Source organism: Periophthalmus magnuspinnatus, chromosome 15 (assembly GCF_009829125.3).
Source record: "Periophthalmus magnuspinnatus isolate fPerMag1 chromosome 15, fPerMag1.2.pri, whole genome shotgun sequence".
In the NCBI taxonomy this organism is placed as follows: Eukaryota; Metazoa; Chordata; class Actinopteri; order Gobiiformes; family Gobiidae; genus Periophthalmus; species Periophthalmus magnuspinnatus.
This window is the reverse complement of record NC_047140.1, coordinates 17,381,300-17,625,092: the sequence shown is the minus strand read 5'-3', so window position 1 is coordinate 17,625,092 and position 243,793 is coordinate 17,381,300. Positions and strand designations below refer to the sequence as shown.

The window sequence follows — 243,793 nt, the reverse complement described above, 5'->3', positions numbered from 1 at the left end:
ATTGCCTCAAAATGATAGAAAAAGAAACGGTGCCAACATATTACAATCCTGAATACTTCACCTGGAAAGCCAAAAGGAGCACATTTTGACAAAACTTTACAAAGATGTGTGAGTCTGGGACTGTATTCTGCCTCCACAGTTTTAGTTGGGTGTGACTGACAGGCGGATTAACCAACATCGGATTAACCATCATCGTGTAAAAGAAAAAAAACATGGCGGCTTACAGGTAAAAAGTGGTGAAGGATCAAAGGTTGGCAGTTCCTCTGTCGACATAAAAACATCACTAATAGACCAGTGACAACCACTGACCCAGAGGTTGGCGGTGTGATTCCAGCTGCCACAGATGAATGCTGTCATTGTGTCCTTGGGCAAGACACTTGACCCTCCTTGTCCCAGTGTCTGTGTACACTGGTGTATGAGTGTGTGTGTGAATGGGTGAGCGGTTCTTTGATGTAAAGCACTTTGAATGCCTTGAAGGTGGAAAAGGGCTATATAAAACTGTTTATAACACTTATTTATATTATAATAGAAGTTATATGTTTAGTTCTGAATGTTACAAGAATTTTCAAGATGAGATGTCTTCTGGATTTGAGGGACAAATTAGCAGCTGTGATTAGACCGGCCCAAGTTTGTCAAACAGAATGTAGAAGGGGCCAATACACACATAAAATCATGATTTCTTTGCAAGTAAAACAAACATTAGCATCTATGTAAATCTTACTTTTATAATTCAAGTGGCATCAATGAAAAAGTGGGACATTTTCTAAATGAGTGGGATGAGAGACATGGACCTAAATAGCTGTGTGCCTCTCTACAATCAATGGTGTTAATGGAAAAAGTGGATTCTGTGTTTGTCTTTATTTTTGCATTCTCTGTTTGTCAGGGACCGTGCACAAATTCATTACTCTTTCAAAAGAAAAGATGATTTGTTCCAGATTTAGCTTCTCCTACTTGCAAACTGAACCTACTGTAGTTACAATAGCATAGCCTCAATAGCATATATGGTTCTTGCATTAGACGATGTTGAAAATGTGAAAAACAATGTATTATAATTATATGTAGCATAAAATATTAAACCAAAACAAACAGATATTTAAACCTTAAAGCTCTAAATGCCTTGGATTGATTGATTGTTTATCCCTCGCGAGCCCCCGCTATTATCTTAAATATGTAATCACTTCTTTAATAATTAATCATTACTAAATCAATACTTCTCCATCCATCTCCTCCTTCCTCTGTGCCCCCTGTCCCGTCCTGTCCGATAATGGGCGCAGCGTGTATCCTCTGGGGGGCGTATCTGCCGTGCGTCCCCGTGCGCTATGACTTTAAGAAAGCGCCGCGTTTCCATTGGCGCGGTGACGTCAGCCAGCCTATCCTCTGCAAACAGTCAAGGCAATGCTCCTGGCTGGCGAGTCCTGTTTTAGGAGGGAGACTTTTAACACTGCACGGAATTTGGGGAACAACACGCGTGGCTGAGATGACCAAGAGCTCCGTGGGGTCGTCCGTGGATTAAACACCAACTTTTCCATCCCAGAAACGATGGCTTTTTACGCGCTAAAGTAGCTCCCCAGAAAAGCTTGCAGTGTGTCGCCTCGTCTCCTTCTCCTTCTCCTCTCACCACTGCTAAGCAACTCCTGGTAGATGCACGGCTACTGCTGACAAAATATGCCCCAGCCAAGCCGCCTCAACCCCGGCTTGAGTTGTCAGTTCACCGCGTTTTAATCCGCCAATTCCTCCCCAGACGTTCATCGCTTGTATTCATATCTCTCTACTCCTTTTTCCAACCAACAACCTGCGAGAGAATCATGGCAGGAAAGCTGACAACGGCGCAAGGTACAGGGATACTGCTTGTGACAGCCAACGTTGGATCCTTATTTGAAGATGTAAGTGCAACCCCATTGATAAATTTGGTCTGTTTCGTGTTTACGCACAGCGACCACGTTTTTCGTCTCGTATTCAAACCTCTAAGCTGTGTTGGAGAGCCTGCCTGGTCACGACTCCTGTGCCAAAATGAATGTTTTAGACCCAATATCATCTCCTGTAGTGACATAGACTCATGTAAAGGAGTTGCCATAGAAAAAGTACAGTGCGTAAAAAGAGGTCTGGTGTGCGGCTTGTCTATTGGAAACGCATGCGTCCTCGGGTGATTACATTCGTCCATTGATTGTACACCCATCAATGAAAGAACAAACTAGTTGAATACTAATGAAACTATGAAACTTTAACTCAAGGATAGCAACAAGCGTGTGATTGTGATGGTTTGGGTATGAGAAGTATAATGACATTGAATTGAAATCTTAAGAGACAAAGAGGAGCCACAGTTGCTTATCTTTGACCATACCTTACTTTGAAAGTGGAATCTTTGCTCTATCAATATATATTAGTATAATGAGCTTGTGGTGCTAGACTTGAGCATAGCCTGATAGCCATATATGTTTACAAAAATGAACATAATTTGTGTTATTTAAGGCAACTGATCTTTCTGTCACTTGCTACAACAGGTGTCCAGCACACGCCCCCTTTATAACTGCAGTCTGTGCACATGGACCAATGTAGCCTGTAATGTAACTGTAAAGATAACATGATTCACAGGTTTATGGTATTTCGTAATGGTTTTACTGGTACACTCGGTCGGCATTTGAGTGGCATTAATTTCTTTCTGTTTTGGTTTTGTTATTACATATGCTATTTCTTTCTGTTATTATTAGGCCTGTCACAATAACAACATTTGAAGCAAGATATGTTTTGCCAAAGAGATATTGTGATAAACGATAATAATGAAACTACTTCATCCAACTGACTCAATAACAATAATGTAAGATAATCACAGTAAACCATTTTTACATAGACTGTATCATTAAAAGCCATAAGCCGCGATTAAACAAGACCAGAATTAATCAATAATTAGCCATAGAAGTCACTTATTCAACCTGCAGCTCAAATTACAAGAATTTTGGCACCTTTAATTTCCTTTCCATGGAAATGTTGTTCCTACGGCTATAATCTTTCACAGTATGGCATAAAATGTATCTGTCTACTTGGAAAATGTTCCAGATGATTGTTTTAAGTTTCTATGCAGATGAAGTGCCACCTCCAGAAAGTAACATACTGTATCTTTAAACTGGTACTTGATTATGACAAATTACCCGCTTGCTTAAAATAAATGCCTATTGATCTTATTCCGCCCCGCCCACTTTGTAGTCCGTATAGAACTTATTTGCTGACAAGATCGGCAGCCTCATGCAAAATAATACAACCCGATTGATAATGCGTCCATAGCAACGAAGAAATCCCTTTTTAGGTTGAATGAATAATTATGACAGATAACGTAACATTACAATTCTGCTTTATAATGAAATTGTGAAAAAATATATGTAAACTCCCCATCCCGAAAGCTGTTTTTCTAATTTTACACCTAGGAGTCGTAATTCGTGACTTGACCTTACTCCGAGCTATCACGTTGAAATTATAATCCAGACATGATTTAGTTTCACTTTGTCCTTGTACTGCGTGATTAGCAGTGACTTTTGACCTGGCTGCAGCTGGATAATATCTTTGATTGAAAGGGATTACCGTTCAAATCTGCACCATTGAACTTGCATTAACCTAGAGTCAAGTCTTCAAAGATGCGTCGGGTCAAATGTGTACATAATGTAGATAACTGTTTTCATTTTGGATATAAGTTGGTGTAATTTATATGAAAGAGTTACTATCTAGTGTCATTATATTAGTTGGTCAACCCTTTTCTGTACGTTAGCTTTCTCGAACACTTCAAAGATTATATTTACTGTTATGGGAAAGTGTGTGGTTTTGTTAAAATATGGAAACTGTGAACTGGGTAAAATTCAAAGAAGCAATGCGTTTTTTAGGCATGCGCGTCATAATTATGTCATTTAATTTTTTTGTGGTTAAATGTTCTATATTACACAAAATTGACTCTTGTGAGCTTTAAGTCGTGTTGCTAGCTCCTCAAAAACATACCTAGAGTTGTGTTTTGTTTCATTCACGTATGTTTTATTATTATTCTGTCTTCAACTCCAAAGCTCAAAATGCTGTGTTACACCTTGTGATGTCATGCTGTGGTCATTTTCAAGTAAACTGCTCCTTTTCCCTGTTGTTCTGTAGAGACTTAAATTTCCAGGGCTGAAATTTTCAAATGATTCTAGTGAAGGTGTATGGACTTTAAAAACACAGTGGAGCACTTCCTGTATCACCACAGACATCACAAGGTGGAACAAACTGTTTTCCATTTGAGAGAAAAACTAAATTTGCGTATGAATGAAACAAAACTCAACTCTAGGTATGTTTGTGATGAGGAAACAACATTATAGCAAAGGTCAGAAAAGTCAAATAGCATAATATGGGTCCTTTAAGTTGACAAATGGGTGCTAAACACATTTGGTATACTGTTATTTTCCAGGAAAGTAGTTATACAATACATTTTAAGTTTTGCATAGTATAACCTAGTGTTACAATTGACACACTTGTTGCCCATGGAGACATCTGTTATTAATGCAAGTGGTGAAGTTAATTTTACTTCATATTTATAGCTCGCTTAAATTGGAGTGGATTCCCTGGAGTTGTACCACAAGAATAGTAAAGTATATAGGTAATAGGATATAGTAGAGGTAAAGCTATTGAACTATGAAGCAAAAACGAAACAATTTAAACCCAGTTTCTCTGAATATGTTCTCAATTTCATAATTTTTAAATAGAACAAAAATGCAGAACAGATATTGCCCAAGTCTGATTTGGTGGTGAAGTTGTGGTTTCCTTTACTGCCTAATTTTGCTCAAAGACCAATGCTTAATTTCCTTTGTAAGAGGCTTGCTGTTTTCTCACAACTTCAGGTATGTTTGTGATGAGGAAACAACATTATAACTTAGATCAGAAAATAGTGCTATATGTTCCCTTTAAGCTTTGAGTTTTTGGCGTGCCTTTTGGAACACTGTTGTAGTGCTATATATATATATATGTATCTTCAAAATCTGCAAAACATTTAAACAGTTGATTTTAGCTTGCTCTTTGGCATATCACTTGTAAGTCACATGCATTTTTCACATGCATCTGCTCCCATCCTAAAGCATCATAGTGTAACATATATGGGTCTTGATTTTGGGTTTGCAATACTTCTATTTTAAATGCAGACGGTGTTCAATGCTCTGATTTTGATTCAAAGCACTGTTGCCTTTTACTGTGTACTGCATGGGAGAAAATACAAAATTCACTCATTTACAAAAGTTTAATTAAATGTGCAGTGTGGAACTTTCTGGAGGTGGTACATCACCTGCATGATTACAGGGAAACAGAAACTTCAAGCCATACTTCAGAACATTCTCCATGATATATATATATATATATATATATATATATATGTTTTATGCAATACTGTGGAATATTATAGCCAAAGGAACAACATTTCCATGGAAACGAGCAGGAGGAGGCCCTTAAGAGTCAGGTTTTTGGAAATGCAAACTCATCTGCAGTAAGGATGAGTATTTTTGTAAGTTTTTTCAGTGCAGTAAACACAAACAAAAAAACAAAACACACACACATCACTTACTTTTGTATTGGTATTTTTTTTTTTTTACTAAAAGTTACATACTGCAGCTTTAAGTAGCTGCAGCTTTTCTCTTCTTCACGGGAAAGTGACTATAATTATGTTCCCATAGAAAGAGATCCACCTGGTGCAAACAAATGCACTGACGCCGTAAAGTTAAAGAGCAGAAGCATGATGTATGACAGGTGATAGTGAAGTTTCATGTGTTTGAGATAAAAAGGAGGACTATAAAGATCGTTTACAGGTGGGGCAGACTCATATGGTCTGGACATGTGGAGGAGGGATCGCGAGTACATGGGAAGGATGCTCAGATTAGAACTATCGGGAATCTGGAGACCAAAGATGAGATTTATGGATGTACTAGAGGACATGGGGTTTGACAGTGAGAGAAGCAGAGAAGCTTGAGGACAGCCTGAAACTGAGGCACGTGTAATAAATTCAATGGGATGGTAAACTGCTTGACCTTTGACTAAAATGTGAACTTTGAACATAATCCCATTAGAAAAACATAAATCGCAAATCTAAGCGCTTTCTTAATCCTTGTTAAAAGTCATAATTAGATATATTTCCTAAATCATTCAGCCCGACTGCCAATTTTTGCCAGTGTCCTCGCTACCACCACCGGTCTGTCACACCTAGGACATCGAAGATAGAAGAGAAATTTATAGACGAATCGATACTAACAGTAGTCTTAACACTCATTTTAACAGGTCCTGAAGAAAGATCACAATAGTGGGACTGATTTGGACATTTCCTGGAATGTTTTGCGTCTTGATTTACCACAGCTGTTCAAATGAGGAGTGGTTGTTTTGATATAGAAGTACTACTTGGGAAAATACTGCACCTAGATTGAGCTACAGTCTTCATGTTGGCTGCTTAAGAAATCTACCGAATGAGTCATATTTAACACCAGCTCTTCGTAGTCATACTGGGCCAGTCTTGTAGATAAGGCACCTGTTTGCTCGTAAGTACAGAGCCCTGTGTGAAGAGGGTGTGTCCAGCTCCGACAAGTGTCTGCAGATTCCTCGCACGTTATAACTACACATACTTTTACAACCGTAGGCTTGGAGTTGTGCCGTGTGGCAATAGATTGTTTGTGATAGGTGTAATTAAATATGTCGGTAGAGCAGGTCAAATTACAGTTCACACAACAAAATAATTAACGTTGGTGTCATTAAAATAGAATAAATAGAAATTATGATTGACGTGATTTACACCTTTACGAAAAATCATTTACTTTGAACTGTCTAAATGATCGTAGCTTTAACTAGGATGATACAAAACTGTTGTAATTACTTTAAATGATAAAGAAAGATTACAAAAAAACAATTGAATGAATTTTCACCATATGCTGTTTGTGTTTAAAGAGAATCAATTATATTTTCACTCTCTGCACTAGTATTGCTTAATGTCAGGTGTTAGATACTTAAAGCCGAAGTATTGACATCGGTATCGGAACAGAAAAAATGAATCGATGCATCACTATCTTTAACCAACTTTGTTATAACTGTCACAATAATTACTCTATTGACTTATCATCAGTATGTTATAAATAAAATGATAATTTTTGGGGGTCAATATTTATAGTGGGTACTTTTTTTTTTGTAGTACTGGGAAGTTTTTGGTTATTTTTTTCTGCAGTATGATAAGATCTGAGCTGTAGAATGTTGAATTATGAACTAAAATTACACAAACTAATTAAGTGTTGCATTCTGGTGTTCATTTGTACAGATCAACAACAGTGTAGCATTTAGAACTCTTTTTTTTTTTTTTTTTTTTTTTTTTTTTTTTGGTGAATCATTCTGCTTTATGGTTTGGTTTCAGTTTTATCGTTTATCGTCTACATTTACTTCAGCAATACATTGTACATCAAAATTTGTTATCGTGACAGCCCTAACTAGGATTACACATTACATTATTTTTTTCTCAAGTATATTTGGGTTTGTGGGACAATAAAGGCACTGACCACTTTCTACATCGAATTAAAAAATGATTATTGATCTGAAACCTAGAAGAAAGCATCTGAAACAGTGCTGTTTTGAAATAGAAGCATGTTAGCTTAGCTGTGCAGGGTGGTTCTGCTTTACTTCTCCTTCTGCTGTGCCCAAAAAAATAATTTATGTAAATAAATACTAGAGATCTGCCAAAGGAATTCTGAGAGGCAAGGACAAGTGGCTCATGCAGTTGTGAATATGATATAAACCTTGGGGCTTCCGATTTTCCGTGTTCTCTGCAGTATAAAGTTCATACGAGATGTTGGTGTGGTGGTGTCTGTAAGCATTCACCCTCCAACCAGAAGATCACAAGTTCAAATCTTGTCTGTAGTTGTTGTGTCCCTGGGCAAGACACATCTATATTAAAGTGAAACAACAACTTGAACTTTTATTGGTCCATCAGGGAAATTACTCATCACAAAGCACTCAGAAATAAGTGTAATAGTTATAAGATGGCAATGAAATAATTAAGAGTAGGGCAAAACAATTTGGGAAAAAATGTCTAATTGCAATTTATCTGATGAGCACTGCGATTAGATTTGTGATTTACGTTTTAATAATGGGATTCTGTTCAAAGATCACATTTTAAACGCATCCAAAAGAATTGACAAATAGATAAAAATATGAACTGACGAACTTTGATTTGCTAATTGTGCCCATTAAAATTGACACAAAACTGCTCCCTCCTCTCGACATAAACATCACTGGTTGAGCGGTGCGATTCCAGCTCCCACAGATGACTCCTGCCATTGTGTCGTTGGGCATGACACTTAACCTAACTTGCCCCCAATGTCTGTGCACACTGGTGTATGAATGTGTGTGTGAATGGGTGAGTGGTTCCTTGACGTAAACTGCTTTGAGTGCCTTGAAGGTGGAAAAGCGCTATATAAAATTGTGACCATTTGCCATTAGTTGCTCAAATGAACAAATAAATGAATAAGATGAAAAATATATCGCAAGTAAAAGTGAACAGCCGTTTCCTCCTTCATCTAAACCAAACAGTTTGCATTTGTTTCAGTGCTATATACAATGCTCTCCTTGTCTCTCCCCTCCCAGCGTCACTAAAAACATGAAGTGTCCCTCGTCTCGTGGAGTAAAGTTATAAATAGCAGCTCTCAGACGTCTAACAAACTGAGCCAAAAGAAGTCTTCTCCGAGTGAAAGTGGGTGTTCTGCTCCTTATGAGGCTATCTATAGAGCGCTCTGTTGTATGAATGAATGTGGGCTTTGTAAATGTCTAATTTTAGCGTGAGAGGATTTACCATTATTGTTCCTTAATCAGATGTGATGCCAGTGTCAATATGGACCAGTTTATTTTGTTATTATACTGGACATCTGCCAACTAATTATGTTTCATACAACAGTTCAGGTCACGTATGCGTTAGCTGATCTGTTTATTTAAGTATGTGATTGAATGTTTTGTTGGGAGGTGGTTTTATGATGTTTTTCTAATGCCATGGATTTTGTTTGTATAGCTTGTTTCTAGGCATCCTAAGCGCTTCAGTGAGAAAGACATTTTCTAGTGCACTTTTTGGACACTCATTGCATTGCAGTACTCATTCAGTTACTTTTTGGTGAGGGGAAGCCATTATTACTACTTTACTATCATAGCTGTCCTGGGATAGACTGAAAAAAAGCAACGCAAGACTGGCAATCTGCGTTTTTTTTGCCTCTCCGATCGCCACTAACACTCACGCACACTACATTCATACTAGACAATGTGGGTGAAGTGTCTTGCCTAAGGACACGTCAACAGTTTGCGCTAGACCCAATGCTGCTCCATCGTTGCACCTGATATTCCCATCGGCGTCCCATCCTTGTACTAACCAGACCCCAACCCTGCTTAGCTTTTGCAATCTCTGTTTACATATTCACACATCGGCAAAGTGTGTGAAGCGTCGAGCTCAAAGACACAACAGCAGCAAGCTTTGGCTGGAGCTGGGATCGAACCGCAACGTCCGCTTTGTGTGCACATGCTGTACCGGTGAGCCAAAGTACTAACCAAAACTGTCAAATGCGTACATTACCTACCAGTTTGCTCAGTGTAAGAGTGTATGTGTTGGAAAGTGGTATTTCTTCTTTGCGACTTCACAGCGGGAGACTGTGGGAGGAAAATACAGCAGATATTAAAGCCTGCAGTTTTCCCAAGGCTTTGCAAATTTGATCATCCGTTCCCATCCGAAGACACTGGAAATACCCTTTACTCCCACCGGATCCAGATTAATGGTTAACAGTAGACGCAGTCAGAATATGGAATAGATTGTGAAAAGGCTGTATTTTACTATATATTTTGCATGTTAATCTGGTCATTTCTATTCCCTTTGTTTTCTGATGCTTGGAGGATGCTATTGGGGCATTTGTTTGTGGTTGCGCTCCTCCCTGGACTAAATTTGCCTATTGAGGAAAAGCCAGATTACTAAGGCACATGTCGGCATTGTTCCATGGATCCAATTTTACTATCCTAATTTAACTTGATTGTGGGTTTTTAAATGTTTTGTTTCCCCAAAAAGTAAATGTTTATGGAATTACGTTCTGTAATAGTCAACCTGAGACAGATTTTGTGGCTCAGATTTGATTTGCAAATGATGCTTTCAAATCAAGATTGTTTTCACGTTGCAAATTGTAAACGCATCCAGCAGCTCTAATATTTGAAGAAGAATGAAATGAAAAGTGCTAAACTAATACAAAAATCACAAGTCAGTTTTTGGACTTCTTAACAAGAGTGTGAGCAGAGTCTATACATAAAACTTTGAAAGTATTTTGTTGTTTGCATAATAAACTATATCACGAGTATAGACTGTATATATAAATGGACATAGCTAATCTGCTAGCCCCCGCGTTCCATACAGAAAGTGATCGTGGGCTGCCCTTTCGGCTCCAGCGACTCTGGCTCCAATTCACTTTATATTAGAAATCTGTCGCCCTTCTCTCTGTAACTGCTGCTTTCAGGCTCATCATTTTGGTCTTAAAATATTTGTATTAACCCGCTCTTCATGATCCTGGTGTTTTTTATTTTGCTATTGTGAAAAAGAGAAAGGTCACATGCTTTTTCAGTTTTTTAGTGCAATAAACACAACCAAAAAAACTAAATTGCAATTTCGTTTTGATTGTGTTGGACTGGGATGTATCCTGCAGTCCTGGTGTTGAGTTAGTTCAAGTGCACGGAATAGTGTGTTTATAGATGATATTTTGGTCTTGTTTTTTCCTATTTTCCCCCCACCATCCAAACACTCTCTCTCTCTGTCTAGCTTGGATTCATAAACTCCCCACAATCTGCTGTTTACGGGCTGGATTTCGTGCAGTTGTTCAAAGCTCAAAGCCAAACAAACAGTAAACTGTTCCACTGAGGCCTGGTCCAGTGGAAACAGAGCCTGGTGTGATGTGAGATCTGTCCACTCCATTTGGGAGGACTCTCTCGATGAAAACCAACATGAAATGGTGTTTTGTGTCACTGTTTATTTAATTTCCAGCTATGAATTAGAGTCCAACCGATTTTTTGGACTAATATGATAAGAGCACTTCAGAGGTGCTGATAGCCGATATAAACAGACAAGCTATATATTTAGTGTTGGAATAATAAATTGTAAATCTTCAACTGATTGGAAAATTTAGGTTTGGCTCTATTAGCTTGGCATAAGTAGTTAGCCTAAATTCCTTTTAATCCCGACTCAGTTTAATCTCAATTATTAAATTTTATTCATGAAATTTAATACTATCATCTTACTTTAAAAAATATGGCACACTATAGCAAAACATAAACTTTAGTTAGACTCAACTAAAAAACTCAAGACTCAAAAAGAATGAAAAAGAAAATATTGGTGCAAACTTGAGTAACTGGGGTGTGTTTACACTTGGAGTAAACATGGGTTAGTCCTAGTCCAGGTTTAGTTCCAAGTTTTGATGTGATTGTGCGAGGTGTGAATGTAACCTAAGAAACAAAAGAAAAAACAGTCATTTATATTTCTCCAGCTGTTGGACTTGGGCACCTCTCTGTCTCACTGGAGGATCCCCTTTTCCCACTGTCCCATGCTCTCATTCTCTCTGGCGCTCCTCTCTCGTTTGACTTTAACTCTGCTCCAGACCTTCCTACAAGCAGCAGCAGCAGTCACTGGCAACAGACCCATCTGATCACAACCACTTACACTCTGATTAGAAACACTCACCAAGAGACAACCATACGCTATCGAGCAACAATCCAATGAAGAGGTGGGTCTTTTTACAGTCTAGGGAAATAGTTTTGGCAATCAGATATATTGTCCTGTAAGAAAACAATCAAAAAGCTGAGCAGATTTAAAAACAACCAACATTAGCTGTGTAATATTCAAAATATCAAGTTACTTCTCTGCACTTTGGGTTTAATTTTAAAGTCCATTCAAATTTTGTGCAATACTTGAACCTGAATCCACAACTCTACAGGCCTATTTTGTCAAATTTCTGTAGGATTGCAAAAATATCTGGAGACATAAAATTTACATACCTAAGATAATATGATAAGATGTAACTTTTTTGTCAATTTCACGCGCCCATTATTGGCAGATCTGATTACAACTACTCTAATTTTCATTATAGACCCTTTAACATCACTATATACTGCAATGCAACCAAAATAATTGATATTCTAAATTTGCATATCGTCAAAACAACTGTCTATATTAAGAAAACTGACATAAAAACAACCGAAGTAGTAGCTCAACCAAGACATCTACAACACAAGTTAAGCATATTTTTAGCCATTTTTGCCCACCCATTATTGGCAGCTACCTCATTTTATAACAACCACTAACACTGGCCAAGAACCCCATATGCTGTGATGTAACCCACAAAATTGTTGTTTTGACAATATGCAAAATATCTAGAATATCGTTCAAGTCTATTAACTATATTAAGAAAGTACAGTTGATAAAACATGAAAACAACCAAGACTAGCTGGCCGTGTAATATTCCAAACATTCGTGCCATTCTTGAACCTCAACCAAGGCACAATTTTAGCACATTTTTGTTGGATTGTAAAAATATCTGATTGTTATCGAGGGACTCCAAAAATATACTTTTCAATTTCGCCCACCCGTTATTGGCAGCTGTCTCATCGAATTACAACTGCTGTAATTTTCAGTATAGACACTCGCCAAGATCACTTACAACCCACTGCTATGAAGATGCGGGGGATACTATATTGTTGTTTTGACCATATGCTAAATTGGTATATCGAGTCTATTGCCTATATTAAAAATGCAGAGTGGATAAAGTAGAAACACAACAGAAACTACCCTGTGTAATATTCCAAAAAGGGCAATTCTGATTATCATTATCAAGAGATTCCAAAAATATACTCTTCCAGTTCGCCCAGCATCCCATTGGCAGCGCTCTCGTCTAATTACAGCCAGTCTAATTTTCATTCTAGACTCTTGCCAGGATCACCATATGCTGCGATGCAACCCACTCTTATACATAGACCCTTATGGCATTGCTCTGCATGTATTCCACGGGCCCCTGTGTGGAGTCCCATTCTGTGACAGCTCATTAGCTCAGACAGGACTCCACTGAGGTGATATATTTCCTCAAACTAAAGATAGAGCAGAGGGAAAAAATGCCTGCTCCAACTGTGCACAGCCAACAAGAGCCCATAGGATTTGTACTACAGGTTGAACTAGTTGCTCATTAACTAACCTAATTGTTTTTTTGTTTTTTTTAAGTTTTTCAGTTAGATTTTTAGGGATTTTTGTGTTGTGTGCGTTCGTCCGCTTGGTTGAGTTTAGGTGAAAAGAGTGATCCAATTGTTGTGTTGTTTTCTTCTAGCAGCAACAAAATGTTAGGTATAAACATAGACTGTATAAAGAAGTGGACTAAGCTCATTGAGGCTAGTAGTTATAGGGGTGAATTTTGACCGCAAGTATCATAGCAACCTAAGAGCCAATCCAGAGCGAGGCTGCTGAAGGTAACGCCTTAGCAACGCTGTCAATCAAATCTGTTGCTAACGCTAGCGGGAGTCACGTTATATCTTGAATCACGAACAAAATGGCAAAATAAAAACACCAGGATCATGTAGAGCGGGTTAATACGAACATTTTAAGACTAAACTGAGGCTCACTGCAGCAGTTACAGAGAGAGGGGTGACAATCTTTCAATGTAAAGTGAATTGGAGCCAGAGTCGATGGAACTGGAAGCGCGCCCATGACCACTTCCCATTTGGAACATGCCGGCTAGCGCGTTAGCTATGTCCATTTATATATACCGTTTATGTTTATAAATTAGTTTTTTTTATATCATAGGCCTTGAATTAAATGGGTTGTCTCACATTATCCCAATCACATCAAATGGAGCTGATTTTAATCAAACTGAGATCTAATCTTTTAATTATCGACTTGGTGTTTTTTATTTGAGCTGAGAGGTATACAGTCAATTTTGTGGCATGGAAAGCATGTGGTTTGCAGCATAATTGAGAATAAATTCGATTAACATGAAATTGTATTGTCTATTCATGTTTTGTGCTACTTTAACCTCTGTAAACCTTTAGCGTTTACCATGTTATAACGTTGTTCCCTCATCAAAAACATGCCTGATGAGGTTTTAGACGTGATCTGCATATTTAAGTATTTTAGAGGTCTCTCTCGGTCCATATTTGAACCTTCCTTACGCTTAGCTGTAAGATTCTACGCAGTGTTCAGCCCGCAAGCCTACGCCAGCCATGCTCTCACGACAACTTGACAAACCTGATGCGATGTGCAGTAGTTTCACGAGCAGGATGCATGCTGGGAGTGACTTAGTGCGAAGAGCGAAGGGAGGGGAGACTCAAGAGTGTTAAAAAGTATACTTATAAGACATTAGTACATTGTTTTCGGCGAATATAACATTTTCAAAAAGGTAACATTATGAGCTAAGTATTTTATCTGTTGTCAGTTAATACTCCATAGCCTCGTCTTTAAAATATTGTCTGAATATTGTTATTGAGATACTGCAATAATTACAGATATTGCTTTTTGCCAATATATCCCACCCTTAACCCTTTTCATTGATGGAGAGAAAAAAATCCCATCATACTGTAGGATCTGAAGACTACATACTACTACTACTACTACTACTACTACATACTACTACAGACCACTACATACTATTACATGCTACTACAGACCACTACATACTACTACTACATACTATTAGATACTACTGCTACTACTACTGCCTAATACTACTGCTGCCTACTTCTACTATTGCCTCTACTACTACTACTACTGCCTACTACTACTACTACTACTACTACTGCCTGCTACTACTACCACTGCCTACTACTACTACTACTAGTACTACTACTGTTTACTACTACTTCTGCATACTACTGCATACTACTACATACTACTACATGGTACAACTACTTACTACATACTACTACCTACTACTCCCTGCTACTCCCTATTACTCCCTACTACTACCTACTAGGGATGGGACGATATACGCTAATATCGTTAATTGCAATAAAAAAGGTCCGCAATTAAGCGTTCGTGGCATTTTTTAATAATCGCGATCATCGCACACGATTATAATCGCCCGTACGGCACCACACTGCCTCATGTTTCCATTTCCAATACAACGTTTAGATGTTAGTTCTGGTGTTTGCTCACTCTGACATAGCAATGACACTTGTAGCTTCTGTGTTTATCTCTGTCTGAACTATATTCTGTCAGATATCAACAATAAACAAAGTCTGATCTGTAACTCTCCACAGGCACGTACCAGTGCGCCTCACCCGTGCGCACAGATGAGACGCTAATGTGTGTATATCTTAGATTTTTACCTACAATAATGCAAACTGCAGAATAAAACAACACCTTTTAAACAATAGACAAATTAAGTCTAATTCATACAGCTGAACACAAATGTGTCAGAGCGCATGGTCCGAATGCGCACTATGTGCACAGAAGCAATGATAACGATTATTAACGGTATATTTTACCTACAATAAAGTCAATAGCAGAATAAACCACGCTTACCGATCGAGAACAGCATCCAATCCATCAAAAAATAAGGTCCTTTACTCCTGAGTCCACTTTACTCTTTGCCATGAACCGCTCCGGGTCAGAGATGTCTCTAGTTTAACAAACATCCACAGTGTCCTCGATCACGTACTCCCTTTGGTTTGTCCGTTTCGTCATGTTTAAAACGCAAAACAACAGTGCGTAAAATGCGCCATTATGCACACATTTCTGCTCAGTTCCCAATTCACCAAAGTGCCTTAATTAAAAAAATTAAGTGTTCGTCAACGGGCACTTGCGTCACTTCCGGCGCAACAAGCACTTCACAGATTTCACTTTCCTGCAGCAGATTGGACATGGAGGGTCTTATTTTGTGGACATAATTTCTTGACTGGATTATATTCTCTGGACCTTTACGGAACAAAAGAGACCAACTTTGTGTGAATATGTTGACGTTTGACAGAACCAGAGCGCTCAATGGTAAGTGAAGTCCAGATTCACACTTTGTGACTTTTCTGTAAAAACGCCTTTCCTGTCAGCACTGTGGTGGTTGCAGGTGAAAATGGTTTGCATATCCAGAAAGACGAGCGCCGCAGCTTTCATTTGATGTGTAGATTGTTTGTGCGGGTGACGCAGAAGTGTATGTACATTGCTGTAAAGTTGTAAAGTAGGCCCGGGCCGTCGGAACGTTAACAGGTTAATAATTATCGCGATAACATCGTTAATCACGATTATTTTGGCCACGATAATCGTGAGTCTAAAATTTAATATCGTCCCATCCCTACTACCTACTACTACCTACTACTCCCTACTACTACATACTTGATTTCCATCACCAAAACATGAAAACTATTTACAGCCCGTGAGTGTTTTGACGCTCTTCAGGGTATATCTTGTTTTGGTTTTGTAGCGCTGTTAAAACTGTATTTTCGTGTAAACATGTGAAGATGTTACAGTAATGGACCTTGAGGACCTGGGTCGCTCTATATTTAGCCTGATCACATGGGGGCGGTTGTGGATTCCCAAACTGAATGATGTAGTGTGGCGTTTATAACTTTGGCATCAGCTCCTGTCTGTGTTTACTGCTGTCTCGCAATTCAGGTTTCAATCATATGATACCAGACACGTGACAAAGATCGACTCAAACTCGAACCGGATGATGTAGGAATAATATAGAATAGGACATTTTGTGGTGAGTATTGTGATTAGATTTGCAGTAGATGTTTTGAAGTCAGGCTTATGTTAAGGTGCACATTTTAAGCATATTCAGGAGCATTAACATTTGAGAGACGGTTGAAATATGAACTGCTTAAGCAATACAAGAATCACAGGCATTTCAAAACATGTTTGTAGAGAGGTCAAAACTACAGGGCTAGCATTTCTTTCCCTTTTAAACATACAAGATATTTAATTTTGTATATATGCAAATCAGTCAGCTGTCCTTGGTCAATTCAGGTTTTAAGTTTTAGTTTAGTTCCATTTAAATATACTTTTTACACAGAGCTAGACGCATTTCAGTCCAAATTGTGGTCGTAAAAAGGTTTATGTAGCAATGGATGTTTGGACTGAGCGATTTGGTAAAAATATCCAAAATTGACTTTTGGTAATTGAGTTAATTCAAAATGCGATTAATCTTGCAGGCCTGATGGATTGGATAAGTCTTTCTTTTTGACTCTGCTTTTACAGGATCTCTTTTTCTTGTGCAGAGGCAGTGGAAAAGTTTTATCAAACGGAGATCAGATGATGCTATTTTGGTTCCTCTCCAGCGCTGCCCTCCTCCGTCCTGCCATAACTCTGGATTTATGAGGGAAAGAGGTCGGAAAAATCAGCAAGTCACCTGGCACTGCTCCCAGCAAAATATGAACCTTATTATCCCATTTTAGGCATTTTATCAGTAAATAAATACTGTCCCATTAATTTTATATAAGCGTTTATTTTCAGAGCTATGAATGGCTACTTGGATCATTTAAAACTGGAGTACTCAAATCAACACAACTCATACTAAGTTTGCTTAAGGTTTATTTGAGGAGTGAAAAGCTACAATAGGTGTTAAAGGGCCTGTACCACATTTTTTCCCAGGTATTTTGAGCAAACTTTGTACTAAAGGATTTTATCGTCTGGGTATCAGGAAGTGCACTGTTAGCATGGTAATTGTTACCTAGCAAAATTACCTAGTTCTGTTTTTAAGACCAGATGCAGCACCTTCATTGCATGGTTTTCCTGTTAGAACTAGTCAAATTGCGGAGCAGTCTAAGCAAGGACTCCTAAACTTCCCTCACCCGAGACACTTCGTTCAGCTCCTCCAGTGGGATCCTAAGCCATTCCCAAGCCAGCTGAGAGACATAGTTCCTCCAGCGTGTCCTGGATCTTCCCCGGGGCCTCCTCTCAGTGGGACATGCCCAGAACACCTCCCCAGGGAGACCTCCACGAGGCATCTGGAACAGATGCCCAAGTCACCTCAGCAGCAGCTCTACTCCACGCTCCTCCCGTGTGACTGAACTCTTCACCCTATCTCTGAGAGAGCTCTTGTCCTTTTAGTCATTAGCCAACGCTCATGACCATAGTTGAGGGTAAGAACGTAGATTGATCAGTAGATTGAGTGGCAAGGTAGCTTGCCGACCTGCAGAGGGCAAGCCACTTTTTTCCGGTCAAGAACCATGAGCTTGGATTTGAAGGAGCTGATTCTCATCCCAGCTGCTTCAAATTTGGCTGCAAAGCAGAGATGATGGTCCCCTAAATAGACCTCCTCTGACCCCTGACTACGCCCCAAAATTCTCTACAACATTCCAAAGTCTAATCCATGTTCATTGGTGCTTTATAATGCCTCATAATTTGGATTTTCTCCACTCTGCATGTTTTGCGCTGGGCTGAAATCCCTGTATTTGGGGTGGCCTTGGACTTGTGGTTTGTGGCTGCCTTGAGTAATCTCTGCTTTGGTGTTAGCAAACCACCACTGGGATTTTACATTTGAAAGTAACCTTAGAAATGCCAATGGTTATGATGTGAGTGAGGCTAGATGCATTTCAGCCAATGTAGTAGGTTATTTAGTAATTATAGTAATAAAAGAAAAACACGTGAACTGGAATTCAAATACAAGTTGGGCTGGGCTAAATATTATTATTTCCTTGCTTTGAATGTTTCTATTAACACCTTTCATTATAAAACTAAATGAAATTGCTTTTCATTATTCATCTAACTAACAAGAGAGGCTAACACAAAAATAGTCAACTTTAGTTCTCCAAATTTTGGACTCTACTCCAAACGCCATGCTTTTACTGTCTGAAGATTGTGGATTAAAAAGACCTAGACTGATTATTAACGATTTGATTGGAACAGAATTTGCACAGATGTTGCAATGGGATTTCCTAGTCAAATCTTTTCTCTTTTTCTTTTCTTCACACTTTTTTATGCAATTTTTATAAAGCAATTAGCAGCGTCTGACCTGCCTGTGCCATTTAAATGTGCACTAAAGATTACAGCTGAGATTAAACCCAGTGTGTTTTGTAGGGCTGCAAGATTAATTGTGATCAGAATTTGTATGGACACAACTAGCAAATGGCAAAGGCTGCAGTCTTTGAAGTAGCAGAATATGACTTTTTCTCCATAAGAACTGCTAACCCTGTAATTTATATCTGTACAACCGTGCTCTGAAATGTGATTCCTGTATGAGAGTGTCAGTTCATATTTCAGTCTTTTTGTCAATTCTTCTGGAAGAGTTTAAAATGTGGACTTTAGATACATTAGATTATTAATGTTTTAATAATAGGATTGTTCAGTCTGTCTCTAAGGTCCAATTAATACTTGTGATTCACTCACACTTTACCTCTTATTACTGAGCCCCTCTTCTATCCCCTCATAATCTCACATGAATTATTCACCTTGCAGCATCCGACTTCCTCCTGATTGCATCTCGTTTCCATGGGGATTGTGTTTTTTGCCAAGTCAGGTCATCAAGTCCCAGGAACGGATTGTGCTGGGAAGCTAAAGTTAAGCTAGCAGAAGTGTTGAAGTTATTATGGGGACTAGACCATAGAGAATTTGCCAGATATGTTGACATTACCTATGAAAATAAGCCATCACTGAACAATCAGGCTGGTATTTATTGTTGTAGCGTAGGCTTTCTATGGAAGATGACGTAACATGGTTGAATAGAGGAAAGCTAAATATAGGGTTTCCCAATTAAAATGCTTGGATGTCATGACGGGAATGTTCTTAAAGAGATAGACTGACAAGTATTTTTCATCAAGTCTGGTACTTTGATATTGGTATAGTTCGTTTAGATGGTGTCTCTCTCGTAAATGTTTTTTTCTCAATGAAGTTTTGTACATCGTGCCAGTATTCTGTTAGTTGGAAAAAGCATAGTACCAATGGTTTTGTGTTATGAATGTGAATTTGGACTTTATAGCTGCTACCATTGTTCCTCTGAGCAAGACACCTCACCCATATATAGCCCACTCAATCTGTGGTAGTGTTTAACTAGCAATAATAATACAATATCTACTTAGGGAAACATGGTCTTTTGTGTACTGAATTAGTACTAATAATATGTGCATACCAGATGTATTCTGTGTGACATATGCGGTGTCTCTCTCTGTCTCTCTCTCTCTGTTTCTTTCTCTCTCTGTCTCTCTTTCTCTTCTCTCTCTGTGTGTTTCTTTGTCTGTGTGTGTCTCTCTCTGTCTCTTTGTCTCTCTATGTCTCTGTTTGTGTCTTTCTTTCTTTCTGTTTCTCTCCTCTCTCTCTTTCTCTTCTGTCTTACTCTCTCACTGTGTGTTTCTCTCTTTCTGTCTCTCTCGCTCTCTCTCTGTTTGTCTCTGTCTCTCCTTGTGTCTTTCTTTCTGTTTCTGTCCTCTTGATCTATCGCTCCTCTCCTTTCTCTGTCACTCTCCTGTTTCTTTCTCTTCTTTCTCTGTCTCTTTCTCTTCTCTTTCTCTCTGGCTCTCTGTGTGTCTCTCTCTCTGAATCTTTTTTTTCTCTTAATACCTCTCTCCCTCTCTCTCTCTTCTCCTTCTCCTCTCCTCTCCGTCTCTCTCTCTTCTCTATTCTCTATGTCTCTGTCCTCCCTCTTGTCTCTATATCTCTCCCCCCTCTGTTTCTCTCACTCTAGCTCTATCTCTACCCTCTCTCTCTATCTCCTCTCTTCTCTACCTCTCTTTCTTTCTCAGTCTCTCCATCTCCCTGTCTCCCCCTCTCTCGTCTCGCTTCACTCTCCTCTGAGCCTCTGTAAAATCTTACTGTAGAACTGTGTTAAACTCTTCCTTAAAGTTTTGTTCACAGTGAAATTCCCAGAGCAGAGAGACTCCCCCTGCCCCGACATGTATGACCTGTTTTAGCAAATGCATGAGCCCAGATCAAAGATGAGATGATGACAAAATGCTGCACCAAATGTTTTTCTGGCGTTGAACTGGTGTCAACTCCATCATGATCACTGTCACTCACATGGGGAGCTTGTTCCACAGAGATGTGCTGTCACGTTTTGGCAAGAGTCAGATAGGGCTGGGCCATATTAGAAAAAACGTTTTTCCTTGGATTGGTCGGTTTTATCTTTTAAAAAATGAATTTCAAGGTTAAGGTCTGACACACAAATCCTGCTCATTTACACCAACTCTGCTCTACCTTGTGATGTCATGTGGTAATACAGGAAATGCTCCAATGTGTTTTTAAACTCCATAGATATTCACTAGAGTCATTTGGATCATTTCAGCCCTGGAATTGCCGATCTCTACTGAACTAAAGGTAAAAAGTAGCTGTGAACTTGAAAACTACCACTACATGACATCACAAGGTAGAACAGAGCATTTTGAGCTTTGAACATGTAGACAGACACAGACACAACCCTGAGTATGTTTTTGAGGAGGTAACATGGCTTAAAGCTCTTGTGAGGTTTTTTTTTTTACATGATATAGGGCCTTTTAATAGTTTGACCAGTGGTCTCAAGCTTAAAATATCTATAGTTTATTTATGGCCCAACCCGCCTTGACCCTTTTAACCAACTGTATCTCATTTGAACCTCAGAGGTTTCCGTAGACAGGTGCAGTTTAGAGGAATGTCCCAAATGAACGGTTGTTGGAAGTCATTTGCACAAGACTGGAACAAGCAACAGAGGGGGAGGTATTTCTGAAATTTGGGTTGTCCTCCAAAAATAAAGTAATGGAGAATGTTCCCATGTGGTGCATGGCAGGAGTGACCCAATGCACCAAATTAACCCAGAAAGTAGGTCTAGGAATAAACTCTCTGTGCTGGAGATATTTCCACCAGGCAACCAAAACAATTTATATTTTCCATAGCGTGCAACAAAGCAGGGTATTGCCATTTTATATGGCATTTTAACTCCAAACCTCGTAGGGCTGCCAGACCGATCTCATCAAAAATCGTGAGAAGAGGTGAAGACCCAGAGCCTAAAGCAAACGGCACACGGCCCTAGCACTGCAAAATGACTCAATGAGCTCAAAGTACAGCACGGCAGGAAAAACACATGTTAACTTTTATCTTTGGTGAAGTGATAAGTCATAAAACTTTATTTTCTATGAAATAAATTAATAGAAACTGTAACTGTAGTTGACATTTAATGTGGCCTGTGTACATTCTGTACAGTAAATTGGTTATAAATATTCTAGGGACATTTTGATCTGATCTGTCTATAATAGAAATGAAATATTTTTGTTTTTTGTGCAATTAAGAATAAATGTGTTATTTCAGAAAAAAAACCTACCGGTACTTATTTGTTTCAACTATAAACCATAACACAAAAAAGAACAACAACTAATAATATGCTTTTAAGGATATTTTACAGCAGGTTAAAAATGAATAGATTACACAATTAATCAAAGTAAATAATCGATAGCTGCAGCCTTAGATTACACAGATGAGGAGAAATGTCATATGTTTCCTCAAACAATTACCGTAGATAATTTTAATTTCATTGTGAACATATCTTGACAAAAGAACACCACACCTTTTACAAACTTCAAGCAAACCTAATTTGACTATTCTTTATTTACTTCTCTATAGATTTGGGTTATGTCTGTTAGTCAAGTAAACATTAGGACAGTACAACAGTACTCAAACAGTTAACATCAGAATTACAATTAAAGTTAATCTGGTAAAAGACGGTTTGTTTTTTCTTCAAATTGGGCAACCTTATCTTTGCAACTACAGACTTTAAAGCTGTACTATGTAAAGATTAAACTCCATCCACCAAGATAAATGTATAAATGTGTTAATAATTCCTTGGTGTTGTTCTGACCTCCCATCTCTCTGTGCTTCCTCCTCTTCCTCACATTCCTAGTAGGACCCTGTTTATTTAACTCGCTCTTTGATGAAAAAGATTAGGTCTTTTTGTCTGTACAGGAGCTACTGCTGTTGGAGATTTCCTCGTAAAGCCCATTGTTGTTTTATCTCAATGGCCCGAAACAAGCGGGCCCGGCTAAGTCCTTACCACAGGCTGGTACTGATCACACCTTTCCTTGTAATTCTGTATGAGGTAATGTGACTTCTCAACATTATTTTTGCTTCACTGGAATTGTTTTGATGAATGTTTGTGTAATAAGAGCATCCAGCCTTTTATTGTGAACTAATTATTGATTCATTCGACTGCATCTGTCTATTTCACTTTCAGTAGCTGCTGTTTTTCATTTCCGTGTTTATATTTTAAAGATTATATATAGATTAGATATTTGATCAGTGATATGAGTTTCAATAATGTAGTTTGTAGTTTGAATATTTTCTGAACTAATATATGCACTCCAAAATTGCGTTTATGACAAGGCTTTACAATTATTTTAGACCTAAGAGTTGGAAATGATAGAGTTATGCTGTATAGTCGCATGTATTTGATGAATGAAGTCTTCTATAATATAAGGGACATGTTTTTAATAGGCGATGATATTGTAAGTCTAAACCAAACAAGTTTATATTTGTAATTAGCACATTTATAACCTTATCATTTTTCAGCAAAATCAACCAATGATCTTCAGGATTTTCAAAAAGTAACACAGGTGGTTATGCTGGATGCCCTGCTCCCCCTTTCTCCACTACTTTCCACTGTGGGCAGTAGCTAAAGTTTCATTTGAACACATAGTTTGCATTAAGACTGTTCATATAATTTTGAATTTTGAATTAAAAGTTGTATAGCCAATCCTCTGTTAGTAAAATCATGTGGTTTGAAGCAGAGTCCAGACTTTCTTTCTTTAACATGGCAATAAGTGTTTTGTTTATGAAAATTGTACAGATTTTATTTTTTATTTTTTTAACAAAATCAAATTGAATCCAACATTGTGATCAGTATAGGAGGAAAAAAAAGTATTTATTTATTTATTTATTTTTGGTCAGATCCCCCAGCCCTAGTTTCCATGTGCACTTTGGTATAAGCAGCATAACATTTAAAAGTGTCTTGACAACTAAACTGTAGAAGACACTATGATTTGAGCATGTATCAAATAATTATAATCTCAAAGTCTAAACTTGACAGGTGCATCTGGAGCAGGTCTTGTTTGTGTCTAAGATGCAAATGCAGTCTCTGTGTTACTCCTGTGGTGACTGAGGCTCAGTGTTAATTACCCTTCATTAGTCCTCCCACTCCTCGCACTACAGCAGGATATAGACCTGTGCACCGCATGACACGGCGGCATCAAAACACACAAGTCTGCTGATAATCCACGCTCATAATATTTAAAGATTTGCCTGTAATGTTGCAGAGTATGCCATTAAAGCTATCTGTCTTGTATTTATTTATTTTTTATTGCTTTAAAATGCATAGAAAACCATGCATTTTACTGTAAGCATGCTTGACTCCCCACAGATCTGACCTGTAACTTGGCCTCACCTGCTTCTCGTCATAGAATATTTAATGCCATATAGGCCTGTCACAATAACAAACTTTGAAGTTCGATATATTGCTTAAGTAAATACAGATGATTAATGATAATATTGAAACTAATTTATGCCACTGACGCAATAACCCGAGAGCAGATTTAAACCACAAAATCTGAAATGTATGATATTGATAAATGCCAAGAATTGCAATAAATAAACAGCAGTACTTGGTTTGCATCTGTAATGAGTCTTATCGTACTGACAAAAAATAACCAATAATTCCCAATAAAAAACAAACAAAAAAACCCAAACAAACATAAAACCCGTTTTTAACAATAAATATCCATACAACTGCCTTAAAGATCACAAGACTCACTTTTGTGTAATATAGGACCTTTAAACCTGCACTGTTTAACTTTAGTGATGGGAGGGGCACCACTTGCGGTCTCCAAGTAGCACAATGGTTAGAGCATTTAACCACCAATCCCAAGGTTAGAGGATTAATTCCTGCAGGGACCAAGTTTTGTCACTGTGTCCTTAGACAAGACACTTCACCCACCTTGACTAATGTGAATGTGTGTGTGTGTGTGTGTGTGTGTGTGTGTGGGGGTGTGTGTGTGTGTGTGTGGGGGTGTGTGTGTGTGTGTGTGAGTCCAATAGAGGCTTACCATCACTGAGTGGATGAATAAAGACTAATAAAGACTAGTGTTACATATTCTAGTGTCAAACTGCAAAAAAATGTAGTTTTTCTTAGCAATATTTCATAATCTCGTAACATGGAAGTCAAAACCACAAAACTACACAGATTATGACGCTTGTTTAGCTTGACCTCTTCAAAACCAGACCGATCATCTCAGTTTAACAGTGTACCGAATGGAAACAATTACAAGGAATGAATGTGTTGCTAAATATTTACTCACACGATAAGCCCTCAGGAGCAAAAGTTCATTACAATATTGTTCTTGGAAAAAACAAACACATGTCCGAAACAAACCGCTGGTACAGTATTGTTACAAATATTATGGACCACTCCCGTTTTTTCCAGTGCGTTTGAGAGGATTTTGTCATGATTCCAGTTTTCCTGCACACACTGTTGCATGTGTGGAGTTGTTATCTGGACTGTGGGTTATCTCTTGGATGTCCAGCAGTAAAGTTTCCATGTGGACAACAATGCAGACCCTCCCTGCGGTCCTCACCCATAATGCATCTTTGTCTGACACTTCCGCTGGTTTCCTTACAATGTCTTTAGGAAATGGAGCCTCAGTCTATGTTTGGTGAGGCTGGACAATGTGGATTTAAACTTGGCAAATTTTTGACCTTTGTGATTCATCAAAAAATAGTTTTTCCAAGTGGCGTCAAAAGTAAACGGTGTACTGTTAGACCTGTGACGATAACAAACAATAAAGATATGCAGCGATAAACGATAATATTGCAACTACTTCATGCCACTGACACAAAGCAGGATAAACCCAGTAAACCCATTTTAAAATATACTGTATCATTAAAAGGCATGAGCTCTAACACATAAACGGCAGAAATGAAGCAATAAAAGTTACTCATTCAACCTTCTGCAGCTCAAATCCTATTGTATTACAACAAAAATAAGAACGATCTCCCCATTATTGTTAAGAAAAGGTCCACATGATAAATACTGAGGCCAAAATATGTTTCCAGCTTTCATGTATTGAACAATAAGTGGATATAGTAATGATGACAGACCTACATACTGTATCAGCTAATCATGCCAGTATGCTAACATTTCTACATGTTCCAACACTTATGGAAAGGTCTTGATTCCCTAATCTTATCCCCCTGGCAAAATATTTTGTATTGGAGTTGAATGAGCTGTCATCACATGGCTTCTTGTGGTCTGCAAGTCTATTAAATAAGACAGCAATTAAATGAGTTTTGGAAAGAAAATCTCTGGTATGGTGTTCTTTTATTTCTACAGGGTCAAAGCATGCCGATACATTAACCAAGTCCAAGTCAAAGGAAAGTTACTGGTGCCTGTTGATAACATGAATTCTTATTAACACTACCAATACATTTTTATTAAAAAAAATTTGGAATTGGGAGAAGTCAAACAGAAGGGAATATAGAATTATCAATGCAAAAAAATAAATAAAATCAGTTGCTACTTCCCGTACTTACTTAACTGTGCAGCCCAGTTGGCAGAGCATTTGTCCACTGATCAAAAGGTTGGCAGTTCGAATTGGTTGAGCGATCAGATCCACTGACCCACAGGTTGGCAATGTGATTCCAGCTTCCCCAGATGAATGCAGTCGTGTCCTTGGGCAAGACACTTAACCCCCATCGTGCCTTATGTCTGCATACGCTGGTGAATGAATGTATGTGTGAATGGGTGAGTGGTTCCTTGGTGTACAGCTCTTTGAGTGCCTTGAAGGTGGAAAAGCGTCATAAAAACGTGACCATTTACCATTTGCTATACTTTTTTATTTAAAATTTTACTCGTCAACCACAAAAAATATATATTAACTTGCAACTCTAGACTAGTGTGTTGTTTTACATTGATTAATGCTAAGGCTAGGCAGCATAGTAGTGATTTGACGTACACTTAAATGAGATACCTTTCCTAATGCTGCTCTCTACACTTACCTGCTCTGTTTAAAATGTCTTATCAGGATTATAAGAATCGCAAAGGCTGCAATTTTTTAAGTACCATAATTTTCTCTACAAACAACAAAATATCATCTTATGCTGCATAAAAAACCGCTAACCCTGTTGTTTAGATATGTATGAACATGTACTAAAATGTGATTCTTGTATTAGTTTGTCAGTTTCTCTTTTGTCAATTCTTCTAGCTGCATTAAAATATGAAGTTTGAACAGAATCCAACGATAAACTGTGAATCAAGTTGCGATGCTTGTCAGAGAAATCACTATTATTCAATCAATCATTCCCAAATGGTTGAGCCCTATGGTGTTCCTCTGAGTGCCCAAATACTCATTATACCTGCTCAAACCAAGTCCCTGATTCTCATTCAACACAAGCAGATGGTGGCTGTGTCCTCTTCGCGCTCCACTCACTTTTATAACCACGTTTGGCTGTCATGAGGCTGGTTAGGAGCACAGATAAATGTCCAATGAAACAAGTGCCTTCATCACCTGCCAGTGCTCCATGTTTCATCTTCATTTGGGTTTTATTGGCATTTACTTTGTCTGTTTGCCAGATGGAAGAAACCGTGTTAAATTATGTAAGTGCATTTTGTAGGTCTAGCTAAAACGCAACAGTAAGTTTCCATATGAACTGCAGTATAATTGGTATAGTTAGTAGCTTGTAAAACTCAGGACGTGTTTATAAGTTCGATTTGGCATTGACTACCATCATGTGAGGTAAGAATAATATTACTGGTCTTTTGCTTTCTGGCACTTGTAGTTCTTGGTTGAAGCGCTAAAAGATTTACAGTCTAATCAGTTCCAGACATCAGGATTTATTACATGTTAAAGGGCCCATTATACGCTATTTTCTGATCCATGTTATAATGTTGTTTCCTCATCAAAAACAGACCTGGAGTTGTTTTGTTTCACACATGTTTAACACACAACTCCTCCATATTTAGGCTGAGTTCTTCTCTCAAACAGAAAACACTCTGTTCCACCTTGTGATGTCATGTGGTAATACAGGAAGTGCTTCACTCTGTTTTTTAAACTCCATACACCTTCACTAGAATCATTTGGATGATTTCAGACCTGGAATTACCAACCTCTTCTGAACCCATCTCTTTAAAGGTAAAAGTTTGGCATTAACTTCAAAACTACCACTACATGACATCACAAGGTGGAACAGAGCATTTTGAGCTTAGACAGATTAAACTCTGTGTATGTTTTTGAGGAGGTGACATCTTTAAACCCGCACTGTGTAACTTTTGATATGGTACGGGCACTTATCCATCAATCTGAACGTAAGAAGATTAATTCCCTTCAGGATCAAAATCTGTCATTGTGTCCTTAGGCAAGACCTTCTCAGTTATTTTGTCTAATATGTCTGTGCGTGTGACTACAATAACGGCTTACCATCGCCGGGTGAATGCATAAAGAGGACATTCTTCGCTACTCGTTACAGTGCTGTTTGCTCGTGCGGTTATGCGTATCATTGCTGCATCTATATATTTTATGAATCAGATGATAACTGGCCTGTCAGAGCTGCAGGGGCCATGAGTGCTATTTTTACATTTGTGAAAACTCAAACGAAAGAGCGAATGTCGGCGTACTGGACAGTTTTGCTCTTTCCTGACCCCAAGGAATCTGTGTTAGCTTTTGGAGACTTGTTGTTGAATGTTTGGGTCAAAGGTCAAGTGGGCTCCTCAGCTGTTTTATTGATTTTGTCTTTTGGATTGTTTTTGTGAAGAGATAAGGTGTCAAAATGTTGTACTTTCTTCATTTTTGATGCCAAATATTTTTTAGTCCACGGAGCATGTTTTAGGTCAGTGTAGAAAATCACTTTCTTTCAATTATGAGCATTGAAAGCTAGTAACTTTATTCATTCCATTCGATCCATTTTATTCTGCTTATCCGGGGCCGAGTCGCGGGGGCAGCAGTCTAAGCAGTGACTCCCAGACTTCCATCACCCCAGACACGTCCTCCAGCTCCTCTGGTGGGACCCCAAGATGTTCCCAGGCCAACCAAAACTTTATTCAGTTACTCCAAATCCACTCTAAAATGTAAGTCTTGTACCATTTTAATATCCGGGCCTTTACAAAGTTTATCCAATTTACCAACTAAATGAGAAGAAAATTACTCATACACTTAAAGGTGCACTATCTAACCTTTCTGGTGGGGGTTCTGCCACTGGCTTGTCTCCATGGAGATTTTATTGTTTTGTTGGGAAGCCCCCTTCCCAAGCCCCCTTGAAAAAACATGCATTCTGACTGTGTGTGGAGTCGCCGCGCCACAGATCTGACCTGCAACTTGGCTTGGTAACCTGACCTTATCTCTGTGGATTTAGAAAAGTGTAATGCCATATTATGAAACATTTCTGCCAGGACAAATACAGACCTCCAGTGATTATAATGGGAAAATAAATTATGCTTTGAGGTCATAGCCCAGTTTCTATTTTGAGGCAGTTATATGTATTGAGCCCTGTTCCATTTTCCATGTGCCCTATTTATTTTGACGTCAGTTTATTCAAAGGCCGTCCAACCTGCCTCTCCTCAGCCCAATTCTGTTCTGGTCTTAACCTGGATTCAAGCAGCTCCCAAGTGCCAAACCATGACACACTTATGGCACATTTTCCATTGAAATCTAGGCCATAATCTTATAATAAACATGATATAAACTCAGAGTTGAGAATTGAGAAAAAAGGTGATTCTTAGAAATGCGCCAATTATGTTAATGAGTAATAACATATTTGTATGTGAATGGCTGCGATGGTGAGAATTTGCAAACCTGTTCTAAAATGCATGTGATTTTTATTTGTTTTTAGCCGTTTAAATATTGGTCCTCTTTCTTCTGTTCCTGGGTACTTGAAGAACTTAAAGGAGTACTTTGTAGCTTTTCTGGTAGAAACTAGTCACTATAAGCCCTCATTCATGCATGATTTGCTTAAAATATTCCACAGTATGACATTTATAAAAAGGAAAATTCCCCAAAGTCCATATGTCACATGTTTTGGAAAAAGGGTGAAAACCAATTAGGATTTTAAAATGAGAGTTAATGTGATCAGACATGGCCTCTGGACATGAGGTCGTTCTCATCGGGTTAATCCAAGGGCACATGTGGTATTGTCCTCTCAAAATAACTTTGCTCTACTGCTCTACCAGTCATGTGTAGTGTGTTGAGAACTGCATCAAGTACTCTTTACATTGTCATTGACTTACAGTCATTGTCTGCCTATTTGCATTATTTTGTAAAGCCCAAGGGATCCCAAGAAAACTTTCAAATTTCAATTGTAATCTGACCAAGTTACAGGTCATCAGATCTGTGAGGACTGACCTCACTCACAGTAAGAGTTTTTTGAACAATAAAATGACCAGTAACTGATGGATACATTTAATGCCATACTGTGGAACTTTCAAGAAATAGAAAGTATACATTTTTGATCAGAGAGAATATCAGTCTTGGGATTGGTCCTGTTTTTCCTGGTCAGGACTCCCTGTATTCCTCCTGTTGGCCCTGCTCCAGGCCTGGGCTCTGTGCTGTTGTGAAAACTCCTCTGTTTGTTTTGGAAGTCAATTTTTTGGCCTGGTTTAAAGGTCGCACGGAGCCGTCGCACGGAGCCGTCGCACGGAGCCGTCGCACGGAGCCGTCGCACGGAGCCGTCGCACGGAGCCGTCGCACGGAGCCGTCGCACGGAGCCGTCGCACGGAGCCACTCTCCACTGGGACCTGTGTGGATCGAACTTTGCCCTGATTTGGTGTTGACTTTAGTACTGTCCTGTTTCTGATGGCTGTGACAGAAATGGTCTTTTCTCAACCATGTAAAATGGGTCTCTCCTCAAATGGAAACACAGCTCTCAATGAGGTCCTGGAAAACTCCGACTCTACGGACCCTGTTAAGCATTTGTGGGTAAATGGGTCAATGCCGTACATCAAATTGAATCTCTAATATGTCAAGATTATTCAGGTCACAATATAGTAGTACAAACTAGAAAATAATAATAATTTTACAAGTAAAAATCCAATGCAATGGATATAATACTGCCATTTTGGTCTTGTGCAAGACACTTCAAACACTTTCTATGAACGTTCTAGTATGATTTACTAAGTGTTTTTAAGATCTATTAATTCACTTAGGGTTGTTTATTTTTGTAGGCTATATTTGGTTTCTTATGCTTTTCAAATGGTCTATGTATCCTGTTTTTTGCACTCCTGTTTTCTCAATAGTCTCCGTGTTTATCCATCTAAATTTAGACAGACATACAAACCAGTGTTGCCATAGCATCTAAATCATCAGGTGCCTTAATTATGCTGAAATAACTGAATGACTAAATACCAGGATACAACCTTTAGTCTAATTCCATTGCTACATTATATTATTTTATTTAGCCGATTTAGCTGACCCTTTTGTCCAAATACTGTTTATATATTTTCTCAGTGTCTTCACAGTGAGTATCTTGTTCTCCATAATGTTTTTAAAAGCAGATATCCAGTAAAAGGATCCCTATAATAATGTTGATATCTCCACTCCCTCCTTTTGATCCGGTCTCACACGGCAGCAAGGAGCCAGTTAACCCCTCTCTAGTAACGCCATATGAACTTGTCAGGATAAGGGATAACATATTTTTGAATCAACAATATGTAGGCTAATTGAACTGTCATATATACTCCCAATGTTATACTTCAATGTCACACAAGAAGGATAAAAAGGTTGAAGTAGTTTTTTTTATTATGCAAAATTGACTCTTGTGAGCTTTAAACCATGTCATTGTTGCACTATTGTTTAAAATTAACTAGTTCTGTTTTGCACATTTTTAAGACAGTAAAAGTCAAGTACAGCGTCACAGTATGACAGTAAAAATGTAAACAGTAGCATATAGTGGCCTGTGAATAGGGCGGCTCTTTCCTATTGTTTGCTGGCTGAGAGCAAACAGGATGCAGAGTGCAAGACAGCGCTGGTGATAAGGACACAACAGAATATAACACCAGGATAGAAATAGCTCTGCGTAGAATACAGCCGATGCACCCATGATTAGCATAACAGCAGTGGAGCTATTTTTGAACAGGAAGAACAAGGGAAATCCACTCATACAAAGTACTCATCTCCTCTGTCCCGTCTGTGCTATTGATAACATATGACTAAGGCTGCGCTCACACTCACGTCTGGTCCAAGTTTAGTCCCGGTCCAGTCTCAGTTAAGTCCCGGCTCTGGTCCAGTCCTGGTCTAGTCCTGGTCTAGTCCTGGTCTAGTCCTGGTCTAGTCCTGGTCTAGTTCCGAGTTCATTCTTGTTTTGTTGAGATGCTTACAAACAAATTAGCCATGGTATTTGTAGTTTTTACATAAGTTATCGCATTACATAAGGCAGGGTTAACAGTGATGTCAGTCCTGGTTTAGTTTTGGGTCAAGTCCTGATTTAGTTCTGAGTTTCATCCCAGTTTTGGTGGGTGTGATCACTTTCTAGAAAGTTAGGAATAAATTAGCAAAGTATTTTAGTTCTTTTAGAAGTTATCATATTACATATCGGGTTAGCAGTGTTGTTTTGCAGCTGCTATACTTTTGATTTTGGTTTGCAGTTTTATACTTGTAATGCACATTAATGAAAGTTTAACATCTATACCAGATATTATCACAACAGCATATAACCCTCTAAAATCCAAGTTCCAGGTACCGATGGATACAAAAATACACAAAATCAGACATTTTAGTGATTTTTATGAAATTAACATGGAATTGGATTGTGATTTTTCATAATCTAAAGATTGCACTGCATTCTAACGCAATATTCATAGTTTGTGTTTCAAAGATTAAATATAACAATGTCCCTAAAGCCTCGGGTCGTCAGAGGGTTGCTGGTTCAAATCTCGTTTTTCCCAATTCATACCAACATCGTGTCCTTTGATGTAGCACTTCAGTCACTTCACCAAAGTACTATAATTGTGGTTATTTGGAATCAGTTTTTTTTTTTTTTTTTTTTTTTTATCTGTGACATTTTGAGGACATTTGACCTTCTAAAACATAATATCTGGAATTATTATATTGCAGGTGTCCTAATTTTTCATCACTCTGAACCCTTTGGATAGTTCTAACTTGTGTGACTGCATAAAGTGTAAACATATTGCATTACTGTCTGTCTGAATCCTCCTTTCTCAAATGGATTCAGTTCACTATCTAAACATCTTTGTGACTTATCTACTCACAAGCACCAAAATCTTTACTGTTTGTCTTTAGGTACAATTCCATTATGAACTATTAATGTGTGAATGATTCATAGTGACACTTGTCTTTGCAGCAGCCGTATTTACTTTATGAACACTAAACATACAGATTAAGAACGGTCCTGTTTGATCCTAAATATTGAATGATATACTGAACTGCCAATGAACTGTGAATGACATATTGACACTGGGCGTCCCCTTTTTATATTACAACATAAGCTATCTCTGTGACATTATATTTTTTATTGCATAACATTTGGGTGACAGACTCTCATCTACTCTCATGATAGCAAAAAATGGAATGACTGTGACAATTTTAGTAAAATAAAATCATACTGTTATTTTTCTTAGGTGTGTTAAAATGTAGATATTTTCAGGTCAGGGTTCAATCCACAGTTCACATTTTAAACACATCAAAGAGCAGGAAGACCAAAATATGAACCCTAAACTAGATGAACAGAGGAAGCACAGGCATTTCACAACATGTTTGAAGAGGTTAGTTGCAGGTTCATCCAAATTGTATTACTAGAATAATTGAAGTGTTTTTGATTTGATACTCCTTTTGAGCAAGTATTGAGAAAAAAAAAAAAAAAAAAAAATCAGCCACATAAACAGGACAACATTTTTGACCTTTTCTGAACCAACTAGTGCAAAACCATATGGTAATAATAAAGAAAGCACAGTTCCTTAGTACTGAAATCAACAACACAACTCCTTTACAATTGTACTGATCTTTTTTTCTGTTTACATTCCTAATAACCCAGAGTTATTTTTAGAAAGACATTGATTCACTACAACCTCATAAACTGTCCCAGGTCCTACCTTTGTTTTGAATCGGATCATGTGACTTTTTTCTGCACTAGGGGTGAGAATCTATGGGTGTCTCACAAATCAATTTGATTACGATTCCATACGAATGCGATACGAACGCGCCAATGCAAGAACGTTTTACTCTGCCTTTTACCATTCATATCAAATTAGTGACTACTTTTTCAAATATGTATAGCTATAGGATGAAGCTATGACTTGTATTTAACCCAACTACTTTATTTAAATGGCTAATTGCATGTTTTTTCTGTGACAGGGACTAGGTTAGTAGGAAATAATGTTGGTGTTATAACAGTATGTCTATGTAGCTGTTAACAGTGCTTCATGCTTTCTATTTAGCTTTTCTGCAGACTTTTATAAAGGGACACAGCTTAGAGTTAGTTTACAACAGTTTATTTGTGAGTGTGTAACATGAAGCTATCTCCATTTCTGGTTCAGAAAAAATGTTTTCGCTACAAGCTAACGGAGCGGTGTTGCCATAGACCTATTAAAATAACTGGATAGGGTATTGCTATCTTAGAGCTGTCTCGAGTTGGATTAGTGGCCACTCATTGGTAGTACAGCGAAAAAATCCCTTCTGAGCAGAAGGAGGATTTTTCTCATAGAGCACAATGTAATCACAAACTGCTTGTGTTCAGCTGACAGGGTAACTACAGCTTTCACAAAGGTTGAATTTTGTGGCGATTTTTCCCTTTTTTCAGATCATAAACTTTTTCTCAGCTCCAAATCCATCTGTCTTAAAGACACTTGTTAATCGTTACTTTTGGCTTTTATGCCAAATGTCCGTTCTATCTAAACTCAAGCGCTGATTGGTTAGAGCGGTCACGTGGTCCAACATAAATGAGAGTGTGAGCGATGTGAATAAACCAAACTGTCATGAACGAGCCTCCTTCGCTCTGCTCGCTGCTGTTGTTGCATGGGGGCGTAGCTCAACTGCACATGGTCGATGGGCAAGACTGGATGTGCCTAGCCGCTAAACGCTAAACTTGTGTGTGTGCGACAAATGGGAACAAAAAATTAAAAACTCAGACAAATTCTAAAGAGAAAGATATTCCGATTGGACACTGTGTGACAGAGGACAGCTGTGGCGACAGGGCAGCATTGGTCTGCTGGAGTGCTGCTGAGAGACAGGAGGGAGGGGCAGGACTCACTGTGTGAGAGACATGAGGAAAATAAACAGGCAGAGCTGGAAGCTTCATTTAAACTTAAAATTCTGATTATTCGAGTGTCCGTATCTATTCAGAATCCTTTTAGTAGAATTGAACAATACATCTCAAAAAAGATTATTTTTTCCGTCCCTAGTGCTGCTTCTGCTCATTTCTACAGTAAACACCGGATTAACCTTTGTCACGTTTAAATTTCACCTAAAGTTTCGGCTTGGTTGTTTCACAAATATTTGGTTTAAATGACTCTTAAATGTTGCCTTTTTTCTCTAGTTGGGTCTTCCTCCTCAGTGACAGTGGCCAGACCTGCAGACAGGTTTATTACATGTTTCAGTGATGCCACGTGGAACAATGTGGGATTTCTCAGGAAGCTCTTTAATCTTAGAGCTAGAATCTATTTTAGGCCTTTCTAAACAACTTAATGTAAATTCAGCTCTGCAAACCTCAAGCACTCATACTGTGCTTTTCTGATCGCACAATATGATTTGTACATGTATGACCTGGGGTTTCTCTAGTAAATCCATGGCAGTGGCAAGACAATACAGGAACACTCAAACATGCATGAATCAACCAAAATACAGCCCTAGTGAGCTAATGATATGGAGGAAACTGTAACATAGTTTGTAACATAGGTAAAAAGTTCATAAAAGTAGATTTTGTGCAATAGTTTAACCTTGAATGTTGCAGAAGGACTTCACTCCCTATAATAAGGCTCAAAAGATGTTCCATGCTTTGTTCTGACTTGGTACATTTAAAATAGTAAGAAAAGTGAGTCTACATTTTTCTTGCTGACAATTTCATGGAGGAAAATGATGAGGGTTAGGTCCTGCAGATCATCTCACATAAACACACTGAAGCCCTGCCTTATGTCATGACAGTGCAGGGAGCAGTAAAAATCTTGTGACACTATTTGGTTGCTCTCTGAAGTTGTGGCCATACAGTATTTCCTTTAAAAATATTGACTTTTGTACATTTGGCTAAAAGCTTGTATCCGCTCTGCAATTAACCAATAGTGCATTAGCGCTCACTTCCTTTTGAGACCATTATTGTCCATTATTGAAAATGAGCTGTATCCTGTCAAGAGCTTCACATTCACTTCTGCTGGTGTCACGTCTCAGTAAATGTAGCCATAACGTTTAAGTAGAGCTATCATTTACAGAACAATTTAAATAACTCATTCTTTTATTTTTTTTCTTTATTGCAATTAAAGTATTTAAACAAATTTTCTTGTTGATTGGATAAAAAAAAGAATAAATAATACATAATATGCTCTGGATTCAGCAAAGTTAGGGTTGGGCAATATGGCCAAAAATGTTATAACCTTTTTTTTTGTATTGGTCTCAATATAAATTTTTATATTTTTATTTAATCAGCATAAACAAGAGGCACAGCTCTGTGCCATTTAACAATAAACTAGTTCAATGTATTCTCCAGAGTTGAACTCTGCTCTCAACAATCATAACAACTTTAAATGTCCTGCATTTGACCCATCCTTAAATGCCACTGGGGCAATTGGTCAGGAGTAGTGGGCGCCACAGCACTCAGTGAACTTAAGATAGGCTTGGTCAGGATTATGTTAGCTGCAGGATATTTTGTCTTTTTTGGGGGGTGCTGATGTGGAAAACGAGAGTCCCCTGAAGAAACCCACCCAGACATGGCGAGAACATGCAAACTCCCACCAAAAGGCCCGGGTGGCCTGGGACTTGAACCCGGAACCTTCATGCTGTGAAGCATGAGAGTTTAGCCATGTTCAGCTCCATCTACTGTGTGTTTCTTTTATGGATTTTGTGTATGACTTCTCTAAAGAGATGTAATATTAAACTTGTATTTTTACAAAGCTATTCTGTAGTTAGAAAACACATTTGGACACTTTTTAGATTATACTCTTTGTGTTTAAAGGAACTGAATTGTATTTTTAGTCTCTGCCATCAGCAGTGTCAGCAGATGCTTAAAGCCAATGTATCAGAACAGAAAAATCTGGATTGGTGCATCTCTACTTTTAAACCATAATCCTTAACAGAGCCTTACAATTAAGTGGAACTGGTTCCAGCGGTTTCCCACGTGCTCCTAATGCTCTGGGCCGACCAAAGCTAATTACTGAGGATCCAAAATGACTGTGCTATTTGCTCTTTTCTCTTTGTCATTGTCTTTGATTTTATGGTGAATTTCAGAGTTTTTGACACAAATATGTGAGTTTGCTGCTCAGACCCTACCACTGGCTTTTCATGTTGTTGTTGCATCCTCGGGCAAAATATTTCTACAGTCAGTAGTGTGAACATATGTGAATAGTGACTGTTGTTCAGACAGTCAAATGTTTTCATGTATCTACTCATCACAGTGTACAGTCCTCTTGTGTTTTACAGTTTAAACTCCCCCATCCGGACATGCAGCTCTGATAGTGGCAGTAATGATAGTGCAGCAACAGAGACAGCATCCTGCAGCTGAAGGCACTGCTCTCAAAATACACTCAGCAGATACTTAAAGCCCGTGTCAATATCAGTATGAGAGCTGAAAAAGCTGGATTGATGTAGCAAAAAATAGACCAAAAATGCATGTTATTTTTGTTGTTTTGGTTGTGTTTATTGCACAGAAAAACAGAAAACATGCGTCCTTATTCTGAGCAGGATTGCATCTCCTTAAACCTGACTCTTATTTGGCCTAGTATTGTTTTTTATTGTACTTTCTATTTCCATAGGATCATGCAGGCAACGTGCCACCCCCTGAAAGTTGCATACTGTACCTTTTAATTTCAACGCTTAACTTTAAACTCTGTTGCTGATAAAAGAATTGTGTCATGTGACCTATTTTTGTCCCCCTAAAGGAGGCAGGTCTCAGGAATGAAATGAATACAGATCCCCACCCGCTGCTTTAAACTTTAACTGAACAAGGACCAAACCAGGTCTACTTCAGGACTAAACCGGACTCAAACCAACACTAAATAGGGACTTGGGTGTGAACACGCCTTCAGTTTTGAACAGCACTAACACTTGTTCAGGCACCTTTGCTGTAAGACACCCTGAGATCCGTGTGATTGTTTGAATTTCATGTATGGACCTGTCTTAATCCTCTCTGTCTGTAGAGGCTGCAGATATTGACACGCTCCAGCGGTTTCTGTTTAGCATCACAAAAGAAGCTGGAGTTGGTTTGGGATGCAAATTATAGAGGATCAATATTGCTGCCTTGACTGTCAAAAAAATCTATATATCCGTACTTTGCAAATTTGTTGACTCAAATTCTCACTTTTTTCAAGCAGAAGTCAAACGATTGCGCAATTGGTTTCTCAATAATAAATCATCTGCAAAAATGTATGGGTGTATATAGGGAAATGCTATTTGTTCTGTTAATTTGGTCCTGGAATTTTCTATGTTGCTTTTTTTACACTTTAAAATTCTTCAGTAAATGTGTCCATAACCTAAAGACCTGTGTTGCTGTACTCCTCTGTATATTATCTGTACAGTAGAGTTGTATTGTCCAGAGATGGTGAGTAACTCATGGCAGAGGTGTGAGTGGGAGATCACATTGTTCACAGAAATCCTTCACTTCTTTCAGGCCTCGTCATCTATACTGAGCAATATATTGTAAATAGATTCTATTGCAGAGGTTGAATGCACTGGGATTATCTAAAGACTTATTCTCTGTAATGTTTACAGCATTTTATTGTGCTTTGTACCAAGGGACACAGCTGTACAGTAAGATTCTATCATCTCAAGGGTAATGTATTGTTACCTTGTATATCTGTCCTCTGCCCTGCACTACTTGAACAAAAAATGGTTAATATTCTTAAAGCATATGAATCTGGACTATGCCATGTAATCTATGGTAAATGGTCATTCAACATTCATCTGTGGGAGCTGGAATTGCACTGCCAACCTGTGGGTCAGTGGGTAAATACTACCGACTGAGCTACTGTCGCACTCTATGCAAAAAGTCTGCTGTTTACCTGGCTGTAGCTGTATAAATGCATTCAATCAGGGTCATAATGCCACCAGTTCAAAATATTTTCTGGTGGTTTTCAGTTTGTAAACTTGAATAGTATGATTGAAAGGTGTGTTTTCTGGGCTTTGGTTTGTTGGAGATCTCATAAGGTGCAATCACGCTAGTCCAGGTTCGATTCTGGTTCGATCCCTGGTTTAGTCCTGATGTAGACTTTGGTTTAGTGCAGTCACTTATCTCACAGTGTGTTTTAGATGGAAGGTGAACCTTTTGTGGTTTGTAAGTGCTGTAATTTCCTGTTTTGGGGCGATACTTAAATTGACATGAATGATTACTCGATGATCTCAGTGTTGGCTCTCGCTCATGTTATGTCAATATACAGCCACTGAACAACTTATCATTATTATACAACTCTTTGAGCAAAGATGCTACTCTATTTGAAGTAGCTGTAATGCACGTCCTCCCTATTATAATCTAGCTATCTCAACATATTAATTTAAAGTTGCAGCATATAACCTTTCAATTGGGAGTCCCCCATCACAGAGATGTTGATGCTCTGGCTGGAATGTTCCACAGTAGGGCATTAAGTTAATTGCATTTATTCAATTACTGGTGTTTGTATTATATTGACAAACATGAAGCTCACCTCTCTACAGATTTAACCTGTAATTTGGCCTGGTGACTTGTCTCTGTGAAGATAGATACATTTAATGCTATACTGTGGAACATTCCAGGCAAAGCAATAACATCTCCCTCCACCAGAAAAGTTACATAGTGAATCTTTAAGCGTTAATGCTTATTTAGGGTATTTCTGTATTTCTTCTAATTATTATCCCGTGATGAATTTATAAGTGCTTTCACAACTCTCCAGAGTGGAGTATTTCTGTCACGGTAAAGCTAACAACTGCTAGCATGCTACTGGTGCACTTCCTGATTTTCAAGTTATCAGATAAAATGCTTTCTAACTGGATCAAGGCAGCATGTAGTGCACATATTTTTACCTGAAGATTTGCTTATACACTACATCTATACTGGGACAAGACAAATGTTGCTCAAATACATGGAAAAAACAGGTACAGGGCCTTTTAAATTTCCAATAATGAAATGTGGGTGGCAAAACAAACAGTAAATCCACTAACTTGCTCCATCCATTTTAGTATTTGAGCGCTGCCTGACTGCTTCTAATTGGCTGGGATTTTGAAGGTATCTGTCAATTCCTGCTTTATCTTCCCTGAGGTCACGCACAGGCCAGAACTTTCCATGGTGATAAAGAAGATGTAAAAGCAACACAGCAGAGGAGTGCGGCTAAAACGGGATAATTATGAAATACTGCTGTTAAAATACATGGAAAACTGTAGGACCTGCTTCAAAGCTTGTGAGTATAGTCTATTCTTGCCTCTTATATTTGATGTCCCTGAGAGCACTTGTCTCAGTGGAGCACATTATTCACAGTGTAAGTGGGTGCTCTAATTAATTGCTAATGAGTCTTATAATGGTGAATTACATGAAACAGCAGGGACTTGCCTTGTATTTAATGCCACCACCTGGGACGTCTTTATCCAGCTCTCCTTCCCTCATCACTCCATTGAGGACTGGTAAATATAGTCTCAGCTCCCATGAAAGATGCTAACCTCGATGCTACAAAATGAGTGACACACTTCTGTACACACTTGCCGTTCTCAAGATCACCCAGTTAGTTCATTATAGATTATAGCATTAAGTATTTTAATGTTTTATAAAATTGTCTCACCTGACAAACTATTTATGTCCCCAAGTTTCCTAGAATGTTCCACAATATTGCATTAAACTTATTTGGCATTTTCTCAATTGCTGTTTTTTTTTTTTTTTTTTTTATTGCACACAGAATTCAAACTGTGACTTACTCTGGATGGGCTTGCCTCTCCACAAATCAGGCCTGTGTCTAGATGAGGTTAATGCTATATATATGTTCCAGTAAAAATGAATAGCATCTCCATAGAAAAGAGCAGTTGGTGTATCTTCCACCACAAAAAGTTACATAATCGAGCTTTAATGGGTCAAAGTACAAAGGTTTTTTCTCCCTTGTTCCAGCAAAGCCTATAGAAATATCCCATTCATTAAAGGACATTGGACACTCACTTTAAACCCCCGTCAGAGCTGCAATGGTCCATAAAATCTCTGAGACAATTGTCCTGCTTTGAATGGAAAATGAGGTGGTCTGAAAATGTTCCGGTGTTTTCCCTGAGCTCAGTGCTTGCCTGGTGAAATTAGACATGACTTTGTAAATGAAAGCTGGTTTACATTATTCACTCCTTAGAAGACTAAACAAAGCACTTGAGATTACCTTAAGAAACCTGCGACAGTGATGCTCTATTATTGGGTATTGAACTTTGCCTAAGGTCTATGTGAAGTAAGGCCGTGCAATTACATTTTAAACAAGATTGAAATTTTGTCCGAGAAACTGATGGTAACATTTACAAATAGAACAAACGTTAAAATCTATTCTGTACTTCACTGGCAGCCAATGGAGTTGAGCTAAAACTGGGGTGATGTGGTCTCTTTTTTTAGTACCTGATGCATTTTGAACAAGTTGTAATCTGCTGATGCTGGTGTTTGGGAGGGTGTTTGGGAGACCCACACATAAGAAGTTGCAGTAGTCCAGCCTGGTGGTTATAAATGCATGGATAATTGTTGCCAAGTCTTTGTGAGACAGGATTGCTTTTAATTTAGCTATGATATGGAGTTGGAAGAAACCGCTTCTAATAACATTACTTTACTAGAAGTCAAGATAAAAAACAAGATTTCTTACTGAACTATGAAGGTTGACAGACAATGGGCCAAGAGCAAATTAAAAATTGTGTAACAGCCAGCATTTCACTTGACTATGAACATTTGTTATAGGGGAACCATCTTGTGCAGAAATTGGTGCCTATAGCTGTTATCAGCCTATAGATGATATTGAACATTGTCTCTGGAGCATAGATCTGAGGGGGCGCATATACAGAGAGGATAAAAGCGGCCCTAAAATGGAGCCCTGGGGAAGACCACATGTGATGGCAGCAAATAATTGTATGTTAAATGGCAATGGTTAAAGTGCATGCTTTGAAAACTAATATTGAAAACCAAACTATATGTTGTTATAATTCCAACCCCTAATTTGAAGTATAATATATAAATATAAAATGTGTAATTTGCCTGGTACTTACCATTATACATTCACCACATTCTAGGGTAAAGTTATTTTGAAATCGTGAAGGAAGAGATTGTAGACCAGGTAGAGAGTTGAAAGAAGTTTATCTGATCAGATGAATGAAGTTACAGACAGCAGGCACATGCGTTATGTTTCAGAGGAGTTTTCCAGTACTTAAAGCCTTTTCAAGGTACTATCTATAGAAGGCAGGTCTTATAAGGACTTAACTAATTTTACATACTGTCCGTACAAGGTCACAAAGAGATGTATGGTTAGCTGTTTACAGAGAGGTAGAATGCGTCACTAAGAGACGCCTGCAGTCACTAAAAAGATGTATTGCTAGACCTCTTGTCAACCTGAAGAGGAATACCAGTATCCAGTGACTGAAGCGACTGGTTCTAGTGGAGACATCCTAAAATAAGTTTTGTGTCACATTCCTACAGAGAAACAAGTTCACCTTTATGCTAAGACACAAAATAATCAACACAAGGTTTAAAAGTAAAATCATGCTTTCATATTTATTTGCCAAATCTGACAGATCTAAATCAATTGGTCGTTTGCTTTCTTCATAGCATAGTTTTGCCAAAGAGACCATTTCATGTGGATACTGTCAATCATAACAAACACCTGTAACACAAAACTTTTGCTGCTTGGAATTTTTAGATTTTTTTGGTAATGTTTTAGTAGACACTTTTTTAATTTATCACACTGTTGTCCAGGAACTGTACAATCAAATTTAAGTAGTTCTTATCGAAATTGATGGAAAGTGGTGCAGTTTACATATTTCAATACTTTTGTCTAATTCTGATATTACGTCATGCATATACTGGAAAACACCCATTTGTTCCTCATATTATTCAGTCTCTGTCATGTTCTGAGTGGGTGATCGGTGAATTTAACCAGTCACAGTGAAGTTTTAACTCTCAGAGGCAGATGGCTTTAGAACCCTCTTTAAAAGACACACTTTTCATACATTTTGAGAAAAACTAAATTGTGGTCTCTGCTCAAAAAAACATTTTTCCGGCTTATCTCCCATCTTTTATTGTGGCTTTCAACTGCTGTAAAATGTTACTTGGCCATAACCACATGCTTTGACAAAAACCTTATTCTGTCTCCCTGGTTCTAGAGGGAAATGGATTAACCAATCAGAGAATCATACGCTGACTGGGTAAAAAAAAAACATTTAAGAGTGAAAAAGGAACAAAAACAACACAGAGGACTGAGAAACAGTGAGGATTTCTGCAGACTCAACAATCAAAGGACCAAACTCATATTGATCTCAGGTAAAGGAAGTTAAATTTTGTTTTGAATGATACCAGAATTTTGAGAGGAGATGTCTTCTGCATTAGAGAGGCACGTGCTGCAAATCAGCTGCTGTGGTTGGACTGTCCCAAGTTAGGACAGTGGTTTGTCACACTCTGGTCCAATTTCAGACCTTTCTGGACTCGAACAGAAGTTAGAAGACTGGTCAGGCAAATAAAAATGTACTATATCATCTTATTCCATCGAGTTGATCCAAAGCGTAAACAAAGTGAGCACAGAATAACTTAAAACAATAGTACATTAAATTTTTTAATGTAATAAATAAAGATTGATTGATATGGGCAGTTTCATGGCTGATGCTGATACTGATTGTTTAGAATCCAGGAAAAATGATGGCTGATGAGGTCTACTGATATTTTTGGGCTGATGTGTAGGGCAAATTTCCCTCAAATTATCCAAAAAATTCTCTACAAAGTCACCCCAAGCCTTTTTTATTTTTTTTAACCACAAAATTTTAAGAGAGATGACTGTACCACATTTAGTGCAGCTGTCTCTTTGTATTAAAGTGTTAATATAAAGCTTTGTGTGTATGTTCTCGACAACAAATTGATCAAAACAAAATATGTACTGGCCTGTACTGGAGGCTGATACCTGATGCGCTAAAAAGTCCAAATATCAGTTTTTCTCTAATAATAAATCCATACATCAAAATACACAGATACAACTTACTAAACGGCAGGTGTTCCCTGTAAAATGTATTGTTATGAATGTAACCTGTGCTAGTTGCAGTTACAGTGGAGATGTGTGTCTCAGTGAAGGGCAGCCTTAGACCTGTTCTCATCACTGCAGGTGTAACTAAGCAACTGTTTCCTCTTTAAACCACCATCAATGATTCTGTTCATTTATAAAGACTAGACTACGGAGACTGGCCAAGAAGCATGTTTTTTTTATTTATTTATTTTTTTTATTTTGAGGCCTAGATAAAAAAAACACATACACTTGTCTCATTATATTTTGGGAAAATCAAAAGCAGATGAGTAAAATGGTTGACCTTAAGCTAGTCTTTTCAAGTTTGGATGATGTCATGCAGCATTGTGGTTCGGCAAATTACCAAAAATTTTTCAGCTGTTCATCATTATCCATTGGTCTAGAATGATGAAAAAGTAGGACTGTTGCTATAGCGATTAAAACAGACTATTATATCTTAAGCTTAAACCCGTGAATAGCCAGCTGCAGAGTATAGTGTAGGTTCCTGGGTAGATATTATTTGACATTCAAAAGCGGTGGTGAGACTAGCAGTGTCTATAGGTGTTGGCCTTGATGGAAACATAAGACACAGAGCTAGAGATTTTTCTGTTCTTTATTCATAACAAAAGAGAATAAGTAAATGGAGAATGAGAGCTGAGATTAGACCAATGTGAGACTGGTTAGTTTTATCAGTGTGATGTTGCAGTAGTAATAGTTTTAAGGCCCACTGAGTTTCAGAATGATTTTGACATTGGAGTCCTGGCCCCAGAGACTCCAGACCACATGCTTTTACTGACAGACGATCGGCTGCAGACCTCTCCATTAAAAAGCCCAGGCTGAAAATCAAAGTTTTGAAACTGTTTGATCTCGATTTGGTTAAGTTAGATTAATTGCACAGCCTTATAGCTTGCAAAGTTAACACAGAAAGCTTTCACTTGTTTATGGGATCAAACCCAGAATGCTGTGTTTGTGAGCTGGCTAACCACTCTCCCACCAAACTGGGAGTAAACATGTTGTACAGAGGAGTAGTTCTGGTTAAGTATTGTGAGATTAAACATGAAATTGCTTGATGTAAGAGAAGGGAATGCAGATAATGGGGTTACATGGGTCAATGGATAAGAAGCAGTTTGTTGATTACAATGGAAATACTGTGACTTTTCTGGCTAAATAACAGTAGCTGACTTGCTTGAGCCCTAGCAAACAGTGAAATACTTAATGAAAACACGATGTAGGAGTGAAAGAGCTGTATAACGCAGTCTCATGTGGAGGTCATTTAGCTCTCCCCAGGGGTCTGTAACAGAAGGGGCTTCACGTCAGTTCCCATTGGTCCAAACTGTGGCTCTGAGGCAGGACTTGGGAATGCTATTACCTCAACAACATTAGAAACAGCAGTCGACTCAGCATGGCGGAGATGGAGGAGGAATGTTTGAGTAAAGCAGAGACATCGGCAGCACGCAGGCAGCTCAGGTCACGACCTCCGACCCGGGTCAAGATGAACAGTATTGGTTTCATATGTTATCTCCACCCACGAGCAAGAGTTTTGTAGTCACTTATTCATCAACTGAACTATGAATTCATCACATCTTTACTCGGCCTGTCATGATAATTACTATATCGAGTTATAGTTCAATATTTGATAGGCGGATACATTTTGACGGTCAATATTTACTGTGGGTACTTATTTTTTGTAGTGGAGAACATTTACCAGTAGTTTTCTGTGCTACGATAAGATTTAAGCTGTAGATGGTTGAATAACTAATTATAGCTACAAACTTCCTACTAAGAGTTTCTTTTTACTATTTATTTGTTGGAGTTGATGTTTTTAACCATATTTATAATAGTTCCCCCCCCCCCCCCCCCCCCAGAATCCTATTTTAGGGTTATTCAGTGGCATAAATTTGTTTCAATATTATCATTTACCATCTATATTTTCCTCAGAATGTTTAACCGTGACACACCTAATCTGGACAGTGCTATTAGATTTGATTATTATATTTAGTTTTTGTAATGTTGTAGAGTGAGTGTATCTCCCACTTAAATACTTTGTAACACACAGCACCTTATTTAGCCTTAATAAAGCATGAACAAAGACTTCATAATGAACAAATAGTTTATCAACACTAATTCAAACGCTACTTCAGCTATTAACTACTTAATTAATACCTTAATTAGCATTTCTACACCAGAATATACAATAACATATATATAACGCTTTGTTTATTATAATTTCAGTCTTTGTTTATGCTTTTTATTAAGGATAATTAAGGTGTAGTTGTTATAAAGTGGTGCCAAATGTTTTCTTTCATGATGTTAAAACTAAAATAAAACTATTTTGCATGAACTGATACAGAGATTGAATTTTATCCAAATCGAATGATGAATGACTCAAACTTCTGCTGACAACATTGTTGTCTAAGTAATCTAGACTCTAAACGGTGTGCTTCCTGTGGGCTCTGAGGTTTCCGACACTTACAACATCAGCTCAAAGTGCCTCGTAATCCTCCTCTATTGTAACAGCTCTCTTATGCTGTATTCTCTGACGTATTTGATAAAACCAGAGATCGTGTCACCTTGTCTCATCCAGCCAGTACTTTGCATAGCATTTGTTTAATTCAAAGATTGGACATTTGCAAGTGGCAAATATCAGGGGATTGGCTCTGACTGAACTGTTCTGAAGAGTCTGGTGGGACTCGAAAGCAGTGCAGCTCAAATAATGTGTCCTAGATTTTAGTTTGTCACATTTTGTACAATTCCACTAAAGGTACAATGCACAATTGTGTCTGAAAATGGCTGAAAATTGTCTTCTTTTTATTTATTTATTTTTTTAGCAAATTTGAACATGCAGACACACAGCATTTGACCTGTATATTTGTACTTTTTGAGATAATAATTGTATTGAGATATTAAATTAAATTATAATTTCATTTTAACATTTTTAGACCGAAATTGTGTTTAAATCTGTTTTCAGATATTGCAGTTGTTATACAACATCTATAATCAAATGTGTACGTACAGTATTGACTGCTACTGGGCAGGGCTCTTATAAAGGGATTCTGCATCTTGATCTTGAAGAGACTGGCAGGTTAAATATGCAGAGAAATGTAAGACAGCTGACAAGGTAATAATCACCGGATGCAAATTGTCTCTTATCCATGCTCCACAAAATGGGGAAGGATTGGGCTAATTTAAATGGTAAATGGTCACATTTTTGTATAGCACTTTTCCACCTTCAGGGCATTCAAAGTGCTTTACATCAAGGAACCACTCACCCATTCACACACAGTGTATGCAAACACTGGGGGCAAGGTGGGTTAAGTGTCTTGCCCAAGGACACAGAGACAGCAGGCATCTGTGGGAGCTGGAAACTCAATGCCAACCTGTGGGTCAGGGGTTCTGACCACTCAACTAATGACGTTTATGTCGAGAGCGGGATTCAAGCCACCAACATTCGGATCAGTGGATCTGACACTCTACCAACTGAGCTGTGATTTTAAATAGATCAAAACCAGAGCAGAGGCTGCAGCTCCCCACGCTGTCTCCAGAAGTAGGCCACGATCTGAGCAGAAAAAACAAGAGGAGGTGGAAGACAATCAAAAACACCAGAAACAGGAAGTAAACAATAGGGGAGGAGTATTTTAGGCTCGGTCATGGTGCAGCCTGGGATCCAGAATACACACTTCTTCAAGATGTGAGTCTGACCACTGTTGAATCTTCCCAAGTTCAGATGTGGTTGATAGGTGGATTAGCAAACAGGTAAATCACTCCGTATAACAAACACACATATGTGGCTGTTTATGAGGAAAAAAGGAAAGGGAAAAAATCACAGGAGCCTGAAAAATCTGATTACACAAACATGTTTGGTTCTGGCTTGAGAGACGACTGAGGGAGTATAAAAAATAGAGATGTATCATTTTGGATTTGTCAGGCAAGTGCAGCCAACTTAATAATTGACTGTAAAATAACTTCAGAAGAATCAAGGACTTCATAAATAGTTTAGATAGGTAGAGCTGTCCTGGCTGTTGCATGTAGTTCATTCAGTTCTGTCTCCAGGGCTTCAGCCTCTGAGGACAGTTAGCTGCTCAAACATCTGTCAGACGAGAGACAGACTCAGAGCTGGGTCAGGCTAAACTAGAACTCTTGTCTCTGAAGTGGGTTTTCACAAGTTTCACCTTAATGCCCTACATTTATACTTCTAAAATTGGTTAAAGAGATGGTATGTAAGATTTTGATTTTTATAAACATGCCCTATCTGTGTCCCAAGAGTTAGACATGTTCAAATCAAATATTGATTTTACTGATAAACAATTGTAATGTTGATTTATTCTTCATTACTAAAACACTGGGCATGATGTTATTTATTTATGTTAGAATTTGGTGTTCACATGAGTCTTTCATTTGGGTTGCCAGTTTCAAAGCTGAAATCCAGTTGGGTTAAACCTAAAGGACTCACACTGTTCATATACTGAGAATGAGACAACTTGTATGTGTCCTCTATGTATGGCATTTACAACTAAAGTTAATATTACATTTATTTCAACCTGGAAAGACTCAGACAGACACAAAAGAAAAGTATTAGAGTTTACTGGATGAGTTATCTTTGGCGCTCAGACCCCAGCAGAAGACATTGCGATGAAAGGTCTGGCCAGTTTGATGACGTTTAGGGAGTTCTCTTCGCCCTGGGACCTGAACACCGGAGGTAATAGAGGTCAGGCTGAAGGAGTGAAGGGATGATGAGATGATGGAAAGCCAAGGAGGTGACGGGGAAGACGTAGGGCGCGGCACAAACTGAAGTGGCCATTTAGCTACGATGGGGGTTTAAGTTGAGCAGACTGGGAGCTGATTGGACGAAAAGAAGGAGCAGAGAGCAGCGCGGAGGAGTAATAAGACGAGGTGATGAAGGCTGAGGACCAGGCAAAATCTGGAGAAGTTGCAGTTAAATCTTCCTGGCTGAATTTACCCCAGCTCCCAGCTTAATACTTTGTGGGGAAAAAATTGTTTTAAGATTATTATGCAGGTAAAGTGCACTGTCCAAACGTCCAAAAATGTATTCACTAACACCTTAGGAAACTGCACATTTTTAAAAGAAAGGAAAGTTAATGTGGGACTCATTGTTACTGTATAATGTTTGTTTAAAGTTGGTCTAGTTTTATCAGCTCTTTGGCATCTCCCATCACGCCCTCCTCTCCTGCTCATGTTGAAGTGTCACTTTGCCCAGTCACGCTCCACTTAATGTTTGATCGATGCCTGAAAACAATGCAAAACAATGGGTTTGACCTGCTCTAGTGAAGTCAGGGCTTGTAACTAGTGCCACAAATCCACATCATGACGTTTCTGTGCCTCTGTTTCACATCCGCGTCTGCTTTTGTTGCTGTGTGTATGTGACTGATGACAGGCTGTAGAGCTCATGTCCTTATATAGGCCTCTGCTGTGTCGGACGGGCCCAGACTGGAGCTGTGGTGGTACAGAGCTCTCCCTCTCACCCCTCACTGAGGCTAGAAGGCCTGGGATAGTACTGCGGAGGTGGCTCAGGACATGCCAATAGGGTAGTGTACGAGGCTGTTAATGTTTTGTCATTATTTGGATACAGGAGTGCCATCTTGGAATTGGGCCAGACGGAGATGCCATTTAATTTTGATTTGGATTTGAGTGGTGTCAAAATCATTTCTAAGTTGCCACCTGCTGTCAAGAAAAGTATATCTGTAAGGTAGCAACTTGGCACCGCACCAATACCCTTATTCTTCATATTACTTTTCAGGTACCACTACTACAATATAGGGTCATGTTTTGCATATTTCTCAACTCGGAGGTAAATAATAAATGTCTTGTTTCCATGGTAACATTTCTCCTTTCTCTCCCTGATGCAGCACCTTCCTTTTTAGCTGTATTGAAACATAGTAGCTGATGTCATCAACACTTCCTCGGGTATGATGCTAACTAGAGGCATGCACCGTCTGAGGCTTTGTTAGACTTTAATCTGATCTTTTTTATCACAATCTGACCAGAAAGAACTGACTTAGTTGGAATTACAAGAAGTAAGATGATTTTTACTGTTAAACATGCCCTTTAAATAACATTACAGTCACAAACTAGCATTAGCCAACAGTTTTCTCCTGGAAAAGTGTTTGTATTGATTTTTTAAGACTATTTTAAAGCTTTGTTGGCTGTGTTTGCTAATGTTTATATTGTGTCGCCATGGTAACTACTGATCATTGCTCCATACACATGCATGCATGTCTGTGGAGCGATGTTCGCGTGAGATCACTGCAAAGTATCAATATCCCCTTGCTTATCCTCATCATAGCATTGTTTTTGTTTTTTTAATTTTTTTTAGCACACTCCAAACTTAGCTCTAGCATTCATACTCACTCAAAGTTAGCCCTAGCATCCTCACTCACACAATCGACATAGAAAGATCTGTCCATAAATGGTAGACTGCCTCAGGTTGTGGTTTCCACTGCTCTGATGAAACACTAGTCCATATCTGTGAGTGGCCTTTTAAAGTGGGACTGAGGGGTAACTGATAGAGGGGACCTGAGGTAAAGAAGTAAAAAGACCATAAAGTACACAGACTGATGGACCTTGAGTAAATATACTACTGTGGAGGGGTGATGCACTCAAGTTAAATTTCACAATTTGTATGTTACTAGGTCAAATTTACTATAATCCTATGTTCGACCTATTGTTTTGTGTTGCTATGGCATGAGCAGTGGGTGAGTAGAGTGTGGGATCCTTCTCCTGACTGAGAGATAACTATTATCATTTAATAATTTGTGTCAGTAGCAATTTCATTACTGTTCATTTCAGTACTGTAATCCCCCTTTTCTGAATAGTCAACACAGTATTATCATTATAACAAGTGACATATTTGGTTAGAATTGTCAAACCTTTATAAACGCAAAATAATACGATAATTTGATTTCAAAACACTGGCTGCATTTACATTGTCAGTAAAATCAGATAAGTGAAGAACTGATTATTGTGTTGTAATCCACATCAGAAATCTGATAATTACATATTGTATGTGTCTTACATTAGATTGATCATTATCTAATTTTCTGAGTTGTCAGATGATTAAATTGACATTTCAATCTTTTGGTGTGCATATAAATGTAGCCACTGTCAGGAAATCTTTATCTTGTCACTGATTATCTCTTTTTGTCTTTTGCAGCCTGAAAACCTACAGAAGAACTGGCTACGGGAGTTTTACCAGGTAAGACAAAATATAAGTTATTTGTTTTTTCATGAACTATAGCTGCTCATGTCATCAAAATCTTTACTGCAAATGGAAAATCGTTTGGGAAAAAAAAAAAAAAAAAGCATCTCAGGTGACTCAGTGGAGAGCAGCTCAGTGTTTCTGCCTGAGGATTCAGACCTTCTGTCAATGCACCAGTTAATATAATAAGCAGCTTCATGACAAATAACCAGAGTCACATTTTAGCATTAAGCTGATGTCCTGTTTTTGCTTGAAATGTGTTGAATCTCTGTGGCTAAAGTTTGTGCTGAATTTACAGATTGTAGTAACATACATAGATGACACTGATAATCTGAACTGAGTTGGTTTTGATGGTGGCATAACTTGTTTTTGTGTATTTCTTTCTGTTTGTTGAATCTTACTGTGTATTAGTACTTCCAATATTTAGCTAAAAAACTATTAATCATATGGTTTAAAAGTTCTTTCAACAGACAATAAACATGCCTGTGTGACTGAACAATGCCACCGTATTTTTATATAGACCTACAAATACTATTACCCTAGTTTATTTGTGCAGAGAAGACAGACTTAAACACTGTGTCAGCTTTTATTTAGTTTTGACAGTTCCAGTAACTGCAGATGTAGCCTATCAACCATAAACTGACCTCAACCACAATGCAAAACAAATATTCAACCAAGGACAATCAAGGCCTGAATAACTACTCTGCTATAACAGATTATAACTTTGTGTTGTCAACTTTAAGTGCAGCTCTAATCCTTCTAATTCTCCTTTTTATTTGAATATTCACTTAGAACTCGATGAACTTTGCTTTAATCACATACAGTATTGACCAATAAGGAAATTACAGCATCACCAACCCATAATAAACCCCTCCATAAGGCCGTATAATCAGCGCTGACACGTAGCATCCCTCTCTCCTCTTTATGTGGACATCTGCTGCGGCTGGCTCACTTCACAGCTGTAATAGGGTTAGCATTAGCGTGGTTAGCATTAGTTGATTTACAGTAGCAGATTTATTGTTAGCTTTAGCAATGGAGGCAGAGCTCTGCAGTGCTAGTGTCATGGGACTGTAATTGCATGGCTCAGGGCTCCTGCATGTGATCCAATCTGCACCTCAACGTGTCAGTCCACTCCAATAGAAATGAGAGATCTACTAATATGTTTGTTTGTTTTTTTCATGGCCGATGTGATTCTCATTGTTTAGAATACAGAGCAACTCATGGCCCGTAGTTATAATTTCACTACAAACCTGTATAAGAGCTATGTGGTCATGTTTTGTGCAGCTATCTCTTCATATTAAAGTGTTAAAATAAAGCTTTGTGAGTATTTTTTTAGGCAGCAGATTGACCAAAACAAAATAAAGCCGATAGCCCATACACTAAACAGTCCAAATATCGACCAACCGATATATATCGATCTGTCACTCTTAGAAATGTGTCATCTGTGAAGGTAATTAAAAGTTTTAGGGCTACAACTACATTTTTTTTTTTTTTTTTTCATTTATTCATTGTTTATCAGCAAAACAATGTTCCAGTACAATGTTCAAGTACATCTGACCAGCAAGACACACCCTTACATCATAAATTTAATACAACATCATTTTCAGGAGATTTACAGTCATATCATTATTATGTATTATAGAAATAATGGTATTGCAAATAAACAAGACAAGGATGAAATGTACACTACTGAAAATAAATGCATAAATAAATTCAATAAACAATAATCATATCAATAAAAATACTAATACAAAAAATAAATACATACAAATAATAATAATAATAAAAACTAAAAATAAAATAAATAATTTATAAAAAATAAATAAATACATAAATAAATAAACCTGAGAAAAAATAAAATAAAAACAATCGTACAGGTAAAATCAGTCAGTGTTCCCTTCATTGAGAGGTGTTTGTAGTCCCTCAAAATAATTAAAAAAAGGATCCAGATCTCTAAAAATTGCTGTGTGCTTCTCTTTAAAGTGTATCTAATTTTTTTTCCAATTTCAAAAAATACATAACATCTCTTATCCCTCTAGCAAAAGAAGGTGGGAATTGTTGTTTCCAATTAAGTAGAATGACTCTTCTTGCAGTGAGTGAAGTAAGGGCTACAAGATTAATTACAATCAAATAAAATGCCAATTAGAATATGCCAATTCTGCAAACAACAATATATCCTGTCTCTGTGGGATCCTGTATATAAACCCGCTAACCCTGTAGTTTAGACTTTTAGGGTTGTCCAAAAATACCCAGAGACATAGTGATAGTAAAACTAGTATTGAAACAAGATACTAATACTAAAAAAAGTGTAAAATATGACATGATGATCTTAAAAAAATTACTTATGTTGTTTTGAATTGTGTTGAAATTGAATTATGTTGTAAAAAATAACATGGTATTGAAATCTGTATTTGTCTTTTCCTTAGTAATGAAATCTAGTTTGACATTTAAGTATCCCGACAACACTGACCTCTACAAACATCTTCTGAAATGCTTGAGATTCTTGCGTTAGTTAGTTTACTTTACACTTTGTAGCTAAAGTGAAAGCAGCGGTTCATGTTTTGAATCTGTTTGATCTGCATGAACCTTGAAAAACCACAACTGTTTCCACTGAGCCAGGGAAGTGTGTCAGAAGCACTACTACTGCAGCCGCAATGTAACGCCATATGTTTAAGTAGGAGAGTGAAATTTATAGTATTTTAATCAAGATTCAGTCATTTTTAATCGTCAGTGATCAGCTTGGGTCATTTTAATGTATATGTCTGCAGCCTGTCATCTGTCAGTATAAGCATGCGGTTTATTTAGAAATGGAGTAGAAATTCCTCTACAAAAAGTTAAATATCCTGTTGTTTAAATCTTGTTGTACCTGTAGTTTTGACCTCTACAAACGTGTTTTAAATGTTTGTGATTCCTGTGTTATTCCATCAGTTCATACATGAGTCTTTTCTCATACGTTTGTGCTCTTGACCTTGTTTACAATGTGCTATCTGAACATAATCACACTTTTTAAACATATGTTGCAAATCTAATCGCAATACTTGACTGAAAAAGCAGAGGGCGCACTGCGGATTGCAATTTTGCTGTCAAAAGTGGACTGCTTTTACCGAATAATGCATGTTTAATTAGGTTTAGTTATAGTTTTAAGGACTTTTTATAGTCAATCACAAAGTCCTTGGTGTCAGACAAACATATGCACAACTATAAATATGCCAAGTTCATTTTGAATTAAAAACTTTTTCAGAGCTGTCAAAAATGTATTCCTCTGTCTAGACTCGCTCCCCCTGGTCTTGTCAGAATACTAAAGTTTCAAACTCTATTTCCGCACTAAGAAATTCATTCAGTACTCATTACCGATTACAGTACCACAATGAAGATGCCATTTTCATATACAAAATACTAGTACTTTATAAAATTTTGCATGAGATCTTATATACGTTGTGAGAAAATCATGCTAAAACGGTTCAGGAAAGCTCAAATTTTGTCCTGTGTTTTTGCAATATCAATAAATGTTCAAATGAATATCTAGTTTTGATATTAATTTGCGGGGCTTAGACATCAGTTATCTCCTATTTATAACTCCATCCTCAGGCCTAAATCAAAACAAGGACAACAATAGGGATAGCCAGTGTGCTAATAGGTGTGAGAGCACCAATTAAGAGCCTGGACGGTTATGCATAATATGACTCAGGCACAGTTTAAACAAATAGAAGCTGTATACAAATACGTGGGTTGGTTTTAGTGTGGTTTTAGCTCCTCCCTTCCGACATATATAAAGCAGTGTCCACCAGCAATCTGAACAGAAATGAAGAAGTTTTAGTATCGATTAGTATCTGATTTTCAATAGTTTTGACAGCTCCTACTCCTCCTCCACACTATGGTCTCTAAAAAGGCATCATTTCCACTGCCTTTGGATCAATATTGTGACAGAGCTTTGGAAGAATGCCTCAGGGACTGTTCAATGGCCTCACTAATGAATTCAGAGCATCATTTCACGCTGTCGCCCAAATCTCTCCCTCCCTGGAAGAGTTTCATTGAATCTCTTTGTGTTTGTCCAAATGGTCTGCACTGCTCTGGCCTTGACTTGGCTACTGTTTGTTTACAAAGGAGTCTGCAGTTAGTTTTCTGCACATTTTCTTGGTTTGTTTTCATAAAGATACATTTATGTGACTATTCTGGTATAAAGTAAGTGTGTATGTGCCCATATTATGCAAAATTTACCTTCAAAATGCTCTTTTCCACCTTATGATGTCACGACGCTGTAGTTTTCAAGTTAACAGCGACCTTCTAGCTTTTGTTTAATCAAGATTGGCAATTCCAGAGCTGAAATCATCCAGATGATTATAGTGAAGGTGCATGGAGTTTAAAAAAACGTGCAGCACTTCCTGTATTACCCCATGACATCGCAAGGTGTAGCAGAGTGTTTTCTGTTTGAGAGAAGAACTCAGCGTAAATGTGCAAAATTTGTGTGTTAAACATGTGTGAATGAAACAAAACACAACTCCAAGGTACGTCTGATGAGTAAACAACATTATAACATAGATCAGATAATAGTGTAACACGGGCCCTTTAAGCTCAAAACATGAACTGGTCACAAAAAATTTCGTACGACCTGTGTTTTTTTTTTTTTTTTTTTGATGAGGACGCAATAGGTTAAATGTCAGCTCAGCAAATCCTTAAAGACACACTGTAAGTTTTCTGGTGGAGAGTCTGCAACCTTTTTGTTTCCATGGAGATGTTATTACTTTGTCTGAAATGTTCCGCAGTATGGGGTTAACCTTGTCATAAGTCCATGGAGATAAAAAAGTGATGCCACCAGGGAAAGTTACAAGAGGCGACCCTATTCTCATTGTGTGTTTATGGTATTTTTCAACTATATAAACACCTCAAATCGAAGAAAAGTGAAAGTAGGGTGAATAGCTCGAGCGCAGCCAATCAGAGCGCTGCTGCTTTCGACTTGTACTTCTGGGTTGACGAGAAATACACAGGAAACTTCATTATTCACTGCAGACAGTACACAGCAGCCTCATTTTTCTCAAAGTGCTTTTACCATATACTCATTTATACGAAAAGCTTTAACGCCATACTGTGGAAAATTCCAATCAAACTCTTGAATACTTTTGATCACTCATTAGTTTGCTTTGTTTGAAATTTGCTGTTGCATTTTCAGAAACATCAGCTCAAAACACAGCTGTATACGTTCTGTTTTCTCCTCATCACGGCCGTGTCCTCTGTTATTGCACAAACATGAGTCAGAGCCAGAGGTTTGATTGAAATTTCCTCGGACGGCGTGGAGTGCTACCGTCTCACAATGCTACGCTTCATTCATAATATAGCAATGTTTCAAGGTTTAGCCTCAGAGCTTCAATAGAATGTGGAGTTTTTACTTGATGATGTTACCTTTAGATACACTCTTTCACTCAGCCCTTCGTTTTATAGCAGCTGATGAATTTTAAACCCATCACTGTACATGCTATGAAAATGTAGGTTGGCCATCACCTTCTGTCAGACGAGAACGACACTGTATAAAGTTTATTCATAAGGGACTACTTCATAAACTGCACCAAAATCTCACTTGCTTCTTGAAAATTCATATGGAAACTTTTAATACAAGATCTCATGATTGTATTAGACTAAAACCAGGCTGCACCAGCACTGAAATGATGGGGAAAAAGCTTTTGGTTATTTAGCTTCCCAAAAATGGAAGATATTTCAAGGACATGCAAAACTGGAACTGGATTTGGTGCCACACATGCACTTGAACTGACTTACGTACTTATTTGTTTTATTTGTTTTTTATTTATATTTTTTTGTATCTCATGAAAAGGAGTCTGAGTGCTCTCATTGGGCTCTCCCTGGACAAATAACGATGAAAATGTATTACCTTACGAAGTCGAAAAACAAGAAATTGTACGGACTATCTGTAACATTATTGTTTCCACCAGACCTGATTTTAAAAGTTGATTAATACAGTTGATGGATCCAATTAGGGGCGCAAGGTTAATCATAATCAAACTGAATTATATTTATTTAAGTGTCAGTATAAGACTTCTGCCAACCCTGTAGTTTACACCTGTTCAAACATGTTCTGAATTGCGATTAGTAGTTCATATTACAGACTTGAATGTAAATGCTTATGAATGATCTGAAAGAAGAAATAACAAATCACTTTGGAAGCTCATATTACACAATTTTCTGATATATACGTTGTTATAATGTTTCCTCATCACAGACCTACCTGGAGTTTTTTTGTTTGTACCAAAACTACTGAAACTGAAAACTACCACTTCATGACGTCACGAGGTGGAACAGAGCAGCCTAATAATGCAGGATTACTGAAACACATGTGAATGAAACATAACACAACTCCAGGTATGTTTTTGATGAGGTAACAACTTTATAACACCGCTAAAAGTTCACAAGAGTCAATTTTGCGTAATATAATACATCAATTAAAAAGTTATTCAGTCATTCAGTCATAACCGTGCAAATGTCAAGCGTAATGTTTTGAAATGCTCGTCAAGCTCGTAACCACAATATAAATATAAAAGACGTCACTGTTATTGCTGCATTTCCATATGTCACGATGCCAGTCCAATCTGAATAAGGGTGTGGACTGGAAAGTGAGGTAAGATTAAATAAACTAATGACTGAAATGATGCTTCAAACTCTTGATAGAAAACACACAAGCTGCTGTTTACATTTCCAGTGTAAGCTCCGGATGGTTCAGGCTCTCCCTAAAAGCACACACACAGCGACGTCAGCACAAGGAAAATACCTCCGGGACACTCTCAGAACTGTTTTACGATAAATATGCATACCAGAGGACAATGTGATGAAATGCTGGGGATTTGAACTACACTCAGATCATGGGTTTGCAGCTTGACAGTTTGGACTCTATATGAATACATTAAAGACATTATAGATTGTTAGGGCAATACGGCCTGAAAAGTGTGATTTTTTTATTTGATTTTATCTGGTAAAATTGTTTTGCAAACTACAGATAGATATTCGGTGATGATATTTAACCCATTGCCCGTTGGGGAAATCTTTGATCTTTATGAATGGGATGAAACAAAGTATTTCTTTAAACAAACAGCTCTCACATTCAAATTGACGTCACTGATTTCAAAGCAGTCAGCGTTTTAATCGATTTTTTTTGCCCAGCCCTTGCAGCACTATTCTGGAAATTGTTCCTGTGTGCAAAAACTTCTATTACAGTTGTTCTCAAATGTAGTTGCTTATTTAATTTAATTTATTTAACACAACAATGCACGGGAGAGCTGAATGATATGATAAAACGATCTAACAGATTTTTTTTTATAAGCGTTCTGATTCAGTTTGGTTTAAAGTTCACATTTTAAATCCAAACTAATCACATTTCAGAACGTGTTTGTACAGATCTAAAGCAGAGTTGGCAGTTTTTATACAGAATAAAACTGGATATTTTGTTGTTTGTTGAGGAAATTATGATACTTCAAAAATTGCAGCCTTTCTGATTTGCTAATTACATCCATTTAAATTACAATTTCAATTTGATTGCGATTAATCTTGCAGCCCTTTGTACGTTCACATATTGCAGAGGGGAAGAAGTAAAGGGGGACACAGTAGTGCAACATACTCCTACATTGCTTCAGTCATTCACACATCGCATTATAGCAGATAAGCAGCCGTGACTTCATGTTACATTTACAATATTATTAATCAAATATAAAATAGCTTGTTTTTATAATCAACTGAACTAACACTTTCCTTGTTGACTTCATTTTTCTGTAGACAACATCCTGCACAAGTTAAGTTAATTTTGGTAATGAAAACCATTTCTCAAAATAATGTGATGTTTGGGTTCGACATGCCTCCTCTTCAGACACTGCTCATCTGTCTACAATTTTGCCAGATAGGGCCAAAAAATACAAATACTTAAATACCAAAAGTTGAAATATCCAAGCGTAACTATTTTTGTATTACCTCGTGAAATCTATGTTCAATGCCGGAGTTGTAGTACACTTACTTATCTTGTTTTGGCTTGTCTTGTAAGAAACTCCCCCCAACCTATAGCTGGGAATCAAATTTTAATCGTGATTCAGCCATGTCTAATTGTCAAAGATCATTTTGAGTCTCCACAGTTAGTCCTTTGTCAGTAAAAGCATGTGGTTTGGAGCAAAGATGAGATTTTGGAGGAAGAATTTTGGCTTTTTTTTTTATGTCAAATAGCACAGATGAGACAAAATAAATTAGAAAAAAAAAAATAACGGTATTGACTATTGTAGGTTTGATTCAGCCCTACCTTAGCCTGATAAAGTCTAAGTCAGTGTCTGGTTGTACTCTGAAAGCCAAATGATCTCGATTTAGCCCATTTTATTTATTGATTATAATTGAACCTAATCATTACCACCTCTACTACAAATTATTGCCGTAAAATATTTCTGGCATGTGTATTTAAAACCGCTTTGAGCAGTTGAACCCGGTAACAGATCAGCTTTTTCTGCAATCATGCCAACTCGTCTCCGTAATTGCCATAGCGGCGTGCTCAGACGTGTCGATAGTAGACTCCAGCACGGTTACATAAGTGTGAGTGTGAATGCTTGTGTGTGAGTATGTCCCGGTACAGTGAGGAGTTACAGTAGTGAAAAGTGCCCCATGTGAACCGTCTCCTCATGCCACCTCTCCGCTGCTGCTACCGCTGACGTCATGGAAACACCAGGCCCGAACTGTTAGCACTCAGAGCTACACCCGCTAACACACACACACAGGAAAACGTGTTAGCGATTATCTGTTAGTCTCCTCTGTACTGCCGCAGCCTTTGAGCCTCAGGACCAGAATGTGTGTGTAAGCGGAACAACCACAGTGTTTGAGAATGAAAAGCACTTTGTAATAGGGGCTGCTTCAGTGGGGTTAATAATATGATTTAAGAGGCAAACTTGGTGGTAAATAATCATGTTTTCGAGGAAGACTTTGCCCCTCACAGTCAGTAATTAAATAAAAGCAACCAATTAACTCTTTGCATGCCAGCTGTTTGGTAGATAAAGCCTTTTCTACAAATCTTTACATGTATGATTGAAGTTTTTTGTTTTTTTTTTATCTCAAATGCATTTTTTGTTTAGTAAAACGAGGAAAAACAAGGAAAAAAAGGAACATGAGTAGGGAAATGTGAAACTTATGGAGATCCTGCCCTTTTTCAACCATTATATCCGTCACTGAACAAGACAATAGAATTATATTTAAAAAAACAACAAAAAACAACAAAAAACAAAAACGTTACATAATAATAGAGTAACCCTTAGACTACTACTGCAAGGTTCTACTAATTTTAATTTTATCCGGATGGGAGACCATTGGGAATACCAAGTCCCACAATGGGGCTGTAGTGCATATTGCTGTTGTGTCCTTAATGGTAATACACTTAATGGAATAACGTTTTTTTCAGGCTTTTAAACAATTTGGACTTCTCTGATCTACAAAAATAGCATCTTTTTCATCTCCATATGGTAAAAAAAAGTTACATCCCAATCGGATATTCCACTATATGTCTTTAGTTGACAGTTCAAGGCGCTCACAGCCAGAGCTAAGATAAAACGCTAAGAGGTACATTTGCATTTTCACCAGAGCAAAGTGTGTTATTGTAGGCTGAGATCTAAAAGTCTGGTTTAGCCCCCTGCTGGTTTAGTGTAACTTCAGCGAAAAATGCTTATCTCTTTAAGGAGGCAATGAACTTTTATTTGAATAATGATTAATCGTGCATTATTTTGTTAGTTGCAGTGTTAATATGAAGAAACACAATGGGCTTTTAAGACGAGTAATGCAACAAAAAATTATCCTTTATTACCCGACATGTTCAAATAGAAAATATTATTGTATTATTTGGTTATAGTCAATTAATCTTATTAGTTGTGATAACGAGAGGTGGGGAGATTATCAGTTGATTGATAAAACTGTGAATGCTGTTTTGAAGATATGCAAAACTTGAAAATCTAGGAAATAGTCTGTGATTTTAAAATGCTCCAAAAAGAGTAGTTTAAAATTAAATAAAGGATGCAAAGTGCTGTTGTAAACTTCCAAATCTGGGTTAAACATCTGCACTTTTTTTTTTACTAATTTAACATTTGTCTGATACTTACTCATATTTATCGACATGCTTGACACGCTGACACATTTCTGTTTGACTGACATGTTACTGTTATCAGCAAAAACTGCAAAAAACTAAAATAATTATATTAGTCTCGAATAAACTTTATTGTTCTCAAGAGACAATTTGTCTTGAGCAAAATGCTAAAGGTGCTGCAGACAAAACAGTAAAAGACATAGACGGTCATTTAAAACTCTACAACATTAAAAATAATAATAGTAGTTAGTAGCAGTAGTAATTATAGTAGTAGTAGCAGCAGTAGTAGTAGTAGTGGTAATAGTAGTAATAGTAGCACTAGTAGTAATAATATGCATAATAATAAGCATAATGATCCTGTAATAATCGTAATAATAACCCCGTCTGTTGACTTTCCTAGTTGACTTTCCTTTCCCGGACAACAACATCCTTTACAGTCAAGGTGGTTAAACTGGCTCTGTTTAAGGCTCCTCACACTGCGGACACTTACAGCAGGGAATCCCAGACCACACCCACCAGGAAATGAAATGATTCGCATGACGTGTCCAGGCCGTAGTCCATTTCTGTGGGTTGGGGTTTATTGCATTATTGGCAGCACATAGTTCACATTTTCTTTTACTTTTTTAGAGAATGTGAGGCCAGACTGCTTTAGCACAATGAAATGTTTCTTTGTCAAACGTGGAGTTTTAGAAATACAACAGGTTTAAGAATGCTCTTTAGAAAATGTCAATGTTACTTTAGAACAGAGCATAGTTGTGAAGTTCACTGATATTCCAACGCAAACCATCAGGAGGAAGCAAGTTCATGTCAAAATGTTGTTTTTGAAAATGCAAAATAAATAGTAAATGGTCACATTTTTATATCGTGCTTTTTCACCTTCAATACACTCAAAGCGCTTTACATCAACTAACTCACCCATTCACACACACACATACATCATACACCACTGTACACAGGCACCGGGGGCGAGGTGGGTTAAGGACACAATGGCAGCATTCAACTGTGGGAGCTGGAATCACAAATAAATATAGTAAATTTCCCAGTGTTGTCATTAAATGTTTTTTTCAAAATGTGCCTGTACCAACTTAAATACTTTTACTATGTCTGTAACACTGTAACATATTGTATATTAGGGTTGTCCCAAAAAATCAATACTGTACTAATCAAGGCTAAAATTGTATCAAAATGAGATACTCAAATATTGATGTTGAAATAAATAAATAAAAAAAGACTTTGACAGAATAGTATGGCTTATTGGAATTTGTATTAAACCACGTGATTCTACGAAGGTTAAAAAATATGTTCCATTGTCTAAAGTAAGAATGTTTTATTATCTTCTGGTATTCCAATTGGTACTGGAATGTCATGGTCACATTTTTATATAGCGCTTTTCCACCTTCAAGGCACTCAAAGCACTTTACATCAAGGAACCACTCACCCAGTCACACTTTTACACACATATTCACGCACACATGCAAACACTAGGGGGGATGTGGGTTAACCAAGGACAGCAGTCATCTGTGGGAGTTGGAATCGCACTGCCAAACTGTGGGTCAGTGAAGTTGACCTCTCTACAATCAAACTCACATGGTTTTCATGGCTGTATTAGGTTTGTTCAATGCACTAAAGTGGACACAGGTGGAGCAGGCGTCATACCAAGGGAGGTGTGCCATATCCAATTCACATACAACATTCATCAGAATAAATAAATTACACAGCATCGTAATCCCAGGGTAATGACGAAAGATGGAGTGCTTTTTCTGCAGTAGAAAGTTTCATGGGATTTGATATGGGTATTTCAAACAGGCTACAGGACGATCAGACAAGAGAAACAAATGAGAACCAGCCAAGATTCCCAAAGAGACAACATTATAAAATGACGAACCAATAATGGTGCTTTCTCTAAATGTTTAATTTTCTGAAATCCAATTTAACTCGATTCAAATTTGATGAGATTCTGTAACCTTATGCAAACATGTTTTCGCTTTTATACAGTCCAGTCCATTAAGAAATTCTTAGCTTGTAGTTTATACCTAATAAGTTGGGAGTAGAGTAGTGATGGAGCATTTGTCCACTGACTCGCTGGTGGTTCGTATCCCGCTCTCGACATAAACACCATTGGTTGAGCGTTCAGATCCGCTGACCTACAGGTTGGTGGTGCAATTCCAGCTCCCCCAGATGAATGCTGCCTTTGTGTCCTTGGGCAAGACACTTAACCCACCGTGCCCCCGGTGCCTGCGTACACTGGTGTATGAACGTGTGTGTGAATGGATGAGTGGTTCCTTGATGTAAAGCGCTTTGAGTTCTTTGAAAGTAGAAAAGCGCTTTATAAAACTGCAACTATTTACTGTTTAACTTCTTTTTGTTTGTTTTTTTCTTTCTGTTCAGTACAAATTATTATAAAACTGAAGTCAGATTATCGCTAATTCGCCATTCATCTTATAAATACTATCACTACATTACATACCGGCTGCTCCCAGGATTTCCCTCATTGTCCCTAAACAGACCACATGCTCTGGTTTGTCCTCAACACTCCATTAAATATTTGTTTGAAGGTTCTATATATGTAGTTTATCTCCAGCTTTGGACATTTAAACTGTTTTGACACATACGTAAATCAATGTATGCTATGTGTACAAAGCCACATTGACACGGTTTTTAAATATTGTCTGCAAATGGACCAAGGACTGCATCTTCACTGTGATCCAAAGAAAACCAAGCTGAAATAAATGTGTGGTAGAAATGAAAGTGATTCGCTTCATAGAGTCGTGAGTAGCTCAAATGATCAGTCTCATAATGTTGTACCCTGTTTGTTGTATGAAAGGAGAGGAACTTTATTTGATTCGACCAAAATTGTGCGTGTGTAGTACGTTTGCAGACAACTGAAAATTGCTGAAGGATACAATGGCAGTATAGAGAATGATGGTTGTTTGCATTAAACCGCTAACTTTTGGATTTACGGATTATCGTCTCAGCTTGAACTGCCTTTCATTCTTTCAATAAGAATCACTACTTAAACACAGACTTTTTAGAATAAAAAAAATCTACAGTATTCAAAAATCTGCATAGAAACTTCACCAAAACCTCCACTCTTTCTCTGAATTACTTGATAACTGGGACAAGCACTTGACACAGATACAGTAAAGGGAGCACAAGCCCACCTCACTCCAGAGATCTGCTCCTGATGATTTTCTGGTCTTGAAAATGGCGCCCGTGTAAAAGGGTTTGGCCCATTTGGATTAGCCACATTACAGTGTTTGTATCTGGGACTAAGCGTTCACCAGGAAGAGCCTCTCATAGTCTGTAGTGGGTCAGACGAGTTTCAGCTGTTTTTATCCACAGGCCAAAATAACACTTTGTGGAGCTTTGGCACGAAATCAGGTCAAACTGAGAAGCTTAAAGAGAAGAACGTGGAGAGAACACTGCTTTTGCTGAAGGGGTCTGCTAAAATTAGACAGATTGGTTGTATTTTTCCAGCCAAGTTTGGAATAAATCAATGTTTTTTTTTATCTAATGTCATTATTGGTTAACTAGGCTACTATAACAGGTATATTTAATACATTCTTTTTCTAGACAAAGGTTTAGTTTGTTTTCATACCTGACAGTTTCGACTATTTCCTATCGGTCTTCCTCAGAGCGGTCACGTGATGTTGCTGTGACATGTCTAGTCAGCTGATTTAAACAGGTTTTGGTACTGTTTTCCTACTGGTCGAGGCAGGACGACAGCGCCATCTGCAGTTTGACTTCTTCAGAACAGTATCCCAGGTGTGTGAGAGTAAAAAGGCCCCCTCGTCCCGGTTTAAAGTCCAATGAGCGTGCTTCTGAATTTCAATTACCCTTGGCTTCCCTTTTCTGCATGCCACTTGTATGACTTTGAACTTTGAAAACTTTGTAAATTTGACTTAAATCTGAAACTGAGAAACTTGATCTTTTGCGTTTAAACTTGTACCTTAATTTTGTACTCGCAGAGCCTCCTTTAGTTTGTTTTGTTTGTAGTGTAGCTTTAATTTTTATGGTTATTGTACCCTCAATTGTCACATTAAAAAAGAGCTATTTATTATTTCGTTTTATTTCCTTTCTCCCTCGTAAACGTTTTGTAACACCTCCTTCCTTTTACACATTTTTCTACATTTGGGTTGGAATTCTTTAGGTCCAGGCTGGATGGTATAATTCCTAATAAATGAATCTAAATACAGTAGTCATTATTAGTAAACTAGGCTATCATATTTGTAATTTTTATGGTTTAGTCAAAGGCGCATGCAGTCAGTCACTATTGAGGCTTTCATATTGTTGTCTCGCAATGTCACATGTATCTTTTTGTCCCTACTACCAATACATAAACTTCCTATCCACCATGCACCCTCGTGGCTTGTGTGTTGTTGTGACGGCCCCATATGGCTGTGTGTGGGTGTCTCTCTCCACAGCAGCTGTTATCATCAGAGAGGGCAAAAGTGTATTTTCATAAAAGCTCTGTTTGGCCTGTCAATATTTCAGCAGCACAAATGTCAACAGTGTTCCCTCTCACTCTGGGCTGTGGCATTAGGCTTATTTGTCTGTGTGTTTGTGTGTGTGTGTGTGTGTGTGTGTGTGTGTGTGTGTGTTAGAGTTTAAGGGGGTAAGGGCAGCAGAGATAGAGTTAATGAAATTACCTTCACATCACTGTTTTCTGCAGCCTGGAAAGATAAATAGTACAAGTATGCCACTGTTGTTCTGTGTTAATGCTGCAGCAACAGAGGAGATTATGTTATAACAAGTAGATAACATCATAGACAGTCATATCTTTAATTTATTCTACATCTTTTTACCTGCTTTTTTCCACACATTAGCAGTTTCCTATCGGTAAGGTTTAGGTTTCTATCTGTATTGAGAGGTGGAAGAGACTTTTAGACACTTTCCAAACAGCATGAATCAACGATTTGTTTTCATTTTCACAAATCTTATGCATGTTCAAAACTTTGATGTTTGCTGTTGAAGGTAATGCTGTTTCCCGCCTGCCCCGCTCATTTAGCAGGGAGTGGGACTTGGCAATGCTGTCAATCAAACATATTGCTAACGCTGGCGGGAAAAGAAGGTGCCTGATTTGTCTATTATTAATGATCATATCTTGGCCGTGTCCCAATTCGCCAAATGCACCTTTTGAAGGGTCCCTTCGAAGTACTCTTCAAAGTGTAGTTTGAAGGTTCCGGTCGAGAATCTGCCCTCCTCAGTGTAGCCGCCATCTTGCTGAAGTGGGACAGGTCTACACCACGGACCGCACTTCCACCGCTGTCTTTGAGCGTACGATACGCACATTACGTACGTTATTTTTAATGATTTATTATTTAATAGAAGAAAAGTCAAGATGTCGTCGTCACAGCCGTTTCTTTCTGTTTAGATTGAATATCAATAGGCAAATATAACGTTTGAGGTGATTTTTTTACTCAATTGTAGCTACTTCATAACTTTAACAGAATATACCTTGTGAAAACATAATAACAGAGACAGAGGTAATAATATAATTTTTACATTCATAGTCTATAAACCAGAGAACACTGATTAGTTGTACATATAATGGGATATTGCAGTTTAACAATTCGGTATTTTGGCCAGTGTCTACACCACTTTAATAACAGTAGAGGGCGCTGTTTCCCTTCTATGCCAGTTCTTTTCATCTGATTATTATAAGGTATTTTCTAGCAGTGCAGCGCTACATCAAGCTAGTATCTTGATTTACTAACACGAAAGTAAATGACACGTGCCCACGAGGGGCACAGACCTATGGAATGTACCGGAACTCATGAAGATTTTGTGCACGTCTCAGGACTCTCTTCTGTCCTTTCCTCAGAGTCCGTTGCTTCATTGTTCACATTACCTGTGTGGATCATTAAACTCTTCTGACTTTACGTTTCAGTCTCTTGGACTTTGACTCTTACAATAGAAACGAGCATTCTTACATTATTCTTATTGCAATAATAATTTCTAATGATAATAATGTCTCTTATTGTCTAGCAATAACTGCACATTCCTTTATTCCATGTAACTCTCCTCCTTTTTAATCATCAAACACACTGTACAGATCTTTATTCAGATTTAAAAGTTTCATGTCACACTGTTGTAGATGAGGTAAACCAGTACGCACATTTGAACGTGTATTGCGCAGTGGACTCCATTTTCTTCTCTTTTTTGCGCAGCCGCGGTGCATGATGGGATATAGAAGTGCGTGAAGTGTGCACGGATGCACGCTTCGGTTACATCCGATCTCCATGGAAACGGTGCAAAGGGAAGGGCAGGTTTTCGGCCGCATTCAGTAGGGTGGGTTGAAATGGGACAGCCCTTGTCGCACCGGAAATTACGTAACTGCCCTTCGAATCGCCCTTCCAATGGTGATTCTAAGGCCAGGTGGGCGAATTGGGATGATGATTTACTGACATAATAGCAAAATAAACATACTATGATCATGTAGAGAGGGTTAATCCGAACATTTTATTACCAAAATGACAAACTCACTGCAACAGTTACACAGAGAGGGGTGACAAATTTTCAATGTAGAGTGATTTGGAGCCAGAGTCGTTGGAGCCGGAAGCGTGCCCATGAGCACTTCCTATTTGAAACACGGTGGCTAACAGGTTAGCTATGTCCATTTATATATACAGTATATAGTCCAGACATTACACTGTGTCCCATAGACCAGAGTGACCTGGCTTTCACTCTTGATTTGTGCAATGGCTTTCACAGTCTCTCCTTTTTTTTTTTTTACCTGACAATGACGATAAATCTAAACCAAATAGCAAGAGAAAAACTCACATCTGTCAACTGGACAAAAGTTTTGGAGTGAAAACCTTTCGCTGCTCAGAACGCCAGAACATCTTCACTCTAAAACTTTTGCCCTGTTGACAGATTTAAATTTTTCTTTTGCTGTGGATCACACCTGGCCGACTGAGGGATTACACAGACGTCTAATACAAATCTAACTTTATCCCAGCCCAAATGTGTCTAATGTGGGCAGGCCTTTCTAAAATAAGGGACATTCAAACGACTAATTATTGTTAATATGATCTTAAAAGCAGTACTTATTTGAGCACAGTGCAGATTTTGTTTTGTTATATTTTGTTGTTTAATTTAGTTATTTTAAGTGCCATTTTTAAAGTGCAGAAACTGTTATATCATCCTTTTTCCAATGTGCAGTTTCCAGAGGTCATATCTGTACTTAGACTTGTCTCAAATCTGCTAACATAAATCACTACTATTGTTTTCTCACACACATAACCAGGCTTCCTTTGTCCATTACACTTTTATACACGACTATTCTCCCCAAACTCCTCCAGTAGTGACCTCCGTGTGGTGAACTGATGGGTCCACTAATCTAAGTTTCTGTGCTGTAGGTCTGCGCTCAGGTCGCCCGGCTAAATGACAAGGCAGAGGTCGATGGAAAATCCATACTGTTATTGCCATACATTACTTTTATTTGATTCAGGCTCGGACCATAATGCATCGGTGGGATAAAGGACGTAGTGGGGGTCCATTTGTGACCCCCTCCCCTCTCCCTCCTCTCCTCCTCCTTCACCTCTGCCGTCCTGTGGCTGAGTGACACTGATGTATAAGGCGTTGGTACATGGGTTGGCTGAGACTGGGAGCGTGCTAAATCACTGCCATGTATTGATTTTACATTAAGGGTCAGTCAATGCAGACACCTCTGACAGACGTCTACAAACACTACAGGAAGTCAGACTGGGCCAGTTTAATGTAATGGAGGGAGGCTTAGTGGAGGCAAGATATTAAAGCGACTATATTTTATGGAAACTGACCTGAAATCCTGAAAAAATATCCCGTGTTTATTAAGCGTATTCATGGGCAATATGGCAAAAATGTGATCTTGCTTTTCAATACAATTTAATTTTTTTTAAAACAAAAAAACCCCCCCAAAACTCTAAATATTAAATTCATGAATAAGGCTTTAAAGTAGAGATGCAGCAAACCAATACTGGATACCTGTTTGGATATCGACTTCCCAGTATCGGTTCAGCCAATATCCTGAATGGACACGTTGTAGTTGGCCTCAAAAGTCTTGATTGAGGATTTTTATTTATACAAAGCTGTGTTGTGGTTACTTGAAGGATAAAAACAGCACATTTAGATCAGTTTTGTCTTATTTTATTTTGGTTTAAAAGAAATAAATGCTGTTTTCAGTCTCTGCACTGGTATTTTTTTATATGGGATATGAGCAGATATTTGAAGCATTAGTAGCGCAATCGGTTTCAGTACTAAAAAAAGCTGGATTGGTTCATCCCTACTTTAAAGCCCTTTATTTATTTATTTTTTCATATATTTGAGCAAAATTCTTTGCCCCTGTACAGATATATTGTATAAGCAGCTCCTTAGGTCAAAATAAGTCCACCGTGTACCTTCTGCATCCAGTTATAAAGTGATTTATTGTCCAGTTATCAGGAAGTGTACATTAGCATGCTTGTTGTTTTTAGCTTTACCGTCACTGCAAATCTTTGCTCTGGTCTCTGAGAGTTGTTAACAGTGCTTCTCAACTAATTGTGGTGAATATTTACGATGCTTAGAATTCATGCGGTAAGTGGAATAACTTTGGACCACTGCAAACCTTTTAAAATGAACTAGTTCTGTTTTCAAAATCAAACTCACACACAGCACTTTTAAGTTAAGTTTGTGAATTTTAAAGAACACACACATTTATTCCTCTGAAGTCTGAACTTTGCTCCAAATTCAATAATGAAACAAAAACTTAGCCTTTTGAACCAGTCGATTCTCGCTTTGAATAATATTATAAAAATTGCACAGCCGTAATTAAACATGTTTATGTAAGATGTGGTAAACCTGTATTACCAAGTTGCCTCACCCTCTTTATTTTTTATTTAATGCAAAGTGGGTTGTAAAATAAATTCTACAACTGCAGAGATAATCAAAATCAAACTAATATAAAAGGGATTTTCTTTAATTGCATAATTTTGAATGGAAACTACAGATTTATATGAGTTTACCGCTTTTATTTTGACCATGGGAGTCAATGCTGTTGCCAATGCTTATAACTAGTTTAAAGTCATATTCCCATCCATCTACTTTGCGTTATAAAGAAATGTTGGTGTATAAAATCAAATGTTTAATGAAGCAGCTTATGTAAACGTGCCCATGTTGTGTGGCCCATTAACAGTTCAAACAGTGCTTCAGTTATGGTTTACCTGTCTAAGATCTAATTTACTGTAGACCTGAAGTCAAGAACAAATATACTTGAATATTATCTCCTGGCTTATGCAGTATGAAGTGAATACCAAAATAAGGAGTTGGAAAATGTGTGAAAATAAGTCTGAGGACATAGAAAAGGTGTCTTAATGTAGAAATACCTAATCCAGAGTGCCCCATAGTCCCAAAAAGGAAAAAGTGTTAATGCTGATGCTTACCTGATCCTGCACGATACAAAAAATCGCGGAATAAACTCGATACTCAATACTAATGCCGATGCCACGATGATCATAAAAACACTCTTTATTTAGACCATAGAATGTCATCATGAACATTAAATCGCAGTACTTTGTGGTCTTTTACCCTCAGTCGTCCAGTTAGGTTTCATAGTGGTTCATGGTCGTATACTATTCTGTGTGGTATTCTGTGGTACAGCTCAGCTCAATCATTCTAAAGCTATTCAGGAAAGGTACATTTCTGCCCTGTGAATGTGACTTTTTTTGTGTGTGTGTATCGGTACTAGTTCACATGAGTATATAGTTTTGATAGTAGTTTTAGTATTGTCCCACTGGGAGGAGGCCCCGGGGAAGACCCAGGACACGCTGGAGGGACCATGTCTTTTGGCTGGCCTGGGAACGCCTTGGGGTCCCACCGGAGGAGCTGGAGGACGTGTCTCGGGTGAGGGAAGTCTGGGACTCCCTGCTTGGACTGCTGCCCCCAAGACCCGGCCCCGGATAAGCGGAAGAAAATGGATGGATAGGATTTGATTTTACAATACAACCCTAATTCAGTGTAATAACAAGCACGAGTTGGGTAGTACGAGTATTATCATATTGGCATGGATTATTCTATTGCAATTCATCTTAAATAAAATGTATTTATTGAACAAATTTTAACAGTGAAAGTTTACCAAAGTGCTGAACAACAGGACAATATGGTACAACAATTCATCCCCTTTATGGGGCAGTAGAACATGCAATTCCAGGTTAACTAGTGATAAAAGTTTGAAAATAGAAAAAGATTTTGAGATGTATTTTCTGCTGATGAGACTAAATCCATAGACTTGTTGTTAGTGCTGTTGTAGAGCTGTCACATGGTGCGTTACACAGAGCACACTCTAAAGAAGAATGGTCCTTTTTAAGTGCCCCCTGTAGCATTACTGTAGCATTAGCCGTAGCATTAGCCTCAATCTCTGTCCCCTGTGTAAATACAGCAGCAGCAGGTCTCACTGTTGGATCCACAGGCGCTTTACACTTGGATGAACTTTGATTAACTGTTTATTATGGATTACTGCAACTTCAGCTGTTATGTGTAGAACCATATGGAATAACATGAAACTACTGGCCAGTATTGTAATTTTATAAAACTAGCAAACTTGATTTCGATAATAAGGATAAGGCACATGAGGCAATTTTCAAAACAAATTAAAATTATTATTATTATTTTTTTATTTTATCATGTTGACATATACTAGTTCTGATCATTTTCACTACTCACGTGTATCACTGTCACCGGGACTGAAGCGGGACTGAAGCGGGACTGAAGCGGGACTGAAGCGGGACTGAAGCGGGACTGAAGCGGGACTGAAGCGGGACTGAAGCGGGACTGAAGCGGGACTGAAGCGGGACTGATTGATTTTTTTACTGCCCCTTTGATTTAGATACTGGCCACTGCTAACTAAGAACAGTTTACAAGAGCTGCACTAAACCAGGTCTAAACCAGGTCTACGCCAAGACTACTACTGGACTACATCCTGACTACACCATGACTACATCCTGACTACACCATGACTACACCATGACTACACCATGACTACACCATGACTACACCATGACTACACCATGACTACACCATGACTACACCATGACTACACCATGACTACACCATGACTAAACCAGGACCATACCAGGAGTAAAGCACCTAGCTTTAAGATACTAACTCGCGCAGTAGCCACAGTTTTGGAGATTCTTAGAACCAATGTGAAATTTCTAGTTTTCACATGATCAGATTTCCTGCACTTTGTGAAACCCATACATACTCCACACATGTTTGAATGTTTAAATAAGTTGTTTGTTTTTTCTCTTGCAGACAGTCCAGACACATAAGCCTCACTTTGTGGCGCTGCACTGTCAAGAGGTGGGAGGGAAAAACTACGAGGCGTCCATGGCTCATGTGGACTGCTTTGTTAAGTGAGTATCCAACCACAGTGTAAAGTACTTCATAATTGTGTAGAGTGACAGTAACAACAGCCTCTGATAAGACAACACCCACTGGTGCAAACTGAGAGAACAACTCCCTCTTCTGGTCATATGGCTAACTGCAGGATGCTGTGATAGAATATTGCGATACAAAAGTTTGAATTACATATTTTACATTTTGTTATTTATTTTATATCACATGTTCAGGTACTGTCTTATTATTCCACTGTCCTCTTCAAATGCATTGGTCATTAGAGGCAGAAGACACGTTATAATGTTGTTACCTCATTAAAAACATACCCAAAGTTGTTTTGTTTCATTCACACATGTTTGAGTAATCCTGATTGATAAGATTTATAAATCTCCAGAGCTCAAAATCCTCTGTTCCACTCTTGTGACATCTTGTAGTGGTAGTTTTCAAGTTAACAGCTCCTTTTACCTTTAGTTCAGTAGAGATTGGCAATTCCAGAGCTGAAGTTATCCAAATGATTCTAGTGAAGGTGAATGGAGTTTAAAAACACAGTGGAGCAGTTCCTCTATTACCACATGACATCATAAGGTGGAAAAGGGTGTTTTCCGTTTTATGATGTCCCTGTGTTTTCAGTTTGAGGGAAACTTAGTCTAAATATGCAGGGTTTGTGTGTTAAATGCGTGTGAATGAAACAAAACACAACTCCAGGTCTGTTTTTATAACATAGATCAAAATTTGCATAATATAGGTGCTTTCATTTTCTGGCCAAATTAACTTACTCTTTACTAAAATAAAATAAAAAGACCTAGTTTAGTAGCCATGTGACATTTCACTCATGAAAAATATAGTTTTGACTTCACACAATAATGCTTTAAGCTAGAAATAACTATTGCTGAAAGTAAGTAGAAAATACTTGTAGTTTAAACTTAGTAAAGTCATCTATATACTGCTTAGTTGGTCAAAATTATGTGACAATTTTCCATTCGTCATTATCCCAATCAGTTGGATAACGATTACAAAATGAGAGCTTCCAGCCACCAATGAGCATGTTCAACAATGCTGACTGACTACTCACACAAATAAACTTGTGTATGAGTGTTTTGAAGTCTTGTAGTTTTTATTTATTATTATTATTTTTTAAAGTTTTCTAACAATATTTTACTCGAAACACTACGTACTTCCCTGCATTATAATGGTTTCCTGTTTGGTTTCCTTTGTCCCATCAGAGAGCTGCTGTCCAGTGAGGCCCTGAAGGAGTACAGCCGGGCGCGTGTCTACCTCGACGAGAACTACAAGTCCCAGGAGCACTTCACTGTGAGTACTTTTCTCTTTTACAGTCATATACTCTGCTGTTCACTGAATCGAGACGGGAAGTAACACTGTGGTTTCAGAGCTGATGGTTTCTGCTTGTAAAAGGAAAGAGTTTGTGTCTGATTTTCCAGATTCTGTAGTTTTAGAGCTGTGTATTAGAGGTACACTATGTATTATTTCTGGTTGAAAGTTAGTGACTTGTTTGTCTCCATGTTGATTTTGTTGTGATTCCTGGAATGTTCCACAGTATGACATTCAACTTATCTACTGTATCTTGCATCTATCTCATTACAGTGTGTCATTAATTGAATGTAATACGATATTGTTGGAGATTCCAGGGAAAGCAATAGTGCATGGAGATAATTTTACCAAAAAAGTTACATAGTCCTTCTTTAACTAAATACGAATACATGCAGAAAATGAGATATGGACTTTTCCTTGTGAATTATTTATAATGGTGTTGTTTTCATGATATTGATGCAGCACAGAACAGAATCTGAAGACCTGTAATCTTTGTGCATTTGCAGCAGTTGTCCACATGGGGGCAGAATGGGCTTAGGAATGAGATGAATCGCTGCACAGATACAGTTTTTATAGTTATTTGAAACATATCTTTAAAACTAACATTGTTGCGTTTAGAATTTGGTTTGGTTATTTTTAATTCAGTCACAATTTACCAACTATAATTTTGAAGTTTAAGTTGTTGCTGTTCTGTATGTCCTAAAAATTACACAGATAATTTTCTTATTTGTCAACATCTTTGTGTAATCTATTTGACCTGGACTTTAAACTAACTCCAAATGTGAGCTCTGTGTCATTTTGTGTCTTGTAAATGTAAAGCAGTTCTCTGTTTAGCCTCTAGGTGGAGACAAATGACCACACTATAAACATGGGAACTGTTCTGTCTTGCAGTTCCTGATCATTTTTTGCTGTGTTTGAATTGCAAACCATACTTATTTCTTTGTTAGGCACCTAAACTTCATAATCGCAATGAAATAAACCACATTAATTTGAATTTAAAGCCGCCATTTTAAATTCACAACAATTCTTCTTCCACCTATGTTCACCATTTTACCAGCAGCACACTCCACTGCTTCCTACATGCACTCATAAATCTTCCAGTCACATTTGCTCTTTTCAAAAAAATATTACAAACATTGGCCTTTTGCGAAATATAATTATGTGCCATTTCGCATAAGCTTGTCCCATATCCAGACATTACCAACTGTTTATTTAATGGAGTTTGTCTATAGATTAACCTTTTTGTTGTGTTTTCATTTCCAATCGCGGTGCCCGATGCCTTTCAAATAATGTTGATACTCGAGCCACAGTAAATTTGAATAGCCTCTCTGGTGTTTTTCACTCCGGGTTTGCCATTTAGCTAACGTGACATCAGCCGTGTTTGTTTTTCCAAATGTTCGATCGTTCGGCTGGTGGGCCCTTGATGCGTGGTTAATTGTTTGTTGTCGATTGTCAGATAATGTGAGTGCGTTTTGGCGGCGGCGAGAGTGTTTTGGTGAGGAGGGGGTGAGGGCGACATGAGGGGGGCAGACGGTAAAAGGCCAGACATGATGTTTACATGACTCTGGTCCGAGAGACAGGGATTCACTGTCAGCGACTCAAAGCTACGAGAAGAATGGAGCGGAAAAACTTGTCAATCATTGTATCGTATTATGAACTTTATCGCTGGGAATCGCTAAAAATGAAAGACTTGGTATTTTGATCTGAATTAAACCTCTTTACATACATTTTTTAAATGAAAAATGCTTCTTGTATTACAATATGAATGGAAATTTGGAAGTTTATTGATTGATTGTTTCATTCAGCTGCTCAAAATTTCAAGTTAACAGAATAGAATTGTGAGTCTGTATATCCCATATTGTTGGTAATTATGTAATATATCATAAATAGCCCTGTCACAATAATTATCATTAAATAAATCAACTGGAACAATATATTTTTGGGGTCAGTTTTTGGTGTTATAGTTATGGTATTTTGGCAATATGATAAAATTTAAGTCGTAAAAGGTTGAATTAATAACTTCTATGACTCATTACAGATTACAGTGTAGTTTTTATGGTTTAAATCTGCTCTTGGGTTGTCGTGTCAGTGGCATAAATTAGTGTCAAAATTATCGTTTATCGTCTATATATACTTCAGTTATATATCGAACCTCAAAATGTGTTATTGTGACAGTTCTTAATGTAAACAATAAAATTAACACTGCTGAGGATTTTTCATATTTACAAGTTTACATGTTGTTTAAACTATTAACTAGATTTAATATAAAACATATGTATCCTTGAACAGTTCATATTCAGGTTACCAGGAACTAAGCTCTTCTCTACCTGGGAGTAAAAGTACTTCTTTAAATAATGAAAAAAATGCTGATTGTAGGTACATTTACTTGGCCAGTAAAAATCTGATTACTACAATAATCACATATCCCATTAGATCTGATTTTTGGTGTGTGCCCAAGCCAAGGTGAGTTTATTTGTGTAACACAATTCATACACAAAGTAATTCAAAGTTATTTACAGAGTAAGAAAGACATTCAAATCAAAATACAAACAAATAAAAACATAAATAATGAACATAAAATTAACTGTTAACAATTAAACAGAACCGTTTTGAGCCTGGATTTAAACATTGTTAAAGTAGAGGCCTGTCTCACATCTTCAGAAAGACTGTTCCAGGTTTTAGCTGCATAAAACTGAAACGCTGATTCCTCATGTTTAGTCCTGACTCTGGGCACCAGCAGGAGGCCGGTCCCTGAAGTCCTCAGAGTGTGAGATGGTTCATATGGCACCAAATCACCAAAACAAAACAAAAAAACACCTTTCTATCTTTCACTTTTGTCTTGGCCACATTAGTTTGCCCTTTTTTGCATACTTGTCCTTGTCAAAATCTGGACAGGTGTGAACAGAAATCAAAAACAAATCAAATTACTGTCCACCTGTCATTGCAGTAATCTCCAGAATTCAGATAATAATCAGATTTCTGTTGTACATGTAAACATATCCATTGTCATATCTGTGATGTTAAATACTGTCAAATGTAATTCCTCCGTTAGCTCTGGTACAATCCCTGCTGTCAGAAGCTACATGTGTCCCATTGTTGAATGCCTGCCCCTCGGGGGATAGAGCTTTGACTGACACCGGCCCCCTCTATCTGTGATAAGGTATACAGCAGGTAAAATGTCAATTAGGAAGGCCCGTCCTGATAACTCAACTCCCAATCCACTCGTTCTGGTCATTAATATTTATACTATACTCCTGCTTTACCTCTGCTCTGCTCACACCTCTCTGTGTCTCAGTCTAATCGAGTCGTGAGCCGGGCTTGTCCAGAGCATTTTAATGGGAAATTAAAGGCATCCCTGTCTCTGTCTGTGGCTGCGGGACGGAGCTGGAGCAGAGCGGAGGATAAATCAGAGCGTGTGGATTTGACAAGACGATGCTGTTTCCTGTGTCACCAGATCAGAGGCTACGTGTGTTCAATGGGCGGTCTCGGCCGGGGGGGTATAGGATCTGATCAATGCTGTTTGAAGGAATAAAAATCTCCCAGTTTTAATTCATCTGGTGTCATTAGGAACAATGTCCAAAACACGACTTATGTAAGGGAGGGATGCCAATTTATAGAAACAATTTTTCTCTCAAATGCTTAGATGTTTAGAAGTATAAAACATGTTCTTTAATGCAAGCAGCTGTCCATGAACAGGAAGTTAACAACGAATTCTTTCTGCTTCTAAAAACATAATTACTTTTTTCTTCTGCTGATTACCAGTCGAAGCAGCTACGTCTTAAGCATGTTCCACTTTTTACACTTTGATCTAACAGTTCAAGGCACATATGGCCAGTGCAAGTACAGATTCCCCTTCATTCACAAGTTGCAAGATATATTAAACATTTTTGGGCTAACCACTCTATATAAGCTTGATACAGCACAATAAAAACGTTTCTTGCTGTGTTCTGATTAATTCCTGTCCCATTAGACCTGTCACGATAACAAATTTTGCAGTACGATATGTTGCTGAGGAAAATATATATGATAAACGTCAACAGTGAAACAAAATTATGCCACTAAAGCAGCATTATCCCCCCAAATGAAACTATCCAAAACTAATCTAAATGTACAACATAGCTGCAATAAATAACTAGAATGCATTCAAATGAAACAGTTTAGTCGTTAGTTTGTAGAAGTTACTTATCCAGCCAACTCAAATGTTATCGTCGTACTGAAAAATAACAAAAAGTTCCCCACTCGTAAAAGAAAAAGCATCCACGATCGTTCCATCTATCATTTTAATTGAGCGAAAAGTCGATATAGTAATTATTGTGACAGGCCAACGTCCCATCACGCCATTTCTGTCCAGTAAAGCCTAAAATATCTAAACAAAGAATGAGTTCGGTTCAGGCCTGCTCCTTTTTACTTTACCCTTTCACTCTCTCTTCACCTCTCCAGTTTATTCCAGTCCGCAGTGGTTCAAATATAGTCAGGTTTTTATGAACACTTATCGCCTGCCTGTCTACAGCCGCTTGTTTACGCCATAACCCTTAAACGCAGTTTCGTTTACAACCTTTTTTTTTAAACAAAACACTTTTATCAGCTCCTGGTTTGCGCTTTTACGAGATGGCCAAGCTGAGAGGGGTCAGAGGCGTGCCTTGGTTCTACACGCCGAGGTTAACTAGCACCGCTGCCCCCATCTCTCCATCTCTCCATTTTTAAAGACCAGTGCAGACACCATATAAGCACCTTAAAATATTGCAAACTAAATCTAAGCTAGCTCTTATTTCAATATGGACTAGGGCCACTTGAATGGAGTAGATGTCACGCGGGTAATATCGCCCGGCCATAACTCACCAGCGCCATCCGTCATACTCGAGATGTAAGTGCAGCGGCCGCATGCGTTTTTAAGGCGGCGAAACCCAACAGACACTAGCATGCGTGCGGCTAACGCTAACACACACCCGGCCGAGACATGCGTTGAGCGACAATCAATGAAACTGCCATCAGAGGTTGAGTTATGAGCGACCGAGAGTGGGCTAGACCCCCAACCAGAGAATATTTGAACGCAAAATGTAGATATAATTAATGGTTTGTGTAAAGAGGTGGAGAAATTGATGCATTTATTACACCGAAGTCAAATCTAGAGAAGTGTGCCTCTTGCCCTCGTATAGTTGCAAAGTCCAATACCTGGAGCTCATAAACTGATAAACTGTTTGGATCTATCGGAGGGAGTAAATCAGAGGGGTTATGGCGGTCCCGGCTTGGCATGTGCGTCGCGGAGGATAGCCAATGGATAATGATGCGATCCAATACGGGATGTTATGATGCCCCCCCACTCCCTCCCTCCAAAACAGCCCCCCCCCTCGCACACACCCCATCCCATACACGCGCGCATCTGGTCCACCCAAGAGGCCACAGCGAAGGTGAACCTGTCATATCGATCTTTTTAGTGCTAAAATATGAGCCACTTTACTCTGCTCCCCGGCGCAGTGATGTGAAAAATAATAACTCGGATCCAAATTAAAAATATTGATCGCGGAGGAGGTGTTGAGAGCAAATAAACAGCCCTCTGAAGGATTTTCTTGCCCCCCTCCTCTTCTTGCCTCCTGCCTGGGTGTCTGTACCAGGGCAGAGAGGTGAGAGATGCAGCTTGAACTGTAAAAGAAAAAAAAAAGAAAGAAAAAAAACATTGCGTTATCATTTTTACTCAGTTCATAACGACTGCTGCTTCCTCCCCCCAGAGTCAAACATGGACGTCGTTTATTATCAGAGAAGTGGAGCATAGATTTAAAAGAGCTAGCTGCATGTGGCCTTGACCAAAGTAGTAGTTGGGTGTCTTAATGGTGAGACAATTTATCAGCACAAGCTAGCGGTTTCATGCATAATGTTGCTAGGTTTCAGATGATATCCAACCTTTCTAAAGCCATATAATGTTTAAAGACGGTTAAAACACCAAAGTCTCTATATCAATAATATGCAAAATGATAGGATTCAATGTTTGTAGATTTTATTTCTGGATATTCTCAAGAAAATACCATGTAGCTCTAAAGAAAATATCTGAACTCTACAGTACAGCATCATTTGTCAAGTCAAACTTTGTACTTAACTGACTTGTCACAATAACAGATTTATCTATATCCATAACAAGTAGGTGACGGCATCATGCGAAATTACTGGTCATATCTGCGGAGATGTGAGAGTAAGATTGCATGTTTAAAGTAAATCCAAGGTAGATGTAGTTAATCTCATATTGTGGAACATTCAAGACATACAAATAGCATCTCCTTGTGAGCTTTAAGCCATGTTATAATGTTGTTACCTCATCATAAACATACCCTGAGTTGTCTTTTGTTCCATTCACACATGTTTGAGTTATCCTGCATAATTAGTCTGTCTCTATCTCCAAAGATCAAAATGCTCGGTTCCACCCTGTGATGTCATGAAGTGGTAGTTTTTGAGTTCACAGCTAACTTACTTTTTGTGCATGAGAAATAGACAACTCCAGGGCTGAAATCACTCAATTGACTCTAGTGAAGGTGTATGGAGTTTAAACATGCAAAGGAGCACTTCCTGTATTACCACATGACATCACAAGGTGGGACAGAGTGTTTTCCGTTTGAGACGAGAACTTCGTCTGAATATACAGGGTTTGTGTGTTTAAACATGTGTGAATGAAACAAAACACAACTCCAGGTATGTTTTTGACTAGGAAACAACATAATAATATAGATGAGAATATAATATAATATAAACCCTTTAAAAAACTATAGGATTTCTTATTCGCTAATTGCAACTATACAAATTGCGATTTTAATTCAAGTATGATTAATCTTAACTATTGTGTCACTAAAAGCAGTCAATTGTTGTCATTGTACATCTTGGCTCCTCTCATAAAAACCATGCACTGACGGATCTAGCAGAACTTCATTATGGGACATTATCTCACTGGTGCTTAGCTAACAGCCCCCCGCTGCCTCACCGGTCATCATTTTATACACAACCGAGCGTGACTTTTATATTCACCCGTGCCGTACCAGATGAGCTGATACAAGGCCATCAAACGGGTGGGAAAACAATTGCCACAAGGTTAATTTTATTGCCTTGGCGGTGCGTTGGAGAGCAGGCAGGGCGGGTGTGTGTGGGGGGTGTATCAGCCTCAGACCTTGATGAATGGATGTCCCGAGATCCCGAGAATGAAAATGAGAGGTCTGAGCGCGGCGCCTTAAATTGAAATTTTCTCTGACGGGTCAAAATGTGTATTCTGAAATATGCCGTGGATATGTGCCATTTAGTGTGATGAGGAGAGCTGTCAGATGTACCCGTCTTCTGGTTTATTCATTCAAAGAGGGTTAGCGGGTTAGCATGAAGTCAGTGGTAGCAGTACTTTGTCCATTTCAGGTTTGTCCTTGTGGAATTCAAAACAATTATGTATTTTTAATAATAATTTTATGTCCTATTTGCTTGTATTTACTTACAAATTTAATCATAAACGTGTGTTAGGTAACTACGCACCACCACCTGCTAATCTCTATGGAGGTGTTATAGCTTTGCCTGTAATGTTCCAGAGTAGAGCATTGAAATTTATGCATTGCCATTAAGACAAGAAGGTAGAAGTTGCCGGTCAGATCTGTGGAGCGGCAACCCTGTTCACAGTAAGAATGCATGCTTTAACAGCATTATTTAACATAAAAATGGCTGTAATTGAATAAATGCAAAATAAATAAGTTGAATTCTATACTGTGGAATATGCCATGATATCTCCATGGAGACAAGCAGGTGGCAGACCCTCCACCAGAAAAGTTACAGAGTGCACCGCTGCATAAAATACATGTAAACACCTCAAGTGCATAGACTGAAATGAAGCGCTTTAAACAAGGCTTAAAACAATAGAGATTGAAAGCACCACCTCATGACATCAGCTGGTAGAATAGAATATTTGAGCCATAGGTGCATGACAAATGAGCAATGACCATCAAATCCCTGAATATGCATCATGGACTGTATAAAGTCTGCGAGTAGAGAGGGGTGTCAATTTTTCAATGTAAAGTGAATTGTAGCCAGTGTCGATGGAGCTGGAAGCGTGTTCACGATCACTTCCTATTCGGAGCACCGTGGCTAGCGTGTTAGCTTTGTCCATTTATATTTAAGTCTAATGATGCATGAACAAACTCTTCCTACTCACTGTTCGCTCTGAAAATCAAATCATGAAAGACCAAATGGATCTTACTCTTACAGTAATCCACCAGGAAAGTTGGAACATAGCTTAAGTTTCTGGAACATGCTCCATCGTACATTGATCTTCCGCTCTACTGTATAAGGACAGCTTGTTGATATTACCCGTCATGTGCCCTGCTCTACTGCGACACCACTTTGCTTTGTACATCCTGAGAAGGTTAATACCAGCCTTACATCCCCTCAAATGTCTGTCAGGTTGTGTCTCTGGGAAAATAAACTACTTAGTGTGTATCTAAATGCTGGCGTAATACTTGGCCGCCCTGCTCCCCGCTCTATTGATTGTCTACAAGGACGTTGGCTTTGTTTTGGGCTCCACAGAGGATGAATAGATATTTGATGGAGCATTAGTGCTGTGTCAGTGTCGGGATGTCCCATGCAGCCTGTTGACATCATGGGGAAAGGAGGAGGAGGGAGGGGGGCTGGTGATGTCTCTGGTTTCCTGGCTTGTGTTTTTGCTGAAAGCTGCGAGTTCCTATGACCAGAGGTGGGTAGTACTCAGTTACATTTACTTCAGTAACTTTTTAGAATTATACTTTTCAGAGCAGTTTTCTGACTGCACAATATATTGCGGTCAGAACAAAATTGTAATATGAGTTGTTGCAGTTATAAAATGGTAAACTGCAATTATCTAGGTAATAATCTGTGCTGTTGTACCTGTAGTTTTAGGCTTCACATGTTCTGAACTTCATGGTTCTCATATTAGTTTGTCAGTTCATATTTCAGTCCTCTTTCAAATGTTGATGATCCTGGAATTGTTTACAATATGCTCTCTCAACAGAATCCTACTTTTTTATATTGCAAATCAAATCACAATATTTTCCAAAATACCCCTATTTCTGACACCATACTTTTACTTCTACTTATAATAATTAGTTTGAAGTAACAGTACAGTACTTGAGTAAAAGTTTTGGTTGCTCTTCACTGTGAGGATTTTTACCAGTGACAAAAGCCTCATGTGAACAATGACTAAAACATTTGTGCTAATGACACCTTACCTTCAGATGTGATTTGTTTTTGTGTATCTCCTCTTTCACAAAACGGTACAATTTTGCATCATTTAATGTTTTGTTTGTCTGATTACACCGGATGCAAAATGGGTTGAAAATCTGATTTATGAATCAAACTGTACACAGGTACTACTTTCTCTAAATAATTTCTCTTGACAATTTTTTATGGGGACTCTTTTTTACTTCTACTTGAGTAATATTATAGTTTAAAGTAGCGTCAGTCCTACATTTAGTACTCTACCCACCTTATATCACATACTACCCTGTGCTGTGTGGCTTTACAGATTGATTTCACTCTCGTCGTCTTCTTCCAGGTCGGAGCATGTCATTTGCATGGCCCAGATGACTCGCGCCTCTCTGCCCATTATAGTCTCATTAGCTAATCTCTGGCCTTTGGTTTCCATAATCCTCTGTCTATTCAGAGTCCTCACAGCTCTCACAGACCCACTCAGCAAAGAGGGGACCAGAGCCCCTCCAACCCACCTCACTCCAATCAGAAAACCGACTCAAAGCATGGAGCAGGCAATTAATTAATGATCACTCCAGACAGGTGTGTTAATAAGTGTTTAAGTGTTCATTAAAGAGCCCTCATTGAATCATATTGTACTGCACAGGGGTGGAGCAATTGTGGTTTGACGACTGTCTTTTTAAACAAATTTTAGTTTAACATATCCTTATAATAATATCACATAAAAAATCGAAGTACTTGAGTGAAATTTGCTACATCACCCCTCTGCATTTGACTCATCCTTCAATTCCTCTGGGGCAACCTGTCTGGAGCTGTGCACATAACCCAGATTTTTACACCTTTTACCACCTTTTATTCGATTAAAGCAACATTTTCAAATAGTTTTATCCTCTTTCAGAATATTAACAGAATTTAAATATTTCAAACAAAGTCATTATGCCGCTGTTAGAATCATGAAGTTTAATTTGCGATTGCTTTAATTTAATGCAAGGAAAGAATATCATCATTTTAAAATTCACCTTTATCTGTTGCCATGGATCCAGCGGGGTCACCAGGGAATCTTCCTTAGTTCAGATGGGGATGATTGACAGGTGGATTAGCCAATCAGGGACATGCATGGTCTGTCTGTATCAAAACAAATATGTCTGCATTTGAGTAAAAATTATCGCAGGGGACTAAAAAAAACATTGTGGACTTGTGCATAATGAGCAAAGCACTAAACCCTGTTCATCTGAGGTGAGAGAAAGTTGATCTTGTTTGTAAATGAGGTGAACGATGAACTGATATGTTTGGTTTGTAGATATCGTCCTGGATTTGCTAGTAAACTTTGTACGTACCTTTCAAATTGCATTACATTAAGGAACAACTGTGGAGCTGGAATCACACCGACATATATATAACTACAGGTGAGTGGATCTGATCGCTCCACTGACGATGATACGATATCCAAGTTTTATTTAACCTGCTTTGATCCTTAAAGTACAAGCCTGTCCTTCTTCCTCATTAATATTGTAAACACTTGTTGTCGATTAGCGATTGTGTCAGTCTTTAATCTCTCCTCCTTCACCGCTCTGTCAGCTCCTTCATTCCTGCATCCTCCTCCAAAAGACAAGTGCCAAATTGACCCTAATCGCCCTCCGTAGACCCATCCAGCATTGATCAAAACGTACCTTCACCCCCCTCTCCCTCCCGCTGACACCGCTCCCTCCCCTCGCTCCCTCCCCCCTGGTCCCAAACGAGCTGATAATTAATACAAGCTGCCCCTGCAAAGCCCAGTCAACGTTCAGCATGATGGATCGGAAACATCTTGGACGCCAACCAATGCGATGCCAAGCGATACAGGCCCGAGTGCATTTTAACATGCACGCTAGCACCCTGCACGCTCATTAAATACACACAGGTTAAAGGCTTGTTTTTCTGCCCGGGAGTGCTCTGTCTTTTCAGTATTGGCATGTAGTTAATAATGCATAGGGCTACATTGATGAGGGCTGGTTAAAAGTGTATGCATGTTTGGATATTGACACTATTCTTACTTAGACTTACCGTATTTTACTCATATGTTGTGGATCAATTACAGTTGCACAATGTAACTTTTCTGGTGGGCGTATCCACAACAATAAAGATGTTATTGTTTTACCTGAAATGTTCCTTGTGTGTCTTGCATTTATTTATATATAGCTGTTTTTATCGCTGGAAATGTTGTATTTTTTACGTGAATAGGTCACCTCCCCACAGATCTGACTTATAATTTGGCGTGTTTGCATCAACTGCTTGTTCTAAATGGTAATTGGTCGCATTTTTACACAGCGCTTTTCCATCTTCAAGACATACATAGCTTTTTACATCATCACCCATTTTATACACCAGTGTACACAGACACTGGGTTAAGTGTCTTGCCCAAGGACACAACAGTAACATTCATTTGTAGTAGCTGGAATTGCTGCACCAACCTGTGGGTCAGTGGATGTGACCGCTAAACCACTGATGTTTATGTCTAGAGTGGGATTCGAACCGCCAGCCTTCAGATCAGTGGATAAACGCTCTACCAACTGAGCCGCTGTCACCTATACTATTGAGAAGAAAAGTTTAATACTGTGAAACATTACAGGTAAAACAATAATATCTCCATGGAGACGAGCAGGTGGGATCAGACAAAGTTGCATAGTCCACTTTAACTTTGTCTAACTCTGTTTAAATGATGAAAAGCTGAATACTGAATGTAACACGTTGTACAATGGTATAGATATGAAACGGCATCATGGGATATCTCGAGATAACATGTTAAATACTTGGCAACACCGTAACGATTTCCTCAAACCGTCAGCACAGGATCAGGCAGAGGAGTGCAGGAGCAGTACAGTCTCTGCCCGTTGGCCGTCTGGTAAATGTTGACAGATATGTGATGCATGTGAAGCATTGGGGTAATAGAATCGTGCTAATTACTGCACTTGCTATGGTTTTGTCAATACATAAAGTGCCAGCAGCTAGCTTAAGTGTTTGTTACGGACATATTGGGGCACATTTTTCAAGATTATAGCCTGCAGTGCATTAACATAGTGATGAAGTAATGATTCTGAGTTTTCAAACCCAGAGGAAAATTTTTTATTGCATTGAAATGTTGAAGTTTGTAATTGTTCCAGGTCTATTTTAACATATTTTAAATGCGTGACTCCAATAAAGAAGCAATAAATTATATACAAAATGCAACACTAGCATGCGACATTTTGAGGACCTTTCCCATTCAAATATTCAGTTTTTAATTGTCAAACGCTATGGGAACGGTCCTAATTTTACATCATTCTGAAACCCAACGATGAATTCTGTATATTGTTCATAACTAAAAGCGTCATTCTCCCTTATTTGGTCTTTTTTTGTCCATAATGATGAGTGATTGAGATGAGGTAATTATCTGTATTATTAATGGGTCTATAGTGGCTATATTAAAATAAATGGGCTATGGAGATACAGTACTTCAGATTATTACAGATGTTGTGTCAGTTAAGGCACTCAAAGCGGAGATTGCCTACCTTTTAATTTGCGATCCGTTTCATTGTCAAACATTGATCTCCTGCTACAAAAGGGTTTTAGAGGAAAAGGATGACCCAGAAGTTGGACGAGGATTTGAATAATGAAAGTGCAGCTCTGCTTAATAACATTAGGGTCAGTTTGTGGTGGGACGTGTGGTTCGGGTCCCTTATGTGCCCCCCTAAACGCACTCGTAGCTCTAATTGGCGGACCTGGTTTAAAAGGGTCGTCTCTATGGACTGTAAGCCTGTCATAATAACCTGCAACAATGTGATCATTTCATTTCCTTTTCACCTCGGCTCGAACACACAAACGCCACAAGGGTACAGCCCCCATTTAGGCTGCTCTTACCACTACAATGGGTCTAAATAGGCGTTCAAAAGCCTCCACCGAAATAATCAAATCACACAATTACTGCGGGCCTTCGTCCTATAGTTAAGTGCATTTTTATTGTGTAACCCACCCTGCCACCCCTCTCTCCACAAGCCTTCTCTTGCTGCCACTTCTCATCTAATATGTCCCTAATGTGGTTTGCTTCTACAAATCCAGTTAGAGCAATTGGGTTACCCTCCTCTGAAATTGGAGAGGCCCGTGGGACGGCATTGGCCCGGAGAGTTAATCTGCTTTTGTTAAGCCTCCTTTGGGTGGACGCAGCCGCAGCCTGTCACTGCTGCACAGCTCGGATCCACCAGACTCAAGACGGATGAAAACTTTGTCTGCGTTTTTGATCTGAACAATAGCTGCGAGATTAAAATATACAAAAAAGGAAAAGAATGAAATGAAAGCAAGTATTTCTATTCCGTAATGTACAATCTATAATTTTTCAAATGCTAATATGTTGGGGATTATTATCTTGACGTGCCCTTATTAAGGTATTTTCTGATCTTTGTTATAAAGTTGTTTCCTCATCACAAACATACGTGGAGTTGTGTTTTGTTTCATTCACACATTTTTAACACACAAACCCTGCATATTTATACTGAGATCTTCTTTCAAACTGCAAACAGTCTGTTCCATTTTGTGATGTCAGGCGGTGATACAGAAAGTGCTCCACTGTGTTTTTAAACTCCAGACACCTTCACTAAAATCATTTGGATAATTGCAACTCTGGAATTGCCAATCCCCACTGAACAAAAGGTCAAATGTAGCTGTTAACTTGAAAACTACAACTACTGCAATGACATCACAAGGTGGAACAGAACATTTTGAGTCTTGAGTATGCAGACCAACTAATAAATAAAGGATTATTCAAACATGTGTGAATGAAATGGAGCACAACTCCAGGTATGTTTTTAAGACGGTAACAACATTCTAACATGTCGCATACTTCACAAGAGTACATTTTGTTTAATAATAGCCTTTAACCTTTTCTTACTGTATACTGTGTTACAATAAAACAGTTAAAGCTGGTGTACCTGACTTACCAGATTGTTTTTCATGCATTAAAGTTAATTTTGTTTTGCTCCAGTACAAACAAAAGCAGGTGTTAGGGCCAAAACGCTATGTGCTGTCTGTATCTTATTATACAGCATTTTTCCACAAACTAATGATGGTGCACTGTTAGCATGCTAATTGTTGTTTCCGTGATGGCAAAACTCCACTCTGGCCACTTAAACTTGTGATACGAGCTTATAAACTCATCATGGTGAATAGTTAGGATGCTAGGAACACATAAGGTAAGTGAGGGATAAGTTTGGAACTGTTTAAAACTAGTTTTGTTTCTCACACAAAGAGAGCAAAAATTAGGTATTGCAGCTTTAAAGGCAATGGCGTAGGAAGAAGTCTGCTGCAGAGTTGCTTTTTTTACTTTTGAGATGTCACCCAAACCTACTTCTCTGTAACAACATCTTCTGAGACTGTTTGAATGTGCTTATCATTTTAATGTAATCCAAATAAAACTTATTTGATGTGGATTTGTTAATGGAGAGAATGGAGCAGCATATGAGAGTAATTTGCTTGAAAGATGGCATTGAAGTTAGATTCAAAAGCTGTGTTCAGTCAGGAGCATGAGGGACCATATGACGAGCGCATTCCCAGACAAGAGCCGATTCATTTGTGTTTCTCCATTTAAAATCGGACTCGCCACGCTGACTCCCAAAATGCTCTCCACAAATCTGATTAGGAAGTTATGAGGCCTGTAATTAACCAGCTGCTTTAGTCTACTTCCTAATGAGAGAAAAATGAAGGAATAATGCAACAAATGTGCTTGATGGGGTATTAATAAGGAGGGATGCGACAGATATTGTAGATTGATTCTGTTTGTGTGTTAGATCATAATGTTATTTGTATTACAGGAAGCCAAGGGAATTTCAATGTTTTTTTTGTTTTTTTTTCAATGGCCCTCAAATAAAAATACTGTTTCAAGTAGGGCTGGGTGATATGACCAAAAAGCTAAGCAAGATTTTCCAATTTTCCATAAAATTGTCTTTTGCTGTGATAGAATTTAATAAAAATGTATATTCAAAACAAAAATACAAACAATACCCAGTTTTCATCACTGCCACAAAAAAATGTCAGTTTTTTCCTGAACTTTGATCTCCAAACCAATGCTTTTATGAACAGAGTTTTAGTTCAGGACCTCTCCATTAAAAAGACACAAGCACACAAGGTCTAGTCCCGGTCTAGTTCCGGTTTAGTCCCGGTCTAGTCCCGGTCTAGCTCTGGTCTAGTCCCGGTCTAGCTCTGGTCTAGTCCCGGTCTAGTCCCGGCCTAGCTCTGGTCTAGTCCCGGTCTAGCTCTGGTCTAGTCCCGGTCTAGCTCTGGTCTAGTCCCGGTCTAGCTCTGGTCTAGTCCCGGTCTAGCTCTGGTCTAGTCCCGGTCTAGCTCTGGTCTAGTCCCGGTCTAGTCCCGGTCTAGTCCCAGTCTAGTCTCGGTTCTAGCTCTGGTCTAGTCCCGGTTCTAGCTCTGGTCTAGTCCCGGTCTAGCTCTGGTCTAGCTCTGGTCTAGTCCCGGTCTAGTCCCGGTCTAGTCCCGGTCTAGCTCTGGTCTAGCTCTGGTCTAGTCCCGGTCTAGCTCTGGTCTAGTCCCGGTCTAGCTCTGGTCTAGCTCTGGTCTAGCTCTGGTCTAGCTCTGGTCTAGCTCTGGTCTAACTCTGGTCTAGCTCTGGTCTAGTCCCGGTCTAGCTCTGGTCTAGTCCCGGTCTACCTCTGGTCTAGTCCCGGTCTAGCTCTGGTCTAGCTCTGGTCTAGCTCTGGTCTAGCTCTGGTCTAGCTCTGGTCTAGCTCTGGTCTAGTCCCGGTCTAGCTCTGGTCTAGTCTCGGTCTAGTCCCGGTCTAGCTCTGGTCTAGCTCCGGTCTAGCTCCTGTCTGTCTTGTCTGTCAAATTAAAAGTTGTAATACTATTGCATATTGATTATATTGTAATACTGTGCTGTTTTAATCTGAAGCAGTACAAATCAAAACAAGTGCATTTGCAGAAGTGAATTAGAAAGTAGCAAAGTTATTATCATTGGAGGTGTAGAGGCCAACACTGCCATTACTTAAACAGACCAGAGGGGACCCACTCAATCTGTGCGTGTTTTTAAAATGAACCTAAGTGTTTAAAATGTGCGACACAATACCTACTAATTCTATTAAGTGCTCGTGCAGTGTGGCCGCATATATGGGTTGATGTAAATGGTCGTCTGGTTGACTAAACAAAGCAATAGCATTAGAATAAGGTGATTGGATGACAGGGCTAAGATCTTGGTCCAAAACCCTAGGGTCCTGCCAAGTCCATTATGAGTATTGGAGACTCCTCTGTATCTGTCACTGCGAGTGCCAGCCTGAAACAGCACAGGAAAAGGTTGTTGTCGCCTTACCTTCATTGTCAATATGGCTCAGGTGAAACCGATGCAATCAAATCAGGAACACGCCAAACAAACATGTCCTTTTAACAGCACCTTTTAAGGGCATTAGGGAAATAGTAGTGACACGAGGGTGGCTACTCTGGTTTATTAGCCGATCTCCAATGCAATCGAGTGGAGCTATGAGGTTTTTAATTAGGTATGCACTTGTTAATAGTCTATAGGCAAATGAACTGTCGTGTTGTGATGTCAAAGGCGGGAATAGAGAATGGACTGGCTTTATACGAAAACTTAACTTGCAATAATTCTCATCTTTCATAAGCATTATCTGTTAACATTAATGGTATTGACTGGAATGGAACAATAAGGCATTCAACTGTCAAACTTTCCATCTATTCAGCTATACTATGTCCTATAATACACAAAATTCTTCTTGTGAGCTTTTAGTCGTGTTAGAATGTTGTTACCACATCAAAAACCTACCTGGAGTTGTGTTTTGTTTCATTCACACATGTTTGAGTACCCCTTTATTATTAGTCTGTCTACATCTCCAAAGAACAAAATGCTCTAGTCCACCTTGTGATGTCATGAAGCTGTAGTTTTCAACAGCTACCATTTACCTTTAGTTCAGTAGAGTTTGGCAATTTCCAGGGCTAAAATGATCCAAGTGATGCTAGTGAAGGTGTGTGGAGTTTAAAAACACAGTGGAGCACTTCCTGTATTGCCACATGACATCACAAGGTGGAACAGAGTGTTTTTAGTTTGTAAGCATAAATATGCAGGATTAGTGTGTTAAACATGTGTAATTGAAACAAAATACAACTCCCGGTATGTTTTTTATGAGGAACAACATTATAAAATAGATCAGAAATAAATAGCGTAATATAAGCCGTTTAAAGCAAAAACATCTCCATGGAGACGAGCAGCACCTTTTAAATACAATAATGCTCCTTAAACTTACACTTCCTTCCACTGTGTGCTTGTGTCAATGGAGATGTTGTTTTGCCTGGAATGTTCTGGACACTATGACATTAAACTTGTTAATCTCCTTGGAAATAAGGGAGTGACATAACCAGACCAAGTTACAGGTCAGATCTGTGGAGAGGCAACCCCATTCACAGTAAGAATGCACGTTTTCAATGTGTTTTTGAGCAATACCGTTTAATGCCATACTATGGACCCTCAAGCAGAAAAGTTACACAAGCACCTTTAAATCAAAGATGAGTTTCTTGTGAAGATGGTATTACTTCGAAGCGTTTCAAATCCTCCACTGTCCCAAATGTCCATAGCTCCTCTTGAATTGTATGATACCTGGGTGCTCCCATAGGACCCCCCCTTTCTCATATTATATATACACTTAGGCCCGTAAAGGTCAGGTAGTGGATGGGCTGGGCAAACAGGCATTGGGGGTCCCTGGTTTGAGGGGCAGATCTGGGGGGGATTGGTGCATGGCAGTGAATGAATAACCCTCCAAACCCCATCATAGGGCTCCGTGTCTGCTGGGACTGCTGAACCATGTGTGTGCATCCTGGAACTTCATTACAGGGACGCAGCCATTGGTCTAAAGGCAGAGAAAGGAGACAAACCTCAGGAGAACAAGGCTTTTTAATTCAACCTCCAGCGTGAAAAACCTCTGCTCCTCTGATCGATACTATATCAGTGTAATTTTAAATGCTGGATTGAAGTGACATGATTTGAGGAATAAAAGGTGAGAGATAGGGTTTCAGTGATCAAGTTGTGGACCTAAAAAAGCCTCAAGAGCTTTTTACAGATGCTTATATGGTGGTTGGAACTATATACTTTGTTTTGTATTGTCTTCTTAATCACAATTAAAGGTCCCATATTACAGTATTTTCTGATCTGTTATAATGTTGTTTCCTCAACAAAAACATACCTGGAGTTGTGTTTTTTTCATTCACTCATGTTTAACACACAAACCCTGCATATTTACATAGTTCTTCTCTCAAACGGAAAGCACTCTGTTCCACCTTGTGATGTCATGTGGTAATACAGAAAGTGCTCCACTGTGTTTTTAAATCTGTACTAAACAAAAGGTATCATAGGGGCTGAAAAACATTGTGGATTTCTGCAGAATCAGTGACTGAAGCACAAAACTCTTGTAAATCATATGTGACCAATGAGCTTCTTTGTTTTACATGTATCACTTAAAAAAAAACTAATCTGATTGCACGATTACGCTTGATTGGGCTTGAGAGGCACTGGAGGGCGTGAGGACCAGACTGATATCAATCTGTATGAAACATACAGAGATATCATTCTGGATTTGCCATAATATTTGTCCATGTTAGTATGGAATAGTAGGCCTCTGTCAAAACAAGACTTGATCTCCCTTATTTCTAATGTTATTAAATGCAGCATTTTGAGTTTATACCCTGCGACTCATCAATAGGGTCAGGACAATCGGGCAGTAGTACTTTTGTCCCGTCTCCTCCACCCCCTGTTAAACTCTTCCCTATAAAACCCAGCCATACACTCACTGTAGAAGGGAGTGTCCCCATAACCATTCCTTCCTTCGTGGGACGATTGATTTTTGTGGTGAAAATGAATGCAGCGTTTGGGAGGTCAGAGGTAGACCGGCTCCAGCGAACGAGGGGGTGGATCCTGTCCCAAGTCTCCAATGATGAAACCAAGGGAGGGCGGACCCAGATATAGCTTATGATGTATTGTGCGTGCTTTTCATACAGCAAATATAGCCACTATGATTGAACTGGCTTATATAGACTTTTATGTACTATGCACGATTGTGTTTGTTACCCTTGTTTTATATGGGCTCAGGTCTGGTTGAGATTGAAAGCAGAGTTGAAGAAGGTCAGTTGTAGGAAATGTTTAGTATTACACCGGTTCTGTGAAAAGATGTAATATATTTTTATGAGATGAACCCAACAGTTTAAGTTCTTGCTGGAAAAGTGTATTACGAGTCTATAAATTATGGTACAGTGAGATTGTGGACCAGCGTGGCCTCCTTCAAAGGTAATAGGGTTAGTTGTATTCAGGCATATTTGAGAAAACAATGTTGCAATTAGAGATAGGCCGATATATCAGGACGATATTTGGCCTTTTAGTGTATTGATGATCAGCCTTAAATCTCCATCATACGCCGATATTTTCTTTTGGTCAATCTGCTGCTTAAAAAATACACACAAAGCTTTCTGTGAATACGTTAATAGGGAGAATAGAAGAGATAGCTGCACAAAAAATGGATTGGGGGAGTTTGTAATAAATTTAAATGATATAATTTGTGGAAAAATAATCCACATTGGTCTTGCATATCGGCCCAAAACATCGGCCATTGGTTGCTCTGTATTATAAACAATCATTATAGTCATCGGCCATAAAAAAAACAAAAAAAAACAAAACAAAACTAAACATATTGGTCAATCTATAATTGTAATAGATTTAGTTATGACATTTAACATTTGAGCATTACCAAAGCAAGGCCTTCCACTGTTGGTCTCACAATACTCGACACTCAATACCAATTTGGATACAATAAGTAAAGTTTGAGCTATGTAACTTTTCTCATGGAAGGTCTGCCACACTCTTGTCTACTCGGAGATGTTATTGCTTTCCCTCAAATGTTGCACAGTATGATTTTAAACCTTTATATATTTATGGAGAGAAGCAGGTATTGCCACCAGGCCAAGGTACAGGTTAGATCTGTGTAGAGGTGACACCACTCACAGTAAGTAAGAATGCATCTTTGTCAAGGGAATAAAAACACTGGAATTCAATAAATGGAAGTTAGGTCAGTTTAATGCCATTATTTGGAACATTCTTGGCAAAGCAATGTCATTTCCAAGGAGACAAGGAGGTTGCATTCTCCCTTCAAAATAGTTACCGTATTTTCCAGAGTATAAGTCGCACTGGAGTATAAGTCACACCAGCCAAAAATTGCAAAATAGTGAAGAAAAACACATACCTACATTGGCACCCTTGGCCAAACTATGAAAAAAAGTGTGACTTATAGTCCAGAAAATACAGTACATACTGCATCATAAAAATGGCTTTTTTGGACAATTGTAAAAGAAAATTTATTTTGCTGCTCATCCAAACCACTTCTTCAGTTCTGGTCAGTTTGCTGGTGGACACTGCCTTATATTTGTCTGAAGGCAGGAGATAACACTGAAACTAACATATCTGTCATATGAGTCATATTTAGCATAATCATTCAGGCCCCTAATGGATGCTCTCATAGCTATTATCACACTGGCTAACCCTACTGTTTTCCTTGTTTAAGTTTAGCTCTGAAAACACAATATAATTTTCAACCAAATATCTTTAATATTACAAAATAGTTGGTTCTTTACAGTGTGATCTAGTTCTATACGAGCAGATTTTTTTCAGTATTGATACTTTGTCCAATGAATGTGTAGTTTTGATTCTAGTTTTAGTACAATTGTTGTTCTGCTTGAATGTATGCACAGGGTAATTAGTATATTCTACAGCATGCAATATTGAGCCTATTTATTTATCAGGCACATGGAAGCTAGTATCAACCCAAGGCCAGAACAGACAGCATCATAGTTGTAGAAAGCTGCACTTGTAATGTTTACTATTCACCAAATCTAATTGTGCTCTTCCTCATTTTGATACTCAGGTCTCAGGTCTTAGTCTGTGCCAAAAATACTGACGACTGATGACCTACTTTGATAAGCTCTGACACAGTTAAGTTACTGGTCACTGGTCCTCATTAAACCATCTGGTCTTCACTTCTATCCTCCTTAGTTACGGCTCTAATAACTGGCATCCCGACACTGATTGTACAAAATTAATGCCACACTGATTAATCTGATCATTTAAACTAGTAATTAGGTCCACTTTACTATCAACATTAAACCTGTAGAGTGATGTGATGTTATCTGATACCTACAAATGCCTGTCTGTGCATGTTTTAAATACACAATTAAAAAAAACCATCTTAACGTAAATTGATCTGAATGAAATTGTGATTCATTGTAATTGCATTGAGGTAGAACAAAAATGCATATAAGCTCTATAACTCATACGAAATAATTTAAGTCCATGAAATGTCACACCCTTTACTTACCCATTTAGGGATGGACACAATACTGGTGCGAATATTTGTATTGGTGATGTCTTCATAATCCTAAAAACCAAAGCAAATTATATTTTATTGCAGATTATTAACTATACTTTAATGTATGGGCTATGCTATGCAGAAAAAAAAAAAGACAAAAAAAGACAAATGTTGGATATTACTGGGACATGACAACATTCTATGGACCAATAATATTTAATACAGATGAGGTAAACAAAAAATATTAATGCTAAATGCTGAGTTTTGTTTTAATATAGCGAGTTCTTTGGTCTGGTCATGGTGAGAAATTATTAGGTTTAGCAGTTGTGAATTTATCTCATGAAAATACAATGTAATCAACAGGGAAATCTGGCTCTTGCCCCCATCTGGGATTATAACGTCATCACATTCTATAATCTGAAAACCAAAGCCAATATTGACTGAAAAAAATCCATATCAGACGATCTCTTGGCAAATTTTATAACCTTACAACTTTCAAATTGTTTACTCAGAACCATGCAGCTTATCCGCTCATTTGCTTCTGTGTCTCCTCAAAAAAATATCTTTGACAGACCTCCATCTGACCTCCTGCTTTGACCCGGGTGGTGTCTTATAACGGCATAAAGCGAAAGATAACCGTATTTTGGTGAGTAATTCTTCCCAAGTGGACACTAATCTAACACAAAGGGTGCCCCAGTCAGCAGGGTCCTGAGAGGAGTTCAGCCCACAAAGCGCTCTATGTCCACCAGCCCGCAGCTAATCACCCTCTCATTAAAGCTGCCTCTAATTCGATTGGATGTTATGCTCCTTTAGTTAAATCCAAGTGCTTAATTTTTACTGCCTAATTACATTTTGGTGCGTTGCAAAAATAAGCAGCCAAGTGGAATGGAAGTTTCTGAGAAGAGACTGACTTATCTGTCCAGTTCAGCAGGTCTGATGCTTTAAGTGTTTGATGGTGGGCTGATAGAGAGCTATAGATAGAAGATACAGGGCTATTTAAACACACAGATAGACACTTACATTTACGATTTAAATTTGATATGCTGCTAACTTAGAAGAGATGAGTATTTTGTTATGTACACATTACATTAAGGTTAGTTAGATTTTGGTCTGACATTTTTATATCATGAACCAATTTGTCTTAGGTTCCTAGACAGTGTGTTCACTATTACATTTAAGGTCACCTACATAACTGTTCTAGTGGAGGGACAGGCATCTGCTTGTCTCCATGAGGGTGCTATTGCTTTGCTTAGAATATTACTCAGTATGGCATTAAACCTTTCTTAACTTTATAGAGACAAGCCAGACCAGATCTACTGTAAGAGGACCCTGCTCACACTAAAAATGCATGACTTTTAGTGTGATTTTTCGATTGATGAGTTTGGGAGGAAGGGTGCATTGTTGTCGTAGTGTCGTGTGTGTAGAGATTCAAAATTGTCCTCCTGGTGGTCTTCAATAAAAGCACCGGTCTCAAATAGAAAGTTGAAAACACCTTGTATTTTAACAAATCTACCAACTTTTTGTAGTATTTTAGTAGTGAGACTTTTATCTGGTTTTCCATAGAAATATGTAGGATTTCTGCTTAACCAGAAATGTCAACATGAACAAGGTTAGTAGTTGTCAAAGTGGGTAAAAAAGTATTTGAAAATATAACATTTAATGGCACAGAATCAAATCAGTTTAGACATCACATTTCAACCATTTACACATTTCTTGCTAATTCTAACCCAACAGTCTGCTACATAAAACATTTAACTCGCCTCATATTCACAAACTGACAGATGCACTGTACCCTGCATATTCCCATCGCTTCTGTCCTTCTGTTAATACAATACAGTACCACCTGGTCATCTGCCTCCTCAAAAGACTGACCCAAGAGACTAAGTCCAGACCTGGGCCTCTAAAATCCTGCTCCCCTCCCACATTATCTTAAACAGTCTAAAGTACAGGACAACTCTGCCACTCTGCGCTGGCACTGCACCTTCGCACCTCCCAAATCTGCAGAGAGGCCAAAATCTCACTCCGGATACTGCGTTTGTCCAACTCAAAAAGAAACATCTGCTTACAAACGTTCTTTCTTTTTGATTTATTATTATAATCATACAATAAGAACGAAAAAAAGGCATGACATAATTTCTGGTTATCTAAAAAGCGGAGGGGACCATTTACATTTGCTTTTCATGCGGCGTCCGTGTGCTCTCAGGGTAGATGCAGTGGAGTATAACTAAGCTAGCATAGAGGATATCCAACCATTTAAATCAGGCCTCTGGGAGTTTTCCATAAGACATCATTGGTTTTTACATAAAGACAAAGCGCGCCACAAAGCAGCTCCGGACCGGCGTCTTAGCTTCACGCTCCTGTGGTCACCGTTGTGCAGGGAGAACGCCTCTGCCTCGACCAGACCCTCAGAAAAAGCTGCTTATTTTTCATTTTTCAGTCCTCCAAACTCAACCACCTCCAGTTGGGCCACTTCCCAGACCAGACCAGAACAGTCAATGAGAGGCAGCACATGAATGGTTCAGTTAGGCTTTGTTTGGTTGTTTATGGGAGTAATTGGACCACTGTTTTGTCCAAGTTCTTCCATTGCAAGGTGAGCTCAACCCTATTCAATGGTGTAAGACTTTGGAGCACTTATATTTGTGCCAATACCATTCGGTTCATGTCCCTGCATAGATTTTTTTTAACTGGCAAAACATCTTCATTGGGAAGTGAAAAGTCCAGATGAATACTTGTTAACCTTGTTATACTTCCCTGCTTGAGATTGATCTAAGCTATTTAAAACGGTCACGATATCTAGATGCAGTCAGAAGTGTTTGGCATCTATCTGGTCCATTCGAGGACTTGGACATTTACTTAGAGGGCTACTGTAGGACTCTCTGGTTGTAGTCAATTGAATACAAAAAAAATAAAACTAAATTGTTATTCTCTCCTAATTGGGTTTGATATACATTTTTTCATCATGTTAGGCAGTGTTGTGGCAATATTGAATGAATAATCCTCCATTTGTTGGAAGATTTAATGTTGCATATGGTAAATGGTCATATTGTTGTATAGGGCTTTTCCACTTTAAAGACATTCAAGGCTCTTTACATCAAGGAACAACTCACCCATTCACACACACATTCAGACACCAGTACGCAGACACTGCCAGTGATATTTATAACGAGAGCAGGATTCAAACCACCGACCGCTCTACTCCATATATCTAGCAACTGCCCTTAAATGATCCTAGAACTGTAGTCCTTCAGTCGTTTAGTTGATTCATTATTCTTGGTCAATTAAAACCTTTTATTAGTTGATTCAGTTATTTTATTAGCATTATCAGGATACATCTCCAGTCTTTTGATGGAGTTGATGTCTCTCATTGAAGACGTAAACTTGAACAAACGTTATTGGTCCATAAGGGAAGTGATTTTGACACAGGAGCTCAATATAAGGACAATATCTATTTACGTAGTGGCAGAATGACGTTATGCAGAATAAAACGTCAGTAAGGGCCTAATAAATACAAATTAACACAGAATGAGTATGCAAATTAAAGCTAGTCGGATGTTAATATAAGGCTACCTTACTCATTTAGAGCATATCAAATAAGTAAATAAACATATCTTTTTTAAAAAGTAGGAGCAGGAGAGGTACTTCCAACCCCCCTCAAATGCTCAGCGCTCTCTCCCCTGTGACTCTTTCTCATTGGACAGTGAAGGCACCACTCTGTTATTACAAGGCCACAGTGAACGCCTCACGCTGACGGATTAGATTCCAGCTCCTGACAGCTTCTTTACACCACACTTCGCTTATTATGTGACATTGAAAGTTTCTTATGACACAAAAAATGACCAGATCAAACCAATGTTGACAGGAGCAGCCAGAAATCAACAGTTACAACTTTTTGGCACTTTATAGGCGTTTTTATTGGTTTAACTTTTAACACATTTAAGGTCTTAAAATGAAAGCTATATTTCTGGCAATGGTAAATCAGTTGGTATAGGGCTTATCCTCTGATCTTAAGGTTAGTGGTTCGAATCCCGCTTTTTAACATTAACATTGTTGGTAGAGTGACTGATTAATCCACTGTTTCAAAGGTTGGTAGTTCAGCCGCAATTCCCACAGGTGAATACTGTCCTTGTGTCCTTGGGCAACTCACTTTGCTTTGTGTATGTGTGTGTGTGTGTGTGTGTGTAAACTGTATGCTGTATGTTCTTGGTCCTCCTTGAAAATGAGATACTGCTTCTCAAGGGTCTCTCCATGAATAAATTCAAATGAATGTGTGTGTGAATGCATGAGTGGTTCTTTGATTTAAAGACCTTTGAGTGCCTTGAAGGTAGAAAAGTGCTATATAAATTTCCTTTAGCCGTTTGCCTATTTATCACATGGTTTCTTTAAGATCCATTTTAGACCTCCTAACACTGAGACGTAATACAATTTTACAATAATTTGATCACAGCCAGATAAACTACATTAATCCATTAAAACCACAACTTCAAATGACTTATTAATAGCCAATTGCTGATCCCAGTTGTGTCATAACTGATATGAACTAATGAAAGTCGGAATGGAATTGTCAACCACTGCGTCAATGGGCGAAAGCTGCTGTCTCTCCCTAAACAAGCTTCAAAATGTAGTACAGAGATGGCAATGTCAGGATAAAATTGACTTAACAGATACCATGCCTAATGCTAATAACATTTAATTAGCCTTGAGCGAATGTTAAAATGGTAAATAGTCAGATTTTTATATAGCGCTTTTCCAACTTACACTCAAAGCGCTTTACATCAAGGAACTCACCCATTCAGACACAGATTCATACACCAGTGTACGCAGACACTGGGGGCGAGGGGAGTTAAGTGTCTTGCTCAAGAACACAATGGCAGCATTCATCTGTGGGAGCTGGAATCCGTGGATCTGACCGCTGTCCCAATGATGTTTATGTCGATAGCGGGATTCAAACTGCCAAACTTCAGATCAGTGAACTCTACCAACTAAGCTACTGCCACCACAAAAGAGAATAAGAGTCGGAATTGAACTTCCAACCATTTGGTCAGTGGACAAAGGCTCTAACTACTGCACAAGCTACTACCTCTCCCTAAACGAGCATCAAAATATAATACAGTGATGACAATGACAGAATAAAATGGTGTAATAACATAATCTTCAATTAAAGAATATTGTAATGTGGTGGCTAACTACATTTGGGTAGGGACAGCTTAAATTGCTTCCTTTGATTGATGACCAGTTATGTAGCTAATGAGACCTTAAATAAGTCTCTAAAAATTGATCGTTGAGTGGCTATACTTTTTCCGCCCAAATTTCCTTTAAAAAACTTGAAAAAGCGTTAAAAGCTGCTCTCACTTCTTGCTTCACTTTGAGAACCCACTGGCAGCCAAACTATTGTCCACCCTATCCCAGGCCTTATAATTAGTTAAAACGATATTGCTCCCATTCTCCATACAACATCTCCTCCTTTAATCCAATCAGGCTTCACAAATGAACCCACGTGAATAGGCCCATATTAAATCAGATAATAATACAGATTGATGAAGCGCCCATGACAACATTAGCGGCCTTTCCAAAATGCATTGAGAAGGCAAAAATCAATGAGGACCAAAGACCTGTCATTTGCATGGCCCTCTCTGCCTAATGGGAATACTTTTACCGCGGGCGAATTACAAGTTGAAAAATTCTGTCTGATTATTGGATATCCATAGCCAAATATGATTTACATTAATGTGCATAAGTATATTAAGGGCATTTTATCTCGCAGCATCCGAAACAATTGAATAATGTCCCTGGCAAGTGCACGGCGGTCTGGGGAATATAGCGGAGGTAATGTCAGTTTAATTACTAATGGATACCGCAATTGTTCAGACTTTGATTTTTCATCTTTGGCTACAATCTAATAAGGCAAATATTCATCATCGTCATATCCCCTTTTAAAACGATGATTTTGTCAATGTCCCCACAGTGCAGTTATTCAAAGAAAGTGGCCATTTATGCCAAGCCTCTTAAGATCAACGGTTTATTTGAAGATTGCTTTCAAAAGATTATGTTTCTTGCAGGGGAGCAGAGAAGAAGAGTGGTCTTTTCATGCTCAATTGGAGATGTCTGATGGAGTTAGCCCCTAGCGTATGACCTTGTTAGCCGGGACAGACATTGTAAAATTCCTCTTTAGAAGTCTAATTGTGGTTCTGTGTTTGTCATTGAATGAACGTTACATCCTGTCCAGTCAATGGTCTTGATTAAATTGTATGGAGTGCGTTGACCCCGGCTTTATTATAAGCAGCCGTATTATTCCAACATGGCGGAGTGTAAATCATTGGCCCGCCTGACCTCACAGTGCTCCCCGAAGCTTTGTGGAGTCAACACCGATTCACCGGAGCAGCAGACGTACAGCACATCTGACATTGGACTTTAATTAGGTTAAAACACTCGGGTTAAATGCCCAGATCACATTTATAAAATGCATACAAGGTCTCGCTGACCTCTTATTCCACCCGTAATGTTGAATATGTGCTTAAATTAAGGCCGAAATGACAGCTCCCACACTGATGGTATTTAGTTAAGTTGACAAAGCATTTTTAATTGGGGCAAATGAGATTGAACTTTTGGAGGGTCTTCTGCTTATCCATTGAGATGTTATTTATTTTACCTGAAATGTTCCATATTATGACATTAAACTGATTAATTTTACATTTGACAAATTGCCAGTTGCTCAAAACCACAGTGAAAAATATTATTTCTCTGAACGGGTTTGCCTCTCCACAAATTTCGCTGTAACTTAGCTTGGTGGTACCCCTTTTTGTCTCCATGGTGATAGGTGTTTATTCCTATACTGTGGAACATTCCTGTCAACACAATAACCTGCAACATGCAAAAGGCAGACCCTCCACCAGAAATGTAATTGTACTGTAAATGTAATTCACACACACATTCATACACCAATGTAGGCAGACACTGAGGATGCGGGGGGTTAAGTGTCTTGCCCAAGGACACCACAACATTCATCTGTGGGAGCTGCTGCCAACCTGTGGATCATTGGATCTGACCGCTTTACCAATGATGTATATGTTGAGTGGGATTCGAACCGTTAATCTTTGGTTCAGTGGACAAACACTCCATAGTTACATAACACACTTTTAAGAACCTCCAGCATGTTTCACCTTATTTGCAAATTAAAAATGTTTTGTCAGCCATAGCAATGACGGTAGCATTCGCTTGATCTGAATACAAGACTGTAGCTCAAAGATTTGGTTCCATTTTTGCTATTTTTTGACATTTCATTCTGCCATTGTGTCCTCTAGCAACACACTTCAGCCACCTTGCCCGTGTCACTGCATGATTAGTAGTCCAGAGCAGACATTGATGTAGAATTGCAACCACGTGTGCAATATAACTCCAATCCATTATTATTATTATTACATGTAGAGAAATCCAATCACTGGGGTTCAGGAGGCAGCCTATACTTGAACCTTATGCTAATTACACCCAAGGAAGGAGTTTAAAGGGAAAAAAATAACCAACTGAGATATAAAGCAATCAATCAGTTTCTTTTGAAGTATTGTTTTGTCCTTTCCAATCATTTTTATATGCACACAAACTGCTCAAATCCCTTTATAAACCAATATCTTGTTCTTGAGAAATGTACTGATATAAGATTTACCTCACTCTATTTCTGGCACCGCACGACCATCAATCATCTTTCCATCGCTGTCCCTCTACATATTTGACCCGTGCGGAAATGACCCATTAAATTTAATTGAGATGGATATTCTTCTTAATTAAGACTATATTTCAAATAAAGTTATCAAACTCCTCCATCTGCTTGCTATTGCTGTTCCTGTGCTCCGAAGCAGCTTTTAAAGTCTGACTCATGTATAGAGACTTTTTTTTATTTTTTTCCAAGCGGTGAATGTCATTGCTATGATGGTTTTATTGCTTTAGACCCCCTTGCCGGGCAGGTTAGGGGAGCGGCGTATTACTGATGAGCGTGGCAGGAAATTGGCAGATAGAAGCATCCATTTCACCGCTAATTACCGAGTCCCGAAGCCCAACGAATGACAGGGTTCAAGCGGGCAATGTAGTGGCTGCCAGCTCCCATCCCACACGCTTTATAAAACGCTCTTTAATTCCCCAGCACAATATCATTAACTTTGTAAGTGGATGAACACAATGGACAAGCAATTTAATTAACTTCTACCATTGAATGTTGGAGGGGAGACTAAATGAAATTAATGCACAATATTTTTCCCAGGGAGGCAGCCAACCTTGGTCTGGGATTGTTGGCAGGTCAGGAGTAGCCCCGTAGCTTTGGACAATTATGCCTTGTTTAGTCCCATCCATAATGTTTTCCTCAAAAGAAAATAAAATCAGTGGTTTTGAGATCAATCGTGAGCGCATGTCGTAGCGTATCGGGGCAGATTTTAGGATAATGAGGTCCGGAAACAGGCCGCCAAAAGCCCTTAGACTCAGACTTTAGCAGACATATTGCTACAGTAAAGCGTGGAGTCTTTCTGAACACAGCGAGTTTGGGGGAATTGAGCTTGTTAAAAATGCAAACAGTGTTACGGAAATGGAATGAAAAAGGCCTTGTCGTGTCTGCCTCGTCCAGGTGGGGAGCCGAATGGACACAGTCTGCTCTGTCGGTCTCGAGGATCATTTGGGATGGGTCGATACCCACCCCGCTCTGTCATAGAAACCAATTTCCCTGCAAGGTTTGCTCATGAAAGAGAACATTAAGGAGTTGGGCTTTAATCTTAATTACCTCAGAATAAATATTATATCCAGGTTTATCAGCAGCAGGATCACTCTCTTCTAAAGAAACAATAAAAACCTTCCAGTATGAATAAAGTAAACTTTTTTGTGCTTTGCTTACGTAGCTATAACTTTTCTGTCTTTCCCGCCTCATAGCAAGGAACTCTTGGGTTCAGTTCCCGGACTGGAGCTGTGTGGAAAAAATGGTAAATGGTCATCCTCAAAGAACTACGCAGACACACAAAGGTGGGTTAAGTGTCTTGCCAAAGGACACAACAGCAGTATTCACCTTTGACTCTTCCAATGATGTTTACGAGATTTGAAGCACCGATCTTCGAATCACAGGACGAACATTGAGCCACTTTTGCCCCAAAGCCGCTGCAGTTCTCCCTGTGGTTGAATCAGTTTTTCAGCTAAAACATCATCAAATCCTTCATCTAGACCTGGAGATGGGTCCCCAGGCATTGCTTCTCCGGACAGGTTACATAGACGCACTGGCTGAAGGATGCGTCCCATGGTAGAGACAAAGTTCCCTATTAAAATATAAAAATACTGCAAAATACTCCAACAAAATACTCAAAATACTCCAATGACATTTTGGAAGTTGCAAAATATGTATCAAATAACATTATAGCTTATTTTGTACCACTGTACCTCCTTTACTGTGTCTATAGACCGGATCTCCCTTCACAACATGACAGATGACTTGACCTCTTTCACATCACATCGAGTGAGCGAATAAGTTTTAATGAGAGTTTTGTCTGTGTATCCAGTCAGGGCTTTCCAGGCTCACCATGAATAATAGACACGGGGGCTCAATACTCCGAATACTCAATCAACGGGAAGAAGAGGGCCTTGGCAAATATATTACATCACAGTACAAAAGTCTATGGGGTTTCCTTTGGGTGCTCCACTTTTCACCAAGCTTCTAAAATGTGCGCCAATCCTCCTGGCACTCCTCCCTCACCCTGCATCGAGCTCAAGGTCACTGCAAGAGTCACACTTCTCCTAACACGTTGTCCCGAGGCTTGTCACGATAAATACTATATTGACTTATCGTTCAATATGTGTTAGATGGAACAATAATTTTTGGGGGTCAGTATTTATCGTGGGTACTTTTTCTTAGGACTAGCTGGGAACTTTTGTTATTTTTCCTGTTCTATGATTAGATTTGAGCTGTGAAGTGTTGAATAATTAACTTCTATGACTCATTATAGATAGAAAATAACTACCAAAGTGTTTCATTATAGTATTTATTTATTGTCGTGTGTGTTTTTTGACCATGTTATACTTTTAGAACACTTTTTTGGTGTTTTAGTGTCAGTTTTGTCCAGTTGACAGATTTAAACTTCGTCTTTAAACCTGGACGACTGAGGGATTACACAGACATCTTAGTGTCACTGGCATCATTTTGTTTCAGTATTATCATTTCTCATCTGTTTTCTTCAGCAATATGTTGTACTTCAAAATTTATTATAGTGACAGTCCAATATGTCCCGATGACTTTAAAGAATTGGTAAAATGCAGAGGACAAATTTCGTTGTTTTTTTTGGTCACTAGCAGCGTTCCTGGTCTGGTCAGCTGATTTAACCAGGTTTTGTCACTGTCTTTTGGCGCTGTCTTCCTATTGGCGGAGGCAGAACGACATCGCCATCTGCAGTCCGACATCTTTAGGACACTATCCCAGGCGTGTGAGAGTAAAAAAGCCCCTTCATCCCGGTTTAAAGTCCCGTAATGGATGCTGTGCTACTTTGAAAAGCTCTATTTACAGATTAGTTCAAAATAATTTAATTTATCCATTAGGAACTTGAATTGCAGATAGAACGCTAGTACAAACAGTGATAACGTTCGTACAATCATCACATCTCAATAAATAGACCCATACCAATATTTTACCTCATATTGATTTAGCAGGCTTTGCTTTAATATTTTTGTTCTATTAAATGTTATATTCCTGATACTAAACATTACATTTTTATAAATGACTTTTATTGAATGCCATTTAAGTCTAAACCTAAGACTTCTGAACTCCAGACTCCAGCTCCAAACCACATTCTTTTAACCTATTTACAACAATACAAACCCTACACATTTAAGTATCTCCATATCTCCCCATTTGATTTGATTTGTTTAAGATACAATACAACCCAGTCCACATCTTTAAAGCATCTCTATTGGCACATGTAGTGTTTCCCTTGCAGCAGATGGCTAACGGGCTGTTTTTTGCTCCTGTTTTCGAGCGGCTCTTGTGCCTTTTCAGCCTGCGTCTCAATGGGCCCCCGACTGAGCTGAGAGAGGGACAGTGTTTAAACAGAAAGTGAATCCTTACTGTGTGTGTCTGCTGTCTGTGAGAATCTCAGGAATGTGGCTTTGTATAAGGCTGATGTGTGGTGACTGATGAGGAGCTTTATGTATTTGAGTAAACACGAGAACAGATGGGTGTGATTATAGAACCGAAATTACCTAAATATAATGATAAACTACAATATTAACTACTGTACTGTGATAGTTTTTTCTATGATTTTTATACTGCTGCTTGGATTGTAAAATTAAATAATAAATGACCCAGATACTGAACAGAACACAACTCCAGGTATGTTTTTGTTGAGGTAACAACATTCTAACATGGCTTAAAGTTCACAAGAGTCAATTTTGCTTAATATAGGGCCTTTAAACAAATCAGAGATGAAGATGTGATAAACCAAATAAGAGTTACTCATTTCAAAGTGAGAGGGTAGTTCAAAGCTCTTCAGAGATATAGATGTACCACATGGTCTTCTATTGACAGTTAAAGTGACTTAATCCCTCTTAGACTGGACCTTCTGTTTACTGTTTGTTTACTGCTCATTTGCAAAAACAGCTGCATTGTTGTAAAGGTGCTACTTCTCTTAAAAACATGAAATGATGAAATTGCAGATGATAAAAACGCTTTATATTTAGATGCGGACAGCACACGGCGGTCTCATTTTGACAATATATCTGTGCTGAAGCAAGACAAATTTAACTTTATTACATGTACCACTTGGAGTACTAGCAGTAGCACCAGTGGTAGTAGTAGTACTAGTAGCAGCAGTAATATAAATACTTGCAGTAGCAGTACTAGCAATCTCCCCATTTACTCCTCCAACTGTCCAACCTTCCCACCAACATAAAAGCCACAGTTAACCATAAAGAGTGTTTGACATTGGGGTCTTATTACTGTGCATCCGCTGGAGTCGCCATTAAACCCTCTGGCTCGTCCTGATTCCTCCTCTGAGTCCTGCTCTGTCCCGGGACACGCTTTGACCCTCTGCAGTCGTCCCGCGCACTCACCTGCTCTCTCATGGGACTCTCCACTCTTTCCCTCCTCGCAGATTGGAGGTGAGACCTTGAAGAAAAATTATTACTTTTATGTTTGCTTTATGGCTCATTTTTCACATTAAACGCAGGGAATCTATTCAGAGGTCACGCGATTCCTGCTTCTCCCGGCCAGGCAGAACTCATTTTAGCAGCCCCTGGTATCGATAAAGCATTGAGGCGAGCACAGTATGCAGGATATGTACTGCTCTGCTCCACTCTCTATTCTCAGCTCCTCTGGGACTTGTCTCTTATCTGCAGGGCACGCTCAAATATGAATGCTGTACACTCAAAGATGCCATAGTGCTGTTGTGTATAAGAGGAATTTTAAGCCTGATGCCCTTCCTAACTAAACTTACATTCATTTTGGACTTGTACTATGTAACTTTTCAAGGGCTTGCCTTTTTCTATGATGCAAACCCATTAACCTATTGTTGTAAAGCAAAAGTCTTAAGAGTTATTTGACTAATCATGGGGCTTACTTGCATTGTCTGATTTTTTGCGGGTCAAGAATAGTAGGATAGTGTTGAATTAATTCTTATAATTTTTTTAAACTAAGATTTCCTTCCTGGTACAACCCACAATTGTTTCCTGAATATTGGTTCAGCTATGGGTTTGTTTGGCCTTTTTATGTACCCATCATTTCTTGGATTAATAACAGTATGTCAGTATATGTTTAGTTAGATTTAAATGTTGTTTTAATTGGAAAAAATAATTGTGTTTTAAGATGAAAATGACTCTCTTCAGTTTCTGCACTGGTATTGGTTGATAACAGATATCAGTAAAAGTGCACCAGTATTTGTACTAGTTTTGTCGAACTGAAAAAGCTGGATCGGCGTATCATTACTAGGGCAGTGCTTAATTTTATGATCATATTCCAAGTTACTTGTAACTAAAGTGACTGTTCCCTTATCTCAATGGCTGTTTGAGTTCAGCTCCTGATAAGTGATCTCTTTGCCAGAACAAGCCATAAACCCACCACTTTATCGCCCAGTTATTGTCTTTCTGTCTCCAATCCCAGCGATTACTCATCTCCCTGCCCTCCCTCTGCAGGCCTCCTCCCTCTCTCTCCTCCCTCCATCTCTCTCTCTGTTTTCCTCTTCTCTCTCCTTCTTCTCCCCCTCTCTCTCACCCTATCTCTTTCTCTCCCCCCCTCTTTCCTTCTCTCTCCCACTCCCTCTTCCTCTTTCCCTCTCCCTCTCTCGTCATCCCCCCTCACTTTCTCTCTCTCCTCTTCCCTCTCCCTCTCTTGTCATCCTCCCCCCTCTCTCTCTCTTTCCCTCTCTCCTCCTCCTCCCCTCTCTCTCTCTCTCTCTCTCTCTCTCTCTCTCACACACTTAATAGACTGCATCTTGCTAATGGAAAATTAAGTAGCAACCGTGGCAGTGGGGTTTATAAATATGTAGAATATTCTTTTAATTATTTCAAGTGAATCTGGCAGCTAATCAATAAGGAGTTACGTGACAAACATACACTCGACACGGGCCATTGGAGAGGAGCGGGCTGGAGATAGCACAGGCTGTCAGCGCAGTGTGGTTATAGCGATTTGGAGGCTCTTGTTGTAATGGGACAAATGGATTAATTGCTCAGTGCTAATATAATGGCTTCTTAAAGAGGCCAGAGGAGACAGAGCCAAAAAGTGATGCGTTTACTGCCACTGCGAAGATTTGGAGATTATAAATATCTGTTAGGGCGCAGGTTAAGTAGGGTTTTGCCATTACAAGGAGATTCACTTAGGAAAAGATGTTTAGCATTAATTCTAGCAATAGATTAATGGTATTTTGTGATAGAGTTAATTTAATTTGGAGCAGTGGTCTCTCAATTTGGGTAGAACAGTGGCAGTTAAATTAAAATTTAGTTTAAGGATTAACCTGCTGTGCATGTTTTGGGGATAACCATGACTACTTGGGGATTGAACCTGGCAGCTTCTTGCTGTCAGGAGACAAAGCTGAGCACTTTGGCACTGTGGCACCAAATGTGTTCATAATCTCTAATAATCTATGTGCAATTAAGTTAATTAGTGATGAGTTTATTAGCACGTTTTACAACTGAGAGACCGGTGCGGAGTTTTGCTGTGACAGTAAACCGAACAGCCAGACATACAACTAGTATGCTAACACACTCTTCCTGAAATGATTGATCAACTACTATAATCTTTAAAGGGTCCTTATTATGCTATTTTGTTGGTTCCTCATCAAAAACATACCTGGAGTTTTGTTTTGTTTCATCCACTCAAGTTCAACCCTGCATATTTAGGCTGAGTTCTTCTCTCAAACAGAAAACAATCTTTTCCACCTTGTGATGTCATGTGAAATACAGGAAGTGCTCCACTGTGTTTTTAAACTCCATACACCTTCACTAGAATCATTTGGATATTTTCAGACCTGGAATTACCAATCTCTACTGAACTTAAAGGTAAAAGCAGGTGTTAACTTGAAAACTACCGCTTCGTGACATCACAAGGTGGAACAGAGCATTTTGACCTCTGGAGATGTAGACAGACTAATAATAAAGGATTACTCCAACATGTGTGAATTAAACAAAACACAACTCCAGGCATGTTTTTGTGAAGTTAACACCATTATAACATGTCTTAAAGCTCATGAGAATCCATTTTGTGTAATATAGGACCTTTAAAGAAGCACTAAAGCTATGAATCAGTTAAAATACAGCAAAACAAAAACTCACTAAAGTCGATATTGTAGTAACTTGTCAAATATCTGTCTATAATAGGAGTGATTACAGGCCCTCTTAACGTGCTATGCAAATAAATGGGTCTGATTGAACGTGCTACAAGTGTTTGAAATGTGTCTACTGTAGTTTAGATTTACCCTCCATATACCACAGAATCCTGCCTCTGCATCGGCTTCGGCCTCTGCATTATTTATGAGCGCGCGCACATCTTGAGATTAAACATTTGCTGATTTGTCAAAAGCACAAACATGAGGTTCTGCCCATCTCCTTGACATATCAGATCAGCCCGCGGCAAAAACACTGTCGCACATTTAATTGATGACAGCCACTGACCCAAACCTCCCGCTATCCCTCGCTCTCCCCGTCGCTCCCTATTTCTCACTCTTCTTCCTCCGCGGGACAAGACATAGAAGGTCAAAACTTCCCATTCCCGAGACTAGCTTCCAGGAAATACCCTGCACCGCGACTTATTTCACTTGTTTTTATGTTCGCTTTCACCTCAACGTGCCAGCGGACTTGCAGACAAAGATGGATTGAGACTTGACGCCAGGGAGGAGTTAGCTAAAATGGCACTATTTGTCAAAACCACCATGCTAGCAGTTTGTTTAGAAATTTCGCTTGTACTCAAATACGGCATCTACGATTGGTGAATAAGATGAAATTGCCGTGCAGTACCTTATTTTTCTAAATTGAAGGAATATTTAAGCTATTAATTACAGGTTTGACAGAAAATGAATCAACTCTAGTTTTGATCGATGTTTATGGCTGATAGGTTTGGTCATTTGTTATAAGCCAACATTAGCTGACTTTGCGGTACAAAAGTGGGCTTTCAATGCTTTTATTTCACTCCGAACCGAATATAGCCATTTTCCTACAACTATACATCACGGTTTGACAATTCATAATTTGTCTAGTTGGTTGTCAAAACTAGGACTATGCGTTTCGTTGGGTATAATACTCCATCTAAAAGGTCAATATGGGACTCTAAATAAATTGTGCTAGCTGTATCAAACGCTGCCATGTCACTCAAAGTCAAAACATGAGCAGTAAATTTCATGAGCTTATTGTGCCAGAGAGCTACTCTAAAGTGTGGCCCAAGTAATGAATCAGGTTTAAACACGTCCAAAGTTTTAAGTGGTATGATAAATCACGCGTTGGGTAAATAAACCATTTTGCTGTTTTATAGTAAAATAGAAGATAATGCAGGAAAAAAGAGCTTTAAAATAATCTTACTTTGTGCTTATGCGTGAGGAGCTGTGGGTTGGCTCATACTGCTGTAATATAATGAGATGGAGGAGATTTTGATGGATTTTGAGAAATTTACACCAAACTAAACTCACGTGGATCAGTATTTCAACAGTATTTGCAATTACTGCATTAAGCACCGGATCAGTTACAGATCATCTTGTAACTTAACAGAAGTTTAATGTCATAAATGCCACAGGTACAGGTAACAGGTACACCATCTGCTCATAAAATGATGGTGTACCTGCTACGGCCCAGCTCAGCTAGTGTCAGGGAGATAACAAAAGGCAAGATGTTAAAATGTAACAATATAGAAGTAAAATGTAAAATAAAAGGGATCTAAAATATTTATACAAAAGTTAACCTGAAACAACATATAAAAAATGACATACTGACAACAAAGCCCAAAAGCACAGAATTGTAGATGAGCACTGCTAGGACAACTAATAGGAAAGGCAAGTTCATTTGTATAGCACATTTCATACACAAAGTAATTCAGTACTTTACAGAATAAGAAAGACATTAGGGATGCACCGATCTGATGCTGAGCGCCAGTTCAGAAAAAAACAAAAAACAAAATTGGTTCAGTAGTATTCTTATTGGGCCTAAAAATGTATGTAATGCTATTTACTAGATGTAGTTGGACCAAAAAGTCATAATCTCTGAACTTTTATTTACACAAAGGTGTTCAGTAGTTACTTGTGGGTATATAACATATTCTACATCTACATAACACATGTGGATCAGTTTTGTCTTATTTTATTTTTGTTTAAAGGAAATAAAATGCTGTTTTCCTATCTCGACAGATACTTAAAGCTATACTATCAAAATTGGTATCAGACTGGCTTATGGATGTATCCCTAAAAAAAACATAATAGCAATTTTGATTTGATTGTGATGAATCTCGCAGCCCTATAGCCCCGTCTCTCCCCTGATGTATGTTACTGTGCCCATCCTGTCTCCCACACACACACAGGGCTGAGTCTGAGCTGCTGGTGTTGTGCCCTAAATGTAAAGCGCCACAGAAAGGCAGTGTAGCGGACTGTGAACCGCGTCAAATCCCCATCGCGCCGCTTCCCACACACTTTGATTGGCCTCCGCTGCGACTGGGAAAGTTTCCTGATTGTTCACAGGGAAAATTAAGATTTTAAGCCTATTGAAGTGGATCTGTGCTCATTGAAAAGTCCATTTGAATGTGTCCCTTTTGAAAAAGTCAGATTGTTGTGGGCGCTCTTAGCAGACTTCCCTAAAGCAAGAGGGTCGTTGGGAGTGTACTGTACCGATGGATCCTGCACCTGCTGCCTGCTGTTTGTGAAGCCAACTGTGTAATCGCACTCCACTTTATCAGTCAGGCGTGGTACAAATACTGCCCTATACTCCTCCCAAGGATTTTCAAAGGGTCTATACAGGTGAAGGTTCATTTTCAAAACTCCCCCAAATTAGATTCATTTAGATATATAACATTTGCAGAGAATTTGAGTTGCATTAGTTTTATGGTGAAGGTTCCGTCACCTTGTTTTCATAGAGATATGTTCCTCGGTGTGGCATTAAATCTATATTGAGACAAACACCTGATGCCACCAGACCAAACTTGACCCCCCAGGCGGTCTACATTGGCCCACGAGGGTGCTGATGCATATTCATTTTGGTGCGTCAGTGAGCTAAGGTACAGGGAGTTAAAATGCCTGTTTTTTTTTTAATTAGTGCTGTCACAATACTAAAATTTCAAAGTCTATTTAGATACTATGGAGTAGACTTGAGACTCAGTACTGATTCTGATACCATGATGATAATAAAACGATTTTTCTTGAGACTATAGAATGTAATTTTCAGCATTAAGTAATAGTACTTTCTTTTATATCACCGTGTGGACTTATATCTGTGTAATCCCATGGCCGTGTACTAGTCTATGTGTCTTATACTTGTTCGGATACAGCTCAAGATCATTCTAAAGTTATTCAGGAAAGATTCATTTCTGTTCTGTGAATGTGACGTTTTAGTATCAATACCTGCTCAAAGAAGTATCTAGATTAGTATCTGATTTTTGATACTGTTAATGACTGTTTCACTGTTTGATTGTCTGACGTACCGCTGCTTAAATCAATAATTTATGAAGTGATGTTGTTATTTTGGGCTTTACAAGAATAAATGGGATTTTTAGAGGTTTTATGGGAAAGTGAACGCTAGATTTTAGACCTGACAAATCTTGACGAAGACCTGCGATATGTGACATGAGTTGCTTGATTTCACTTTTTTTTTTAAAGCATTTCCTCAACTTTAATTTGACCAAAATTATATAAACATTTTAAACTGTGTAACAGGTATAGCAGTATTTGACCCACTCTCTTCTTCCCCTCCACAGGCCCTTGGCAGTTTCTACTTTATCCACGATTCGTTGAAAAACATCCAGCAGTTTGATTTCAAAGGTGAGCCCTCTTTATATTTCGCATTATCAAAACGCATAAATACATCACAGATACAGTGTCAAAGCATATGGCCCTTATCCCACCCCTGCATATCCCATGGCCCCATTTACAGACCCTTATTTGCAGCCTATTCCCGATTCCATCAAAACCGCGCTCTCAGATTGGCTACAGGGATAATGTAAAGGCCCAGGAATGGTAATGCTTATTAATATTAGGATTTAATTCATAAGATTTGGGGCCCGGTGTAATAGTGTGTGGAAGGGTTATTGGACAGTTAAGGCTGTCCCATCAGGAGGAGGTGTCAGGGGGGCGCCGGGTCCCGTGGTGCTGCTAATTAAACAGAGGATATAGATGTGCAGAGGCTGGACTCATATTAGACGTAGTATTAGACATGCTGTAAGAGACAGGTGCCCCAGTGAAGGACAGGGCGCAGGGAGAGGGAGGGGGCATCGCAGTGGGAACAGGGCCAAGGAGGTATTAAAAGATCAGATTCATTTGTTTATTCACACACTGTAGAAATATTGTACTGTTATTTGGCATTGGCTGCCCCATTTGTGAAACAGGGACGGAAACATAAAAAAATATAACACAGACATATAAAACATTTGTGTTTTTTCCCTCAAAGGTGCACTATGTAACTTCTGGTTGACCATCATCTGCTTGTCTCTATGGAGATGCTGTAGCTTTGCCTGAAATGTTCCACAGTATGTCATTATACTTGGAAATCCTCATGGAGAAAAACAAGTGATGCCACAAGGGCAAGTTACAGATCAGATGAGTACAGACGTGACCTCACTCACAGTAAGAATGCATTTGAAAATATTTTTAAACAATAAAAACACCTGTAATTAAATCAATTCCATATTTAATGCCATACTGTGCAACATTCCAGACAATAAAGTTACATAGTGCACCTTAATGTTCATATTGTGTGTTCATATTGCTTACATTATAGTCGAAATTTGGTTTGGAAATTGAAAACATGCCTTAGATTAATTTAAAAAGTTGAAAGATTTACATGTAATCAGTAAAGTTTCTACTCCAAAGTCCTTCAAAAATGCTCTTTTTGTCTATATAAATGAATGATGGAGCATTTCCCACTTCTGTGACTATGCAAATGTAATGTTAGTAAGCCATTTTGACAAGATTTGATGCTGATTATTAGGCAAAAATGAAGGAGCCTTAAACCACATCCCCCGTCATGTCTGTTCCCAGCTCTGACCAGCAGGTGGAGCACTTGTCTGAAGATGTCCCTTGAGCCTAATGATTTTTACACAAGCCTCCCAAAATATTAACCTTCAGAGTTCATAACAATAAACCATCTCTGTCTCCTCTTTTCCCCCCGCCCCTCCCCTCTCCATTTTCCCATGATCCTCTCTGTCTTGTGCAGCCAAGAAGTTCAGGAAGGTGGTGGGCCGCGAGACGTGCACCGAGACACTAGAGACCACTCCCTCTCTGGAGAAAGAGAAGTTCCCCCAGGACTATTTCCCAGAGGTGAGGACCAAACAGGCAATATGGCAGTCATTAACTGCACTCCATTAAGTTAAATAGTAAACTCATTATTTGGAAAGCACAGCCATGACAATAAATAAATGCATTATGAAATACAGTTCAAACATACTTCAGCTTTGTTCTGTGCATTATATGATGGCAAACAGTAATAGGACAACATAATTATTATTCAAATCATATTACATTTAGGTTCTAACTAAAATGCAGTAATATTTGTTAAAAGTCAGCATTTTTTGTTATTTATAGTATTTTAGTTTTGTTGAACATTACAAATAAACCAAATGTGCACCATTTAACTGTGGTAAAATTTGATATAGTGCTTTTCCATCTTCAAGGTACTCAGCGCTTTACATCAAGGAACCACTCACCCATTCACACACACGTTCATACACCAGTGTACACAGACACTGGGGGCGAGGTGGGTTAAGTGTCTTGCCAAGGACACAACAACAGCATATATCTGTGGGAGTTGGAAGCACACTGCCAACCTGTCAAGGGACGAACACTCTGCCAACTGAGCTACTGTCACCCCCGGTGAATGGTACACCACCAGGGAGGTTACAGGCCAGATCTGTGGACAGGCGTGCTTACTCACTGGAAGTGTGTGCGTATGCGTGTGTGCTTTTAAAGGTCTTTTTAGCAAACAAAATACCTGTATTAATACAAGATGAGTAACCTGCATACAACAAACAACAAATTCTAGTCATTGCTTTTGAATCTTCATGGAGACAAGCCCGTTCCAGACCTGAAAAGTTAAGAGATAAATCATTGTAAAAATTTCCATTTCTATCAAAAGTTGGTGTCTTATGACCCATTTCAATACATTATTAAATAGTAGTTTGTAATATTTAAAATAGTCAACAGTTATAAAATACCCTTTCCCTTTGTAAATCTACTTACAGTTACAAGTACTTTTCTTTGAACCTGATCATAACAAAAAATCGTGACTAACACACTGCTAATTCAAACCCATGGCAGTCTTTGCCTCCTCTCCTCCACTCTGCTCTCCTCCTCTCTCCTTCTGTCTGCTCCTGTCTTCTCCTATACTCTTGTCTGTTCTTCTCCCCTCCTCTGTTTGTCTCTCCTCCTTTCTCCTCCTCTCTGCTCTTCTGTGCTCCTGTCTGCTCCTCTCTGCTCCTGTCTGCTCCTCTGTCCCTGCTCACAGCTCAGTGCTCTGGACTGATAAAGTAATAAAGAGACGAGTGTAGCTGTGTCATCTCCACTCTCCCCTCTCATCTGTCACCCACGCTCCAACGGCCCTCGCTCAAATATATGCAAACCACTCCACCGCGGGCCCCAAGCGCACCCCACTGTCCCCCTCTGTCACAGACACAATGATAACACTTTGTACAAATGATCGGAAAACAATTAGACGGATTGAGATGTAGCGGTATTCCAAGTGTTTGTGGCACTGGTGTTTACTCTGGACATGTGATTAAGTTATATGTACTCAATTACCACTATACAAACACCCCATAGAAATAAAAACAATACAGAAGTACAAATGAACCACATCAGTACAACAACGTAAAACAGCGGTCCAGCGATAAACAACTGATTAGAATCTGAATAAGTTTTATTGCCAACTAGGAACGTGCTTCAATGTTGTGATGCAACATAAAACAAGAATAATGTTATAAACTATGATAAAAAATAAGGGCATGTATTAAATAGACTTTCATTTTTAAAGGTCATGATGTTTTGTCAGTTATAATTAGCATGCATCTTTATAGATTTCTTAAGGCATTGGTCCAAAAATACAAAGTTTCTCTACAGTAAGTGTTCCCCCATTAACCAGAAGCTAATTTCTTTGGTACCTTGCACCTTGAGCAAGACACTGCTCCCACTTTGCCAGTTACAATCCACAGTTGGAGCACAGTTTGTGTAATTCACTATAGCAACCACTGCTGCTAAGTATACGAACTGAAAACTTAATATTATGTCCTGAGCCTGTTGTGGCATTAAAGGTGTAGTTCAAAAGTCGAAGGATCAATCCCAGCAATGCATAGTGACATTATGTCCTTGGGCAAGACACTTCACCAACCTGAAAAGTGTATAAATCATATTCAAACTATTGAAAGTGTAGATGTGTTATTAGACTTTGACAAACTGTATTGAGCCACAAGGGAAAACAAAATATATCTAATTATACAGAGGCTATGTGCAAGAGATGGGATATGAAGATACGTTACAAAAGTGAAATCGTGGCTTTGACATAACATTAGGTTAGGGTCAGTTCTTATACATCAGTTTTAATTATTATCAAATATATAATAGAGTGTTTTTATGATTTTGCTCTCCACATTCTATCTTTTATATCAGATGTATCAAACTAAACACCAGCGCTCACTGCATGTCTCCTCCTGTAGATTTGTGTTTTTAAAAAAGCAGATGAGAAAACTTTTACACTGATTTATCCCCTGCTCCTGCATTGAGATATGAATCTGCACTGATGCCTGGGAGCACTCCTCATAATGTTAGCCCATTTAAGACAAGCACATTTGTGTAGTCTATCCCGATCCTCGCTGGTATTTTTCCCCCTCCGGCTGTCCGTAGTGAGAAATTGGTTGTTATCATAGATCACGGATACGGCTCAAACCTCTTATGAAAGATGAATTAATTTCACTAATGCTTTAATGCAAAGCTCTGGCGCGAGGAGGCAGACTGCTGATAACCCCGGTCTCGTCTCCGCTCCCTCCTCTCTGATTTATGCCCTCTTTTAGTAGATGAAACCGCCTAGAATTTCCATCTATCCTGCTCGCTTTGAGGGACCCTATTACAGACAGACCCATGTTGAACTGGACAAGATGCACAGAACTCATCTCTGGGTCTCTTAGTATGTCCGATGTTTGCGACCTATCTGGATTCATTAACAGCTTTGCAAGGAAAATAATTTGTTGGTTTTGGAAAGTGCTTAGTTTTGAAAGAGGAGAGAGGGAGAGTGACAGCAGACAGGATGAGTTGTTCGCAGTGACTTTACCTTTACTGTTCGTCATTAATAAACAGTGAGTGTGGTGAGATCATTGGAGCCGTGTTTGGGACGTCCTGTGTGAATAAAGAGGGAAATAGATGCACTTAAGATACATTTGCTCTTCATTTAAATGGAGGATTATTCAGCGACTCAGTGCTTTTTCGATTTGTAAAATGCGATGACATTCGACATGCAACTTTGTGTAAATCAATTATGAAAGTGGTTGAGCTGCAGTGGGGTTATTGATGTTAATATGTATGTGCATTTGGGACAAAAGACACACTAACAAACACTTATGTATGTCCAGGGCGGACTTCCCAAACACATGAGAGTGTATTTTACCCATTTTTTCATTGTTATTTTTTATAGTCAGTTTCTTAATTGAAGCTCAGTTGGTGGAGCGTTTGTCCACTGATCTGAAGATTGGTGGTTCGAATCCTGCTCTCAACACAAACATCATTGGTAGAGCGGTAAGATCCACTGACCCACAGATTGTTGTATCCTTGGGCAAGACACTTAATCCACCTTGCCACCTTGTATCCACCTTGTATGCATACAAATAGTGATTTTTTTTCTTTTTGGTGATAGTAGTAGCCAACTTCTGTAGCCACACCTGCCTTGGGGCTGATGGTTGAAATCATTGTTGCCCCTCTCACCACCTTTGAACACATAATCACACTTCAAGACATGGGCTAAGTGATGTGAGTGAATTGTTTTGCTCAGCGATTCAAAATACGCATCGCCAGTAGTGGGAATTGCACCAACTTGTCTTGAGCACCATGTAAATCTGCTGCCTTCCAACTTCAAGCCTTAGTATGTCACTTTTTTCCACATAAACTGACTCTTATCTGGCCTGGTGGAGGGCCTGCTCTGGCTTGTTTCCATGGAATCATCTAGGTGACATGCCAGATATCCATACCGATTAAAGCTACCATGCGTCCATACATTTATTAGCTTTTTTCACAAGTACAAGACAGATGTGAAACGCGTTCCCTCTTCCCCTCACTCACCTGGGCCTTGTTCAAGCTCACCTGTGCTCCGTGGTCTCTGTGGTCAGCAACGTAGATAGCATCAAGTGGCGGTAGGTGAGAATACAAAGGAGCAGGTTAGCCAATCTCATTACACATAGCTTTAAAGAACTGCACTAGATGTAATAGTTTTAATATATTCCGCATTTTAACTTTATATCCACTAAACTCTTAAAACCCCAAATTTAAACTCCATCTTCAAAGTCACTGTGAATCATGATTCCAATCTTCTTCTAAATCACAGCTACAAACTATTAGATTATTAAGCAACTACACTCCATCATAAATTACACCAGTCTCTTATTTGTCCGATTTTCTCCTTTCTCGCCCAGTTTGTGCTTGATTTAAGTGACAGCCCTCTACATATGCAGCCGCTCCGTTCTTTCCGTAATCCTTTTGTGAGTTATGACTTTGAACAAATGACTGAGACATTAATTGAAATGCTGAATAAGAGTGGAAGTGGACAAAATAGTGCGCGCATTTATTTTGAAAGGTCGCCATGATGGATTTGTTGAGCCCCGTCAATCTCCTTCCATGGCACCTTCCTTATATTTATTTCTTTGGCGCGGTAATACATGCCTCCAAAACCCATTGCATCATAAGGATTTGTCATTGGCTTATATAAATAAAGTGTACCGCCCAGACCTTAATGTGCCCTTGCTATTGATTGTTTTACATTGGGAGAAAGAAAATGGCATCCAGGTCGTAGATCAAAATGGGAGTTTGTGTGATGTTTGGCACCTTGACCATGTCCATAACTGCTCTGACTTGTCGTACCCTTTTAGTGCCCTCTGTAGTCCACTTTCGGTATGGGGCGTGATTACATTCAAGTTCGCCCCTCCATCAAACTTAACTTCCTGGTTGATTTAGCGCTACGCCACCAGGAGATTCATAGTTGTGATGTTAAGGAGATGAAGTCATTTGGAAACCTGTACGGCTCCGAACAGGGACTTGCATTTATCACAGGAGAAGACATGGGGTTGTTGGGTTGACAGTTGAGATGCATGACGGCGCGCGCACAGATCATAAATGACTTTATTATGTCTGAATCACAATCAAATGAGAGGAGCAATACGGAACCGGTCTGCTCTGAAGGATCTTGAATGTATTCAAATTAAAGATGCATTGTGGGATATGTTGTGGTAGTTAATGAAAATGGAGATCGTATCAGTCAAGTGTTGTCAACAGAGAAATAGAAAAAAACACTTTATAATAACTACACTATTTGCAGCCATTAAAATTGTATTCATAATGATCAAATAGTTTATTAAGCATGATTTAGGCTTAGTAACTACTTAAGGGACTAGGGTTAAGAGTTATGGTTAAGGCGTTACTTTAAAGGTCCTATATTATGCAAAATCGACACTAGTGAAATTTTAGCGTTGTTGGAAGGTTGTTACCTCATCAAAAACATACCTGGAATTGTGTTTTGTTTTATTCACACATGTTTGAGTAATCCTTTGTTATTAGTTTGTCTACATCTCCAAAGCTCAAAATGCTCCGCTCCACCTTGTGATGTCATGTAATGGTAGTTTTCAAGTTAACAGCTACTTTTACATTTAGTTCAGTAGAGATGGTCAATTCGAGAGCTGAAATGCTCCAAATGATTCTAGTGAAGGTGTATGGAGTTTAAAAACACAGTGGAGCACTTCCTGTATTACCACATGACATCACAAGGTGTAACAGACTGTTTTCAGTTTGAGAAACATGTGTGAATGAAAAAACATAACTCCAGGTCTGTTTGTAATGAGGAAAAAACATTATAATAGGTCAGAAAATGATGTAATTTGGGCTCTTTAAATAGTTATTAAACCTGGATAATTCTGGAGTTACTGATAAAACAGGGTGATATGGTAAAAAAAAATTGATCACATTAAGTTTATTGTATTGATTGAATAACACAACTTTTTTTCTATTTTATTTCTTCTTATTAAAAACAAATTTAAATGTCTTTCAGTTGTCTCATGTGCATTAACAGTACAGACCTCAGAGTCATTTAACAAAAAATACTCAAATTTATACCTCCCAAGCTCTGAACTCTTTTGAACTTTTGATAAAAAAGTTAGTTTGAAATATTTGAATCTGTATTTGATAAAAAAAAATCTATTAATTGTGCAACCCTATGATCAAATAATACATCTTGTTGTCCTAAAATTGTAAAAGCTATACCTTAAATTAAACGAAATGCTGCAAGTTGCCAGTCCTCATACCACAGTGCCGCCATGGTATATAAATCCAGTCAGTTCAATGCTCTATACAACCCCATGTCTGCTGCTGTTTAAACGTCTAAACCTCACACGTCCTTTTGGCAGTCCATCCCATTCGCTGACCTCTTATTTGTCAGCTATTGGTGCGACCCCTATAAATAATAGTACATGGGGTTAGACTGAGAGAGATGGGGAGGAGAGAGGGGGGTACACACACACACAGAGAGCAGTGACAGAAATGCCTTGTGGGTAATAAGTAATGCACACAAATGAATGATAGGCCCATTGGTCGGAGTAGAGAAGGGTTTAGGAGAAGAACGTCTAACGTGATCTAAAGATTCAGTCATGAGAAAATTTTGTTGTGATTTATTTGGTAAAGTCCGGTTCACACACGCAGCCTGACCTGGGAATTTACCTGCATTTTGCCTTGGTTTCCTTATGAGAATACTGAGCAGACCCGGCAGTATTCTGGATCTGAGTGCATGTGTGAATGGGAGTGATTGCTGAGAGTTGTGGAATTTTGAGGCTCTAGAACACATGTGTCAAACTCAAGGCCCGTGGGCAAAGTATGGCCCGCCACGTCATTTTATGTGGCTCGCGACAAAGTAAATTAAAAGGTATGACTGTCTTAAAATGTCAGATACACAGTTATACAGCCATTTTTTCATATCTATGCAAAATCCATATGCAATATTTGCAACTTGAAAAACTAATAAATATAGAAACAGTTAATTAACAAGATTAAAAAGTAGTTGCATTTATTTTACATTACATTTAGTTGCATTTTGTGACATTTATCTTAGTTACATCTGGCCCTTTGTGAGCAACCATTTTGTTGCTGTGGCTCTCTGTGAAAGTTAGTTTGACGCTCCTGGTCTAGAAGAAACTGTTGTTGTGCCCTTAAGCAAGATATGTCACCCACCTTGCCTCACAATGAACGAGTGAGTGAGCGGTGATGGTTAAATGACATTTAAAGTAATACATTCCATTAAAATATGCATGTCTAGCAACTTTGCAGCATACAGTGCAAACATTATGAGGTATTTAGGTTCAGTGGCATGACAGTAGCAATGCTTGACTGGCCTAACCCTTAAACGATATTCAATACCAATACCGATACTTGATTTGAATTGCATCGCCCCTGACTCCCTCTTAGGTATCTGTCTGTCATCTTGCTCTGCCTCATACAAATGTCCTTTAAACCCTTTCACACTAGATACCGACATGATATTTAACTTTCTATAGACCTCTTCCTCTCCCTCCTCTTCCTCCCTTATATAACACACAGATATACATGCCTCCGTCCAACTCGCCCTCTGTCCCTCATCGTCCATCACTGTCCCAGGACGACACGCTGGCTCTGCCCCAAAGAAGGTCACCCAATGTCACCCCCGGGCCCGACGACCTTTTAACTCCGCCCTCTGACCTCCAAGTCCCGCCCCCCTCGCTCCTGTCGCCACGGGAGCCTGATATACGAGCAGATATGATTACATGTCACATATTCATTTGAGCCTAACCTCCTCCCATTGAAAACACAGACTGCAGCTGATGACTTGTTCAGAGGGGAGTGGTTGTGATGCTTCCTCGGATTAAAAAAGGGCGAGCGCTGGACCGCTTCTCCGGGATGTTGTGATTGATGGTCTGAGATGCCCATCTAAACTGGCCTCATGTTAGTAAATACAACATCGTATCGCAGTGGATTACAGCAGAATATGCTTTTTATGAGATGTATTTACAGTGCAGAAGATATGTACAATTTATAGAACTATTCGCAAATGCAATATTTTTACTGCAGCTTAAAATATATTGGTTATGTCTGACAGTTAGAATTGGAGCTGAACTGGCCCCCGTCATAATAATCCTTCTCAAGATGCTTTACATTAGTCAGTTATTCATTCACTCTGAAGCGATTTCCTCTGAAGTGCCATGCCCAAAAACGTGATAATGACTATATCTACTTAAATATATGAAAAGTGGAACAATATTTTTTGGGCTCAGTTTTTGTGTGTACATTTTCTTGACACTATTTCGACATTTTTGGTAATTTTTTGACTAAATGATAAGATTGAAGCCGTAAAAGGTTGAATTAGACATTTCTATGACTCATTACAGATACAAACTCAGTTCTAAAGTGTTTCATTCTGCTGTTTATTGATCCCAGCTCATGTTTTTTTTTAACAATATTGTAGATTTAGAATAGTTTTTGTGGTTTAAATCTGCTCTTGGGTTATTGCGTCAGTGGGATAAATTAGTTTAGCATTTTTTATCGTCTATTTACTTCAGCAGTATATTGAACTTCAAAATATGTTATTGTGCCAGTCCTTGTAGTAAGCAGCCCTCCATCTCTTTAAATAATCATTTCATTTAATTCAACATTGTATTATGATGATTTTTTTTTTTGTATTTCTTATTTGGTTGCCATGGTGTCAAGAGTGAACCAGTCGTGTGGAGATTAGTGACTGGAGAAGGCAACTGAAGATTTACCAGAGACTTGACGCCAGTATGAGTTTTGAGCAAGATTTCGACCGGCAACTTGGGCCTTTTTGCCATACAAATGAATATAATCTTTCATGTCATTAATATAAAGAACATAGACTTTTACTCAGTGCAGTTATAACACAAAAAGGTCAAATTTCCAAGCTGATCCATTGACGATTTGAAATGATTGAATCTTGATTTGATTTTAAATTTTGATCTCAAAGTCATTGTATTCAACATTCCTTCTAAGGCTACTATTTCTAGCTTTCCATTTTATTCCTCTTAGGACCATTGATGATTATAAATGATTGGATTTTGATTCCTGACACATCTTTTCGTCATTGGGCAAATGTTTAAATAACGTATCCAAATATCACCATAAATCACTATACTCACCGTCCCTTCCAACGCTACTATTTTTGGCCTTCCGTCTTGTTACTCTTGTATAATTCTGCATTTAAGTCCATTGAACTCCTCACAGCCGTACTTATTCTGTCCTTGCGGCTTGTTTGTGGATGCCCGGGAGTGTTGTTTGGCGGTGAGCGGTGGAGCAGAGGGGCGATCCGTCATAGGGGCAGAAAACGGGGCAATCTCGGGCCGGTGTCAGGCTGTGATGGATCTGAATGCTGTGATTGTACTTAATGGCTCTTTAAATTAAATGTGGATTAAACGTGTGGCTGCTGCAGTCACGGCTCTGAGCCCATCCTTCCTCCACCCATCCTCTGCTCAAACACCCTCCTCTGCACCCTCCATCACCTTCACAGATACACATTATTATAGTGGGGTTTCAAAAGGCTTCATGGACAATCGTGTATGGAGCTCACACTGCTAGTTGTTGTTAAGGGCGTGGTAAGTGCAGCTTGAAACGTTTACGGTGTTAAGATCCAGAATGAAAAGCATACCAGCTCAAATATGTACTGTTCTATGCTTAGTTTTATTCAGAAAATCCTACCATGAAATATACATTCATAAAACACTTGCCAAGTCTCACTAGGAATCACTGATTAATATTTCTCAAACACTTGAACAACTGAGGAACTGTGAGTAGCTGATACATACAGTTTAAAGGCAATGGCACCAAATACTAATGAAATGTACGTGAACTTCTGAATTTAAATAAAGTAATGAAAAATGATCTTTAAAAAATCCTTCTCTCATTATTCGGGCATTTAGCAAATAGAAATAATTTTGGTTATCCTAATAAACCTAAAACAGGAAAAGTTTAGTGATTTTTCATGTCAGACAGTAAGAAATAAAGCGTGTCTTTTTATTTAGTGTATGTAAACTTATGGTTTCAACTGTAACATCATCTTATATAACATTATAGTGTAGTTTCCATACACATAGCACACCTCAAAGAATCTGATAGTTTGATTTAGTCTGTAGTACTGCATAACTTAGGAAATAGGCAGTAGGAGTCAATACGGAAATTTGGTGTCACGATTATCATGGCCAAAGTAATTGCGATTAATTATTATATTATATCACCATAATTTTTAAAGTTACTGACAGTTTAAAAATGTTCTGGTTATGAATAATTATAATATTAATATCATGAATAGGTTCCATATTTAAACAAATGTGTAAGAGAAAACAACAATGAACTAGAAGAGATCAACAGGGAAGTAGTTTTTTCTGCACATTCTGGTGATATAAAGAGATTATCTTTGTTGGCAATTATCACGATTATATAATGATTATTGTGTAAGCTTTTTATTACAATAAATTATATCAATGTTTATTGTCCCATCCCTATTAGGAAATGTGCATTTGACCCATCCTTCAATGTCCAGACCTTGATCTAGGCTTGAGCACATGTATGTAGCAGGTTATGTGGTAAATCCAGACTGAAATCCTCAGTATAGGGTTAACAGTCACCACTCACTCCTCAGTGTCTCATGCCAAACTCAGAGCAGTGTTTCAGGGTTGTTTATCTTGAAAATAAAACAAGCTCATTGGTCCATTCATTTAGGACAAACTCAAAATTCTCTCATCTCAGATTAAGAGGCACAGCAAGTTTATATTTCAAAGTAATGCAAAGTGCTTTACAGAATAAGAAACTTAACAAATCTAAATCTAAATAATCACAAATAAGCATAAAATTAAAGTTAAAAGAGAAGAGTGCAGAATGAAAACCTTTCCATCATATGCACAGTGAAACAGAACCGTTTTGAGCCTGGATTTAAACATTTTCAAAGTAGAGGCCTGTCTCACATCTTCAGATAAACTGTTCCAGGTTTTAGCTGCATAAAACTGAAACACTGATTCCCCATGTTTAGTCCTGACTCTGGGCACCAGCAGGAGGCCGGTCCCTGAAGTCCTCAGAGTGTGAGATGGTTCATATGACACTAACATTTCAGAGATGTGTTTTGGTGCTAGGCCATGGAGAGACTTGTGCACAAGCAGAGCTACTTTAAAGTCTATTCTCTGAGCCACAGGAGCCAGTGCAGAGACCTGAGCACAGGACACATGTGCTCGTAATTCCTGGTTCTAGTTAGGACCTGAGCAGCAGCATTCTGGATGTACTGCAGCTGTCTTAACGCCCAACACTTACCAGAGTTTAGTGCTTCTGTCATTGATTCTGCAAAGATCTGCATAATTGTGATGATATGGATAGACCAGGCTTTTCTCTGATTGGCTGATCTACCTGTCAATCACATCCATCTGAACTCTTGGAGATAAAACAGTGGCTCAGATACACTTCTTTGTAGAGGCAGATTGTGTCTAGGCTGGACAGGCAAGATAGCAGGAGGATTAGGCTGTGCATGTTTTAACTACTGGACGTACAGTTCCATTCTCCTTAGTTTAGTCCAACTACCATAATTTTGCATGGAAACATTACAAATAATAGAATCATGTGACCAGTGTGCCAATCCAGCGTGCAGCAGTTTTTGTGTATAAACTCTCCATTTTCCAGCTATCTTTATTAGTGATTATAAAGTTTAACAAGGATCACAAACGTAAATGAAATGGTCTTATTCTGATCACATCTCTTGCAGTTGAGCCTTATAATTTTCAGATGGATGTCCAGGAGCTGCTTTGCGGAGTTCCATTATTATTTCATTGCTTCTTAATCAAAGTTTGAATTCTCCATCTGAAACTGCAGCGGCGCTCTCACTTCCAATCCCATTTGCTTCTCTCAAAGTCACAATATCAGGACAGCCAGTTATAATTGGGCCCATACATCCTGCCCAGGCGGTATGGATTAATCCGCATATGCTAATGTAATTCAATTTGATATAGTTAATCTTGTACTAATGCAGATTGAAGGATGTGAGACGCAATCAAATACCTCTTAGCCTTTTAATTTCCATCAGAGTTTTTCAAAATAAAATTAGTCAAATTGTAATTATGTGACCCGGTCTATAATTAGTTTATTCGTCAGCGCGGTTAAGACTCCATTTGCAAAGCGTGGAGAGGGAGAGAGAGTAAGAAAGAGCAAGAGACACAGAGAGTACGAGAGAAAGACAGGGAGAGAGAGTAAGAAAGAAAGAGAGAGACAGAGGGTAAGGGAGAGAGAGTAAGAAAGAGCAAGAGACACAGACAGAGAGTAAGAGAGAAAGACAGGGAGAGAGAGTAAGAAAGAAAGAGACACAGACAGAGGGTAAGGGAGAGAGACAGGGAGACAGAGTAAGAAAGAGAGAGAGACAGAGGGTAAGGGAGAGAGACAGGGAGAGAGTAAAAAAGAGCAAGAGACATAGACAGAGAGTAAGAGAGAGAGACAGGGAGCGAGAGTAAGAAAGAACGAGACAGAGGGTAAAGGAGAGAGACAGGGAGGGAGAGAGGGAGTGTAAGAAAGAAAGACGGAGAGTAAGGGAGAGACAGGCAGAGAGTAAGAAAGCGCAAGAGACACAGATGGACAGTAAGGGAGAAAGACAGGGAGAGAGAGTAAGAAAGAGAGAGAGACAGAGGGTAAGGGAGGGAGACAGGGAAAGAGTAAGAAAGAGAGAGACAGAGGGTAAGGGAGAGAGAGCAAGAAAGAGAGAGAGACAGACAGAGAGTCAGGGAGAGAGACAGGGTGAGGGAGAGAAAGTGACAAAGAGACAGAGACAGGGGCTAGGGAGAGAGGCAGGGAGAGGGTAAGAAAGAGAGAGACAGAGAGATAGGGGGACAGACAGAGAGAGCGAGAGGGGTAGAGGAGGAGAGAGAGAGAGACAGAGTAAGAGAGAGAGAGACAGAGTGAGAAAGAGAGACAGAGAGGGAAATTGAGCCAGAGAGGGAGAGAATGTGTGAGGACAAGAGAGGGGGAGAGAGAAATAGATAGGGAGCTAGAGAGATAGAAAGAGAGGGAAGGAGTGGCAGAGAGAGTGCGAGAGGGAAATAGAGACAGAGAGAGAGGGAGACACACAGAGAGAGAGAGAGAAAAATAGAGAGAGAGGGAGAGACATAGAGGTAAGAGAGAGGCAAAAAATAGAGACAGGGAGAGAAGTGGGGCGAGAGGGAGCGAAAAGGAGAAGGAAACAGATGCATCTATCTGTTTAAAATGAGTAAACTCACAACATCAATTTGTTGTTCATTTAATAACCGTGCTGTTGGTGGGATCATGTGCTGTGTAAGGCCCAGCTCAGACTTGTGATTGGATAATTAACTTAATGCAGCTGAGTTCAGATCAAAAAGCACCAGGATCATGCGATAGACTGAAGGAAGCGATGCCTTGTCTTATCAACATTCGAGTGACCCAGATCTTTAAAGTAAATAAATGAAAAAAGAGTATTAGATTTGGCCATTGATTGAAATGGGAAGTGTGCAGCTGAATCAAATTTTAATATTGAAAGCGTGTTTAAACTTGAAGTTGTTAACGTTTTAGACTGGACTTGTGTTTGTGATAAGAAAGAAGGGCCAAAGGAAATGTCTAATAAAAAACATTATTATTCACCATTTAAATGCGCACAATATATGTATGCAAGTGTAGATGTTATAAGTTATATGTATTTAGCTGCATAAAACTGAACCACTGATTCTCCATGTTTAGTCCTGACTCTGGGCACCAGCAGGAGGCCGGTCCCTGAAGTCCTCAGAGTGTGACATGGTTCATATGGCACTAAAATGTCAGAGATGTACTTTGATGCTAGGCCATGGAGAGACTTGTACACAAACAGAGATTCTTTAAAGTCATTTTGTCTCTCCTGAAGCCTTGATTATAATATTTAGTTTGCTGTGCTAAATTAAGTATCTCCTGTTCTTTTTCAGTCCAAGTGGTCAAGAAAAGGATTCATCCGGACTCGATGGGCCTTGCCTGATTGGTGAGTCTTGTTATATTACATCATCTCAACTAATTCAAAGACATTAAAGTGGAGATGACAGGTTACACTATTCATTTCACTAAAACATGGCTAACATCAATATTTGTAGCATTTATTTATTTATTTTTATTTTGGTGAAGGAAAATTGTGAAGCTGAGTTTTTCTTGGCACATGTAAATTATAAACAAAATGCATTATTATTATTATTATTATTATTATTATTATTATTATTATTATTGTTGTTGTTATTCATTGGACAAAACATGAAAACTTGTCATATATGCTTTAAAAGTAGCAAAACTTATATCACAAATAGCAACTTGGAAATCTGAATGTCTTTGGACGAGCCTGTGTCTATTTGATATAATTGTGTTAGCCACGTAGCTGCATATGACAGATGACAAAAAACATTAATATTAGTAGAAGATTTATAGACATGCTTAAATGTAGTGTAGGAGAGCAATGCTAGAAGCCAGAGAGGGGCGGGCTAATCTAATATAAGCCTGACATGAGGACTAAAGAGCTGAAATGGTAAGCATTTGACACAGGCCAGTGAAGAATGGGAGATGTGATTCCAGATGAGATAGACGGGGAATAGACTGTGTAAGTAAGTATTCATTTAGACAAGATATGGCCCGCATAGAGATAAGAGCAATCCTTCTGGGACGTCCCATTGAGGAGAAATAAACAAAAACAACAGGATGGATAGGATCAGGGAGGAGATGGGCTTTGTGGTCCATTTAGTGATACAGCTGCTGCCTTGATAAAGAGAGAAGCGCATTTGTCAAACATAGAGGAAGTAGTGTTGGGATTGAGACGTAGAGACAAAAAACGGGAAATATAAGAAAGAATCAAAATGCCATATTAAAACAATCATGAATAGATTACATAATAGCGACACATTCATTATTTTGTAATTCTAATTATTTCTCAAAGGTCAAGGACAAATGTTGAGTTGACACTTTTTTCAGACTATATGTAAAACCTTGTTGCAGAAATTAAACATTTTTTATAAGGATTGTTCATTTTAAACATCTTTAAACTTCTATTTAGTCACATTTAGCACACCTTTTAAAACTTTTTATATAATACAAGACGATTTAGTTTAGTTTAGTTTTTTTAATTAACAGGGGCCTGCTGCATAAACTGTCATTTAATACAGGTTAGGCTCGTCACCATAATTACTATATACACTTATCATTCAGTCCATAACAGATGGAACAATAATTTTCAGGGGGTCAATATTTATCGTGGTACTTTTTCTTTGTACTGGTGTAAAATATTTGGTTAATTTTCTGTAGTATGATGAGATTTGAGCTGTAGAAAGTCAAATCATGAACTTCTATGACTCATTATAAACACAAACTAACTACTTAAGTGTTGCATTCTGCTATTTATTTATTTATTGCAATTCATATTTTTTCATCAATTCGGTATATTTATAATAGTTTTTAGGGGTGCATTTTGCTTTATGGTTTGGTTTCAATATTATTGTTTATCGTCTAGATTTACTTCAGCAATATATTGCACTTGAAAATTTGTTATTGTGACAGCCTTAATGCAGATGGAACCAGACAGACTAAACCTGATTATAGTTTGAGCATTAATTATAGCAATATATTCAATTTAGCTGACAAAGATTAATGCAAATGATATCATGGGCGTGTAATCTGGCCTTGGAGGTAGACATTGGTGTAGATCATACTGTAGGAGTATGGTCTAGGCCAAATATACCCAGGTAGTTGGTGTAGTTTGATTCATAAACCAGGGATTCAAGTTCTTGTAATAATAAATATCATTTATAATACTGTGTGTGTGTAGTGCCTTTGACCTGGTGAACATCCACCTGTTCCATGATGCTTCAAACCTGGTGGCCTGTGAGAAGAGCCCCTCTGTGTACTCCGGGACCAGGCAGAAGGCGCTGGGATACGTCCTCGACAGGTACAACACAACCAGAGACACAACACAAGTATCAGGGCTGGAAAGGAGTCAGTGTAAGGCCTCATTCATCCAGGAGGGGTCCCAGGTGTAAAAGGTTTCAAAGGTGGTCATCTAGCAAGTGAAGAGGTCCAATGCCAAAGGTTTCAGCACCGGACACATCTCAGTTTCAAATACAGATCTAGATGACTGACTTTGAAATATTTACTACTGTGTTCAATTTTATTTATATATGTATTATAAGAAAGAAAAGCGTAATATGAAAAATATGCGACAGCATAATGAAGAATAAGTAATGGGTTAAAGCTTTTAATTCTAAAAAGACATTAAATTATGTCTCTTTTTGCTTTTGCTAGAATTTACAAATCTGGTTTGTCTAAGAAAATGTGCTACAATCAGGATTCAAGTAATCAGCAGTGTGAGACGTAGCAAAGTAAAAGTAGTACAGTACTATACTAAAGTAAAATACAGATACCTAAAATCTGTACTTAAGTAAATTTTAAGATAGATACTTTTTACTTTTACTTCACTACATTTCAGAGCAGGTATCCGTACTCTCTACTCCACTACATTTTTGAACTTCTGAAAATTAATTTCAGCTGAAAAGGCTGTGTTTTTAACACAAAATCACTACATTTCAAGTCTTATAAGACCTCAAAATACTTGTACGTTTATAAGTATTTTACTTTTAGTACATTTTTAAACCGGCACGTTAATACTTTTACTTAAGTAGATTTTTTCAGGCGATACTTTTAGTTGAGTATTTTTTTGCTCCACTATCTGTACTTTTACTTAAATAACAAAATGAAGTACTTCTTCTGCCACTGGTTATCAGCAATATCACAAACAACTATTATTATTTTTTAAACTTGCTGAATGTATTTTATTGACTTGAAACTGCTAATCATACAGTTACACAAAAATAACTGTATGCACATGCAAGTTAATGTTTATGGCAGAGTGGTTAGCCCCCAAAACTCTTGTATACCAAATAAGGCAACAAAGATTGATGCCTGTTTGTCCATAAATGGTAAACATTCAAATTACTCTGTGGTAATTCAGTTTAGTATGCCTTCACTTCTCTGTAAACATTGCCTATAGAAACACACACACAAGGCTATAGCACAGAGCTCTGCACAAGCCTAATGTGATTTATGTGATATCCATTTGCAGTCGGGCACAATGAACAGAATGATAGAGTGCATGGCTCACCCCCTGCTCCTTACCTGGCCATGCTAACACAATAGGTTGTGCTCACGTCATGCAAGCAGTTGATGTTATAATTTCAGATGGACGGCAGGGGCTTGTACAAATCTGTAAGCATGATCTGCAAGGGCTAAAACTAATTCTTTAATGTTAGGGATTGGAGGGGAATGCCATAATATTCTTGTGGCTTAAACTCATTTCAGATGGCAACAGTTACGCCTGTGTGTTTGAACAACGGTGCCATTTTGAAATACTTTAGTTCTATCCATAGATAAAGAAGACATTTGACTTTGTGCCAGGTTTTGTTTCATGTGAATAGTAATTAAATAAGCAAGTAATTACAGAGATATTAACCATAAACCAGGTCAAAACATCTGCTATCTGACAATTAAAAGGCAAATTGAATCTTACAGTTCTGGCATGCGCTCCAACTCAATAGAGCTCGGGATCATTACTGGTAAATACATTTATCACAATTTTCAATTCAATTCATTCAAGTTTATTTATATAACAACTTCAGCTGCCCAAAGTGCTTCACATAAGAGTCAACAATAACTAAAAAACAAAAAAGAAATATACAGATAACACGGTGCATAAAAAAGAAACAATAAAATGCCAAAATATCCTGTTTATTAAATGCCAGGGAGAAGAGGTGGGTTTTCAGTCTAGTCTGGCTCTGATGTGGAGTATTGGGCTCCAGTAACTCCCTCATATTATCTATGAACCAATAGTGCACAGTGCAGACGATTGAACACAATAACGTTTTGAATTGCACCTGATAAGAAATAGGGAGCCAGTGCAGGTTGTGTGGAAAAACTTTTGAATGATTTCGTATTTAGCATCTTAAAATCTCAATTGGTTTAACATTAGGCTAACTGAACCAGACTGTCCCAACGTGTATTACAGTAGTGTATCATATTACAGATGATATTTTGTCAGTCCAACAGAAATGTGCTTAAACATGTCTTTAAATGGTTTAGTATAAGGCAGATGTGAAAAGGCTGTAAACTGACCCACAAACGTGCCACAATGTCGCTGTATAACCTTATTTGGAAGTTTTACAATACAAGTTTTGTCCATTTTATTTTTTTAATAAGCTCCTCCTGTAGCTTTTTATTATAAATGACATTCTCAGCGGTAAAATTCTCCATATCTTCAAAATACATTCACAATACAGTAGTGCATTTGGGGCAATAGTAGCTAGAGTGTCCACTGATCTGAAAATTGTCGGTTCGAATCCCGCTCTTGACTCAAAAAAACACACCATCGTAAGACAATTAACTCTCGTCGCCCCCAGTGTCTGCATGTGTGTGCTCCTTGCGCTATATAAAAATGTGACTATTTACCATTTATAGTATTGTCTACATTTATATATACTGTCCACCTCCGTCATGTGAACCCAGCCTATAAGCTAAGCCTCTAAACAGGTGACCTCCCTCTGTTCTAACACATCTGAATGCGGGACATGGCTGTTCCCTCAATGACTACATGCATAAAGGGTGGCATATATTACCCACTACAACCACTCAACACCCATGAGTTATTGTCCGCGTTGCCAGGTCCTGCGATCATATTTTACCTGTTCATTGTCGTGATTTGATGAAAGAATTGTCCCGGTTTAATGGACAGTGAAGTGGGAGTGTTTAGAACAAAATAGCAGCTTTTGCAGTTTTTTATGACGTTGTAACTTACCTGGATTTATTGCCGTAATGAAGTTTGAAAAGCGTGTTCTTGTTGCCATGTATGCCAAAGTGTTTTCATCTCATTTCCTCCAGCTTTTGTCCCGCTTTAGTCCTTGATTTATTTTTGAGGGTCACCTTAAAAGTGGATTGAAAACAATGACGCGCTGTGTAATTTTTCTGAAGTCTATGGTGTCGGAGAATTAATCAGCAGATGAAGTTGGATGGCTTGTGTCAGGGCTGGTGCTGCTTTGAAAAGTAATTGACCGTTACAGCCCACAGTGAGACAGCTCCTCGATGCTTTCTATGTATTCTAGTTAATTTGAAAATGTACATAATGATTTTTTAAAAGATCAAATATCTGCACTGTTTATTGGTAAGAAGCCAGATTTAGAAAGTTAGACATTTTTATATTTTAAACAAGTTTTTCTTTCTTTCTCTTATCCATTAAATCAAAAAGATATTTTACGTAGGTGATCAAAGTCAATTAAACATTTTATTAGTAGGATTGGAAAAGTAGACAAGCTTTTACAGCCAAGTTACAGGTCAGATCTGTGCATAGGCAAACCCGCTCACAATAACAATGCAGGTATTCAGATCAGAGAGAAGCATTTTAGGTTTAAACAAACTCCATTTCAGCATTGAAAAGTTGCAACCCAAATCAGAGACTTGTGCAAAGCTTTTTGTGCTTTTTGATTTGATAATTATCTTGAGAAACAAAACACCAAATTGTAACATAAACAACTTGGCCATCATGTCCAAAGATGTCTGTGTAATCCCTCATTTGTCAGTTGAAGCGGCTTGGATGAGCAACAAAACGTCTTCACTCCTACAATGATTTGTCCAGTTGACAGATTTAAACTTTGTCTTGTGCCATTATGTCCAAAGTTTTTGTAATTAAGAATAAATCTGCATTAGAATTGTTATCAGTAAAACCTATATTTCAACTAAACATTATTACCTTGTACATGTGGACACGAATAGGTCAACTGTTTGAAATTTAAAATCAAAATCTTAAAATACTTGCTGTTTGAAATAATGATAAAACTATCGCGATTCCAGCTCCCACAGATGATTACTGTTGTTGTGTCCTTAGGCAAGACGCTTAACCCTCCTTGTCCCCAGTAAGGGACATGGACAAATCTTACATATAGTTAAAAAAACAGCTAAGTCAATACAATACTTGAAAAAACAAAACAAAAAAATAACAACTATCGATTCAGTTGTTGTGGTACTTTAATACTTGTACTTAGGTAGATTTTTTCAGGTTCTACCGTCATATTTTTCCTGTTCATTGTTGTGATTTGATGAAAGAATTGTCCCGGTTTAATTCGCAGTGAACTGGGAGCATTTAGAACAAAGTAGCAGCTTTTACAGTTTTTTTATGACGTTGTAACTTACCTGGATTTACAGTCGTACATACGCAAGGTAACAAGATACTGGGGATTATTTTGTTGTTTGAAATAATGCGAAAACTATATCTCTGCATGTATTATTACCTTGAAAGCCACAGGTCACTTCTAACCTCAGTACAAATTTGAGGTCATATCGCGTAGCCCAAGAGCCATGATGCGTTCACTGCCTCCCGCTCATATATTTAGTTTGTACCATCGTGTCCATGTACAGAGTGAGAACCAGAGCAGAGGGGAGGGGCCGTGCACAGGGACCCCGGCTTTGTAAAGGGCGGTGAATAATGGCTAGCTCTTTTCAACGCGCTTGCTAACCTTTTGGCAGCCACCAGCACAGTGCATTCTCCTGCCTCCATCCTCCAGGACAATGTGCCCAATGGGAGAGGCTTTCAATGCAGCACTGCCACCAACATAGTCCCATTCAGGCGCGTTTGGGAACCAGCTTTGGGGCCATTGTGTGTCCCGCTGACTCCTATAGCCCCTGAAAGGAGAGCAGGAAAAGCCAAACCCAACTTTCTCTCTTTCTGTCTCCCTTTCTCCCCCTCTCTATCCGTTTTCTCTTGCACTTTTGCTCTCTCTCCCTCACTATCCCTCTGTTTTCTCTCTTTCTCTCTCCTCCGTCTTTTTCTGTTAGTCTTTCTTTTTCTCTCTCGTTCCATCCTTCTGTTTTCTCTCTGCCTTTCTCCCTTTATCTCTCCCCCTCTCTTTCTCCTCTGTATTCTTTTGCACTCTCTATCCCCCTTTCTCTCTCAATCAATCAAAAATCTCTCTCCCTCTCTGCCCGTCTCTACCCCTCTGTTTTCTCTTGTACTCTGTTCCTATCCCTCTGTTTACTCTCTCTCCGTCTCTCCCCACTTTTCGACTTTTGTCTCTGGCCGTCTTTCTCTCTCTCTCATTCTATCCATCTGTTTTCTCTCTGCCTTTCTCCCTTTATCTCTCCCCCCTCTCTACTTTCTCCTCTGTATTCTCTTGCACTCTCTATCCCCCTTTCTCTCTCTCTCAATCAATCAAAAATCTCTCTCTCCATCTCTGCTCGTCTCCAGCCCTCTGTTTTCTCTCGCTCCCTCATTCCCCCAATTCTCCTCTTTTGTCTCTGCCACTCTTGTTTTCTCTCTTTCTTCTTTCTCTCTCTTGTTCTATCCATCTGTCTCTCAGCTTTCTCCCTTTCTCTCTTCCCCCTCTCTACCTCTCTGTATTCTGTTGCACTCCCCCTTTCTCTCTCAATCAATCCAAAATCTCTTTCTCTGTCTCTCTCCTTTTCTCCCATCACTATCTCTCTCTCTCTTTTCTCTCACTATCTTTTTTAATCATCTCTTTTATCTCTCTCTCTCTCTCTCTCTCTCTTGCTCCTGCTTCTCACTCTCCCTCCCTCTGTCTTTCTCTCTCTCTCCCTCACTCTCCTTCTGTCTTTCTCTGTCTCACTCTCTTGCTATGTCTCTCGCTCTTTCTCTCTCTCTCTCTTCCTCTCTTGCTCACTCCCTCTCTCTCTGTCTCTCACTCTCTTCTGCAGATCTGACCTGTAAATTAGCCTGGTTTCGTCACCTTCTTCATGGAGATAGAAAAGTTTAATGCCATATTGTGGAACATTCTAGGCAAAACAATATCATCTCCATGGAGACGAGCAGATGATGGCACAACCTCAGACGGAGACGTTGCACAGTGCACTTTTAATCATAATAAACTGTGCTAATACAAGGCTAAAACTATGCATAGGTTTCAGCTTCCTGTTATAGGCGACATTTTGAGGACTTTTCACCATTCGAAACATACATATTGAAAAAGCCCAGATCAATAACATTAATTAAACCTACACTATTTACCATTTTTAAAAAGTCTGTTTTCATTCTTTCTCAGTTCTTTCTCTCTACTTGCGGCGCTCTAATCTCCCAGTTCTTAGAAGAGGCCCTGAACACACCACCAGCTTATGTCCCCACACACACACACACAGAGAAGAGGATCCTGCAGCCGCCTGTTGTCCTTATCAGGGCCTATAATGCAGCTTAGGGCCCATTGAGAGACATGAGATAAGCTTTTCCTCTGTGGCCTTTTAAACGGCGCACACTGTTTATCTGTGAGTGCTCCAAAAACCTCCTGGGACAAAGGCGAGAGGGGGAACGTTTAGCAGACGGACCTCTCTATTGAGTGGGATCAGAAAGGCTACACCCGCGGTCTGTAGTGATGCGGTACACGTGGAATAATAGGATAGAGCTCAGAGTAAAGGAATGCATTTTAAATCTGTTTTTCTGTGTAGGAAATTAATTTGATCAACTTCCAAAAAATACTTACTTGTCTTAATAGATGAAAGTTGTCTGTTTTTATATATCATTAAAGTGTTTGTATATATATAGAAGGTGAAAAGGTTTATAGAGTTGTAATGTGATATAAATAAATACAGTCTGAATACACTATTATTGCCCAGAAACTAAACTTAAAATATTATATAAAATATCAATGGTTAAATGCATAATAAATAATAATAAGTAAGACCTTCAACTAGTGGTTACATTGGTTATTGCAATTAGGACAATGGCAAAATATAAACTCAAAATTTGAAAAGAAATAATAATAAATAAATAAAAATTAATACAAATATAAAAATTGCCATATTTGTCATATTTTTTGCATTCACACAAAAAATTAAATAATAATAATTGTCCATATATATATATCAATATGAGTTTCCTGTTATATGCATCATTTTGACTTTTTTTTCCAGATTTTTTTCAGAAATCATAATATTTTGTTATATATTTTTTTATCAGTCTGAACCCATGAATATCTAGTATGCAGAACTACATAAAACATTGCCCATGATATAATAACTTCAAATCTAATTGTGTAAAGGCCTGGCTGTTGTATCTGGAACATCTTGTGAATTCATAGCATTAGATAAAACCCACATTATCTCTCCTTTTCCTTTTACCTTTTGTGGATACGAGTTTGTTTTCTCCCAACCTCCTTTCAAACCGGCGGGTCCAGTTCAGCTCCGAATAGTTTTACATTACAACTGTGAAATCCCACATAAAGACGCCTTTTGTGTGCCCCCTTTATTTTCACACAAATATAGTCCATTGTCACCGTGTTGAAGTTAATTTGATCAACATTGGGAACATTTAACTGTTTTGTCCCCTGAATAGGCCTGTTTCATGGTCATTTTCGGCCCATTCAAACGCAATGATTGGCAGAAAAATAATGTTACGCTTAACAATTCAGAGCAATTAGTTTCCCATGGGCAGGCAGTGGGGCGCGCCGGGCTCCACACAGCGTTGCATTGTGGGTTTATAGATGGTCATCAGTCAACTGTCACCGCGACTGAAAGAGGCTCCAAGCTAAATGTTTCCCTTTTGGCTTTTCCCAGAACAACGAGCTAAAGAGTGCACTCCAGCCAACCACAGGGAGGGCCCGGGACATCCTACGACCACCAGAATGAATTTATTATGCAAATCGGACACATTAACCAAAGCGGGTGTCGCAAGTACAAGGGATGTTCATGTTTTACGCCTGGCATTTGGGAATCTATACAGTGGGAAGAGGGTTTTAGGGAGGTAAAGATAACATAAAGTTTATTTCTCCCATTATGAGGGAATTTCAGTGTTGCGATAAACAGATTTTGAAGCTCGATATATTGCTACAGAGCTACACTGCAATAAACGATAATATTTGAAGCTACTTTATGCAACTGATGTAATAACAATAAAGCAGGATATTGACATTGTTTAAATGTACAGGGCAAGAGCTGCATCGAATACATAGTAAAATGAAGCAATAATTGGCCATAGAAACAACTTTTGTAAACATTCAGCAACTCATTTTTTTCTTGTTACAATAAAAATAATAAAAATCTGCCCATTGCAAAGGAAAGCGAAGTTTATTTGTATGTAGCGCAAATCATGCACAAAATAACTCAAAGTTCTTTACAGAATAAGAAAGACATTAATATTGCAATACAAACAAATCAAAACATGAATAATTATCATAAAATTAACATTAAAAGATTTTCAGTTATATGCACAGTTAAACAGAACCGTTTGGAGCCTGGATTTTCAGAAACTGTTCCAGGTTTTAGCTGCATAAAACTGAAACGCTGATTCCCCATGTTCAGTCCTGACTCTGGGCACCAGCAGGAGGCCGGTCCCTGAAGTCCTCAGAGTGTGACATGGTTCAAATGGCACTAACCTGTCGGAGATGTATTTTGGTGCTAGGCTGGAGACAAATGCATGTTAAAAAACAGTACCCATGATAAGTATTGAGGCCCAGCATATACTGAGCCAGCTATCATTTATTGAACAGTAAGTCTGTGTATTTATCATAACAGGCCTATTGTAACGGGAATGTTTAAGTGTAATAATTGTATATGTGCAAAAAATATGCAAGGTAAATAGTTATACAAAAAAGGAGTAGTGTAAAGTACAATACAGCATTTATATAACAGGCAGTACCAGTGATAATTGTGATAATTCTGACATTACACAGTTTAACATTACAGTTTGAAGATGATTTGTGGCATTGTACAAACCAGTACTGTATTTCCAAAGAGGATAAACTCTATGGGATTGTTGGGTGATGTCAGAGCTGTTACGTCTTCTTTCAGGTTCAGTGGAATTGCAGTATGTGTTTTCTACCGCCCCCTGCTCACTGCAACAGCCAAAACTATGCATTTTGGGCCTATACTCATTTTTATATAGAGCTTAGGTTTAGTATAACTGTGAATCTGTGGAAATGTTACACTCAAATGTGATAAATATATTTATTAGACGTGAAGTAACTGGTTGAACGTAACAAAGTAAAAGAAGTAAAGTACCATGTTTAATATTTACTTAAGTATAGATACCTAAAATTCATACTTAAAGTGGATACTTTTTCCTTTTACTTCACTACATTTGAGAGCAGGTATCTGTACTTTCTACTTCACTACATTTTTGAACAGGGTTGAAAAGTAAAAGTATTTTTTTTATTATTGTTTGAGACCTGCTGAAAAGACTGAGGGGTTTATTTTTAACAAGTTCATAATTTGAGCAAACAAAAATACACTTAAATAAAAAACAGGTAGAATAAATTTGATGAATTCAGTTGTTTCTGTTGAACAAAATTCAGCACAAATCTTTATCAAAATTCCTACATTTGAAGCTTTATTAGATCTCAAAATCTGTGCAAAATACTTTTACTTTGTACACTTTATGTACATTTTTAAATGGGTACTTAAATACGTTTACTTAACTAGTCTTTTTTCTTGTGATACATTTACTTTGCTTCGGTATGTGTACATTTACTTAAGTAACAAAATTGAGTACATCTTCCATCACTGGTTGGAGTTGTTCCACGATTACTTACTTTAATATTTTGGCTGAAAAGAAGCACTATGGACATAGTTGCCTTCTTGCCAACAAACACTGCAAATTTTCCACTAACATTTTGTGGGCTTACTCCTGATCTTTAGTAACTATGTCACTATGATATTACACTTTTAATACAGGCACTATCCTGCTTTTGTCAATATTTTTTTAACATCTCCAGTTGATTTATTGGCGACTTGTTATTGGCTCGTCGACCTGAAGGCCACCAAAGCAGAGGTTAATCTGCCTCTTTCTCTCCTCTTTCTCCTCTCTCCCTCTCCTATCTCTTACCCCTCTCTCTGCTGACCTGTGTGTTCTTTGACTTAAGGCTGAATGAAAAGGAAAAGTCCATTTTGTACCAGGGTCATCTTCCCACATCTCTGACAAAAGACGGATAATTGGCTGTCACATTTTGGAGCGTTGAGTTAATTCTAGTTTTGTATTTTTTAAAAATGACAACGAACAGCTGAACAGCTAAAAACGTCAACACATACACGGAACAATTAAATATTCAAGGTGCATTATGTAACTTTTTTTTGGGTTGGGGTACTTGTCTCCATGGAGATATCATTACCTTGCCTGGAATGCTCCACAGTATGACTTATCTATCTTGAGGTGATGTTTTTATTACTAAAAATCCAGTTTAAAAAATGCATTCTTACTGTAAGCAGGGTAGCCTCTCCACAGATCTTAACTGCAACATCACCCGATTGTCCCTCGTGGAGATGGACACCCTACGTTGAAAAAGTCCAGGCAATTCCAAAGCATCTCCATGGAAACAAGCCTTCGCTAACTTTCCACCTGAAAAGTTACATAACGCACCTTCAAAATTCCAGTTATCATTTTAATCAACTCATTTAATTTCCATCTAAACCCTTTGTGATTTATATTATGGACTCTTGAAACTGTAAATGTCTGATTATTTCTCTACTTCATAAAGTTCGTACATCGTTTTTGACTCAGAATCGACTACTTTTTGAAATGTTTGCTCCTGAAGTTGGTAACGTCTGAGTGACTCCTCGTCTTGAGCATATCCCTCTCTTAAATACCACATTGTAGTATTTGTAACCTCTGCCTGTGTAACCTCTGAGTGACCGCGCTACATCCTGGTCCTGTCCTTGTCTCTGTGGGCGTTGGGTGGGACCGTCCCGTGAACAGGGGGACGACGGAGAGGCAGACCCCGGTGTCAGAGGTGCATTCTGGGGCCACCCTCAGTCCATTCACCCCCTCCTCCCCAGAACATTCTTCACAATGTTAACATTCTTCTAAATTCAACCACATTTGCGTAGAATGGCTCTGCGTGTCCAGCCCCGCCATTGTGTTGTGAGTCTAACCTGACCGGCCAAATTATGGTAAGTCATGGAGTCAATATACTGCTGACATGGCCCCCTCTTGCACCCTCATAATCTCACACAGACTGTCTATTACGACGCAGTTTAGCTGTCAATCACTCACCGTAATCTGGACTGCAGGCGTTGGAGGATGTCGGCCACTGGGAAAAAGTCAAAGCAAGAAGGTTGAGAAGAATTGTTTTAGTATATGGATTTAAGTGGTCCAGGAACTTACTAAAGATAGATCAATATATCGGTTGGCAAATATATCGGGCAGATATTTGGACTTTTTAGCGCATCAGCTATCAGCCTTAAATCTCCAGCATAGGCCGATATTTTGTTTTGGTTGATTGGCTGCTCAAAAAATACACACAAAGCTTTAAATTAACACTTAGCTGCACAAAACATGACACACAGCCCACTTATAGGTTTGCAGTAAATTTAAATCACATAATTTACGGAAAATCGTCTTAACATATCGGTCCAAAAGTATTGGCAGAGCTTATTGGCCATCAGTTGCTCCATATTCTAAACGATAGGTATCGGAATTGGCTCTGGGTCAGATCAGTGTGTAGTATCAATAGTATCAGTATCAGTAGTATCAATAATAATGTGTATTTTTGCTGGCGATAAAATCATCTGTGGTTGAAAAAAATCAAGAACTATTAACTGATTTAACATTCCAGGCCAAGATCATCTGTGTAAAGACAAAGCAGGTGATTTACTCTCTGCTAGAAAAGTTACATAATGCAGCTTTAAAGGGCCCATATTATGTTGTTTTCTGTTATATGTATATATCTCTGTTGTTTCCTCATCAAAAACATGTCTGGAGTTGTGTTTTGTTTCATTCACTCATGTTTAACGGACAGATCCTGCATATTTAGGCTGAGTTCTTCTCTCAAACTGAAAACACTTTGTTCCACTTTATGATGTCATCTGGTGATACAGGAAGTGCTCCATTGTGTTTTTAAACTCCAGACACCTTCACTAGAATCATTTGAATCATTTATTCAAATGAATAATTATTTGAATAAAGTAGAGATTTCCAATCTCTTCTTTACAAAAGGTAAAAGGTAGCAGTTAAGTTGAAAATTACCACTGCATGACATCACAAGGTGAAATAGAGCATTTTGAGCTTTGGAAATTAATATTAAAGGATTACTCAAAACACAACTCCAGGTATGTTTTTGATGAGGTGACAACATTATAACATGGCTTAAAGTTCACAGGAGTCAATTTTGCATAATATAGGACCTTTAAGTACAATATAACTCCAGCAGAGGGCGCAAGGACTCTAGCTGTTGGTGCATTGAAGACTGAAGCTGGTTAAATCAAGCTAAAAAGAAGAGATTGCAGGAATGATAAGGACAAGGATGATGATTTTAAACTTTAAAAATAGAGAGAAACTTTTTTGGTGTAACCCCAGACAGGCTAAAGATATAGTATTTTTCAAACATGTGCAAATATAATGACTATTTTGCTCATTTACTTTGCAGTTTTGATGAAAAAGAAGCATCATAACACAAGTACATTTAGTAGAATATAGGACTTTTTAATTGCTGCTAATCTAAAGACAAAGTTAAGTTGTATTAAAAATATATCTGTCAAGTTTTTACGCAAATCTTTAGACCTAAACTACTGAAGCATGGGTAAAAAATGAGCTTCCAAGGACCACCTGAGAGCAGCCGTACCCTGATTGGATTATTCTGCCTGGGCTTTTGTGTGACTGGTTTAAGGACCCTGGGAGCAGAGTCAGGGGCCGTGTTATAAATTAACGTCTGACCTCTGGTTTTGTGTGGGGCCGGAGTAAGAGCGGCCCATAGCCAGGGCGGGACGGCCCCCAAACGGAGCCTCTTTTTTGGGGTGTGACTGGCCCATGAATCCCGTGGAGCTAGCATGTTTATAGACTGTGTAAAGGAGTGAGTCTTTGTGGGGTGGTGTTATGGACAGTGGTACAGTTTGGCTGAGCGAGTCAGGGTGACGCTGGTGACGAAAAGAAGCAGACCCCCCACTGTCAAGACACTTTCTCAACCGCAACAAGGAGAGAGTAGTTTTCTATTAGTGGAATTTACAGATTTATTTTTCTTCATAATAATATAAGACTTAATAATGAACAAGAATTAAGGTGCTAGGGTATGGGTAGGTCTTTGTTCATGTTCTGTTGTTCTATTAAACGTGTAGTTATTTAGTAGTAAGTTGGACCTAGTTTTCCAATTTCATGAGATGCTTTTGTTGATTTTTTTTATTTTTATTTAATGATTATAGAACATGCAAACCTTGTTTTAAAATAGTATTAAGTGAAACTATGCAGAAGACACAGTAAAAAAAAAAAGCATGTTCAAATACATCAAAAATATTATGTTAAAGTATTTATTAAACTTGTGTCTGGTCAAGTATAGAGAACCACATAAAACCTGTAATGCATTCTTTCTATATAATTGCATTAGTTGTTTGTCTTTTTTTAATTGGTGGTTTTCAGATTTCAGAATGATGTTATATTTTCAGATTGGGGCAAGGGCCAGATTACCGTATTAACTACATTGTACTTTTCGATGAAATATCCAAAAATGTTGGACTAGATCATTTCTATTGTTTACTAGACTCACAAACTCACTATATCACAAAAAAAGGAGATTATATTAATTTAAGTGCCCCCATCTGTATTAAATATTATTGGCCTTTAGCGTGTTATAGAGTGTGATGTCATCTGAAACCCAGCAATATTCAACTAGGAACAACAAACAAAATGGCTGACAGTTGCAGACATATAAAAACTGTCCCATTGTCCCCCAGTCACTATTTTTTATATTGAGCCGTCACATTTCTGAACAGCTGGCTCCGCTGAGTGTACTGTAATGTTTATTGTAATGTGTCTATGCTTTTGTGTTGCTGTTGTCTGTCTTTGTATATGTCAAACGAGTCTTGCATTTGTGAAAAAGTCTAATGCATTCTGAAGCTCAAAAATAATAATAATTTTTAACATCAATTACCGGTATATCTGTACAAAAATCTAATTGTCTAACTTTTCTAACTTTTCTTTCACATTACACATTTTGAACCCACCACACACATAAAAAGTATTTTATCTTGCACCCAAACTAGATTCATACATATACTACATATACATTTTCTGCATACATTTTCAAGCACAATTTATCTTCCTTTTCAGCTCATTAAACTGAAAATTAAAATGATTTGTATCGTATTCCCCTATAACAGCCTGGAGAATAGGTCAACTTTCTCTGTCCCGGGTCACTGCGAGCACTTTAGCACGAGCTTGTGTAAACAGAGGCTACCTTCTGACCTGCTCTGGCACCTTGGTCCAGTCAAACAAAAGTGCGGCGTGTGAGCATTAGCTATGCCTGTTAACCGGTATTAGACATGGCTGTTAGCGGATAAAGCTAACACATGAAGTGAAGCAGAAAGAGCCTCAGACACAGTGAGGAGTCTATAGCCTCGCTCGCCCTGTCATGTCCAATTACACTGACTACAAGGCCCATTCACGTCCGCACCTGTCAACGCCGATCAATAGTTTTCAGTGTGATAACTTTACTTCAAAGTGTGGATAACATAATAGAAGGTAAATAGATTAACAGATTTTAAATAAAGATGATGGTGTAGATGCAAAGTTTAGCTCTGAAATAGATGGATTTGTTGTCTATTAAAAAATAAATAAATAAATAAATAAATAATAATAATCACCATAATAATAACAATAATAATAATAATAATAATAATAATAATAATAATAATAATAATAATAATAATTTACTGCAAAATATAGGCCTAGTTCAACTTTTCAAAAATATGAATAATCTAGTAATCTTGATTTTATTTATTTATTTATTTTTTGCTCTGATGGCCAGAACTCAGAGAATAGTTTACAACTACTTAATTCAGCTATAAATTGTTAAACTGTTTAGTTCATCACATTTTGATCTGATCTAAAATTCTGTTCATAATTGAATAGGCAAAATTGTCAGCCAAATGACCATATTTTTACATTTTTACAGTTTTAAAAATGTGGAAAACACAGCTAGTTTGTTTTAAACTGTGTGTAGTGGTCCAGAGCTATCCCTCACTTTCCGAGCACATTACTAAGAATTTAATTATTCACCAAGATGAGTTTATAAGCTTTTCACCACTACTAAGATGAACTAGCATGCAAATAGTGTTACTTCCTGCTTCGTGTGTGAGAAAAATGCACATAACAATCTCATTTTGACCCTCCGAACTGCTTTTATAATATATCTATCAGTATTTGGATGGAGGGCAAAGCAGATTTTACTTTATTAAATGAAAACTTGTGTACAGCCAGTTTAACGGGCCAGTTCCTTATCCCTCCTCAGTCTCGTCTTGTTTGTCCTCTGGTTTGTTTGGTTCCCACGCCTCTGTGCTGCTCTGACGTGGCTCTCTCAGTTTTACAGCTCAGTGTTCTCTCTCTGACAGCACAAACTGACCACTGCTGTTTGAATAGAGCCGTGTCTCTGAGCGCCGCAGCACAGGTCATACACAGGCTCCAGCTTCATTTGGACCCAGTAACAAATACACACTCTCACATAAAGATGTACAAACTAAACACACACGGCTAATGTTGTGTCATCTGGTTCACACGTGGAGTTTAAAATGCACTGAGGCTGGTTGGTTCATCAGTTTATTGTCCATTTCAGGTCATATAAGCTGCATGGATACAACTGTCCTGTTCACAACAACAGAAACCACAGATAAATGTTACAAAAGGAAGGTTTTAAATGGTATTCAATAAGTAACTCTGTGTAGGCTGGGTTGTTTTCCAAATGATTAGCCAGAGACTGCTATTTTGACAAACAAAACTAAGTGTGTCGTTAGTTAATATTTCTTTAGTTAAATTTGAAAACGATTATGTAATGTATTGTCTCTGTATATGATTGATAACATTTGTACAGTATTACCAAAAAATATTAGTTCCAATGTCATATAAATGTATTTTTATGTCATTTCATTAGGTTTCATCACTGTCTCTCCTCTCTTCCTCTCTCTTTTATTCCCTCTTTTCATCTTTTTGTCTGTCTGTCTGTCTCCCTTCCTCTCTCTGTCTCTCTCTCTCCCTCCCTCTCTCGCTACCTCCCTCTTTCTGTCTCTTCCTCTCTTACTCTCTCGTCCTCTCTCTGTCTCTCACTCTCTCCCTCCCTCCCTCCCTCTCTCTCTCTCTCTCTCTCTCCCTCTGTCTCCCTCCCTCTCTCACTCACTCTCTCTCTCTCCCTCCCTCCCTCTTTCTCTCTCTCCCTCTCAGTCTCCCTCCCTCTCTCTCTCCCTCCCTCTCTCACTCTCTCTCTCTACCTCTCAGTCTCCCTCCCTCTCTGTCTCTCCCTCCCTTCCTCTCTCTCTCTCTCCCTCTCTCTCGCTCTCCCTCCCTCTCTCATTCTCCCTCTCACTCACTCTCTCTCTCCCTCCTTCTCTCACTCTCTCTCTCTCTCCCTCCCTCCCTCCCTCTTTCTCTCACCCTGGGACCTACCACACAGATGCCGATGCTCCTGCTACTGTGTTCTTTTTTTTCTTTCTTTTTTACAGCCTCATAAATATATTGTTATCTGGGCCTTGGGAAGTCGGCCGTGAGATTTATCCACACGATTAGTGAAGGCGGTAGTGAGCCAAGCATCCCCCAAAAGCATTAATTACACAGGAGCCAGAGCAGGTCCACCTTAAGTCCCTCTTGTGCTCAGTACAAGTGTGAGCTAATGGAGACTTAATTATTTGACACTTAGTTGTGTTTTTAAAGCAATCCTGGCTCCACAATGAGAGTTTAATGCAAGAAACAGCATCGCCGTTCAGATGTTAGTATCTGAGTAGTTTTTAAAAATATATAAGTACACTATTTATGGTATATTGTCATGGTAAAAACGTATAATAATATCTGACATTTGAGCAAGGATTGTGTACTTATCTTGTATAACTTCAGGTAATAGAACTTGGACAATACCTGGTTTCAGCTCAAATTTTCCAATATTTTCAATACGAGTTATTGCAGTACCCATAGTACTTTTAATAGTAGTACTTTTTTGGTACTATACTGGTACCATTAAACAGTACCCAGCCCTACTTGAAATCTGAAAAATACATTGTTGTAATTAGACGTGGGCTATATTTATCAAAATGAAAATGAAAAGTTTTGAAGTAATTTATCAGTTTATTTTACTATTTCAATGATCATATTCCAAATATCTGTGTGTAAATGTTGCAACTGAGGTTCAAGTATTGCATAAAGAATGAATACACCATTAAACTAACCTAGAGTGTAGAATTTTTGCAGACTTTTAAATACTTATATATAGAATACTACATTACGATATACTACATTTTTATAGCACAATTTTGTATATCTCCTAAACTATAATTGCTGTATACTTTCCTTCCAGTAGTGTGTACCATTGGGAATCTATACTCTTTTCAAATTGCACCAAAAACCATTGAGGACATTAACACGACAGAATGCATTGCAAATAGTTTGGTTAAAAATACCCCGAGGAGGTTTTAAAGCGGCGTTATAACATAAATACTGTGTTTTGGGGTTTGGTTGCCAGATTTGCTGCTTCTCAGGCCAATTCTTAAATGGACACAAATGTTCACAAATGTGGCTTGATCAGATACGCAGAGGAAGTGGTGATATTAGATTAATGAATGGGTTTGATGCCGTTTGACTCTTTTGAAGATTTCGTAAAGTGCATTTTGCATCAAAGCAGATTATCAAAGCAAATTATTGACGAAGTTATTGGGTAATCAGATTACAGTGTAGGAGAATTGGCCTCAAAGTACTTCAAAACATTTCTGCTCATACAGGAGAAGAGATGTAACAAAATCTGGATTATTTATAGATTAAAAATGACGATGTTTTGGTAATTTTTGTTGATGGTTTGATTGAAAATTGTTGTCATTTCTCTTGATGCCTTAGTTAATCTGACAAAGGCAACAAGTGTAAAACATAAGTACAGAACTTGTTAACAAACCATTTTTAACTTTTGTGATGGCTAAACTAATTATAAAATAAATCAAATTGTAAGAGATAAATTTGTGAATAGCGAGTGCATGAGAATTTCAAATTATAACTTTTTTGGGAATCTGTTTAAAAAATCAGGATTGTTTATAGATTTATTAAAAATAAATTAATTTGGTCGGAAATGTCATTACTTCAAAGTAGATTTGGACAAACAAACAAACAAACAAACAAAAAACAGCCAAGTAAAACAAGCTGTCTGAGATAATATTACTTGAAATATTCCACAGTACCCCATTAAACTATGTATCTTTGCATCTATTATTAATTTGTATTTATATTGCTCAAAATTACCCTGAAAAACATGCATTCTTCTCCACAGATCTGACCTGTAACCTAGCTTGATTGTCTTCTTGGGGATACATACGTTTAATGCAATACTGTGTACATTCCAGGCAAAGTAATAACATCTCCATGGAGACACACAGGTGGCACACAGGGTTTTTCATGGTCTTGTCCTGTGTCTCTATGTTAAGACTAAATTGAAGAGTATAAAGTATAAAAGTGCATAAAAGTGTAAGTAATGAGTCGCTTTGTAATACTGATGCTGCTAAAAGTTTATATTGACCATAAAAAAAGCCCCTATTATTATTCACATCATGACAAACTATCAACTAGTGCAGCTACTTGGAGTTTTTTGTAATGAGTATTGCGATTATGATTTAGATTTGGGTGTAAAAAGTAGGATTTTGTTCATTTTACATTTTAAATAAGTTCGACAGAGAGGATATGAACTGATAAACTACTACAAAAACGTGTGTATCCGTAGACTGTGGACTATTAACCCAAATTCCCATAGTCTTCCCTGTAACTAGCACTTCAAATGTAGGTGTTTTAAGTGTTGTGTCCAGTAGGTGGTGCTGTCCTCTTCAGCATGTAATTACCAGAGATCAGAGGCACTAATTGCAACTGATGAAGCTGAAGTTTTCATTTTAATTTGTTTGCAAAATATCCTCACCGTGACGACTAAGTAATGATGGAAATATGATGTTTTCTTGTGTTCAGGATCACAGACCAGCGGTACGACAGACTGCCATTTTTCCTTTTTGGCGACTTCAACTTTCGGCTGGACTCGAAGCAGGTCATTGAGGTAAGTTTGCACACTGGACAAAGAATAACCCTGTGGTGAACCTTAATACTGTAGTGCTATTTGAAGTATATCTTGTTATTGTTGTAATATAGGCACTAAAATGTTAAATAAATGAATGTGTCGCCCTTTACCATTGAAATGTCGTGTTAAATAAATGTATGCAATCTTATGTATTTGGTTTGGATCAACATGAAGCAATTACATGGAAAGAGTTTATATGATATATTTATTTGGGTCAATATTTCATTTTCATATATTCTAAAGCTGAGATATAATTTTAAAAAGTTATGCATTTTAACATGAATTTTCCAGTGACTGAATTTTTCGTTTATAAGATTTTTTAGATTTTTTTTAAGTGGGTTTTGGGTTTTTTATTGTCACAAAATTGAAAATGATAGTTATTTTTGTGCAGTGTTTGTTTAGTATGAGTTTTATTAACTACTGATGCACGCTGGTCACATAAGCTCATTGGTACATTACAGTATTTACAATATTTCAATTCACTAGATTAAAAACCAGATTAAAAAACTAATACAATAAAAAATAAAAATAAAAAATGGCAGAATCTGCACCAAAACACAATACTTTTATAACCTCTATCTTGTCTATGATAGTTAACGTCTTATTTTCTTGTCCAGTGAGGTTCTTCTGGTTTTCTGTTTGTTTATTTTAATAGATTCTTTTTCCAGACAAAGGTTTAGTTTGTTTTCATACCTGACAGTTTCGACCGCTCGCTCGCGATCATCCTCAGAGTGGTCACGTGACGTTTAAATCAGCTGACCAGACACGTCACGGCGACATCACATGACCACTCTGAGGAAGGACCGCAGAATACACAATATTTGTACACTTTTACATAATAAGATGAACACATGTGTAGTATTCGAATGGTGAGTTTAGATTCAGTTGAGATGAAATTCAAGCTTATTTATGTAAGAATTTCTACTTATTTTCAACAGTAATATATTGTATTAACTATTAACCTGTGAATACATTTAACACTCAAGGTTGACCTGATGTTTCCCCTTTTCTCTACCATCTCTGCACACTGATGAGATGAGCTGTGGAGGCTTTTTAGCAGGAGCAGCATTTATCCGTCAGCATTTTAGTCACTGCTGTTTCGTTTTAGCTCCCGTCTCGGTCGTTAAACGCTTGACTGTGGCCTGCCCAGCTGTGTTTGCCCAAAGTCTCTCCAAGTGCATTGTTATGTTACGGTTACTATTCACTTTTGCCCTCCTCTCCTCCCCTTCTCCCCCCGCTCCTCACCCGCGCCTCACCCGCTCCTGCCCCCTCCTCTCCGGGTGCAAATCAAGCCAAAGGTGCAGTTGCCAAGTCTGCTTCTTTATAGCGACTTTGGGCTTCTTTTTTTGTAGTCGTTTGCAGATTTTGAGAATGTTGTTTGTGGCACTTTTGGGAAACATATTTAATTGTGATTTTGTTGTATTGGCAATTTATGTTTTAATAAAAGATTTCTGTTCAAAGTTCACCTTTTAAAGCATTCAGAAGAATTAACAAAAAGACTGGAATATGAACTGACAATCTAACAGCAGTGGAAGAAGTACTTAGTTCTGTTAAGTAAAAGTACAGATACCAGAGCAAAAACTTAAAGAGTACAAGTAAAAGTATTTTGCTCTGATTTTGAGGCCATATAAGGCTTCAAATATACTGAACAGAACAAACCAGTTTTTATTCCTACATTTTAGTTTGCTCAAGTTATGAACGTGTTAAAAAATAAACCCCTCAGGTTTTTTTTCAGCAGGTCTCAAACTATCAAAAAGTAATCCATTTTTAAATTTACAGACCTAAACTTCAGGATTTGCAGTTTTTATGCAGAAGAAGTCAGGACATTTTGTTGTTTGTGGAGGAAATGATGGTACTTCTGTAATTGTATCCTAATTTTCTCGTTGCATTCATTCAAACTGTGAGTTTGATTGCGATTAATCTTGAAGCTCTGTGTTTACATCATTAAAGGGGTGATTTTTATCCTTTTGTTTCAGCTCTATTCACCTTTCACATTCATAGACTTGGACCATATACAGTCTATGGTAACAACTGTAATATTAAAAATTAATTAAACTGCATGTGACAGGTTAGACTAAATATTTCACTACAATATATCATTATACTTAAGGTTTTTCTAAAAATCTTGCCTAGTTTTTCTACTCTTTAAATTTTGGTGACATTTATCATTTTACTTCCTGGTTGGACTCAGGCAGCAGATATGGCGTACGTAGAGGTAATTCTGTAACTGTACCTGGCAACCATAATGTTAACAAGGGCAAAAATGTCTGAAATTTACACAGTAGTTATGATTAAATTGATCAAAATAACTGGCAACACCTTGATTTTTTTTTAAATCAAAGTTTAAACTATGAGAAAAATACCTTTCTTGTGCAATAATTGTCTTTGCATTTTGGATGGAGCTGTTTGACAGTTGATGACATAGGAAGAGATATTGTGTTTTAGAATTCACTGCTACTTCCTGTATTTTCCAACTTTTTGTTTTGTACTTTTCACAAATTGTCTGTTGGCTGATGTAAAACTATGATAAATATTTACCACAGGTACTGTCCCAGTAAACCAAGTCATAATTACAAAAATAAATGAATCTGTCAAATGCACTTTAGCTAGAGCTTGGGTCACTTGTTTGGCTTTTTTCAGGGCTCGGTTGCTTATTACGCTCTAGAGATCTGGCAACCCTGTGTGCAGTCATCATTGAGGCCTAGTAGAAGCAGTAAAGAGACCACCATAGAGCGTGTTGCAGGCTTGAGATAGCAGCCACTTGTTTGGGCCAATGCAGAAGTAGACAATAGCTCTCAAGTCACTGGGCCTGTTCAAGGTGTGGCTATTGTTCACCATTGAGAGGCGAAGGGAAGAGGAGGGAACCAGCAGAATGAATGAACGGCTTTTTTAAATGACCTAGGAAGAACTGCACTCTGTGTGGTACAAAAGAGACCGCAGTGGAGGCGCCCGGCCACCAGGGGAGCAGTAAATGTATGTGTGACAGGGGGGTGTATGGACTCTAGAAGATGGTTAGCCAGTGGGATAATGGACTTACGATGAAGCTTGAGATTGGTTTTTAAGAAATACTGCAGTTGTTAGAAGGGACTTTATGTTGTTGTAGAATATTATTGACCATTTCTGTTCTGGATTTGATCAGTATGAGATCTTGGTGCATCTTTAAAATCATTAAAGAAACTGCAGTTTAGTTGGCTGATATATTAAGAATCCTTGATGTTGTGTTACTAAATGTTTCGTCTATGCTTTACCTTTAAAAAATAAAGCAGACCTATCCAGTAAAATCAACTTTTTAGAGCTTTTATCCATGTTATAGTTGTTTCTCCTCAACATTTACTGTCTTGAAGTTGCATTTGGAGTGATTTGTGCATGTTTGAGGAATTTTTTATCACTTTTTTTCAAGACGTCATATTGCCGCTCAATCCCCGTTCCCATCGCAACCGGCATACACGCACTGCTCTGTACTTACTTCGTTCTCCAATTTTATTTTCTTAATCGATAATTCATACAGGATTCAGTAATTTTGGTACAAATCGCTGGTTTGATCTGCATGTATCCGTCGGAGGTGTTGACTCTTTGTTGTGATGACATTCATGGAGGTGCCAGTTCCCATTGGGCACTGCAGTTTTCTAACGCGGAACTCTTTTATTAAGTCGTTTTAGATTAATATTATGATTTAATATGTGCTAATTGTTACATAATGATCCACAGGTGTCATAGATTATAGCTATACAGCAGATACAAGTGCAATATTTCTTCTTTAAGCCAACATCAGAGTCACTATTTGAGATGTAAACATTTAGTCTTTTACCCATGAAGGTTCCAGTTCAATTCTTGGGTCGTCAGCTTTTCTGCGTGGAGTTTGCACGTTTCTTCTTGCGTTTGGATGGATTTTCCTGGCTGTTTTTACCCATAAACCCAAAACATGCACCACAGGTAAACTCTAAGCTAAGGTAGTCCTGACCAAGATCTGGAGATGAGTTCAAAAGGGTATGTATAAATGTAGCAAACCCATATTTAAGCTTGAATTGAAAAACTACTCACAACATCACAATCATACCTGTTATTATTGCATTGTATAAGCAGGTCAGAGCACGTCACGTCTCCACTTAGCGATCTATCAACCTGCCTGATTGATTTTCACAAAGTTTGCTCAGTACATTTGATTTGGCGCTCTAATCCAATCACATTTAGCCACGATCATGTGAACATCTGTAGCTTTGGAGCTAATTCCTGGAGGTACAGTGTCCACAACAGCAGATGTGAAGACAGTGGCACCATTCACGACTCTGCCATCAAAACTACACATCACCTGCTTCAAATTTAGGTCTCACTCAGATTTGATGTCAGTAATAAGTTTGTGTAGATCTTATTAAAAGCAAACTCCGTCATGGATAATTAAAAAAACAAAAAAAAAAGTATGTTTGTGAGCATCTGGGTTTTGCCAGAAGGAAAACATTTCATTTCATCATTAGAGTCAGATGGGATGGTTTGGACTGTTGCTTAGCCGTGTTTACATACTCTGTCTAATAGGGCTATAAGCAACCACTTTAATATGTCTGTTTAATGTGGATATATTTTGTAGAGTTCCTGTTTTTGTATGCTAACTTTACTTTTCTTGTAGTATAGTATAGTATAGCATTTTAGTATAATATATATTTTTAGTATTTTGTATTTTGTTTCATTCATATTAAAATTTTTTATACTAGACCTGCAACTAAAATTTTGTTTCCTGCGTTTATCATTGGCTGCAATTCATTAAATTCATTTATTTTTATTGAAGGCATTAAAAACTAATTGCTTTTAAAAATGTATAATTAATTAATTTAGTTGTTGATTTTGGTTTTTTTTTATTTTTTTTTATTTTTGTTGAGAACATTTGGCTGGAACTAACTTTTAGTATAATAATGTAATTCTGCACGGCGACTAAATAAATATAACATGTAATAAAAATATAAAGTGGCCTCCAAACTTAAAATGTGCAATTGGGTTTTTATAGTTTTTTTCTGCAATCAAAAGCAGTCAAAAAAAAATAAAAGAACACCAGCCAAGTTGTTCAGATGACTGGGCCTGTAGCCTAGCAGCGTTTATGTTCTGTGGCTAATCTGGCTAGCTGCTGTGCTAACTGTGCTAACATGCTAGCTCTGTGGTAGGTAGGTTTGGTGCAGTAAAGGTCGCGACCCCTCTTCCCGGGCCGTGTCAGAAATGTGTGGCCGTACTGCTCCTTTCGTATGCACCTCCATTCACCGCCGCGCCCAATACACACACACAAACACACCAATTTGTATGGCTAAATGAATGTGAGAGAGGCGCTCCGTGTGGGGGGGAGGGGGAGCACACAGGGGGGCCACGACTCCCCCTCAGGATGTTAGGGCTGTGCATGGGGCAGAGCTGTGCATGGGGCAGAACTGTGCATGGGATAGAGCTGTGGGACAAAGGCCTGTCGTAACAAATTTTGAAGTACAATATATTGCTGAAGAAAATCTAGACGATGAACGACAATATTGAAACAAATTTATGCCACTAACATGACAATTCTAAAGTAGAATGTACCCTCCAAAAACTATTGTATTTGCACAATATTGTTAAATGATCCATATTACGCTGTTTTCTGGTCTGTGCCATAATGTTATTTCCTCATCAAAAACATACCTGGAGTTGTGTTTTGCTTCATTCACACTTTGTCCCACCTTGTGATGTCATGCAGTAATTCAAAAAGTGCTCCCCTGTGCTTTGAAACTTCATACACCTTCACTATAATCGTTTAGAAAATTTCTCGAGGACAAAGAAGTCATTAAACTTTTCAGTAGGTTTATTAAGAAAACTGACATTTTGAAGCGTAAGGCCTGTTTCTATAACTACCTAACTATAAAGATTCCGTATTTGGGTGCATAGCGATATTTGAATGTGAATGTGGCTATGTGTAGTAGGCCACAAGATCCATCAGTGCAACTAAGATGAGAACTGTATTCAGTGCAGATCAATTGCCTTTGTAGTTTTAAATACACGATTTTGCAGATAACAAGATGCAATCAAAATATAGACACGAAGATATCGGGAATTTACAAAGAACACTAGCCTAATTCTGAAAAACAAAAAAAAGAATACAATAGCTACCACTTAAAACAACATCGCTTAACTTTCTGAAGGCGGCACATCAGACACATCTAGGCCTGTCACGATAAATACTACATCGACTTATCATTTAATACAACTGGAACAATAACTGTGGGGGGTTAATATTTATCATGGGTACTTTTTCTTTGTACTAGTGGGGAACGTTTTGTAATTTTTTGTACTTTTATGAAGATTTTGTCTATAGAAGTTTAAATAAATAACTAGTATGACTCATTAAGTGTTTCATTTATTTATTGCAGCTCAGTTCATTAAAAATACTGGACATATAGAGTCGTGGGGAAATTCTTCAGGGTTTTTGTGCCAGTTTTTAATATTATTGTTTATCGTCTATATTTTCTTCAGCAATATATTGTATTTCAAAAGTTGTTATCATGACAGGCCTGACACACATTTTCCATGGAAATAGAAGGCCTTCTTCAGCCCAAGTAAGAGTCAGGTTTGTGAAGATACAAAAAATGTGTCTTTTTCTACATCTTTCAGTTCAATAAAAAAAGAAAAAGGAAAAACACACGTATATACTTGTATTGTTTATTTTTTGGCTAAAAGTTGGCAGGTTTTGAGTTTGTGGTTAAACTGTAAATACTTTGCTTTAGGTTAGAAATGGAAGGTTTATACTTCTGATGTGCATAATTTATATTTCTATAATCTAATTTGTAGAAAATGAGTCCACATCATATCAGAGCATGTAATTGCAGTTCTACTAATCTCCACTGGGGCATGTGGCGGTCCATCTCTTACATTGATTACACACAGTAAACTCCTCACACTGTCCCAGCTGCATAACCAGTTCTCCAGAAATTCACTAACCATATAACGGTTCGGCGCTGACTGATGATGTCATGGGCTCCTATCACCTCGTTAAACGCCCCACTTCCCTGCAGATAAACCCGTCCCGCTCCAGGATTTAGCCGCGTCCCGCACGGAGCTATGATGTCATTACAAACAAATGGGTTGCAACCTTGGCGCGCGACGTAACTCACAACCCCCGGAGCCGTTCTGGACCCTTTAATGACTATTAATGTCAACAGGACAATTAGTGCTTCGTCCAGCCAAGTGCTCAGCTGTAGATGGGACTCGTATCGATCGGTAGGACTTATCTTAGATTGATTCAGGCTCTCTAGTTTCTCTGCTTCAGTAATAATGGGGTAGTGTGGGTAAAAGCTGTGCTCGGGCTATTTGTTTCACTGTGGCACAATATTATTCTACAACAAGGTTTAAATGAAACGGGAATGAGAGCAGGGAGCAATCAAACAGGTTTATGTGCAGCCGAACAGACTTTGTTTGGGAGAGTGCATCTGAATACATTTCCATTGTAAAACATATGTTCTATAATGAGGACTATTCATGTTGGTTTCTCTATTTTAGCTCAATTATAATAACCCATTGGCATAATGTGTTAAAGGTCCTATATTACACAAAACTGGCTCCTGTGAGGTTTAAGCCTTGTTATAATGTTGTTATCTCATTAAAAACATATTTGTTTCATTCACACATGTTTGAGTAACCCTGTATTATTAGTGTGTCTACATCTCCAAAGCTCAAAATGCTCTGCACCATGTTGTGATGTCATGCAGTGGTAGTTTTCAAGTTAACAGCTGCCTTTTACTTTTTGTTCAGTAGAGATTGTACATTTTTGAGCTGAAATTATCCAAATGATTCTAGTGAAGGTGTGTGGAGTTTAAAAACACACTGGAGCACTTCCTGTATTACCACATGACATCACAAGGTGGAACAGAGTGTTTTCAGAACTCTAAATATACAGGATTTGTGCATTAAACATGTGTGAATGAAGCAAACAAAAACTCCAGGTATGTTTTTGATGAGGAAACTATTTGTAACATGGATCAGAAAATGGTGTAATATGGGACCTTTAAGCAATTGGAACCTTGTCCAATTCACATAATACTGATGTGCCCCTGAGTAAGACACTCCAGTGGTTGATTTTGATAGGACGTGAACCCTGATGTATATAAAACGTGGAATAGACTAGAAATTCTTTTGTATTGCCAGTATCAGGTGCAACATAATATAGTTAAGTACCTTTGCAATCCAGGAGCAACAGTTCATATAATAATAGACAGTAGTTAGTTGATAGGTTAAACATATTTACAGCAGTGAGTGATCTGTGACTGAAGTGCTATGCCAATTCAAAAATGATACAACTTATAATTTAATCATAAGAGAACAAAACAAGATCTAAAGATTTTTTTAATGCACAAAATGCCTCAGACCACTACATGAATGATTCAAAAGTGTAGTGATTTTTGTTTCAGGTTTTCAAACAGCTAAATGCACATGCGTCTTTTGAGTCTGGCCTCACTTTAAGAGCCATCGGAGCAGAAGTTGATTCTGTTGAACCTCCTGTAGATGTTACTGCCCACAGATGTCTCCTCTGTCCCATTGACACTACCAGATTGGGTTGCCAGATTTCCAGAGAACAACAAGCGATCAAGCCTTTGAAAGAAAATCCAAAAACACCCAAACCCAACCAAAAATAAGCCAGCAAGTTATAACACAGCTAAGTGCTAATGCTAACATCAATAACAGCTTCAAATATTAACAGGTTGCATTTGAGTCATTAGTGAATCTATAAATGTAAAAGAGCACTGAAAAAAACTTTAAAAGCAACTCCCAAGGCCTAAAAACTCAACCTACAACTGCCAAAATCAGAAAAAAGCCCAATGCCGCTATAAAAACGCAGTCTTGGCAACTCTGGTACCAGACCCTGTACATCACTCTGGACACTCCCCTGTCTCCCCTCTTGCTCCTGCATCTATGGGTCTTTGGTGGGTGGATGACTGGGCTGCTCCCTGCTTGTCCCCCAAAGAAGGTGGGCTTGGAGACGGATGGGACGGGTCATTGTCTTGGGGTAGATTCCAGGTGGTACATTCCTGACATGTTTTGGCTGCAGGATCAGTAACAATGGCGAAACAGGCCAGGCAACCCCTTTAATTGTGTCCAGCAGAGGGGATAGGTTGAATTGACCCCCATTCAAGAGTTTTTTTTTTGAGTGTCGGACAAAAGGCACAGCCACGGGGAGAGGAGCAGGAGAGGAGCAGGCTTAGAGGTGGTCCAGTCCCACACTTTTGCTCAAGCGTTTCATCGACGACATGAAACAGGAAGTCAAAGGAGAAGGTCTGACCGCAGAATGGCACATTTCACACTCTGCTTCCTGTCGGGCCTTTTATCTATTATCAGGCCTCTTGTTAACACCAAACTCCCAGCAGCTCAGATTCAATGAGGATAGATACAACAGGGTTTATGTCAATGGGCAATGAGATCGCAGCCACGTTTATTCACTTTGAACTGCTCAAAGCACTATTTAAACACTATTTAAAGGTGCACTGCGTAACTTTTTCAGAGGATGGTACACCAACTGCTTGTCTCCATGGAGATGATATATTATAATATTATTGATGGTATGGTATTGTACTTCTTATCTTATCTTACATTTACTGGTTTTATTGCTTTTTTCTGTAAACGTGGTTGCAGCTAGTGGATCTCTCAAGTTGCATAATGTATTTCCATATAAGTACATGTTCTGAAATACTCACTGTGTCATCTTGAATATTGGCTCATTGGTTGGTTTATACAACTAATAAGCATTAAACTAAAGGTTCACCATGTTATTTTTCTGGTGGAGGGTCCGTCACCTTCTTGTCACCATGGAGATATTATTGTGTTGTCTGGAATGTTCCTTAGGATACCAGTAATGTTACTTAGTGCACCTTTAATGGCTGATCATAATACAAAGAAAGTCGAACAAGAAGAGCAAAACATAAATACATTTTTAGACTGCAAATTTAAAGTAATAAATTATTTTGTATTCAAAATGTTATTTACAAAACAAGAATCCAAATCAACTGCTTATAGTAAAGGTAAACTGTATTATCCCGGGACTAAACTGGGACTAGACGAGGGTTGGATCAGGACTAGACGAGGGCTGGATCAGGACTGGACCAGGACTGGACCAGGACTGGACCAGGACTGAGTCAAGACTGGACCAGGACTGAGTCAAGACTGGACCAAGACTGGGCCAAGACTGGGCCAAGACTGGGCCAAGACTGGGCCAAGACTGGGCCAAGACTGGGCCAAGACTGGGCCAAGACTGGGCCAAGACTGGGCCAAGACTGGGCCAAGACTGGGCCAAGACTGGGCCAAGACTGGGCCAAGACTGGGCCAAGACTGGGCCAAGACTTATTTTATCAGGAAGTCCCATTGAGAATACATTTAATTTTCAAGTACATTGTTAAAACAAACATTTACAATTAATAATTAAATTAATGCTAGACCAGGACTAGACCAGGACTAGACCAGGACTAGACCAGGACTAGACCAGGACTAGACCAGGACTAGACCAGGACTAGACCAGGACTAGACCAGGACTAGAAGAAGCCCTAACAAGATCTATAACCACCAAGCAAGGACCGAACTAAGGCGAGTGTGGGCGCATCATGCCTGTGCTCTGAAATGATGTGCTGTGTGTCTAACCATGTATCTGGAGGTGACTCGTGAATCAGCCTCTTCAATGACAGCCTCAGGGCCCTGTGCCTGGACTCCAGTATATTTAAAATCCTTCCTAATTAAAGCTAATAGAATGTAAATTTAATATGTGGCGGGATGGGTGCGCTTCACTGTGAGGATTGATAGGGGGCAGCGCGGGGGTTAATTACCGACTTGATCTACTGTCCCGGGACACAGAGCCGGGACGTTTTAATTGGGACGGATCGCTGCCACTCTGAGATTTCATTAAACACAGCGTTCTTCAGCGCTCTGCAGGTACATGTGGAGAAACCCAGAGAAATATCAAATATCAAAATCAACTTTTCAGAGTATTTAGTCATGTTATAGTTGTTTCCCCTTCTCATTTACCCTTTTCAATTTGTATTTGGAGTGATTCGTGCATGTTTTAGCAGTCTTTCATCGCTTATTTTCAAGATGCCATACTGCCGATCAACTTACATACGCCCATTGCTCTGTACTTACTTCGTTCTTCAATTTTATTTTCTTAATCGGTGATATGCATAGGTTTTGGCAATGTCGCGTAACCATTTTGATACAAATGAAGAAAAAATCTGTTACTCGCTCCTACATCCAAACTTGCATACGGTTGTTGTCTCCTTGGGCAAGACACTTGACATTATGACTTCAACTTCGTCACTTCAATTTGAGTACATTTTATACTGCAACTTTTACTGCAATTATTTTTACTGCTAAATTTACAATCTTTGGGGTACTTCTACAATTAAAAACAAGACCAAGTTATCACTGTCCTGACAGCCAGATGGGAAAATAAAATAAAAACACTATTTGACAATTTACAGCCAAAGTAAAGTTCAAGCATTTCCCCCAATACTTACCGAAGCAAAAAGAATCTTTGGAAGAATATATTTAGTAAAAGTACTGGCATTAAAGTACTCTCCATCTCAGTGAGAGACGCCCCCTCTTGGTGACTGCATGCGTCACACCCAGACCTCATCAATCTCGTCCCTTTGTCTGTGTCCTTTCTGTGGCTGGAGCACCATGAAATTAAAGGTGGAGCCCGTTTGGTCGCGGTCCTAATGAACGTTGTAAAATGCAGGATAATGACGAGACACCATGATAGAAGAGACATTTTTCACTCTGCCTCTCTTCCCTCCTTCTCCCCTTTCTCTTCCCTAACTCTCTTGCTCCCTCCTCTCTCCCCCTCTTCACCTTCACTTCCCTTTCTCTCCCTCTCCCTTCTTTTCCCCACCTCTCTCCCCTCCCTTCTCCTCTCTTACTCTCTTTCTCCTGTTTTGCTCCTCCATCTCCTCTGTCTTACGTCTGTCTCCCTCTCCTCTCTCTCGTCCCCTATCTCTCTTTACTCTCCTCTCTCTCTCTTTCTCTCTCTCCTGTTTTCCCCTCCATCTCCTGTCTCTCTTCCTTCTCTCTCCCCTTCTCTCTCACCCCTATCTCTCTCCCCTCTCCTCTCTCCCTTCTCTTTTCTCCCTCTTTCTCTCTCCTATTTTTCCCATCCATCTCCTCTCTCTTCCCTCTCACCCCCTATCTCTCTTCACTCTCTCCCACCTCTTCTTACGCTCTCTTGTTTTACCCATCCATCTCCTCTCTCTTCCCTCTCTCACCCTCTCCTCTCTCCCACCTCTTCTCTCTCTCTCTCTCTCTCATCTCTCCTTCTCTCTCTTTCTCTCCCCTCCCTGCTCTATCACAGTGAGAATAGAAGTGTTTTTACAAAGACATTTTGGAGACAGATGCCTTTATGACGGCCATTGCTCTGGTGTTTAGTGCTGCATATGAGGAGCTCCTTATAGACACACTGGGTAAATATGGTCCCAGAGATGCACAAAGGGGTTTAAGGGTGAAGGAGTGAACGAAATGTTTGTACAAGAAGGACAAGAAGTGTTTAAGTGAGAGAGAAGACAAAATTATGACTAGAATGGAATTTTACATGGAGATCTAGATAAATAAGTTATTTAATTAAAAAAAATCCTTTGACTTCTCCAAGCCCAAAAAGTATAGTAACACTAACCAACACTATAACATTTTAATACATAAAAAAGATTAAACTGTAAAAATTAGTTGCCTTTTGGATCTACAGTTTAGGCCAAACAGCTATTTTTATTTTTGAAAAGTTTTAAAGCAGACCTACTATCCAAAATTGACTTTTTAGAACTTTTAACCACATTATAGTCCCTTCAATATTCACTCACCTGAAGTTGTATTTGGAGTGATTCGTGCATGCAATCTTTAATCACTTTTTTCAAGTCCCCCATATTGCTGATCAATCCCGGTTTTCACTGCCACCGGCACTCGCCCACTGCAATGTATTTACTTCGGTCTCCAATTTTATTTTCTTAAATCGGTGATACCTGCAAGATTCGCCAGCGTTGCTCACAAATGAACAAAAATCTGCTGCTCTCTAGCATAATGTGCAACTGTCCATCAGATGACGTTTACTGTGACGTCGGCTCCCATTGGGCACCGCAGTTTTCTAAAGCAGATTTCAGCAGACTTGTTTATTTTATTAAGTCGTTTTAGATGAATATTGTAATTTAAAATGTGCATATTAGAACTTGATGGTTCATGGGTGTCATAGATTACAGTTATACAGCAGACACAAGGACAATAGGGCTTCTTTAACACCAAAAGAACACATGAAGTAGCTTGTGCAATGGCTGAAATCTTAAAAATTTGGCAAAAATCCTATTGTGCAGCAAATATAGTATAATTTATCACTTACATGTTGGTTAACACATTGAGCATATAGTGCCCCTTGTGTAAATCGAATGCCCTGCTTTTAGGTGTCTGGCATTTCATATTATCAAATACATTTTTATTCTACTTATATGGGGCATCCATATAATAATATTTCATAAAGTTGATATTCGTATCTCATAGAGCACCCAACATCATCCCATTCATATTAAAGCAACAAAATCTAGACTTAGACTTGTTCAGTCCCATTTCTCATGCGAACGTGGGCAGCTATAAATCAAAAGTCGTCCGGTGTAATTAAGTGTACACTACATTAGTCAGGCTAATTAATTTGGGGTCCTTCCATCCGTCCCCCGGTGGTCCCGCTCTGAGGGGGGGGGGGGACCCCTGGCTCTGGAGAGTTTGACCCTTTTCGGTTGGTCCTGATAGACTCATGCATCTACAGCCAGTCACACATGTCCACACACCAACATGTATTTAATCAAAACTGCTACTGAAAAAGACGTTTATTGCAATTAATTTCTATGAATGAATGCTGCAGTTATTCTAAGACAGAAAGGTTGAGTGGGACTATGTAAACAAGGCAGACCATATTAGTGAAACATGTACTGACAAATATTTGCTCAGTCTTTAAATAAATAAAATATAAATAAAAAAATAAAATAATAAATAACTTAAACTAACACAACATAAATACGTGCACTCATTAATTCATGAATTCAAATGTTTTATTATACAGCGTTATAAAATGTGCACCAACTTTTCTGATGAGAAGCTGTCATCAGCTCGTCTCCATGGAGATGTTAAACCTGTCTTGCATTTATTCAATTATAGATGCCTTTTATATACAAAACATACATTCTTGTGTGAGTGGACTTGCCTCTCCACAGATCTGACCTGTAACTTAGCCTGGTAGTGTCACCTGCACAAAATAAATAATTGTTTGACTAGTCGACTACTAAAATAATCGATATTTGCAGGCACATTACAAGTCTACATTACAATTTTGGTTTTATCATGATTCATTAGCTTTATAATAACTTTACAGATGCACTACGCAACTTTTCCAAGGTATTTCACTTGCTTGTTTCCATGGAGATGTGCATTCTTGGCCTGGAATGTTCCACAGTATGGGTTTCAGCATCCTGTTATATGTTATATGCACATTTTGTTTTACATTGTCAATCACTATGACAATGAGCTCAAGGTCTCATCATTCTTAAACCCATGCGTACTCCAGCTAGGTACTCTTCTACTAGGTACTGCAGACTGACTCAAGATGTGTAAAATGGGTGCCCCAATGGCCTTGAAGAATGGGTCCTGTCCTTGGCCTTGTCATCAGTCTGGGTGGCTCTAAGTGGCTCTGAAATTCTCTATTGCACAGTGTAAAAAGACCATAAACTATACATTGTTATTGTTTTGACTGGAAACCGCCCGGCAATAGAAACTTGTCCTGAGTGAGTGAACACATTAGCAGCTGTATTTCACATTTTATGACATGTTTGAGCTCTGGACTAGTATTTACCAATCCTTAAGGTGACGCACTGGAGCCTATTAAGAAGCTGTGTGGCTGATAACCTCTCTAACTCCACCTATAGCCACTGCACCTTGGCTGGTGTTAGTGTATAGGGTTATCTAAGACAGCCTCTTTATGGCATCAGAGGTGAAAATGAGGAGTGCAACTGTGGAAATTCCGTTGGCTAATACTTTTATTGTAGTAATTACTGTAATCATTTTGAAAACTAGATTAAATAAAAGAATCAAAAGTTATCAGTGATGTGCAAACCTAGGACTAAAAGTACAGATATACTGATTGACTAATAAAACCTAAACAAAAATATAAAGAAGGAACAAGGGGAGACTAAATCCAGACTGTTTCTATGCATATTTGAGTTTGAGGTTTTTTTAGTTTTTTTTTTATGTGGGACACAACCATAGACTTTATATATAAATAGACATAGCTAACCTGCTAGCCGCCATGTTCCAATAAGAAAGTTGCACCAGTTCACTTTGCATTGAGAAATTGCCTTTTCATTTTGGTCTTAAAATAAAAATACTAGGATCATGTACAGTGGGTTAATGTGGACATTTTGTTATTTTGTCCGTGAATCAAGATGTGAACATTAATAACAGACAAATCAGCCAACTTTTTCCCTGAGGTCACTCCCGATAGTGTTAGCAACAGGCTTGATTGACAGCGTTGCTAAGCACCTGCTCCTTGCTAAACTAGAGGTGCAAGTGGAAAGGGCATTATCTTCAACAGCCTCGCTCTGGATTGGCTTTTTGGTTGCTATACTTGCGGTTGGAGTTCCAAATGTGAAACTTGACTCCAAATTTGCCCCTATAACTGCTAACCTCAATGAGCTTCATTTGACTGGACCGGAGAAGGCTGTGGGTGACGTCACACTCCCTTAATCCACTTCTTTATACAGTCTATGGCCTTAACTCATGCCAAAACAAGAGTAAAACAACAAGCATCTCAACTCACTAGAACCAGTCTCCAAAACAGACCAGTACCTGACGAAAAGAACCTTCAAATCAACTTTTCGGCATAGCAACCAAGTGTCGCATACAAACGCAGTTACAAATTAACAACAACACATGAACAGTTACAAGAACAACAGAAGGTGTCAACTCTGAACTAAACACAAAATATCAGGTCATGACAGTACGTTACAAATAATCTCTGACTAGTCGACTACTAAAATAGTTGGAGCCTTATAGTGTGATGATTCCCCCAGTCACAATAAAGGCCTATTAAGTTCAATCTATCACAATGAGGGCCCATTATATCAGGACCGGCCCATGTGGACACAGAGGGAGACTATTCCTCTATAGACAAGAGCCCATTCTGTGTCTCAGTGTTTGCTCTCCATGCTAATGAATACAGCTAAAGACAGGAGCAGATTCAGCTTTGATGGCATCTCGCTCCATATCATTAAAGGCATTAACAACAGGCGGATTGAGAGAGAGGCTAGCATGCTAAAGGCTATTGTGTGGCAGCAGATGCAGCAGTGGGCAGAGGATGAGCGCAGAGCCAGGCACCAGAGGGACAGAGCAGAGGGAGAGGGGCTGGGGTAGCACCCGGTCAGAGGGTTAACCTGAGATACCCCACAAAGGAAGTGTGTTATAGAGGGACACTCGCTATGTTGTACAATTATAGTCTGATTTTTCTAGAGCACTTTTGTCTCAGTCTACCTGCAGATCACAAACAGTGGAATTCAATTTGGGTACCTGATTTTCACACCACAGAAGGGTGAAGTAAGCATTTAAATCTGTCTAACTCATACCTAGCTTTCATAAACCTTTTGACCATAGATTATATAAAGAAGTGGACTAAGGGAGTGTGACGGCTCCAGTTAAATGAAGCTCATCAAGGGTGAATTTAGACTGAAGTTCCATATGACAAATTCCGACCATGAGTATCATAGCAACCAAAGAGCCAATCCAGAGCGAGGCTGTTGAAGACCCAACGTTGGTTTAGCAGGAAGTCAATCAAACCTGTTGCTAACACAAGCAGGAGCGACCTCAGGGAAAGAAGGCGCCTGATTTGTCTCTTATTAATGTTCATATTTCGAGTTAAAAACACAATAGCAGAATAAAAATACCAGTATATTTTAAGACTAAAATGATGAGTATGACAGCAGCAGTTACAGCAAGAGGGGCGACCGTTTTCTAATGTAAAGGAAATTGGATCTATGGCTATGTCAATTTATATATACAGTCTATGTGTGTTTTGACACATCATTAAACCTTTAAGGACTGAGCACATTATAGACTACTATAGCTCGCCTAGACTTTTTTTTTTTTTTTTTTTTTTTTAAGCCATAAAAATCATGTTAAAGGAAGTATCAGCATGCACTTTTGCCTTTTTTCACACAGCTACCTCTGTTTTACATATCCATCCTTATTTTTCCTTTGTCGCATCAAATAATTGACTGGGAGGATCCCGGCAGCACCTGCGCTCTGATTCGTCATCTTTGAGGGACAACGTAAGCACATTACCGTAATGACAGTAACATATTTAAAGAGCCCCATGCCTCTGCTTTGAGATGCTGTTTGAATTTACATGAGAGCACAATTGGTTGTGGAGTTACAGTAATGGAAAGTCCGCAACCACAAATCTATCGCCGGCGTTAGCATCCGACGCTATAGGGTCAATATACACATGTATTAAGTTTCAAGAGCATGCATAGTGGAATATTTCAGATAGCAACGTAAAACTGGGGTGAACCGCCCAAGCACAGCAATGCCATTTTCTTTTGGGTTGACAAGAAATATAAATTTGTTATTATTAGCTACAAACAGCACACACCATTCTCATTCTGTCACTAAGTGCTACTTTTATAATATGCTCTTAGGTGGAAAACACCTCCAGCTTTAAGGGCAACACATGCTGTTTGCCATTGTGCTAAAAAAGCTTAAACAATATTAGGCTACCTACTGAAAGCAAAATCTAATTATTATTATTATTTTGTTTTATATTGTTACCAAACCAAATTTGATCAAAACCTAAAAATTGTTCAATACATAATTATATTTACTTATAAACAACTCATGTGCTTTTTTGTTCTCTCTTGTATTATGGTCCTCACCCCCATCTTCAGCCCTGGTCTCTCTGAGCCTTTTATTGAGTCCAGATGAAACCCATTATAAAGTGTGACTGATGTCTATGTCTCGCTCTCTGATGTCATTCCAGTTTTGACTCACTCACTTCAGGCTTTTCTGTGTCAAATGGAGCCGCTATAATGAAAGTGTGAATAGTGATTGTGAATGTGTGTCCAGGGCCATGCTTACCGTCTCCTGGGCTCTGCAGAAACATTCTCAGTATCTACATCTCCATTACAGGAATCACTCTGTCACTCACTGCACAAAGGCTACAGCTGACACAACACTCACACAATATTAAGTGGGTTTTGAGTTGAGTGTTACTATAATCACTCTGAAACCCCAATTTGAATACAAAAATACAATAGCCATATAAATCAAGGTTGGTAAGATGTCTTTATTACTGATCACTAACGGCAACGCTGTAATGTAAGACTTTAAGAAATGCATCAAATGGGCAAAACAAACACTAAGAAGAAACAAACGGAATCTTTTATGTATGTAAAATGCTGGAAAATGTTGCAAATGTAAATCAAAATCTAAACATAATTTATGCATTCCAAAAAATCCTAAATTCCTGTCTCTGTGGATATTCCTTTCCCTGGAATGTTTCACAGTGTTGCATTGAATTTGGGTTAGGTGTCTTGCTCAAGGACACAACAACAGTATTCATCTGTAGGAGCTGGGGATGGATCTGATCTCGCTATCGATGATGTTTATGTCAGATCAGTGGACAAACATGCTACCAGCTAAGCATTTATTGAAATCCCAGTATATGCTTAATGCCATACTGTGAAACATTCTCAGCAGTGCTATAACATCTTCATAGAGACAAGTGAGGGCCGTACCCTGCAGCAGAAATGGTACATAACGCATCTTTAATACAATTTTTTTTATATTTATTTGACTAATATGATTGGTTTGTAATTGATCGTGTTATCAACCATAGTATATTTGTAAAGGTTTGTATGTCCAACAGGTCTATAATCTAATCTAATCCTTTTAACTGTACACTAGGACTAGCACTCACCTGTCACTCTCATAAACTCCTCCTCCTCCTCACACACAGAGACAGCCATAATATTTAAGAGCATCATTAAAAGTGCATTCAGGATTCATGGGGCAGAGATTTATCTTTGAGGACCATCTTGCCAAGGCTTTTCAGGAGGAGTGGTCCTAGTTTTGTCTTAGTGTTGCCCCAAAACAAAACATTTCAGCCCATGTCTCCAGTGACCCTCTTCTTAAGGGGCCTGAGTTCGAGCCACGTAGGACTGTCCTAATCTCTGCCTGCACACTGCAAAAATACCTTTACCTTATCTGTTGAAATCACTTTAAATCAGATATCTGAAGAATCTTGATTTGAGTAATTTGTACAAGCTGTGTCCTAGACCTATATTAGCGAATTAGTCAAATATTTTGCAAAGGGGATTAAAAAATGTTCTTGCAAGTAATATTATCTAGTTGAGCAAATGAATGCACTTGAAATTACAAGTTTACTTTTTTGAATAAACTAAATGTTCTGAAAATGAATACCTTAAAATGCATTTAGCTTAGCCTTTTGTTGTTGTGTTGCCTGGAATGTTCCATATTGCATTAAACGTGTGTAACTTCCATGTATTCATTTTTTATTTTTATTTTTTTAACCCTGAAAAACATGCATTAAAAATACAATTTTTAAAACCTGCATTCAAAAAAACATAGAAAAACATGCATTCAAAAAAAAAAAAATTTAAAACATGCATTGTTACTCTGAATAAGGGTTGCATCTCCACAGATCCGACCTGTAACGTGGCCTAGCAGTGTCATCTACATTTTACACATACTCTACTCCAAATAGTAAAAAAAGAAGAAAAAAAGAAGAACACAAATAAAAATATTACCAAATAGTCAAATGAGTCAAATCAAGATTAATATTTTGAATTGAAGTCATTTAAACTCTTGTAGCACTCTCTTTTTGCAGTGCGTCTTTCTTGCTGTGGTGTGCCTGGTGGTCCCCCTCTCTCTCTCTCCTCTCTGCGGGGGTCTTTGTTCCCGATTTCATGCTATCAGAGCGGCAGCATGTTTTTCCTGGGCCGAGCTGTCAGACGCATAAAGAGCCTGGAGAGGGGTCACTACAAGAGGGATGGCCATGAAAAATTGGTAAAATGTGGCACAAAGCCCACCCACCGCATGGTTGCTATGACGCCATGCCTGCCCCCTCCCCTCTCTTCCCCCTGTGGTACCGTCCCGTAGCCTGAGTTACACCTCTGCTTGGGTCTGGCGGGACAGGAGCCTCTTTGGGGTGAAATGGGGCAGACAAATGAAAGGGAGATGCTCTTTGTGAATCAGGGCAGTTCTGTGGAGGAGCTGTGCTGTCCAAGGCCCTCTGCTCCAGGGGCCTGGGACGTGGAGGAGGGAGGGGAGCACCTGTCTCAGCTGAGGGCCAATCACAGCAAGAAACATGGTATAAATACTCCTATGAATTTAATTAAGCAAAAACTTGATAATAATAATAATAACAATAATAACAATAATAATAATGCATTTTATTTATAAGCACCTTTCAAAACACCCAAGGACACTGAACAAGATAAAAATGATATTTGATATTTGTGTAAACTAATAAGAATATCAAATGCAATATTATTGAGTATTGATGGGTTTCAACTTCCTGTTCATAGACACCATTTTGAGGACCCATTCAAAAGTTACAATATTTTGCTTTGAATTGTTAATTTCTATGGCATTGGTGCTACTTTCTTATCACTCTGAAACTTATGGATAGCAGCACTGACAAAAACATTGAAGAATATGTTATACTTAAATAGTACTCCCTAATAATTTGCCATTTTTCCAGCGTGTAAATATGGTTGGTGAGTGATTAACATAAGTCTGCTAATTTACCAATCTCATCAGCCACCAGAAGTTAGCACAGAGCAGCTTTGACGACTAGCTTACCCACTCAGAATTTTGGAGAATTAATAACGACTATACTGTATTGCTGTGAGAATCTTGTCAGGCGTATTTTGCTCAATATATGAAGTAGTTTTCGATTTTCGCAAAACACGTAGATCTAAATAGACATCCTTGATTAGTTCTTAAAGTGCATCTTGCGTCCATACCCACTTTATACCACATGTGAGTCTTCATGACAATCATCTAAAAACATCATCAACATCATCATGCGGGTAATACATGGACATGTTAATCGTGAGGACTATTGAACTACACATAATGAACTCAGCAGGTCTGGATCTCATTAGACCCAATCACCAACAGTCTCCAATACTCCGCCATCGACTTTGTAACGACCAATTACTCTCTTCATGTGCACTTCATTGATTCGTGACTGAAGTCCATTCTGCACACAAACCGTGGGGCTATAACCTCTGCAGAATGCTGTGTATTGTTTCATTAGTGTCCAATTTATCCCTGAAATGAACAAGTTGCAGTTTGTAGTTCATTATTTCTCAATTGATAAGTCAGAACCTGTTAGTGGGTCATAGAGAATATATTTTGAACGTGCGTTTTATGGAAGCCCGGGCTGTTTTATAGTAAGTACAGGTGTTTTCGTTCTATATTAATATTGTGGAGCCAACCCCAACACAATGGCCCATAGGTGGCTGCATCCTGGACTGTGACCCAAAGGTTTGCAGTTTGAGCCCCATCAGTTAGTTTGATAAAGCAAATGGTTCCTTGATGTAAAGCTCATGTTGTTTGTATATGAACACTTCCCTCCCTTACAGGGAATTGACTTGGACATTTATAATTTTATATCAAAATTGCACTGCCATGACTGGGTTAAAAAGAAAGATTAAAAGTTTTTTTCTCCAATAAATGTGTCAGTGGGAAAATGCATCGGAAAAGATACAGACCCTACGTCAGACCAGTTGACACACCCACTGACCCACTGCCATAGTCAACGCATTTGTCTTTATATCCATTTAAATGAGTGCATCGGGGGCCTACTATTTATTTATCTCGCATGTATTCCCCATTAATTGCTCTGTTGTCGAATACATTTGAAAGCAAGTCAGTCCCCGCTTCACACTTCGAACTGCATTAGTATTGTCATTAACAGGATCAGAAAGTAATGAGTTAAACCTTCAATGCAGCCTCCCTTTTGCTCTGTTCTTTTGGAAAAAACTAAACAACACTCAAATGAATACCACATTAAAGGTTAGCCATTGACCCCTCATTTGAGCATTGATACTTTTAGCATTGGCGTTAAACAGTCTCTCAGACATCTGCCGTGGTTCGGTTAAAAGAAGAGAAAGAAAATAGTCCCGGCTGTAAGTGGCAGGGGAGGACTGTTGGATTAAATCTCTCATTTTAGTTTCTTTGTAAGTTGCGTCAAGGGAGCAGCTGAGACAATGTCCTCCTTAAACTATAGAGACTAATACGCCCCTAGAGTACCACCTACCGCCATTGCCTTTTACTAGCAATACTTTACACAGAGCGCAATTGAATGCAGCATCTGTTGGCCTATTTCTAAGCTGGCTATTGTCTACCTCTTATGTCACCAATTCAAAGCTTTCACTTCAAATTTTCTTGTAGTTAAAAGTTGTTTATTTTCTTGAGCCTTAAATGTTTAGTTATCATTTGCGGTATGTTTGTGAAGAGTTTTGGGGGTAAATATAGCACTGGGTGGGTGGGCAAGTGCGTGATGGTGCATTTTGGCAGCCCCCCAGCGGAGAAAGGGAGGTCGCGGGGGTCAAAGTGATGAATTTTTATAGGGCTGTTTCTTGTGTTTCAGTGCTGTCCCTTTCTCTATGCGCCGCAATGCTTCTCAATAGACAACCATGCAGGGCAATTTGTCCACACACAAGTTAAATACCAAGGGGGGGACTTAGACATCCAGTTTCCCTTCTCTCACACTCCTATGTCCCGTTGTCCTGAATGATTTGTAGCCTGTCTATTATGTCTTTCCATTGGGGACAAATGCTTTAGCACTGATTCTAGAGGTAAAGCCAAAATGCCAGCTTTCAATGCCCGCTATTGTTTTTAGAGAAGTTTCCCAGATGTTATAATGCGCAAGATAGATTGGCAGTATTATAGTCGCCAAGCACGCCCCCCTTACCTCTCAACTCGTCTTTTTCGCGAGGGCGTGGCCATCATTCGAGGACCCCCTACGAAGCAACTTTGCAGTCCATTTGAACATTGCTGGATTCATGGGAAGGGTCTGTATTGGTGCCAATGGGTTTGAATTGGGCCAGGTTTATGAGGGTCACGCACTGGTCAGTCTAAGGGTAAGTGTATTGTGAATAATCAGGCGTTTCCCATACTAGCTGACAAGTGTCGGTCAATAGGAAAAGTCTCTATATCGGATGGCGTGATTGGTGAGTTCATCGCCGTAGAAACAAAGACACAAGAGGGGACACTTGATTCGATCCTGAGTGGATTTCCTCTGACACTAAGAGGAGATGTTGTATTGTCCTGCTCTTAAATGAAGTGTCAGTATGTGAAAGTTTAAAGGGGCATTATGTAACTTTTCTATTGCTTTGCCTGAAATGTTCCGCAGTATGGTATTAAACTATTCTATGTTGCGGTTATTCAGTTATAGGTGCTTTTATTGGTCAAAAATGTACTGAAAAATATGCATTAATATCTACAGATCTGACCTATAACATGACCTGGTTGTGTCACATTAGATACATTAATGCTATATTGTGGAACATTTCAGGCAAATTAATAAAATAGCCACAGAGACAAGCAGGTAGCATGCCCTCACAACACAAAAAAATAAGGAATATACCCATGGACAGTACTTACATCCCATACTTGATGTACTATCTACTATCTACTTCTACTGTAATGTTTATGCAAGATACTTAAAACACTTTGCCTATTTGACTAATCTTTTTTTGAGTGCGCGTCGTTGTGTTTTGGCTGGTCCTCACTAAAAAGCTTTCACCTTCACCTCCTTCATAGTAAATCCTATTACCGTGTTTGTCGATGATGAATCTCCATGTTTGGACTAAATTAGCCACTGCGTGAAGTGGCTAAACCTGGCGAGGCTCCAGTCACATGAGGCCTTAGGGGGCATATCTGATTTACAGTCTGTGGGACGATGGAGCTGGCATGAGGACGCACTGGATTTGTTGTTGCCTGGTTTGGATGCCCCCTCTGGAGCTCTCTGGGGCAGAAGTGTACATAAATCAAGCATGATGCACTGTAAAAACTGATGCCCCAAATCAGGAAATGAATCAGATTTGAATAGTTTTGACTTTTTTAGATTCATAGTGATAAGAATGTCAGGATTATTTATTTTATTATAGGTCACAGTATACTAAGGACTAAAAATATTTGTCTTAAGAGTTGTATATGAAAAGGTAACTAATAGAAATCGACCGCTATGTTTGGTCAATGTCGATACTGATTGTTAAGAATCTAGATCAAGTGATGCCTGATAAGCTCTGTCGATATATTTGGGCCAATACATAGGGCCGTGTTTGATTATTTTCCCCAGATAATATCATTTAAATGCACCAAAACTTCCCATAGTCCTTTTGTTTTTACCATAAACTCTTAAGAAAATTGTGTTGTCCCATTTCATGCAGTTATGTCTTCCCAAAGTGTTCAAATGAATCTTGTGTGTATGGCTTTTTGTGTGTATTTTTTAGGCAGCAGATCGACCAAAACTAAATATCTGCCTGTGCTGTGATTTATTGCTACATACACTAAAAAGTCCAAATATCAGCCTATTTATAACCAATATATGGGTTAACCAGTCTGTCTACCTATAATAACTAATTGCTATCCAGTCTACCCACTCAAAAATATACCTCCTATAAAGATATTTTTTTCTAACTGCTCCTGACAGGTTGCCCCAGTGGTATTGGTGGCAGATGGGTCAAAGACAGCGAACCAATTTTCAAATGGATACGGAAAAAAAATCTTCTTGATTAAAGTATATTTAAAAAGACTGTACTCATTATTTATTTTCATAATAAAGTAAATAAAGTAAATGTGTCATTGCCCCAGTACAGATATATTATAAAAGCAGCTCTAAAGGTCAAAATTAGACCGTTGTGAGCTGTCTGCATCTAATGTGTAAAGTGTTTTTATTGGCTGCAAACCAGGAAGTAAGGCTGGTGCGCTGTTAGCATGCTAGATGTTGTTAGCAGTGTCATGTTGCTCTGGCCTCTGAAAGTTGTGGAACATGCATAAACTCATTGCAGTAAATAATTAGTGTTTTAGGAAAGTGAGGAATAACTTAGGAAAAAGAACTAGTTCATTATAAACTTCCAATTTTTTTTAAAAGACATTAAAGTCATGTTGAAATTAATTTTTACAGTGTAGGAGAAATGAATGATTGAACAAGGGGAGAAGTGTTGGTGGGGTTGGAGTAATTCACACAAATGCTGGCGCACCTCGACACTTGGCAGCATGGAGAAAGAGAGAGAGAACAGAGAAGGAGAGAGACAGAAGGAGAGGTGGAGAGAGAGAGAGAGAGAGAAAATAATGGCCTGTTTTGACAAAGACGCAAACACAGACACAGAAGGGAGCTCCTGTCCCCCACTGCTGCTAATGAAGAATGAATAGTTTGAGTATTGTCCGCTATGCCCCTCTGTCACCCTGATAATAAAAGGGGTCTAATTATAGGGAGAAATTGTCAACATTCCTTTTTTACATTTATTTTACAGTCCAAACAGTACGCTGAGTAAAGGTTTTGCGTCACTCTTCCCACTGTGAGTAAGGGCGTCAAATGTTTTATATTAAAATATCTTAAAATGTGAAAAACAGAGCTAGTTCATTTTGCAGTGGTCCAAAGTTGAATCCAAACATCCCAATAATTTACTGCTATGAGTTTACAAGCACTTTTCACATCTTTGATACCAGTGCAGAGTTTAGCAACAACAACTAGCATGCTAACGTGCACTTCCTCATTATCGGACAGTAAAACGCTGTCTGTCGATGCGCTACAGACAGTACACAGCTGACTTATTTTGCCCCAGTACAGATGTATAGTATAAGCAGCTTGCAAGGTTAAATTTGCTCAGACGCGTTTCTCCTCTTACGATTACTCCTTCTTGGGTAGTAATTTTTTATACCACTACTTTGTACTTCTACTTGAGTAATATAATTTTGAATACACATTTTGACTACTTCACCCTCCTCCACTGGTTGCACATTCCCATTGAGGCTTAGTTAATTCTATGAGTAAAGTATCTGTTTAAAAGCTCTTGGACTCATTACGGGCAGTTAACTCAAGTGTTTCATTGTGTGTTGTCCTACAGCCATATGTTTAGATTTGCATGGGCAGAGGGTGGGATGTGTCCATCTGTCACTACAGCACCGTGCATTGGTTTGTCCCTATGTCCTCGTGTCTGTGTGTGTGTGTGTCTGTGTGTGTTTGTGGGCTTTGAAGTGGCACATATTGCTTTAACCTTTCTTCACAAACAGCAGCTGGGATGGAGATCTCCTTTAAACAGCCGCTTCCTCATCGACAGTCATGGGATTATCCTCTATTCAGGCCCAAAGTGCTTCTTTCCATAAAGTTCTCATTCTCCGACGACCTCTGACCCCACATGCACGGCGTTAATGCCAAGTCACTGAACAATATAATAAGTGAAAGTGAAATGTCCTACTGTCTATGGGCAAGTCAGGCTTGATCTGATAAGGATTTTTTTCAGCTGATAACAGATATTTGCCAATGCCTATATAAATATTTTTAAATCCATGGCAAGGCTCACAAATTTAACTACATTTATTTAGTTGACAAATGAACTCTTCCCTTTTGAAAAACTTATTATATTATTATTGAAAAATGTACTTTCTTTTATGACTTAGTATAATTGATTGTACTTTTCTATAAAGATAAACTGACCTCTTTATCTCCATAGTTGTTTTTTCTTTAATTTTGATTGTTGATTTGTTGATTTTGGTGTATAGATAATCACCGTTGAAACCATCTCTACCTTTAATTTCCATTGAAAAAATCTGTATACAATCTACATATGGCGTAAATGACCAAAATAGGGCCAAAATATTGGGTCATTTTACAGTGTGATTTAAACGTGGGTTAAGTCGAGGCTAAAACCAGGCTAATCATGGACTAAATTCAGCCTAAACCAGGTCTAAATCTGGACTAAACCTGGTTTTAAGAAGGACTAAACTAGGACTAGAACAGACCAGCTCGTAACCCAGATTAACCTAAATCAGGAAATGATATATCGTGAAACCATTTGTACCAATCTAGTGTGACAATGAATATACAGAAAAATCCAATGCCATCATCAAAATTTGAAACCTATTAATCCAATGCATTTGCATCTTTGACTCTTCGCATACTTGCTCGCTTACATTGAAATAAGGAGTGAAATGAATTGTGGGTAATGCACTGGTTGAGGTCAGTGTGGTCGTGGCTGCGTGTAACATGTTTAGGCACAGTGGCTTTGAAGCTCTACTCAATTTAAGCATAGGAAGTGCCCATTACCAACTTATACAGGCCTAAGTGACAGCAGGAGGTTCTGATTTGGTCCTGGTTTAAGGTCACATCTCATTTAAAAAAGTCCATGAATTATCTGTAAAAAATGTTTTCGGATATTTGACTACCCATCAAAGGACCAGATGAAAAGTCCAGTCTGGAGGAGGTCTCAGGGTGAGCTATGATCAATGGGTTCAATTAGCGACAGCAGGTCTGAGTGATTAGCCGATCAGATTATGAATGGGCCGATCAATATCCTTGTTTATCCTTGTGTGGGACATACTGGGGCTTAGTTGAACCAATATGCTGAAGCAGTTTGCATTGAGTCCCATTTATGCTCAACAAATCCACAGCGTTCGTCTAATAATAAAACTGATTTGTCTATGCCATTAACAGCAATCACCTTAAATTTTCTGTGGCTACTTACAGCAAGTATTCATGGGGTTCAGTTTCATGTTACAGGCACCATTTTTAGGGCTTTTGACCATTTAAAAGATGCCAAGGCAAATAAAAATATTCCATCACTCTTAAACCCATGGGTAGGTCCAAATCAGCCTTTTACATTGCGTGGTGATGTTGTAATTTGGTCCTAAATTGAGTCCATTTTAGTTTTTATGTGGACTTGGTTTGGTCCTGTTTTAACCCTGGTTTTGTCCTGATCTAGTCCAGGATTAGTTTCAGGTTTAGTTCTGGTTTAGGGCCAGATTTGATGAGGTGAATGCATCCAAGTAACACCTGTCCAGCCACCACTGAAAGCAACACTTTCATAAATAGTATTTGAAGTACCTTTCCCCAAGACACAACAGCACTAATGTATACCAGTAGTAGAAGTACAATCTGTTGTTGTTGTTGTTCGGAAAGCAATTTAGCATTTTATCTAGCAATAACTCTTTTTTAATTAATTCAATGCAATGCCCTGTTTGAGTTTCAAGAATCTGATGCCCTTTAACCAGACAATTAAATTAGTTTTTCAGATTGTCAGCTATAGAGAGCTATTCCCTCTCCTCTCTCTGGTTGTGGATATGACTTTTTGACAGGGAGAGTGTCTTCTTGCCCTTCTGTGTGGCTCCTTCTTTGGGCCTTTTCATTGCACAAAGCAGCTTAAGCACACTTAAGCGCATTAGCATTTGGCTGCCAGGGGGGCGTATTGACCCCGCTCTGGGATGGCCTAAATGAGCCAACGATACAGCGGTTTGAGTGAGAGGGGGCAGAGACATAGGCTGAGGAGATGTTCTACTTTAAGTTTTGACATTTGTGTGATAGTTGTGTGCATGTACCATATATTTAAAATAACCTTTTCTGTCTATTTCACAGTTTGATTTTTTTCTGTATTTATTTTTCAGTGCAGCTGTCATGAATGTTTTTTGCTGAAAAATACCCAATTAGATTATCTTTACATTGTAATTTTAATCATAGCATGTAGTTTCTGCCTACAACAATATATCCATGTATAAGTCTTGTTTACCATGTGTAGCCCTCTTTAAACCTGCTCTGAAATGCTTGTAATTCATGTATTAGTTTAGAGGTTTATGTTTCAGTGTTTCCTTAAATGGTAATGCTCCTGGATGTGTTTTATAGCACCTCTGTGTAACTTTTTGGCAAAAAAAATCGATTAAAACCTTTTTTAAGTCCTTACCGTGAGCCAGTTTGCATCTCCACTAGCCTGTTTCGTACTTGGCCTAGATGAGAGCCTCTTCTTGCTTGTTTCCATGGAAATGTTCCTTTGGCTATAATATTCCACAGTATTGCGTAAAATGTATTTCTTTGGAGAATGTTCAAGGTATGTTTTAATCTTAGATCTCCATGGAATCATGTACCTCCACAAATGTATGTGGTATTGCTTTAAATGCATTGTGAGTCTGAATATTTAAAGATTATAAAATGTTGCAAATGTTAGTATCAGCACACTATTTGTCAGAAGAAACCGTTAAACACTTGTTAGTAATTCCAGTATCTTCATCTCATAGATTATATCTGTATGTGACTCTGCTCGCTCTAATCTGCTGTACCTTCATTTCTTTAGCTCTGGTTTTGTGACATTTCGTCTAAAGGACTTTTTCTGTTCGTTTTATTGGCTTGACCCGATTATCTGGTCTGTGCTTTGAATTTCAATTAGGCTCCTCTCTATGTGCTGTGTGCTATGGGAACCGCGGCACAGGATTACCTTATTCAACTGTCTTCAAACACAGATGGCCCAATGTTTAACTAATTGTTAAAAGAGTCCACAAAAGGGAATTGAACCCGCGCACACAGTCCATGGGGTCAGCTCATACAGGGGCATAGGGGCAGGGACAGTGAGGTGCTAAATAGAGCATCAGATATTTAAAATGCATTTACATGTAACACAATGACTGTGTTTGATATAGAGAGGGCAGGAGGCGGACATGACAAGTATTGAGTGTTAAATAAAGCATTGGTATGGCAATTCTGGCTAATGGTAGATTTTAGTCATAATCTTAAAGGTCCACTATGTAACTTTGAGTGTCTGCCACCTGATTCGCCATAGAAATGCTATTGCTAGGGCTGGAATTTCCCACAGTGAGGCTTCAAAAGTATCAACACCCAGATATTTGTCACTAAAACTGTTTTTTTAAGCTAGATACTCATTTGAAGTATCGATTCTGGAACAAAAATCACAACTTTTATTATTATTATTATATCAAAATTGGTATCGAGAATCAAGCATCTTCCTTGGTATCCGTAAATTTGGTCAATTTTAGTGTTGTGACAGCATTTATCATAACTTGCATTTTAATTACAGGTCTTTTCATTGCAAAAAAAATTGAAAAATGTACCGTTAGCTGTTTCACTTCTCCACAGATCTGACCTGTAACTTGGCTTGGTTGTCTCATGGCACTCCAGCCAAAGCAATAACAGCCCTGGTTATACTGTATTGAAATAAGTTTTGACTCGTGTTTTTCCTCTTGTCTTGCAGAGTTTGTGCTCCAGTGCCACCATGCAGACAGTCCGCGCCGCCGACACCAACGAAGTCGACAAGTTAATATTCAGAGAAACTGAAAATGACCGAAAGGTGGGTCCAAGCAACTTAGTAACTTAGTATCATTCTTATGAGATAAGTAGCTAAGTGTTCTACTACAAGAAATATCCAAATCTATACCCTTTATCCCATAATTAAAATAAAACAATGCTTTCATGTCTCCATGTAACCATAACTATTCCATAAACACATTTAATCTATTGGCCTTGTTCACATGCACAGCAAAATCAGATTATTACCTGATTTCTGGACCTTTAGGATTACACTAATGACATTTAAACTGCAAAATCTGATGTGAGTGATCAGAGGCACCATGCTCAGAGACAAATCAGATGGCTTGCTTTTTTTTTACATGCCATTTAAATAGTCTTTTGATATTAATCAGATTTTGAGTGTGCATGTAATACTAATATGAATACTGTTATTACACTGAATTCAAGTATCCTCAAAAATTAAAAACACAGCCTTTATCCTTAAATGAAAACAAATGCACAACATACCATTTCATTTTTTCATACAGAACCTCATATTCTCTCACTAAACTACTTGATGTACAGCTATACTAAAATAAGAAGTGTATATAAAGAAATGGGTTGCAGCTTCCCTTTTATAGGTGACATTTTGAGAACTTTTGGCCATTTGTTTTGAATTGCTAAATGCTATGGTAACAGACTCATTCCCATGTATAAGCTGTATCTCCACTTTACAATAACCATACTAACTGTAACTGATCATTTGGAGCTGATTTTAATCCCAGATATGAACATAACTTACATAATATTTAACCCCTACCATGTATCCTTTTATAATGAGTCTGTATTGTCCTTTAATTGCCCCTCTCTCATCTCTATAAGATTGTAATAGTTTTGGTTGTGATCACATGTACAGACTACAGGTCCCTGGAGGAGTGACCCTGTGTTCACTGATAGCCCCATAGACGCAGGACAATTAACACGTCCTCCGTTAGCTGTTCGTTAGCGCCGTAATTACACGCTGTCTACCATTAAACACTAGATTAATCTGTCTCTCTACCTCCCTCTCCCTTTCGCCATCTCCCTCCATTCTCTCTCTATCTGCCCTCTTCTCTGCTTTTCTTTCCACCTCTCTCTCTCTCTCTCTCTCTCTCTCTCCTGTCTCATTGCTGCTCTCTGCCCACTTTCTTTCCTCTCTTTTTCTACATCTCCTCTCTTTCTCTGTCTCTTCTTTCCCTCTGTCTGCCCACCTTCTCCCCATTTTTACCCCCTCTCTCCTATCTCGATACTCCTTCTTCTCCCGCCATCTCACGCTTCCGTTTTTCGCAACCCTTCTTCCCTCCCCTCCTCTCTCTCTGTCTCTCCCTCTCTTCTGTTCTCTCTGCCCCATCTCCCTATCATCTTGTCCTCCCCCTTTCTCTTTTTCTCTCTTCCTTTTATTTCTTACCTCTGTCTGACCCTCTCTCTCTTCTCGCTTTCATCTCATCTCTCTCTCTTTCTCATTTCTCTCTCCTTTCATCACATCCGTCTTTCTCTTCTTCTTATCCAATCTCTCTCTCTCCCTTCATCTAATCTCATCTTTCTCACTTTCTTGTCTCACCTTTCATCTCACCTCTTTCTCTCTCCTCTTCTTTTCTTCTCTCTCTCTCCCTCTCTCATTTCATCTCTTTCTTTCTCATCGCTCTCTCCTTTCATCTTAACCCTCTTTGTCTTCTTATCCAGCCTCTCTCTCTCTCCCTCCCTCTCTCCCTCCCCTCATCTCATCTTTCTCTGCCTTATCTCATCTCTCTCTCTTTCTCTCTTCCCCTTCATCTCATCTCTCTCTCTCTCTACTCCTCGCTCTGTCCTTTCTCATAATCTCTTATAATCTCTCGTTTCAGGTTGTGCTTCAACTTGAGAAGAAGCTTTTTAGTTATGTGAACCAAGACGTTTTCCGGGAAAACAATGGGACCTCAGTAAGTCCTTCATGTATTCATCACATCACCATCACCTCCATATAAAGTTTTTTACGATAAGAAAACCTGTACAGTCTGCTGATATTTGTTATCTACCCCAAATGCAGTATCCCGGCAGTAAACCAGCACTATCGATGCTAACAGTGCTTGTGCTACTTTTTTGAGTTATGGGGCCTTTATTTTAACCAGAAGGGTGCAAGCGCGTATGGTGTGTCCTTCCTATAAACGGGGAATTGGCGTAGTATCAAAATCATCTTTGGTAACACTGTACAATAACTACATTTGAATTAGTTAAGACTTAATTACTCACTTAATTGATAATGAACAAATCTGTTATTGAGGATGATTCAGGTTTAGTAGCTACTTAAAACCCTAATTCCTTACTCCCTAACTTGGTGTTTTATTCTGCTTCGTATGTATTGTGTTATGTGTTTTTGTTTTTTTGTGTGTTTGTTCTATTTGGTCGGCTGAAGTTGTTTTAAATATGCTATATAAATAAACTTGAATTGAATTGAATAGAATAACCGTAACCCTTCAGTTAAGTAGTTACTATGCCTGAGTGATTCTTAAAGGGCCCATATTGCACTATTTTCTGCTCTATGTGATATTGTTGTTGTCTCCTCACAAAAATACCTGGAGTTGTATTTTGTTTCATTCATGTTTAACGCACCATCTCTGCATATTTAAGATGAGCTCTTCTCTCAAACAGAAAACACTCTGTTCCACCTTGTGACATCATGTGGTGATACAGGAAGTGCTTCACTGTGTTTTTAAACTCCATACACCTTCACTAGAATCATTTAAAAATTTCAGCCCTGGAACTGCTAATCTTTACTGAACTAAAGGTAAAAGTGGCTGTTAACTTGAAAACTGACACTGCATGACATCACAAGGTGGAACAGAGCATTTTGAGCTTTGGAGATGTAGATGGACTAATAATAAAGAGTTACTAAAACATGTGTGAATGAAACAAAACACATCTCCAGATATGTTTTTGAGGAGGTAACAGCATTAGAACATGGCTTAAAACTCACAAAATTTCTTATAAAATGTAAAATGATAGTAAAAATGCTGATGATTTTGCACAAATAATAGACCAAGGGATTACAGTTTTGCACATGTTTCCAGACGCGTGAAGGCGATGAAGTATATGAAATTATTGCAGTCTACTTTGTGATAGTGCAGAGTCTATATGATTGCACATAACATTTAAAATCATTTATTTAATCCACTTGATGCACTCAGCTTTTAAACATGGTAGTGCCAGTGGCAGACTTTAAGTGCACTTTGAGCTGAATGTTTTTAAATGGGACATAATGAGGTGAAATGAAATCTGGACTGTTCCATATTTGTGCTGAGGACAAACCAAAGCCAAGATTAAATAGAATACAATAAAATCTTGTGACCCGAGGATGGTTTTATAAAGGTGAATATTAAATCATATCATTTTAAACTCATCCGGTTTTGATTCAGTTTAGGACAAATCTGTGTCTCATGTACCGTCTACTGCAGTCAAATCAGAACTGATCATATTAACACCAATAATAAGTGGATAATAACGACATAATCACATTCTGCTATTTTGGTCCAGTTGCCATATTGTGATTCCTTGCTTTTTAGGTTAATGCAGAAACAGAAACTTTTCAACATCCACTTCTCGTATTGGTCAGCCTCCATCATGCTCTGAGTGAGTGACAGGTGGATTAAACCAATCACAGTGAGGAGTAAACTTTCAGAAACAGCACATAGTTTTAGGGGACTTTTACACACACTACACCATTTGGTCTGCTTCAAGAGGATGCGAGTTCGGAACACCTGCAAGCTTGGTTCGTTTGGGCCTTGTGTAAAAGCGAATCAGTTTGATTTTGTGCAGACTAAAGAACTGTACCGAGACCACCACCATCTGAAGGTTGTCTCGATACAGTTCCAAGTGGATTCCTGTGCCGGTTTGCTTGTAATCTTAACTCTAACTGGTCTCTAGCAGATCCAATTTGCACTTTTTGATCTAAAAAAGCCTCCGTAGTGCACTGAGCATGAACAAAATAAACCCCCGAGTGACAACATGTATAGATGTATGAAAATATATCACAATTTCTGGGGCTGATCACAAAAACCAGTATAGTTGACAGGCTAATCATTTACTCGGGTTCGTAAAGTGAAGAGCTCTGGGTAATCCTCACAACATTCATATCTATTTATTCTCGTATAATGCTCTAGCGGCCTGTACAGTCATGTATTACCTTAATCCACGTCTTTATGATCTGGACAGTGGTAATAAAGTTGTCATAACTCCATGTTTAGTCTGCCCTCTTGTATCATGCAGCGATGTATTTGTAAAACCCAAATGCAAAATCAAAACATTGCTCAAATAAGATGCAGTTTAACTTTTGTTGACAAGTAACAGATTGGCTAGGGACTTTCCTCTGGCAGTGGGCAAACTTGGTTTCTACTTCTACTTGTTTTCTGGACTATTTACAATGCCGAGGGGTTTGGTTCATTTGCATTGAAATGTGGGGAGAATGTGATCCAAACCAAATGAAAAGTGCTACAATGTTTCAGCTTTAGCCCCTATTCGAACCAGTTAACTGGACCAACAGATTTGAAAACACCCTTAGTTATCTCTTAAAGACTGTACAAGAGATGAAGAAAACATTCATTGAGATAAAATTGAATAGTGATTTGGTTCAACCATGACAACCATGATATGAATTTTTTGGCATATCGCTCACCCCTAAATATACACCAGTAAACATGGTATTTTTAATATGGAAAATGATGAAGGCCTCATGATATTTATTATATTATAATGATTTAAAACCTTAATTAATAATCACGTTGTATATCAAAATAATTATTCTTTTACAGTAGATGTCCTTTGATTTGAAAAATATGGGTCCTACTGTTGCACATATGCATTGTATGAGGGACAGTTGGAGGTCAGAGGTCACGGCCCCAGGGCAACTGTGTCTGTGTTAGTATTAGTACAGTCTAGTGAGTTATAAAAGTAACGCAATGCTAGTTTGAGTGTCCAAAAGTGCGATGTCAGACTGGTGCAATATTAAAAGGCCTCTACACAGTTTGTTCATGTTGAGTAAAATTAGTTTTGCCCTGATGCACCTAGAGTCAAAATGAGACCATTGTGTCCTTCCATCCATCCATCCATTTTCTTCCGCTTATCCGGGGCCGGGTCGCGGGGGCAGCAGTCTATGCAGGGACTCCCAGACTTCCCTCACCCCGGACACGTCCTCCAGCTCCTCCGGTGGGACCCCAAGGCGTTCCCAGGCCAGCCGAGAGACATAGTCCCTCCAGCGTGTCCTGGGTCTTCCCCGGGGCCTCCTCCCGGTGGGACATGCCCAGAACACCTCCCTAGGGAGGCGTCCAGGAGGCATCCTGAGCAGATGCCCGAGCCACCTCAGCTGGTTCCTCTCAACGTGTAGGAGCAGCGGCTCTACTCCGAGCTCCTCCCGTGTGACCGAGCTCCTCACCCTATCCCTAAGGGTGCGCCCGGCCACTCTGCGGAGGAAGCCCATTTCAGCCGCTTGTATCCGCGATCTTGTCCTTTCGGTCATTACCCAAAGCTCATGACCATAGGTGAGGGTAGGAACGTAGATTGACCGGTAAATCGAGAGCTTCGCCTTCCGGCTCAGCTCCTTCTTTACCACAACGGACCGATACAGCGACCGCATCACTGCAGACGCTGCACCGATCCGCCTGTCAATCTCACGCTCCATCCTTCCCTCACTCGTGAACAAGACCCCGAGATACTTGAACTCCTCCACTTGGGGCAGAGACTCACCACCCACCCGGAGAGAGCAAACCACCTTTTTCCGGTCGAGAACCATGGCCTCGGATTTGGAGGAGCTGATTCTCATCCCAGCCGCTTCACACTCGGCTGCAAACCGCCCCAGTGCCTGCTGCAGGTCCTGGCTCGAAGAAGCCATCAGGACAACATCATCTGCAAACAGCAGAGATGAAATCCTGTGGTTCCCAAACCAGGCCCCCTCCGGCCCCTGACTGCGCCTAGAAATTCTGTCCATAAATATAATGAACAGAACCGGTGACAAAGGGCAGCCCTGGCGGAGTCCAACATGCACTGGGAACAGGTCTGACTTACTGCCGGCAATGCGAACACAGCTCCTGCTCCGGTCATACAGGGACCGGACAGCCCTTAGCAAAGAGCCCCGGACCCCATACTCCCAGAGCACCCCCCAAAGGACACCACGAGGGACACGGTCGAATGCCTTCTCCAGATCCACAAAACACATGTGGACTGGTTGGGCATACTCCCATGAGCCCTCGAGGACCCGATGGAGAGTATAGAGCTGGTCCAGTGTTCCACGACCAGGACGAAAACCACACTGCTCTTCCTGAATCCGAGGTTCGACTATCGGTCGGATTCTCCTCTCCAGCACCCTGGAATAGACCTTACCGGGAAGGCTGAGGAGTGTGATTCCCCTGTAATTGGAACACACCCTCCGGTCCCCCTTTTTATACAGAGGGACCACCACCCCGGTCTGCCATTCCACAGGTACTGTCCCCGACCGCCACGCGATGTTGCAGAGACGTGTCAGCCAAGACAGTCCCACAACATCCAGAGACTTGAGGTACTCAGGACGGATCTCATCCACCCCCGGAGCCTTGCCACCGAGGAGCTTGCCAACCACCTCAGTGACTTCAGCCAGGGTGATGGACGAGTCCGCCTCTGGGTCCCCAGTTTCTGCTTCCTCCTCGGAAGACGTGACAGTGGGATTGAGGAGATCCTCAAAGTATTCCTTCCACCGCCCGACAACATCCCCAGTCGAGGTCAGCAGCCCTCCACCCGCACTGTAAACAGTGTTGGTGAAGCACTGCTTTCCCCTCCTGAGGCGTCGGACGGTTTGCCAGAATCTCTTTGAGGCCGTCCGATAGTCCTCCTCCATGGCCTCCCCGAACTCCTCCCAACCCCGAGTTTTTGCCTCTGTGACTGCCCGAGCCGCGGCACGCTTGGCCTGCCGGTACTCATCAGCTGCCTCAGGAGTCCCACGAGCCAACAAGGCTCGATAGGACTCCTTCTTCAGCTTGACGGCATCCCTTACTTCCGGTGTCCACCACCGGGTTCGGGGATTGCCGCCGCGACAAGCACCGCAGACCTTACGACCACAGCTACGAGCAGCCGCATCAACAATAGAGGTGGAGAACATGGCCCACTCGGAGTCCATGTCTCCAACCTCCCCCGGGATCAGGGAGAAGCTCTCCCGGAGGCGGGAGTTGAAGACCCCCCTGACAGAGGGCTCCGCCAGACGTTCCCAGCAGACCCTCACAATACGCTTGGGCCTGCCAGGTCTGTCCGGCTTCCTCCTCCGCCAGCGGATCCAACTCACCACCAGGTGGTGATCAGTTGACAGCTCAGCCCCTCTCTTCACCCGAGTGTCCAAGACACGCGGTCGGAGGTCAGATGACACGACAACAAAGTCGATCATCGACCTCCGACCTAGAGTGTCCTGGTGCCATGTGCACCGATGGACACCCTTGTGCTCGAACATGGTGTTTGTTATGGACAAGCTGTGACTAGCACAGAAGTCCAATAACAAAACACCGCTCGGGTTCAGATCGGGGAGGCCGTTCCTCCCAATCACGCCCCTCCAAGTGTCACTGTCGTTACCCACATGGGCGTTGAAGTCCCCCAGGAGAACAACGGAGTCCCCGGTTGGTGCACTGTCTAGTACCCCTCCCAGGGACTCCAAGAAGGCCGGGTACTCTGCACTGCTGTTTGGCCCGTAGGCCGACACAACAGTGAGAGACCTGTCCCCGACCCGAAGGCGCAGGGACGCGACCCTCTCGTTCACCGGAGTGAACCCCAACACGCAGTGGCTGAGCTGTGGGGCAATGAGCAAGCCCACACCAGCTCGCCGCCGCTCCCCGCGGGCAACGCCAGAGAAATGGAGAGTCCAACCCCTCTCAAGAAGATGGGTTCCAGAGCCCAAGCTGTGCGTGGAGGTGAGGCCGACTATATCTAGCCGGTAACGCTCAACCTCCCGCACAAGCTCAGGCTCCTTCCCCCCCAGCGAGGTGACATTCCATGTCCCCAGAGCTAGTCTCCATGTCCGGAGATCCGGTCGTCGAGGTCCCCGCCTTCGACTGCTACCCGGATCTCTCCGCACCCGCCCCTCATGGCTCCTCCCGCAGGTGGTGGGTCCACGGGAGGACCATTGTGTCCTGTCTGCATTATTAAATATATACTTTCCTTAAACCAGAAAGTATCACTGATGCACTTTTAGCATACTAGTTGTTTTTAGCATTGCTGTGAAATGCACAATAATCTCATTGCACTGGATAATTATACTGGGAATATGTTAGGAAAGCTTTAAAAGGAAAAGTTAACTTCATACAATTATGATTCTAAAATTATCACTTTAAGTATTATGAAATGGTTTACAAAGAACTAGTTTGATTCAAGTTGGCATAATCCAGATGGTCAAATATCCTTATCCAGTACCTCAAAGAGTCTGCTCCTCTCTAATTTCTTTAAGCCTCCACCCTTAAGCACCACAATCCCTCTCTTTGTCCTCTCTGATGGGCTAAATGACTGGAGTAAAACTTTAAACCAGTCTGAGTGCAGAAGAGGTGAGAGTTAAGTGTCTGTAAACACACAGCCGTCCCTGTATTACATTAGGCCCTTTAAAAGTCACTGCTCCTTGTTAAACAGGAGCGAAGGATATGAACACGTTTACAGCTTTTAAAAGTCAAAATGATTCAGACTTTACTACAATTTAAAAATATTATTGTGTGAAACAAGCAGTAAAAGATTTGAATGAATGCAATAGTGCTACGTGCTAATATACAAAAGTTCAAAAACGGCTACCAAGAATTGAAGTGGATTTAAATGCAAAAATATATAACAATTTCAAATTTTGTGACATTTACCGGTAGTAAAAAGAAAAGTAAAAATTACTACAATTACTACATTACAATCACTACTGCCAAAATTGTGCACTATGTAACTTTTCTGGTGCAGAGTCCTTGATCTGCTTATATCTATAGAGATATTATTGCTTGAAAAACATGCATTCTTATTGTGAGCGGAGTCACCTCTCCACAGATCTTACCTTTAACATTGTGTAGTGACATAGTCTTATATAAGATAAGTCATAAGTCCCATGTAGTACAAACAAGCCAAGCCAGAACACAATTTAGTATAATTTTGCCTCTTATAGCGCCAAAAATATTTCTCAAAATTATCCCAAAAAACTAAATCATAAATCATTTGTACTCACGTGGTATTTTTGGTGACACTTTCCTTGAGTAGTCGATTCATTGACTGAGTGATCCATCTTCTGTCTGTACAAAATTACACCAAATGTCATTGTGGTTACTGGGAACAACACCAGCGTGTTTACACATGTTAAACAATATTATTCATCTATCAATCATTTTGTAATATATGATCTTAATTAGTATGTTTCCTAGACCATTAATCAAGCTATAAAAATAATTACATAAGACTAGTGCTTTAAGAATATGAGAGCCAACCTACTCGAAGTGGATATATTCTTTATTTTATAAAAAATCATGATCATTTTTGGACAATTGTAGTAGCTAATATTCAGTTCTAGATTGATCAGCACTTGTTGGGAAATTTTTTTTTGTTTGAAATTTTTTTGTATTTAGGAGACAAAATATTCAATAGTTTCTTTAAAATATTATAATATACTTTAATTATGAAAAATTAGCTACTTTAAAGGGCCCATGTTACGCTATTTTGTGATCTATGTTATATTGCTGGTTCCTCATCAAAAACATACCCGGAGTTGTGTTTTGTTTCTTCTCTCAAACTGAAAACACTCTGTTCCACCTTCTGATGTCATGTACTAATACAGGAAGTGCTCCACTGTATTTTTAAACTCCATAGACCTTCATCAGAACAGATTTAGATTATTTCAGCCCTGGAATTGCGAATTTCTACTGAACTAAAGATAAAAGATAGTCGTTAACTTGAAAACTACCACTTTTATGACGTCACAAGGTGGAACAGAGCATTTTGAGCCTTGGAGATTCACTCATACTAATAATAAAAACGTACTTAAACATGTGTGAATGAAACAAAACACAACTCCAGGTATGTTTTTGCATGGCTTAAAGCTCACAAGAATCCATTTTGTGTAATGTAGGACCTTCAAAGTCTTGACTCGACTTTAGAAAGCGCTAAACAAATGCGTCTTGTCTCTGCATTGCAACGAAGTGAAATCGCTTCCGTATCCCTATAGCGAAAAACATCTTAAAACGCCTGTCTCAAGTTGTTTAGCACAAGCCAATATGACGATAACATTAAGATTGACTTGAAAAACCTTGTATCTCGCGTCTTTAGCGCCGCACACTCAGCCAAAATCATTACATCTTTGCACAAACAGAGTACCAGCCTCTCCCCCTTCTCCCCTTAGCGCAGCCCAGATAGATGACACCAAATTGGGGCATCAGAGATAATCGCATGGCTATGGTGTGGTTATGATCCTTATAAAACAAACTACCTTTCCGACAGGATGAATGCCTCTCCTTACACTCCTCCACGGGGGAAACCACTCTGCCAGGAAAAATCCATCGCATCCTCCATCAACCACGAGACTTGTACCGGCTTGACAGAAATTTAATTCGAGGCAGCGCTTGAAAATAATTATTGTATTTTGAAAGGAGTAATCATTGGGCAGGACATGATTGAATGTGTCCATGCTTATTGACTTTTGCGATGAGTAATGGCTTTGTTTAGTCGATATTCTCATCGAAATTGTATAATTAATTATCCGCGGGGCTGTCACGGCGGGACGATGGAGAGCCCTGATGAGGATTTGGGAAGATTACATTTTCAGACTGCCTCTCTCTCTCTCTCTCTCTCTCTCTCTCTCTCTCTCTCTCTCTCTCTCTCTCTCTCTCTCTCGCTGTCCCTCTTGCTTTCTTTCTCCCCCTCTCTCTTTTCTCTCTCCCTGTCTGTATCTCTCTTCTCGCTTTCTCATTTTCTCTTTCCCCTTCATTCTCTCTGCATACTCTCTCCCTCTTTGTATCTTTCTTCCACGCTCTCATTGATTCTCTCTCTCACTTTCTCTCTTTACTTTCTTCCTGTCTGTATCGCTCTTCTCTATCTCTCTCCTTCCTTCTCTTTCTTTACTCTCTTTAGTCTTACTATCTCTTCTCTTCCTCTATCCCCTTGATTATAGTTTTTTGTCTATCTCTGTCTCTTCCTCTATCCCCTATTTTTTCCTCTCTCCTCTCTCTTTGCTCTCTCCTTGTCTGTATCTCTCCACCTTTCTCCATCTCTGTATCTCTCTTCCTCTATCCCCTGCTTCTTTTTCTGTCTCTTTACCCTGTCCTTCTTCTGTATCTCTCCCCCATCTTTCTCATCCCCCCATTCTCCACCTCTCTTCTCTCTATATCCTTTTGTCTATCTTCTCTTTCCCCCTACCTCTTTTCCCCCTGTCTTCTCTCTCTTTTTCACTCATCTCTTTTCTCTCTCTTCCTTTCTCAACTTGTTTCTCTCTCTGCCCCCTCACATCCCTCTCCTATCTCACCCTCTTGCTCTCTCCCCTTTTCTCTCCCTTCTTGTCTCTGTCCTTTCTCTTACTTTGTGCCTATCTCCTCTCTTTCCCTCTATTCTCTCTCTTGGTTTCTCCATCTCTTACTGCCCCTCTACTTTCTCTCTTCTTGGTCCTTTTTTGCTTTCTACCCCACTCTTCTCTCATATTTTCTCCTCTTCCCCTCTCTTTCATCTCTCACTCTCTCTCTCCCTTCTAATTTTTTGGTCTCTTCCCCTCCCTGCCTCTCTTTCGCTTCATCCCCCTCTCCCCATCCCCTCTCTCTCTCTCTTTCTATTCCGGCAGCGTCCTCTTCCACATTGATTTTGCCTCAGTATCTTTTGATTGTAACTTTATCAGGCTGCAGTGGGCAGATGGGAGGTTGTGTTTGTGTACTCGCTCGGACCAATTGATGAACCCCTGTGTCGAGGCTTGTTGTCATGACGAAGGTGTAGCATCGCGCGAAGGGGCTAAAGCTAACGGATGGATCTATAAAAACAAATGTCGGATACAGATCTGCTGCTGCTGTCAAGGATCCAAATAAAGAACAGGAAGCGCCATCAAACCTGGCCCTAAAACGTTTATATTGACTTAAAGATGTACTATGTAACTTTTCTGGTGCGCCACCTACTTGTGTGCATGGTGATGTTATTGCTTTGCCTGGAATATTTCACAGTATGGCATTAAACGTATATATTTTGCAATTATTTAGTTATAGGTGTTTTATTGCTTAAAAATACCTTGCAAAATGAGGCATTCTGTTGTTCATTGTTCAAGTCCATACTGTGGAACATCGCAAGCAAAGCAAAAACATCTCCATAGAAACAAGTAGGTGCCGGACCCTTCAACGAAAGTTACACAATGCACCTTTAAACAGTTTGCTTCTGGAATAAGGTGAAAATTAACTCGTCTTTAAGGGAAAACTGGTTATTTGAAAAGTAATACAACTGCCAATAATAAGAATGACTTTTTTGTAGTTTATTCCGATTTTTCAAAACTTTTCTTGCTTATTTCCAAAGATAAGAGTCTGAGTTGGTGGCGCACTCATCTCATAGCAAGAAAGTCCCAAGAAAGTTTGAGTCTCATTCAGGATGTCGCCTTTCTGTGTGGAGTTTGTATTGTTTATGTGCGTTCAATATTCCCAATCAATCCAATACACGCCCAATAGTGTCATCATGATTACGTGATCCAATTCCAACTCTTGAATTTACAGCAAATTATGACTTGAGTAGGCCATTAAAAGTGTCTTGCTGCACGACACGACAGCAGTACCTCAGACAATGGTGCTGTTCTGTGACTGCAAATATAAACGTGCTTTTTCTGCATTATTAATAATACCATTTCTATCCTGAAAAGCATAGTGGAGCTTCTAATCTGTTATTTTTAAATGTTTTGAAGAAGACAAACTATTTTATATATACCTAATTTATAAAACTAACTTTCAGACATAACTTATTTACATATGTGGATTACAATATACTTATAAACTAATGATAAAGTAACCTTTCTTCAGTCTTATTCAGCAATTGTATAAGTATCATATTACATCATGTCATATCGTCTGTTCACTTTGAGTTTAAGTTGACCCCTCCCAAAACCAAACCAATCACCCAGCCCCTCCCTGAGTCAATGATAGTTTATCTCTTTCCCCACAAAATAATGAAGATCCAATAAAAAGCGCTTGGGAAAAATATGACCTGCTCAATGAAAGTCAAGTGTGAGACGCAAAAATCAAATCAAACGACCTTTCACCCCTGCATTTATCGACGCTTCTTAATGACCGTTGGTGTTGTCGAACCGTTCATTTGACAAGACGTAAATCAAAGCACAATTACAGCTACGGGACAAATGACTTCGTATTATAGACATCTTTATATTTGGGCGTTTTTTGCACCACAACTTCCAACTATCAAAGTATTGTGATTTAAGGCAAACCCGATCAGCGAACCAGGCAGGCCTCATATAGTGGTCGACAGCAGTTTTCCCCCTAGACACCTCTTCATCTTTCTCAGTACCGGACATAACCATCAGTGGCCCATCTTCCTCACCCCTCCAAGGTCGCTCCGAGTGACAAACTGCACCCCCCTTGTATAATGTCATTGGGCCTTGAACCAATATAAGCAGTTTTTTAAGGAGCACTGACCCGCCAAAGCAGCTGTGATGATGTTTAATTGACCTACAGAGAAATGTGGCGTGAAATGTGCGCTCCCCGTCCATACTGTTTGGGAAATAGACATTGTTCACTCATTCATCTTCTTACGCTTATTACACATTGGGTGGTTTTAAGTGGATACCATGGAAACTGTCGGCCTTGTATATACCGTGGTTTTGTTAATAATTAATTTTCTATGGAAGTACAAATGAGTAATGTTGTCTCAGTGACAGTACTAAAATGTTTAACTCGATTTTAATACTAAGGGATAGGCGAGATGCCACAACCATAATAAAAAAGCGCTTTTTTATGGCCTGGCAAATCCAGAGTGATCTCTTGCTGTATTTTTTTTTTTATACAGATTGATATCAGTCTGGTCGCCACGTGCTCTGTTGCGTCTCAAGCCCGGTCAAACGTGATTGTGCAGTCAGATTTGTTTTGGGTTTTTTTTCAGTGACGTGTTTTGGTCATCTATGATTTACAAATAAAATCAACTTAATCTCACCTCACATTAAAAGAGTTTAGTGCTTCACTCATTGATTCTGTAGAAATCCACCATGTTTTTCAGCCCCATGTGATTTTTTTCCCTTTATTTTTTCTGATATGGACGGACCGTGCATGTCCCTGATTTGCTAATCCACCAGTCAATCACATCCATTTTTAAACAGTGAGATTAACCAGTAACCAGATTTACATCTTCATAAAGTATTGAATAAGTGAGTATTCTGGATCCTAGGCAAGCTTTTTTAGACAATAGACAATTTTCAACACAAAATAATTGTACTTCACTTCAATTTTTATTCTAAAACTTTTCCAAGGAGTTAAATTTTGTCCTGAGGGAACAAAGGAATGTATGATATCAATACTGATTCTTTCTGTCCTCACTTAAATTTAAGATAAATTATCGGCCACAGCGACTCCATATTGGCCTGTTCCACTGTGTATGTGATTTCTTGTTTCAGTATTTATTTTAGTATCAATTAGTATCAGTTCCAGATGTTGAACTGATTTTGATCAGGAGTACCAAGCTGGAAGGTTACTCTATTAGTTGTCTAATCTGTTACTGTTCACTTTTTAGGTTGAGAATATGAGTGCCCATATGCAGCGCTAAGACATTGCGATCTAAAACTCAAGTTAAAGTGGTCGAAATGTAATCCTCACTTTGTTAATGGATTCGTATCATCTTAATTATTCAAGAGCAGTAGCAAATGTTTAGCCGTGTAAGATCTTTAAAATGTGACAACATTCCCATTGGACAGTTTCAATGTAATAGTAGTTTAAAATGTACTTCTGATTCTCTAATTTCAGTGAGCCTTAAAGGTCCTATATTATTTAAGCCATGCTGTAATGTTGCTACCTTTTCAAAAACATACCTGGAGTTGCACCTGTTTCACCTTGTGATGTCATGTAGTGATAATTTTCAAGTTAACAGCTAATTTTGACTTTTAGTTCATAGAGATTAGCAGGATTGAAATAGTGTATGGAGTTTAAAAACACAGTGGACCACTTCCTTTATCACCACTACAGACTGTATATATAAATGGACATAGCTAACCTGCTAGCCGCCGTGTTCCAAATAGGAAGTGAGAATAGGTGCACTTCCGGCCCCATTGACTCTGGCTCCAATTCACTTTACATAGGAAAACCCCTCTCTCTTCTCTGTAACTGCTGCAGACAGCCTCATCATTTTGGTCCTAAAATTTTCATATTAACCCATTCTGCATGATTCTGGTATTTTTATTTCACTATTGTGTTTGTAACTCAAGATATGAACATTATTAAGAGATAAATCAGGTGCCTACTGTCCCTAAGGTCACTCCCGCTTGCGTTAGAAACAGGTTTGATTGACAGCATTGCCAAGTGCCCACTCCCTACTAAAAGAACGGGCAGGAAGAAGCATTGCTTTCAACAGCCTTGCTCTGGATTGGCTCTTTGGTTGCTATGATACTCGCGATCGGAAATCCAAATATGGAACTTGACTCCAAATTCGCCCTTATAACTTCTAATCTCTGTGAGCTTCATTTGAGCCATGGGGGACGTCACACTCACTTAATCCACTTCTTTATTCAGTCTATGATCACCACATGAAGTCACAATGTGGAAATACGCAGGGTTTGTGTGTTAAACATGCGTGAATGAAACAACTCGAGGTATATTTTTGATGAGGTAACACCATTATAACATAGATCAGAAGATAGCGTAATATGGGCCCTTTAAACTAATACAAGCTGTTTTTGGAGGAGCAGTGACCCGCCAATGCATTATGTTTAATTGACCTACAGAGAAATGTGGCGTGAAATGCGTGTTCGCTGTTTTTTTTCCACTCACCTGAATGAATTACTCAACATTCACTTAACAGAGACAATAGGTAGACACACACAGGGCCATATGCTGCTTATCTGCTGCTGTTTAGACTGCTCTATGCACCAATAATCGGACGAGCAAACACAGTGTCCAAATAAGATGGAGCAGGGGGTGAATTACAATTGGTGCTAATGGGAAAGGATTAATTAGGTGATATTGTCCAGACCGTAACATTTTAATTGAATCAACCAAAAGAGCTAATTATCCAAAACAAATGAACATAATGAATGGCAACCAGGGAATGCCATGGCAAAAGTAGTATATGTAAAGTAGATATCCAAATGTATATTAAAAAAACAAACAAAAACTATACGTCACATAATAGTACTGCACTGATTAACTTGTAGTTGTTGTTTTTTCCCCATGATTTCACTTATGGCCTTCCTTTAACATAAAAGTAGTCCAATAATATAATGAATGCTAAAGTTATACATTTATTTCAAACCACATTTCGCTACTAGGATAACACTTCTGTATTTTCTCATTCTTTGGAGATTAAAGTGTTTGTGATAGGTTTTCATGTTTTTTTAATTATTACTTTGCTTGATGGAATAGTACCAAGTCGCAATAAATAGTGTACCTGAGAGATGGAACAATATTTTTTGGGGTTTAAAATTTATCGTGGGTACTTTTTCTTTGCACTAGGGGGGAAAAAATGATGTACTACAATGAGACGAGGTTAAAATATGAACTTCTATGACTCATTATAGAAACAAACTAACTACTAGTTAGTAAGTGTTGCAGCTCATATTTTTAACAATATTGTACATTTACAATACTGTTTGGGGGATAATTCTGCTTTCTGATTTGATTTCAGTATTATAATTTATCATCGGTATTTACTTCAACGATATATCACACTTCAAAATTTGTTATCGTGACAGGCCTAGTGACAGATTTTTACTTTTTAAATTTTTTTTATTATTATTATTTTTTAAAGCTGAAAATTACAAAAAGCCTGTCTATGTAGGTCATCAACACACAAAAATCCATCCACACAAACCAAAGCCAAATAACACAGAAGGAACACATTTTTCTGACAGTATACAAATTAATTAAAGAAAAATCATAAAATATCGTATAATTTTTTTTATCAAAACTATAGTATAAATTTGATCTTTGGCCCTTATTTACAGTATGTTTGCTAAGGGTTACAGTTATGGAATTACCTCTACTTCACATTTACTGGAAGGAAGTCAAATTATAAACTTAGCCCAAAATATTACATGGTTGATATTTGAGATCTGACCTATTTTGGTTTTGGTGAGATTTGTAGTATAACCTTCCGTGAGCATTAACGATATAATAAAACAATTCTTATGTAGACAGCTATTCTTTCAAATGCAGTCACTCGATCTCACACCAGAACTAATATACCTCTACAAAACAGTTGATTATTGATTGAGTTTGAGTTCAAAATGACCTTCGCCTCCTCCCCGTGTCCCAGGCCACTGTGTGTGCTTGTTGGCGGTTGTGGCGAGGGTGAGGAGGAGGAGGAGGAGGGGGTGGTACAGTGATGCGTGCCGTCCCATCTCTCATCCACACTGTCTGGGTGTGTCTGGTGTGACCCCTCCCTCCTGCTCCGTGAGTTTGATGAATGGGGTCCATCTGCCCTCCTGAACCAGCGGGACCGGGCTCCGAGGGGCCTCTGCGTCCCCGTAATGGCCCCTGTTCTACACCAGTGGCACATGATCACGGCACGCTCCGGTGCAGAGGGAGGGAGAGAGAGAGGGACTGACAGAAGGAAGGAGGGCAGGATTTAAAGAGAGAGAGGGAAAGGTTATTAAGACATTACTCTGATTTATAATATACACATTTAGTATCTGCATTGTCAAAGGGCGGTTGTGCTGCAACTAGAATCCTGTTTCATTTACACCCACCATTATCATCGCTACATTATACAAACTTCACTCATTCAGAGACGCTGTACATTGCAATATTCATTCACTCCTTCGGTAGCCACAACTGCCCTGGGGTAGTCAGACAGAAGCAAGGCTAACAATCTGTGCCACCAGCCCCTCTAGCCACAACCATTTACTTACACACTGCATTCAACATAGTCAAGATGAGTAAAGTGTCTTTCCCAAGGACAAAACAACAACAACAACACACCTTCTGGGTTGGAACCGCAAAACTTTGGGTTGGTTGGACAAATGCCTTAACCTTTGAGTCACTACTGCCTCAACTACTACTAATGCTATTCCTATTACTAATGTTTATTGATTAGCCTTTGTAGAAAATTAAAATGAGTTATACTGTTTTATCCTTCGACTCACTGTAAATATTGTAATGATCTGATATTTTGAGTTTAGTCAGAGTTGACACCTTTTGTTGTTCTTGTAACTGTTTACGTGTTATTGTTAATGCACCTGGTTTTGGATGTGACACTTGGTTACTATGCCGACAGGCTGACATGAAAGTTACTGGTCAGTTACTGGTCTGTTTTGGAGACTGGTTCTAGTGAGTTGAGACTAGGCCTGTCACATTAATTACTATATCGACTTATGATTCCATATATGAAGCTGGAACAACATATTTTTGTGGTCAATATTTATCGTGTGAACTTTTTCTTTGCGCTGCTGGGAAATTTTGGTAAAGTTTTGGTAAATCTTTGGCTCTGTGATATGATTTAAGCTATAAAAGGTTGAATAAATAACTTCTATGACTCATTACAGCTGCAAATAAAATACTAGAGTTTTATTCTGCTGTTTTTTTAATTGCATCTCAGGGTTTTTTTTAACAATATTATATAGATTTAGAATAGTTTTTTGAGGTTGCTCTTGGGTTATTGTGTCCATGGCACAAATTAGCTTCAATATTATCATTTATCATCTAGCTGTAGCAATATATCCAACTTCAAAATTTGTTATCGGTCTAGTTGACACTGCTGCTGCTGCTCTTATTTTGGCGTGGGTTATGTCTTACGAAAATACTCCTCTTGTCTTGTCCATCAAAAGTCACCTACACAAAGTTATCTTATTAGTGTTCCAAGTTGTGAGTATCCATATGGAACTTATTTTTGACACTATTTATACTTGTACCTATAATATATGCATCATTTAAAGTAATTACATGGAGAGCTAGTCATCATTCACGGATACAACAACAATTTGTCGTGCATTAATCCAGATCATATTGAGGTACAACATGCCATTGATGTTTCATTGTGCTCCTATTGGCTCCTTGTTCTACACCAGTGTAATGCCATTAACATCGTGCAGCCGCTGTCAGCTTCAGTTTTCTACAATGTCTCAATTACCGACACATCCTGCTGTACACGAGCCATCTTCCTGTCTGAAAAGGAAGGGGCGGGACTTATGGAGCTGTCAGTCACTCAGGAAGGCAGTCATGCAGGTGGCTCCACTACCTGTTCATCTCAAACATAATTAATGTGTACAAGGCGCCGCTAATTGCACTTTTCATTAATGATTTATGGGTTTGGGAGCAGGGAGGGGGGAGAGGGGAGAGAGGACACATGATGGATGAGAGCTCATAGGATTCACTGTCACTGTGGAGAGACTGGCTGTGGATGGGAGAGATGACTGGAGAGTAGACTGAAATGGAAAAAAATTCGACTTTTTTTAATATTGTAGATCATGGTTGGACATATGGATTGACCAGTTGTTTAAAATATATTCAAATTACGAAGGGATGTTCTGCAGAATAGCCCTCACAATAAGCTCAAATACTGACTGAACCCATGGCATTTGTGTCTGAACAAGAACCTTGGATATTTTGTGTTTTTGAACCTCCATATTTCATTGTTAAGATTGTGGAAATATACATAATATTTTGCCTTTGTACATTAAAGGTCCTATATTACACATTATAGTTTGTGCCATGTTAGAATGTTGTTACCTCCTCAAAAACATACCTGGGCTTGTTTTGTTTCATTCACACGTTTGAGTAAACCTTTTATTATTAGTCTGTTTACGTCTCCAAAACTCAAAATGCTCTGTTCCACCTTGTGATGTAATGAAGCGGTAGTTTTCAAGTTAAAAAACATGAAAATTTCTATGTTAAGTACGTCTATGTTACCTGTTTTTGATGAGGAAACATTATAACGTATCATAACATGGGCCCTTTAACATAACTGGATTTTTAAGATTGAGATTATATTAAGAATAATCCAACCAACGAAACTGTAGACTTTTACATTACTCTATTATTTAAATCCTAATTATGTGGTGGCTAACCGTTGAAAACATGGTGCATATAAAAACTTGCACCATTACTACACATAAAATTATAAACAAAATTGTGATTTCAATTTTAATCCAGTTGTATCTCTTTTTACTGGCCTATGATACAGACCGATCATTTAAAACTGCACTAGTCATAATTTTACACTTCACTAAAACTTTTTTATTTGTGTTTTGCAGCTTTTAGAATATGATAAAGAGCTGTCAGTGTTCAAGGATCGACTGACGGAACTGGAGATCTCATTCCCTCCCAGGTAAGGCCTTACAGTGTCTATACATGTTACAGATATACTCAAGGTGATGGATATTCTGATTACCTTATGGATCATATATCTTTATTTGACGAGAAGTTTTATCTTGCATAGCACTATGTTATCAGTACTGACATCCACATGATCAAAACATTGCAGGATTATCTCATTTTACATTAGATGTGATATAGGCCCAGTGTGCTGTGGATGTATTCACAATGAGGGTCCTTTTAACACAACAAAGTACTCATATTTTTAATCTAGAGCAGTGGTTGTAAAGCTGTTATTAGTGTTCAGGTTCATTTAGAGTCAGTTTTATCCCCTTTTTTGTCCTACTTTTGATAATGTCTTTGTTAGAACTACAGTGGAAATAATGTAGTCCACTTTTAGACCTGGTTTGGCTCCTACTTGATTTAGATGTGGTTGTACTCTGAAAGCCATATCTTTTCTTTGGTGGTTCTTGCTGTGATAAGTTTGAGAGCCACTGATCTAGAGCTTTTGGTAAATAATTTCACATTTGCAGGCGTGATGAATACAACTTAGTGAACACTTGATCAACTTAGCTAAAGTGTATTCATTTTCAAGCTTTTCGTACGTAAAATAAAATTGGATAACAAACAAAATGTGACAGAAAAGAGGAAATGCAAACGGTCCCTAAAATCCATTACATTGCGTTTACCATAAGAGGTATTATCCTTGATTTTTATTCATTTACTTTATGCATACTTTCAGAGCGCAGTGCAGAGTAAATCTAACAACCACAACTAGCATGTTAACAGTGCACTTCCTGATTAGCGGATAATAAAATACTTTTTATTTAGATGTGGATAGAAAGCAGCTGACCTATTTTGACCTTATACAATATATCTGTACTTGGGCAAGGCAAATTTTGCTCAAATACATGGGGAAAAAATCTATAGACTATAGGACATTTAAAGGGCCCATATTGTGCCATTTTCTGATCTATGTTATAATGTTGTTTCCTCATCACAAACAGACCTGGAGTTGTTTTGTTTTATTGGCATGTGTAACTCAAACCCTGCATATTTAGGCTAAGTTTTTCTCTCAAAAAGAAAACACTCTGTTCCACCTTGTGATGTCATGTGGTAATACAGGAAGTGCTCCACTGTGTTTTTAAACTCCATACACCTTCACTAGAATCATTTGGAGAATTTCAGCCCTGGAATTGCCAATTACAAGGTGGAACGAAGCATTTGGAGATTTGGAGATGTAGCCAGACTAATAATAAACGGTTACTTAACATGTATGAGTGAAACAGAACACAACTCCGGGTATGTTTTTGAGAAGGTAACAACCTTCTAACATGGCTTGAAGCTCAAAAGAGTCAATTTTGCGTAATATAGGACCTAAGTTGCTATTTACCAGTAAGTAACAAGCTTCTCAATTTCCCAGTCAATTATTCACTATTAAAATCTTGGTTCTTACCTAATGCATGGCTGTGATTACATTTTAATTGATCCTTGTATTGATATGTACACCCCCTCACATTCTAATTGTCCAAAACGGTTTTACAAGCCTTTATCCGTCCTATCATTTGTTGAGATCAGATTGGTTTGAACTGCTCCCCTGTGCCTCTCTGATCTCGCATTACATTGATATTCCTCGCTGGGATGTCTTTTGGGAACTGGCCTCAAACAAATGCATTCCCGATTAGCCCTTTCGGAGCGGGGCAGCGGGCAAACAGGGGTGCTCGGTTGGAAATATGATTCACAGCGTAGCGTTAATAGCACTTGACCTTTGGCGGTGCCTGTGACTCAATCAGTGCAGATAATGAAAGGCTGTAATCAAACAATAATTACTTGATAAACTGCAGCAGTGGCAGACAGAGCTCAGACTAGAGAGAGGAAAACGCTGCAAAGAATGGAAGCGATGAGAGTTAAAATGACTTGAATTCAGAATGTATGTTAAAGACTTGTTTTTACTATTTTCTTTTACTACTAATTTAAGCCTCTTTTCCACTGGCACGGTTCACTTGGGGCTGCTCCCATGCTCTGGGCAAGGGTCCAGCGGCAGGGCTCTGCTCCGTGAGACACTGACGTCACCCAAGCATAACTGTTTTCTTAATACATTTCTGCCTTTATTTCGCTTCTCTTCACCTCAACACTGGGTTTTAGCATCTATTTATGTAATGCATTGGATTTGGTACATGTTAGATTAGCATTATGGATTAGAAACGTCACATTTTTTATCTTTACAAGAGCGGGAGCTAGTACCCTCCAAGGTCCCTCAAATGGGGCAGCACGGTGACAGTGGAGACCATACCGACCATACCGATCCACTCCAAAGAGAACGAGTAGAAATGAGTAGTAGTTTCATTTAGTAGTCTAGAGTAGTGCTGCATACACTACCAGTCAAACTTTTGTAGTTTTTAAGGCATCAAAAACATGAATAAACACATATGGAATGTCGTAAGCAAAAAGTGCACAATGGTTCAAAACAGTTTCAATTTTATTTTAAATTTTCAAGATGTCTACCTACTGCTTTGCATGCCACAATGTATATAATTAATTCTAAAACTATAAATCAATACGGATACTGTTGAAACCAGAGGCTTATATACACTATATAAAAAGACACATATGCTTTTTTCTCACTGTCTGACATGAAAGACTAAACTTTGTCCTACAAACTTGGCTCAGTTACACCAGTTCTGTCCGGAGGAATCGGCCAAAATTCCTGCCAATGATTGTAAAAAGCTTGTGGAAGGATATCCTACACGTTTGACCCAAGTCATTCAGTTAAAAGGCAATGGTACTAAATACTAATGAAATGCATGTAAACTTCTGACTTGGAAGAAAGCAATGAAAAATTGTCTTTAAAAATCTATCTCTCATTATTCTGGCATTAAGCAAAGAGAAATATTTTTGGTAATCCTAACTGATCTAAAACAGGAAAGGTTTAGTCTGATTTCATGTCAGACAGTGAAATAAAAGCATGTGTGTCTTTTATATAGTGTATGTAAAATGTAATGTAAAAGTCCTTCTCATGAACGTAGATATCCCTTTAGCAGTCATGTGCAGACTGAGCAGTACTGTGTCGCGTCGCTCTCCTGTGTTTTAAAAGCCCGTGTGTCTTCATCATGAGGCACATTTACATGACTTTGCATAAGTGACACACACAGTGGATTTACGGCCTGTAGAGACGCTGCTGCGCGTGCAACAGTGAACCATTTCTCCATCGGGACGCATGATCTGCAGACTGTGGAAGTAAATGGGCTCTATAGGCTTCAGGCTGAGATGAATGTATTATATGAAACACAAGGGCTTAAACAGTGCAAAGTAATGGACAACATGATCATGGGAAGTAGTTGGGGTACTTGGAATGACTCCCCCATTCACAAAACATTAAATCACTACTTCCTCACTAGTTGCAAGGATTTCCACATTTGCTTTATGTAAAACCCAGGAAGGTACAGTGCTGTTTAAATATATTAGGCATGTTTTGAAGATTTTAATGGCGGTACGTTACTTCTGCCCTGACGTTGGCTGGGACATGACAAACATTACCAATCGTTCACCAGAATTCCACAGTAGGTGGGTGAAGTGTCTTACATAAAGACACAGCCACAATATTCATGGTTTGGAGCTGGAAATTAAATGCAGGTTGCAGACTCCCCACTACTTTTAAATAGCAAAATTGAAAATGTAAAGGGACATGGACATATGGATGGACTTTCCAATATAAACTGTGGTTTGTTATCTAGTTATTAGGTCGGATGACTTTTTCTTTTGAGGTTTTATTGTTATTCATTTGCTCTTTTCGTATTTTAAGTTAATTTCCCCATTTTCTGACAAATAAAGGTTCTCTTATCTTATGCTATGTTAAATTCAAACTATTGGTGAGTTGCTCCTTGACACATTGGCACAAATTAAATAAAATTAGAATCCCCTCCTATATTTTCTCCATCTTTCAACTACAATATACTCCCTGTGATCATAACAAATAATAGCTAACACATATCCCTCACACATCCCATCTGCTGGTGAGCGTAAAACTACATCCACTCCTCTCCATATGTCTGTGGTAGTAGCCTATCAAATCCAACATGGCGCCCACTCCACATTGTCCTGTTTTTAATGTTCGACAGTGGGCTAGTTAAACTTAAACAACCCCCTCTCCCTCTCCTCCTGCTCTCCGCCCAAACAGACTCATGCATATATAGTGTAGCTCCGCCTCCTGTCAGCCTTGTCTTGTGCCAGTGAGCAATCAACCCTGTGCGATTGTTCCCCAGACCCTGACCATCTGTGAGGTTATTACTAGCTTTAGCACAGCCCAGCAGAGCGCATGCACACTTTAGCCCCGATCTATAAATCAATACAAGTCACAAACATTTAATCTGCAAGTTAATTCTGTCCTCGCAGTGTGATGGATAAGGAGGTGTAGCCGAGAGGGACAGGAGTCAAGGATGAAGTCGGATCGGATGTAACAGGGAATAAGTGAAAGACGATTGCGAATTGGCTGTGTAAAACATGATGACTGGGTTACACTGTGTAATAACACTTTAATTAGCCTTAATAAAGCATGAAGAAAGACCTAATTCACGATGAAATAGTTTATCAAGAACGATTTAGGGCACTTAAATTATTTTAGTAATTACTTAAAGAGGAGGTGTTACACTTTTATAGTGGATTCATTGTTAACACATTACATTCAGATGTTACAGTTTACTTTTTATTGTTTTGAAAATACTATATTTGCTGAAAACAGTGTATTCAAATGTTTAATACGTTTCATTTTCGTTTTTGATGCTTCAGAGCACTATCACAGCACAATCAGCTTGAATTTTGCTAATGAACCTACTGCACATTGCATTAGATTTGTGAAGTTGTCATGTATTGTTCTGTATTTATGAAAAATTGCTGTGTGGGAGTCAGATTGTATATATAAATGGACATGGCTAATCTGCTAGCTGCTGCATTTCAAATGGGGAGTGAGCATGGGCGCGCTTCCGGCCCCATCAACTCTAGGCTCCAATTCACTTTACATTAGAAAGCTATTGCCCCTCTCTCTGTATCTGCTGCTGTCAGGCTCATCATTTTCATCCTAAAATGTTTGTATTAACCCGCTCTACATGATCCTGGTATTTGTATTTTGCTGTTGTGTCCATTAATCAAGATACCAACATGAATAACTTCAAATTCGCCCCTATAACTGCTAGCCTCAACGAGCTTCATTCGACCGAGCGCTAGGGGTCATGTCACACTCCCTTAGTCCACTTCTTTATACAGTCTATGGTGGGAGCATGTTTTACATAGCAGTACAAGCCTCTAGAAGGCTCGGCCCACAAGCCTAAGTGTAAGGAGGGCTCAGATAATGCCCGGAGAGATTGTAAGATTACTTAAACATGCACTGATGACATCTAAAACCACTTAAGGCATATTTTTGATGAGGGAACAACATTATAACCTGGTAGAAAGCTATAAAACGTTAATGTTGCGTCATACTCCCTCTTTAATTAAGGGGTTAGGATATTGATTAAGTAGTTACTAAGCCTGAATCATTCTTTAGAGCGAAATGGGCAAGTGCAAAGGCAAACCAAATGTAGTTCGTGCCATGGGACTTTTGAGAATGGGATATTTGCTAGTTGACACCGCTGAGCTCTGAAAAACATTCCCACTATAACTGCCTCAGAGTTTTCTTACACAGTTTATTCTCTAAAATGTTTGTGTCACTGTGAAACTCATATTTCTTCACTTTGAGCCCAGTGTCTGTCACGGTGCTCCCTGACACGTCTGAGCACTGAGCACCCACATGAGGAATTTACCCCTGTTCTGCCACAGTCCACCTGGTGCCAGACGGCTGCTGCGCTCTGATTGGACGATACAGATCCTAGAATGTGGCTCTGATGTATTATTGACAGAAATCGTGGATCAGTTGGATTGGATTATCATAAGAAATACCAAAAAGGAAAATCCACAAATGCTGAATCCTGCCTGTCCATATCTCACCTAAACACTGTGGGCTAGTAATTCCTTCTTAATTCAAAGGTTTTATGATAAATATATGGCATCAAAGGACCATTACCATAGCTTGAAACCCATGAATAGAGAGCTGTAATGTAAACTGAACCCCAGCATTGGTAATTTTACTGTTATATGGTATTTTCACGCAAAAATCTCCAAAAGGAAAATGAATTTGTCAAACCAGATTATAAATTATAGTAATTGTATCTGCTATCACACAGTTTATTCAATCACATATGCAGTGGTGGATGAAATACTCAATTTTGTTACTGTAGTCAAAGTACAGATACAGAGGTAACAAGTAAAAGTATCACATGAAAGTAAAAGTAAAAGTATCACATGAAAAATCTACTCAAGTAAAAGTATTTAAGTACCTGTTTAAAAATGTACTTTAAGAGTGAAAAGTTTAAAAGTGTTAAATGTAGTGATATTGATTAAAAAATATACATATTTTGGTCAACAATACACATACATTTCTTAATTTTTTCATGAATTTTGTGTGTTTATTTGTGTTTGCTCAAAGCCAAAGCTTGAACTCAAAAACTAGTCACGGTGTTACTACAAACATGGTAAAAAAAAAAAAAAAATAACCCCTCAAATCATATGAAAAGTACTTATACATACTTATATGTACTATACCTAAAATTCTTTGCAAATACAGTACTTTACTACTTGTACTTCATTACCTTCCACCACTGCACATAAAAAATAAATAACAAAATAACTTCCTACCTTAATTTTTTTACATTTATACACTGCAGATATTGAAGAAAATCTGACCCAACAATTCCTGGTTAGATTACATTGCATTTTCATAGTACATATACAATGAAATTCCTAACAATTTATATTAGTGACAAGGTCCATTATCCTTCTGTACTTGTCCAACCATGTTCAGTAAATGATATTCTGCTTCCCCTCATCTTGCTTAAGACCCCTATAAGATGTTGTGATGCCATCTGAAGTCCAACAGTAGGCCCATAGTACAATGCCATGGACAGCTCCAGTAAACAAAAGATGAACATTTTCAACAAGAATCTATCATTTATTAGTTTGGACACAGTTTTTCCATCATATTTAAAGCCATTGCCCATTAGGTCTTTATCCCTGCTCCGACTATCTGCCTGAAAATAATAGGTTTTAGCTTACATTCCTCTTGTTTAGATTTCATATTTGAGATGGCATAACTACAGTAATGCCCCCTAAAACATACTAAAACATCTAGTATGTTATTCATGTATTTTGATTGATTCAGGCTAAAGCTTTTAGTACTCCTCTGATCTGATTTCTTGGGCCTTTTTTGCGCGAGATCGATGCAAAAATTGAATCGTGGCGCGGGCGGTTGGAGGGGAGGCAGTGGAAGAATGCGTTCTAGTTTAACCTGGTTAGAGGCAATGGGCTCTAAGCTGCAGTTTGAGTGACAGAGCAGCAGTGAGACAAGTGCATCAATTGTGATTTACTGGATTTTTAAAGCAGGAGGAGCTACGGGACCTGAGGAGGGCCAAAAGACTGCAGTTTAGTGCTAGGTTTTTAGAAAGTTTAAATGCAAAGTAAAAGCTTATGTAACAATAGTGATATTTCTTCAAGTTGTACAATTGATACACTGACTTTGGAAACTCTCTTGCACTTTTCTAGCGAAGGTTGTTACAATTTATATCACTGTGTTTCAGACGACAGCTCAACATTCTGTAGGTCAATAATATTTAACACAGATAAAATGAATAATGTTAAAATGCAGATTTGTTTTGTAATACAGTGAGTTCTTGGGTCTAGTCATTAATCGAAATGATTTGTGCTTTTACCTTTTGGCTATTTCATGGCAAAGTACAATGTAATCCAACAGAATAAAGTTCCCTCACCTGGGAGTATGACATCATCGCATTGTACAGTCTGAAAACCACCAATAACCAAAGTTTTACGACGTCATCCTTTTTTGGCTACTTTCATTTGCTATGTTTGACTTTGAAAAAGAGAATTAAAGTGCTCTCATTGGGTCTCACCTGTATAAATAAAGATAAATAAATATCACAAAATAACCAAGAGATGCTTTTGAAAGATTTTAAACCAGTGTCATATCTGGGTCCAGTGCTGATGTCAGGGGCACACAGTTTTGGTTGGAGGCGTTAACGGTGCTCTAAGGTGCTCTAAGATGTTCAATGTGGGGGCTCACATACCATGTGTTGGAGCCTTTTAACAATGGAGCGTACCCCCACTCACTACCATGTTTGCTTTTCTGTTTTAAATGTAGTTTATATGTAGTTAGCCCTAAGCTAATATGGCATTCTTTTTTATTGTAGTCTAATTTTGCGGTTGCCATTTAAACATTTTTTGTCAAAATTGGATGTGCTATGAAAGTGGGGCAGAAATCTTTGGGGGAGTTATTATATTCTAGTAGATCCTAGTGCCCCCTCAAGCCCCCCCTGGCTCCGCCCCTGGCTGACATATGAAGGTGACCAGCTTTCTCTCCCATAACTGAACAATGGCAAACAAAGTAATGTTGTTAAGACAGAACTTTCCTATCGAGGGCCATTGTTAAGGATCCTCTTAAGAATAGAGTGAATGTTGAGTGGTGTGGAGGATCACTGAGTGTGTCTTGAGCTCATAGGAAGTGTCCACGCAAGCAGCTGTGTGCTGTTTTAGCGAATACGGCTTATACACAGAGAGTGAGGTCAGCAGTGGAGATGCTACGGCCCTGTTCATATGAAGGAGGCCTGTTGTTCTCTGCGCCAAGTACCAACCATTTAACTGCAGCATGTGATTGTATGAGACACAATGATGACACTTAAAGCAGACCTGTTAATGCAGAATCGACTTTTCAGAGCTTTTAGTCATTTCATAATTGTCTTTCCTTCTCATTTACACTGTCAAAGTTGTTTTTTTGAGTAATCGCCTATTTTCAAGACGCCATACGATCATTGTTTTTACCGTCACCAGCATACTCCCACTGCTTTGAATTGTTCTTGAATTTTATTTTCTTTATTTTCTTAATCGGTGATACAGGTAGAATTAAATAGTCATTTTGGTACCAATGAAAAAAATCTGCTATTGCTCGCTACTGTAACCTGCAGCTATCCATTGGAGGTGCCGACAACTGCACGGGTCTTTGTTATGTTGACTTTTATGGCAATGTCAGTTCCCTTTGGGCAGTAAAGCAGTGGACTTGTTTCTTTTATTAAGTAAATTTAGATGAATATTGTGATTTAAAATATCCACGTTATAACACAGTGATCTATGGGTTTGATCAATTATAATTATATAGTAGACACAACCAGAGATAGACCATTTATTATGTTGCCACCATGCCAGAATCAGACATACATTGGTCAAATTGTCTTTCATTTTTTAATCACAAACTTGCTTTTATATAGCTCATTGACTCAACATGTGTAATGTCCATTCCTCAGTCCATTCTTGCACTATGTCTGCTTAAACTACTACAGCCTTTTCTTCACAGAGTTCATGTTTAAGTGTGAGCCTTGTATTGTCATTATATCTATATCCACTGTATTGGCATGAACAGCTCCTTTGTCTCTCTCAGCATTACTGCATCATCAGCTACTGTGAAGTGATGAGGGCCCATTGTCCACATATTAGCTGGAGATACTGCTGTTATAAGTCCTTCTTACCCATGGTTTAAATGGGAATCTGTGTTCTGATTGTCTTCATTTGTATGTGAAAAGATAAGTTTGAATTGTCTTGATGGCGTTTTACACTACACAATGCACTCTATAAACTTGAGATAGAAAGGAAACAAGATCTGCAAGAAAAAAGGTATGTAATTGGTGCACTGTGTAACTTTTTTCTGGTGGAGGGTGATAGAGCGCGGTAAAAACACTGTATTTATTCTGTCTAAACCAGGCTTGGAGAGATTTATCCATGTGTTTGTCTCCAGTAGGTTAGACTACTGTAACGGCCTCTCCAAATGAGCGTTAAGACAGCCGCAGTACATCCAGAACTCTGGTGCTCGGGTGGGGTACGAGCACATAAGTCCTGTGCTCAGGTCTCTGCACTGGCTTCCTGTGGCTCAGAAAATAGACTTAGCAGAGAATAGTAGCTCTGCTTGTGCACCAGTCTCTCCATGGCCAAGCGTCTCTGACAACGTATATCTCCGACAATGCAAATGCAGGCTCAGAACGGTTCTGTTCAGCTGTGCATGTCACTGAAAGGTTTCTGCGCTGTTCTCTTTTAATGTAAATTTTATTCTTTGTGTTGTGATGTTAATGTCTTTCTTAATCTGTAAAACACTTTGAAGTACTTGGTGTACAAATTGTGTTTATACAAATAAACTTGCCTTGCTTTGACTTGCCTATGTTTAATGCCATGCTGTGGAACATTCAAGGCAAAGCATTAACACCCTAAACCAGACAAGTTATGCAATTCTTCAAAGGCTATTTAAAAAAATCACAAATATACAAAAACTTAACATTGGCAATAAGTACAACATTACATATGGAGGCAAGAGACAGTTCCTGGATGAATGCTTGTTTGAGACGTGTGCTGCTGTGCCCCTCGGTATGAATAAGCTTCTCCTCCTCACTTCAGTTATGGTTACAACAGGTAGGGCATCTGGCATTAAAAGTTACTCAATACTGGTTACTGGTTTACTATAGTGGCCCATGATAAAATTGAACACTGCTACAAGATTACATATACTGATAACATGTGGATTCTTGGACAAGTTTAGAGGGGTTAAAGAGCGAAACATGCTGTACTCATGGCATTTCTGTGTTTGAACTGCCTGTAGCCTGAGCGGTGCCTGTGAGCCTCATTTACACAGCACAGTACTGGAGCAAACACATGTTATTGATGGAGTTTGGCTCATCTGTGTGGACTAGTGCTGGTCTGTTGTGTTTTACAAGGCTCCCCAGAAAGCTCCAGACTAACATGGGGACAAAAACTATGGAACAAATGGGTGTAAAAATGGCTATACTTCAAATGCTTTATTTTGTATGATCGACTGTCCCATCTGTAGCAAAGAACTTCATTACCACTGTGTAATTAAACAGAAAAGTTATTTGTAGTAAATTTGATCTGCTTAAGAATCATATCATCAAAACAATAGATTATAATCGAAATAATTTACTATAGATTTACTATAAATTTATTTATTTTCCCGGTACCGGAGTTAGGGTTACTTAGACTATTTAAACCGATGTGCGCATTTTTGTCATGGACCAGGAAGTGTGGCTGTTAGCATGCTAATTATTGTTAGCATTATGAGTAAATGCTAAATGGTCACATATTTATATTTCGCTTTTCCACCCCAAAGCGGTTTACATCAAGGAACTACTCCCCCATTCACACACACGTTCATACACCAGTGTACACAAACACAGTGTACCAATGATGTTTATGTCAAAAGCGGGATTCGAACCTGCAACCTTCAGATGAGTGAAAAAACACTCTACCAACTGAGCTACTGTGATGGTAAAACTCACTCTGGTCTCTGAATGTTGTGAAATACACTTATAAACTAATTGTAGTGAATAATTAGCAACTGTACCACTGCAAACTGTTAAGCTAGTTTGCATTTATAAGACATCAGAAAGAAAACAGGTACAGAGATAGGGCGTGGCTAATCATCATTGACGTGTGTTGGGGTTTTTGAATCAAGAGGTCTACAGCCAATCCTCTGTTATTTAAAGCATGTGATTTGGAGCAGAGGTTAGACTTTGGAGGAAAAAAAGTGTATTTTTTAGGTTTGAATTGCACTGATTTAAAAGTTTGCTTGTTTATGTTCATGAAATCAGTACTAAGAGCCATTTTAATTTAGTTTTTTTGTTTTTTGTGAATTGAAAATCAAAATTGGTCAATATGACTACAAAAATTGTGATATTTTTTTTTTCATATCAGCCCTAGGTACAGCGCCTTCAAACTATCATATTGTTTCCTATATAATATGGAGTTTTAATTGAGTAATAGTAAATTCCAGCCGGTCCCAGTCTACCGAGCCTCCTCCTCTCGTTGCTCCGCCCCCTTGACCTGTGGCCCTGATTTTACTTCTTATCAGTGCTTCCTGCCCTGCCTGTATTCAGCCCGTATTATGACCCTCATTACAAAGTGAACAGCTGAAAGGCCCACTGTTTAACCTGTCACTAATGCCGCTGTGTCAAAACCCTATGGTGTAAAAGTCTATGGTGTAAAAGTAGGTGAGACTGTCGAAGAATGTGTTAGGAGGAAGTGTGGAGCAGCCGTCCACGTCATATGCTTTTGTTGTGAAATAATATTTACTACAATGTGAGACACCATCTGATTATCCTTATATAATATTGGTGCAAAGTCTAAACACAACTGTGGACATATATGAGGTGTGTTGAAATTGTTTAAGTTAGGCTTGTAGTTGCTATATCAACTTATTCTTCAATGAATGAAAGCTGGAACAATATATTTTTGGTCAGTATTTATCGTGTGTACCTTTTCTAGTTCTAATATGATCATTTATCATCTATATTTGCTTCAGTAATAAATCAAACTTCAAAATTTGTTATCGTGACAGGCCTAGTTTAAGTCAAACAAGTTAATGAAGGGGCGATGCCATATTCCAGTGACACAAAATGACACGCTTACCGTAGCTATTTTGAACTATGAGTTTATAGTGAAATATTAATCTGTAAACTATTATTACATTGCCCCTGATCCTACATGGCATTACTGGAGCTCAATAATCCTTTAGATCAGGGATTCATAACTGTAAGACTACACACATCTCCTCACAAATGATATTTAAAGACACATGTGATACGTGAATGGGCTCCAGGTAACTTTGTACTGAAATCTCTACCTGCTCTAAATGTCCTATATTATGCAAACATGCATTCTTGTGAGCTTTAAGACATGTTAGAATTGTTTTACCTCATTAAAAACATACCTGAAGTTATATTTTGTTTCACTCACGCATGTTTGAGTAACTTTTTATTATGTCTGTCCACATCTCCAAAGCTCAAAATGCTTTGTTCCACCTTGTGATGTCATGAAGTGGTAGGTTTCAAGTTAACAGCTACTTTTACCTTTAGTTCAGTAGAGACGGGCAATCCCAGGGCTGAAATGATCCAGATGATTCTAGTGAAGGTTTATGGAATCTAAAAACAGAGTGGAGCACTTCCTGTATTACCACATGACATCACAAGGTGCAACAGAGTGTTTTCTGTTTGAGAGAAGAACTCAGCAGGGTTTGTGTGTTAAACGTGTGTGAAATAAACAATATTATAACAATTCATAAACAAAAAAATATTGTAATATGGGCCTTTTAACGTTGCCTGTTTTTTGTTTTTTTTACTCATTTAGATTTGGTTCAGTCTTGACTTTTCTCGCAGAATCATTCATTTAGATCTGATTTAAACCTACAGTAACAGTCCTATGATGAATCCTGTTTTAGTCCTAGTTTAGTCCTGGTTGTTCACTAAGGCTTTTTGAGATCCAGTCATCATTTAGACCAGGCATGCACAAACTGTGGCCCGGGGGCCAAATGCGGCCCTCAGACCAATTTTTCTTGGCCCTCAAGCTTCCAGCTGAATTGGCCCATATTACCTTGAACAGTACTTTTTACTGTATATTTCTGAAAATCTACTTTAACAAGCCCGTATCAAATATTTAATGTGTCCCACTGAGGATGTAAGTATGAATAAAGATCTAGTGGTTCAACTTGTAATAATAATACACATTTGAAGTATTCACTGTATTGGTGAACAGTCTATGGCTCAACTGGCCCTTAGCTTTTTTGTGTTTTTATGTCTGACCCTGAATGAGAAAAGTTTGGACACCCCTGATTTATACTTAAGTGCATTTAAGGTAGTAATTTGTTATATTTTTATGTGGTATTTGATACAAGCAGTTTAAGCTTCGCAGGTCTAGAATGTGAATGAATTGGTTTAGTTTTTAGTTAAAGTATTGACATAAGGATATAAGGAACAAGGTTATCATGATCTAAATATATGACAAATGATTTAAAGTATATGTTCAGTTCTTATTATAATAAAGCAATAAATGCAACTGCCTTCTCCTACATCTGTCTGTGTACCTTAAGGGCCAGTCCTCGCGCACAGGCCTTATCAGCTGTAGACATTAATTAGTGTGATTACTCTTATTACTGTCAGTGAGTGGCTGCTATGCTCCGAGCTGCTCACGGCCCACACACCCTCCGCCATGTTTGTCTCTGTGATAAGTTTGTCTAAAGCTAATCGCACACATTAATCATTTAACCCCAACGCGACACCGCACTGTTTACTGTTGCATTATGGGTCCATGTTATCTGAGTGGCAGCCAATGGAGGGTGCGGCAACACAGAAAGACTACAGCGAAGGCTATATGACCTTTTAATGACCAATCCAGCCTATTTTAACCACATCGGAAGTGTCTGGAGTGGATTCTGAGGAAGTTTGTTATCAGTGCTTTGTTAGGAACACAACTCTGGTTTTTTAACTCCAGAATTGGTGCTTTTGTCAGTAAGTAAAGCAGTAAGTCATGGTTGGAGTAATTGAGATTTTAGGTTAGCAATATAGTAAATGTTCAATGACCACAGTTATGATACCAGGCTTATGTGCCCAGCCTTATTCATAGCCATAGCTGCCCTGGGGTTAGACTAACAGAAGTAAGGCTGCCAATCTGTGCCATCTGCCCCTCTGACCACCATCAGTCAGTCACTCGCACACCACATTCATGTTGGTTCCAGTGTCTTGCCTAAGGACAAAATGACAGTATGTTGGGTTTTTACTTTTGCTTATTCTTTCTTTCAACTGGTCCTTCTTGAAAAACGAGACTTTAAAGGACCCATATTACACTATTTTCTTATCTATGTTATAATGTTGTCAATCAAAAATATATCCAGAGTTGTGTTTTGTTCTGTTCGCACATGTTTAACACACAAATCTTGCGTATTTAGGCTTCTAAATATGTTCTTATCTCAAACAGGAAACACTTGTGATGTCATGTGGTAATACAAGAAGTGCTCCACTGTGTTTTTAAACTCCATACACTTTCACAATTTTTTTTGATAATTTCAGCCTTGGACTCGCCAACTAAAAGTAATTTCACAAGGTGAAATGACATTTTGAGCTTTAGAGATGTCTTTCAAAATGCCCTTTGATCAAGGATTACTCAAACATATGTGAATGAAACAAAACTCCAGGTATGTTTTGAGGAGGTAACAACATTATAACATGACTTAAAGCTCACTACAGTAAATTTTGTGTAACATAGGATCTTTAAGTGTTGAAGGATGTAAACATCATGAGATTAGATTAAAGGAGGTTTAGGATTTGCACGCAACACTACACAAACACACTCCATTCTTGCCCTATCGCATAGCAAAGAACGTACTATGAAAATAGATTGTGTAGCATGTTCTCTCAGATTAAGCTGTTAGAGATAAAGCTGAGGTGAATCAACAGCAACAAGAGTCTGTATAAATAAATATCTTGAATACAAGTTACTAAAATATTAATAAAAGGAAATACTTCATTGGATGATTGCTTGAGAGTAATTTAAACCGCAGTTAGGTCATCTGGCCTCAATGCACAATACGAAAGTTGTTTCAACAAATGCACCTTTTAATTCTAGTGAAGAGAGGGATAAAATACAGTTTGTGAAGCAAGATTTGATGAAGCTTGTCAGTCCATTGCCAGTGTAACCAAATCTCTCTCCATCTCTTTAGCACCAAAATGGCCTCTGGTGCTTGTGTGAGTCAATAAAGCCATAGTAAGTGCAGCTGACTGGAGCATTGTTGGGTGTTTAGTGGCGCGGTCCATCCCTCAGGAAGCAGCCGTGTTTGGGCCACCCTGAAGTCACAATCCCCTTTGAAGGTTTGCTCTGTTTCAGCCTCTTTCAGCCTGATCAGGGATCATCTCCAGAGCTGCTGCTGCCTGTATCCCATCCCATTCTCTAGCCCCTCTTTTATAACGATTAGCATACCAAAACAGTCATGCATTTCCCCCATGGTTTAAAGGCTATTAATGCTAATTGGAGGCAGGGCTCTTCTCTAAGTAGGCCACAGCAGGTCAGTTTGTTCACCTGGTAGGGGGTGCTGAGTGGGGGTGCATTATAGTGCCTAATGTTCTAACCCCATAGACAGCTGAGATGATGTGGGAATGTTTGCAGTTTAGCAGTGTTCACACTCTCAGTTAAAATGATAAATGAGTGCAATCTTTTACTCACTTATGAAACTGTATGTAAGATAGATTTTGATTTTAAATTACCGGTACATAAATATGACCTAACTGTGTCCCAAGATATAAGATAAACATGTTAAAATCAAATATAGTTTTTACTGATAATAATGCTGATTTATGTGTTAGTTAGAAAAGCACTAGACATGATGGTCATGTTGTTTATTATAATTTTAATGTTTTGGTTCTCAAGACGATTATCCAAACAGAAAGCAGAATGAGCCTCATTTGGGTTGTCAGTTGCAATCATGAAATCCAGTTAGTTTAAACCTAAAATGACTCTCTCTGCCACTTGCAGACAATCATTTATTCATTTACTTATTTAATTTTATCAGGAAGTCCTATTGAGATTGTATTAATCATTAAGCATTAATCAGTGCTAGTGCAGCCTCTGCAGCTCAGTGAGTGAACTCTGGAGGTTCTGAGCTTTACATGAGGCATGGCCTGTCCAGAATGAAGAAAAACTTGTATGTGTCTTCTATCTGTAGGTTAAGGTAGGTTCATTTGAGATTGTAATACCTCTTTTCACTGTGTATAGTTTCAGCTATAAAAACACATGTACATGAATAAGTACAAAATAGATATAGATCAATGTCACACTATGGAACATTGGCAAAGCAATAACATATCCATGGAGACAAGCAGATTGCATGTATTCACAAGGAAAAGTTACACAGTGCACCTTTAAATAAATAGTATGGTTTTATTCTTTCTATTTATGGGAAAAGATACAGACCTCTCTATTGTATCGACTGAATTATCATCTATATTAGCAAGCTGGCATCTTTCTGTATCTAAAACTCTTAATAAAACACGACAAACAAAATGGCCATTAACTGATTCCACAGTCTCCAGTCTTCTCCTGTGATGAATTATAATCCCAGCCTGGTCTTTATTTCTCCATTATCTCCTCTGGGCTGTATCAGAGCTCCTGGCTGTTCCACTACACTTAGCAGTGGTCTCACTCAAGGAGCAAATTGGATTGGTTTTACACTGTGTAAGCCTGATGTTACGGCCCAGACAAACAAATGGGATAGCTGCGATACCGTTTGGCCAAATTGAATTCTCAACAATGTAAATCTCTATCTGAAGCACGCCTCAGTGCCTAATATCGCTCCATTGTTCCCAGACAGTGGCTTTGCAGTGGATAATGTGTTTTTAATAGCAAGCCTGGATTTTATCATTGTAATGCTCATTAGCTTGTGGTTGCTCGTGTTTCTGGAATCCAAATAAAAAAATTGACAATAAATATGATGTAATAATGCAAATTAGAGGTGGATAGATTATTAAAATATTGCTAACTGTGTGAATGTGTTTTTGAAAATGTGCAGAATTGGAATACTGATTTTTTTTTTTTTTTTTTTAATAAGTAGTCAATATTGTTTATAATATCGGCCTACTCATGTGTTGTAAACTTCAAAACAAGGGTGTAGAGTGATAATTCTGTACTTTTCTGGGTAATTTTACATTTTTTGAACCTCAACTAATACATGCTTTAGCACATTCTGTTGGATAGATCTCCGATATCTGATACTATAATAATGTTAAGATATTCTTGTTTGTCAATATCCCCCGCCCATAAAACAGCCATCCATTTTGTTCTGCATGAATAGCACAAAATGCAAATTGTTTTCCTGTTTTAAATGTGTACTTTAAATAAATCCTTCAATTCGTGTTGGTAATTAATTCCATGGTTGAAACGATCAAACGATTGGAGTTGAAGTCATTTTAACCCATGCAGGTGATCCATTTTTCCTGTGTTCTTGTTTTCCGATCCTTCGCAACTTGTGTACAGTTGGCAGAGGAGCGCCACCCTGATTGAGCCATCCGAGTGTTGAACGAAAGATTAGTGCGATGCCGGTCTTTGTAATGGACCTGCTGTTTCTATGGAGAACGCTGTGATCTCCGTCTCATAGATCTTACTCATAAAGATGTCAATAGTGATTCTCCTTCATTTTGTTCATTAACTGTTAATAGCTTTTCCGAACCGCCTTTTACTCTGCCATCATTTTAGTTTAATTAGAAAATCTTTGTAATCTTGCCTTGTAAATCTAATTTAGGAAGATTTACAAGACTGTTATAGTGTCATCAGGCTATGTGTAGTCTTTTATAACATTCAAGATATGAGGTGTTCACTTGTGATTGTACAGCATGCAATATGACAAAAAGATGAGTTTTTAGACGAATTAACAGGTGATATACTTGGATCACTCATTGGCTCTGTTGCTAAGTTCCAACCTTCCAACCACAGGGTAACGTGTTCAAATCTTGCTCATGTCTTTTGGATACATTTCTATTAGGTTAAAGTATATTTTATTGTCCTGCATTTTGTCCTCTGCATTAGACCCGTTTTTCTTATGCCACTGAGACAGGAACAGTGGGTTTTGGTATTGTATTCGGGGGGGATTCCACTCCAGATCTTGGGCTATAAGTTCTTATTAGATAGTTGTAGCTTTAGCCTATTATTAGGGTTGTCAAAAGTATCGAAAACCAAATACTAATCAATTCTAAAACTAATGCCGAAACTAGATACTCATTTTAGCAATATAGATGATGATGATGATGATGATTGATCAAATTTTAGTACATGGATTTTTTTGTTGTGCTTCTTACTGCTGCCAAATGCTGTATGTACCAAACCATGGATTTGTCTGGATTTCTGTCAGGCACTTGAGATTATATTGGTCATGAGTAAATATATTTGAAGTGAACTCATATTTGCTCTTTTTGATCCTCGCAGCTATCCGTACAGTGAAGACAGCAGCCAGGGCAAGCAGTACATGAACACCAGATGTCCCGCCTGGTGTGACCGAATCGTCATGTCTCCTTCGGCACGAGACCTGGTTTTAAAGGTAATTTCTGTTAAAACAATTTGTGTTTACTAACTTCAGAGCTCAAATCTTGGAATGTTTTGTGACCACTGAAAGTAAAGTAAATGGGACCTGAGAACTTGTGAAGTGGGGCGATTATTGATAAAGGTAGAGGAGATATTGCAAAATAAATTAAAAAAAACTGTGAGAAGTTGGCATCTCGGTCAGACCTTCTTTAAAATCACAGCTCTTCTTGGATGTTCCTGGGCTGAATGGTCAATATATATCAAAGGTGTTGACTCAGTTCAGACCTGATTCAAACCTGGTTTACACCTGGTTTACACCTGGTTTACACCTGGTTTACACCTGGTTTACACCTGGTTTACACCTGGTTTACACCTGGTTTACACCTGGTTTACACCTAGTATAGACCTAGTGTAGACCTAGTGTAGACCTGTGGTAATCCTGGTTTAGACCTAGATTGTTGCACCTCTTTTAGGGGATGTTCCTGTCCAAAAATGGTCCAATGAAAGAACAGTATTAGGGAAGTAAAGTATAACCCTCTGAAGTTTAAGTAGATTTTGACTTAGATTTTTCTCCATGCAGTCTATGGGACTACTGCTTCAGCAGGTGATATGATACACAGATATTGGGAGAACAAGCAAACTCCACATAAAAGGTTTCTGGTACAAGTACCAAACTCAGGAATTTCTTGCTGTGATGCGAGGGTCTTAACCACTACACCACTGATCATTGCCTACCATAACTTTGCGTCCCTTCCCCATTACTGCCTGGTGCCGTCTGTCAGCACACAGATGGAGGATGAGGTGAATTTGAATTATTTGTTTGCAGAGTTAAGCCTTTTGGTCCATTTGAACAGTTTATACACGCAGGCCCTTATAGAGCAGGGCCCCTTTTCTTCATTAAGCCTCCTCTTTAGTTCAAATCCATTCAAACACTGTCCCTCTCAGCCAATCTGCTGCTTCTCTTGTGTCTGTGCTCTACCAAAGTCTGTTCTCTCTGATTGTGTCAAAAGAAGACAGAGTTGAACATTTGCTGTATTTTTTCAAAACACGGGATGGTTAATAAAATAGTACTCCCAAACACAATACAATGGAGAGGATTCTCATGCTTGCTACAGAATTGATGACTTATTGAAAACAAATGAAACCTATTTCTAAATGCATGACATTTTTCTGTAAGAATATTGCCTTTAGGGAGCACTAGAATGTACTATTTGCATATTTACTTAACCATTAGCCAACACATATGTATTTAATAAAAAATCTAATAATAGTCTGTGAAGGAACCAGATTTTTATACAATTCTGCTTGCCGGACTTCCACCAGTGCCATTTGGGCAGTTGCAAGGTCTTCACTCCTTTAATCCTGGAACATCTCTAGGTGGTGGAGCAGTGGTAGGGGCATCTCCCTACCACTCAGGGCACCGTTAGCTCTGCCATGATTATGGCCTTTGTGATGTTGGGTGGAGGGATGTAGTTGTGATCTGCTCTAGGAACTTAAGATCAGTCCTCATCTCTCACTCTCCTCCTGGTGGCCGCAGAGATTTGTCTTAGCTGATGCTGCCAAGTGCCTCTCTTCCTTGGCTAAGAAACTGGACTGAAGATGTTGAGCTAGTCTTATTTGCTTCAACCCTGCACGCCTCAATGACCTCAACTAGCTTCCACAGGACTTGGTCATGGTGTCATCCATAGCAGCCCTGAGTGAAAGGAGTTTTGCGGTTAGAGAGCACATGTTTTGAGCTTGGATTTTGCTGAATTCTTCTGTGCCATACCATTGGTGCAGGGTTTGTGGGCTTTGAAGGGTATCGTAGGTGGATCAGCCCATAAGATGGTTCCCTCGATCACACCCTCCCATGTCATCCATCTCCCTTGCTTGGATTGGCTCACCGCTTTGGCTCTTTAGCCTTCCTTTTCCTCCTTCGAAACCTTAAGGACTCTCAGCCTTTTTCTCTCTGCTTCTGTGACCTTAGATCACATTTTAGCTGTTTTCCCCAACTGAGACCTACTCTACCATTTTGTACTATTCCTACGTCCTCCTGGTGGTTCAAACGGGTTGTAGCCTGCTGCATTGCCTGATCTGCATCACATTTTCTCAGTACAAACTTTAGCCTTGGTGTTTTGTGAGTCTTTCACCTCAAGCACCAGTCAAACCTTTTCCACTTTGTAGCCCAAGCTGATGCTTTTCAAGGTGTGTCTTCAGTGCTGAATTGGAAATTGTAAAATTATAATTAGATTGGCCTATTCACCCATGTTGTATTCTCACATAATACCACTAGATGCTGTCTTGGTGACACGCAGGTGATACCGCCAGGCCAAGTTACAGAGCAGGTATTAATGTATTAATGTCATACATAATTTTGTAATCAATAAGAATGGGTTAAAGTTTTTCGTCTTCCCATAATTGTATTTTTAGCGCAAATTCAAAATGCATTAATCCTTCAATTGACTATAACCATCACAACTGCAAAAAAACAGGGAATAAAACCAAAGCTACTCTCAATACACAGATATTTTTTTAACAGTTCATTTTCAAAACAGACTCTTATAACTATATACATTTCCTATTGTATGATCATTAGCATAGCCATCCCTACTAAATCAGTATTAGTTCTGCCTTAATTGAGACACCAGCTGAATCTTGTGAATTCTGAGAATAATGGGCCATTTACATACAGTCAGCCCATAAATCCTGCAGCAGATTGACAACTCAAAGCCAAGGCTAATTTGACAGCCTCATCACCATTATAGTCACTGGTGTTTGAGGTCATTAATTTTATAACACATGAAGTTAATTTGCTGAATAAGGCTCGGTTACATGGCGTCATTGTGGTGCAGATGTGAGGAGGGGGTTTAGCTGGGGTGTATTGTGGACTAACGGCCCCCAACAGGAGACCACTCAGGAAGTTTGTCTTTCTTTTGTTCGGGACAAATGAACAATTCCTTCCTTAGCTTTCTTCCCAGGATCCAATACATTTCATTACAGTTTAAAGACACAGTAGAGCTACTAGCTTTTACAAGAGGGCTGAGTTAGGTGTTTGGTAACTTTTAACACTTGGGATTGTGATTTGTTCTTAATGACAGGGCACGGAATTGGTGGTTTACACTAACGTAATGTCAGATGTGGGGCAAGAGCTATTTTTTCCTGTTGATTACACTGTACTGTCTGAGATTTTCAAAAGATAAATTCACTAAGGCTGAATCTGATCATTTCTTTCTGGACCTTATCCCTACTACTGTATATTACAACTACAATCCATATTTTAACAATATTCATTTTAGCTGCCCCTCTGTATTAAATATTATTTACCTATAGAAAATTCTCATGTCATCTGAACCCAATAGCAGAATATTTCATGCCTATAAAGGTTCAACTCTAAAATAAAACTTCAATAGAGTAGTTGAACCTTGCTCTAGCACTGGGTATGTGTAATCTCTCATTCATCCAGAAGTGCTCCAAAAAAAAATTCTAGCTCCGTTTGCGTGTGTATAATATTATTTGTTGTGGTAACTCCAAAATAATATATTATAAAATAAACTCCTATATATAAAGATGTTGCATTGGCTATTTAACAAAAGAAGAGTTCACAATTGCCAATGGATTCAATATGACGTAAGGGTGATTTTGAATTTTTATTTTTTATTTTGCATATGTTTTTATGAATTTGCAATAATCTCTGAGAACATAATTTAAACACATTTGCGGCTTTGGTGCTGGTTATTTTTCAGACATTTTAGTTTTGTTTACTATCATTGAGGGAGCTATTATTTTATACATTTTTCTTATATTGCATTGTCCAGTCCAGTTCTTCCAGTTTCACCTCTCCCACAGTTTGAATAAGCCTTATAAGTAGCCTATAATCACACATATCTTAATTTGTTTCAACTCATATTGACTGTCCTTTCTCAATTACTGCCTCACTCTATACCACAAACACTATATCCCTTGAAATAGTGCTCTTGTTAACCCTCTTTCATTGGTAATATCTCCCATCTCCCTTTTCAATAGTGTTAGAAGCCTGATCCACTCACAGCTGGCCTCCTATTTGCTCTCATCCCCCTCAAGCGCTCGCTAATTGCTTGTAATACGGGACTCTAACTGCCGTGTGTGCGTCCAGATTGCCTTTCCCCGGACACACAACCAAACCCCAGGCCGTAAACACCGCGGCGTGTGGCGTCATCGATCATGCTGCGCTCGGTTAGCTCGCCATCATGTTATTTTCTGCTTGCCGAGCCCTAACACGCCAAAGGTTGCACTAGCTTGGTACCGCTGATAATGAATGTTTAGCCAAGCGCGCGCTACGGCTTCCTTTCCCTCTCGCTGTTAACTCCTATGGGTAATTTGTTTATCTGTCGAGAGATTATGCAAGCCGAAAATCCACCATTTTTCTACCCTTTGTGAATTACCGACACTGCGTTTGATGAATGTATCTCGGTTGGGAGCTCGCGTTTTTGTAGTCTGTAAAGGTAGATTGAGGTAGCGAAAAAAACTGACCCAGTGGTGGTGTGAAGTTAATTTGGATTTCACAATATGCTTCATTCTTGTGTCTATTCAGAAATGGGACACAGCTGAGCGCATAGGAGCGTTGGACCACCGAGGGGCGCTGTGGGGGGAGGGGCGGCGGCTGTTCAAAAAGTACTTAGTTCGACCAAGACAAGCCAGATTGCTTCAGGAGACATGAGCTTTTTACTGGATTGGGGATAGATTCTTTGTGCTTCTAAAAGTGATAGAGAAATGTGATTATGTGAAATGACAGAACATGGTACATAGGGACTTTTGAGTTTCGTTCATTTTCACTGCGCCGGTTTTGAATAAAGCATGGGAATTCAACCAGCAACTTAAAGAGAAGTTACTGATGTTCTTTAAGATGACTAAAGTTTTATCAAAAGTTTTTGTCATGTGCTTTATCTCAACCCCAAAATATCCACGGGTTTCAGATTGATACAAAAGATATATTTATAGCACAGTTGCAATTAACAATTCAAAATTAAAAAGAAAAAAAGAGAAAAGTACTCAAAATGGCGTCTATATACAGGAAGCTGAAACACGTGAGTATAGTATTGTGTATTTTACTTAAGATAAGGGTAAGGGTAATCATATTGAGGTTAATTGGGTATGACATAACAGATGCATTGGATATTCAACAAAACAAGTATAATCTTTTAACATGTGGTCTGTGTTTGTCTCCTCAGCCTGAAAATGAAGAGAAGTCAATAGTGTATGATAACATTGGGCCCAATGTCTGCATGGGGGACCACAAGGTAACCACTTCAACTACATATGAAAGATTGTTTTAATATGTTATAACTTGTATGCTTGCTACAATTATTTATGTTTATGTTTTTTCCTGTTGTTTTTTTTTTGGGTCATTACAAAATAACCACTTTGTTTTTTTCTGTCCAACAAGCACAGCCCTGATCAAATTCTCAAAATCCTCCAATTAAACATATTTAAGAAACTATTAATGCTTCAGTGTTTCCTGCATCAATTTTTCATTCATTCATGAAATTAAATGTCTGTGTAGCATCTGATTGTCAACAGTGATTACCAATCCAGTGTACTTTTTTAACTACAAAGAAATATTCTTTGTAATTATGGATGGATACTATGGCAAAATATATATTTTTTCCTTTTATATTGATTTTATTTTATTTATTTTTTCATTGAGCCAAAAATACTTCAGTGTATTCACCCAAAGTCTGACCTCTGCTCTAAATAACATGCTGTAACTGATTGTCTGAAGACCTCTTGATTAAAAAGCCAAGTGGACCATGACTTTAACAGTTAGAAACAATTTGATTTTGTATATAGTAGTTTACCATGTTAGATGTAGGCTACATCTCCATGCATGGCTTTAAATAATGCTTTTTAGTGGTATAATCTTATTCATACAGTCAAAATGGCCGCCCTTCTCTTTACATTTTAAATACACGTCTAGTGCTTGTTCCCTGTCAGACAGTGGACCCAGGCGCCTCGGGTTTGTCCCTTTCATCGTTACTCACAGTGGAGTGTACATGAGAGCTGACCCTTAGCACACTGACCACTAACGTCGCTAACACCGCCAACACACACCAGCGCTAAAACCACCGCTGCTTATGTTTAAAAAAATGTCCGCCGTAGTTAGCACCGAGCTACAAAAATGCGGTGCGCTGGTCTGTGAGTTTAACCTCTGAGTCGGGGCAGTCCTAACAGGACAAGGGCTCACTTAATACAGTCTATGTGTGCTTGTGCTCTCTCTCTCACTCTCTATCTCACTCTCACTCACTCTCTGTCTCACTCTCGCTCTCTCACTCTCTGTTTCTCTCTCTCAGTGATACGTATCTCAGTATGCATCGGAATGGCATTCTATAGCTCTCCTTCTAAAAGACATTAAAAAATAAATGTTATCAATTGTTATGACCAGTGTGGCATATCTGTTAGATGGGATTTACACTAGTGTCAAAAATATACTAAGTTCAAACTCAATTTTGATTCTAAGCAGTCATTTTGCCATTTACAACAGAAAATATTAGTGGTTTCTTCAATGATACTTATAGGCCCCGTATCGATACTTGTTTAGATGAGTATCGTTTCAGTTGTAGCTTAAGCATTGATTATTTGAGTTTTATTATGATATTATGATATTGTATTCAGTTCAGTTCAATATCACCATCGTCATTTTAGCCCATCAATTTGTTTTTCTGTTTGGCGTGCCTATAAGTACACCGTTGTCATTTATTTTTTCGGATCAATAACATTTGTCAGAGTCTAATGTCTAACGCTCTCTCCCTGCAGCCTGTCTTCCTGTCCTTCCGAATAACAGCGGGGGCAGGTAAACCTAATGCAAATAAGCACAAGTGTTGTGTGGTGCAGTGATATTGTGGTAATTATCCATTTTTTTTACTATAACACTTCCATTCTTGCTCTTTGTTTCCCTTGATTTGCTCAGTTCTACTTTATTTTCACTCCATTAGACTCAGTGCTTATGTGACACCATTTAAAAGGACTGTTCAGTTTTTAAAGCGATTTGTAAATGTTACAGGTTGCAAGAGCCGTAAGCAAAAACACAATAGCAAGCAAGTGACAATAAACTCTCATCTTAATTTAACCGAGCCATAACCAAGCACTCTGTTCAAATGTCTAGCTTTGAATTGACATGCAAACTATAATAAAGTGCATTAAATAAACTAGTTTTGTCTCCCATTTTAAGAGGAATTCAAAAGATTTTTTCACCAATATTGCTTTTTTAACTTCTGCATACACCCTTAGATGTTTGAGTAATTTAGCAATGAAAATAACTTGTTGGGTATTTTTAAAAGTGGAATTTTAACATTTGAAAATTTGAAAATGACTACATATTCACTTAACCCTACATTTTGCACTCCTATCCCTTATAGCATCCATAAGAAAGTGAACAGGGACGCAGCCCATACAAGCATATTGTATTTTGGTGCCACTTTATAAAAAAACCCAAAACACTTTAATTAGCCTCAATAAAGCATGAGCAAAGATTCATAATGAACAAATAGCTACTTTTAATTAATACCCTTTAACGGCCTAACCCTAACCCCCTAATGAAGTACTAAGCCTGAATCCTTCTTATTAAACTGTTCATTTTGTTCAAGCTTTATTGAGGCTAATTAAAGTCCAGTTATTACAAAGTGTTATCAATATTTTAATTACTTTTTCTGCTGGTGTTACTTACCATAGTATAACTTCAGATCATGTATTTTGAGTAGAAGAGCAATAGACTTTAACAAAACTGAACTGTCTCTTTAAAAATTTGAAATGGTGGTCACATGATTAACTAACAGGAAATAAAAGCTCTGTTTATTTCCTTATGACACACTTGTACTTTCTTTTCCAAAAAAAAAAAAAACCTCCATAACTTGCAACTGGAATATTATTTTTTTAAGGACCGTTCTGACATTTTCTCTCCAGGAAAGTGTTGCCAAAGGGGGGAGCAGATTTTCCGTGAAGCGCCTATGTGAAAATCAACCATGAAACAACACAACTTCATCAACCCCCGAAAGACTCCACCTCTGCTCCTCTTCTCAATGGCCGAATCCTTTTTTTTCCCCCCATAAAACACTCCCTCAACTTGGACACAACAACATGGCTGACCTCACCGCTACATGCCAACCCCATTCCCTGGAAACAAATTCACAAAATAGAAAAAAAAAATCTTAGGACTGGCCCATGAATGACTGTGTTCTATGCCGTATAGCCTCTTCTTTGCCAAAACTCTAATCAAAATCAGTGCGACTACTTTTAGACACCAAGACGCCATTTTTAGTTTTGTGTATAGAGCTACTTTCCATACAGTATGTAAGAAAAAATACCGTGTGCAATGCAAAAAAGAGTTGTATATCTATATTGTTAGGTTTATGTACATTTGACAGTATAGCATAAACTTGTTGCTGGTTTTAGTGCCGTTTTAAGACCTCTATCCTCTATCAAGTTATAAATATATATAATTTTTGCTGTTCTGTGTCTTCAATTTGAGTTGTCGTGTGCCCAACTCACTGCCATGCCTGACACATCTTTTCAATTTATATACTGTACTTTTTAAAGAAATAATTTATAAATCTTTACCAAAATGTTTAAAAATGCTAGCAGACAGAAAGAAACACAATATTTTCTTTGTTTTTTTGCCTAACTGAATGTTTTAAGCAGTGCCATAGACCATGCAAGTATATAATAAGATATGTTTATGATAGCACTCACATTATTCTTACTCTTAACTTATTTACCTATATTACGGATCTTTGAATGTGATATTTTAGATAGGCTTGGGTTAAACTGTTTTATTTTTGTCTTATTTGTTACTCCATTTTGGTGCCAAGTATCCACACAGAATGACGTGTGTTTTATGCTGGTAAATGGTATTGACTTGTTAGACTCTAAAACACATTGGGAATAAGGCTTTTATTTGTATAATTGTAGCCTACAGATAAGAGCATTACAGGGTTAAGCTATACCTTACACTACATACTGATTTCTATGGTTGATTTTGCTGTCTCGACATCACCGTGCCTGCATTTTTACATTGTCTTGTGTGATTTTGGTTCACGGTTTTGTTGCTGCTGGTCATTTTGAGTGTACATTGTAGGATCTTGAAGCCGCAGTTCTTTCATTCACTCCATGTTTAAATAAAATCAGCTGATAGAGATTTCCTTCTGCTATAGCCCCATCTCTGGACTGGCCTCTTCATAGGTGATGCAGTTCTTGAGCAATAAAAACATTAGAGCTAAAAATCTGGTTGTCTTTTTTTACACACCATTCGCACTGTGTCAGTGTTATCCACAATATTCAAACTTTCAATATTCAGACAGAGATAACGTGTGAATTTGATTATAATGATTACTAGCATATTATTTACATGCATAATTGTTTTATTTGATCATAGTTCATATTCTGCTATTATTAATCTTTGTTTTATGTTGCACCATATTGCTAAAGCTTATTGCTAGTTTGTGAATTTCGTTAACTGGCCCGACAATTAAACTGCAGCAAAATTTGTATATTCTGTAGTGTAGCCTATGTCTCAAAATCGAAAAACGATTGGAAAGGTGAAATGCAGATTTTGTATTTCTGCTGCCTTTTTTATTTTATTTTTTTAATTTTTAAAACATATTCTGCCCTTTTCAATGATGACCCTTGTTTTTGATTTATTTAATAATTTTTTTTGTAATTTGGTTATGTTTCTATTTTTTCAGTCAAACAACAACTCCTCTGTAATTAAATGAATAGTCAGTCATATGTGGAATCTCATTCATGTGATCTCTTGAGCAGCTGTTGATTCAACCTGTTACACGGGTGCAGTTTAGCAATTAGACGTAGGGGGCGCTGTGCTTATTGACAGACCAAATCTATAAACCTCTTAAAAACATCAAAACTCATTTCATCCATTGAACCAACAGGCCACAGCCAGATGAACACTACGGCCAGTAGCAGGCCAATACCAAATAACTGCTTTACAATGGTTCTCAGTGTCCATTTTAAGTAAACAGGCCTGTTATAAGACACTTCTGAAAATTACAAGTTTATAATAATATTACTTGCTAAGTTCTGGAATTACCCTATATTTTAATCTAGATTTATAAAATACATTTTCATTTGCCTTTTTCAACTGCAACTGCAAATGAGCCAGTTCTTCTTTTCTCATTATTATTATAAATTGCTCTATACAAGTTTGGAAAATTAATACCAATATATCAGGAATATGCAAGCAATTTGATATCCTGCATTATTTTGTGATTTAGTCAAGCTCACTAAATGTGTAAGAACTCAGTACAATTTAAATGACTGTAAATTAAAGAATGAAATATTAAGTGTCAAAGTAATCTTAATAATCTGCAAAAAAAAAAGTCTTCAATTCTGAAAAGCATTTGGATATTTTTGAATATTTATCAGAAAATTAGGAACTGTTGCAACTGGCATCAATAATTTCAATATTTTTTTCAAAAGGCATTTCAAAATGTGTCTTCATAATACTCTGCTTTGGCATTAAAAAAATGTACATTATATCCATATATTTGAAATCACAACATATTCAAACATAAATGCTTGTTAAATAATTTATTCATAATACAAAGTGTTTTCTTTTTCTTCCTGTAACTTTCTGGAAGCAATAATACTCTCTTTAGTCCAACAGAAGCAGTGGTGCCGCTCGGAGAAGATGGTCTCAAACTAATTAAACCACATAACGTTTGTCTGCTGCTGGTGAAAACAAGCCTTGGATTTACTCTGAATATTTACAGTATGTTTGCCTGTACATGAGTCTGCTGAACAAAGAAGAGCGGGGGGTGAGACAACAGGGGATAAGCGCATGTCCACTGCTTCACAACATATAACTTACAGTAAAAAATATATACAATCTCACATACAAGTTCATCTTTAGGCTACAGCACGAAGCATTCAGTCGTGTCCACTCAACTCCTCTTTAGCCTGCCCCCCTCTGCTCGCAGCGCTGTAGGACAGTGGTACCCTGGTTAATCTGAGCTTTAAAAGCATCACAGGCTCTTTACACCTGCCACATGAACATGCATCTGTACCAGGACCAGTGTTGGAAAAAATTAAAACAATCTGTAGAAAATGTGAGTTCAAATAAATGTCCTCAAACTGCCATTTTAAACCTGACCTAAAAAGTCTTTAAAAAAAAGACAAAATACAATACAAATACAAAAATGTTAAATGAGTTATTTTTTGCCATTTAAAAATGTATAATGGCATGTTAATTTAATAAACAGAATGTTTATAATTGTAAACTATAAATGTGTTTTTAAATTTATATAGTGCTATTAAAATTGCCCCATAAAAAGTATAACTTTTTTAACAGAAAAAAACCCTCTCAAAAACATTAGTCTGTAAGCTGATGTGTACGATGCACAGTGCTGTTGTAAAGTGGTTTAGCAAATGACTGTTCACGGCCCTAATTTGAAATTTAAAAAACCCTCTAAGACTGTGTTTTAGTCATCCCAACACTGGTCCGTTGTGTGTAGACATTTTAAAGTTTAGTTTACATTTATAGGTTGTGTTAAAACGTATTTAAAGGCGTAAAAACTAAAGTTTGTGACAGTTCGTCGCCATAGTAAAGGTATTTGTCCTTTTTATGACACTCGGCTCCCGTAGAACAGAGCGCGCGTGTCTCCGCATTCTTCACAACTTTCCTTCTGTAAAATTATAATTTTTTACGCGTTTATCGCTCCAAATAAGCGACTTGTCTTCATGTCCGGGGCATGTTCAGTGCAGGTGCAAAGGGCCGTGGGAGAGTGCGATAAAAGTCTCTTTAAGCTGTGTCCATCACAACGTGTCCGAGCTGTTACTGCACGGGCTCAGCAGCGCCAGGTTCGTGGCCTTGTGCTTTTTCAAAAGTCTCGTGATTTTCTCGTCGTCTGAGTTCGGGTCCAGTGGTTTGTTGTACTCGTCGTCCTCCTCGTTATCTGAGCTCTCCTTCATCTTCTCCGTCTCTGAGTCGTGCTTCTTTTTGGCCGTGGCCATTTCCGCGGCGTGCCTCTTTCTCCATTTGGTCCGTCTGTTCTGGAACCAGACCTGTGGATGGAGCGGGTAACGGTCAACAGTTAGTCAACAGTTAGCATTAGCAACAGGCTCACGCGGACTTTATCTATCACAGCAATACTTTAAACCCTATTTAAATATTCACACAAACCATATTCTGTCCAAATAATTCCAGCGTTTCTAGTATAGCCAAATGTGTGTGATAAAATGCAGTCCACTAAAGCGTGTCTAACTTTATCCTTACATTTAACTTAAGACGTAAAAGGCTAACAATAGGCTAATAATTGTGCACTGAGGTCATAAATGCATTGTAAACACCTTGACTTGGCTCTCGGTCATGCCCAGGCTGTAGGCCAGGCGGGCTCGCTCCGGTCCCGCCAGGTACTTGGTCTGTTCGAAGGTTTTCTCCAGAGCGAAGATCTGCTGTCCAGAAAACGTGGGTCTGGAGTGCTTCTTCTTCCCGTCCTTGTCCAACATGAGGTTCGCTTGAGCTGTGGAGCAGACACGGTGTTACACCCTGTACAAACCTCCTTCATCTGTGTTCATTTTGGATTAACAAGTGTTTAGTGCGGGCTCAGTTCAACAAGTTAAGTGCTTAACATGCGCAGACAGATTATGTTTTGTTGATTATGTTGACTCGGTTTGCGTATTTTATTCACACATTTCTTAATTTTCTGGTTTAATCTAGGTCCTAGATCATTTTAAAATATTTAATTCTGCAAAAGCAGCAAATTAATTGACAATTTTTCGTTCGTGGGCTAAATAATTGGAGAATAGAGTAAATGTACCTGTTTCCTTATGTGTCAAAAAGACTCATTGATATCACAAACCCTAACCATATAATTTGATATTTAAATCGTTGTTAATATTTGTTCGGTCAGTCTGACTTTCCCTGGTTAAAGTAAAATAACTTAATAAAGCCCTTGTAAATCCTCTGTCCCTCAGATAATGGTCAGTGAAATAGTGCTGTACTTACTGGGACAAGGGACTCTTGGATCTCTCCAGGGCGACCCCTGCATCACGCCGGGCCAGAAGATGGGTGCTCTGCCCGGGAGCTCCGCCAGCGGCTTGGGGTACCGCGACACAGCGGGGCTGAAGTACATCCCGGCGGCTGCGGCAGCAGCGGTGGTGGCCAGGCCGTTTATCCGGGGAAACCCCGAGAGCAGCTGGCCCGCGGTGGTAATGGGTCGGCCCAGGATGTCGCTGATGCCGTGCGGGGTGCCCCCAGCAATCTGGGAGCTGATGTTGGAGAGCGGGGGCGCCTTGAAGCCCGCCGGGCTCTGCTGCAGTGTGTACGGGAACAGAGACGTCTTCATCTCGGTCATGTTGTGCAACGCCGCCAGCGGGGTGCTGCCCAAGACGAACGCACTCTGCCGGTTAGCGTCCATCTGCCCCACCGCTAACATTTGTGATCATGAACCGGACGAGCTCCGTGGGATAAGAAACGTCAAGGTAAATAAAGCAAAGTGTAATAAATGCGGAGAGGCCGATGGTGTCGCCCGCTCCAAAGTATCCTGAAACACGGAGAAAGTTTCAGATGACTTGTCTCTGGGGAAGCGCAGCGCTGTACCGTCCTCAAAGTCCCGCTGCGGTTTGTTTTGGTCGAGTGTCAGCTGGGAGAGCGCCCGGAGTATGCCACAGGAATCCTCCGCTCTCTGATGATGTTTTTAGTGGTTTTGATGGGAACCATTAAAGGGCCGCTCGCCTTTCGATAAATTGACTCGCTCTATGGCTGGAGTGAAGCGGGACCCGCTGATAACAGCACAGCCACCTGCACGCGCGCTATTCCCATTGGATAAGACTGAGCGAGGGCGGCCGCTGATTGGAGGAGACAGAGCCTTCACTTCTTCACACTTCAGACTGTGGAGATGGATGGTGAGTTGACTGGCTGTCGGAAATACTAGCTTCAACTTTAGCCCTATATGAGAAATGTTCTTATTGTGGAGACATTTTACACCAGCTAACTCAGGAAGACATTTAGGCTACATAGTCTACACGTCTTTATAGGGTCGTTTTGTATGTTTTACGCAAAGCTGGGTTTGATTGGAGATTATAACCATATCAATGTGGGAGTGGAGGGCTTCATTATACAAAACAAAAAATAAAAACAGACTAATCTTCGTTCCAACTCGTATTAAAATGAGAAAATGTATCTGCCAATTCTAGCTGTACACAAAACAAACAAATGATTGATTGTATTTTTTGAATGTATGCCTAATCATCTTGCCGAGTTTCAACATGAGTGTCCGAGGGGCCCTGAACGCCTCAGCAGCTTCTCACTCTATTAAGATCCGCGGAGCTGCTGTTAATGATGCGTCTCACACCGTGGAAATCATTGTTTCGGAGCTTCACAAAGAATATGCATTTACATTATGAGCTGCAGCTGGCCGGGACAAGAGTGCATTAAGTGGAAACGGACTCTATAGTATCTTTGAAAATGCTCTGTTATGTTAGACTGCATTAAGTGGAAATTAATCACTAAACTAAGGCCATTTCGCGCGTATAGCCAAACAATTTACAAACACCACAACTTCAGAATAAACTAGCATTTCTTATAGACTAAATAATATTTTACTGTGTTATAAAAGCACGTATTCTCATTATCTTTAGTAGCAAGCTAATAAATAGGCCTAGATTAAATAAGCTTGAGGCCTTTTGAGATGACAGCTATTAAAAGCCTTGCGTGCGTAACGGGGCTGTGTTTGGTTTTACGCGGGCGTGATAATGTGTGTTTTTTGAGACAAACTGCGGCGTTATTAGGCTGAAAGTGTGCGGCAGACGAGCGCTCTGCCCGGGCCCAGTCATCACCGTGAGTGCAGTAATATTTTATGGAGATGTGGGGACGGTTGTAAGAGTGAAATATGACACAGCGCGTTAGCATTTGAACAGCTTCAGTAAATGCACCTAGTCGTGGCCATTTGCAATGCGCAGGAGGAGCGTGGGGTGTACAAAGGCGAGATGATGATTCACTATTTTGACTGTATTTCTTACGCACGGGCAGCGCACGGTTTAATTCCGCAAATGCTCTTCACTTTCAATTTATAACCGCATCTGTGGATAATATTGTGGAAAGAGTTGATGGAGGTGTTCTGGAAATAATCACCTACATTTTCAACAGATTGGCCAAATTTCACATAAAAAATGCAAGTCTTAACAAAATGCGTAAATGAATAAATCAATAAATAATAATTCACAGTAACATTGCAACTTTTTCTGTAGGCCTATAAAACAGACTGATATTTTATTTTGGGATTATTCTATACGTTTTTTTAATTGAAGCAATTGTGGAGACAGGCTCATGTTATACTGCCACTACACTGCAACAAGTAAATACTATTATGTTTTATTTTTTAACAATTATAACCTTTCAAGATAGTTAATGCGTTTTAGCAACACATTATTCATCGTCTCCACAATCAGTGGTGTTAAGTTACTTTTGTAGCCACAGCTGCCCTGGGATAGACTGACGAAAGCAAGGCCTGTCCTCTGGCCACCATCAATCACTCACGCTTGTTCAAGGCACAATAAGTTACAATTATTTATTATTTTTGGGATGGTAGTACTAGATTCCATTATTACCGTTAGAATTAAATCAATACAGTCATAATGTTAGTCTTACATTGTGAACTTGCATATAAATTTGTGAAATGCTTTTTTATTCTAACCACAACTTTTATTCATTTAATACATAAAGGTAAGATGACAAAAATATGCATTTTTTTGTATTGCTTTTGTTTTTCATATAAAGGCTGAAGACTCACCCAATAAATACCCTAACCCTTGTAAGGTAAATAAGTACATAATAGAAGTTCCTAACAAAAGATATTGTCAAATATAATGACATTGGCAAGTATGAATTTTGCCTAAATTAGTGTTGTTACAGATAACTAATCTATGCACACTTCAGGTTTAATAAAATGACCAAAAGATGGTTGCTGTAAAAGTCATTTTTACTTGGAAAACCCAGGGTACCCTTTTTAATTTACAGAAATGTGTCCATCCCATTGCAGTGAGTGTTGAGTGAGATAGTGGCATATTGCACCAGGCCCACCGCCAAAAGTGTCCTCACTGTTAATAACCTAATAACAGTGTCACATAATGAACGGGCTAAATTTTTATCTCTTAAATTCTTGGGTAATTTAAAGTTTAAACCCTTAAACTCAGATTTGTTAAAGAAATAGACGTGGCGCTCATTAAATGAAAGGGAGGTGCCGTTTTTCATTTGTTTTTATTGGAGAAAGTATTAAACTAATGCAATATAATGTTTTTAGGATTGAGATATGAGATGTGAGTGGGTGGAGGTTATGTCTGGAGAATTAATTCAGAATTGATACACAGAATAAAGCCAGGCCCGATTAAATTAATACTGAGGGATTAAAAAGGGAACTTTCAAACCAAATAGGTAATGTGATAATAATTTTGTGGTCATTTTGAGCAAATTGCTTGCGAAAACAGACAGGAGCATCATTATGCATATGAACTGCAAATGAAGCTACCAGAAAGAGAGAGTATGCCATTTAAACAAAAATAAAATATGACCAAATGAAATGGGATTCATATTCATTGTTATGTCAAGTATTGGTTACAACTGCAATCTGTTGATTATCTGAAAAGCAAAAGTAGTAATAAGTATTCTGCATACAGAAACATTGAACCAGTCTCTGACATAGCCTTGTTTTTATTGGTCTGTAAACAATTAATTAATACATTGTTATAAATAAAACATAAATTAGACATTTGTGATGACACCATGTACAATCATAAGATATGATTTTGTATAATAAATCATGTTACAGTTTTGAGTTGGCATTGGATCATAATTGATAATGCTGTATACACATCTTTTCAGATTGAGTTATTCAGCCATAGTTAATAATGCTGTTTTGGAGGAGATAACGGTTAATAAAGAGTGTAGATAATCTTATCTGATTGTGACCTGAGCAGCAGTGACAGCAGAGTCACAGATGTGGAGACAAAAAGAGGCCTGTAGGAGCCCATCTGTTCAGTCTATGAGGCACTGGATGCATTAAACATACAGTCAACAGTAAACACCTTCAAATCTATTAAAGGCATACACACTGCTTGCTAAGGAATCATTTGGGGTCATTTAGGGTGTTATTCTTATCAGGTACTATATATTTCAGATAACTATGCGTTTTAATTACAATCGGAAAGTGCTTATTCTGTAAGAAAGGGCACACAGCAGAGGACGATGGGCAATGAATTGAAGATTACTTAACCAGGAGCGCCCTCTGCTGTGCTGTAATGGTTCTGTCTTTGTCTGTTAATTCTTTTCATTTCTAAAAATGGGTGCTGCTGCTGAAACTTGTTGTTACAGTATGTTAGCTTAGCTTTTGAGTACTTAAATCCAAAATTATGTATATATTTTTTCATTTAATTAGTAATGTTTGAATTAAATATCTCTCTATCAAATCAGCTAGTGTTTTCTCATTAAATTATGTGTTGATATATACCACTAAGCTAAACTACAACACTGCTCAAACACCAGTTAAAGTAATATTTTATTCTGTAATTATAATTCTGTTTTTCCAGGCAACTATTGTGATGAAATTTTCTCACCACTAGATGGAACCATGTGTCAAGATGAAACGTGCAGTCCTTTTGAACGCAGGTACTCTTTCATTCATTTTTATCAGGTGTGTCCTTCTAATAGTTGTGGTAAATGGTTACATTTGTATATAGCACTTTTCCACCTTCACTTAAGCTTTTTACATCAAGGAATCCCTCACCCATTCGCACACACACTCATTCACCGATATATGAAGATACTGGGGGCAAGGGGGGGTTAAATGTCTTGCCCAAGGACACAACAACAGCATTCATCTGTGGGAGCTAATAGTTATGTACATACAGGCAATATTGTGCTATTATTTTAAACTTTAATTTAAACTGAAAGTTCATGGTGTCACAAAATGTACTGTCTCTGTTATGTTGCTCTTTCTGATAATGCCTGAAATGCCATACAAGCTTACCTTCAGTAATTTGCCATGTAATCACATAACAGCCTCAAGAGGATATCCAAATGATTTTAACCTGTTTAATAGCAAACAAAACTGTGGTCCTAAACCATTCTACCACTGCTGTTATGTCAGCCTGTGGAGATCAGAAAGTACATTACTGCTCAGAGCTGGAAGCAATAACCGTGGGCTTCAGTGAAATGAAAATCAGCTCAGCTCTGATTGACTATAACTTAGAAAAATATTGTTTTTGGCAGAACATTGCATCAGGGAGGAACAGTAGTGAGGATTGGCTTCATGGCTCCTTTGGGATTGTGATATATGGTCTACAGAAGTGACCTGTAAATAACCTTATGAAGTGCAGTGAAGGCAGTCTTGTACTCTTGTTTTTAGGGCACCGCAGATATAACTTTGACTTTGTAAAGGTGAACTGTATTGACTTTTTCACTCACGGCACTTACTGACTGCTCGTGAAATTATTGCTGAACCGAAATGTTTTGGAGCTCAAAAATTCATGTGGACATACAAAGTGTAAGCGCACTCTTTGGCTATTGATTACTACCTTGAGCACTTGTTCTAATAAACCACCAAAATTAGAAATATCAAGCTCAGATCTAAATGCCTAAAAACAACCGTTATTAGTAAAATCCGCCATGTTTGAAGCAGCAGTGCAAAACATCCATATTGATGCATTAATTATAATGATGTATATGGTGCTTTTCCAAAAGCTCAAAATCACTTTACATTTTTGTGCATTATTCATTTACTTCATATTTGGTGGTGGTTTGACCACTAGCCTTTAGGCAAAACTTTTTTTTTTAAGTAAGCAAAAGAGCAATGGACCAACCGGATATATTGCTGGGTCACTTCTGATAAAGATATTTACTATAGTGTCAGTATACTTTTGAATGAATACTTGGTTTGTAGTATCGCGCATCTTAAATGTCAGTAGGGTTTAACATCATGACATGTGATGATACCATCCTGAGCTCTCTAGTTCTATAAGTTGCAAATGTATTCTGTAGTGAACATATTCTCAATGACTATTGCATATTTAAAGAAAAAAAGTGTGAATACATCCCTGGGTTAAATAAAATGTTACCGGGTGCTCTTTGAGGATAAAGTGGGTGAGTAGTATTAGAAGGAAACAGAAGGAGACCGGAGGCAAAGCAGACATGCCGAGGCGTATTGACCGTGCAAATGGTCTTCTTCGGAGCAGACATAAAGATGTTAAAAAGCCACCAGGTGGCCTTAAATATAAAAATATTGTCATGTGAGGTGGTCATATGAGATCGAGAGACCACCCATTACAAAAAACACATAGCCACAATACATTTCAATAGAATAATAGCCACAGAGAAGAGACATAAGAGAGAAGACTTACATGGAAACAGCAAAATAAGGGACACTTGCTGACTGCTCATAGCTATGTCTACTATATGACTCTTATTGTGTGTACAATAAGAGGTGGATAGCCAGTAGGACTAACAGCTATATTAATCTAGATGATATTTTTGATTAAAATAACAAAGCAAATATAAATTTAAATATATCAAAATAATAATTGTATAAAAAGGACACCGTTTGAAGAGGTTGTTTTCTTAGAGGAAGACAGAAAAGTTAATGTCCTCATTAAGACCTTGAAAGTTAGTTGCTTGCCGGGTTTCAATCCAAAACATGTCCCTTTTTAGCCGGCCCCGCTCCTGATAGATTTGGAGATGACTTCCAAGACCATGACTTAAAGAAGGTTGATGGTGCACCCAGAGAATTTGAAGTGTGCATTTGGGTAATTGGGGTTTTGTGTCCGGTCTTTTAATCTCCTTTGAGTTAATCAAACATAGAAAGTTAATAATAATTATAATAATAATAATGATGATGGTAATAATAATAATAATAATAATAATAATAATAATAATAATAATAATAATGATAATTAGGATGATGATGATGATGATAACAATAATAATAGTCAGGTATTGGTGGTTTTCAGATTCTACAGTGTGATGAATCTATTTCCAGACTTGACGTGTAATATACAGTGACTTGGTAGATTGTGAGGTGTAATTCATTAAATCCTCATTTACTTCCTGTCCTTTGTTTAGTGACCCTGCAGTGGTTTCCCCTTCCCTGTATTGAGCCCACTCTGGAGCTAATGGTGTAAAATGGTTGTGTTCTGCCCAGGCCTGTTAAACTGGAGTGAGTGTGCTGCTGCTGTAATGTATACAGTGACAGTGAGTGGAAGCATGTGAGACACGTCGCTCTGTGGATGGATGACTGTTTGGCTCTGGCTCTGTCTGAATCCATCTACACCTGGAGCCACTGTCACCACCAACTATATAACTGTAGGAGGTTTTACAGAGAAACCATCAGCTATAGAAAATATATGAGCTTTTGCTTGGAAAGATAAATGTACAGAGATTGGGATTGTGTCATCAAACATTACCGGAAGTTAGTTTAATACTAAATTACCCAGCTGTTAATGGGGTGGTGCCACAGCTTTTTTTGTTTACTTTTTATATGGTTTTGGCTAATGCATTTCTATGAGTAAGGGAAAGGACACACACCTTTCTTAAAGAAGTGTGGGGGATCTGAGCAGGAAATATGTGTCTGAAATGGGTTTATACAACTCACATATGCTCCAAACGATTTACTTTTCTCACATGTTCTCTCATGGACGATGGACTGGGCCCTAAATATTACACCCTGGTGATAGAAATAAAACATTAGGAGCTTATGTGAGCTGTGCAGACCCATTCCTTTTTTCAGGCAATTTTTTCAAGAATTTCTGTGGACATTTTGTCTGCTCTCAACAAAGATGGCAGAGTTTGCAAGTAGCAATTTATGTATGTTTTCCGATGTGTAATTATATCATGATTTTGATTAATTAGTGTTTGTGTTTAGAGGTTTGTAAATTGCAATTGTTGGTTGAGAGAAAAGCAAAGCCTTTTTCCCTTCACAAATGTCAGCTCAGGTCTTTCTGTTGGCATTGACATTGTTCTTTCAGGTACTTCAACTTTGGCTACAACGCTGCCCTGTGATTGGTCTGATGGGTCAAGATCACTGGCATCGAGTTCAAACACATCGGCAGGGGAGGTTTCTTGTTAGTCTTTGAACTCACAAAAAAACATGAGAACTGAGAATACACTTTTGCATAAGTTTGTTTTAATTTTAGTTAGATCGATAAATGCCTTTCTATTTTACGCTACAAAAACTAGAAAGCTTGATTGGCCCATGTATGTATTGAACACACTGCTAGTTAGTTTTTGGCCAACAAAAAAAAAATTCAATTGGTTCTTTGTATAAACACTGACTGAATTTACAAAATTGCATATTGCACTTTTCTTTTTTTTCTTTTGTTTTTTGTAATTCATGTAACAGACAGACCACTTACAAAAACAATGGCCCATAAAATTGCTGACAACTTAATAGTATAAAGATATTGATTAGATTCACAACTGCAAATGGAAGAACAGATTATTTAAACTGAGTTACATCATTGTGCCAGAAGGTTGACAACAGCTACTGAAATAATTACACTGCGCAAAGTGCATATCCCTAGAGACAACAGAAGTCTGATTCTACCATAGATTTGCTGAGTAAGTCCACTCTAGGCGATTCCATTTGCAATCGGAATTACAGATCTGTCCATCACAAAACATTAACCTTTTCCCAAAATGTTGACGCCGTGAGAAAAGCAAGATGAGAGTATTGTGAAAGTTCATTTGTCAGTGCTGTTCAGCAAATGATGTCTGTGTCCTTTTCATTGTTTGAACAAACCTAGCTGTGGAGGAAGACATTCTCTGTGTGATCATTGCATTGATTTGAGACATAAGGCTCAGCAGTAAACAGGCAATTATGTGTTTATTGGTGCTCTTAAAGTCTGTCTCTTTGACATTTGTCTTTTTGTTGTGCTCTTCAGCTAACCAGATGAACATTTTAACTTTGAAAATATCTTGATCAAACCTTTTTTGCTGTAACATTTAAAGTTCAAAATATATTTTAACTAACCTTAGTATAGCTTTAAAGATTCAAAGCAAAACAGATGAGGGACATTTGTTTTATCTATATTGGCAGCAAAAGAAATTGCACCATGATATTCCCCATTTTTATTTTATTTTCACAGTGAACAAGCTCCATCTGTTTTTTACATAACGTTCGCTCAAAATGTAAAGGTAAATTACGTAACTTTTTTGGTGAGGTCTTCTACCTGCTTATTTTGTTATTGCTTTACCTGGAATGTGTCACAATGACATTAACATCAATTACAGAGCATGCAATCTTCCTGAGTGGGGTCACCGTTCTATAGATCTGACTTGTGACTTGGAGAAGTTTGATGCCCTACTGTGGGACATTCCAGACAAAGCAATTACATCATGGAGAAAAGCAGATGTTGCACCTTCTACCAGAAAAGTTCCTCATTTGCATGGTGCTACCACCTTTAATGTGCACTATGCAAATTCGATTGCTGCAAATCCTTTAAAATGAAAAAGCTCTGTTCTGTTTTGTAAGAAAAGTCTGGTACAGTGCCTTTAAATGTTGAAAACAGGACCTAGCGACATACATTTGAATCCACCACTTTGTATAGTTTTTGTTGAAGGACGTTTTATAAGGGACAGCTCATCATTGCCCACTGCTGGCTGAGGGCCCACAGCTTTGGCCATCGCTGAAACAATGATGGAGCAAATAAGCAGCCAAGAGTATTATAGGTAGATGAGGGATAGGAGCTTATCTAGATTAAGACAAATGAGCCTCAGGGCTTGGCAACGTTATCCCTGGTTTGAACCGTTTCTGGGTCAGGAGCTGCACCTACTATGGCACACTTCACCAACAATGCCCAGTCGTATTACAAAAGCCATCTCTAATGAGCAGGTTTGCGCAACAAAGTTTTTAATCCCTGATCTAAATGGCTTATAAAGGCTTAGTTTTTCTTTAAGGATGCAATTAGTGTCAGTGTTATTGATCGATCAGCCATGCGGAGAGTGTGAAGAGGAAGGTGGATGTCCATTCTGGCTCAGAGACGCCTCCCGGGGCCAAAGTACCCATCCCTCCTCCCAGAGCTGGAGCAGGCAGGCAGCAGGGCAACTCATTTGTGCTCTAATAAAGACGAACTGGGGACTGTTGCAGGAAAGTGGCTGCCTGTGTAAATGAATGGAAGGAAACCTGTTAGAGATATGTCCAGGATCATGGCTACAATTAATTACATGTTGCAGCAGCTGTGGAGCTCTGTGAATGAAGAGGTGTGATCGAGAATTCAAATGATGATGCCCAAGAATAGATGTAATATAGAGTTGCTCGTCCAGTATTTTATCTT

General features: G+C 38.7%; 2 protein-coding genes across 3 annotated transcripts; one reads left to right on the top strand and one right to left on the bottom strand.

Moving 5' to 3' along the window:
• The first annotated feature begins 1,357 nt into the window (after positions 1-1,357).
• On the top strand, positions 1,358-229,734 carry LOC117382438 (inositol polyphosphate-5-phosphatase A). 2 transcript variants are annotated; one of them, XM_033979617.2, is made up of 16 exons: positions 1,358-1,883; positions 51,436-51,477; positions 72,851-72,951; positions 74,158-74,245; positions 114,212-114,275; positions 115,666-115,769; positions 129,662-129,714; positions 131,536-131,655; positions 150,646-150,730; positions 181,033-181,128; positions 182,948-183,022; positions 201,460-201,533; positions 220,415-220,526; positions 225,697-225,765; positions 227,279-227,315; positions 228,425-229,734. In XM_033979617.2, the coding sequence occupies exons 1-16, from the start codon at positions 1,806-1,808 to the stop codon at positions 228,472-228,474; spliced, it is 1,248 nt and encodes a 415-aa protein (XP_033835508.1). In that variant the 5' UTR covers positions 1,358-1,805; the 3' UTR covers positions 228,475-229,734. The 2 variants fall into 2 exon arrangements, with proteins under 2 accessions (XP_033835508.1, XP_033835509.1); XM_033979618.2 differs by having other exon boundaries at positions 1,371-1,883; positions 227,279-227,366.
• A 1,320-nt stretch (positions 229,735-231,054) lies between these two features.
• nkx6.2 (NK6 homeobox 2) lies at positions 231,055-234,207 on the bottom strand. Its single transcript, XM_033979656.2, has 3 exons — positions 233,481-234,207; positions 232,823-232,995; positions 231,055-232,537 (listed from the first exon to the last, which is right to left on the bottom strand). The coding sequence occupies exons 1-3, from the start codon at positions 233,908-233,910 to the stop codon at positions 232,289-232,291; spliced, it is 852 nt and encodes a 283-aa protein (XP_033835547.1). The 5' UTR covers positions 233,911-234,207; the 3' UTR covers positions 231,055-232,288.
• Positions 234,208-243,793: the final 9,586 nt, after the last annotated feature.

What these genes read in the sequence shown, in the direction of transcription:
- LOC117382438 (XM_033979617.2), top strand. Translation starts at nt 1,806, where the DNA reads ATGGCAGGAAAGCTGACAACGGCGCAAGGTACAGGGATACTGCTTGTG. An exon ending in CCCAGGACTATTTCCCAGAG is followed by an intron (nt 115,770 to 129,661) that starts GTGAGGACCAAA and finishes GTTCTTTTTCAG; the next exon opens with TCCAAGTGGTCAAGAAAAGG. An exon ending in TCTGCATGGGGGACCACAAG is followed by an intron (nt 225,766 to 227,278) that starts GTAACCACTTCA and finishes CTCTCCCTGCAG; the next exon opens with CCTGTCTTCCTGTCCTTCCG.
- nkx6.2 (XM_033979656.2), bottom strand. Translation starts at nt 233,910, where the DNA reads ATGTTAGCGGTGGGGCAGATGGACGCTAACCGGCAGAGTGCGTTCGTC. An exon ending in TCCAAGAGTCCCTTGTCCCA is followed by an intron (nt 232,996 to 233,480) that starts GTAAGTACAGCA and finishes TCTGCTCCACAG; the next exon opens with CTCAAGCGAACCTCATGTTG. An exon ending in TGACCGAGAGCCAAGTCAAG is followed by an intron (nt 232,538 to 232,822) that starts GTGTTTACAATG and finishes CTCCATCCACAG; the next exon opens with GTCTGGTTCCAGAACAGACG.